Source organism: Anticarsia gemmatalis, chromosome 21, assembly GCF_050436995.1.
Source record: "Anticarsia gemmatalis isolate Benzon Research Colony breed Stoneville strain chromosome 21, ilAntGemm2 primary, whole genome shotgun sequence".
In the NCBI taxonomy this organism is placed as follows: Eukaryota; Metazoa; Arthropoda; class Insecta; order Lepidoptera; family Erebidae; genus Anticarsia; species Anticarsia gemmatalis.
In genome coordinates, this window is record NC_134765.1 from 1882436 (window position 1) to 2116113 (window position 233678).

Below are 233678 nucleotides of genomic sequence, written 5' to 3' on the forward strand. Positions count from 1 at the left end.
TTCTCTTTATTAAGTACATAGATAGGTAGTAGATGAATTTATTTAGAATACGGCAACTGTTGACATATTTAAAGCCAGGTGAAAGTAAGGTCTCATGTTTACTTCCAATTCTATTCGGTTATGTTCTAGACTTAAGTGTTTCTAATGCACTAAAATAATACTCACATCTTAGTCCTATTTAACACTTATTCTCTTAAACTTTTGTTACACGAGACAACTTCAAAAGTATCTACATTTTAAATATATTATTAACATTTATCACATGAGGCGAAGACCATAAAACGCCAGATGCGTGATTTATTCAATCTTTGTTACAAACATTTTAACATAAATACTATTTATTATGCAACCCATACTACTCTAAACAATAAACGATTTTAAACTCTCGAAACTTGTACACTTAATATAATAATGTAACTAGTCTTAAACGCGATTGAAAATTAAAGGTTAGGTTACCTATTGTCCTAATTTCCACTTCGAAATCTTCATCGTTTAACTGTACCATAATTATTATCAGTACATGTGGGCTCCGTCCTTATCTCCAGTAAAATTCGACGAAAAAGGCCAGCAAAAATAAATACACAACATCAACATTGAAGATGATGAATGATACGAATGATGAATGAGGGATAACAATTTCTCATTCTCGTAATCAAATCATTTGTAATGGATTTTGACCGGCGTCCGTGACCCTATCATGTCAACAATATATCAATGAAATGAACACCGAGTGATTGTAATTACATATTAATTTATACGAATATTAATTATAACTGTATAATCAAGATCACGGACCACTCATGAACTAATGCAAATAGGTAAAAGTTGTTATTTTTTTTACCTACACTGATGCAAAAACCGCTAAAGGTATTTGTGATACAATATGGTTCATAGATAGCTTACTATCCAGATAAAACATAAGATACTTATCCCATGGACAAAGGCAAAAGTTATTACTAATATATAAGACCAAACATGTGTTTTGGGTGATTGTTTGCGCTAAAATCTAGGGAAGTACTGATCGGATTTGAAATAGATACTGTTTATAATACCTACATTCACTAGGTAAGCAATAAGCTATCTATCATAACGCCGTGACTGCTGGGGACCGAATAACCATCAAAAATATTGCAAAACATACATAGTTTCTAATTAAGTTATCGTATTTTAGTATAAGCTCAATACACGGATACGAATTGACATTGCAAAATTGATTCATCAAGGTAATAGTGTGAAAATGAACTAAAATAAAGCAATCAGCACGCCTATAAATCAAATTTAATTGAGAAAATTAACTCATATAGTTTTTGTAGCGATTAATGTGTAACGGGGCTATATACCTTAAAGGTTATGAGTGGACGATGACTTATAAGTAGTTACTTTATAGCAAATATAATTTAGATAAAGTCAGCATTACTCCTTCTTTTAAGGATTAAAACAATTGCTAATACAACTGTAGTTGTAATTATTTTTTCTTTCTTTAGGCATCTTTATACAAGGGTTACTTTAAAATGGAAGGAAATGGGCATGTTTATGGTCAACTACACTATTTGAAAAGCTACAATTCTATTCATAGCGATATTTAGCATCAGGAACCTAAAACTTAACTCGTCGTTAGTTTTTCATGCGAGTTATTTATTTCTGATATCAAATTAATCCCAAATATTCCTAAAGTAATCCAATTTTATTGTACCACGATTTTTTTTAAAGTATTTTTACTGTAAATTACGAGTATATATTTTTATTCAAACTATATTTGAAAAATCAGTCCAATTCTCGAATGACATCAACTCCTACGATGTATAAAGTTATTTCATACAAGCGCATGTAATATACAGCGTAACAATTAGGTAATAAAGCTCTAATTACCAGTGAGCTAAGTCTTGCCTGTTGCCAATAAGGAACGTTCGAGTGAATGCAAGCCGCATCTATAAATAAGACCGACGCTGCGAGCGCGTGTGGACTATTTACTAACAACTCTCAGTACCCTATTGTTGCAACGCTCCAGCATTATGTTCAGGGTAAATGTCTTTTTATTATATTATTTATTTGCTTTTGTTTCATTTTAATTGGTGTTTCGAACTTTGTAATAAATGAATCATAGAGCTCTTTAATCGTTTGTTTACCTTTTAAAGTTCGTTTTATTGCTGTGTTTGTTACGTAATAGGAACCAGTTTTGTGCGATATTTGTGTGTGATTTTCGCGTGGTAGATTTAACGTCTTATTTCTCTCTCAATACCTGAGAACTCTTGAGCTTTATATCGTAGTAGACACCTACTATCGTGCAGGTTTGACTTGCCATCTAAAGTACGGAATAACTCAGCTCAAATACGACCAAGAGGTCATCTATTATGTCCTTGCCACAGGTTCATAGTCTCGGTGTATTTATTTTTATTCTAACTACAACAAAATTCCTTTTACAGATATCACTATTACTTTGCGTCGCGCCGACCGCCTTCGGCATAATAGTTCGCGACCCGCCACCTTCACCCAACGACTACAAATACTCGTACGACATTCAAGACCCGACTACGGGAGACAGCAAGAGTCAACATGAAGTGAGGCAAGGTGACGTCGTCACTGGCGCCTATACCGTCGTCGGACCTGATGGGACGAAGCGAACTGTGGAGTATACAGCTGATGCCCAACACGGATTCAAGGCCGTCGTTAGTGAGGAACCTGTCCATCCAGTAACTGTTACACATGCACCTATTACTGTATCACATCCTCCCATAGAAAGTTTCGACTATAATACAATTCTACAACACGCGTCATCTCCCAGACCACATCCATATTATCCTCAAGTAACTCCCGTCCAACTACAACCGAGAATCTATCAAGATCAGCAAAAGGTTTATTTCACTCCGCAAAATGAAATAGAGCCGCGGCAACCGTTCACGGGCGGACATTACTTTATACCGGCCAATGACAAATACTAGATTGTAATGTATTGTGATTTTAAAATGTGATATTAAGATAAGTAATATGATATTTTTGCTGTGAATAATGTTAAAGAATTAGGGTTTCTGTACGATTTGTTGTTAGAGTAGAAGTCATTGGATTCTGTATGGTTTAGTGTAAAAGGCGTGAACTATAAATGTATCTTGTACTGTCTAAATGCTCGCCATTAGTGAATAAAAAACTTTAATGAACATTTATATTAATAGAAATAAAAAAATATAACAAATCAAGGTCAAAGTACTTTGATCTTTGTTTTTTATTGTTCTATTTGTATTGTCTAAGTGTTGATTTTATTTATCTCCTTTTCTTCCTACTTACTGACATCAGGAAATAGATTTAGTACTTAGATAAACAAAATTTAGCTTTATACGCGACGCGTAAATTGTACAATGTTTTGTCTTTCTCACTCATTGATACTTTCAAACCTATTTAAGAGTGACAAAACATAGTTTAACTAATCCGTAGTTACGTGGTTTTCTATCAGTAAAGTAGGTAATTATACTAATTATTATCTATACTAATATAATAAAGTTGAAGAGTTTGTTTGTTTGTTTGAACGCCCTAATCTCAGGAAGTACCGGTCCGATTTAAAAATTCTGTCACTGTTATATAGCCCATTTATCGAGGAAAGCTATAGGCTATATGTCATCACGCTACAACCAATGGGAGCAGACCACCAGTAAATTTTTTTACAAAAACGGGGAAAAATGTCACCCATTCTCTCTTATGTGTCGCAAGCCAACTTGCGCGGGTCAGCTAGTAAAAGATATGTAAGTGTGAATAACTTGTCTTGTTCCGGGGTAGATCTGTGCACCGGATCTGTCAGTTCAAGGTTATATCGCGGGAAATGGGTCGACTTCGTAGGCGAGCGAGCGGCGCAAGGCCTTAGGCACTTGTCTCACTGACAGCGGTGAACGACAAGCGAGTAGAGGTAGTAACTAGACATGAGTGGGCGACAAGTGACTGTGTTGTCGCTTAATAGTTTTCTTTTTCATTGTCAGTTCTGCAGTGAACAGTAAAATTTCTTAGCGTTAGTTGTTCTTCCGTCAATCGCTTTGAGTCAATAATGTTATATACATTATTGATTAAAAGCTATTGAAAAACGAAAACGAGTTACCTACCTAAACTTTATAATTATATATTCAGTCCGGTGCTGTTGCTGAAGGCTGACTCCACAACCATATGGGACGAATAGCCAGGAAGAGAGAGAGAGTCCGGTGCTGTTAGAACATTATTCTACTAAGATGTCTTTTTTCTTCATATGCATTGCATCAAACTAAGCTCGACACATTAGAAACAACATCCATCGTACTCTTCTTGAGCGACAAATTAGCCTGTAGTTAATCGCTTTTCGTTAACAGTGAGACCAATGCCTTACTCGGGCTTCGAAACCAGCGATAATAGTTTAAGCGACTTGACGCGAAGGCGACGCAACCGTAACTAATGTTCTACAAACGCGTGTCTGATGAGAAAAATAATGAGTTTAATGAGCCTACGGTTAATAGATTAGCGCTCTTTTATTTGTTCAACCAAGCCTTCATTGATATTGAGTAAAATAAATATGCCTTGAATTTTTGTTGTGGTTTTATTATTATGGAAATGTTTTAAATTATGTTTAGTGTTCTGATATTTGCTTTTGGTTAAATGATGATAACAATGAAGGAAAAACCTCTTAAATTGACTATACAAAAGATTGTTTTAAACATTCTATAATTTTCCTAATTGTTTGTTAACGTAAAGTTACTTGTTGGAAACTTTATTGGTGATAGTGATAGCTAAAGTTCTCATTGTAACATTATGATAAATATTTACACTGTATGTTTCTAGAACCACAATAAATAAATAAATAAATCAGCAGTTTATTTTAAAGTGACGATAAATGAACGAGAAGTTATTTCTTATTACAAATTCGAAAAAAAGCTTTCAAGCATAAAATAAAAGATAATAATATTCATTTAATTGTTCTTTCCATATAGTAGTGTTTAAAACGTAGAAGCGTTTATATAAAATTGCAGATTTCATGGCTCAACGTTGTCATAAACTTAATAATTATTAACTTTATAAACTGCACTAATTAACTGTTTAAATATGATTCATTAAAGTGTTTACATTAAAAGAAAGAGTACTCATCTCTGGTATATTACACATTTTTAAGACTTTTTTAGCAATATGAGTTATAAATTAAAATAAGCAAATACCTTTAATCCTGTTTTCAAGTCCAGCTACAATAAAAGACTTGCGTAAAAAGTAAGTTTCTTGCAACGGGTGGGATTCAAATCTCCGACCTCTAGATCATAAGTTTGATACCTTAGCCCATTGAGTAACGCCACTATTCTTATAGAAATGTCAGCTACTTGACCGTGACCGTGTGACAACTAATGTATTTTGTTGAAACACAAATAAAAACGCGTGTATGGGCATTTATTGACATAGCACACGTGTTTCATGGCGATAAAATTAATTAACATCGAGTTACGGTACTAATTATGGGCAAAATGTACTCAAATTGTATAATTCAGCGGTCGGCAGTCAGAAAGCAGTTTTAATGATAATTTTTCTTTCCAACCAATTATATTAGACAGTAAAATTGTTTACAATTAAATACAAAACGATATTAGGTTTAAACTAATGATAATGATGCTTGCGACCCTTTTACGACTAAATTTTTAAAGCGCAAAATTTGCCTAGATAAAGAACATCCCAACATACCTACTAATAATATAATCTCATACTCTCTTTGTTTCGTAGTTCCTTGGTAAGTAACCAAGGAAGTAGGAACTACGGACCAAAGACAAAACTTTTGTTAATAAAAGTCTCATAATAGTTTCACCCACTTTAATAACAACATTAAACAAATTTCAGTTACAAATCATAACTCTATTTCATGTCACCGTTCATTTTTCACCCACGGGCAAAACTTATGTGGTGCTACAGTAGGGTATCGAAATTCACATCTACCAGTGTTTGAGACGAAAGGTGATACGGTGTATAGTTGGAACCAGTGGCCGCAGTAGCAACGCTTCGGATGCCCTAAGTGTAGGCAGGTGTAGTTCAAGCAGTTGGCCCCGTTGTGACACTGGCACGCTACTATTCGGTAACTGTTCGCGCTAGGGATCAGGTTCGGCCGCTTTTTAGTTCCTTGACCTGGAAATGACACTATTATTGACAATTAAACAAAATCATTACATAAATATATTACATAGCTAATATCCCAAAGGGGTAGACAGAGACCAAAGAACAAATTAAAAAAAATATATATTGTCCATCATTTACTTTGACCACCAACACTCGTGATATAATTGATTTTAGTCTTAGGTAAATCAGTCTCATTAGTCGCACACTGAGTATTGAGAGTTAAGATAAGAAAAAATAACCCATTACTTTGCCATCACTGGGCAAGGATCTCCTCCCGGATTGAGGGACAGGCTATTACCTTCGTATAATAAGAGCAAAAGCAACAATTTTTGATATGATAATTACGATTGAATCCCGTCAAAAGGTCATCGTTACGAATAAAGACAAACGTGGGCAGCTAGTAATCCTATGACGGGACTTTTTCAAATTTAAATGTGTGCAAAATGCTCTCAAATGCAAGAGAACCTTACCTTTCTTAATGGGTAAAATATAATAAGGGTCGTAGTTCCCCGCAAGATGTGCAAGAAGCTCCCGTTTTTCAAGTCCAGTAGCGAGATCGATCGGGCTGAACATGCCGTAAAGGCGCGAGCACGCCCGACGAAGGCAGCCTACTGGCCTTAACCATGACATTTTACACCTGACAAACAGTAAAATATCTGTAGGACTTTGAGATAATATTATGCTTGTTATATTTCAATGGTAGAGCATTAACCTAATGAGAATTAAAGACCGTTGCCGTCAGTTGCACTATTCTGGTGATGCGATCAGTGGATCAGCAACGCATGACACAGACATTGGATAGATGGGTAATCACCAGATTGCATAACTTTGGTACCTACGATGTTGGACATCAACCATAAAATAATGTAACCGTAAAATAATCATAAGTTATTGTACTTCGATTTTTAGAGACATACTAAATACATTGTATACATACTAAATAAATAAATAAATATTTGTAGTTTTAAATTTAGGGTGGCTTTTTAGTAATCTATTAATCCATTGCGGTGATTCCAGATATGACTCACTTATTTTACTGGCTTCTTTATCTACAGATAGTGGAATGGAGGGTAATAGACTTACCAATAATATATTTAAAACTAAAAGCAGCCTCCAAAAATACTGAGCAATTTTGAAATCCAGAGTAGTTTTAATAATTCACTCAAAATATCATCGATATAAAGGTTTAACGTAAAATTTTACAAAATAAGAAATTATTCTTATAACTACATTACAGCTAAAAATTTCAAAGACTGACAAACATTTTTGATTATGTCATAATCTACTATATAAAAATAAGTCGGGTTTTCCTTCCTGACGCTATAACTCCAGAACGCACGAACCGATTTCCACGGTTTTGGATTCGTTGGAAAGGTCTCGAGCTCCGCGAGGTTTATAGCAAAGAAAATTCAGGAAAAAATTCAACAGAAAGGCGAAAAAACAGAGAAAATCATTTTTCTCATACAGCGCCATCTCTGATACATAGCATGTACTACATACCAATATTTGTATCGTAATTCTTTTAATATTTTTATTTGACAGCTACTCATTGTAGATGGTGCCGGTGCGTGATATATTGTTTGACAGAGAATTTCATGTGAAAAAACGGTATTGTGTTCAAAAAAGTAAAAAATATAAGTTATTCGTTTCCTAACATTTTAATTGGAAACCAACAAATCAATTACGTGTATTGTGCAGATTTTTATTCGATTTCAACAGCAGGCATTTTGTCTTTAAGGTGGTAAGTTAAACTGTGTAAATTATGTGGATCGTGCATTTGAGGTTAAATTCACTACTCTGTCCATAGTCCAAAATGCCTAGAGGACGACGTGCGAACATCGGCCGCCGCACAAGACATGCAAGCCAGCAACAAGTGTATTCACAGAACTTAAGCGAAGTAAGACAAAATATAATAAGAGAAAATGCCCGATTAAGACAGCGCGTGAGCACACGAAGATCATTGGCATCATACAATCGCTTGGCATTCCAATATGATCCCACTGCGAACTACAGTAATGATGAAAATTTAGATATTGGACCAATGACGACTGTATGCCGATATTGTAATGCGTTAAAGTTTAAAAGAGAAACGGCTGGATTGTGTTGCGCAAGTGGAAAAGTCAAACTGGATCCATTACTTACACCACCACAGCCACTGAAACAATTGTTCGATGGAAGTGATCACGATTCCTACCATTTTCTTCAACACATCCTTGAATACAATAACTGCTTTCGCATGACTTCCTTTGGAGCTAATATCATTCGAGAAGGCGGCTTTATGCCGACTTGCAAGGTAAAAGATACAACACACAGAACCAATCACTCACACTAACAAAATGAATTGCAACAATAAAAACTACATATACACCAAACACTACACCATCACACGATCAGAAGTTACACCGTATTCTTCAACAAATGATTGTTTGCAATTACAGATACAAGGACAAATATATCATTTGCATGGTTCAATGGTGCCATCACCGGATGAGCCGCATCAATTTCTGCAAATATATTTTATTTCGTCGATGGTGGATCAGCTGAATGTGCGTTGCAATATACAGGGAACACAACAGTTAAAGAGACGAATTATAGAACAGTTGCAAGCATTTTTTCACGCTAATAACGCTGTGGTTAATATGTTCAAAACAGCATTGGAACAAATGCCATCGGATACGCACAAATTTGTCATAAGAGCGGATTGTACCCCAACAGGTGAACACGTGCGAAGATTCAATGCACCCACCGTTAATGATGTTGCTGCAATTATTGTTGGCGATCCAACTAAATCGCGAGACATTGTCGTTCAGCGAAGAAGCAATATCATGCATCGTGTAAACGAGACACATCGTTTGTACGATGCGTTACAATATCCAATCATTTATTGGCAAGGGCAAGACGCATACGACATCACGTTGAAGATGGTCGATCCAATTACAGGTAAAATATTCACACACTAATTATATTGCTATTATTGGTTTCTATTAACAATTCATTTAATTTTGCATTTTCAGGTGTATCAACGAATAAAAATCTAAGCGCAATGAATTACTATGCGTATCGTTTGATGATTCGTACACATGAGGAGAATGTCATTCTGAAGTGCCGTCGGCTATTCCAGCAATTCGCTGTCGACATGTATGTCAAAGTCGAGACCGAACGTTTAGCGTTCATCCGATACAATCAGGCAAAGCTACGATCTGAGGACTATATACACTTGCGTGATGCTATTCATTCAGATGGCGATGTTCAGAATGTTGGACGTCTGACGATTCTTCCATCATCATATATCGGAAGCCCACGCCACATGCACGAATACGCTCAAGACGCTATGACGTACGTGCGAAATTATGGAACTCCGGATTTGTTTATTACGTTCACTTGCAATCCGAAGTGGATGGAAATTGAACGTGAGATGGAACCGGGACAAAAACCGCAAGATCGCCATGACATAATCGCCAGAGTATTTCAGCAAAAACTCAAGGTTATGATGGATGTGCTTACTAAGTATCGAGTTTTTGGTGACACACGTTGTTATATGTACTCGGTGGAATGGCAGAAGCGTGGACTACCGCATGCTCATATCCTAATTTGGTTGCTGAACAAATTACATTCAAATGAAGTGGATGACATCATATCAGCTGAAATTCCTGATCCAGTCACTGATCCCCATCTACACGACATTGTGACGACGCAGATGGTGCATGGACCGTGCGGTGCTTTGAATCCATTATCGCCTTGCATGGCTGATGGAAAGTGCACAAAACGATATCCGCGACCGTTAGTTGCTGAAACAGTCACAGGGCACGATGGATATCCAGTTTATCGTCGGCGTTCAAAAGAAGATAATGGTCGAACTATTAAAGTCAAAGTTCAAAATCAAGAGATTGAGATCGGAAATGAATTCATTGTACCATATTGCCCGCTGCTATCACGAATTTTCGAAACACATGCAAACGTTGAGAGTTGTCATTCGGCCAAATCAATCAAATATTTGTGCAAGTACGTCACAAAAGGCAGCGACATGGCTGTGTTTGGTATTGCGTCGGAAAATGCGAATGACGAAATCAGCAACTTCCAAATGGGCAGATACGTCAGTACTAATGAAGCACTGTGGCGATTATTGTCATTTCAAATTCATGAAAGATATCCCACAGTTGTACATTTAGCAGTGCATTTGGAAAATGGCCAAAGAGTTTACTTCACTGAGGCTAATGCCGCACAACGAGCTGAGAGACCACCATCGACAACATTGACTAGCTTCTTTTCAATGTGTGAAACAGATCCATTCGCAGCGACGCTGATGTACGTTGAAATGCCAAAATATTACACTTGGAATCAATCAACAAAGAAATTCCAACGTCGCAAACAAGGCACCCCAGTTCCAGATTGGCCACAGGTGTTTTCCTCTGATGCACTAGGTCGTATGTATACTGTTCATCCTAGAAATGATGAATGTTTTTATTTGCGACTGCTGTTGGTAAATGTACGTGGACCAAAATCATTTGCGCATTTGAAAACTGTGAATGGCCACCAATGCCAAACATATCGAGAAGCATGTCAACTATTGGGTTTGCTGGAGAACGATTCTCATTGGGATTTAACACTTGCCGATTCAGTTGTTTCATCAAATGCGTACCAAATACGAACGCTGTTCGCAATTATCATCACCACATGTTTTCCTTCACAACCAATGCAGTTATGGAACAAATACAAAGACGACATATGTGAAGATATCTTGCATCGTTTGCGCATTCAAACGAATAATCCTGACATGCAAATAACCGATGAAATCTACAATGAAGGATTGATTCTGATTGAGGATCAATGCTTGACTATTGCAAACAAGCTACTGATTGAAGTAGGAATGATTGCGCCAAATCGATCGATGCACGATGCATTCAACCAAGAATTAAATCGAGAGCTGCAATACAATGTTGATACATTTCAGGAATTTGTTCAAAATAATGTGCCGTTACTGAATGAACAGCAAAAACAAGTATACGAAACATTAATACAAGCGGTGGACAATAATACTGGTGGTCTATTCTTCCTGGACGCACCTGGAGGGACAGGGAAAACATTTGTCATTTCATTGATTTTGGCCACTATTCGATCAAGATGTGACATAGCTTTGGCGTTAGCATCATCTGGAATTGCGGCGACTCTTCTAGATGGCGGTCGTACTGCACATTCTGCGCTTAAGTTGCCACTCAATTTAAACACAATTGATACTCCAACATGCAATATTTCCCGATCCAGTGCAATGGCAAAATTGTTGATGCAATGCAAGCTCATTGTTTGGGATGAGTGCACAATGGCACATAAGAAATCACTTGAAGCACTTAACTTGACACTGAAGGATCTTCGGCGAAATAACAACATCTTTGGCGGCTTGATGATATTGTTGGCAGGCGATTTCAGGCAGACTTTGCCAGTAATTCCCCGTGGAACGCCTGCAGATGAATTGAATGCTTGCCTGAAGGCATCACCTTTATGGAATAACGTAAAAACATTATCGCTAACCATTAATATGAGAGTTCAACTTCAAAATGATCAAAGTGCAGCACAATTTTCCAAACAATTGTTAGCTGTTGGAAATGGAAAAGTCCCAGTTGATGCGACATCTGGATTAATTACTCTTACCAACGACTTTTGTCGATTTGTAGACTCTCAATTAGCTCTTATTGAAAATGTTTTTCCAAACATTAGTGAGAATTATCAGAATTATGCTTGGTTAAGTGAACGAGCAATTCTTGCCGCAAAGAATAATGATGTACACGCACTGAATTTCACCATTCAATCAAAAATAGCAGGCGATTTGGTGACATACAAATCCGTTGATTCTATAACAAATCTCGATGAAGTAGTAAATTATCCGACGGAGTTTTTGAACTCTCTGGAGTTACCAGGATTTCCACCACATAACTTGCAACTCAAAGTTGGTACAGTTATTATGATATTGCGTAATTTGAATCCACCGCGACTTTGCAACGGTACTCGACTTGCGGTAAAAAGACTTATGTCGAATTTGATTGAGGCAACCATCATTAACGGAAAGTACGCAGGTGAAAATGTATGTATTCCTCGAATACCAATGATTCCGACCGATCTTCCGTTTGACTTCAAACGATTACAATTTCCAGTTCGCCTTGCGTTCGCAATGACAATTAACAAGTCGCAAGGCCAATCGCTTAGTGTTTGCGGGATAAATTTAGAGAATCATTGTTTTTCACATGGACAGTTATACGTTGCGTGTTCACGAGTTGGTAAACCATCCGCTTTGTTTGTGTTAACGTCAGACCAAAAAACAAAAAATGTGGTTTACCAAAGAGCACTTCAATGAATCTTCGAATAATTTGCGGACACGTATAACGCTTCGATTCAGTATTTAATTTGGATTCACTTTCATATACTTAGAGAAGTTCAACTAAATGACACTTCATTTTTGTATTCAAAATGAATTCATTACTGTTGTGAAATGCAATATTTTTTTCCTTTTCAAATATAAAACATAAAAAAATGTTTCTTCATCTCTTAATCACAAAACGAAATGTTACATAAAACGAAGCCATTTGGTGGCGAAACGGAGTTCGCCGGGTTTGCTAGTTTTCCATAAAGAAGATATAGGAATAGAGAAAATAAAAAGAACAGCAAAAAGATCCAACTTCTGTTACTATTTGGATTCCATGATTCTACTGAGCCTTTTCTAGACTTACTCAATTTTAATGAACTACGAGATTACCAGAAAAATCATAACCTTTTTTGTTAGGCACTTATTAACTTCTACAAATTGGAGTGCGTCCTTATAAAGAAATGTCACAATCTCATACATCGCCGAATATGTTTGCAAGTGTATTGTAAATGCGTCCCGAAAGAGGAATATAAGTGCACTGGTAAATGACCCAGTTTACAATAATGAAAATAAGTTACATCAACAAACATGCGTCGTCGCAAGGACGACCCGCCCAAAAAAGTCGACAGCATTACAATGCAAGTGATCTTTGTGCACGAGATCAATCATAGCCCACTTGTTCTTATTAACATACTACTCGAACCAATTCGGAAGGTTTGCCGACTCACAAATTTATCATCCGATGTTGTAACTCTTAAAAGCAACCGGTTTATACGATCTCACATACGGGCAGGCGTAATAGCAGTGCAATGGTGAGGCATATAAAAAGTCCGAGAGTCTCAATTGCGGCACATTCAACTTGAGGTCTTCTCACAGTGAAGTCACTTACATCTCATAAAATGGCTTTCAAGGTATCTACCAGTAATATTATAAGTGCTGTTACGGGACTACAAGTGAAATTCATAATTTATTGTCCGGAAGTGTCTATATGTTGATTCTTATATTCGTATTTTTATTTCAGCTGGTCGTCCTGGTTTGCACTTTCGCCGCCGCTAACGCGGGCATCATCGCCCCTGCGGCCTACACCGCTCACCCTGCACCCTACGCATACGCGGCCGCCCCCGTCGTACACGCTGCTCCCGCTGCTCATGTTGTACACGCCGCTCCCGTAGCGTACGCCGCCCCCGTCGCCAAAGTGGTCGCCCCCGTCGCCAAGGTAGAGGAGTACGACGCTCACCCCCAGTACAGCTTCGCGTACGACGTGCAGGACGGTCTCACCGGTGACTCCAAGAGCCAGCACGAGAGCCGCGACGGTGACGTCGTGCAGGGCTCCTACTCCGTGGTCGACCCCGACGGCACCAAGCGCACTGTGGAGTACACCGCCGACCCTCACAACGGTTTCAACGCCGTCGTGCACAAGGAGCCCCTCGCTCACGTCGCTAAGGTCGTCGCCCCCGTCGCCAAGGTGGCCGCCCCCGTCGCTTACGCCGCCGCCCCCGTGGTGCACCATGCCCCCGTCGTCCACGCCGCTCCCGTTGCCTACTCTGCTCCCCTGTACCACCACTGAAAGTCAAACCTAGTCAAACCTTAAACTGAGGAATTATTTATTACTTTAGCCATACGAACATGAACAAATAAAACTTTTTATACGAATGAAATACCAAGTTTTGCTTACATTTTTTTCCCTTGTTACTTCATAAGTTAAATTTATTGACTTGTACTAGAGTTATATCACACTACTTAGCTGACCCGCGCAACTTCGCTTGCGTCACATAAGAGTGAATGGGTCAAAATTTTCCCCGTTTTTGTAACATTTTTCACTGGTACTCTGCTCCTATTGGTGGTAGCGTGATGATATATCGGACCTGTAGTTCCTGAGATTAGCGCGTTCAAACAAACAAACAAACAAACTCTTCAGCTTTATAATATTAGTATAGATAGTGCCCACCTCGTCGTTGTCGGTCAGTTTTTAGTTTTAGGCCTAAGGGCATCTACAACTTGGCTAATAAGATTGGCTAGCAAGTCTAACTACCATGCCATACGACTCATTGCGAAACAGTTTTTACAAACTTGTTACCTTAAAGAAATTAAGTATAGGTATAGAAAGTTCAACTTACAAACAACAACCAAGTGTAAAACAAAATAATAAACGAAATATCTTACTTATATCTACACTAATGAATATGTCTTCATTTAAATTTTAAAGGATCAAATCTCACTTAAAACTTAAAATTATTTGTGTGATCCTGATTTCGAGTTATAATATTTTGTATATTGCTAAAACATTTTTAAAACGGTAGCAGTTTTCAAATCATCTCATTTATAAGATTTGCTACCTGATGACGAATAAGACAAGACCAAATTATGAAAAATGTTATTAAGATATTAAATGTACGGAGATAAGCACAGTTCTTACCTTAGTTAATTTTATTAGTATCGTAAGAAATGGCATCATTGTATATGTGTTTAAGTCGATAACGTAAGTGGATTTATCCGTTGGAGCGAGCAAATGGTAAATTAATGGCAGCCAAAACGGGGCAGTAATAGAAGAAGACAGACACCCAAATATCGAGCTTTATTGTGTAGAGAAAATATTTTATTTCAAAGTTCATACATACTATAATGCGAAAAGACTTTTTCCCCGACCTAATACCATACGAATATCCACAAAAATTAAGTAATTGATGTGTTGACGTTCCATATGTTTAGGTATTTGGATAATTGGTAAATAACGTAAGTATATGAGGCATATGATAACAACTTTGTTAGTATCACTATATCCAAGAAACCTTACAATCCTACAAAACAAATACTATTAGACAACATAATTTTACTTTAAGTTACTTTATTTAAATTTATTGCCTACATCTGAATAGCATAGAACTATTGGTTACCTAAACATATGAAAGAGAAAAAGTTTACGTGAATAGGTGGTAGGATGTCTATTACTTTCTCATATACAAACCACTGAACAAATCTAAATGTTACTTTTTATTACCTGGATTGGTTTTTATTCCTAGAACAAAGATACATCTGTAAGGTCCAAGAGTATGGCGAGTCGATCACTTTGACTCCTGCGCCAGACACTTCATCAGAACTAATAGTTTCGGACCCTTAAAGGTAAAGAACTTGACCCGTTTTCATTGATAACAAATTACATGGTGTACATCATATTAAGGATTACTGCGGCAAAGTTGAAGGCTGAATCATTTTGTCACACGGTCCTAATCCGAAATCTTCACGTACTTAGTTCTTTTGCTAATTTAGTAGCTGAATTGGATGGACTAGGTAGCCCTTAGATATCAATGCTTACAACGTAGGATATGTATTTACTTCTTGAAAGCTTGTCTAATACGAATTAACCTGTTCGATTTGCTGAAGCAGTTGACCTTACACTTTAACAAGATACAATAGTATTTAGTGCACTGCATGTCATTGACCGGCGGGGTGGGTGTCATGTGCGAATCGCACGCCTCAGGCGAAATGTCGTTCGTATATAACCACTGTGTGTTTATGCAGGTGTATCATTCGTTCTTCACGAGCCAATTGATACACAACTACAATGGCATTCAAGGTATTAAAACCATTGGTGTGCTTGAAACTGAAAATAGGACTTTTGTGAAAAGTATATTCAAGCTGAAAATGTGAAAGTGATTGAAAATAATACTCAAACTTTGTGAATAGCATAATCTCACAACTTCCCAAAGGTTACACAATAATAGCAAGTGTCAAGCATACTCTTATGCTATAAATACATTTCTTCTTTTCTTGCAGTTTGTAGTATTCGCTTGCACGGTGGCGGCCGCCAGCGCGGGCCTGCTCCCCGCCGCGCACGTGTCGTACGCCGCCCCGGCGCACGTGGTGCACGCCGCCCCCGTAGCGTACGCCGCGCCCGTCGCCAAGGTAGAGGAGTACGACGCTCACCCCCAGTACAGCTTCGCGTACGACGTGCAGGACGGTCTCACCGGTGACTCCAAGAGCCAGCACGAGAGCCGCGACGGTGACGTCGTGCAGGGCTCCTACTCCGTGGTCGACCCCGACGGCACCAAGCGCACTGTGGAGTACACCGCCGACCCTCACAACGGTTTCAACGCCGTCGTGCACAAGGAGCCCCTCGCTCACGTCGCTAAGGTCGTCGCCCCCGTCGCCAAGGTGGCCGCCCCCGTCGCTTACGCCGCCGCCCCCGTGGTGCACCATGCCCCCGTCGTCCACGCCGCTCCCGTTGCCTACTCTTCTCCCGTGGTGCACGCCAAATACGCCGCTGCCCCCGTCGCCTACTCCGCCCCTGTGTACCACCACTAAGAAACAAAACTAGTCAATTATAATGTAATGAATAACTATTTATTTAAATACCATATGAGCAAAAAATAAAAATGTACATACACTATTACTTCATGTCTTTTGTGTTTAAAATCCACTTTTATACATATAATGAAACAAGTATGGTTGGTTGGAAACTATAGATTCAGAGATGGTTGCTTGATACCCTTGATTCTAGGAATCGTTCAATATGCGAAAGCACTTATACAATTATACTATTTTAACCATACAGGTACTAGATCTATACACCATCGTCACCCCGAATTTTCTTATTAAATGTCACCTAGATCGGTCTGCTGTTGGTATAATAAGTTGTTTTTATGTTGATGAATCTTACATTTTAGAAAACTACCGATTTAATGTATTTGTAATTTACTAATAAAGACTTGTGTTCAGAAACAAAAAAATAGTTAGATATTTACAAATGTACTTCATGTAAAAGTGAATTGACACACAGACTGCAACGGTTTCTTAGATAGTAATCTTTATATTAAAACTGTTTGAAGGAATATATTTATTTTAATTGTAGCGCTGAGCACCCTAACGCACTGGTGGCTAACTGCGGAAGCGGCTACGAATTGCTAAATAAATTTAGCGTCCTTGACAGATTATCCATACATTACCCATGTTATTTGAGGATTAAAAAGTGACGCTTAAAACAAAAAACATTGAAATATACCTAGTCTATAAGAATAAATTGCCGCGATATAACTTCAATTCTACAGCATTTCAAAATAGACAAGGGGAAGGTGGATAAAATGTCATATTACACAGGAATATAATATACGACTAGCAATTTCGGCGCAGTAATATACTGCTGGCCGTGGTCACAAGCTTATCATCGCCTAATTACTTTATAGTATGATTAATTAATTAATAGAAAGCATGCAACGTGATAATTCAAAACTCTTGTAGAAGATATTCAAAGTAAAAAAAACAAGAGCCTTAACTTTAATATTCGATCGATATGTTACATTTGAATAAACATGGAAAAGTCTGTAAATTGCATAATTTACTTTAAAAGACAATCATAAAAGCTCTCTCTCGCAGTTTAACGGCATAGAGTAAAATATTTATGAAATCTGTAATGAAACGACTCTTTTCATTTATTTGCATTCGTAAGCATAACTAAAATATTGAATCTTTTATACGTGTAGCGTATTTTTGGGTACTATTAATTTTCGTATCCGCAAGAGGGCAAACGAGTCATGATCAAATAATATGACAATAAATATTCTTGACTTTTTTATTATGACTGAATTAAATAATATACAAATACTTTTTGACTAGGCATTTCTTAGTGGTGGTACACGGGAGCAGCGTACCCGTAGTGGGCGACAGGGGCGGCGTGGACGACGGGAGCGTGGTGCACGATGGGGGCAGAGTAGGCAACGGGAGCGGCGTGGACGACGGGGGCATGGTGCACCACGGGGGCGGCGGCGTAAGCGACGGGGGCGGCCACCTTGGCGACGGGGGCGACGACTTTAGCGACGTGAGCGAGGGGCTCCTTGTGCACGACGGCGTTGAAACCGTTGTGAGGGTCGGCGGTGTACTCCACAGTGCGCTTGGTGCCGTCGGGGTCGACCACGGAGTAGGAGCCCTGCACGACGTCACCGTCGCGGCTCTCGTGCTGGCTCTTGGAGTCACCGGTGAGACCGTCCTGCACGTCGTACGCGAAGCTGTACTGGGGGTGAGCGTCGTACTCCTCTACCTTGGCGACGGGCGCGGCGTACGCTACGGGGGCGGCGTGCACCACGTGCGCCGGGGCGGCGTACGACACGTGCGCGGCGGGGAGCAGGCCCGCGCTGGCGGCCGCCACCATGCAAGCGAATACTACAAACTGAGGGAGAAAGAAGAATTAATGAAATGTTCATGAAACAAATCTCACAGCTACTTATGATCTACGTCTACTCTTCATTTACCTTGAAGGCCATTGTAGTGTATTAATTGAGTTATAGAGAGCGAATGATACGGAATAGGAACATGTGCGGTGATTATATACAGACAAAATATCGCCGGCGGCAAAAATATGTATGTCTGAAAGTGCACATGAACAAGATACATTACTTTTAATTACATTTTGTTTATAATGTCATCAGTCATTGCAATTCTATGAGACAGGAAATTTCATTTCACACTCATGTTAACTTTTTTTAATAGAGCCTTACTTTACGACTATCATAATGTGTTAACATTTGACTTACATGAATGAACAATTTGATTTAGATTTTTTGAAGATTGTGAGGGACCTGTCTGATTACGCAAACGTCTTATGATTGTGTTTTTGGTTTGGAATAGCTGTGTTTTATTGTAGGAAAGCGTTATAATATGATGATGAGGAGATTTTGCATTAGGAATCAGTTCATAACGTAAGGGCAGAAAGCGAAATCTTCGTATTGATTCCTTGATAGATGGATAAATACATAACATTAGGTATTCAACAAACTACTCGGATTAAAAAAAGCTGTCGTAGCTTAGACTTCACTTTTGTTGTCGGTGCGAAGATGTGTAGTTTTAAATGAAGACAACACTTCTAATATTATTACATACACGTTTTCAGGCCCATGTAGTAACACCTAAAACAAAATATATTAACACTAGATGCCATTTCCGATTAACAATGTATACATATACAAACCCTTTTCATGCATGACATTTGAAGGATTTTAGGAAATTTGCCTAACTTACACATACTACAGTATAGTTCATCAAAAGTTATAGTTAAAGGTGTGGATAGAGGTGTCTTGCCACTATCAATCTTCCCAGCGAGAGAATCGCCATCGGTACATACTTTAAATAAATTCATTAGACAATTTGTTGTTTGCAGTAGTCCTTGCACTACAACAAGATACAATAGTCTTCAATGTTCGTAACATGTCATCGACCGGTAGGGTGGGTGTCACATGTCCGACGTATCGCCCGCGGCAATATCTTGTTCATATAAAATACTCGCATACACAGGTACTCATATCATACGCTCTTTAGAGACCTATTGATACACTTCTCCTAAAATGGCATTCAAGGTAATTGTTGTTATGAGACTACTTAGTTAACAAACCAGAAAGTTGAAATCATACTATTTCGGATATGGTTTACTTATGAATAAATAGAAAGTTTGATAGTGGCAGTTCATGAAATTTAGTATCTAATTCCCTTGTTTTCTTCTTCCAGTTTGTAGTATTCGCTTGCATGGTGGCGGCCGCCAGCGCGGGCCTGCTCCCCGCCGCGCACGTGTCGTACGCCGCCCCGGCGCACGTGGTGCACGCCGCCCCCGTAGCGTACGCCGCGCCCGTCGCCAAGGTAGAGGAGTACGACGCTCACCCCCAGTACAGCTTCGCGTACGACGTGCAGGACGGTCTCACCGGTGACTCCAAGAGCCAGCACGAGAGCCGCGACGGTGACGTCGTGCAGGGCTCCTACTCCGTGGTCGACCCCGACGGCACCAAGCGCACTGTGGAGTACACCGCCGACCCTCACAACGGTTTCAACGCCGTCGTGCACAAGGAGCCCCTCGCTCACGTCGCTAAGGTCGTCGCCCCCGTCGCCAAGGTGGCCGCCCCCGTCGCTTACGCTGCCGCCCCCGTGGTGCACCATGCCCCCGTCGTCCACGCCGCTCCCGTTGCCTACTCTGCCCCCGTCTACCACCATGCTCCCGTCGTCCACTCTGCCCCTGTTGCTTACTACCATCACTAAAAAGTACTCTAAAGTATGTTTAATGGCTTATGAGCATATGTGAATAAAATTAAATTATTTGTATGTATCATACAGAACTGTAAATAAAGATGAATATATAACTTAGCGAACATTTTTATTTCCTACGTCTGTTCAACAGTGACTCATAGAACACCTCAATAGGCTTCAACGGACACCGTCTAGTTTTGTCATTATTCCTTATTTAGTCACAAAATTTCTCTCTCCTTACGTCTGTATGTCCTCTATTGTCTCCAGATTTTCATTTACATGTTAAACTAGTTGCGTGTAAAAATAAGTCTATTGAATTTTTTTTAGACTTAATGTTTGTCTATAAATAGCTCGATTTTATTGGAAAAAAGCAAAAACTTCAAAAGTATTAAAGTTTATTTAAGTGTCTCTGCGGCGCGGTCGGTATTGTATCCGTCGAACAAAGTGCTTATTGGTCTTTTTCTAATAATTCTACGAATAATTAGATAATTCACAATAGTAGTCCGAAGCTCCAGTTTATGGCTTGCCCTCTATCATATGGGACTAATATAGTAAATGGCATTTTATTCACTATCTAATACACCTTCGGGAAAAACAGGCGTGATATTACGTACTTGGATTAGAATGTAAAATATAATTTATTCAAGTAAAACGTCAGCATTAATCTTTCAATAATGATTGTTGTACTACTGATACTTTTCATTAATTAGCGTGTGTAAGTAAATCACCGTTCGTTCAGGTCCTGATAACGATCATTAAGCATTATCCTTATGTAAACATTAACACATCATAAATTATCTTCTTCAATTGACGTTAAATCTCTCTTTTAATAGATTTCATATGGAATTAGTAATGAGTATAATGTTTAGCCACTGCGTCGTGACAATTTAGATATACATTGAATATCTCATTGATTTATTATACTGGAACGCTAATAAAACATAGTTCCTTGACTTTATTACAGTTATATGTAACATAATATAAATTTCATAATACTTGGCCGAAAGTCAAGAACGAGTACGAATTTTTCCGCCATTGACAAATTGTAGCTCATTTCCAATTGCGTGCACATTCATAGTGATGCGCAGGCATAATACAAAGTGTGAACTTGAGCTGGTGTCACAACCCACTGCTACTATATATACCTCGGGCGAGGCAACAGGACCATAGTCTCACTTGACTTCTCAACCACTCCTACACAGGAACAAAAATGGCCTTTAAGGTAAATCTTCTTGAGTTATCAGTGCTCTTATTTATCTATTGATTAAAAACCACATATCTTGATATCTGTTTGATTTAATTCCACTTTGAAAATTTGCTCTTCTTTGCTTGTAATTTTATATCTGTTATTTCTTCGAAAATCCATTCATGGATGATGGTTAATATTGGTTAATTTTGCAACAATAAAATCATCTCATTGTTTTTTGTATTAGCAATAATGGTTAATTGTTTTAAAAATAAATTATCATCTTGTAAGCGATATGCTTTATGAAGCTTTAAACATCATGATTTAAAATATGTACAATATTTATCGATGAGATCAATCCTAAATTCAATCTAGTCTAAATTGTGACATCTATTATGATCTTTCTAGTTCAAATCGTTCAGTAAAACAAAGTATTGACTTAAAAATGTAATACTAATTAATTAATTGTGTTTACTTAAGCAAGTCATAGTAAAGCACGTCGCGAGTCGCGCCGCTACTTGCCACTCATTTAAATGCGGGAGGCGACACCTTGCGTGTCCTTGACGAACGAGCTATCCTCGGCTTGTTAGTAATTTCTCCGCGCATGCGCTTACGCAAGTGCACTAGTCTCGCCCTCGCTAAACCGTGTCACTGTTTCAAGTACAACTTATGTGTCACACGTTCAACGAGACTAGCGCCTACAATGATCACCATTAACAGACTCTAACGAATCGATTTGTTTCAGTTCGTCATCCTTTCATGCCTCGTGGCTCTGGCCCGCGCCGCGGTGGGCCCCGCCGCCGTCGCCGCTCCTCTTGTAGCCCAGCCTGTAGTCGCTGCTCAAGTGGCAGCTAGGTTGGAGGAGTTCGACCCCCTTCCTCAGTACAACTTCGGTTACAACGTGGCGGACGCACTCACCGGTGACTACAAGAGCCAGACGGAGCAGCGCAACGGAGACCTGGTGCAGGGACAATACACGGTTGCTGACCCCGACGGTACTCTTCGTGTGGTGGACTACTCTGCTGACTCTATCAATGGTTTCAACGCGGTGGTGCGTAAAGAGCCGCTCGTGGCCGCCGCCCCCGCTGTTGTCGCTGAGCCCGCAGTAGTTCCCGCACGCATCGCCGCCGCACCGGTCGCCGCTGCTCCCGTGGTCGCCGCCGCCAGATACACAGCTCCGGTAGCATACGCCGCCGCTCCTGCCGCCAGGTTCGCCGCCTACACAGCTCCCGTCGCACGATTCGCCTCCCCATACGCCTACCCCGCTGCCGCCCCCGTCATCGTCTAAATAACTAAAGCACAACCATGACTGAACAAATAATGGCCGATTAAATTTTATACGAGAAATAACGTCTTTTACATTTATTTTATACACAAACTAATGAGACACACCTATAATATAGTTTTAAATTCTACACGAACAAAGCAGTTGAACTAGATAAATACGTTCATAACGAGTTATTATATTTTAGATGGTCTTCTAAAAATAAAATATAGGATGAGTAGCGCCCAAAATGTATAACAATATAATTCTGAAAAGTGTATGTTTTTCCAAGCGTACTCGGCGGGCAGTCAATACGAGTACATTATATTACATATATCCTTCTTTATATTTAGATTTGGTTTATGACTGGTCGAATCAATGCTATCAGCAAAAAATCCACGCTTGATCAGTCATTGCTTGTCAAAAACAAATCAAAGACAGGCAATATTTTAATTATTTTATTTTTGTAGGGATTTCTTTATAACCCTAAAATGGAGGAGAAACAATTATATGGAGCACTCACTGTGTACCGTGAACGAGGTGCATACCTGCGTCGACTCGAACAGTTTGAGAAGGCTAAAGCTTCATACGATGAAGCGTTTAGGAACAGCCCCGAGGATGTGCGCACTCTGACTGGACGGAGTCAAGTATGCGCGGACGCCGTGCAGCCGGTGCAGGCGTACGCCGACGCAGAGTTGGCGCTCAAACTGGAGCCCCACAACATGAACGCACGCAACATGCAGTCCCGCGCCATGTACACCATGTCAGACTTTGAACGCTCCGTAGTCATGAACTTCCGAGGAATTCGCTGCCGCCGACAACCTCCCTACTTCATGGAAGGCATCAATCAAGGGCTAGAAACCATCCAGGACTGCATCGGTATCAACGCTGGTAATGTCATGATGGACTTTCTACCCCTTATCAAAATAATAGAAGCGACGCGAACGGATGAAAATGAACCACAAAAAGTAACCCACGTATCTCGCATTCCTAAACCAGAAAAAAAGCGTAAACTTACACAAATGGAGGCTCGGAAACATTTGACTTTGGCTCGCGTACTCGCCATGAAATATCTTGGACCGATGGCTTATGATAAGTTTTTTCTGCAACACCTCACTGAAGATCCTCGAATTAAATCCGCCAATGCCGGAGGTAGCGCGCAACTTAAAGAACTCGTTCACGAAGCATTGCGATCTCTAACCGAGAGACAAGAGATGTTGCGAGCTCAGAGACCATACTACACAATCAAACTAGCTGAGAAGGCAGAATCTAAACACCAAAATAAGTATAAAGAGAATGTGCTTATATTGGAGCGTGAAATCGGAGCACGTACTTCTGAACGTCTGTTGAAACAGATTGAGAAGAGTATGCGCGAGAACCGTGTCATGGACTTGATAGCTCAAGCCGAACGTATGCAGCTGTTCCTTGACGGGAAAACTCCGAGGACGCTACCTGACAAAGAGCTGTACACTGATCGCTTGTACAGAGCTGTCGGTGAAGGATACCTCTCCCAGCATCGTCTGTCGTACACGCTCAGTGAACGTGGTAATCGTCGCCGTATCGCTTTCCTCATGGGCTTGCAAGTGGGCCGTCCGACTTCTTTCGATTCGGTCATGGCGAATTATCCATACAAGTTTATTGATATCAAGCAGGCTACCGCTAAGGTACAAAATACGCTTGAAATGTGTGAAAATTCGACAATGAAATGCTGGCTTATGTATGAATTAGCTCGACTGCTATGTACTCAAAAGAATTATGCTCTTGCAAAGTTTTACGCCAAGCGCTGCCAGCGAGAAGCTGCAGAGCTAGGGAACGTGACGTGGTGGTTAAATGGCTGTTTCGTATTGATGAGCGGTGACATGCAACAAGGTAACGCGAACGAAGTGCGCATCCAAGTCGAAGAAGCGTACGAATACGCGAAGAAGATGCAAGATCCAGAAAGGGTGCACGCCTTTCTATTTAAGTGTGCGGATATGGTTGCTGAGACGGCGACTTCAGACGAACGCAAGGCGATCACGCAGCGAGAAAAACAGATCACCGCTGTTATGGAGATCGAGCAAAAGGTCGAGGCGCAAGTGTTGTTCAAGCGTATGTCGACGGTACCGTTCGGGCGGCGCTTCTCCGTGCTGCCGCGCAAGCCGGAGCCGGGGGAGCAACGTGCGGAGCGGCGCAAGCGTCGCCAGCGCGGCCTCTCCGTCATCCCCGGACCAGAACAAGTCCTACCGGCCTCGCCGTATTCTGGTGTTCTTGGATTCCAAATATTCGATATATAATTTTATATATGTAATTCTGTTTTATAAGCAGGTTATTTATAAAGTTTTAGATATTTTTGACAGGATTTTGAGAGTATCAATTTTTATCTTGAAAATCGTTAAAATATTTTTAGTGATTATTGAATTGGCCAGAAATATCTTAGGAATATTCTAAAACACATAAACTATATGGATGAATAATTATAATAAACATTGTAATAAATATGCTTTATTATTTACAATTTATGGCATTTTTATAAGATGGTCACAATAAATTAAAATTATTATAATGACTTAATGATGGTAAGAGTAAGCGGGAGCAGAGTAGGCTACAGGCGCGGAGTAGGCTACAGGCGCGCTGTGGTACACGGGAGCAGCGTGTACGACGGGAGCAGCGTGCACCACGGGGGCGGCGGCGTACGCCACTGGGGCGGCGATCTTGGCGACGGGGGCGATGACCTTAGTGACGTGAGCGAGGGGCTCCCTGTGCACGACGGCGTTGAAACCGTTGTGAGGATCAGCGGTGTAGTCTACGGTACGTTTGGTGCCGTCGGGGTCGACCACGGAGTAGGAGCCATGGACAACATCACCGTCGCGAGTCTCGTGCTGGGACTTGGAGTCACCGGTGTGTCCGTCCTGCACGTCGTAGGAGTAGCTGTACTGGGCGTGGGCGACGGGCTCCACAACTTTAGCGATGGGAGCGGCATATGCTACTGGAGCAGCAATTTTGGCGATCGGCGCGGCGTAGGCGATGGGAGCATGCACAGCGTGACTGCCGTACGTGAGTGCAGGTCCGGCTGAGTAGGTCAGCTGCGCGGCCGGGAGCAGACCCGCGCTCGCAACAGCCACCAGACAGCTGAGGACGACAAACTGTAAAATAAAAAGAAACAATTAGTAAATTCATTAAAACTGAGTAATAAAAATGAACACAAAAAGCACAATTTAGTAATAATGCGTACCTTGAATGCCATGTTTGGTAGTAGTAATGTTCGACAGTGAGATACAACTGTCGCTTTCAGTGTACGGTCCCGTTTTATATTCAACGCATGTCCACTCATGACAACGGATTTATGTGACGTCACAAGGCTCGATCCGGTAATCGAACCTCGCAATTATGAGAAGTTTGTTGAAACTTTCGCTTTTAATTGAGGCGGTAAACTGAGGCAAGGTCGTGGTCTTCACCGGAATGCGAGCACGGCCCGCCGCAGTGCCTCAGTGCCGCAGTGACGAGGGCGACCCTCCCAAGTGCTCTACTTAATGTATTTATTATTAGCTTCAGCACGGTAAAGCCTACATTAACTTCCGAGTAATCTCATTACAATTACGTTCATTCAAATCATAAAGTGAATATTAAACTTTGATGAACATTATACACAGAGATGATGATCGATCTAATCAATTGTGTGACAACGTGTAACGACTGAGGTGACAATATTAGTATTTTGTACGAGTTCAGCCATCACATCCTTATTTTCGTTTATTATTATTATTAATCATCATCATCATCATAAGTATTTTAATTTGTAAAATGTTTTTTTTTATATTTTTCGTCACACACTCCCTAGCTTTTATCGAGAAAGTAGTTATTACATAAAGTAAGGTACAATTTACAACATATGCAATAAATTATTTAAAAAAAATAATTTTGAAAGCTCTCGTAGGCGAAATATTAGCAAACCAGCAATAACGTTAGGCGAACACACCAGAAAGATGGCTCGTGGGTGAGTCTCGTCTAACTTGTCTAAGGATTGTCATGATTTCATGCAGTTTCTGGAAATCATACACAGGTCCTAATTATTGCTAGTCAAAGCGCATGTGTATTTTTTTTACAACAGTGGATAAGGTAAAATAACACAAAATAACATTCTTGTATAAAAATTCCGAAGCGTATATTTACATAAATAACAATGGTATAAAAGTCCTAAAATTAGATATCAACAACAAAATTGTAATAATTCATCTAGAAGTAGTAGGGGCTGGGTAGTCTGGGGGCGAGGAGGGGCGCGGGGGCGGGGTGGAAGAGGGGTGCTCTTGCGAACACGGGGGCGGGGGCGACTACTGGAGCGGGGGCAACTACTGGAGCCCTGGCGAGGATCGGAGCGGGGGCTACAACTGGTGCAGGAGCGACAACTCGGGCCGGGGCAGCGACAGCAACTAATGGCTCGCGGCGAACAACCGCGTTAAAGCCATTGATAGGGTCAGCAGCGTAGTCAACAATTCTTCTGGTGCCGTCAGGGTCGACGACGGAGTAGGAGCCGGTGACGATGTCTCCGTTCCTGTGCTCCTGGTGGCCTTTGTAGTCGCCGGTGAGGGAGTCCTGCACGTCGTAGCCGTACGAGTACTGCGGGAGCGGGTCGACGCGGGCGAGGGGCACCGGCGCGATGATGCTGGCGCTGGCCGCGCACGCCAGGCAGATGAATACTACAATCTGTGGACAAACAAATAAACAAATATGAAACTATTTAATAGATTAGTTACCTAGTGTCATTCTAATGACAAAGATGAGTTTAGTTCAAATCTATAAGGGGATTACATATAATGTCTTGACTTATATTATTCCGTACTATAAAGATACTATAATTACATTTTATAAACGAAAACTTTGCATAAAAGCCACGTAAGTTTATATATACATTTTAAGGTTAATGCGATGAAAATAAGTTCTCAGAAAATAAAATGTATTTTGGTAATTCAATAAGGAAATTGTGAACTTGCAGACTTTATTTACCAAAAAAATATATAGCTAGTTTATGGTAACGACTCTGCCCGCGTTTAAATAGTAAACAGCATCATCTCTCTAGACACTATCTATTATACTGTCGAAATTTATACGAGTCGTTACAACCATTGTGAAAACAAGCAAGCAAACAAATTTTGTCTTTACCTTAGCATATTTGTCTTCGATACCAATATCGTCTGCTCAAAGTATGTACACTAACACGATAAATTGCATAATAATAAAGTACATTGCACAACATAGTATATGATAGCATTGTTTACAACGATCAGCCTTGCGACACGCTCGGACCCTTTCTTCGTAACCACGCGCGGACGGAATAACAACACCCTGTGTAAATTGCACGCGACAACACATGCACTATACTGAATATTAATTAAGTTCGATTGATTGTTAGTTTTATGGTTCGTTGAAGATTGGTGAATACGAATGTTCTGAAGACTTTGTACGAGAAAAATAAGTATATGAAAACTTGCAATGAGTGATTAACATATTTTTGTTAACGTTGTATAGCGTTAACTTGCCTATGCATTAATTCCAACTTTTATAAATACTAGTCCATACTTTTATTTTATATGCAAAAGTTAAGTCTGTCTTTTACACATTTATAGCTAAACTGCCGAACCTATTGACGAAAAGTATGAAGCTTCAAGACGCAGAACTGAGCAAACATAATAATAGGCATCAAAGATATTTCTTTCTTTTTCTTTTAGATCAAAAAAATAGTTTTCAAATCACTTAAAGAAACCTTAATTTTACGCCAGCTAGGCTACTCGCATCAACTAGTATCAATAATAGATATTTAAATACTTATTTTCGAAATTACATACGTTTGATGTTCTGTTAAGCTGATTAATTTAAACAACGCGCGCGTTGAACTCTTTTATATGGCAGGAGTATTACGTAACTGATTGAATGAAATTGAAACGATTTAAGTCTCTTGGGACTGTATTATGTGAATTGAGGCTATTATTTATAGATGCAGAACGTTTCGTAGGTATGTTGGTATTACATTAACACACAAAGCATGAATCAATGGTTGCAAGTATTGATCTATGAATGTAAGTTTGTTTATCTTTTAAGGAAAAATTGCTAAATGTGTTTTGATAATATCTGGCGTACAGGTAGCTTATAACTTGAACTAACACATTTTAAATATAAAAAGTCAACGCAGGCTGAGTTTTCAGTAGAAGCTATTATTGAATTAGATTATCTACACTATGATATTGCTGTAATCAAGCAAAGTTATTTTCTGTATGCAAATCTTTAAAATTCGTTGCTAAAGACATAAAAATTTGTTATCAATACATATCGTTTTGTATGAATCATATTGATTGTTATGTACGGGGGCAGTTGAAACGAAAGCGTCAGTAAGCATTTGAAGGCATGTCGCAAAGAGTCCTGATATGGATCGAGTTGGTCAATCGCGCCGCACGACCACCGCACGACCACTGCTCGATGGTCGATAGACTATATGGTTCTAAAAGCGACTACAGTAATCAGATGATGGTTGTTTTTTTATTTATGTTCAATTAATTTGATAGCATTTTTAAATATGACGTGTTTATTTGTTTCAACGAGCGATATCTGTTGTTTGACAAACGCTAACTTTTGAAGTAAAAAAAATACAAATTTACAACGGAATAAAATAAAAAAAATGGTGAATAAGTGAATTGAATGTAATACATATAGAAAACTAAAAATGTACAGATAAATAAGTAAGAACAGAGTATGACAATATTGATTAATAAAACAATGAACAAAACAATTAAAAAACATCTAAGGAACTATAAGAAAAAAATGAAAAAGTTTTAAATATTTGAAAGAAGTGTAGTTTCAGAATCACACCATAAGTTTCTATCATGATCCACGTCGGGCACGCGACCGAACAAACCAACACAAAAGCTCTGATAAATCGATACAATTGCTTCTATTGTAACTTGTAACTTGTTCTTACAATCCGTTTAGTTCAACACTTGTAATGGAATCATTAGAACAATGACCACGTGACCTTTAGTAACACATCGAGTCATAGACAAATCAATTAAAGAAAACCTTTGATATAAATTACGCTTTTAAATAAATAAAAAATAAAAATATCTAGTTTTTTCTGTGACTTTGTCCGTATTCATTTTTAATGACGCTGTTTCTTACAAATAGGTCTTTCTGACGACTGAAAGAATGACAAGATAACAACAAATAAGATTACTTTCAGAATTGGTGTGGTAATAAAATAAAAAGGTACTAGAAATATGAATTATTAATATTAAATTAGAATATGAATGGACTTAAATATTATTTTGAGACCATTTAGTTTGAGTATTACTATTTTAAACCTATGATTCGAAGATTCGAAAAAAAGTTATTTCCAAAGCTAACCCAATTATAAATTTAATTCGAATTATCAAATAAACCGCAAAATTACCTATTAAAAATTAAACCAACAATTAAAAATTAATAAAAAATAAATAAAATAAATAATAAAAACTCACCTTGGAGTCCATGTCTTTGTGTTTAAGGTAGGATGTTCACAGTTCCTCAAAGTGGAATGTGTAGTCCAGCCGAAGTGGTCCTCGTTATATATCGTCCACATTCGTAACCATACGTGAGGTCCATACACACAACCTATTGAAGAAAGTGATACCAATTACGCGACACTCTTGCGATACATGTTACGTTTCACGAATCCACTTGGATGTATGCTTTCATTGATTGTTGAAAGAATTTGTGACTTCCGCGTCTGATTCATTGATTAAATTGCCGTTGTGATTGTGATATTTTCCTGTTAGTGGTTTGAATATTTTAGCTGAGTTTAACAATTAGCCTAATCGCAATTATTTGATTGTAAATCTAGCTTGATCTACGTGAAAAGATATCTCGGGGTTAGAAATATCATTGATGTATTTTATTATCATAGCATCTATCTGTTTACAAATTTTCGTCAAATTCAGTTAAGTTTTGGCGAAGTTGAATATCAAACATGTATCCAAACATTATTTTGGAAGTTTTTTTTCGGGAATAAATAGACTAAATCTTTCTTCGATATATTGTCAATAATCCTGCCAGATTTCACTTTAACCGTTTTATTTTTTTCACCGTAAAAACATAACAGAAAGCCAGACAGATTTTTCTTTCCTTTAAAAAAACATGCACTTTATGGATAATAAATGGACATAGCACCATTCTTATCTTACAATCACTCAATCAATCATTAATGATTTTCTTGGTTAGAGTTTTTTGTGTCTTCATCTACTTAAAAAAACTTCTTTACAGTGAGTTTCAAGGAGTTTGCATTAAATTTTTCTTAATTTTTCTTCATTCAGATTTAGATACATTGAAGTGACTCGATTTTTAATCAATAATTTATAACATCAGAAACATCAAAATGTTTTCTTTTTATAAATTGATAATGTACTTCAACAAAATGTACCACAACAACACTAACTCAAATTTTATAACATTGTGACAATTATTCCCACCCGTAATTCGCTGGTGTGGTGGACTAATGGCCCGGAGGAAGCTATTTACTAGCAGTGGGACTATAATAGGTTTATATCACCTTTCTTGCTTCAAAAAATGACGTTTTTATAAATTAATGCCCATGTTTATCTTAACCCAATGCAATACTAGGGAGTACAGGCTTCAAGTCTCTCAAAGATTATTTTCGATTTCCAACTAAGTATTTATACATTGTAACAGTGAAAAATTATACAACTTTTGAAGAGAAATAAACATTTTTTATTATTATAAAATAAAAAGCTGAAAATCGCACAAGATCCTACTCAATTATGACCACAATCCTTTGTAATTGGCACCTACCTGATAGGCAAAGAACAGCCTTATCAGATTACACTATAAGGGATTCACAATAGATATTGAATAAATAAGTTGCGTGCGTCACACTTCCTCCATATGTGTCCATTGAACGATAAATGAATTCATCAAGCACTTTTAAGTCATAACATGACTATTCTGATGACATAAGTACTGGTGTCACCATTTCTGGCACTCTCAGTAAACGATCTGTGGGTTAAGCAACCATTGGAAAGAAATAAATAATATATTTTCTGGTGCAGTTATGAGATGCAATTACAAACACGTATAAGAAAACAAAATACTAAATATAACCACAAAATCTGTATAAATACAAATGAATCACCGAAATGTATGTCTATACTCGCATAACTTTGAACAACTACAAGAATTTGAACAATTATTTTATTTAATATGTTTGTAACTGTTGGGACAAGGTTTGAATGGGATCGATGGGAACAAAATTCCCACGGGAACGAAATCAACCGCATAAAACTGTACACATACTCTACTACAGGGATTAATATCGATTCATGGAGTATAAAATCTATACTTATATTATAAAGCTGAAGAGTGTTTGTTTGTTTGAACGCGCTAATCTCAGGTATTACTGATTCGAATTGAAAAAATATTTTTGTGTTAAATAGACCATTTATCGAGGAAGGCTTTAGGCTATATAACATCATTATACGGCCATTAACAACGAAAAATGTTACAAAAACGGACAAATTTTTGACCCATTCTCTCTTATATGACGCAAGCGAAGTTGCGCGGGTCAGCTAGTATTTTATAAAGGAATAGTAGAATAACATTAAACTTTATTTTCTTAACCTCATTCAGTAGATTCTGTACAGTTGGAACTGTCGAGTATCGAAATTTTGACATTTAGATGTACTGCCAAAATATTTCCTACGACGCCCGTCAGAGGCGCTGATCAGATTTTCGTACAAAATTTCTCGGTGACAGGTCGGTTGTCGGTAGTCGATAGTAGCACAGAATCGAGCTACAGGTAAATATTTATAACTATAGATAATAGAGCTATGGGAGATATAGGTGATTAAAGGATTTTTGGATATTCTTAATAAACCTAATAATATTATCTTTATAACATTAGTACAGATGACATTTTTAATGTGTAATACTTTCCTTGGTACACGATACATTCATAGATACAAATCACAATGATATAAATATGTATTCCAAACGGATTGTGAGTCACGCAATGTCTTAAGAATTTGGCTTTAAAAGCTTGGCAACAATTGTTTTAATCCACAATCTTTTAAAAAGTATAATTAAAATGAGATACTTATGTTTTTTAGCTGTAATACTTTTTATTCACTTTTACTGGCCAAGTTCTCCTAAGATTAGCTTTTTATTAATTTTCAGGAACGTTATGTGTAAGGAAAATATAACCAAATTTAAAATTAAATCATTTATTCTTTTAGTTAAAAAAACAGAAAATAAATAAAAAAATACAGTCGTATGTACAATTCAAGTCTTCAGGCGTAGTTTCCTTAGAGATAGGCATTGAGGGTGTAATTACGCCACAACTACGTTAGCGGCGTAAGGAGAGGCAACGGGAGCGGTGTACGCCGCGTAAGGTGCAGTGTACGCGGCAGTGTAGGCAGCGGCGACGGGAGCGGTGTACGCAGCCCTGTATGCAGCAGCTACGGGAGCAGCGGCGTAGCGGGCAGCTACGACGGGGGCGGCAGCATAGCGAGCGACGACGGGAGCTGCAGCATAACGAGCAGCTACAACTGGGGCAGCGACGGGAGCAGCCACAGGCGCGGCGGCGTAACGCGCAGCTACAACTGGAGCAGCAGCAACAGGGGCAGCCACAGCAGCGGGAGCGGCAGCATAACGGGCAACAACTGGGGCAGCCACGGCGGGTTGGGCTACGACGGGAGCGGCAGCAACGGGAGCAGCGGCGATACGGGCGGGGACCACAGCAGGCTCAGCTACGACAGCGGGGGCGGCGGCAACCAGGGGCTCTTTACGGACAACAGCATTGAAACCGTTGATGGAGTCAGCGGTGTAGTCAACAATGCGGCGTGTACCATCGGAATCCACCAGGGAGTATTGACCTTGGACTAGATCTCCGTTGCGCTGTTCCGCCTGGCTCTTGTAGTCGCCGGTGAGAGAGTCAGCTACGTTGTAGCCGAAGCTGTACTGTGGGAGAGGGTCGAACTCCTCGAGCCTGGCCGCAACCGCAGGAGCGGTGTATGCGACAGGTGCCGCTGCAATAGGTGCTGCCGCGACGGCCGCTGGGACAGCGCTGCCGTGGGCGAGGGCCAGGAGGCAAGAGAAAACGACGAACTGAAATGAAACAAATATTTTATGTAGAACACTTAAATTCTCAGATTCTAATTTATTTTTATGGTAATCTAATCAAGGAAACACTGTTATAAGACTTCAGCAATGGTATCAATATTTGCACCAATTTCAGTATCTATCACTGTTTTATTGTATCACTTTCACACACTGTAGTATGCACTTCACAAGATCCAACTGCGTTCCGTACCTTGAATGCCATGTCTGTAGTTAGAAGAGATGTGTTCAGGGAAGCTTAGAGCTGTGAACTGTACCCTCAGTTTGACACTAACAGCATTTATAGTAGTTGGTGGACCGCTTGCTTCATCCTGGTGGCATCTCCAAATTTAAATATATTCAAGTACGCACGTACGAGGCGGACCGATGTGCAGGCCGCCGCGTCACGAACAATGCCAAGTGAAATTATTGATTCTAGCTATGATCTTCATAAATTTAATTGGTACAACAATAAATTAATATACGACATGTCATTATTTAAACAGCAACACACATCTTTATGATTATGGTTACTGAATAAATATCAATTTAAGGCTAATTATCTATCGTCACAGAACTTTATTCAAGAAATAGTTATGACAGATTTTCTGAAATTTTCCTTTGAAATAAAATTATTAAGGAGCCAATATTTTTGTTTAAACTAGTTTATACATTTTATCTGAACATATTTTTAGGCCTTTCCTTATTTCAAGTTTCAATGTCAAATGCTAGTAAAAGGTAAAAGCATTAACATTCTGCAAACGTGCAGCGTAACTTGCTCGCGACTTGCAAGACATAATAAATTTAACTTAACTGACAGCTCTTTCTGTTTGTTCTACAATTCTACACAGATTAAAAATTTTGTTATCTACATTTCGTGACAGACAAAAGTCAGGGGCATAGTTCTTGTCATGAGTTCAACAAGGAAAGTTTATAGGGATCTTTATGACATTCTTTGGTCTCTGCCACCCCTAAGGGAAAAAGGTGGGATCTTGTGTGTGTAAAGGTAAGTAGTAATGTAGGAATTTTTTTTTTTGTTGCCACCGCGCAAACCGCGGATGATTAGAGTTTTTGTAAGAGATCTAAGTCTTTTGCAAAGCACGTTAAGTTGTAGGTCACGACTTTCAAACCTTAGGACAACCGTTACCAGTAGACAGAAGCGTGAATGTCTGACAACCAATATGACCGAGGGGTAACATCTTAAAACCCGGGTAACTGGGTTGTGGAAGACCGATGGACAGTCGCTCTCCGTAAAATACTTGCCCTCAGATGATTCCGGTTGAACTGAAAGCCAATTCCATCATAGTTGAAAGAAACGCTAGGCTGATAAGAATCGGAACTAAGCTAATATATCTTATCAGGGCTTTTGTGTAATCATCTCGAATTGATAACATTGTTTTTTATCAACCCATCATTAATTATCATTCTATATTTATTCCACCCATTGCATCCTGCTCTCTGGGGAGAGAGAATATTATGAGACATTTCTTTCATTAAATTACTATAATATTTTGCTCTTGTGCAATGCTCTTCTGCTGGCTTTAGGCTTTATCCCGACACTCGAATTCGTTTTAAATTGTGTCGGATTCGAGCTAATATTCATATCATATTGCTAAATTCTGAATAGCAAAGCATGATAATTATAAAAAAAATAATGTCTGCTTATGTGGCGCACTTGGTCGTGTATGCAACTGCAGATCATTAGATCTCAGGTTCGATTCCCTGGTCGAGCAAAGTACTATTGGTATTTTTGTTATCAAAATATTTCTCGACTGTAATCCATAGTTAAAGCAATAGACCCACCCTCTACTAAATGAGACTTACATTGTTAATCCAGGACATACAGGATTTATATCTATTATACTTACTACTATTTTTACGAAAATAATTAAAGATAAAAAAAAAATATATTTTAGATTTAAAACAATTAGTTTAGTATTTTAGTTATTTAAAAATTTTGCTTATTTTGTATGCATATTATCTATGCAACCTAATCATATTATTATCGTCCGTTGCTGAGCAAGCGTTTTTCGTGCTTTTTAGGTAGATACAAGATTAGGTCTCCATCACGCTGGCCTAGTGATTAAATTATTGACATCGCAACTCTTACAATAATTTTGCATTCTCATGATCAAACACGATCTTAGTAAACTGGATAAAATTTACAAAGTATTCATAGCTCGTAGCTGCTCCTCAGGTGCTAATCTTAACAGTGCAAAATCTTATTGATCCATGAAATGTTAGAAAAAGGAAGTAGGTCCGGGAAATATATTGCTAATAAGTCCGGTATCTGGTGGTTACTTGTTTTACAAATAAATGTAGGTCCTAACACAAGGTTCGAATAAAATGTAATATTAAAAGCATATTCGTGTATTTGGTGCAATTTGTTCCATATAAAAAATATTGTAAATAACTATAGCTAGAGATAATGCTAGGTCTTATGATAATTTGACAAGTTTCGTTTGATCAGAGCGTGGCATTCAAGGGTATCTGTATCCAGCGGCTGCGACAGGCTCCACGAGCTTAGCGGGAGCGGCGCGAAGCGTGGTGACGGGAGCGGGAGCCGCCGCTGTGGGGACCACGCGAGCTACTGGAGCGTTGGTGTACGCGGCCGCCACCGGGGCAGGGTATGCTGCGGCGAAGGGAGCGGCGTAAGCAGCGGTGTACGGTGCGCTGTACGCGGCCGCGATAGGAGTGTTGTAGGCGGCTGTGTAGGCTGCAGCGGGGTAGGCAGCAGCGAGAGGAGCAGGGTACGCAGCTCTGTACGCGGCAGCTACTGGAGCGGCGGCGTAACGGGCGTCAACGAAGGGGGCAGATGCGTATCGGCTGACGACAGGGGCGGTGGCGTAGCGTGCGAAAACAGGAGCTGGAGCGGCGACGGGGGCAGCCAATGCAGCTGGAGCCACGGGAGCGGCGGCGTAGCGGGCAACTACTGGCTCGGGAGCTACTGCAGCCTGAGCTACGACGGGAGCTGCGGCAATACGAGCAGGCACCACTGCGGGTTCAGCCACGACGGCAGGAGCGGCTACTAAAGGCTCGTTGCGTACAACAGCGTTGAATCCGTTGATAGGGTCAGCGGTGTAGTCGACGATGCGGCGAGTACCGTCAGCTTCCACCAAAGAGTATTGGCCCTGCACTACGTCACCATCGCGCTGCTCCGACTGACTCTTGTAGTCGCCGGTGAGAGAGTCCTGTACATTGTAACCGTATCTGTACTGCGGTACAGTATCGTACTCTTCAAGCCTGGCTGCAACGACAGGTGCCGTATATGCAGCCGGCGCGAGAGGCGCTGGCACCACGCTGCCGTGGACGAGGGCCACGAGGGAGAGGAGACTCACAAACTGAAACAGAAATACAAACTTTTGTTGAAACTAAATATGATTCTAGGAGAAAGTTTGGTTATGCATAGAAAATCGCAAACACTGTAAAAAATCTTTTGCTTCCAAATATTATTTTGTAAATTCATATTTTGTATTATCACTTTCACACACACTGTAGAATGCACTTCACAAGATCCAACTGCGTTCCGTACCTTGAATGCCATGTCTGCAGTTAGATGAGATGTGTTCAGGGAAGCTTAGAGCTGTGAACTGTACCCTCAGTTTGACACTAACAGCATTTATAGTAGTTGGTGGAGCGCTTGCTTCATCCTGGTGGCATCTCCAAAATTTTCAATACACGCACGTACGCGACGGCCGCTGCCTTGCGGAGGAGCGAACAATGCCACGTGAAATTGTTGTGACTAAACGTCTTTTTAAAATGTATTTTTATTAATAAGTAACCAAACAGTGTGTCAGTTTGTTGGTCAACGTAACTAACGTTGTGTGTATAACCTTGGCATAACTCTAAAATATAGGTTAACTTTTAACACAATAGTTCTAAGACTATTATACTATTCATCTAATTTATAATCCAGAAAAAAAAAACACTATTTCTATATAACTAATAATTAATAAATAATTTTAACTACTGCAAGTTGCGCAAATTTTATCGTGCATAATACTTTTCATTAAATAAATGTGTCTCCCTAAATAGTAACTTATAATAAGTAATATACGATTTTCACTAATACCATCACACCTCTTTTATCTGAAGGATTAGGATTAGGTGAAATACATCCGTGTTTTGTAATTTTCAACTATTGTCCCATATAATAGGGGGTAAGCCCAATGCCGTATACAAGGCAGTGAGCAAGTTACGAAACGCGAGTCTATTGAGAAACTTGCAAAATAATTTCTAATTTTCAATTGCAATACGCTTGACCAGGGAATCGAAACAAGGACCTAAAGACTAGCAGCCACATACCATTCAGACCACGATCTCATTTAAATAGTGCATTATTTTTTAGTGCATAAAAATGCAAAATAATTACCTAGTTGCGTGAATAACGTAAGTATGTAACGTAAGTAAGTATATCTTATCTTAAAATATATTGTAGGATCAATGACGTGAGTTGTTTTTCAAATGCTCTACAACCTAGTCAAGTTACAGTAAAAATCGTTAATTGATCACTATTAAAATATTTTTACAATACCGGAACCTTCAAAAGCAGAATAAATTAGTCTCTCTTGGATAGGGATGTAACATCATCTTCTTCATCGTAACCAACTATCAGGTGAGATAGGAGACAAATGCCCAATACAATATTGTAAAAAAAAAAATCAAAACACGACAGATATTAGGGTAAGTCGCAAGTCCTAACGACTTTCTGTAAACTTATGACGTCCTACATAGAGCGAAATGGAAAAGCATAGGCAGTAGGAAAGTTTGAGGCGCCCATAGCCAGTTGCGCTCACCGGTCGGTAAACGATCTGTGGGTTAAGCAAACCTTGGCGCGGTCATTCCATAGATGGGTGACCGCATAGTGGTATTTGAGCTGGGCGTCTCCGTGCTTCGGAGGGCACGTAAAAAGTCGGTCCCGGTTGTTGTCTACTAAGATAACAGCCGTTAAGCCATGTCAAAGGCCTTCGGGCGGCTTGAACAACTTTGACACTAGGTTGACCACTAACCCTCCGATATGAATGAAGTAGGAAAGTGGACCCCGTTGTCGGGTGGGTAATAGGCTAGGACAACGTTTTCCTTAGATAAAGATAACTTTCAATTAACTGGTTCTAGCTACTGCTGTCGCCAATATGTATCGAACAACCAAACCGACTCGAAGTATTAGGTACCATTTATTCAATTATATTTGTAGAGCGAAAAAGCCAACTCAGCCTATGTATTACAGTTATGGCCTATGCCGATCTGTTAGTTCCTTCGAGTTCGATTATCACAATTGGGTAGTTAACTGGGTTAACGAAAAGTTACTAAGCCTACTCGTAAAAGGTTCACCTAAAATGCTCAGCCTAATTTTTTTTTTCGTAAATAACGAGATATAGACACTTATTTGATACCAACAATAAATCGTACTTCTATAGTAAAATGTGTTTTTGAAATACTGAGTAGCTGATTTGACTGATAGTCAGCAACCTATTGCGGGTTTCATTCAAATACATATATTTAATTTTAAGCCTAAGTTTTTAAACAAATTCATTTTAATTCCTGATACAGCTACTGCTAGCGTGTTTGAAATCATATATTTGATCGTTTTCCTCTACAATGATGTTTATTCTAATAAATTTTACGAGTTTTCATTTTATGTTTGCTGTGCCTATTGTTTTGTGTGTGTTTGTATGTTTGTTTACTGTGTCTAATGTTTTGTGTGTGTTTATGTTGTAATTTAATATATTATCATAGTTATTAAGGAATATTGTTACTAACCCAATGAGTCACTGTTACTTGAAATAAATAAATTTATTATTATATTATTATTATTATAACAGTAATTACGTAAAAATATCCTGATAGCCTGGCTTGAAGTTTTTGCCTGTTTCAAAATTGTTCGAGGGCTAAAACCTAAGGCAACTTACTAAAGAGTATTTATAGTATAATTTTTAGAAATTACCTCTATTTTTAAAAATAAATCATTGTATAATGTACTATATAACCTGGCAAATTACAGTGCACTTGAAAATGATTATATGTACCGCATTCATCCAACGTGGTGGACTCAACACCTGTTAAAAGCCTGTTTCAACAAGAGGACACTCGTGCCTAACAGCGGGACAATTTTGAAATAACTTACTTTTTATTTCAGTAATTAGCAATGATAATATCGCATTGATTTTATTATTTTTAAGCAGCTTTTCAGTCAGAAAAGCCAAACTAATTATTTTAATATTGTGTTGATGTTATTTTTTTAATCTCATTGATGTTTAGAAACATTTGTTCTGCTATGAATAGTTAAGTTGTTTATACATTTTGTTAAACTACAAAGTGTGATTTACCTCTGCCTGTGTAACATTTAATATCTATTATCTCATTAATTTTGGTTTGATCGAAAAATTATAATATTATGAATTAGGATTTGCTTACAGACACAAGGTAAAACAATAAACTAGTGTTTCAAAAGTATTTTATTTTCGCAATATATTTCGTTTCATAAAAAATAAACAAGTATAACTAGCTAGCTAGCTGTATAAACTAGTCTTTGGAGTTTCGTATATTGAATGGTCAGATCTAGCAGTCATCGAGGGTGGCGACGGCGACTGGTTCTTCGAGCTTAGCGGGCGCTGGTGCTGTGGGAACAAACTGCGCTACTTGTGTAGTGTATGCAGCTGCAGGAGCGATGTATTGAGCAGCAAATGGAGCAGCATAGGTAGCTGGCACCGGCGGACCGTACGCAGCCGCTAACGGAGCATACGCAGCAGTGTATGCTGCAGCTGGGTATCCAGTCACGAAAGGCGCAGAGTACGCGGCGGCCGCTTGCGCAGAGTATGCTGCAGCTACTTCAGCCGAGTATGCGGTCACTGGTGTTGAGTAAGCAGCTCTGTACGCGGCTACTGGAGCTCCGTATTGTGCAGCAATGACGGGAGCGGACGCGTATTGGCTGACCACAGGAGCGGCGTAGCGAGCGAACACAGGCGCTGGTGAAGCGACAGGGGTGGCCAACGCAGCGGGAGCCACGGGAGCGGTAGCGTAGCCAGTGACAACGGGCGCGGGAGCTACTGCGGCCTGAGCTACGACGGGAGCGGCTACGGGAGCAGGGACCACGGCAGGCTCAGCTACTACAGTGGGAGTACTGGCTGGCTCATTGTGGACTATAGCATTAAATCCACTGACTGCATCAGCTGTGTAGTCGACCACACGACGCGTACCGTCAGGCTGCACGAGAGAGTACTGGCCTCGCACCACATCACCATCACGCTGCTCCGACTGAGACTTGTAGTCGCCAGTAAGAGGGTCTGCTACGCCGTAGCCGAACCTGTACTGCGAGACGGTGTCGTAAGCCTCAAGCCTGGCCGCTACGACAGGAGCACCGTACTGAGTGGACACCGTCGCGACGGCAGCTGGCACTTCGTCACCGCTGGTAAATGCCAGAAGGCACGATAACACCACCAACTGTAACAAAATTATTCATTGTTATAATCCACAGTCTACTGTAGAAACTATATTACCACACGTTTCTGACTAAATGCACTCTTTGGCTTTTTGCATTTTAGATGAGAAAAAAATATTTATTTGCGGGCTTTGTAAGATTTCCGTCCTTTATATTATTTAGACTGTAATTATTCACTTTAAACACTTTCACACACTGTTTACTGCACTTCACAAGATCCAACTGCGTTCCGTACCTTGAATGCCATGTCTGTAGTTAGATGAGGTGTGTTCAGGGAAGCTTAGAGCTGTGAACTGTACCCTCAGTTTGACACTAACAGCATTTATAGTAGTTGGTGGACCGCTTGCTTCATCCCAATGGATTCTTCAAAACTAAATACATCTGCACGCACGTACGCTACGGTCGTTAAACAATGCCACTGAAATTGTTAAAACTAATATATTCATTTAAATATTGTACTAATAATGAGAAGTACATTACGTTTGTATTTCACTCATAACAGATGGACCAACATTTACGTAGAATTGAGAATGGATGGACCTCGAGTATATTCTTAGAAATATATTGTGAAAATTCTCTGTTAAAGTGTCTGTATAATATATCAGATCTGATATTTCCTTTTGAAATATAACAGGCAATTAATCATATAGAGTTCAATACCCTAGTTAATTCTTAAGGCACAAATTCGACAAGTTTTTAATATTTACCGGTATGATACTGAATTTCGGCCTCAATGACGTATCGACAGGTTTAGCCACTACCACGCCAAAGGTGTCGAATTCGAATAGAATCATCATCAGTGTAGCCTTTCTTCCAACTAGCTATATTGCAGTCGGTAGACCTTCGGTAAGACTGGTTGTCGGACCTGTAAGCTGTCAGAAGCTTAAAAGCCCTTTGACCCTCGTTACCAGTAGGTAACCACGGTCAAAGATATCTGAAAATGACAGCCGGGACCCAAAATTTAACATGCCTTCCGAAACACGGGGATCTCGGCGTATATGTATAACTAGCTGACCTGCGCAACTTCGCTTGCGTCACATAAGAATGAATGGGTCAAAATTTTGCCCGTTTTCGTAACATTTCTTACTGCTACTCTGCTCCTATTGGTCGCAGCGTGATGATATATAGCCTATAGCCTATAGCCTTCCTCGATAAATGGACAATCTAACACTGAAATAATTTTTCAAATCGGACCAGTAGTTCCTGAGATTAGCGCGTTCAAACAAACAAACAAACAAACAATCAAACAAACAAACTCTTCAGCTTTATAATATTATATATTATATTATATTATATTATATTAAGTATAGATTAGTATAGATTTGGTACCATTTACGGAACAACCTCAACTAGCACAGCTTAATCTGAGTAATTGATCCGCGCGGCTGTTGTTACTTAGGCACGAACTCCTCTCAGAGTCGGACCAAAAGTTCATTCCGGAGTTATTCTATTAAGAAATTCTCATTGATTGCCCGGAATATGAAGATCACAGTCCTCCAATTATGTTTAGTTTAATAAATAGTTACGTTTAGTAGATATTTTTATGAAGAACGTTAATCTAGTATGTGCTTGTAATTCGCAATCAAAAGAAGTTTTTGGCTATTATTGACTATTCTAGTGAAAAAGTTAGGCAAAAGGATGTTGGCAAAATATTTGAGTCCTCAAAATATGCACATGTTGCCACATACTTAACTTTTTGACTTTCAGCATTGTAACATATATTACATCCGCATTTTGAAAATTAGCATAAAATATGTTTGCGAATGATGTGGGAAATACAACATACCTAATTATTTCTTAGTAATGAGTCATCTACTATAACTAGTTGATGCAGTGCTTATGGCTTAGCTGGATGAACGTCTTCAAACCATTTGTTATCAATTTATTCTCTAATTTACAGGTATTGCTAAAATTTTATACAAAGTAAAATGTCAACAGAGTAAAATACAGGTTAATAAGTCACTTGATGCATAGGCATGTTAATTAAATAGGCAAAAGTAATTACAAATAAAATTATTTATTTGTTTGTTGTGATATAAACTAATATAATAAATAGTTATTTACAGCTTTCATAGTTTCATCATCATCGGTTTTTAAACTGACTAGATCCGATTATTTTAGTGGTGGTAGATGGGAGAAGAGTAGGCGACGGGGGCAGCGGCGTATTTGGCGTGCACAACGGGAGCAGAGTAGGCAACGGGAGCGGCGTGGACGACGGGGGCATGGTGCACCACGGGGGCGGCGGCGTAAGCGACGGGGGCGGCCACCTTGGCGACGGGGGCGACGACCTTAGCGACGTGAGCGAGGGGCTCCTTGTGCACGACGGCGTTGAAACCGTTGTGAGGGTCGGCGGTGTACTCCACAGTGCGCTTGGTGCCGTCGGGGTCGACCACGGAGTAGGAGCCCTGCACGACGTCACCGTCGCGGCTCTCGTGCTGGCTCTTGGAGTCACCGGTGAGACCGTCCTGCACGTCGTACGCGAAGCTGTACTGGGGGTGAGCGTCGTACTCCTCTACCTTGGCGACGGGGGCGACCACTTTGGCGACGGGTGCGGCGTACGCTACAGGGGCGGCGTGTACGACGGGGGCGGCGGCGTAAGCTGGGGCCGCGTGGTAAGCTGGAACTCCGTGGTAAGCTGGAGCCGCGGCGTAAGCTACGGGAGCAACCGGGGCGTATCCAGCGCTGGCGGCAGCCACCAGGCAGGCGAGGACTACAAACTGCATAAAAAATAATGTTGTTATTTTGTGATATTATGCATTGCAAAAACCAACAAAAAAAATCGCGTCGTATTAAAAGTGGATGCGTTTTTGTTTGAATATTACTTCGATTAATACACCGCTTTGCCAGGAAACAACAAAGACTAATTATAGTACATGGTACAAGCGCAGCCAAGGGGCAGACTAATCACTTGATATACAACTAAATGGCCGTTATGTTACCTTGAAAGCCATTCTAATGGATGTGGATCGATTGAGTTCTAAAGAACGTATGATATCAATTGAATAAAAGCTCGCGGCTTTATACTGCCAAATAAATGCCGCGGGCGATATTCCTCGCAAGACAGCTCTGAGCGAACCTTCACTACATGAATCATTCCGGGTGTAAATAATTAGCTTATCGGGATAAACGCTGTCAGTACTTTTTTTTAATTATTAAGATTTTAAATTTTTACTGAATTTGGCAGAAAGCTTCATGTAAGGGACGTGAATGTACGTTTAGGAAGCATAGTATGAAAGGCGTCACGCCCGTAACTTCAACAGCAAGGAAATATTTTAATCATCTGCACGTTTGGCGCAGTGGTTTAAGTCACCTCGCCGCAACAACCGTAGTGCCGCGTGTGGTGGGTTCGAATCCTACCCGGGACAAATCTTTGTGTGATGAACACGAGTATTTGTTCTGAGCCTGGTTGTCAATTTATCTACATAAGTATGTATTTAGAAATATATAAGTATGTTTATCAGTTATTTGGTTACTATAGTACAAGCTCTGCTTAGTTTGGAACCAAATGACCGTGTGTGAGTTGTCCAACAATATTTATTTATTTTATTTATTTTATTTATCTGCCAACTATATTTTTGAGATAAGTTACTTCATATGGTATAATATGATTCAAAACCTATGTGACTCAAAACCTAATATGTAAATTGCAAGAGATTAAAGATTACCTTAAATAAATAAAGGAAGGATCTACGAGGTGATCTTTTACTGTAGTTTAGTAAAATTATATTTAATTAAAGCACATAGCACTCTAGGAAAAAATAAAAGCCTAACTAGGAAAGGATCGACTTTGGAAGTAGTAAGTTAACTTTTTCAACCGCTTAAGCTTTTGATAAGCATGAGATAGACTAATATTGCATTTATTTACTCTTCTCTTCAGAAGGATTATTGTCTTATATCTTTGTGGTACCTCTTTCAAAATACGGGAAATAATAATGTTCACTAAAATTATTTTTAAAATCTCATTCTTTTATTTCATTTCGTTTCATAAAAAATAAACAAAAACAACTAATTCTATTCGTATATACAAATCAAGTCTTTAGAGGTATACAAGTTTCGTTTGATCAGAACCTGGCATTCAAGGGTATCTATATCCGGCGGCGGCGACAGGCTCTACGAGCTTAGCGGGAGCGGCGCGGAGCGTGGTGACGGGAGCGGGAGCCGCCGCTGTGGGGACCACGCGAGCTACTGGAGCGTTGGTGTACGCGGCCGCCACCGGGGCAGGGTATGCTGCGGCGAAGGGAGCGGCGTAAGCAGCGGTGTACGGTGCGCTGTACGCGGCCGCGATAGGGGTGTTGTAGGCAGCAGTGTAGGCTGCAGCGGGGTAGGCAGCAGCGAGAGGAGCGGGGTACGCGGCGGCAACCGGGGCGGGGTACCCAGCTCTGTACGCGGCAGCTACTGGAGCGGCGGCGTAACGGGCGGCTACGACGGGGGCGGATGCGTAACGGCTCACGACAGGGGCGGCGGCGTAGCGAGCGAACACAGGTGCGGGTGCGGCGACAGGAGCGGCCACCGCAGCGGGAGCCACGGGAGCGACGGCGTAGCGGGCTACAGCGGGCTGAGCCACGACAGGTGCGGCTACGGGAGCTGCGGCAATACGAGCAGGCACCACTGCGGGCTCAGCCACGACGGCGGGAGCGGCTACTAAAGGCTCGTTGCGTACAACAGCGTTGAATCCGTTGATAGGGTCAGCGGTGTAGTCGACGATGCGGCGAGTGCCATCAGCTTCCACCAGAGAGTATTGGCCCTGGACTACGTCACCATCGCGCTGCTCTGACTGGCTCTTGTAGTCTCCGGTGAGAGAGTCCTGTACATTGTAACCGTATCTGTACTGCGGCACGGGGTCGAACTCCTCGATTCTAGCTGCAACGGCAGGAGCCGTGTATGCAACGGGAGCTGCTGCGAGAGCTGCCGGGACTGCGCTGCCGTGGACAAGGGCCAGCAGGCAAGATAAAACCACCAACTGAAACAGAAATAAATATTGATATAATTGCTAATTTGAAAGAATCTCGTGTTGCTGAGCTTTTATTGAAGTCGCTCATTGTGTCAGTAATTAGATTCCTTTTTTTGTTATGCTATTGGATGTTTTCACAATTTTCTCTTTTATTTTATCACTTTCTAAATGTCACTTTCACAAACACTATTGAATACACTTTTCACAAGATCCAACTGCGTTCCGTACCTTGAATGCCATGTCTGTAGTTAGATGAGGTGTGTTCAGGGAAGCTTAGAGCTGTGAACTGTACCCTCAGTTTGACACTAACAGCATTTATAGTAGTTGGTGGACCGCTTGCTTCATCCTGGTGGCATCTCCAAATTTAAATATATTCAAGTACGCACGTACGAGGCGGACCGATGGGACAACTGGACAATGCCACGTAAACAAAGCGGCTACTTGTGCAACACACTTGGCCTATGAAACATCGCGGTCACACTGATTCTTCGCTCAATTCACCAAATAACGTGTTTTTCAGGATTCGTATTAGACATTCTTCACGGTTAGAATACTGTTAATAGTAGTGATATTGGTGAAGTGGACACATGGCTTGCATCACAATGGATGTCTTGAATATTTTCGCGTAAGTGGTGAGATCCTCGAAGGCTCAAGGCGCTCGAGGTGCTTCATGTTTATGTATCATGTGGCACTCGTGTATTGTACTGTCATTAGTCACATCGTGTGATACATTGCAGGCATAATGAAGATTATTCTGTCAAGCTTTTTCCTACGTTAAAACTCTGTACGACGCCTAGGCAAGAGGCAGTGGAAGGATGAGGTATGTTTTTTTTAATAACTGCTAACCCGGACTAAGTTATAAAGCTATGTATGTATTTATTTTACCTTTACATATACATTTTTCTTTACCTTTACATATCAATTATATATTACATTATTAATTATTAATAACCAAAGTATCAAACCCAAGTATCTGTTGTCTGCAAATAAACTCTTTACAACTAAAGACAATGTAACGCCTTAGGTTTGTACTTAGCCCACAATAACATATTCAGTCATTGAATAGATTCTAAATCAACGTTTCAAAGTTCGAAAATCGATGTTTGAAAGTTCACAACAACATAAAGCGTAAGGAACAAAACATCGTCTTAATGTGTAATTTAACAAAAACCTTCTAATACATATGTACATCCTTAGATCTTTAACTGCGAATCTACTGCATTTCGGAATCGGAACATACGGACTGTACCTAAATGCTCTGTATTAATTTCTATGGTACTGCCTGTACTAGGATAGGCAATTCTTCGCCTACAAATTAACAAATCCTTACGATCCGTACGCTTCGTACGCTCTTATTCCGGCCCAATCGACGCGCAGCTGAAGTATAAGGTCGGAGAAAAAGTCTTTTCGCGTTATAGTATGTATGAATTTGTAATAAAATCTTTTCTCTACACTAAAAAGCTCGATATTTGAGTACGTCACGAGCTCACTGAAAGAAACCTAATGAACCGTGTACTCATTTGTGAATCTCGAAGCCAAAGAGATTTTATTACAAGAACAGACATATTATAATGCGAAAAGACTTTTTCCCCGACCTAATATTTCTTGGCATCTCTTCGTAGCTCTATCTTCTTATCTAATTCATTAACTTTATCTTTGACAGTCATAAGTGTCAATATTTGTAACAAATCATTTATTAATATGATTCATTTAAATATGCAAGCATGATTGATACATCCAACAATATTTACAAACAATTAACAAGCTCATACACAATATACATATGTTATTGCACATTGGTTACAAATCACGCTAGACTTTAACATCGCTCCAGTCACTTCCAGTCCAGTGAGACGTGCACATTCGTACAGTCTGCGGCAAAAATATCTATACACTGTCACATTATCAAAAGCAATTTTATCAATGTAAATTCATAAATTACTATAGTCTATTTACTTTTAAGTAATTCTTCCCTGTCTCTAAACAATTAGCAACAATTATACTGTTATTTTTATACGAAAAATTAAGTTTACAAATGTGATAGTGTACACATGTTTTTGTCATTAACTGTACATGAACACCGACATTTAAAACAGGCTCCCCAAGTTGTTACAATTACGAAACGCTATAAACATCCTTTGCAATAAAACTAGATGAAACAAGTTTGTGTGATTGCTCCATTTCTTTGTACTTCATTGAGTTCAACAAAGGCAAGGACAACGTCGTTATTTAATTTCGCAATATCTTGTTTTAGTTGATCTTCTTGTTAATAGTCTAATCATGCTATAGGTTCGATGCAGTGTTTCACAAATTCTTTCCCAGTCAAAATAGTTTTTGTCTCTTTTTTTCCATAAATTAGCTGATAAAGCCTTAAACTATATCTTATAGGTACAACTATTTTCAAGATATATTATGTCTTAGGCTTTCGACTAACTTGAACAATCTCAACATATGTAATTAACCACTAGATGAAGAAAGACGGTTTTCTATAATATTTCAGAGAAATTAGCAATCCTTGTGCAGATAATAAATAAATATCAAAGTTTAATGTATATTACTTTTATTATTATAATTTTCCTTTTATAACGTGCAATTAAAGAATATTTTCATTTTGCAAACATGTGATCCGACTTCAACTCAAACTATTTACGTCACAAATGTCCTCATCATTTCTAAACACATAAACAATAAAAATAGCAATATTTCAGTCAGTCTGTGGTATCTTTAGTGTCACTCTCATTATCGTCTGTCTCACACATTTACATATGAATAGTTTTCACAGGTGAATGTGTGGCCACTGGCCGAGGACGGAGGGTCAGTATTTTGACTGCTAGTTAATGGTGCTATTAGACTGTGTGCCAAATTTGGAAAAACCATAACGTGTGACCTTGGTGACTATCTGTCTGTCAGGTAATAATTGCGCAAGTCTGTTGCTATGCGTGGAAAGGGGAATGTCCGGAGTGAATAAGGAACTTATACTATAGAATATTTATTTATTCTTTATTTACAATTGTTATATTAATATGTTAACAAATAGTCATCGCTTAAAACTTACTTTTTTTATATCATGACTGTTAGTAGCGATCCTTAGAATTTTACTTTTATTGTCTTTAACAGAAACACGACTTTTTAGGAGCAAATATTCTTCATCGCAACTTCTTTCAAATAAATAGACTCACAATCTATTATGTCTTAAAATATATTTACAGTTCATACTTTTTGCAAGTGAAGGACAATCGAGGCACTATTTTGATAAGTTGATTGAATTTTATGGTTCTTTTGAAATGTAGATCAAATTGATCAACTATTTGCATATCCTCTCTATACATTACCGGAACACTAATTGCACAAGTTCAATTACACTGCCAAAGTGTTATTTTATTATAATTAACTTTATCGCATATATAAGCGAAGGCGTGGCCAAATCTTTGTAATATACCATTGACATCAATTTGATCAATATAGTCTGGATTACCTTTAAATTATATTATTGCAATATCGTCTGGTAAATCAGAAGGATAGCAGTCTTATTCATATTTGTTTTATTGCATACTTAACCATAAATCAAACTGAATCTATCATGTCTCTTTGTGGACCAGCATTCACTTGTTTTTACCGATTTCTATTTCTCTTAAGTCCGGTTAAGTTATGAATCTCCTCTCACCTTAGACTGTTCTCAGTCTAACTTAGGAGTCAGTACTACAAGTCAGACCAAATCCAGTCGCTGATGTCCCTTAATTCAAATCAGCTGCGTTATTAACATTTCGATTTTAATAAAGCATATCAAATCATTAATATTTTTGACTATCCATTCTGTCTATTTCGTTCTACTTGACACTTTTTCCGTTAAAGCCGAGTGCAAATCGTATGATACAATAGCATACGTTCCTTATGCAACATGTGACGACAATTTCAATACACATTACACTGATTATCAAGCTAATTTCCTTGAACTACCCTCGGCCCAGTGGCGAGCTCATGAAAATGCGCGCGACGACGCCATTTTCCCGCGGTGGGCACGCGCGTCCTTCACAAGGTTGCCAACAGTTGCGCAACGTGACGCGCAGTGGCCTGCCAACGAAGACGATCGTTACTTGTGGTGTTGCTACCAGTGATAATAGCCGAATGTTTGTGATTACTCATCATGCTGTAATAAAAAGGCTTGTTGTAATTAAAATTAATTTAAACTAAGAAATATTCTAAATTTATCTCTTAAACTATCAACCGTAATTAAAATAAAAATACTGAGTAAGATGGACCACGTCCGAAGTAATTATAGTACTATAGTAACAAAGTGTTTGTGTGTGTGTCACATATCACGTGCAGACGTCTTAATTTTGTATCCCATACGAAAGAAGTGATTTTATTATCAAAAGCTCTTTACAATTTTATGTACTGACTACTCCACCTATGTACTGACCACTTCCAAAAAGTACAGCATTTTTTCGAAACATGACTAATTTGAGAAGAAGTTAAACTGCACATTACTTTTTACATTTGATTCTTGTTCATAAAATACAACAACAAACATCCAAATGCGTTAAAATCAATAAACATGTCATCGGATACATTTAGTTTAACGACTTCGACATATTCTCAACACAGTTTGATTCCCAAGCGGCTGACATTTTCAGCGGACACGACCACGCGTATAACTCGACCTTTAACGGTTTGGATTTAGCAACATGCGTGTACTTATGTGTATCTGTAGCGGAGACGCAGGAACATACGGCGACATCGAAGTTAAGTGTCGCATATTGATGTCTGATAAAAAACCTATTAAGGTGCCTCCGGTAAGTCCAGTCGTCGGTTAAGCCCGGCTTCGTGACGATCCTGGCCTTATACCTGATTCTACTAATAAACACAGTATTAATTAAAATATATTAAAGCCCCATTATTTTGACTGCTAAGCAACCAAAAAAACTGGTCATAATTGCAATTTGTACCAAATGTACACACAATACAATTATTCCCAATATTCTAGTTCGAAGACCGTATGCTGCCTTTGGATAAATTGCTTCATTTTATCTACATTTCGACATTTGGAATATCGGAATGCCGTAATTACCCCAACGCACTAACTGTCCTAGTGCTAGGATCTTATCCGAGAATAAGAGAGGAATAAGGCATAAGTCCATCCCACAGGTCGGTAATTGTAACTAATTTAACACCAATGCAAATCTTCATAAAATATATCCTCTTAGATATTTTCAAAAAAGGGACGTCACATCAAAACCACCTCAATTCAATCAGATATGTAAAATTCACGAGTAAAGTTACAAATTGTGTGAATAAGTTACAAACTACCTAAAGAAACATGTGTTTCTAGTAGCTACGCAGCTCATTGAAACTTGATTTCATATTTTGATGCGCACTCGTTGATGTCTTTTATTGGAACTTTTTTTTTGTTCAAGTCAAATCCCGCACTATTAACAACGTGTCTTAAATTTTACAAACATACAAGAATTGAGCACAAAGTGCAATCAGATCCGAAATCAATATTTGTTGGTCATATAAAATTAGATAAATATGTGTTGCGTATGGGAATCGAACCTAATAACTACGCCGCAACGCTTAGTGACTGCCCTAACCACTACACCACAGACATCAATAAATCTCATTCAAGCGATTATTATTACTTTATATCGAAGTTTAAATAAATAAATTGGCTATAATTCATTAATTACATTAAGCCGTTATTGTGCACTTAGCTGCTATAATTTATCATTCAATGTTTTGGTGTTTGCGTTTCCGTTTCGCTCGTAGTTATTAACCTTAACGAAGGCTACAGCAACCAATAACCTTAGGAAAACAAGTATAAACTATTCAACATGAAATTTTTGCTTTCCGTTTTCAAATTTTTCTTTGAGAATGAAATGTCAACCTCCGTAGATCTGTTAGTTGATAGTACAATAAAGTTTACTTTGTTATTCCCAAAGTTGTAGGCAGAAGTGTATGAAATGCCCCTAGGTTACACTGTTTAGTGTCATACAATATGAGATAGCTTTATGCCGTATAACGGGCTACTATTTAAAAAAGGCAGAATACATCCAACAGAAATTGAAACTCAATAATTCTTTACCCGATAAGGGAATCAAACCCACATCTGTGATAAGCTCACGTCGCCTCAAGTGTACAACTTAAAACATCAAGCTATTTATAGATTTTTGTCAGACGACATGCTAATTCCTTACACTGCAAAAAACTGCTGCAAAAACTACATTCAATTCTCACCATTGATATTTGTCATAGAACATGAATAAAGAAATCAGTGGAGTCCTTGCCTCATTATAGCGTTACATATGGCGGTTAGTTCGACCTTGTTCAATGAATACGTGTCGTTTGTATGGCGGGTTTGTACTAATATTTGCATTATTTAGCTATGACAGAAATAACCCACGGTAAAATACAAGCGGCAACCGGATTTTGAATTATATTCCCTAATATAAGCAAGAATAAACACGGTGTCCTCCTCAGTCCTGTATGACAAGATGTATGGATGTGAATGAATCAAGCAAATAAAGTACTACTATAAACTAGTAAACAAAAACGTAATATTCTGTTGTTACCCAAAGTAAAATATTTTTTGCACTGTAGTATATATGAACTTGTAATAAAATCTCTTTGGCTTCAAGAATCACAAATGAGCAGGTACACGGTTCATTAGGTTTCTTTCAGTGAGCTCGTGAGGTACCCAAATATCGAGCTTTTTTGTGTAGAGAAAAGATTTTACTACAAGTTCATAAGTACATACTATAATGCGAAAAGACTTTTTCCCCGACCTAATATTTTTTCATCATGTAGAACTTTATTTTACCCATTACCAGGGCTATGGTAACAGCTGATAAGACCGCACTATACCTCTACATTCGCAAATTTTGGAAACTGGACAAAACTAACCCCAAATACTATCTTGGCTATATAAAATATCTTTGTGTCAATAATATTTAAAAACACCACATATTTTCCTTAAAATATCAATGAAACAAAACAAAAGGTCAATGTTATTTAATTTGACCCGTTAGTGTCGGACAGGAAATGAGTACTCCCGCACAATTACGACTGTACTTATTATCAAAGTTGAGCTCGGGTTAAGGACGTTCAAAATGTTACTTAATTATATAATAAGTTATATTGCTACTTAAATAACATTACGGTAAGCAATTTATGTCAACGTTTTTAAAGCAATTGAGATTTGCCAACAGCTTACAATAAGCTTTAGACTTTTGCTTCTTTGTGTATTTTTTGGTTGTGATTTGTATTTGACTAATTCATCAATTCATCACGTTTTAACAGAAGCTTACCAACTATAATTCGCATACACATGTTTAAATAACCTAGCATGACTAAAATTTCACAATTAAATTCGCTTACATTTCTTTATGTCCCAATGCTAATTGCTAACCAGCATCGGGACATAACAACATACCGTCTCTGCAAATATGTTTATAAAAGTTCCCTAGCGAGCATAATAAAACGTTTTCTCCGAATATAATACGTCTTTAAAATGTTTCTAGTATTACTTACAGGATGTTAAAAGAGAAACTAGTGGTGACGATATTAATTAGGCTTATTGGCAAAAACTTTTGATACCGATCGAATTAAAAATAGGTATTTATTCCACAGCGCTATACTTCCGCCATACTTTGTAGAGCTTTATAGAATTCTATAATAAAGTTAAGCTAAGCAGAATTCCCCATAGGAGCTGCGGATATCGCTGCATGTACCAAAAATAATATAAAACTAAAATAACTGCAGTGGCCTGACCTTCTATTACATGGGGCTGAAATTAGTAAAGGTTTGCTTTATACGCCTCAGTCTACAACTTCACTGTAAAGTCGGCCTTATTTTATGTATGTTAAAAACTACATGATTAAACAATAAACGAGACAAACGTATCGTCTGTAGAATACGTAGCGTCTACAATGTGTCGCGTCATCACGTTCTTATTTCACTTTCGTCGAAATCTGAAATTCAAATGCAGAAAATACCTTAGACAATACACTGCCTAAAAAGTACAAGTGCCTTGACTCAAATTATTGACCTGATTGGCGTTCAGGAATGCGTCACAGCGAGCCACTTGCGACAGGCGACCGCGACAACCCTGCTTTAAATTCAGACCCAATCTTATATAGCAAACGCTTTCCTTGACAATATTTCTAAGAAACTAGTGCGAGAACTGAACTAGAACATAGTACGAGGATACTAGTTACGAATTTACGATGTATTAACATATGTTGTGACTAGATGACTCGCGTGGATCTGTTTACGTTTAGTTTAAGAAAATTGAACTAGAGATTAAAAACGAGGGACAATCTTTTGTGTCCTTAATAATACCCACCGTATTACCTAACGAAAAATTAAGTAAAGAAAAATTAAATTAATTAATTAACTATACTTTTAAAGTTTAGTTAGTACTTAATATATTATATACATAATATGGTATAAATAGTAACCATATTAAATGTACTGCATATTTTATTTTGACCCGTGATGGTATAAAGTATTTTGGACAAAAACTTTAATTAGATTAATTTTTACTTATTTTTTATAGGGATCAACTGTTAAGAAACCATAGCCTCTTTTTAACACCAGGCAAAAACTTTTCAAAATCAGTAGCTACTGTGGTGTAACCGTGAAAGCGTTACAGACAGACAGTTTCATATTTGTAGTACTTCTATTAGTATGTATGTATAGTGTGTGTAAGGTTGACAGCTGACGTGGTCTACGTGACGAAGAAAGTAATAGCCTGCTTGAAGATTTATCAAGACATTTAATGTGCGTTGATATCTTTATATGGAGAGAATATTTTTAGCGTTTTATTTGTTGTAAACGCACGTGCTTTTGTAAATGCTACTGTATTCTACATAACTTATGTGGTTTTGCACAACGAGGTTAAATTAGATCAAATATTATCATGCCATTGTATCATTTGTCGCAATATGCTTTGGGTTTCTACAGCGTTAATAATAAGTTTACTATAGACCAGTATTTTTTGTTATATTACTGGCGTTTCTCAATAACCATAGGATTAAAGCTATAAATTCCAAAAACAACAATGTTACATACAAGTGGTCACTAAACGATCACAATAATCTATATTCGAATAACCGATAATCATAATCATCATTACTAAGTTCTATCTAAACTGAGTTATTTCACAAACAACATCGTGTCAAAAGATCGTATTTTTTTGTCACTCAAAGGCAAGGAAAGTAACTTTTAAACATTCTTTCACCATTTTCTTTCCATTTAACAAACAACAAGCATACAAAATATATCTTCACAGTTGCTCATTACTATTAATCGGTCCAATACATTCTCATTAATGGCACATTAAAGCTACTGAATGGGAATACCATGACATCACTAGCCAACATCACGAGGTGACGATACCAATTACAAGTAGAGCAATGAATATATTTATTTAACAGCTGCTTACTCTTTTAAATATGTAAACTAAGTAGCTACAATTGCACCATTTAGCACGTGTGTACAATGCTTAAAATGTTCGGTATATTAAGCTGGGTATTCACTGGCGAACCGTAACCGTTAACTGGACTGATACCAACAGACATAGCGAACGGTGTTCGCGAACCTTTTGCGGACGGTTCATGTCGAGCTGACCATTTCTAAGTACTCATTTGTAACCAGTAAAGTCTACGCTGGAGGAGTCGAGATTAAGCCGTGCAAAAATTCGCCCGCGACCGCGCTTCTAAAAGGAATTCGGTCGGCTCATGCTCTGAGCTGCTCTGAGCTGAGGGTAGACCGACCTAAAAATTGCATCACTTTAAGCGTTGCTATAATCAAAAACCTTGTAAGAGTTTTGCAAACCTGCAACGACCGCTGGACAGGGGCGCAGGGGTCCTTTAAAACATTTATTCATACATTAGAACTTTGTTCCGGCATCACGATACTACAGTTACAACTCGCTCATGTGTACCCGGCTTTATGAATAAGTAGAGTTGCAGTGAGTTGTGTCATAGTACACGATCTGTATCAATCGCTAGATGAAGCATACAAAGTGCAAGGTTTACAAAACTGAGTACGATATAACAGAAAGTTTCTGTTCATGCATATCGGGACAATGATGGAGATAGCTAAAGAAACGGTCTTTGATAAAAGTGGATTTGGGAACACTATACATAATACATATTATTATATTATCAGTATTTATTTCCAGTCTTCTTCAAGATGTGAATCGACAAGGAAGAAAGGTGAATAAAGTTTTAAACAGTTTTTTACTTATCAACTTGCGTAAATACTTGTGTTCATCAGCCATTTACATGCGTACTTAAATGCATCTTGTTTACGAATGTTTTCATTGTACTAACAAAAAAAGGGGAAAGAATATCCTTTCACAGACACAGAATTTTCTCTAATGACTCTAAAAAACGTAACTCTAAAGTATGTCAATTTTGTGAATCTCATAAAGACAGAATTGTTAGCAACCCTTTAAGTTGACATGCACGTCTCATCATACTTGATACTTAACCGGTGGTTTGAGTAACTCTAACGATTTCAAATGCTCTGTAAAACAACTCATGAAATAGCATAATTCGTATTTGCAACTGCACTATATGTTACAACAGCTAAGTAATACAGATCCGTTTAATTAATCTCATAGAGCATAACGACAGTGATTAGTAGGTACTAGTTGTGGTACTAGGTACTAAGTACGTTATGGGCGCAGGGGTCGTGCTCCGGACGTTGCGTCAAGCGCGTGACATGCCCGACAAAGCTTGAGGAATTACATAAGTAGACCAGAGAGTACAGTTATAGGCTCTTACACGTACGAGTACACAAACCAGCGTTTGAAGACTTATTCTTATACAATTTGGGATTCAATATTTAACTTTTGTGTAACTAAAGTGGGACTAAATTGCAAGCAAGCATATTTCGTCTAGTATTTTGTGAAAACAAAATCAGAAAGTACCTCAAAAGAATGGCACTGAGAGTATAAAATTTTTGTTGGATTAAATAACTATGTTGTATAAATTTAGGAGAGAAACACCAATAGTCAATTTGGTTTTTATTTTACTGTAATTGTTTTTTTTTTATTCTTAGAATTATCTATGATACATTTTGAATTGATAAAGTCGAATAAAACGATGTAAACAGACTGTATTAAATGAGAAAAGTGAGTTTGAAAGTATAACCGTGCATATTTTTGCACGTGGCTGTAGACGGTGCAACCATGCAACTAGCTCACGATGTTGTGAAGCGAACACATGATACGAGTCAGCCAAGTCACAGCAAATACTAGGTCTTTTTACTAGACTGCAAAATATGCGCTAGTTAACTTTGTATATAAAAAGATAAAAATAAAAAAGATAAAAAGTTTTATTTCCAGAAAAAGTACAAAGTTACATAAGATTAACAATAGGTCCCAAACTAGGCTAGGCCTGTATCTTGGGCACCTGTACACAAATAAACTGTCAAAATAAAATAAAAATCATTATCATAAGTATGTTATGTAAACTTAAGAATAAACAAAATAAAACGTTACAGCAAGTATTTCGTCAAGGTAAGTATAGTATACATTATTAATACACTGTGTGTGTGTGTATATGTTTGTGTGTGTGTGTGTGTGTGTGTGTGTGTGTGTGTGTGTGTGTGTGTGTGTGAGTGTGTGCGTGTGTGCGTGTGTGCGTGTGTGTGTGTGTGTGTGTGTGTGTGTGTGTGTGTGTGTGTGCGTGTGTGCGTGCATGTTCGTGTGCTCTATTTAATTACAGTTACAAAATCTTCCGCGTCATCGTACGATGTTTGTAGTAGGTTGGCTTTAAGTTCCTTTTTTGCTTTAGGTCTTTCAAAATTATGAATGTTGAATTTCGTTTTCTGTTTGTTATATACATGTGTGTGAAGAAAGTTTGGTAACCTTTGTGCGAAAGAGGAGTGTACGGGAACTGGTGGTATTTTGTTTGTGCGACTGTTTGGCGTGAAGTCTATGAGCCTTGTCAATAACTTTAGGTGTGTTTGACATGAAACTTTGAATATATATAGTTTGCGTACGCTTAGGATATCAGCTTCGATGTAGAGATGATGGGTGGGGTACCGGTAGGGTTTATGATGCATTACCTTCAAAACTACGCGCTGGGCCCTTTCTAGGGGTAGCATGAATGATTTGGCTGCTCCACCCCATATGTTACTGTAAAAGCCCGAACGGTGGTAAATCCTAAGATTTTCCGGTATAACCTAAGATTTACCAACTCGCAATGGTAAAAGTCCGAACAATTCTTTTCTTTCGAACTTTTACCTATATTCACTTGATGATGTCGAGATGTCGCCGGAGCCCCGCTACGCGGGGCTCCTCCTTCTGGGTGGTTAAAAAAAAATAACCACGAACTCCTTCTTTATAAGTATGTCACAGTATATAGTTATACCGGGAAATAGTTATAAACATAGTTATGAAGAAGGATTTTTTTATATATCGTAACATAGTTTTTAAACTCTGGCTTGTTCGGACTTTTACCATTGAGAGTTGGTAAATCTTAGGTTTTACCGGAAAATCTTAGGATTTACCACAGTTCGGGCTTTTACAGTAACATATACGAGTACATACGTACATATGTATGTATCATATAAAATCACGGCCTATTCCCATGGTCCCAAAGAAAGCCACTTACTAGAATTTATACAAACTTCTTTCGTTTTATTTGCTTAATTCATATTCATACTATTATCACACAGGATTGGTATTAATTTTACGAGTACTAAAACCAATGAGAATATAGATGCAAAGCTTCAAGTGATTATTGGACGACAACTTACGTTACACACACCGTAGTTATACTTATTAGATAATTATATTTCTACACTAGCTTTTAGTCAACAGTTTTGCAGACTACCTAGGTTTTACTTCTAAGGGTAATAATAGTGATTGAGGTAAATATGTATTAGGATTTCCTATTTGTAACAAGTCTAGAAATCGACATACTAGCATACTGCGTTCATATAATTTACCAAATCTTGCTGCAAACTACATAGTGCTTATGTACCGCATCTCGCAGTTCGTCCTCTAAAATAATTAAGCCACAAAGTCTTTTACAAACATGCAAACAATGGACACAAAACACAAAAGGTCCCAAAACTATTATTTCACATCGCACACACATACAGTAAAATCAGCAATCGAACCCACGACCGCACCATACAGGAACCGGCGTAATAACCACGGGACACAATCTGCGTCAAAAACAAAACAAACTCAATAGCGTTACCTACTTACAAACAGCTGTCTGCTCCGTTTATTGATTACAGTACCTACCAGTTAGCTAAGCTGATAAAATCGTCTATCATTAAAGCTCTCGCCGACGGCCACCACTCAAAGGCGAGCGGATAACCATCAACATAACACATGTAGGCATAATGTCAAGGTGAAACCGTACTATTGTTTCAAATGGCCATACGAACTGCGAATCGTAAACGTATAACCATTCTAGAGATGCAAATATAGATGTATCGATATATCGATGTTTCATAACAACAATTTGCGTATAAAAAACAGTGTTAGAACACATGAATGTTTTCTGAAAACTGCTTAGCAAAAAATATTGCTTCTCCTCCTAGAAACACCTAGAGAGGCAGATTTTTGAAACTTTATAATAATTATACCGACCGATCTTTCTTAGAACATTGATCCTAAATCTTCGTTAGTAAATTCGACTCTATTCTCTACCGCTATCGACTACCGCAACCGGCTAGCTATCGAGAAATTTTGTTAGAAAAACTGATCAGCGCCTCTAACCGGCATCGAAGGAACTAATTTGGCAGTACATTTTAAATGTCAAACTTTCGACAGAACCAACTGTAGAGAATCACGCTACTGATTATCGATGCTAAGCTGTTTTCTGTTGAAACATGGAAGTTTCGAAAACATTTCAAAAACATCGGTATATCGTTCGCCTCTCTAAAAGTAAACGAAATGAATAACCATTCAATGAGCTCGTCGATAGCAGTGAAAGATTACGTTATGGGCGTGACTGTTTTAATATGGAATTTGGTCTTATTGACTTTGTTTACCATGTCTTATATTGGTTGGTTTAATATGGTTGCACAGCTAAAGATATAATAAGGTAGGCGTTACGAATCTTGTAAATTACGCACATATATGTATATCTTAAAAAAAAAGACGACTCCCGCCATAAGAATTGCTCTTTACACAGTACAAACACAAAGTACAACCAGTCCGGAAACTACCGTTTGTAGATAGTACAAATATTTGTTCCGGGCTGGAATCGAATCCACGACCACCTCGTGTATTGGTGGCGGCGAGGCGACAATCTTTTCCACTGCGCCACGGAGGCCTCTTCCCTTCTTCACTTTCACACTACCTCTGCGACGTAGAATGACTTAATTTTACTAAATTCGAAATATGTTGACCAACATCATTGACCAACAACAACATATTGTAAAAAGAACTGAGTTCACTGATTAAGGGATTAAAATTGTTAACAAACGCACTAATTAAATCTCATTATCTTTTACGATCGATCACCTACATATCTATAGATTACTATGCAATTTTATTCGAATGAATCCCAGCAAATCGTCATACTTAAACAAACTTAATTTACTTAAGTATCCGACAGAGATGAGACGATTCTTTTACGTATATCATAAAGCAGTAAAAAAACCGTATAACGTGACCTTGGGCCGAATTAAGAAAACAAGTCGACACTTGGGGATTACGCACTAAATAACGACAATTGCAAGCTAAATAACATGAGAAAGATAACAGATGTTTTCAAACTGCTCCGATGAACTTTAAGACGACTTAAGACTTTATTTGTACGCAACTAAATGAAAATATCAGTAGTTATAATTCAGAACAAGGACATAACCACGTGTGCGGAGTCATGTATTTTAATACCAATAGTCGGACTATTATACTAACTGTATGTAATATATAATGTATGTTTCTACTAGGTACTGAGACTGTAAAGTGACCTTTCCTGCTAATAGTTTTCTGAGAATTAAAGTAGTCTTACGCAATATTTAGACTTAGTTTTGATTCTGTGTATTTACTGCAAGGAGTCTTTAACTTAATTATTAGAACTTAATAATTAGGAGTACTAAAAATATTCGATTTAAGAATACGCCTATTTTATTCATCAAGGAATAGTATCGACTTTTTTGACATTATCATTATGGAAAATCGTTAAAAAGGACCTTAAACTTGTTTACCGAATGAAAATATTAAAAGATATAATAAAAGTCAAGTATTAAAAGTAAATATTAAAAGTCTAGAAAAAGGTAGTCTTACTCCTATGTTTCATTTTCTGACCTGTATCATTTCTTTGACCATAGGACATGAGTTACGAGGAGGCAAACGATAACATGATCAAACGAAATGACAACCAGGCCTCACTTATACCCACAGTAGTCAAGTAACTTTTGTTTTCATTCATTTCATGGAGGCCTCACACATCGAAAGACCATGGCCACTGACCTCAACATTTTAATCTTCTAACTACATATCAGGGTGCTTTATCTATAAGTCAGATAAGATGCTCATGATCTTCCTAAATAAATGACATTTGATACTTTTTTAAGCTTAATGCGTGTATTTTGCAACATACAATATAGGTACCTTAATATATTTTTATTAAAGTAAAAAGTTCACAAGTCGATAGTTCGTAAATAATACAGTTTATATTAAGAGTTTACTAACTTATTAAGCAATTTATTGATACTCTTTGCCTTAACAGATGTTTATAATCAAAAACTCTTTCTTGGTTATAACCACTTTTTGGTAACCGAATTAAACCAAAAGCAATTTGCCACACATCTCATTTGAGAACCTTTTTATGAGCCTTCTGTCATTATGTTTTCTTTTAATAATACCAATAGTCATGAGTGATTTTTTTTAAGTAAAGTTACTTACTTACTTTACCCGTCTACTGCCATTGTAAAATATTAGTATTTTGTTCTTTAATACTCTAGAAAGTTCTATAACCAAATCACGCTATATAAAGCCTACTATCTGCATTTAGATGTGTTTATAAAACAAATAATTAGCCTTGTCAAACAAAACTGGATGATTAAATTGTAATAATGTTCTATTTGTGGGCGTGCCATCCTTGAGCGTGTCGGGTGGAGTCACTTGCACAATACACATTATACCGAGTGTGTACCATGTACCTACTGTGGAACAAGAGCACACGTACTTACTAAATGTCGCTGCTTTTTATGGCTACTTAATTTCTTCCTTTAATTGTAATTCTATAAATGAGTAATAAGCTTTTGCGTGTACGATTTATCTATCTTTTGATCAATAATTATTTCTTTTTCTAGAATATAGTAGCCGTTAGCTGCATAAAAATATGGATCATTCATTTTCTTAGTTCCGAGTTTTGTATACTTGTGAACAGTAGACCTTGCGTACAAAGTTATTAAGTTGTTGGATTATACCAGTTACCACATAGCCTGACATAGCATGCATCGTTTTACTTACATCTCATACTAAAAACTTAAACTTTGCTTACCTATCTACATAAGTCGTAACAACTTAGCTTTTTTATTGTAGCTAAATGTCTGTCCTTTTATGGTCATTTAGGGTATCCGTGTAGACATTTAGATGTTATGATAACAACCTACCTTTAAGTGTGTAAGTGCAAGTGTGTACAAACAAAATTAGAGTAGCTTTTGTTGTGTAACATCTGCTTACAGATTACATGATTCACATCTGAAGCAGTGCGTACACGCAAACTGTGGAGTCAAGACATTTTCGTGAACTGTAAACTAATTACGAAGGAAGTCGCGCAGGCCAAGCAATGTAGAGTGCGCTCTTTAAAGAATTTATTGTAACATTTCAATCCTCCATTTTTTTAGGGCAGGACATTAAATATTCACATGATTATGGATTAGGAGATACTGTCCCAGAATTGGTTCTCGTGTAACAATAACATTTAATTTTGAACTATTTTGTAACAAATTAAATAAAAAAATACATTTTATATATTATGTAAAGCTTAATAAGGGCTTTGGGCCAAATGCTGTTTAGTAGCCTTTGTAACAAACCCATTTTATCATCTATCCATTAAACAAACAAATATTATATTGTCAATACTATGTACACCAAACATGTGTCGAAGTTCATAGTTTATGTATTCGGCAGTAAACTCGAAAGCAGTGTAAGTGAAGCCGCGGGCGGCGACCGACTGCTCCGATTACAGAGACCTTGATTCTGTGTCGAGTTGCCAAGGGCTCGCGTCTCCGCTTACAGGAAATTAACATTATGGATGGATATTTATAACATCGAACTTATGCGAAACCGGTTCTGTATGGTGTTTACCTTTTGCCCTTTCGCCGTTCTCATGGGTATTATTTATTCACTGCAGTTTTTTTTTGAGCTGTGCTAGGTGTATTTATGGTATGGGGCTCTACATGAGTTATATAGTCGAAGTAAATCTGGTTATTGTAGCTGTACATGAACCAACTTCTTCAAATGGTCACTTCTATATTCACCATATTGTGGTAAAACAATATTGAAGAGTACAGTTGAACTTAATATGTTCTTAACTATGTAAATGCATTATTAATTTAACTTAACACATTACATCAGCCAACAAAACGAATCGTAATGGAGGTGTCCAAACATGAGTTATACTTTCTAAGAAGCTTTTATTACTTAACAACTAGTTTCCATTCTGCATTTTTCTGTAATTTATAAAAATATTTTTTATGGGGACCCGTAAGATAAACTGTTTCATGATGCAAATAAATGAAATTAAATTTTAAAATGACTTTATCATTTAAATGAATCGCTACACTGTACAGTAATCAATTATAGAACAGTAAGACGCTATTTTTGAATTCTACGCTAATTATTTGAGATCTAATTGTCTATGTCAATTAGACTAAACACAAGTTTATATGCTTCCAAAAATTAGGGATCATGAATATAGCCTGGGGGCTCTAACTCACGGTCGTTCGTGGTACGCACGACATCGCTGAGTGAAAGGGTGCGCCCCCGCTACCACTATAAAAGCTCTATACACTTCTCGTCATGCATCATTCCGCATCCTCGATCAACTCACACACTACAATGGCATTCAAGGTACCACAGACCAGACACATACCGACCTCTTTAAGCACGATCAAAGTTAAAGCTAATTTAATATTTTGAAGCAAGACTCACTTAACCTATTTTCTCGTTTACAGTTTGTAGTCCTCGCCTGCCTGGTGGCTGCCGCCAGCGCTGGATACGCCCCGGTTGCTCCCGTAGCATACGCCGCGGCTCCAGCTTACCACGGAGTACCAGCTTACCACGCGGCCCCAGCTTACGCCGCCGCCCCCGTCGTACACGCCGCCCCGGTAGCGTACGCCGCCCCCGTCGCCAAAGTGGTCGCCCCTGTCGCCAAGGTAGAGGAGTACGACCCCCACCCCCAGTACAGCTTCGCGTACGACGTGCAGGACGGTCTCACCGGTGACTCCAAGAGCCAGCACGAGAGCCGCGACGGTGACGTCGTGCAGGGCTCCTACTCCGTGGTCGACCCCGACGGCACCAAGCGCACTGTGGAGTACACCGCCGACCCTCACAACGGTTTCAACGCCGTCGTGCACAAGGAGCCCCTCGCTCACGTCGCTAAGGTCGTCGCCCCCGTCGCCAAGGTGGCCGCCCCCGTCGCTTACGCCGCCGCCCCCGTGGTGCACCATGCCCCCGTCGTCCACGCCGCTCCCGTTGCCTACTCTGCCCCCGTTGTGCACGCCAAATACGCCGCTGCCCCCGTCGCCTACTCTGCCCCCGTCTACCACCACTAAATTGATGCCAAAACCTAGGAAACTAATTATGTTATACTATTAACGTACTATTTTCAATACGTTAGTAGTAAAATGTTTTATGTTCGTTAGGATATATTGTAAATTAAATTATTTTTTCACGAAGTTTTGTTTGAATTTCACTACAAGTAGGTACTTGGTTTGAACGTTCATTGAAGCCATAATATTGCACAGTATTAATTCAAAGCGTTCAAGTGCTTTTAAATTTGCCTAGAATAAAAGAGTCGCAGCTTAAATGACGTCATCTAAGGGTTATAAAGTTCACGCTAGATTGCTCGCACGGCTCGCGTCTTTAACTTCTATGTATGCCGTAGGTACGCCTATTATCCTACTGACATTTTCGAATCAGTGGTACCTACACCTAGCAACCCACTGCAAAGTAAGAGAGTATTTTGTCGTTGTATTGTCATTGAAATCATGTCATTGTATTTATGATTTAATTTGATGTGTAAACCAAATTCTAAGGAAAGAGTAGACAGTATAAACAGACGGAGTATTTTATTCACATACTATTCAGTACGTTAAGTGGTTATAACTCAAAATTAACAAAAAAAATACTCCTGCTGAAATTTCATTTTCTATGATTGTTCCGACGTAAATCGAACTCAGGATAACTGATAGTCTCTATAGAGGCAAATTAACCGCTGCGCCAGACGTGCCGTCAATTATATCACGTGCCGTCGCTCGTCGCAATAATTCCATAAAGCACTTGTAGCCTTTAGACGCCTGAATACATAGACCTACCATATTTACTAGACTGAACATGATAGAACGGTCCAGAAAAAGGCGTTAAGGTCAATAGTATAGAAATATAATATACCAAATTAAATAAAAAAAAGTAAAACTTTTTTAACTGTACCCACTATCACGACACGTGAGTCCAATACTTAGGTACCTATCCCATGTATAGGACCCTATATATATCAAGAAAATAGTTTATCAACTTATAAACAGGAAAGTTACTTCTTAAAGACATTCTCAGAATTACTTTATAAGATAAACCTAAACATCGCCACTAATGTTGTACCTACCTACAAAAATAAAATAATATCTGGAACATGAATGCTCCCTACAAATGATCAGAGCATTATGAAGCTATCAGAGAGCTAGGGTGTGGCGCAGTTGCCACCCGCACCCGTTCCATTAGGTATATACCTATACATGCTAGACTGAGAATCTGCATTGTGTATAAAACAGATCTGGGCGGGAACTCGTCGACGCCCGTGCCAAGTCAGAATCTACACGTTATACATACATACATATGACAAAAATATGTTTTCTGATCACTAGACCACAACGTAATATTGTAAGAATTGTTTATTAAAATTAATACAATATTAATCTTAGAGCAATGGTTGTCGCCACAATATTGCCTTTTTTTACAAGTTTCCATGCCGCTTTTCGAGCTTAAATAACTCTTATACCTATTTTAGATACCCTAAAGATTCAAATTTTATCCAAATTATATTTACTATTAGCGCAAAATCATTATGCAGCCCCGATTTATCCTTTTTTAATTAAAATCTAAGCTTGCTACTACTAGCGCCATTGTACTGCTATAGTTGCCACATTAAAAAATATGACTATGTGTATTTACATGTTTGACAGCTAAAATCAAAATAAACATCGGCCGACGCCCAAACAAAACATTATTTTTGTAAAATAGGCGTGTCCTACACGCTCGGCTGCAGTGTCCGCAGTCGCTTGGTAATAGTTCCTGAAACATAATATCTGCCGGAGCACCAAATAAAAAACTTATCCGCGAAATTGCTCGAATAAAACAACAGTGGTTTTAAGTGATTCCGAAATTTTATTTCAACTTAAAAGTTTTACTTTGGGAATTACATAACTTATTATTAACGTAATATTGATTAATTATTCCTACCGGTTAAATAAAAGCCAGCTATGGTGTCTACGAGGGGTGTTCGTTATAAATTCAGTGAAGGCGAGCGCGTATTGTGTTACGAACCGGATCCAACCAAAGCAAAAGTTCTTTACGACTCGAAGGTAAGTGCCACGCCGGTAGGCCTAACCACGCCCTACCCAATACATAATATTTCTTAATAAATAACAGTTAAATAATCATTATAAAACTATTTCAAAACAAAGCAATGTTAGGTTATATTTGTTAAAACTTTTTGCCCCCACTCACTTTTTTAATTGCACATAAAGTAATTTTAAAACTTTTTTGGCCGGATTGAGATAACTTCGTAAATATAATGAGAGTCATTCATTATAAAACTTGTTGATTAGGAAGAAAATAAGTGTATTTTATGTAAAAAAAAATACTTGGGTGTGTCAAACTCCAAAAAAAAAAAGGTTAAAAATCTTAATAAATAAACTAAATCTAACCAACCTAAATATACTGTTAAATATATTTTTCCAAAAACAGGTTAGTTCTATAATACTTCAACAAAGTCCTGACTGAGGGTGGAGTCAGGGCGGGGCTGGATTATAAAACTACCTTAGTCTTTGTCACAATTTGGTTCTTGAAAGCCCAGTGATATCATTAACAGTCTCCTTTTAATAGTTTTTTAATTTTTGTGTTAATATTTAATTTTTTATAAATAGAGTGCATGTGACATGGGTAGGGCATCTTAAATTAATAATTTTACAAATCATGTAAAACTATTTCTATAGTGCTCAACTACAAATAATTGAACTTTTTAAAAACAAGATTAGATAGAAACTCCATTTTGTTTGCTGCTTCGTCAGTTTAATAAGTATGTTGAAGAAGGTTACATTTATTTTAAAATACCCACAACACAGTAGAATATCAGTTAGTGCCAAAGCAAATTATAGTTAAGTAAGGAACATACAAAAGTGTTATTTATTTTAAAATAATATTATTTAATAGGTTTTAGAGGTGATAGAAGGTAAAGACAAGCGTGGCCGGCGCACAGTGGAGTATCTGATACACTTCCAAGGGTGGAACTCTTCGTGGGACAGGTGTGTTAGTGAGGACTTTGTTCTCAAAGACACTGAAGAGAATCGACAACTACAGAGGGATTTAGCTGAGAAGTCTCAGCTACAACTGTTAGTAGTCCTTTTTGCTATTTTATTATATTTTACAAGTAGTCTAACTCCTATCAACAACATGTGCCTTTATATTATACAAATTATTTTATGAATCTCAAACTGTGCTGTGCCAATATCTACTTGTTGTAATTCCTAATTACTTTAGATGCTGATATATGAAAAATATGTAGTAATTCCATAATGAATTTCTGAAAATTTACATTTAAACAAGGCTTAAATAAATATTTTAACAGCCAGTTATTATTGCCTCTTTATGCTTTTGTGTCCATTATTTCAGTTCTGTTTACGTATATTTCTTAGCATTCGCAATTTATTCTGTATGTTAGAAATCAAAACACGTTTTTCTGTACATAGGGGTGCATATTTATATCGTCGAGAGCGTAAGAAAGGCGGCAGTACGACGAACGCCGGGGCGGGGCCCGCGAAGCGTGCTCGACACGGCTTCAGCGACGATGGCTCTTCTAGCAGCACGCAACCAGACCCAGATGGTAAGTTTAACTTTTTAATATTATGTTTTTTTTATTAAAAAAAAATATTTTATTTATGTTCCTATAATGTTCGTGTCAAATACTTATTTTAGTGTTAATTTTGTTTATCTTCGCAATCGTAATGTGCGTGTTTTCAACTGATTAACTATATTTTCGATCTAGATTATTTTTATTTATAAATTGAAATAGCATGCTACGCCGCATTGCCACGCCCAGAGTCGCAATATTCCTCCGTAGCTTTGTTCACGAGTGCGCTAAAAGGATAATTGGTTATCATTCGCAAGCAATTCATCGCGATCGGCGACTAACTTTAAATTATTTGATAGTAGACATCCTGTCTGAAGAATTTACTGTTAAAGATGTCTACGTCGTTCAATTTCAATAGGGATGATGACTATTTTTTTACGTTTTGTCCGTCTGATAAATCTTTGAATATATTGCTCTCAACATTTTTATTCCTTATGTAAAACCGACGACAGCTGGGTGCATTAAGTTAAAAAGTCACAAATGACTTCACAATTTCGCATATTTTAAATGAAATGCCGAAGTATTCAAAATCCCATCTTTTTAATTAAATTCATTTAAACCTATCTCAATTTTAGGTACCCATCTGTTCCGTAATAAAGTGTCTGTGCATTTTTGGCTTAAGTACTTACTTATTATATGTTTTACGTATGCTGACGGACTAATTAGAAGTTAATTACGCTATCATCATCCCTATCCCGAATTTAAACTACCTACCTATTCAGTTTTGAGTTCTGTCTGAATATGCTAAAACGTTTTATTTGCGTACAAAAATAACTGTACGGGCATCGAGGGCGGTGGCCTACGCTTACAGTTACAGCTCGTAAACGATGAGCTACATCCCGTATAGACTCGTATTGATTCCTTTTTAATTATTACAATGTCTTGTTTGAAAGCATATTAGGTACTTATTTTAATAATGGTTTTAAACTGAATGACAACTTAGTTTAGTAGAATGCGCTTTCGTGGAATTTTATCATGCTTAATTTTGTCTAAGTACTTAACACTTTGTTGTCGGTCTATAACCATAACCAAGGCGCGATTGTGCTAGTTAAAGTTTAACTTTAAACGAACCAAATACAAAACATCTTTTTTTTATTTATAATTTTCTTTTTTTTTTTTCATTATTATCATTTATAAAGATAGATATTGACCGTAGACTGTTGATGTCAAGTTGCATGTAATGTAGAGGGCGAGACGGGCGACACGGACTCGTCCTCGGCGTCGGGCTCCAGCTCGCAGCCGCGCTCGCCGCCGCCCAACGTGCACGTCGGACGGGCACACATCGCGCTACCTTCCGCACTCAGGTAAGCTAACCACCCAGCCGTTCTCAAGCTATTACTAAAGTTTGATTATTGGGAACAACTTTAGTTACGAGTTTTGTTACTTTGTTAGAAGTTACTGAAATAAACATTTCAATTGACGTGCGGTCAATTTCAATTTTTTGACAAAAATTACGGTTAGATTACTAGTATAGATTATTCCGTGAAAAGGATCCACCAAAACATCATAAAAACTTATTTCGCTATACTAGAATTGGCAAGAGAAAGCGGAGCTACGATAAACTAATAATGCTTGTCTTTAGTAAGTAAACAGTAGATAGATAGAGCATTGGCGACTGCGGTTTGAGCTTTTTTGATGAGTAGTTCGAACACAAAAATTTTATCACATAATACGACTGCACTATTTTAATTAAAAGCTGCAGTTTCCACTCCGAACTTTATTGTATTTGCCGCGGGCTCGCTCTCGTAACGCGCATGCTCGACATTTCCAACAGGCGCTATTGACAGAAACGTATCAGTGATACAAATAGCGGGACTATGAATTAATAATGATAATGTCTCATTGACCGCGAGTTTTAAATACAAATATACCTATGTAGGTGTATTGTATACTGGCCGGGTTCCTAGGAGTGTGATAACTGGGCGTATGCTTGCAGGGTTATAATGACATAACAATAACAAACGAAATGTTCGTCTGATATTAGTACGATAGTTGCCGAGTTATTTAAGTTTTCACAGGAACAAAAAATATTGTACTAGTTTTCAGAATGTCTAACCTTACTATACATAGCTGCTTTTAGCGTGTTAATATAATTATTTCTTTATCATGGCTTTCTGGATAATTTCTGTAAACCTAATCATGGGATTGGGGATAGCGCGACTTTTATTTCTCATACATTTATAGGCAACCTACCAATGCTTAATATTACGTGCACTTCAAGAAGATAAATTCTATTTAAATACGTACCTATATTGTGTAGGTAGTTATAATCAAAGTTGTTCACAAACGATTATCAAACACTTCCAGTCTGGTAGGCTCGTTCAGTTCGGTGAGCTTCGCACGCGTGGAGGCACTCCTAATACTTCTAATGCGTACTCCTAATGACACCTATGCGTTTGATGTACCATAATATAAGTATTTATATCGTGAAATATTACTGTGGCAGTTCGTTGAATGGCATTATAGATGGGTTACCTTAGCGTTCTAAGTAAGGTCGTTAATTAATTATACGGTTCTGTGATTTACAGACGTCGAAAAATAGACAGCGGTTTGAAAGATTTTCATTCTTCAGATACATACATTTCTTAGATATGTTTCTTGTTACGGTCATCATCACGCCTCTTATATCCCTAAGGTATAGGCAATAGATAAAGGATTACACCTAACATCTAGAGACTCTTAAATAGCTTTTGGACGTTTTAAATATTTAGTTATATGGAAGACCCGGACACATTAGCAAACTCTAAACTTCTCTTGAAATTATAAACATTGCCTGACTCACTAATCGAAATTTGAAACCCAGCAGTCCCATATAGGTACCTGGTACCTACTTCAATGTCGATTACACAGGCAATTAAATATATCATGTCATTACCCAGGGACCGTCTAACGTTCGACTACCACCTGGTGGTGAAGCGCGGTCGCCTGTCCCGGCTGCCGGCGACACCGTGCGCCGCACAGATCCTGGAGTCCTTCGTCAAGTGGTTCGCGCGCGCCGGCGCCTGGCACCCCACGCGCGCGCGCAACGACCCGCCGCAGAAACCTGACATGCTCGATGTTTCTTGCAGGTACTTTTTAAACTTTAGTACTCCTTGCCTGGTTTGCCATCTAGCTGCTGTGGACCCTAGACGAAACTAAAAGAGGACTCCACACGTCTTCTCAATCGTCACTCCCACACGTTACGGAAGAGGACTCCCCTCAATGAATTATCAAAATCTGTAGCACTGTGTCTGACTGGTATCACATATAGCCGCTGTGGACATAGAAGAAGTGAGGAGAGGTCTCCAAACCTCCTTTCTCAAAAGTCACTCTCAAACTATACGAAAAAAAATAATAAAAAAATCTTGGCCGTAAAAAAACCTTCAGCGTAATATTAATTTGAATCGCTCTTAGCAATTTACACTCACCAGCTGATAATCCATCAATGGGTGAACCTACCTAATCAGGATCGGTTTAAATGGCTATGGCGACAGGCCATATCAAAAGCTTGAAATTTGACACTGGTTTTAGTTAAATAATTAAAACTAATACTCAAATTAAAAGGGATGGGTCTACAAAATGTTCTATTTGCAGGTTGAATTTGGTCCGCGAGGTAGCTGATGGTCTGCGTGTGTATTTCGACTTCATATTGCGAGGTCACTTGCTGTACAAGCAAGAGCTCAACCAGTACCATGAGATTTGTGGCAAATTCATTGACGAGTAAGTATATATTAATATTATTCTACTGATTATTACTTAGGGACGATTTTTCTTTGTTAAGAATAAGGTCTCAATCGAAATTATTTGGTTCGACAATAAAAATATTATGTCGGCATGATTTTTTCTTAGGCATTCAGAAATGTCAAGTCAATATTTTTTTATTTATCTACCAAAATATCATATGCTTAATATTCAAGTAAATTAATATACCTACAATCGAAGGGCTAACTAAGTAATCATTTGACATCGTAGACAAGACGCAATCATCAAAATGGAGTTAGAAGCGGAAGCGGAAGAGGAAATGGAGCAGTGTGGTGAGGAGGTGACGGTGGCTTCAGTGGAGGAAGATCTCAAGAGTCCCAAGATCCCGGAGTACTCGCACCTGCCGCCAGACCCCACTGACGGCGAGAGGAGCGAGAACAACGACGACTTGACCAACAACAATAATAATAGTAAGATAGGTTTAAAAAAAATATTATTATCTGATTCAGATGTCCCTTGCGCAATGGTCATGATGGTCATCGACTAATGTTTGAATGTTCAATAATGCCTCCTGTTGCTGCTTCTATTCTCATTTCGAATAATAGAGACGCAAACAAACAAATTAGCGCATTTCACAGTTGTTTTGGGTTTAGATGAACTTTCTATCGATTTTTTGTAGTTTTGTAAGATAACCCCTTACCCTAATTAATACATACTTAGGACAGGAAATGTCTTTGAAAATACAATAATATTTAAACGTATTGTAACTTCAATATTGTTATTGTTAAATAGATGATTACAACAGTCACGATGATATGTCAAAGAACGACTCTAACGACAAGACAGCAGCTAAGAGTGACTCCACGACCGACGAGAACAACACGGGAGGCTCCGTCAAGTCCAGGGAGGGGCGGTCCGCTACACGCAGTGGCAATGTTGCAAGGAGGTAACACTATTATCCACTTATTTTATAAAGCACTATTAAATTACGTATTAAAGTTTCTAAAATATTTCTAGAAGAATGTATTTTTTGCATTTTTTATTTGTTTTTATAAATACTGCGCTTAATTTACTTATTTCGTACTTTATGCCCTCATACCCTTTATACTCTATCTGTGTGTAACAATTGTTATTGTATTTATTGTTTTCCAGGCTACGATCTCACAAATCGGCGGTATCACAACAGTCTGAAAACGAGGAGCCGGCTCCTTCCACTTCGACTGGTGAACCACGGACTTTTGAAACACTGTCTTCCAGGTTAGAGCACCAGCTTCTTAACTAATAAATCTCAATACAAAACTAAGAATTCCTTTTTTAATCCATACATTTGCTGCATTTTATTTTATTTTAGCGTCGGTAGCAGCGGGTCATCCATGAGCGAGGGCTGGGCGCGACCCACACAGGCAGCGCCTGCCGCTCCCACCACGACTAGGACGCCACTCTCACTGCTACTGGATAAGGTTTAACTCAATACATACTTCAAATATACTTCTACTATTTATGCAAATCCAGGTTTCGTGACATTACTCTGATCTGAAGACAATGTGACTTTAACAACCGCTCCACATGCATGTTTATTGAATAGGTACATGATTCTGTTTACTAATAGGTGTGATTATCTCGCAGGTCGCTAAATGGCAGATCATACCTCGTGAAGGTACAGAACATTTGCCATGCCGAGTGTACGGCGCTATTCATCTTGCCAGACTCTTTGGTAAATATAACTCGTAACTTTTACAAAACATTTACTTTCTAAATAGACGACACTTTAAATAAATAGACGACACTTACTTTAATGCGATATTCTTAATGTATTTTATCTTTTCAGTAAAATTGCCAGACTTCTTGAATGCCACTCAAATGCCTGACTTCAAGCTGAAACTCATCTTGAAGCATATTGATATGTTCGTTCAGTAAGTACAGTTTACAAAGTCTATGTATTATACGTACGGACAAGATTGTTTTTATATATTGTTTATTTTACTTCACAGGTATTTGGACGAACACAGCGAATGGTTTGGTGAAGTGTACTACGTAGCGGACAGCATGTCCCGATCTCATTAACTCATCACAAGTCGAAGAGACAAAGAAACTCGCTCTCTATTGAGATATTTTACATTCCAAAATATTAATATTACAGCGCTGAATAGTTAGTCGAAATTTCAAAATACAGTTTTTAGCGTCACCGTCCAAATTCGAACAAGCATTTTAATTCAGCGGTTTTATAAGACTGTTTTATTATCAATGTTTATCTTGAATCTCCGTACAAAGTAAGTTTTGGTAATATTACAGCTTCAATGCATGTTGCTGTCAAAATTATTAGAAACTAAAAAATATTGTAAACGAGTGACTTATATTAAAGCCTTCATTAGTAGTTGAGTGTTGGATTAGGTATTTCGAAGTTCTCAAGTTATGCATACTATTTAATTTTCGTGTAGGAATTTGTCAGTATTATGTAGTGGTTGTAACTAATTGGGACCTTGTTGACTGTTATCACTGCCTGTTGACGCACCATTAGACTCGGAGGATTATACCATAGATATCAAAATAGAAGATACTCATTAGAGATGATTATAGCTTTAGTTTACTGAATTTACCCTTTATCCCTAGCAATAGTTGTTATATTACACTTATATTATACTACTTTAGCATCTCATATACTATAGCCATGTTATTTTACATTTACAGCAGATTTCGATTCTGAAATAGAAAATTTAAGACTAGGGAGTTACGCCTGTATTCTTACATACTTCAACAGTACATTGTTCAACAGAACTGTATAGTTCTGTTGAACAATGTACTGTTGAAGTTCGCTACCAAAGTGTTATTACAATACTCTTGATTGAGGCCAGATTATATTATTAAAAGGTTGATTATTGTGAACCAAATAAATATGTCGATGTAAAAATTTAAGAACTACATTTCAATAAATGATGCGACGTACAATGTAACTTACATATTATGAGTGAATCTGCTTTTTATTTTGTAAGGTTAACCAATAAAGGAAATAAAAATTTACTTTAGAATTAATGTTTTATTAAAAAATTACAATCGATCCAACTCCACAACAAAACTATTTAGTATATTTAAATTGTGAATTTGAACTAATTTCTATTTTAAGCTAAAATCATGAGACATAATTCACCTTACTAACAAATATAACATTCTTAAAGCGAGTGAAGTGTTTAAGGCACGCACTAAATATTAAATCGTTCCTGAACATAACATTACCGTCTAAATGGTTTCAAACCATGTTACATGACTCGTCATTTCTTTGAGAATGTTTGAAAAGTTTGCTAATACTTCAATTTAATATCCAGAATAAAATAACAATCTCACCGATTATTTTAATTCAATTAAAAATTCAATCTGAGATCAACATCTATTGAAAAAAAAACAAAAAGACAACATACAACTGAGTTTTACCAATCAATTAAATAAAAAATGGAGATTGAGCAAGACTTAGTCTCTTCAACATTATTCAGTATTATTTTTTAATCTTAGGGTAACAATAAATCGAACGAGTTTGACATACAGGGGTGCAATCGTATCCCACTTTTTCAAAATTTACAAGCACAAATTCAGTTCAGATGCTTAACGCCATACTAATCGCATTAGACACGAGATACATTTACTCGTTATCAGAACAGTATATTTAAGTTTACAAACAGTATCAAAACTCCGAATAACCTTCCAAACGATTATCAAGTGGCCATCAAACAAAGCTACAGCCCTTTATTGACAATCCTGCGTCCATCTTCGGGTGTTTCGAACGAGTTCCCGAACTACTTTGTAAGCTAAAATGTACTGTATCGTCAACAGATTTAGTGAGACATCAAACACCAGAACTTATGAGAGTATAGTATTAGTCTTGTTCCATGCGGTGTATGACGCGGCGGTACTCGTGCTCCAGCGCCAGGTACTGGCTGGCGAGGCGGCCGTGCGTCTCGCTGAGCCCGGTGGCGCTCACCGTGGCCGCGTACTCCTCCGGCTTCAACACTTTCTGCAGCTTCTTCATTTCCAGTTTCTTTTTCTGTAAAAGTAGAGACAAATTAGTCAGTAACTAATTGGTACTTCATATAATAGTCATAATTTTAACAGAACTCTGGTATAAATAAACTCATAATGGGTTTTGAATAATTTTGAAGATTCCATTGCGTTTGTAGTCTTTTTGCGATGAATGCTTAATGCTTGGATAACCATAAAAAAACACTGATATTGTTGTGCTTAATAAGATTACTGCACCATGAGGCTCATTAATCTTTAAAAAGTTATTTTATTAACATACCTGGAATGGTGCATTGAGTCTGTTTTTGACATCCAGCCTGTATTCCAAGTAAGCAGTCTTATCTGAGGTGTTAGTGGTCTTTAGGCGCAGGATCTCGTACACGCGCCGCGCTTGCTTCTTGTTTATTTTGAACTTGTTGCAAGCTTGCACTGCCATATCTGAAGAAAATCTGAAACAACATTTTGAACACACATTAGCAATATAAAACCAACTTTACAAGTTGAGTGGTGCTTTTAAGTGATGCGTGCCGTATTATCCACAAATCTCTAAATAGGGTTTCAGACTTAAATTGAATAATTGGATCTCACATAGGATTATTAGTTTCTAATAAGATTTGTAGTATAGTGGAGTTGTGATTGACATTAAAACTTACCCTTGTAAAAGTTTAGTAGGTTGAAAAGCAGGTAATGCACTACAGTTCTTAGCATCAACATAGTCTCTGATTCTCTGGAAGTCTTGCGAGGGATCTTCCACTGTTATGTCTACTACCTCTGGCTGGATTATGAAGTGAGAATATACTGCCTGAAAAAGCGAATAAATTACATGTTATACATTTTTCAAGATTGATAGGTCAATTGTATAAATATTTATGGCTCAAGATTAATTCAACAGCTTAGAAATATTGATTTGTTAGAATGGGGGTAGACAAAGACAAAATAATGTAGCTTGATGCCTGCTTTTCTTGTGACATGCAATTTCATAAATGTTTCAGTCATAATAAAACTGAACTTTACGAAACACATTACCAACAGGATTATTGAGACTTAAAAGTTAGTTATTTTATATTTCCCACTACTATGGACATTATTGTACATAATAATTTACCCTACTATAGTTTATAATTACTATTGTCTTGTTATACCTGTAAGAGCTGTGCACAGATGCCGAGTTTCCTGAAGGGCGGCAGTGTGAGGACCTGTGAGATGCGCGGGCGCGAGTGTGTGGGGTACGCGTAGTAGCGGTACACTGTCGCGTACGCAGCGGTCGCGTATCGCACCGTGCCTTCACTTGACTTATACTTCTCAAATCTGGAATAATAAAAGGGCATGTTGTATGACACAAATTAAAAGTTTCATGTTTTTTAATGACATATACATATACCCTGGCTAGGCTCAGATTAGACAGTTTTTGGCAAATATTAATATAATACAGCATTTGAAATATGTCGTTCAAACACATGATAAAGTGATCTTTAGATCAAAGAATTCTTTAGATCAAAGTCAACCCAACATATTCTCAATTTCGATGAACCGTACAATCATGGTTTAACAAAATATATTAAGTGAGTTAGTAGAATGTATCCTTAACCTTCATTCAAAACAGGTTTACTCAGGTTTCATTCCAGTTTGCAAACAACAATGTCAAAGATTTCAACTACTTTATAAGATCCAGAAATACATGTAAGAGTAAAAATAAAGTTTACAATCATAAGGGTTTCTGCATATGTTAACTCAGAGAATAGTTTGCTAAAAATACACAACTTGTTCTATTTCCAACTAAACTCTATTTGCCTTTACCGATAAACAATGCACAAGTTTGTATCAAATTTGTTTATTTTATTCACAGATTGTAAAAAAATTAAATAAGAGGACAGAGTTATATTATACTACGGGCATGCACCAATTTTTAAATGTTTTTTTACGAAAATCCCTTCCAATTTTACACTACACAACATAAACCTTCGTCTTAAATCACTCTATCTAATAAAAAACACCCATCAAAATCTGTTGTTTAGTTTTAAAGATTAAAGCATACACAGGGACAAACAGTGGAATGTCTTTGTTTTATACAATGTAGTGATAAATGAGATAATCTTATCCTTGTTTGCACAATATATTTATTAGTCATAATACAGGGTAATATTTTATTTATGACTAAGGACTGCACATAAGGCACACAAACACAAAGTATACATTGCCTAATCATAGCTTACAAGCCACAAATAGTCTAGAATGTCAATTTTATTGAACTGTTTACACAACCACTTGTGGACTATGTTTAGTTTATAAATTGTAGCAGCTATTTCAATAACAGTTTTGTTTGTTTGCAAAAAGACAACTCCACTAGAACTAGTCTTTAGACCTCACTTCTACAAACATAGAAATAACAGACATGATGCAGGACTATACTAAAAACTTCTTTTTACAGAGTACTCAAATACATGTCTCAGGTGATGATTAAACACATTGCAAGTGTAACGATTTAGAAACCATCAGTAACAAAGTACATTATTTAAACATAATGTTTAACAATATCTAAGTATCAAATCATTTATTCCAGTTAGAAAATTGATCAGAGAGAAAACACTATGCTTTAAAACGCAACATAAATCTACAAGTAATCTAACATGCTTTCTATTGTGTAGTATGACAACAGTAAATAAAGTAATACTCACACAGTAAAGAATGTCCACTGGTCATCATCCACATCTATGAAGGAGGCAGCGTCCACGTACCACAGCAGGAAAGTCTGCAATCTCTCATGGTATGCCAGGAAGCCAGGAGTGGATGTTTCACTAAAATATACTTCAAATGAACGCTTCTCTCCTCCATCATCTGCAAATAAAAGTTATAAACATAAATAATATTGTACATTTTTATTTATAGACATTTTTTTTATCATCAGTCAATGTAATAAAGAACTCATTTGATCTTTTGATAGATGGTATAGCAAATTTTTATAAACATCAACAAAATCATATAATTACACTTCAAAGGTATTTGACACAAGAATAACACCCAAACAGTGGACATATAATTGAAGTAATTTAACAACTACCTTTTTAACTAACATTATGTATGCTTTACTATTATAATATAATCAATATTCAAAACAATGTGTGCATGTGACATTATGTTCCATAATAAATGGCAGTAATAAGTTAAATTACAAAACTCTTATAATACTTACAAGGAGTGACTGTGAATGCATGTAACATTTTGCCGTGAGGTGTAAATGACTCATCTTTCTCCAGAATTGATACAAAGTGATCCAAATTAGTCACATAACCAGGTGCCAACACTTTTTTCAAAGCACCCTCTACATCATCTGGTTTCATACCTTCAGATTTATTTGGTTCAATCTGTAAAGCAATAATTAAATAATTTATTTATTAGTTTGAACTGTCATTATGTTTAGACGTTGTGCTTTTGTGATAATACAATAAGAAAATAGGAATAGTCAATTGGATTGTTACCTTTTCTGTGTATTCAATTCCAAGATATGTTTGTAGACTTCCTGCACTGTAATACAATCGGATGTGTAGGTCTGTGTATCCAAATATGTTTTCGTTCTCTCCAAATACTTGATGACACATCTCTGGGCCAAAGCTTGACTCGTCATTTTCGAGATCATCTACTGATCTGACTGCAAATAAACACAAAATATACTTCTAGTAAGAGCCGAAACAGCATAAAACCAGTTCCTAAATATAACAAGTAGTATAACGACAGGTACGTGCCGCCTTTGATACACCAGAATATACGTTACAAAAGTAAGTATGTAATAACAATAGCACGATGTTCTTACCCAATTTTAATTCTAAAACCTCGTTCCCATCTACAACTAAATGGCACAACGCATCAGTCATTTTCTAAAATAATAAAAATCCAATTTCATCACACAAAATGACCTCCCGATTCCCGCGCAAAACGATGATGATAAAAATACGAGTACGCCAATATCGTCGAATATGTTGTCTGTTTACGTCCTTGATAAAATTATTTTACAGAGTTCACTTGTAAGAACCCAAATACGCTACAACAATTACAAAAAATCCTGAAGAGGACACAATAAAATTGCAAAAATGAGGGAAACGAAAGTTACTTTTTAAAATAGCTGTCAAATGTTTTAGTGTTGTGTGCGATGTACGAAAATCTCATGTTTTGTTATTGGATAAACTTCGTTTCCCTAGTCGATTATTAACTCGACTAAAAAAGGCTGTTGGACAATCCTCGATAAAATCTTGGCTATTAATGTTAAAATCACAATTATTAGGTAGGTAGGTAGGTACCCACGTTTAATATAATTTCAAAAGAACTAATAAAATAGGTAGGTACCTACCTATCAAAAACATAAACCTACTTGCTATTTAAAAGGTACATCGTTTGGGTATCTCTTTTGTTGGGCTACTTTGACTTTATTATATGGTTAAAGTCCAAGTAAAGGACAAAACCTTAGGTTTAAAATTAAACAACTTATCATATTTGTAAACAATAACATGTATTAAAATTTTGATAATAATTCATGACATAGTTAGCTGTGTAAAACATACCTTTGCGCATTATTTCAAGAAGAAAGTAGCTATATCGATGGTTCATTCATTTATGTGACGTCATTATGGCCTGGTTGGGTTAGGTTTGCTTGGAAATTTTTGTTAACAATCTTGTATTTTAATATATTATATGTTGTGCTACTTATTTTAGATTAGTAATATAAATACCTCATATAGTACCGGTAATCCTGGTGCCAAGAAGTGTCTGTTTCGACGACATTTTCTGGCGAAAATGAATCGCCATGAAGGTGGGTAATGATAATCAAAATTTGTTCGATGCTTTTGTCACTGCGAATTTCATTGCAAAAAAATATGAAAATATTATCATCTTGATGCCATTGTATGTTTTATGCGTCCAATTTTCATATGAATGTGTTTAGGACAAAGGAAATTACGGCTTGTTGTTGTATTGTGTGTATTGACATATTTTCAGGAGTCAGCTGTGATTCTTGTTTGAAAAATAACTTCAGAGGACGACGATACAAATGTTTGATTTGCATCGACTATGACTTGTGCGCAGCCTGCTATGAGTCCGGCGCTACCACAAACCAACACACTACAGAGCATCCTATGCAATGCATTCTATCCAGAAGTGATTTTGGTGAGACCTATTTACACACCTACTTGTGTCAGATTAGACTATATTTATGTGTTAGTCGTACTCGTTGTACCTTGTACAAGGTTAATAATCAAATATATGTACTTGACAACATTAAACTACACAATAAACAAAACAATTTTAAGCATTTGATGCATAATGGCTGTGACATACATTAGAACAATCATTGTAAACAAAAAAAATCATGGCTTCTGTATGAACCAGCAAGAACTATACATTGTACCTGCATGAAATAAAACAACAAAGTACAATACAGTGGATCTATCACTTTTTACCTGAGATTATTATTAAAAAGTATCAAATCATTGTTTATGTAATTAAATACAAGGACATTGCATTAAGAAGTGTGTCAGATGAGACTTTTTTTATTGTACTACCTGTTATTATCACTTTTAAACAGGTTTTTATGTTAAAAACAATATATTTAGGCCTAAATTAATATTAATCAATCAAATCATATATTTTTAATATGATTAAATGGCTTAAAATTTATGTATTGATAAGGCTTGAGTTGTTTTCATTCAGCCTTTGTGTTATAATTGAATTTTAACACTATAAACTTGCAAACTGTCTAAATTTAAAGTTGAATTTGGTATTGTGAATGGTTTTCTTTTTTATTTTGAGTTATTCATAAACATTTACTGTCAGAATTTAAAACAATGTCATTTGGGTATTTCCCATTTTTTATTAACTTGCATGACTCTTTGTGAAGTTTGTTTTTTTCATCATCCACATTTGTTTTGTAGGTAAATTATGATCTTAAAATGATATGGGTTGTGGGCCATTATTTTATCAAAATATAATAATTAGTGTCAATTTATTGTTTTCATAGGCATAATTTTTAAGAAATTATTTTGATATTAACAGATTGTCCATTGTTTCCATCGACATTACGATTAATTTATCTATATTATTAGGCATATTTATACTAATACTAGCTGAGCCGTGCAGCTTTGCTAACAAACTTCCTTTTCTTTTTTTTTTCATTCCATAAAAATCTTTCCTGTGTATTTAATACAAGTTTAAAAAAACAATTATTTGATTTGGTTGAGGCATTCATGAGTTTCGAGTTGAGAAACCCGTTTGACGAAAAATTTTTATATATCAAATTGTCTGGCATGAAAAATTAAGTCATTATTATTGCATGTGTGGTCATTTTTACTAAAATATTCTCAAATGCTGTTATATTAATGTCATATTCCATTGTCACCTTCAGATCTGTACTATGGTGGAGAGGCATTAACTTTGGAACAACCTCAGGCATACACATGTCCATTCTGCAATCGGATGGGCTTTACCGACACAGCGCTCATGGAGCATGTCACAGCTGAGCATGCAGATACTACGCTGGCTGTGAGTATTCACTTTATGCATGAGTTTCACTAATTATTTATTGTAAAAAAGTTAATTTCACTGTTAACTGTCTCCCAGAGCTTGGGTTTGCTCTCGGAATGAGTGAGGGGGGTTTGCATTTATTTATTCATAAATTAATACATTGGGTAGGTGATACATTGCCTTAAATACCTTTGTTGTATGTAATTATCATGATTGAAAGTATTTTAAAACAATTTTATTGGAAAAATTGCCTAAAAAATGTTTCAAAGTAAAGAAAGTTATAATTTTCCTATTGGTATCTTATTAGACACCATTAAAACTTCTAATATAATAATGTAAACTATGCCATATTGTTCCAAGCTTGTGGTTGCTATGTAGTCACTGTAATAATTAAGTGATTGCATATCAACAAAGGATTATATCTTTTATCTGCTTTGTGTACATCCACATCCAAGCTTAAATTCACATATAACAAGTCATTTAGCATCAGAAAATAACATCCATCCATTTAACAAAGATGCAATATTTATTGAAATACATGTGGGTTTATTTTCATACACATTTGCTTACCCCTTCTGGGTCAAACAGGCATGATATTATGTCTGTATGCAATACTTATATGTGAATAACTTAAATTTTGAAAATATACAGCAGCATGCCAAATAAACATGTAAAATCCCTATTACAATCACAATATTTTATGTAATCAAATAAATATGTACTTCCCCATCGGTGACATTGCATGCAAGACACTGTCAAGGACAAGTTTGTAAAATCAATGATAATAACAATGAATCATTTGGTGTCGTAAATTTTATACGCTTATTTTTGAGTAAGGTTTGTTTTGTCAGTGGGTCATAGTTTTCATTGTAACAAATCAGCCTTTCATTGCATCCATTATCATCAAATTACTTCTGGTCAGTGAAATTGCAACAGAGTTAATTTTAATGTGGGAAGGGTGATTGAGTGTAGAATTACTATTTGATTTGGGGATGTAGATCACCTTGCTGTGATCAGCACATAAATAATCTGACCTGAACTTGACCTCTGATAGTGATGGAAGATGGTGTACCCGTGCATTGCTATGGCACTTATACCCTGTAGACTTTTATAAACAGTTAAAGTTATACACAGTTTTGCCTCTTTGAGTGCATTACCAAAAGCAAGTATTTGATTAAAAAGGGATCCCAAATGGTATTGTTATGTTATTGAAATAAATAAAAGTAGGTGGCTGAAACTGTAAAAGATTGGTAAAGAAAACTAGCTATTGTACTTTTTCAGTGTTTAATACATATTTCTCTGTGCACAGGTGGTGTGTCCAGTATGCGCTTCGATGCCTGGCGGGGAGCCGAACTTCGTGACCGATGACTTCGCCGGCCACCTCACCCTGGAGCATAGGACGGGCCCTAGAGATCTCATTTCATTTCTGATATCCTTTTTAAATAGATTTATTTACATTCGCCCAGGTTACAAACTATCTATGTCGTTCATAACTTATAAACTCTCGCGATGCATGTTTAATGTATAATAGAATACGGGAAATGCGTGTTCGCGTTAATTCCCGTATTCTATTATACATTATCTACGTCGTTGCTGTCTCATTGAGCAAATTTTAACAAAGTTTGCTCAGGACGTGATTGAGCATCAAACATCTATATATTTAATTGCTAATATTAGTATGCAAAAACGCAGCCTATTCATCCTTAAGGTAGAATCTGCTGCTATACCAAATTTTATCTCAATCTGTTTAGCCACTGAGCAGCAAATGCATAATAGCCAGATTTAGAAGGATAAATATTTATTGAAAGTTATTTCTCACCTTATTTCTTAATATCTAAAGGTGTTGTTGCGCTATTAGCTTGCATAATCAGCAGTCAATTAGAAAGTTGTTCAAATGGACTTTAAACCTAATCTTAATTCAATTTGAACATAATGAGATTCAGAAATCAGATAGGCATGATCAATATTTTCTTATTTACATACATAAAAAACGCGCCTTGTGTTTTCGTTTGTCTGTTTTGCCGCGGTTTCTCCACTTCTTAATAAGTATCGGGTATTTTATCAGATGGATTTTTGACGAGTGATTTAATACATTTCTCGTCCATTTTTCCTATTCCATAAGCCGAGAAAATGACCCTTTGTCTCCACAGTTATATTATGATCTAAATCTGACCACAGTAAACTTTCCTTAAATTTCAAAATATAGGGTAATTTCCGGACTGATAATCGTAAAAATATGTAGATATGAAATAGGCTGTTATCTTTCTAACTTCTCTTTCAGCAGTTGAAAGATCCACCGATGATAAATATTATAATCAGTGAAACTATTTTTATCTGTACATAACATACATGTATAGATTGTAATCTAACCATTTTGACAGTGTACAGAGTTACAGACACAAACATGCTAGCATAATTTTTGTGATATTGAGTGAGCCAAAAGGTCCGGCATGAGTGAGACCCACTCATTAGGATTTGCATGAGAATTTCATCAAAAATCATCACTTTTGAAATACCTTCATGAATGAAATTAGCCCTAAAAATTTATTAAAAGTTTGTTATTGGTCTAAAAGACAGAATATGGAAACTACAACGACATTTTTGAGACATTTATCAACAAAAAACCACTCTTTTTATATTTTAATTTGTAATAAAACAATGTAACCGCCTTAACCGCACCGTACGATGAGCCGAGCGGCATCCGGCACGGCGGAGTGCGACGCATGCCGCACTCGGGCCGCGGGGTGAGCCGTGCCAGACGCACCAACATGCAGTTTAGGTAAATATCACACTTTTATATCTTTGTTTCTTAGTTATTAAGCCTATCATACATTCTAACTTCACCGCTGGTTTTATTCGTAAATTAGGGTTGAAATGTATTGAATATATTTCAATTCTCTTGTCGTTTATAATTTTATTGAATGACCAAATAATGAGCATTTAACTTTATTGAACTGGTCTACAAATACTGAGAATATTCCCATAGAAGAAAAACCTCTTATTTTGTAGTTGTGTACCCTAGAAACTGTTCGTCCACAGAACTCGTTACGGAACTATTGAGATGATGGTTTTTTGGGTTACAAAAGAAGGATATAAATTTTAAATGTATGTGGTTGTTTTAGCACGGGAGGCGGCATCTCGTCGCTGTCGCCGTCGTCGCGGGACGCGGTGGTGGACCCCATCGCCGAGCTGCTGTCGCAGCTGTCGGGCGTGCGGCGCGGCGCCGGCCAGCCCGGCACGCCCAGCCAGCTGCAGCAGCTCCAGATGCAGCTGCAGCTCGAGCGCCAGCAAGCTACCGTGAGTCCGCGCTTAGGCTTCTGTGACAAGGCTCGCCAGAGCGCCTGAGGATCCCCGATTACCTCAAGTTTTGAGCCCTGCTCCATGTCCAGTAAAAAAAAAATTCATTATTTTAGCGTCATCTCACTGTGAATTGTCAATTCTCTATAAGTAATAATACTAATGTTGTAAATTCTGATCCAGGCTGCACGACAACAGCTGGAGAGACTGCCACGACGCGGAGGGAACACAGCGGGCGGGTCGGGCAGCGCCCCGCCTCCCAACCCGCCCCAACCCGCAGCGGCGCAGCCCCAGCCGCCGCCCGAACACACCGATTCGCAATTTTTACTTTCTGGATTTCTCGGTACGGATCTCCTCTTTGAGGAACCGATAACTTCCATTCTAAGATCGGGACCGACGGGTCCGATTAACAATGTTACTAATTTAATTTTCTCGCACAGGAGCCACCGACGCGCAGGCGGGTCCCGAGACGGAGAGCCGCGCGGCGCTGCTGCGGGGGCTGGTGCTGGCGTCGCTGGGCCGCGCCGCGCCCGCCAGCCCCGCGCCGCCGCCGGCCCCGGCGCCGCCCGCGCCGCCCGCCCCCCGCGCGGCGCCGCTGCCCGCGCCGCCCGCCGCCACGCTGCGCGTGAAGCCGCAGCCGCGGTCCAAGGTAGGCAGCCGGCCCGCGCCCGCCGCCCCGCGGCCGGGCGCGCGCTGACGAGTGTCTGTGCAGGAGGCGACGGCGCGCCAGCTGGCGGCGGCGCGGCAGCTGCCGGAGGGCAGGTAGGAGCGGCGAGCGCGCGTGCGGTAGCCGGCCGCGCCCCGGCCGCCCGCGCCTCGCTCCGTGAACCGACTCGATGTTTACTCGTTAGATGTTACGGTAGTCCGCCGCGCCCGCGAGCCCGCGCCGGCCGCCGGCCCGCTGCCGGCCCGCTCCGGCCCGCTCCGGCCCGCTCCGGCCCGCTCCCGGCCGGCGACGCACCGTTACCTGGACTCGTTTATTTGTTTTACGCTAACACTTATTAGTGGACGCTTTTGTTTGTTTTGTTGGCTTTCGAAATATCCGTGTGATTTCCTTTATCGTAGAGAATAATAGTGATGGAATGTTTTAATCGATTTAACTGCGATTAAATTTAAAAAGTAACTAAACATAGGGCGTCGTTTTAAAATTATCGTGCGAGAGAGGAGTCCTATCGAATCGATCGCATTCGCATTAATGTTAGGTAAATTTAAATAATCGCAAATTGGCCGATTTCTCAAAATTGTAAGAAATAGTAGTATAAATATGTTTGTTTAGTATATTTTAAATTGTATGGAATATTATATTTATCTGTATTAAGTGTAGATATTGTTTTAATTTATTAAAGTTAACGTGTTTCACGGTCAACACTGACTCCTCTCTAGAGTTATTTTTATAAACAGTTGAGAAACATACTTACCCACAAATTTTCACTAGCTACTCAAACAAAGTGCTTATTAGTTTGATTATTATACTCCAACATTACAAAATGTTTGTATGTACCCTAATTAAATTCTATAATATTATGAATGCATTTCATTTTCTAAATTGAACCTTGAACATTTGATAGTATTACTTGTGACCCCGTGGATGTTTGTATCCATGGAGTTAATACCCTAACGCAATCTTAATCTTAAGCAATAAAGAACATTTCGTTGGGTTATTATGTTTTTATGTGTGTTCCTAAACCTTTGTTATAAGTTATTATATACCTAACTTAACTGTCAGTTATTCACGAAATAGGGGACGTGTCTAATTATAATCTAGCTGTTTATTTCTGGGTTTGATGGTTCCTATTCTTACACAGACCTAATATGTGTATTATTCAGTATAATCCGCAAATAGTTCTTCCAGAATATAAAGATTGTAGTAGGTGGTATAATATTATACTTTTCGGCGATATAAGGCTTCCCTTCGATTAAGCTAAAGTGGAGACTGAATTCTTACATCACTAGGATAACTTATTCTATTTACTTGGGTTTATAGGAAAGTGACTAGTGTTCCAGATCTTAAAATTAGATTTTTGATGTAGGCAATGGACTATTTAATAAATACAAAATATTAGTCCTGCGCGTAGCAATAATGGTCTGGCCAAGGGTTCTTCTGAACTGTAAGATATTAGACAATAATAATATGTAAACTTAGACCCAGTGTAGAGTACTCCCGTTTGACTGATGCCGTAAAGTTCGCCGTCACCCCCAGTGATTATTTTCAAGCGGACCCAAAAATCTTTCATTAAGATTTAGTGAAATGGTCGAGCCGTTAGGCGGCGCTTATAAAGCTAAACTGGTCAACACAGAGTACTTTAATCTGGACAGGTGCCCGGTGTGTGCGTAAATACAAAGTCTATCTTTGTTGACAACACTCAGCATAATAATAAAGTTGGTCATATCGCTACTTCGGGGAAGAAAGGGCGTAAAAGCCAAAATAGCAACTTTACAGGGGAGCGAAAAAACGATTATTTTTTAAAATTTTGGAAAATAACTTTTTTTCCAATAGAGTTAAATTCGAATGAATTGGTGATATTTACTTGCATTTAAGTGCTCTTTAATATCAAGAAGCTTAATTTTAAGAAGACCTTATGGTTTAGAAAATAGGATGGATTTACGACCCAAAATTTTAATAAAAATGGCTTTTACACCGTCTATAAATACGTACTATAGGACGTAAATCCACAAATATTTATAATGCTAACATACATCGTGTCGTATAAACCATCTTTAGACAGTGAAAAGGTCGTAATGACTGCACCACTTATAACAATTATCGTGAGTAAACCTACAATTAATAATTTTGTAAGATTTAATGTGGTGAATATTGAAATTAAGGTGCATAGAAGCTAAAATAGTAGCATAATAATAATTATTATCTGATTTATCATAGTTCTATATTACAAAATTTATTATAACGAATAAGGTTACCTACCTGTTAAGTTAAATGCACACGATTCATGAATAGTGAAACAAAAGAAAAGATTTAATTGAATTGAACTTTGATTATTTTCATTAATTTAAATTTTAAGTTAACTGTGATAAATAATTACTATCATCTAATAAAAAGTAAGAAAATGAAACAAAAAACAGAAAAGGAAATAGGAAAAAAAGAAGATTACTAATTATTGTCAATTTGATTTGATTTATGAATGAATAAAACTGATTAGCATCTTAACTAAATTTATTTATTTAATACACCAATACCTACCTAGTAGAATAAATTACAAACATACCATTATTTTATACTATTTTATCAATTTTAGTTAATTTATACGTAAGAAATATTGTATTTACGACCAAATATTCTTTCATACTATGGTGATACGCCCTTATTAATTTGAAATAATTAAATAATGTCATATACGTCAATTTTTTTTAATAAAAATGGTTTTGGTGAGAAAAAAATCATGGGGGTAAAAGCCATTTTTTTGGGAATATTGAAATTTTAAATATACAGATCGATAGAGCGTCGAAAACTAAACAAAGTTGCATTATTAACTCATTTTGGCCAAAAGTGGCTTTTACGCCCTTTCTTCCCCGAAGTAGCGATATGCGTCAATGTCAAAATTGACAATTCGTGCCGTCAGCCAAGTCATATGTCAAATTGTTGTAATTTAATTGTCAAACAGGTAGTACTAATACGACTCCTGTTGATTGTACGAAATTGGTATTTTCTTATTCCCATAAATATGTTACTTTTCTTAAACTAGTGTCATCATTTATATTAAACAACAAGGTACGAGTCCGTTTTCGTAGCCATCACTCTTAATAAATTGCCATTGTCTGTATAAATCTCATAGAAAGTTGTCAAACTAAGTCTAACCTTTTGTTTATAGAAGAAGTGAAGCCAGTAGAAAAATGGCATGTGAAGAACATAAACTACTTTCCCAATACATAAAAGAGGTTCATTTAACGCTTCGGAAATCAACTTTAACACTGGGAGCTGAAACAGCTTGGCAAAAACATTGTGGAAATGAGGACACGCTGTCTAAATATGCTTCGTGTATGGAAAAGTTAGCAACTACACACTGGGAAAGTAATTGCAATAGTGAGACGAGTGAAGCCACTTCGAGAATCAAATGGGTTGTAGACTTCTGTACTGAATATTTTATTAACAAGGGCTATTTGAAGTATAGAGAAAAAGAATATGAAATTGCTAAAAAGATTGAGATAGACATTAAAACTGAAGAAACATTTGCCAATCCTCTAAAACTCTTAGATGTTGGTAGCTGTTATAATCCATACAAAATCTATGACATGTTTGATGTTCTAGCTATTGACTTATATCCTGCCAACACCTCTGTATTACAGTGTGACTTCCTAAAGCTAGATGTTGGACAAACAAATTTGTTTGATAATTCCACTGTTAAAGAAATACAAGAGAATTCCTTTGATATTGTTACATTTTGTTTTCTTTTAGAGTATATTCCTACTTCTGAATTAAGAATTGTAGCATGTGAGAAAGCTTATAAATTATTAAAACCTGGTGGACTACTGGTAATAACTACTCCAGACTCAAAACATGTTGGAGCAAATAGTAAAATTATGAAATGCTGGAGATACACTTTAGCTTGCATGGGTTTCAATAGAATAAAATATGAGAAGGCTAGGTTCATGCACTGTATGGCATTTAGGAAAACATTGGAAAAGGATATAGCGGAAAGATGGGCACATATGTATAAAGAACCTTATATGAGTTTTGCAATCCATATTCCACAGGATTTTAACAACATAAAAGAAGATGTTTCAGTAATACCTGTTGATCAGAAAACTCAGGCTGGTGATTTTCAAGAATTACCTTTTGGTTATATTGAGGAAGCTGTAGTTAATCCATTATAATAAAATGCATTATTACATAAGTCAAATTGTTTTATTTCTTAACCTCTACATTCAAGTTATTGAATCTTAGTTGGTACCTTATTTTTACTTCTTATTCTAGATAATTGATTCCATAACATTAGTAAATCAAATTGTATGCTAATTGCAATACAGTCAAAAAGTATCCATTATTAGTAAATTAATAACACAAATGGACTAACTTATTTATTTACATTAATGTACTTAAGCTACAGTCCCAAATTTAGCTTTTCGTTTTTCGAGTTTCTCTTTGTTTTCAATATCAGTCATAATTTTAGACACGGACTGACCAAATCTTTCTGCTCTCTTTCGGAGTTTTTCCATATTCTCAGTCAAAGAACCAGAAGTAGCAGTAGTAGAAGCTGATGTTATACTTTTAGAAGCATTAGACCCAGTCTGTCCAAACCTCTGTTTTCTTGCCTCTTTCCTCTCATCATCACTCATTTTGACTGGTAATCCAAATCTCTTTGCTCTCAACTCCAGTCTTGTCTTAGAATCAATGTCGGCTGTTATTTTAATCTTGTTGTTGTTAGAGGAAGTACTCGCCTCAGCTTGGACAGCCTTCTCATCCGCTTCTTCAGTTTTTTCTGAAGGAACTGACGTAATTGATGCTGCTCGATTTAGAACAATTTTTTTGGCAATTGTACTTTCTGACGATTTAGAATTTTCCTTGGTAGTCTCTGAGCTTGATGTAGTAATTTTCCTTTTGAGTGTTCGCTGGGGTTTAGCATCAGCGGCTGGTTTCGGAGGAGCTTGCTCAGCGAGTGCCAACTCTTCGTTTAACGTATCAACAGCAGAATCATCGAGTATATCCGCTTGACTCTTGTCATCCTCGTCTTCCAAGACCCCATCGGAGTCTATCTCATCAGAATCTAAATTGATATCGCCGTGATCGTCTTGAGATATAGCAGCTTGAAGTCGGGATACCAATTCCGCCTTGTCGCCAGCGTAAGACAGACCACGCGTCTTGAGCTCTTTACGTAGATCAACGACTTTCATTTTGGTAACGTCTAACACAGTAGAATCAGCCATTGCGATGGTAAAACTTGATTGTCGAACTAACTAACCAAAATATACAACCAAGTATTTTTATTGTGTGCACGGCGCGGCGGCAAACCACAGATACGAAATAAAATTTTGCACAAAATGACAGAACGTCATTCTTGTCAATGTCTTAAAGAGATGTACCATCCCGAGCTTACAGTTTAACAAATATTAATTTCAATTAGTATGTACATAATTGATAAATAAAGTTTATATAGATGTTATTTGTAATAAAAAACGCTTTGAAAATCAATATAAAAATATTTTCATCTCAATAATTTATTGCAATTTGATTATTGATGTAACAGATCGACTAAATCCAATCCTGTAATTTTCATGCAACTACAATCATAACTAAATAATATTTGTTATAAACTAGAAACTGTAAGCATAAAAGTTACTGCTGTTTTTGCATTACTTATTTAAAATTATTTATTCGTTCGTAATAATATTATTTTATGAACGTTTACTTACATAGTTTAACAAAATCCATTTCATTCGTTCATTATGACGTTAAAGTCAATAACAATATCGTGTTTGTTTATTTTTAAAATGTTTGAGATATACCGGCAAAAATAATAAAAATCTATTTTGTAACATAGTGGGAAATATTTATGTGCAAATATATGATTATATTATTTTACAATGGCTGTAGAAGTTTTGGATCATGATATCTTAGTTGATCAGCTAATTCGAGAGAATGATGAGACTTCCATGGCTTTGCCGGATATTGAATCTGAGCCCCATCTCCTTATTTCTAAGGTAATCATCATAATAGCATAATTTTTATAAATAATATATCTTATATATCCATCGAGAGTGCACAAAGTGTAGTCATTGCACTCATTGCTGAACCCTTTATATCTAACTGTTAGCCTTTTTAGATGTCCAATATTATGGTTCCAGGTTCGGAAACATTACATGGATTACGTTATAAAACTTTTATCAGCAAATTATGAAACGAATCAAAAACTTATCAATAAGAATATTTATCTACCAAGTGCTATCTGGAGATGTGCAAAAAATATTGAGATGAATGCAGCTCAAGCTTGTATGGTGGTACAACTATATAGGAAAAACATAACTTCAATGGTAATATTTAGTAAAATTATATTATTTCACCTACATCATACTTTGACTGCTTAAACTTCACTCATTACATACATTTTCAGATTAACCAGTTGAAAAATGACACAAAGAAAGGGAAATTGAATAGGAAACTGTATGAGTGCCTCAACAAACCACCCCAAAATGAGAAAAAAACTCAAACACATTATAATGTTAAAGAAACCAACTGTTCAGAATGTGGCCAAAGTAAGAGAAAAAGGAGACAAGTGAACTCTATTTCACCAAAACATATTATAAATGAAAGTATATCTACGCAGCCAAAAGCATTTTATGAGCATGAACATAATTATGCTGAAAATTATATGATTCCAGTTGCTATGAATACTTCTCACAACACACAAACACAGTACACAGCTCAAAATATGCAGCCCCCAGTGCCAGTGCATGTAACAAATTATGAACAACAACCAGTAATGATAAATAACAAACAAATGAATGAAAACTATTTCCAACAACCACCTAGTCACCGAGCATCAATAGAATCAGACCCTGACGAGTTAATGATGCAATTAGACAAGCTATTTCAGGGCAACCACAACGATGACTATGACATATTTGAAGGGGCACTCTGTGATAGGCTAGACATTACCCAAGAAGATCATTCCAAAAAAGATACAAATGCTGTTTTAGACACCAACAGGTTAAATTCAGTGCAAGAATCTGTGATAGAAAATCATGCAGCACAGATTAGGTCATTGGATGAGAGGCTGGCCTCTTTAACTGGCCTATTAGTGAATAATGATAGTGTGAATAGTGTGGTGAACCAAAAGACTGATAATATCCAAAGATCTAAAAAGAGTGGTTCAAGCAAATGGCTATGTGAGGAGTACCATCTGAAACAAAAACTAAATGAATTGCTAGACCGTATTGGGGACTATGATAGGAAGAGTCTTGAAAGGGTTGTTACTTGAAATAATTTAACTCAATTATACTGTTTGTGGTACTTTTATCTAATAATTTACATTTTATGTTTTAGATAAAACAGAAATTCATATATTACTTTGGATATGACAGTGATGATGAAGGAATTATCTCACCTTTGGAAGAGACTCCAGAGTTTGTAGTCAGTTGCAAGGAGCGGATTGCTCCCTGGGTGGTGAAGATTCTCACACCTTATTACATAAGAGGTCATATCATAGGCAAAGGAGTGTTCAAAAGTTTAGCCAAACATTTAATTAGGCTAATATATCAGTGCAGCAAATACCCAGGTAAATTTTCCCTCTTATATTAGCAAATATTGCAAGATCATAAATTAATCACTTAAGTATATTAACATAACTTTATTTTGTGTTTCAGCCGAGTATGAAGTAAACAGTTTTATTACTGATTTCTTGAAAAATCACAAAAGTATAAAATGTGAAGCAGATTTCAAGGAATTCAAGATTCAAAATATTTAAAAACTTTTTTCTAACAGATCTATGTGTCTAGGAGTTTTGTTGATACTTTAATCTAAAATGATGTTAACTATTAACAAGATTTGGAAACAAATTGGTAGCTAAAGTTTTACGCTTTAAATTCAAAACACTTATTACTCATGGAGTAAAAATAAAAGTTTTTTCGTCAACATAAAATATCTAGTTTTATTTCTTAGCTCTCTTATTTTGTGTATCACTCTCATCTGAAGACTTTCGCTTTTCTGCTTTTACAAACCAAGAATTTAATGTTTTTTGAGTAGCTTTGCTCTTTGGTTCCGGAACTCTTTTGTTGCAATCCACAGATTTATTTCTTGAATTATTTACAGCAGTGGAAACTGGATGCCAAGATAATAGTTTCACTGGTTTGAGATATGACAATGCTAAATCTGGCTGAACATTGTCTATATCAAGCCAAGCCTGGAAAAAGTCAGTTGAATAAACAACAAAGAATTATTTTACAAGATCAAGTTACAGTTCTTGAAACTTACAAGTTGCATATGTTAGCACATATTATTAGATCCCTTCCCACAAGGAATACACATCATGATAACAGAAATTTGAAACCAAGTACACCTGCACAAATCTTCAGTCAATGTATTTTGTAATTTTTTAATAGAATAGTAACATAAAGAGATGTCTTAACTTAAAACATTCTTTTAAGCCATCATCAATGTACATAATATCATTCTATACAGGCATCACAGCAGAAATACATATTCTAACCACCCCATTTCTAAATACTTACTTCAATTTGTTCCTCATTATTCAATATAGCTGGCATTCTATGATGCAGCCAGTCCAGTGTGTTATTAGATTCCATAGTTATGACAGAGTATGAGTATATGATTGTGTCTTCATTCTGCCAAACATTGTATAGTCCTGCCATGTAAAGTAGACGGATCCCTTTCCAACCATCTTCTTCATCAAAACTATTATTCCATGTGTCTGGTTCATCCATCTGCAATTTTGAGTTTAAGGGGGAAGAATAAGAAAAACTGCCTGCTATATGGGTTGAATGCCCAAAAAAAGAATTAGAGATTATGTTATAGATACATACATAATAAGGTAAATTAAATGTGAAGAGCAAGAAAAATGAAAGGATTTGATGAGAAATCTATAGAATAAAAAAATACTACCCTTACCTATCTATAAAGTTGAACAGATTTAATAAAGTTTAGAAGGGTAAGAGATAAAGGTGCATTAGGACAAAGAAATCCACAAACAGTCATATACAAAAGCCAGTTTATTTAATTTTGTTACCTTAATTTTATCTTCTTGTGGTGCATAAATATAATAAGGCTGTTTAGTTTTAGATAATTTGTTAGTTGTTTGCCATTCATAGAAGCCCTCAGCAACAATTACACATCTACCTCCATCATTTAATATTGGGCTGTAAAGTTTTGAGCTCCTAATGTTTTCTAATCTACAGTTGTTTGTACTTAGATTGTGTGTTTTGTAATCTCCCTAGAAATTTTAAACACATTTTCAAAGACATGCAAGGATAATTTGTTTCAATAAATATAAATCACACTAACAGCTGTAGCCAGTGTAACTGTAAATTATTTGTTGATTCAAAAAGCTATATTTATAAAAATAAAACAACTTTCACAAACCTTGTGCCAAGGAGGTATTATTCCCCACATCATAGGTTTAAGTACTCTGCTACTTTCTGCAACATTTTTAAACCTGCTGGATGACACTATGATAGGAGTTATATCAGTTGGAACAATATTGTAGGAGGGTGTGTACTCTTTTCCCGCATTATGCTCTGGCAGCCACTGGGGCTGCGTGTACAAATCCGTATTTCTCGGTTTATAACTGCAAGCGCATTGTACTTGTTCTCTTTTCAGAGATCTAAAAAGGAACAAATGTTTGTAACTATTTGCATCACTGCTATCAGACGGCTTTGTTTCGTAAATGGAGATATTGTGTCTTTACTTACAGTCCCGTACGGCCACACATCACAGGGTTCAATATTTTATGCAATTTGTTTTATGCGTAGCTCTAAATCAATCAAATAAAATATTTGTTTTGATACCAACCCACTTTCGCGGCAAATATTTATTTATTTAGATTTCTCCTGACGTTTGTTTGTCAATTATTGTCTGACATGTCATATTTGACGGTTGACTTTGGTTTGTTGATCAATCAAGCAAGGTTAAAAAAATAATTAACGGCATTTTGTGTAGACGTGGGAATTAAAATAACTAGATGGATAGTAAAATTATAAAATAATATAGACCATCTAATCCAACGGAGCAAAGAAATTGAAAGAACCATAGACGGACTCGTCCATGATTTTGTTATTTTTTTTTGTTTTTCGCACACACAGACAAACATTAACACACTTAGATATAATTAGAATAAGAAATGCAAAAGATTGTATATCGTATAATAATAAAACTGATCTCACTTAATTTTAAAATGTTATTTTAATTGTAATGGTCTAGGAGTGAGAGAGCCTGGAGAACTGTAACACAGGGCTACCCTAGTACAGGCTCCAAGTCTCTCAAAGGTTTATTTTCTGTTGTATATATTCATTGTAATTGTATTGTATTTATTATCTGTACAAAAAAAAGTAATTGACAACCAATGACAATTTTGACACATAATATGTCAAAGCTGTTCCGCAAGCATCAGGCCATCGTAAATGGTTAAAAAAATAAGAGAAAATAAATTCCATAACAAATTCACAGTTCATTCTAAGTGAATTAGATAAATCCATTGATAATGGGTATACTTTAGTGAAATTATTATCTCATAATAGTTAACATCAATAGGAAATCATGTGGAAATATGTCACGCGACGGATCAGGGATACTTTCGAACGAAGTGCGAACCATTTTGATAGACGCAGTACCACCGTAGTAAATAGTACTACAAATAATTTTGGAGATGAGAAAAATAAGCAACCCTGTTGCAACTGGTTCTCTTCTAGAAAATGCTGGAATTCTTCACAGAATGATAATGACACTAACAGCAAGAAATGGAGTTTCGAACATCTCAACAAGACTTGGATGGGTGCCATTACATGGGTATGTTTCTATTTGGAAGGTAGCATGTTCATTTTTAACATAAGGATAATGCTCAACAATAATCCAGATTTCCTATTTTATTAATGAGAAAGGATTTCTATTATTTGCCTATATGGCATATAGACTATGTTTATGTATACAATGTTATCTATACTGTCTGTAGTATAATTTATGCACTCTGATATTACTATTTGAAGATAGATATGACGTAAATCACCAAATGTCATGAGTAGAAGGTATGATTATAATCACTTGATGTATTGGAGTGATACATCTTAACATAAACATGAGATTTGATATAATTTGATAACACTTATCATTACTAAAAATATATAAAATATGATTACATTAACAATCTATTATGAAGTAGTTTATAAATTCATATAGTGATTTGTAAATAATTTATTTTTTAATTTTAGAGTGGAGCCCTTGTTCTCGGATGGTACACCAGTCAACTGATTCATTTAAAATTGAAATACCACTTAAGGGTAAACCATAAAAGCTGCCTTACAGTCAATGATTTATGTTCATACATACAACCATACATAAATAGAGGCAACAAGAACATATTCCTTGTAAACACAGCTCCTCAAATAGAAAGAGCTGTTGCAGACTTCAATCTCCCAGTCCGTTGGGTCTCCAATGACCGTAATGGCAATAACAATGAGAAGTCTACAAATTCTGGGAGTAGTTCAAGTCAAGAAAACTCTGATGATGATTTAGGAGAAGTGCTGAACTCCATTGAGAATAAACTGGGGCTTGCTGCTATTGAAAATGGCCAGTATCAGGATGGACTTAGTCTACTAAGGTAATTAGTTGCTGTTGATTATAATAAAGTAATATTATTATAATAGACTAATAGTTGTTAAAATGTAGTAGTGAACAGCTTTTAATTATAGTTGAGTGTATTGTTGCACATTGTCCCATGTGATAAGGGATGCCTGTGCCCAAGACTATTAACAAATTCCCTGATAGGGAGAAGTGCTTTTGGCTTTTTCTAATTGAAATCAAAATATGATGTCTTACTAGGAGCCTAGAGTTTTTTAACACCATAGCAATAACCTTGGTCCCTGTTCCATTGATAACTTTAAACAATAGTTTATTTAGTTGGGAAACATGTTTTAATGATTTGCCTAAAAACCTTATGATATTCCATTGTACACATTTGCTATGTGGGATTTGCTGTTGCATATAATTATCCTTCACTGTAATTTGAAGTAGTATTTACAATAATAACATGGAAAAACCATATTTAGGTGTTCACAGAATAATGCATTTCGTAATTTTCCTGTTTTACTTAATAACAAATAATATACTGAATCACAGTTTATTGAGGCAAATTATAATTTTAATGTGGTCAATGTGGTGAGGAAATTTGCTATAGTGAAGTAAATATATTTTTAGAATCATTAATAACCTATAAGTGTATGCTAATGGGATTTCATTGTTTCATGAATATTTTATCTAATCACATAAAAGGATGTCTATGTAAACATACTACAGATTATAAATGATGAAGTCATGTTTCTGTTATAAATCTCAATTGACATGAGATGATAACATGGAAGTCAAGTCCGTTCATGGAAGTATATATGGTTTAGGATATTGTCATAGTGGGATTAATCAAACACATGACCCCTACAATAGGTCATATAGATTAAACAGGACATTTTTATTACACATTTGGGCCAGTTTCCTTGCATATGGATTAGTGTTGCATAACTTATCTGATAAATTGACATCAACGAATGCAAAAACAACTTTGATGTGATAAGCTAACTTATTAGGAAATTGTGAAACTATTATGGGCTTAGTAAATAATTATGATCTTTTCAATTCTAATAGGATTCCACTTAAATTACATGTTGAAATTCGTGGGATTATATAAACTAAAGAATTAACTTTTTCTGCCTATCAGAAAATGTGAAATTTTGTGAGCATGGATGGATATGTATTTTCGTTTGTTAATCTTTCACAAAAATAGTACTGGTTGGAATTTAATAACATACTTACTAATAGCTTATAGAAGCAATGAATACATGTAAATGCATGCTAAATATAAATATTTACGTATATTAACTACACAAATAGAAAAGAAAACTAACAATTATAATATAATTTACAGGTCTGCAGCAAGTCGCAATCACGCACCGGCCATGTATAATTTAGGCCTTTGTTACGAGAATGGCCTAGGAGTCACTATCAATGAAAAAATGGTAAGTCATATTAAATTTAATAGAATAAGCACTAATGTTCACAAAGTATTGTTTGACATCTTACTTTTTAACCTGTGTTTTGACGACAGTCAGGAAAAGTAAATACAAAACAATTAGTAAATTACATGCTATCACTTGCAGCTGTTATTGTGTAATATTTATTTTTAAGTGGCTCTGTATGATTATTTATAGGCTCAGAACAAATTCTCACGATACAGTAATATAATGTGTATTATGACCCGTGTGGCGATCGAAGCAGCACGTGTTGTGGGGTTAACTATTGCACCATACATGCACGAGCTTTCGCAGTACACTTAGGGTTTGAAATATTTACGGAATATGGATTTATATAGTACGTTTAAAAATATATAATTAAATTAAACATACTATCCAACAATCGTATCAAGCCCCTACTTGTTATTTCGCATTGATAAGTTTGTACTTACAGTCTTAACATTAATATAAATAAACAAAAAACCGGCCAAGTACGAGTCGGATTCGCGCACGAAGGATTCCGTACCATTCATACTTGTGTATACTTGTGTATGAATGTTACGGAATCCTTCGTGCGTGAATCCGACTCGTACTTGGCCGGTTTTTTGTTTATTTATATTTATGTTAAGACTTTAAATTTATGATTTATTTTCCAGGCCATGGAATTATACAAGTCAGCTGCTGCTTTAAAGCACCCTGGAGCATTATACAACCTGGGTGTATTCTACGGTCAGGGGCGAGGCGGGCTTGCTTGTGACCAGGAAACAGCCACCCGTTTGCTGAGACTCGCCGCAGTGCAAGGCCAACAGGATGCCATTGACGCTCTCAAGTCACTCGACGTCGCTGTCTCAGAGTCCCATAGTGATGATCTGAATTGCTGGAGCTACCCACACTCACCGTTCTTACAGAATGACAACATTATCCCGACGCACACAAGATTGTTTGTAGAAAACTTAAACTACTTACAGGCACAAGGGCGTGAAGCTACCTTTTAGTGATACCATTTTATTTTAGAGGCGGTGATGGTGCATACTCAATGCAAATGTTACTTACCTATAAGTTTAAATGCTTTTCATTCTATCCAGCTTTGTGATCGAATAGGATAGGAGAATTAGAAAACATAAGTTTTAATTTAAGTGTGAAATAAAGCCACGCAAAGCGTGTGAATCACTTGCAATATAATTACGAGTGATTAAGCCAATATTTAGTCAAACCCTCATCTGCGAGAGCAGTATTTTGGTACAAGGCACTAACATTTAGTGGTTTTTCTTTGTGAAAAAATATGTTCCTTAGTGTTTTATTATAAAACAAACCAATTCAACATAGTTTACAACTGCTCGACTAAGTCAATATGTTTGTAGGTCTAGAATAAGACCATCCTAGACTACCGAGTTGTTTTATACATTTTGTTTTTATATCGTATATTTTTTCGTAAGAATTTTTTTAATTTTAAGATAAAGTGAAAACTAAAAATTCAACTTGATCAAAGAGATGCATGTGTACTGTCGTGACAAAATATACCCTAAAATTAATGTTGGTTTTTTATTTCACAACTCTCTTATTTGAGCTGATGTAAATTGAAATAAACAGGTTACTAAGCCGTTTGTCGAGTGATAGACCTAATCAAATAGAAACAGAATCTGATCTTAGGCATTATTTGTTTATTTAGCCAATTTTTAAGAATAGAGCAATGGAAAAAAATATTCTTAATATGAAAATGGTATATAATATATACATTTACGTGTGGTACAAGCGCCACTTACGTACATGTAGATACGTGCTTTTCACTTCTGAAGTGTTTAATATAAATGCGTTTCATCTTGAGATAATCTTTCTCCTCGAAATGCAAAGTCGTGGCAGCAACGTGTCCTGAGATTACTTATAATGAAGTGGAGTCTTTGTCATAGCTGTTGCATAAGAATTACAAATAAAACATCTGTCTATGTTGGAAATTATTTATTACGTTACTTCTTAATAATATTGTATAATATAGCTATAATAATAAGTACGACCCTATCATATCCAGTGTAACTTTGTACAAAACATTAGGATTGTATTACTGTACATTTTACTATCATAATTTGGTCAAGTACACGATAAAATAACTAACCTCCTTATAACATAACCGTTTCGTACACGTTTTCATTCCTGAGATTGTGCCATGATATTTACAGAAATGTATTTTATTTAGAAATTGAAATGAAAGAATAAAACGTAAATAGACATTTAGGATTACTCGTCAATGGTCTAATATATTATTTTTAATAATATCATCACACTAAAAGTAATGAAAAAATATGGCTTAAACTTCTTAATATTCCACTTATCTTAAATACTTGGACAATTTTATTTAAAAGACGCATTAAAACATTTACAAGACCATTTTATAAAAAAATAACACACCACACATATGAGATAGATACTATCCCGATAACTATCAAGAATCTTTACAACGTTCTAAAATAATAACATTCGCCACTCGAGCATACGAAACAAACGCTTTATCAACTAACAGTTATTACACCACCACTATGTTACCTGAAACAAATGCAACAAGAATTAACAATAGGTTTGTAGCTTATTTCTTCGAAGCAGTGGTAGATTAAAATATAATGACAATATTTAGTTGTAAGTTTATGAGTAAAACTTAACAAATTATCTTTAGCAAAAATATGATTAAAGATAGGTTGCTATAGGCTTTTTTCTCGTTTCAACTTTGAAATGTTTTACGTAGGAAAGTTGCAACGCATACGACCGCTTACAAGACGCTCTTCAAAATCACTTTAACAAGGCATAGAGAAAAGATTAGCAAGAGAACGAGCGCGGTGCTCCGATAAGCTACTTACAGCTAGTACTTGCGCGGGTAGTCGCGGGGCGGCGGCGCGTAGCGGTCGGGGTAGGGCGCGCCGGGCGGCGGCGGCTGGTACTGCGGCGCGTAGCGCTGCTCGTAGCTGTAGCGCGCCTCGCCGCCCGACGACCACGTCTCGTTGCCGCCCCCGCTGTTGTTGCTCCCTGCGTTGAACATTAAATTAATACCTTTGAACACTTCTTACAGCCATATTATTCAATAAAACTGAGCAGGTAAAGTAACGAATACTTGAGCTTGATTACTGTTGTTGTACCGTTGTTTTATGATTTAAAAAAGGTACTGAACCTAGGTTTACCTTTAGACGGCGCAGCGGCATCAGGGTATCGGCTGGACGCGTTCCAGCTGCGAGGCTCGGGCTTGCCGGGCGGAGACGGCCGGTAGGAGCGATTATCGCGAGACTCATATGAACGACTGAAATAAATAAACGTTAGTTTCGTTATATGCATTGACTTAACTCTCAGATTTTTTTTTTTCATTTTTTGTAAACATGATCAGCAATCACAGTGTGAAAAGTAAAATTATGTTACCTGGGCTCTTTTGGCCTGGTGCCCGGCGGCATGGGTTGCCGTGAGTCTTCACTTGCACCGCCATTGCTTGAATACTTCATGTTTCCAGCTACAAAGACAAGTTATAATCAATAATCACTAATTGGCGAACAAACTATATTGGAATCATCGAAACAAGAGTATACTAGCATGTGTGTACATAAGGTGAGCACTTACAAGAGACATGTCTAGGGTAGTCCCGTTTGTAGTCACGGTCGCGGTCACGCTTGTCCGCGCCGCGGTCGTAGCTGGCTGTCATCTCGAACCGCGGCGGTGGCGGCGCCTCGAACTGACCGCGGTTAGACGACTGCAAACAATTTACAATGATGTTTAAAGAGAGAGAAGATAAAGTTTAAAGAGTCTATTCAAATTGAACAAAATATTAAAAAGAAATAGTCATTTTTTGTTTAGATTATGAAGATTTGTTTAAACGTAGTATAAAAAATTCTAGACATTCTCATTCGCTCGGAACAGTATCAACAAAATAGGCGAAAACTATTTTTTCCTATATGAATTTCTAGATGCATGCAAATAATGGAAACTTGGTTCAACATATTGCCCTTTTTTCCTCAAAAGTACTTTATATCAATATCTCAACTCAACAAGTTAATAAAAATTTAGTTACCATAGGTGGCGGAGGTGGACGTTTATGCCGTTGATCCCGTTCGTACGCAGGTTCGGGCGGCGGACTTCCTGCCTTACGATACGTGCTGCCTTCATAACCACGCTTACGACGTTCCTCCTCCAATCTGTCATTTTAATGCATATCATAATTTTGTAGGCAGTTTATTAAAAAAATGTGTTTATGGAGACATATTATGGTATAAAAATAGCTATAACCTGGTAATTTAATAAACATATTTTTATAAGCGTATTTATAACGTCAAATGGCTCACCGTAATTGAGCGCGTTTCAGTTCCAGTCTTTCAAGCTCCAATTTTTCTCTCTCCAGCCGGTGACGCTCTCGTTCTAAGCGTAGAAGCTCGTTCTTTTCACGCTCGATCTTCTCCCTGATAACAGTAATTTTGATAGATACCGTTCTTTGATTTTAAATCGGGTCGATAAGGGAACGCGTTCAACGTACAGGTTAGACCCGTCTAGGTTCGAGAAGAAGTCTAGTACAGCATGGTGTCGTCTTTATTACGCAGGGAAGTGGACGATAGCTCACCTCTCAGCGCGCAGTTTCTCCCGCTCGAGCGCCAGGCGGTGCTTCTCCTGTCGCTGGCGCCGCTCGCGCTCCCGCAGCGCATCTTCAGCGGCGCGGCGCCGGCGCTCGTCCTCGCGCGCCGCGCGGGAGCGCTCGCGGGCACGCGCCACGTCGCGCTCCTTCTGTGGAACATTGTATACTAGCGTCAGCACGAACCCGCCATCATGTGAAGTAGCACGCTAAACTTTAAGGCATCGTCATGCTCACCCAAATTTTGGAAAACGACAGCACCTCCCGAGGCGATCTCCTGCGCTCGCGACTCCTAGTGCTGCGCCTCGGCCGGTCCTGGAACGATTCGTTTAAATCGATTAACCTTTGGACTTAAGCAAAAAATATTTAAAACGCTCTGTAAGTATACTGTCAAAACCTAACCTTATCGGAACGATGCGACTTTTCCCGTGTCCGTGAAGTGGATCTATTACTCTCCGCGCCTGATACCTCACCGTCTTTTTTCACTTTAATTTCACCGGACTTTTCACCGCCTTCCTTGCCCTCCTGTTGAAATCATATAGACAAATATAACGTTAATTTCAAGTCGGATTTAAAATACATTATTCACATACATAACTATCAGTTTCCCTCACCTCACCCTCCTTGGGTTCTTCCTTGCGTTCTTTACTAGATCGTCGCTCAGACCGTGCCGATGGTTGGCGACGAGAAGCCGACTCCGATTCCGACTTCGCCTTCTCCACAGATATCATACGTCCATGCAGTTCTAAAACAAATTATACATTGAACATAACTCTAATAAATTATTTAGTTGAATAATTGTCTTGTTATTAAGTTACCTGTCCTATGTAAATTTTTAATACAATTTTCAGCATCTTGAGCACTGGCCATAGTTACATAGCCGTAGCAGCGAGATCCAGGAGTTCTTGCGTTTGTCACTACCTTGGCTCCAATTACCTGTACAAATTCATTGTAAAGTTACGACTTAGACCAGCCCTTTTACTAACTGCTGGTTTTATTTGAGGACCAACATATCACAAAACCATAGACATAGGTCTAACAGACCATAATTTGATACTTTTACTAAGAAAAATATGAATCTTACCTTTCCATGTTTGCTACACAGTTGCTTCAAGTCCTTGGCGCGTGTGTCACCAGACAGGCCACTGACCCACAGGTTCCTTGCACCCCCTTCCTTACTCTCATCTTTTTTCTCCTTCTTGTCACTGTCACCTTCCTTTTCTTTATCATCTAGGAAAAGGTACAATGACATCAGGTTATAATCTATTCTTTTTATTGATTAAATAAAAGAGTCTAGTGACTTTCTAAACAAGCTTAAACTTTTACCTTTTTGTTCCTTATCAGCCTTTTCAGTATCATTGCTGAAAAAATAAAACATATGTTAAAATAGTACAATCAATTAAAAAATGTGTTTAACGAAATTTAAACAAGAATATGTTACGAACACAAGTTCCATAAATAGTACAAGTTTTGATGACATAATTATAGAAGGATTTTAGAAATGTTGCAGTAGCACTTAATCATCTACAAAGTTTTGCACCAGTACTCCACCGCATTTAACCAGGACTAGGAGGGCAGGAGCACGATGTCGTGAGAGTCGCCTTGCAGACACACGACACGGAGAACAGCAGTACTGAAGCCAGCCGGTGTCCGAAGTACAGCAATCTTCAAGCACATTGTGGTGGAGGGAAGCCGCCGCAAGCGCGAATGCCATCGCAGATCAGGTCACGCGTCGTTCAGAAGCACACGTCGACGCTTAGCGATCCACAAATCCGGAGCGCCGTAACGATGTCCAAAGCCGTTTGGTGCAAAACTTTGTAGTGATAACGAAAGAAACTATCGGATGTCGAAATTATCGGAGTAGATATAGATGCGCGCGGGCGTCGTCGTCGCCGTTCGACGGTCACCAACCTAGTGGCGGGGGCTTCGGAGTTTACTTGATGTTGGTTGTCGGCCGCCTCGTCGTCTCCGTTGGCCGCGGGATCGGCCGGCGCGGACTTGTCGCTCGCCGGCTCGGCCGCGTCGTCGTCCTCCCGCACCGCCTCATCTACGTCAGTCGCATTATCAGCTGAGTGAGCTGAGCCAGCGCAGGTCGCTCGCCGAGACTCGGGAGCGGCCCACCCTGCCTCTTCCGTCTTGCCGCCGTGTGTCGATACATATCACGCGAATTTTCGTGCTTGCATGTTGTTTATACAAAAAATCCTGACCTGAAAACTTGATTCGACATTAGCACCACCATCTGGATATTGGGTAGCATAGCAGCTGTGAGCCACTATGTCCATAGTAAAGCAAACATAACTGTAGGACATTGAGTGTCGGAGTGCAGTGGCGACCGGAAATGCCCTGTGACTTTTGATTTACACATACACTGTAATGGGAGCCACGTCATTGCAAGCTTGTTCAATTGTTCCTCCAAGGTAATGAACAATGTCTGCAGTCCTCTTTCTGTTTAGCTTTATTTTGTTTTACTTGTGTTGCAGTTTTTCTAATGTGGTGCTTGCAGGTCTCAATTGTTCATTTTATCTTCCTGTGTGAATCATTCTCCACTTCTTGTTAACCGCAACAATTTCTCTGTCTTTGTTTTGTCAATCAATGTGTGATAATTAGCATAGATTGATAATATCACATATGAATGTGGCACCAGCCCCCAGAAATATAAGTATTTTGTGCTGCTCTACTAATAACACCAACATTAGTGCAATTCTTTAACTCACCAAATTTTAAAAGTAAAATTAATTAAAGTAGATCACATGACGATTACATTTTCAGCACATATTGAGGTTATCAAATATTTTATCTGTTGAAATGGTATACAAATACTATTTTCACTAGTATTCACATATTATATTGTTCTTGTTGCATCAGAGTGTAAAAAAGAAGAATTGATGTAAACTTACCTTTTTTATTAACTTTTGTATTGTTGTCAGCCTGAAAGAGATAAACAGATGTTAGTATCATGACATATAGCAATTTATATGAATATTAGTAACATTTGCATACTTGGCATAATTCCAGACACAAACTATGAATAATTATAGCAGCCAGAATCGAAATATTTTAATGTACATTATGTTTACTTGAACTTTATATATCTATTTAAAATGTTAGACATATTTTGACAATTAATACAATAAAATACATAAGACAAGATAATTATATTTCAACAATACTATATTGAACTACACATATTAATATAATAACAATGATTGTGTGATAATGTATGTATATTTCTTCTAGTCTACCTCCATCATGAAACCGTTGGACACCTCTGGTTTACCTGATGACAGTTTAACTGTAACACTGAAGAAATAGAAACGTACCTCCTCATTGAGTAGTTCATCATCACCAATATCCAAGTTGATACTGTCCTCTGCGTCAGTATTGTTTTCAATTTTATGGTCATCATCATTCCTAGTATCCTTATCTAAGCATGGTTTTTTAGACTCGGCTGCTTCAGTATCATCCTTCAGTTCCCTCTTTCTATTATTTTTCTCAGTCTCCTCCGACTCCATGTTTACTTCGGATGGAGTTTTCACGCTAAGTTTCTGCTTTTTCTCAGGATGTTCAGTCTCCTCTTCTTCGCCAGCATCGTCCTGAACAATCATGTCTTCCATAGTTGGAGTATCTTCCGATTCTTGTTCTTGTGTGCTTTCCGAGCGTCTTGTTCTTTTAGCAGGTGTTTTAGGTTCTACGGTAGCCAAGTCAAATTTATAAGTTGCTGGATCATGCCCTTCCTCTTCTAAATGCTAAAACATAAGATATAATTTTTTAAGTACACGACAAAACAGTTTTATCACCAAACCCTAATTTGATACACGTCATAAGGACAGGTACCTTAGATAAACGCTGTATGAGCACACCGCGAACGCCGCTTTTATCTAGGTTTCGCTTTTCTAACTCTGCGCGTAAGTCTATAACTCTGAGATCGTTCAGTAAACGCTTTTTGTCCGACATCGCCCGATGTTATTTTAGGAACGTTTCTAATAATAACTGCCTCTAGGTTTATAAATTTTTCTGTAAAAAGCGATTATTCCCACACACACGGATCACGGGAAATATAAGATGGCGTCGATGCAATTTTATGACATTTGTTTGACAAATGAATCATGTACCACAGACAAAGTGAATAAGCTAAAGAATGCCATTCACTAACCGCTAGAGGTGTGACCGTGTGAACACATTGGGTAGGTAGTACAGCACTTAATAGTGTCTAGTGGGTACCTAAGATTGCTTTGAGCTTTGTTACGTGTACTGAAATACTAAATGTTACTGTAAGTAGGTAGTGATTAATTAAATGAAGAAAAGACCACGGTTACTAAAATACGACAGTAGGGTTCGCGATTATTGTCTATGACGGTTAAAGTCGTCTGTCATTATCATGTGATAGAACGTTATTTGTTGCCAGATTAAATGTCAAGAAGTTGAAATCTGTCACAACCTAAACTAGGTACTTTATCGCTAACACTTACGAATTACAAATAAATAGTAGAAAAATAGTTCTGTTCGATTACTTTTGATTAGCTTTTGTAAGTGATAACTATCGTGTGTCTCTAACTTTTTAATGACTTCGGCTGTAAGAAGCTACAAAAATTATTGATAGTGTCTTCATCTCACGACAGATATATTGATCAAAGCTATACAAGCTTTTCAACTAATAACTATGTCTGATCAGAAGCAAGGTGAGTGCATAAACATATTCCGATAGAAATAAGTTGATTCAATGTTTACGGTACAGTAGCTGTCATATTTATAACTTTTAACCAGTTGATATTGTTCTATAATAAAAGTATATTTTTGTTGTAGATTTGCCTTCAGAAGCAGAAGCATGTGAATTACTAGACAAAATCATTCTAAAACAATTGCATTTAATGGAAGAAAAGATGCGATGTGAGTTAAATATTGAATCCAGTATTAAAAATGGTAGTATACATTTAGCTAAATCCCGATACATTATGGGTCAGAGTTCAGTCAGTACTGCAAGACTACCTACTGAGAGCAGCTCTGATTTTTCTGCATCAACTGTGTGTGAAACTACTGAGGAAGATGGAATAAAACAGTTAAAAGTAATTGAGAATGAAGCAGAGAACACTGTAAATCCAATTCGCTGGTTTGGAGTCTTAGTCCCACAGAACATGCACAAAGCACAGAGTATATTCCAAAATGCTATTAACTTTGTTGTTGAGTGTGTTAATGTCCAACTCCAAATTCACACTAATTTAAAAAATATTGCTATGTTAAAGAATTATATTGCCTCTTTCAAGTCATCTTAGTTTTGTGAATAGTTATCTTTATTTACAAACTAAACTTAGTCCATTGTTTCAATGTTGGTGTGGTTTAGGATTCTGTATAGAATTTGGAATATAAGCAATATTATGTTTATAAATTAAATTATATTGCTAATTGCATCTTACACTCCGACAATGGTTTAAAAGTTTTGTTTGTATGTGTAATATTCCATCAGACGTAGTGTTAATTATTTATAAAATAAAACCAATAATTCCTGAATTATCATTTATTTTCATTGGTGAGATGATCACTAGGTGTCATGTCAGTGGCATAATTGTACTGCAATAAGCATTTATTTAATTTAATCACAACAATCTGAAAGGCCTTCTTGAAGGTTGAATCCATAGAGAATTTGTTATTTGTTTAATAAATGGCACTTTCTTTTCACACTGATAGTTTTTTTATTGATAACATTATTATTTTATACAATTTAATTAATTGGTGTCACAAACTTGCAATTTAATTAATAAATACATATTAATTGTTTCAATGTCATAAAAATCATTTTAAGCGCGATTCACACGGAGAGCTGGTGCGTGACGAGCGCGGGTCGGAACGGGAGTACGGCGGGTTTGATTACATGAATTTTCATATGGACGACTCCACACTGCCCGCGCACGACCCGTACACGCTTCCAGTAGCTATTACATAAGCTCTCTGTGTGAATTGCGCTCTATGAACATAATATAAGGAAAAGTACACATTGTTATGACATTGAAAAATAATTTAACATCATGTTATTTCAACCTAATGGGTATAAATCAATTTATGGTCAATATTTACCCAAGTATTTAACTACTTATGTACACAATTTATCCATTAGAAACATAGTAATTGTAATATTGGAATGTTCCTTTGTATGAATATTTAACATAATGTAAACAAGTCTTTGAATAATCTATACTTGAAACATAATTCTTAGGTATAACAATTTTATTTATGGTTTAACTCATTTTTTTTTAACTGTGCACCTGTAAATTTCGGTAAGCTTATAAACAAGTGCACAGATAAAAATATAATATCAAGTTAGATAACACTTGTTCTTTTTTATAATATTGACAAAGATTGAGGAAACACATGGCAGTACTATTTTTTATTTATTGTATATATATTTTAGCCCAATCAAGATTCTGACTAAAAGATACAGATGTGGTTAAAGATGAAAAGGGTAGGGTAGTAAGTAATTTAAATCATTTACAAGAATCAAAGAGTTTCCGTAAAATATATATTGAGAGAATTTAGTTCAGCCTGTAACCAGCAGTGGACAGATTCATGCTATGCTGCATCATTGCTGACAATTAAAACATTTCTTCAGTCTGACTCCAGTGATTTTATTCAAATTATTTTTACTTGCAACTATCGGTGTACAGAGCACCTGTTAAAAACGAACTGCAATCCATTATTCCCTTTGCCGTAACTTCTCTAACGATTTATTCTTATCTAATATCAATTTACGCTCTACTGTATGAAATAACATACATTTACTACACAATAAGAATGAAAACACAACACAACAATAACATACGAAACAAATAAATAGGTATTAGAAAATATAATTCGTAAAATGGAAATATAATAATAATACTTTATTGTTTTCAACATGTACACGTAAAATAAGTTTTAAACTTCGAAGTTAAAAATTAGTCAAAGTTTCGCTCCAACTTTGTGCAAATTGTGCGTTAAGTAAATACAAGATTTTTTGGTATTTGTGCTTTGAAAATGGCTTTATGACTAGACTCACTTAAGTTTAGACAATGTCCATAAATATAGGTAAGTATGTTAGCGAAACCACATAGTTGAACTTTTTCAAAGACAAACCTAGGCACCTGCATATTTATTTACAGTATGTAGGTACCTTTAGATTCCTACTTTCAGTAAAGTAACAAAGCTTTCTTTGTAAATTTTAATTTTACACGTGAATATAAATGTGAGCAATATAAGTAATATAAAATTGACTCCAAAAGTATTGAGAAATATATTAAGTCGGTGTCTTATTGCATAATCATAGTAGGTACCTTTAAAACAACAACGAGGTACTTTTATCCACCACTTAATAAATGCATACAAACTAAAATTGAATTGGTACATAAAATATCCAGTTGCTTAACAATAATGTCAATACAAATAGGAAAGTCAGCATAGAAAACAAACATACTTAAAATCTAATTAATTGATTACAAAAACAATAGTTACACTGTATCAACAAAAATTAAAATGGAATGCTTAATATAACAACTGATAATTTACAAGGTTTTACTAATATTTATTTAGATTTTCTAAATGCAAAAGCGATTTCACTATGGCTTTAGTAGGTATAACAGAGAGAGGAGATCAGGTCTCGTTCACATCAATTTTCCACAGAACGCCAATCCCGCGCTGGGCGCCAACAACATTTATTACCTAGTAATCTAACGCGCGCTTTCGATACGCCTCACTAATCCACGTTACAAAAATAATGTGGGAGAACTCGAACACCGAACACCGGCAATCTAATAACTCAGCCCGATAAAAAGATATTTTTTTATCGATCTGAGTCCAATTAATATAACAGAAGCGCTATCACTGTCGTGTACGCTATGCTTAATGGACGCGATCATATCTTTAGAGTCGTACGATACATATTATTTTACTACATCGTGCCGAAGGAGCACACAATCGGCGGTCGACGTCTTTCAAATGTGTAAGTATTTAGTAAAACCCGTCGACGCTCGAGGCTATCGGTCTAGATACTATGGCAATGCAGGGAGTAGTATCGGAGGATTTCACTCGACATGGAGTGTATTAAGACCAACCGATAGTAAACATCGCACGGCCAGTATCGCGATAGGACCTCGAACGCCGACTTAGACATCGCAAGTAAAACGAAGAGACGGGGAGAAGTCACAATTCACCCGTGAACGTTCATGGTTAGCACAGCGGCGGCGGGCGGGGCGGCTACGTGCTGGGCTCGTCGTGGCCGCGCCACAGCGAGCGCGTGCAGGCGGCGTCGCGCCACCACGCCTGCACGTCGCTGTAGTGCGCGCTGCGCTGGCGTCGCTCGCTCGCGTGCACCATCGCGCACACGCGGCAGAAGAAGTACGTGTTGATGAACTCGCCCGTACCCTGGGAACAACATATTATTAACAGGTGTTTTTATTTGCACATTTATTTGTAAAGGTCATAATGAAACGAATGAAACAAAATAGAGATAGTGAGCGTTAGAATTACTTTTTACAGCCTTGCACCTTAGCTGTAGTTAAAGTCGATCGAAGGACCTGAATAGGCAGGACTCTACACTTTTACATGACAATGCTGCTATTTACCTTCCACTTGAAATAGGAATTATATAAATTATCATCTTCGTCAAGTCGTCTCAGGTACGCCGCGAGTTCTTCGGCATTAGCAAACTCTTCGACGTGTACGTAAGAATTGTGCGGCGCCGCTGCGGCGTACTCCGAGGCACGTGCACCCATCACTATTGGCAGTACGTTGTGTCTGAAATAGGAGAGAAAAAAATACTTATGTAAGTAGCAACGAAACGGGGTGCAAAACTTGTTATTGGCGCCCAACGTGGGGCCAATTAGACGTTTAGTCAATAGTATGCTCCATTTAACTTTATGTGTCGGAATATAGCTACATGAAAAAATCAAGAGTCACAGAGTTGCGGAGCAGAAGAACCAATACACATAAGTTTTAAGTTGCGTTTAAAGTGACAAACTTCGTGTACTTACTGTAGTCCATTGACAAAGAATTTCTCAGTGATATAATCGCGGCAATTAGAGTTTTCGAATGCGAGATAGAACTTGTATTCTCTATCCAGCATCTCGAGACAGTTGGGGTCAGTCCGTGGACAGTGGTGGGAGCCGCAAGCGCCGTAGATGTCCACTTGGATGAACTTGCTGAGTTGGCGCGCGTATTGCAGCCGACGGTTCCGAGCGTGACAGTTTGATACGAACCACGCTACCTGCAGGCAACATTAAAGATTTCGATTAATTTAATTATAAGGTACATTGATTGCAAGGATTGTAACTACAAAAATATGTATTAATCTAACGTACCTACCTATATCAAGTAAACGATTTTTGTAGGCAATAAAACAGGATGCATTTCTCAAAACCGTAACGATAATAGTTCAAGGTCGGAAAACAATACATTTTGTGATTGCTTAAAATCGAATGGTAATGTTTTTGCTAGTTACTCCAGACAGTATATTTCAATTTAGTTCATTTTCTTTGATTCACTATAGTACAATCATAAATAGGTATACCTTTTTAGTTTTATTTGCTGCATAATTTCTATCAAGATCTTTCTCAGTGACGAGTGGATCATAGTAGACCCATCTTTCGTAAGGAGCGACGATGTCAGAGTCGCGGCGATACGTTGACGTCCAGTTGAACACGTCGAGCGACGATGGACGCAACGAAGCCGTGTGATACGGGCACTCGAGGTAGTAGAGGATCCAGATCTGCAATAAAAACAGTAATGTACTAAGAATTTGTAGCGGTTGGTGGTAGCACAAACGTATCACATAGTTTCTCTTTTAGGCGTTTGGTATTCTTTGTATGAAATTCCCTTCTGTGACGTAAATTAATAATTTAAATTAGTACCGCAATGGCATTATTGATGGTCCACTAACAGTGAGGCGTCAACAAGCAGTATACGAGCCAAAATTAAAAATCTGCCCTATTATAGATACTAAGTATACTATACTAGATATTACTGTTCTTTTTTTGGCAAACGAGGATAAATCTATGTTCAAGGTGCTTATTAAGATCTTAAACTTACTTGATTAGGTGAACGGTTTATATTCAAAACAGTGTGATGGTCTTTGTAGATGATAGCGTCTGCATTGCTAGCGTCCCTCAGGTCCGCGGACAACGAGCATCGGTCCACTGGACACTTGTTACGAACAAACTCTGTGCGTCCTGCGGCCACGCCCCACGCTCCGAAGCCGTTAGCCAGCAATATTTTCTTGATAGGAACGTCTTCGTCTTTTGGAAGCGTGTACATTAGTTGCTGAACCACTCTGAAAATGAAAAATATTCAATGAAATTACGAAAATTTTATGAATTTGTTTACATTTTACTATATTTTGTGGTCATAAGCGGTAGTGAAAATTGTTGTCGATCGGTCTTGGTTTCTTTCTTCAATTCGTGCTAATTGGTAACGGATTTTAACATTTTCCTTACGATAATTCTCAAGTAAGAGGTTGTTGTCGTGGTCGGTTTAAAGCAAAAGAGTCACCCACCCATTCATTACTTGGGAATAATATGACCGATGTTACATAGGTGTACAAAAACTGTAACAATTTAACAGGACTAAACAAAACTAAACAGGAGGGCTATGTAGCGTTATAATACAATATTATTCTTTTACTTCTCAAAACATACCGAAAAGTTAAATTCTAACAAAGTAGATATAAGTACCTACTTATAACGTTTATCAAAGCGACGGGAGCGAAATAAATCCACAGCTACTGACATAAAAGCGTATAAGTTACACGTACGCAATCAATAAATATCTGTAAGTCTCGCAAATATTTGTCCCAAGCGAGAACGTCTTGTTCCCAAGCGGGGAAGCTTGATTTTCCTCCTTCAAAGAAACCTCGGGCAAATAAAAATATCTGCCCTGATGAATATAGATTGATTGCCAATGTTTGTATAAAACTCCGAATAGACTTTATTTGATAGAGCCTAGAATAGAATTGGATATTTGTGATGGACTAGAGTCTATACATAAAAGCGAAAATCTGAAATTCATATTTTGGAGAATATTTTCATTTATTTATTACCAGATTTCGCTTTTATTTACCTACTTTAGAAGGAAATTCTATCTAAGGATATTCTATTATATTTAACTCGTGAAAACTTTTTTATTTGTGTGCCTGTATACGTAATATAATTATAGTGCCGAGCCTTGCGACAAACTTTGCAGTAGGAAGCAATGTAGGCAATGTATATGTACTTACGTATGGAGTGGTGGTTACAAAGCAGAAGGAAGCCGTCGTAAATCTCCGACACCTATAAATTTCCTATAGAATTATGTTCCGTTTTGAGCTAAATACCAACCTGTCGTCTCCAGGAGCGTCTTCAGGGAACAGCTTGGCGTGAGGGTCGCTCTGCCAGGGCCGCTGCTCCCCGCCCCGCATGAACCACGGCCGGCGAGACACCTCGTCGCCTCCTTCATGGTTCACCGGGTAGTCCGGCTCTGTCACGATCGCATTCTAGATACAAACAAGTATAATCTGAATATAAATAAATCAGATAAACTATTAACTAACAAGTTTCTTCCTGGAATGAAAGAATGGTTAAGTCTGATCTATCTATTTCACCAAATTTCGGCCATGGCGATCTCTTCAACTCCTAATCAGATTGGCGCTGATGCACGCATGCATGGCACGGAGAGGGCTCATATTGCCAATTTTAACAGAACACAAAGTCTTAAGTCTACTATGCTGGCTAAGTAAAGAATTGTACCTACGCATTTCGGCATAAAAATAACATGGAAAAGGTATTGCCGTGTTGCAGTGAACGGTCGCAGTTCATTGATAAATTCGAAACAATATCTCCATAGTCTGCAATATTCCCATAACGATATTTATTTATATATAACAAGATGAATGTTTACCAATATTTCACAATGATACCGGTACCTAATACCTCCCACCGTAGTGGCGTAGGAATCGTTTTTACAAACAATATACAATAGCCAGACCCGAATCCCAAATAGCAGTCATAGTGGCTTAGCCACACTATCGTACCATTGCAGACTATACTTAATGAAAACTATCTGTTTTAAGTCGGTATGTTAATTGTCAATTGTACGAAGGCAAGCTAATATTTCAGTCTAAAATACTGATTTATGATCTGTATAGCATTAATTTACTTTGTAGACGTCTGCGAAAATCTCGCTTAGGCAGTTCTCATAATATTCAGTATAAACACACTACAACATATCAATTTTCGTCTCTAAATATAATTGGAGATCCCTGAGAAATGAGAATTGATTTTTTATTGTACAAAACAAATGTAAATTCTTAGCGTAACTTGTTATGTAAACAAAAGTCATTTTTACAGATTTCAGTGCTCGTCTTTAGTCGTTTTTGAAAGTCAGTATTTTAACAGTAGGCTAATTTTAAGAGGTTACGTCTCCCACTGCTTAAAGTTTCCATCAAAATAAACCGTCTGTGCAGTTTTTAAAAGAGTGTAAAAAAACAGCAAACCCGTCATTTTTATGCCCTCTAGTAACGTATAGGTAGTACTTAGTTTCCTATTAACTAGTCAGTGTCGTTGACAAGAACAGTCAGCGACTGTGAGAACATCCGCCGAGATCCATTGCCACTAAGCTATGTTATGATAAATTAAAGAAAATAAGTACCTGTGAAAGAGCACGCACTATATTCTTATTAGGTACTTGATAATATTATCTTGCATAAATAATATTGAAAAACACATCGTATCGTAAGTATTTTTCAATAGCAATTATTATTAGTGGATGTCAAACTATATTAATTTTTAATCTGGCTGGGACTGATAAAAAGGCCGCCTTAAATATGTACCTAAGTATGTGGAATGTGTATGTAAAGTCCCTTAATACATACCTAATACGGTTTTATTATCACGTTAAAAGGCATTGCTTTAATATAAAAATATAATAATTATCGCGTAAAGAAACGTTTTCACTTAACTTGATTTACTCTTTAATATTACAACACTGCCATACATATTGTAAGCGAATGAAAAAACGAAAGTTAACGAAATAGAGCGAAAGATGTTCACGGAAACCTTTTCACTTTCACATCCCTTGTACATTAAGCGCAGAACCTTGTTATCTTTAAGAAACACAAAGTCGGTTTACCTGCAAGACTTGTAGATGAGTATCATCTTTGAGGGGTAGTGTAGGCAAGGGGCTCCTTGGCGAGGGTGCGAGGGGAGGCGGGCGCGGCAGCAGCAGCAGCGCCAGCGCCGTCAGCACCAGCGGCAGCAGCAGCGCCGCGCGGCGCAACGCCCGCAGTGCCCGCGCCGCCCGCACCCACATCGCAGCCGAAGGTTATCCCACCCGCGCCTCGCCACCATCAACCCCTGCCTGCATCCCTGCCTCTACTATCTCACTGTGATGATTGTTGACATCTACGAACAAAACAACAAATACGTGATTAGCTATTGCAATTTTGAACAATTAAGTTAAATAAGAAGTAATTAATTTTGAAGAATCAATAAGTTTGGTACCCCAGGTTGTGGAGGAAGAAGAAATAAAGGCTAAGGGCTTTCTACTCGTCTTTTTTCTCTTACCAAAAAGTTCACAACTAAGTGTCAAGGAACAGACGGCTTTTATGATACCTTTAATATTGAATGATATGCTCGAGGGAAAGTTTCATAAAAGTTTGAAAGTAGGGCGTTATCAATATGACGACTATTCACGAACCCTTAACGTTTCGGAGTATCTCACCTTGGTATTCATTGATACTCTTGTAATGTTTTATTCGACCTTAGATCCCTTAGAACCACACAAAAATTTTGCAGGTATAAAGCATTTACAGACGTTCTCACGCGATCATTCTCACAGAAATACATACAGCGAATTTCTCAAATACTTCCTGATATATCATTATCCTGCTACCTAAATTTTGATATCTGGTTGGTACTTAATAACATTATAAGTATAAAATAGTTATACAGTGCTTTCGCTATAACATTTGTGTAAAATTTCAGATCTATAAAAATATTATAACAATGTTGTGATAGCAAAAGTCACAGCGTATTTGCAAAAGTCAACAAAGACAACTGGAGGACCATCGATCATTGATATATATTTTTTATAGACTTATTTAGTCCTTATTTACATTAAATTTGTATTCGTTTGAACAGCGGCTTTAACATTTTAATTTATATAACCTTAAAAAGATGTTTTCATTGTTAAATTACTCACACATTACCATTACTATAAAATACCTAATTATCGAAGTTTTTCAAACAATAAAACCATATTGTGTTATTTACTCAATATGGTTGACTGTAGTAATGATGAAAAATACAAAAAGTACCTAAAAAGGTGCTCATAATATGTTTATATTTTCAGTAGGTTTGTTGAACTTGGTTCTATTTATTATGAAGTACACTGCGGCTGCTTGAGGCATGCTAATTTGATACCGTTTTGTCGCATTGCGCGAACATGTTAAAAAGTAACGTTCTACCGATCGATATTTACTTATCAGTTATACAAATTATCTAGTTCTAGTTACCGTAAGTACGGTTTCAAGTCGAGTGGAATTCTATTGCATTGGCAATGGTCTGTAGATTACAACTGATATAGATTGATAAAATAACAAAAGTAAATAGTTAGGTACCTATTACATGTCCATTTTTTTTTGTAAATTCTCTTCAATAGTTATATAAAAGGTTGAAAAGGAAGGTTGTTTCATTAAAATTTGTGACTTCATTTACTTAGTTAAAAATATGCAACGGGTTTAAAAGTAATTAGTTCTAATCCCGGTTATAGAATCTATCTAAGTGCAGATTATAATCTAAATTAGTTCCGTAGTTCTTGCTTAAGATAGTTATTGCATGCATGCATACATTCTCACAAACTTTCGCATTTATAATAACAGTACTGGCTATTTACCTTACACTAAAGAAAAAGTATATGTGCTCTACAACTCCCAATGACATGTAAAACGAGAAAAAATATAGCGTTTTATGCACGACTAGCTGTGCCCGCAGTTTCACTCGTATTTATGGTGATTACTTCGCTCCCAATGGTCGTAATGTGATGTCAGCAGTTCAGCATGTTTCTCATGAATAGCTAAATGGATATAAAACAAAATATTTCAAACCTGGCTGTTTGTTCCAGAGATTGGAGTGCACAAACAAATGAAAAGACTACACTTTTGTATATGTATTAGTACCATACCAGTGGAAATAAAATAAAATAAATAAATATTATTGGACAACTCACACATGGTCTTTTGATTCCAAACTAAGCAGAGCTTGTACTATGGTAACCAAATAACTGATAAACATACTTATACACTTCTAAGTACATAATTATATAGATAAATTGACAACCAGGCTCAGAACTAATACTCGTGCTCATCACACAAAGATTTGTCCCGGGTGGGATTCGAACCCACCACACGTGACGCTACGGTTGTAAATGCCTGTCTACAGTCCAACAACTTGGTAGAGAGTGTTTTATGCAGGGCAGTTCGCGGCTGTCGAAGGTATACAACATCAGCGACCCGCAGGCTTGTCCTGAAGGGAATCTGTTTGAAACTGCTACTTTATTATACATGAATTCCTGACCTTTAATCGTTATCTATAAAAATAGCGCATAATAAGCCCCTAATAAGCAAGAAGTTTACAGAAGCAGTACTAATGATTTTTTTTATTTACCTACGCAGATATGTGTTGGTCATACATATTTAGGTCAACATAATAGTCATAGCCACTTGAAATATTGATTAGGTACATTATCTGTTATCGATGAACAACGAGTATTATAATATTACATTTATCGTTATCACTTTATCGCACTGGGCGGAAACAATCGGGAATTATTGTTTTTTTAATAACTTGTAACTTTTTAATCATACTAATGAATCACAGTATGTGATAACAAAGGAATGGTAATATTATTCCTCCTAAATAAATATAATATACGTTTTTTTAAGCACGCCAATTGGAACACAACTGGCATTAATTACTTTTCACTTGTGAAAACCGAGTCTGGTGCCGGTATTATTCGATAAAGAATTGACAAAGATTGAAGTGCATATTTCTTCAATGTTAAGTGTACTAAATCGACAGTCAGTCGATTTAGTACAAGATGTGAGATGATTGAGATGCCTCTTATGACTGCAATACTATCATGATGTAAGTAGATGCTCCCATCATGCTTCCAATACACTTGTTATGTTATTAGCACCTTTATATTGATTTAATTTATTTATATTATACCTATGTGTGTTCGGTAGTGTTGGTAGCGGCTCCTTACATCATCAAAGATTTATACCTAATAGAAAGATTGTTAAAATTAATTGGCGATTAAAAAGAGTGGCCTGGAGTTTCTTGCCAGCTCTTCTCATTGGCCCTACCTTCCGAACTGGCGGTAAATTCACTCTCTGTATCATTGACTATCATAAGTGTCAACATTTGACCTATATGAATAAATGATTTGATTTTGATTTTGATTTTGATGTCGTCAAAATATTAAAACAAAACTATGATTGCCGGGACCGGTAGTTCTTTAACCTTAAATACTTATTGTAAAATAGAACTAGTTATGACAGGTACATCTAAGCCAATTGAAAAATGAAGTCTATTTCAAATTTAGATAAAAGTCCGAGAATTAATTAAGGCCTACATGATTAAATAGTCACTGGCATGAAATCAAATTATTACGGCATACATGTCAGACTCGTAACAATTCACAACTGGCGTTGCTGCGATAAAATATGACGACTGTAGCGTCTATATCAATGCTTTTGATCAAAGCAAGCTTGAACTATGAAAACAACGGTCCTGATATTGTAAAATTATTATTTTATGATTCACTATGGGAATTAGGTACTTATTTTACTATATAGCCTTACTTTTCACTTAAAACCCCTTTCTATTCTGAACGAATTAGTCTGTAGTTTCTGCCCATGACTTAATCGGAGTGGACAGGTTTCTCTGGATAAAAGTATCCTAGGTGTTAATATAGGCTATAAACTTTCTGTCTACCAAACCCCGGTTATTAGTTTAAATAGCGTATAAGATAATCAATGTCTTCAAATACGTTCGCGTTTAAATATCAATAGGATAACTATTAAATAATTTGTAATACTTATTTAAAACCTAAAGTATTTTACTAATGGAAAAAGTAAAAGTATGTAACGCTAAAACACGGTCCTTTGTTTTAAACAAGGTGGATGTGTGGTCATTATTCAAACGGGACAATGGTTGGGCAGTGTGTCACTTAGCTATAGGGTTGCCAACCATACTCTTACATAATATTGTACTCACTCTAAGGGCCTTTCACAGTCTATAAATGTTAAAGTAAATAAAATAATAAAGTGTCAGGTAACCTACGTCCTAAATAAAGTGACAGTAAATGTATCAATACAATTGTGAAAATTACATGTGATAAGCTAATTTAAAGATACTTAGAGGCGGTGAAACAGGGCCTGTATCATGTAGGTGTACTCTATGTTCTATAATACTAATAGTGCACTCTACTTTATTACACAACTAGATGACCCGCGCAACTTCGCTTGCGTCACATAAGAGAGAATGGGTCAAAATTCTTCGCGTTTTTGTATCATTTTTTACGAGAACTCTGCTCCTATTGGTCATAGCGTGATGATATATATGCCTATAGCCTCCCTCGTTAAATGGGCTATCTAACACTGAAAGAATTTTTCAAATCGGATCAGTAGTTCCTGAGATTAGCGCGTTCAAACAAACAAACTCTTCAGCTTTATAATATTAGTATAGATGTTTACCGTAGTACAAATCAGATTGTTCTTATAATTTACATGTTCTCTTTTCTATGACGCTTTACTCTTTATTTACATTCTCTATAGTGTTTAATAAAGTTGGCAACCATACTTCGACTATATTTTTATGGACGTCGACAGTTACCGGACCTAGTTTTTTACGCATTTACACATGTATTTTTTATTACACTAGCTAAAATGAAACTACATGCTTAGCTAATAAGTAACAGTTAATTAGTTCTGCTCATTTTGTAAAGAGCCTCGGTAATTGACGAAGAGCTGCTAGTTACTACATCATTACGGTATGGAATAACTGTAGCGCTATTTTCTAGAGGCGGTACTATTGACTAACAAGCGTTTGACGGTTAAAATTACTTGAAGAAAAACGCTAGAAGCGCTCTTCCTGGCTATTTGTCTCTAATGGTGGTGGGGTCCGCCTTCCCTAATCTCTCCCTCCACTTCGACCTATCCTTGATATCGTCTTCTTTAACCTCACATGCCTTCATCGATAGGGCAAGACATTTTCCCCAAAGTTTTGTTTGAAGAAGACGGCTGAACAATAGTGAACAAGTTTCAAGAGCGTCACTATTGTCGCATTATGTTTTAACAGTCCTTTCATTATTGTTGTTTTTGGGCTAAGGCTGCGTTTAACGGAGCTACGTAATACTATTAGAAGCTATATCTTAATCGCAAGTACGGGATTAAAGTATTCAATAAATTCAAACGATTAGATGATTAAGGGCTGTTGCAGATAAAAAATGACGCAATGGTTTTTCTTATCTTATTCTATAAAATGATTAATGAGAAAGTCTCACTGTCTGTCTGTAACGCTTTCGCGGGTAAACTTACACTATTTTCATTAAAAAATGCATGGAATTAGTGGAAAACTCCTGCACTGCACTGCACTGAAATAAGTACAGTGTGTGTGACTAAAATGTTTAAGTATATTATTTACTGTCTTTGTTCCTAAACATAACTGAAGCTTGCAAGAGTTATGAGGTAATAATTGACCTTTGAAAACTGGAAAATCTAATATTGACACAATTACCTAATAATGAATTACAATATGTCGGTTGAAATTAATGAACAACAGATTAAATGGAATATCTAACAGTTTATTACGGGAAAACATGTCCAAATATCTGTTAATATGCAGGTATTATATTAATTAAACCGTTTTGGTACTAATCAAAATTACAAATATGGGTAAATTCAAGGCAAATAAGGTAAAATCAGACAGCAGGTTTTCTGGTCATTCAGGCTGCCTGAGTTTTGTTTATTAGAAATAAGTACAGGTTCCATTATTACACCAATACGAATTAATGATTTTTTTCTTTCACTATATTCATGTTTTTATCAATGAAATCGACTTTAATATAGCGTAATTAACTAACCCTGTGTCCACACAAGCCTAGTCCATTATTCCGAAGTGTGACAGCAATGGTTTAAAACAAATCTTTCATTATCCGGGGACTAAGTCATTGTTTTTCCAATGAAAATTGAAACGAGCTGCGAACATAAACTAGTTTAAGATAACATTATGATTTCACAGACTAATAAATATCATGTAATAAAGATTTATGTGTATTACTGGCTTATCTGTTGTTAATACTAAACGTTGCTATAACGTTGTTAACGTGATATTTTATCGCTGTATTTCAATTGCTCCAATTTGGTTTTACAATAGGCTATTCCTAATTCACATACGTTTAGATACAGGCGCCATAAACCTTAATTTTAGCTTGGACTGTACATATTTGCGATGTAGTCATCTCTGTTTGAGAAATTGCATGAAATAAAAGTTTTTAAGCCTTCGCGGTTTGTACACATAATACAAAATGACTAAACAGGTGAATCAATCAAAATCAAAGGCCTTCGAGCGGCTTGAACAACTTTGACACTAGGTTGACCGCGAACCATACGATAAGAAGAAGAAGTATTTAAGAAGTAAGAAGTAGTTAATTGCATAATAGGTACTGATGTACAATAGTAGTTGAAATAAAATGTTTAATTATAAATATGGACATTTGCTATCAGGTATTATGAAAGGTATACAGACTGTACAGTCAATTAACTGATAACATATCGTTTTTATTTTCATTTCAGATTAAAATTGATATGTTGTATCGTTGTATGACATAGAACTAATGTATCCAGCTGATGTTAGCTACTAACTGAGTTTACTAACTTGGTTAGAATTTATTCTTTAAGTAACGGCCCCAACCCGCAATTGGCCAGCGTGGTGGACTCGAGGCCTAACCTGTCCTTCATTATAGGAGGAGATCCTTGTCCACTAGTGGGACATTAATGGGTTAAATTTATAGTAACCGTGGCCTATGTTTAGAATTTTTCGATCGAAAGGGTTCGAATCCCATAGCACTATCTACGTGAACCCACTCCTAACTAAATCCTTTGAGCTTTAAGAGGGGTTTTCAGGATTACAAGTCTTGTCTTAAAATTGTATTAGTTGAGATACGACTTTGGAACTATTTAATATTATAGGTTAAATAAAAAAAAATCGTTGTAGAAGTGTTATATAGTTCAAACCACAAAAGATTATTCTCATGAAAAAAAAAGACGTTGAAGTAATCTTACGACCACCTGCATTTAGTCGTATTTATGTTAATTTCAAAACAGAACAAAGCTTTCTAAGCTGTCTTTAAAATGTCAATACAAATATAACGCATACCATAATAAAATATAATCTAAACGACAACGATGACACCATAATGACCATAATCCAAATGACGATGACAGATAGTAATTCGATATTCATTGCGTGATTCCAAATACCAATGGATGTTCAAAGTTCACGGTAAAAGCTGATAAAACAAGAGATGGAATTAACTACATATATATTAGCTTAGCCTTTGTTCCAAACTATGTCGGAGTCGGCTTCCAGTATCACCGGATGCAGCTGGATACCAGTGTTTTACATGGAGCGACTGCCTAAGTTTCAAGCTTCTGACTACTGTTCACGACTGTCAAAGATCTTCGAAAATGACAGGTAGGACCCACAATTTGACGTGCCATCCGAAACACGGAGGAACTCGATACGTATAAGATGGTCACCCATTCCAACCTCGGCAAGCGTGGCTTCACCTCAGAGAGGCTTAACCTGGGATTTGCGTGGGAGGTACCAACTTATACCACTGGCCTATCACTGCTAACTACATATATTTGTTGATATATAATGAGCAAGAATGGGAGCACGTGTAGGGATAATAGCAGGCAAAGTACCGTGTTAATGCGCAATGTAACCACATGCTGTGTTGGTACAGATAATGTCACACGCATGTGGCGACCTCTGCTGATAAAGCCAGTGAAAGTTAACCGCCTGTTTTTTAGAGTCCCGTACTTAAAAGGTAAAAATGAAACCCTATATGAGCCTCCGCTGTCTATCTGTCTGTCCGTCTGTTACCAGGTTGTATCTTATAAACCGTAATAGTTAGGAAGCTGAAATTTTCACAAATCATGGCAGATAATTTATTCACATTTTACATATAACAATAAATATTAAACTAAAACATAAAATTATTAAGGGGGGCCTCATACAACGAACGTGTTTTTGTATTTTTTATTATTTATATAGATGGTATGGAACCCTTCACGCGCGAGTCATACTCGCACTTGGCCGGTTTCTTATTTACATAATAATACATACCAGGCAACTGTAACCAATTGATGTTCTTACAAACTTCACGACGTTTACCTTGAATAAGCTAAATATCGATTTCGATACTTGCATTTTAAGTTGAAAGTCTGTTAAGTAATACTTCAATGAGACGGAGGTAAGTTTGTTTTTAAAAGCAGGTTGTGCTTTTGTAATTAACAAGTAAACTGCACAAATATTGCATAAAAATAAGTGGGTTAAACATTTTATATAGCAATTGAATCTTTACGGTTCGTTGATAATTCGTAATGGCGTCTGTTCAGAATACTCAGGCGTTGAATACAATAGTTATTACCATTATTAGTATATGTCGGCACATTCTAATGCATATTTCACATCCGGTGCAAAATGCTACATAATAATATTTAAATTGAACATGCCGCGTTTTGTACGGTTATTCAGTGATTTGTCGATTTAACAAACAATTATCGTAATTGTCAATGGTCGTAACGCATGTTTTGTTGCTGTTTCGCAAACCGGCGCAGTTTTATTAAAAGAAAATTTTATAGCGACGTTATAATCGTTTGTTGTTGGAAACAAAGCGCTGTTTTTTATGCTTTGAAGTCAATTGAGAAAAGTGAGTCTGTGAGAATCAGTTGATGAGTTGTGACAGCCAAGTTGTGTGTTACTCTACTTAGGTAATTACTTTCCAATAATGCTTTACTAAGAGAGTTGGTTAAAGACACATCGCATTAGTAAACAATCGTATAAATTGGCTTTAAATAACAATGGAGTATCTCTCAAAATTATTTAAGGGTTATAGAAATAACTAGAGGTTTGTATTAACAGACTGGTATATACTTGAAAGTGTTGTTTTACCAAAATAGGTTCTTTAAGTCCGTGTTTCCAAGTTGATATTTGTCTATTAATATATTTGATATGGAACTTAGTTATGCAAAGTTAGTTTACAGTGTAGTTATTGAAGCGTTGTTATGATGATTTAGCTATTTAATAAATCAGTAGAATAAGGAAGTAGTTTCTCTATCCTTCATGAAAATAACATTTATTGCAACTACAGACTTACTATTGCCCGCGTCCGTGTCCATGAATGAGTCCGCATGGACTTATAAGGCTTTTAATCCCATTTCCGCGAAGCAAACTATATGATGTCCCTTCTCGGGTTTCAAACTATCTTTGAACAAAATTTAAACTAAATCCGTTCAGTGATTTAAGTGTAAAGAACAGACAGAGTTACATATGTACATTATTTTCGAATTCATCATATTAGTAGTATTACTCTATTTAAATTAGCTGTAACAGCTGTGTTTTTAAAATTCTGAGGACGAGCGACAGTGGCAGTGAATAGTTTGACATAGACAGATCGTGGCCTAGGTACACTAAGGCTTTTTAGTATCGAGACAAAGCCGCCACGGGCAAACTGGAGCAAATCCGTGTCAGAGGTGCACGCGCTCTATTGTCTATCGAACACAGGCTTGCAAATGACTCTACTCGCTGTCTGTACCGTTGACTTTTCATATTTATGCTGTAAAAAATAGGAATATAAAGGTGGAATATGTTTGAAGGCTGATGGGATATCATATGTGGTCATAATCTAGTTTTTTGAAGCTGGTTTTTAACACTATATTAATACTCTAATCATTCAGAATAGGAATAAAGTTACGACTAAGTTGATAGATGTTATGTTAACGCAAGTTAAGGTATTGTAGCCAATTCATATCAATATAATACGTATGAAACTCTTCCGTTACTGGGCGAGTTACACTGACTGATGGACAACGCACAGTTGAAAACTATTGAGCGTAGAAAGTTGAAATTTTGTATGAAGGTTCCTGAAGCGTAGAGGAGAACCAAGAGAGGATTTTTGGAAAATCCACCCTAAAGAGGGTAAAATATAAAGTAGTGAGGTGTTTACTTAATCTTAGTCATTTATCTATTGAAATGCAACACTGAACTGTAAAGAAACATAACACATTTGGTGTTTGGAAAAGTCACAGTTACTCTGTTTGTCAACGATTACCAATTTCTTAGGATTGGTTTGCTTGAAAGGGAACGAAATGACTCTTGTATAAGTCAGTAGTAAACAATCAAAAGAACTTGTATGTATACACATAATTATGCGGTTTTAGTATCGTGGTAATATTAGCTGTTAATGAGGAAAGAAATTAACGTTTTACAAGAGCGATATCGTATATAAGTACATTATGGTTAATTACCACCATTATATAACGTTATATTTAATTAATAACTACAATTCTGTTATGTCTCATATAGATACTTCATACTAGTAAGCCTATTAGCAGATACAAGACGAAAGAAGAAGAAAAATAAAAATGTATTTCCGACCATTAAATCATTTAGATGATTGATCATTTGATGTGGTCTGCAGTGGCATTTCAAGGTTTGACTACAAACGCAGTTTAGATAGTTTAAATCCTAATCTTCCACAGAATACATAATTTTTTTATCAGTATCCTAGCAGATGAACAATCATATCATCATCATATTTCATCTCGTCGTCCGGCAGAGTTTTGAATACGACGGGTCTCAAGATTTATGTGGGAGATGTTTTTTGTGGTTGTGCCTCTAGACTCCCCGTATCCGTCATTGCCCATACTCCACCTCACCACCAACAGTACCTCACTATGGTTTATTCTATGCTAGACATAAATTATGACAGAATGACAATTATGAGGAGACAATGGACGTTATTTTATATAGTTTTAACACTTTTTACCTCCAATAGGGGATGGGAAGTCGGAAAAACCTCTATATGTTTTTTTTTTACACATAGAAATGTCGCATATGTCCAGTCGTACTTTGTCCACGTCGAGCACGTTGTCCGAGCGCGTAAAATCTTAACAATAGTATTCTCGTGTTGGAAGTATGTTCGTAAACGTGTCATCTGTTTTTCATAACATCCTATCGTTATTTCGTTGAGAGATATGCAAACATATTGCATTTGTAACATTATTTAAATACTTATTGATTATTTCTATGCATCCATACTTAGCTGCATAAATTCGCATAGGATCAACAACAAATAACGCCATTTTGGTAAAATGTCTACAATTTTTATTGTCATACATGTATCTATAAATATAGACTCTACCTAATTACATAAGTTATCATCCAACTTCAAAAAGTCAGTGTGAGATGTGACCCTAGGATTGAAACCCTCGATCACAGCTGGATGCCGAAAAACAGACTCTGATACCTCTCGATCACTGCATTTAAATTAACTACACTAAAATGTATTGTATTAAATACTAGGTATGGTCGTTTGACGTGGTATCGCAACGTGAATAATTCTCGATGGCAAACTGGAAACAAACATTCTGATAACGACGTAACAGTCATTTATAAGTAATTGATTTCTATGAAGAAATCAATACACTGCGCTACGGAAACAAAGGTAATAGAAAATGAATGTAAAGAGTTTTCACTACAACCAAGGTTGTTGAAGAAATGTAGAAATAACAAAAGTATTTGTATGTTTTTGTACGACAGAAGAGTCTATAGAAGCGTTTTTTACCTGAATAATTTACGTAAATCGTACGTTCTTAGTTAGAATAGTTAGTAAATTATTGTCTATGAATTCGACAGCATCTATGTACTCGTATACTACGCGAACTCAAATTTAGATAAAATGTTTTTTTGTATACCATATTACTTTAAATATTTTTTTAAATGCCATAAAAAGGTTATTTTTAATACCATTAAAATGTTGAATTCATAGGTATTTCAATTTACTCCGAATTTGCAACTGATCAGTGTGGTGGGAAAACTAAGGACATGGGCTTCTAGAAGTGCTAAAATATCTCCCTGAAAGTAGACCCAGTAAGCTATGTGTATCACATTATTATCATCATTGGGCTATGTCCATCGCATTGCAGACAATGGAATATTCGTAACGAAAGAACATCTTCGTTCCTGGCTTGAAAGGCCTATGCGTAAGGTCTAAGTTATATATTTACTTAGTAGCTAAAAGGTAAACCACAGAAAATTAAATGCGATTCTCATATCCATGTAAAAAACCTTCATGGGTATTGGAGTCACCACAAAATTACTAAAGTACCTACCTAAGTATTTATATCATAAGGCAAAGCCAACTTTGCAAATGTCTTTGTCATTGTTTTCTGATAAGGCAGGGATTCCTTATTAGAACTTGTTTATTGTATACCAACGAGTCGTGTCTTGTGTATTACAATTAGTTGGCGGCAAAAATGACTGGTGTCAAACCTTATTGGCTAGTCCGATCAGCCGGTCCAGGATTTTACTTCGAGTTGTGCAATGACTGAGGATGGAAAGAAGTATCTTGAATTGTTTGAGAGTGATTTAGGGGAGAGCTTGAGCCGACCTTCCAAGAACCGCTAATGGCCAGTCCCAATAAAATATCTCTAGAAAGAGATAGGTCTCCAGAGATAGAACAACCAACACCTAATTTTAAATTTACTGGATATCAGTGTCTAGATGTTGTGCGAAATTAAAATTCTAGAAACAAAACTATTGCTAAGCAATCTCCTAATCTTATCTGTATCTGAAGATATGTTATTGAAATCGGCTGTATATGGATTACTGACTTACGACATAAAGAAAATACCCCCAGATTAAAAATAATCGTCACCAGTCTGACCGATATTGCAATGATCGTGGAACGCGGAACTTACTGTATTTATATGACAAGCAGATGTAAAATAACATTCATAGTTTGGAATCCATTTAGCATGTTCTATTGTAGAATATCGTTCGAATTCCAATGAATTCCAGCTGTTTATATTAATAACATTATTCAGGAGGACTATCAAATTGACAGTTTGTTTTGTCCAGGATTGAGTACAGTGCGAAAGAATTGAAACTATGTTCAATCAGCTATAAAGCTACCTCAAAAACTTCATATTTCATAGATAATATTATTGCTTTTGGTCAAAAGTTCTCTGACTTAATATACAGCAGAAATCTCACAATTTTCATTGATAAAAATGTTTAGAGAATGTAATAGTACCTAAGTACTAACAGTACCTAAACAATATATTCTTGACGCAGACCGAAACTAGTAAAACGAACTAAATTATTTGGAACAGCAACCGTGCAGTACCACTACCTTGCAATTGAAAATTGTTTCAAGTGACAATAAAACGCTGAAAACGAAATTACCAAAGAGATAAGGCAAATTGGAAGTTATTTCTTCTTTTAGAACAACCGTAAATTAACTTAACTAGCACCTATTTTTGACATATGCACGGCACTTGCATAACCGTCACGTCGCAGCAGTCTACAGATAAAGAACGACATAAAACAATTACGTTATTCAAACTGTTTTTTTAATATTATTACAGTTGTTCTGTATTAGGAATAACTTGGCTAGAAGGTCACTGACTGTTTACAGCGCCGTGCGAAAATAAATCTAGGAAAGAAAGAACTCTAGAGCGTTATACACGACTAGTGGTGATTTTTTCATTTTCGAGCAGCATGTAAATTAGTCGATGAACAAAACGGATGGGACGGATAAGATTTACGAAGTTCTTTTAATTGTCCTGGGTCCGCCAGCACCAATACTAGGAAACCTAGTAAGTACATATGAGGAAACGGCACTAATGTTTATGGGAAAGTCTGTCAGACTATCTGTTACACCTTCACAGCTAGGCGGGATTTTATGTTTTTTTTTAAAGACCCATGATTGAACAGAGGTACTTTTCCAAATTGACCCGTAAGCGAATACCTATGTGAATACCCTTATATACCCATGTGAATGAAAGTTCGCACGCAAGCGTACTGCCCGCGCCACACAGGTCAGAAGGTAGGTACATTATAAAGGGGCGGAGTTGTCAATGAACAATTGATATAATTATATACGTAATATCATGCCTGCTTTAAGCGAAGATGTGGGCAGAGGTATCTATATGAAATACTCCCATGTTTCGTCATTTACAATGTTAGTCCCATGTAATAGGGGGCATGCTTTTTGACATGTAGAGGGCATTTAGAAATAAGTATTCTAATATAAAACAAAAATACCAATATCTTTGCCCAACCCGGGAATCGAACTCGAGACCCATGATCAGCAGTCGGATACACTACCAACCGCAAAAAAGATTTTGACTGCCTCTTTGGCTATATGTTTACCTATACTACTGCAATATAACCCAGGTACTTATGAAATACTTATAATAATGTAAGTATATGAATAAATTTCATGTAAATTGAATGCCTGCGTCGTTATAATAAGCTGCCTAAGTATGGCATTGATAAATAAACAATGAACAATACAATAGTTTAGCTTCTATATTGGGGCAGTCAAAGCTAATCATTCATTGGAACTAACTGCGGTAAAGAACTTTAAGTATGGGCGGTGTATAGACAGTATACTTACGGTGGCTAATTTAAGGAAAACACTATTTCACTCTTACCTACATGATGACTGGGGACCCCAACTTTTAAAATATCCTACTAATATTATAAATGCGAAATTTGTGAGTATGGATGGATTTATGTATGTTGATAACGCTGTCACGAAAAAACGAATGGACAGATTTTAATAAAATATTATACTCTTATGGTACATAACCTAGATTAACACTTAGGTTTTTACCATTGCGACATGTTTTTAATTAGACGAAGTCGCGAGCTGAAGTTAGCATATAACTAAAATCCTGAATTCAATGGTAGTCATAATTTGTAAAAATGTAAAGTCTCTAGTACCTAAGCTTTGCTTTTTGACAATACGCAATTCTGGATGAATACAGAATCTATACTAATATTATAAAGCTGAAAAATTGTTTGTTTGATTGTTTGTTTGTTTGAACGCGCTAATCTCAGTAACTACTGGTCCAATTTGAAAAATTATTTCACTGTCAGATAGCCCATTTATCGAGGAAAGCTATAGGCTATATATCATCACGCTACGACCAATAGGAGCAGAGCACCAGTGAAAAATGTTACAAAAACGGTCAAATCATGGCTCTCTTATGTGACGCAAGCGAAGTTGCACGGGTCAGCTAGTATATAATAAACGGACCAAGCTAATCATGTTTTCTGATATAAAATAATAATATGCTTGGTAATGGACCGATCCCGAACGATAGTGATTAAAAATAAACCGACCCTCTATTTCAAGGGTCGATGCGTAATTGTCCTTCGGCTATACTATTAGTTTAACATCATATAAAGACACGATGTTATGATAAGATACGCAATATTTAGAAACAAATTAGAAAATGGAAACCGTGGCACTCGAATGGCGTTATCACAGATACTTCAAAAACTGATAAATAAACTAGAATTCAGTAGCAGACGAGCAAGTAATTAGGGAACCCATTTATGTAATCAGATAAAATATCAAAGGAATAACAACTGTAATTTACGAATCTTATAACGAGTTTTTTTCAACCACTAACTTTGAGATTTCACATATTAAGAATATAAAATCAATATCAGTACCTAAATCAATATTTATGTGTTAAGGCAAATAAAATCTGTAGGCCGAATTACCTAGGGAGCAAAAGTGGGCAGTCTTTGTTATTAAATGTAAACAATATACATAAGGATCCCTTGATACGTTCAAAACATCTGTTAAACTCAGCCTTATGTCAATATAATATGAGTCAAGTCAAATAGTACGTACAACGGTGGCACAGAAGATTCTGTGTGTTAAATGATTAGGTGTAACATATGAGAATGTCGTAGCAATGTCTTCATTTCAAGTGTTTATCGACCCACAGGCCATACAGCTTTTCAGGCACAATAATTATCACTTAAGCATTTGCAATTTACTGCAGAATTTTCCGGTTAAATACTTATGTGTGACATAATATAGTTGTTTTAAGTTTTCACTTATTTTCTCACTATATTCTTATAAAATGAAGTCAAAAGTTAGTCTCATGTCGCATTTATGCGGCGTCGTAAAGATCGATAAAAAACGTCACTTTGTTTGTAACGAATTTAAATCAAATTCAAACAACACAAGGTTACGAACAACGATATTATGTCGTTAACTGTGCACTTATTTATTTCTAACAATAAAACTGTAATAGGCACGATTCAGTAGTTTCACAAAATAACAATATTTGATAGGAAAATCGACTGCATTCTGTACGTATGTACCTACCTACCTATATAGAAAAAAATAATTGTAAATAAATTGACTAAATATGAACAAATACGATATTTAATATTGTGCAAATTTTAGGAGTATGATTAAGTTAACTGAATCAAACAAATACGTTTAGACACGGAAGAAAAAAATATATTTGTCACTGTGAAAATGTTATAATATTTTTGTCAAATATTACAATATTACAAGCCCCTTAGTTTGTTACATTTAGCATTTTAATTTATTAAGTGGCGGACAAAAGATGACACCTTAAAATCATGAAGTAAAAAATGAGAAGCACTCGAATAAATAACATAATTGTACAGGCACGAAATCAAATATTATTTTTGAAACACTGTACCTTAATACATAATTCAATAAACTGACGCAAAAATCAAATAAAAACACAGGTGTTATAATTTACTTTATACTCACATGAAAAATGTGTTGTGTTCACTGATAAACTGATAACGTGTTCCACTGATGGCTTGCTATCATGAAGAGTATCGGTAAAAAATCCAGTGATTCGTGATCTGTGTGGGCACTAAACTATGGCACAATTTTTCAGTGTGGCTTAGCAGGGTGGTATAACGTTTTACGTAGACGCGTCGATATTTGGTTGAGGAGCGAGTGGCGCGCGCTCGGCGAGTTCTAGCGGGTTATTGGCAGTCGCGGGCCGTGGCTGCGTGCGCAACTCGCGTCACGCCGCTGTGCCGCATATCCACACCGCATTGACAGCCACCACGGTGCACACACCCACCGCTCCAGGTACAATATGCCGGCTCCATGCCGCTCCTGACGCTCGTGCCTCCTCCACACTGATATCTAAATCTAATCGTGTTAGGTCAAAGGTTATTTATTATACCAAATCAAAGTTTCATTTACCGAATCTGACATACATTCAGGAATGTAGAGCCTTGATTTTTTCATTATGTTAATTACGTGCTCGGTGGGTAAAATTTTTGAGGTCCAAAATTAAATAAACAGACACATTTAATTAGGTAGATAAGTAAGCGTTTATGTATAAGTTCGTAAAATTTTTCATAAGCGAAACCTGCTGGAACAACCAGCTGTTTTCTTAAATAAAGTTCTATAATGTACCTACTAGGTACCAAGGTAGGTTTGAAATAAATACAAGTAGTAGTACAAGTAGCAAACCTTACACTTAGAAAGGCAACTTTGAGATATTAGTTCATATTATGTCATTTATTTTTTACTATTGTATCAAAATTAAACGATTTGTATGGTCGTTTATGGTTACGTGTGCTTCAATATTATCAGATAAGTACGAACCTATCTTTTAGAAAATACACTTAAATTATAAAGGCATTTGATAGTGATAACATTAAGCAAGTCATAGTAAATACGTATTTCGATTACCCACTTTATAACGCCGCCGTATTGTTTTGAAATTTTCAGTGCGAAAATTATATTAAAAATTTTTAAACATTTTAAAAATTAAAGGCATTTTTAGGAACAATTTATTTAATTTAACTTTGCATAGAGACTCTAGGACTTTAGAAATTAATTATTACGCTATGTCGATATAATACAGTAGCCAGATAGTCGTCATGAATGAGCCTGAATAACCCGCATTCCGCACGCGAATGCAAACTAACTGCACTTTTTAAAAACAGAAAGTAAGTATTGATAATATTAGGGTCTTACGTAAACAGATATAGACCCAAAACATCATTCATTTCGGTGCAGTCGTTTTGACCAGGAAACGTTACAGACAATTATCTACATAGAGCTATTGTAATAACATTAATCAGTACCCAATAGAGTCGTACCCAAGGATAATAGCTATAGCATTTAAATACCTAGGTACGTCAGCAGGATTCAGGTTGGTATATTTTTTAAAACAAAATTTTAAGACTAAGTAAACTTACCGGTCTACCTAAATAACTTAAATGGTCTAACCCGTCTCTACAATATAGGTAGACCGTACGTACCGGTAGTAACGCAAAATAATCTAGACATCATTATAAAATGATGCCCTAATACTGATAACTTTTCGCAATTTCTATCAGTTCTACAAACAGGTAGGTATTATGGATGAGTATATTAAACATCTATTATTCAGTTGTCCATTAGATAAAAGCCTGTTATCTAATGATTGTTAAAAATAGAAATATATTACTAAGTGGTTTTACCTCAAAATGATGTAGGTAGCTAATCAACTTACTAAGTTAGGAAAAAACAAACCGCCTTTAATTTGATTTTATGTTCAATTCATTCGGCAAAGAGTCTCATCATCAACCTGGCCTTTTTCCAACCATGTTATTGGCTTCCAGTCTCACCGGATCTAATGTTTTTCCTAAGATTATTTAATTAAATCCCGCAACATATGGAGAGCTAAATGCGTCAAATCTGTCTGGCGTCAAATCCTCTATCTAGCACGTATTTTGTAAAGAATATTTACGTGATAGTATGTCACCATATTTCTTTACATTTGATGCAAATTAGAGCCGTCTATTCTGGTCTTCGACAATCAACATTCATCAAATTATCTCAAATGTTGCATAAGACTGCGACGGATGAACGTCTACTTTCGTGATGTTGTTGTATCGCTGCATTTATTTTTAACACAATATATGGGACTCGAGGAAATGCTCTAGTTACTGTCATTTATTTTCACTGCGACAATAAAAAGACATTTAAAACGAAAAGTTCATTTTAAAATACTTTAATAACAAAACTTATGTAGTTACTTATGGCTTTGCTCGTACAAGACACATCGAACTAATAGGTAGGTACCTACTTAATTGTACCTAACTAACCAAAATCTCGCGTTGTTTTAATGGACTACCTAGTCGAAGAAAAATTCATGCGATACGCGATTTTATGCTCATGCCCTTTACTTATTTTTATACTGATCCAAATATGTAATTGTGTATTTAAAATAAGTACTTCGCTGGTAGGCTGTATAAAAAAACATATCGTTATTTCCCCTTTGCTCCCAATAAATTACACATGTTGCCCTACATAATGCGTTCGTTATTTTAATGAGTTCACAATGTAGTTTTAATTAAAACCATCCAATGTCAAAGATAGGTAATCGCATCTACTTTATTTATTTACTTAAATGACAAGAATTAATCTTACCACAGGGACTTTTACAATCGTACGAGTAAAAAACCTACTCGTAATGTATTTCTCAAAAATAAGTATCACGTGGAAATCGAACCCACTGCTACTGCTTCTCATGCAGTGTTTAGGTAGTAAATATCTGGTTGATTAAAAACGTATTATATTTTTCATTTGTTTGGTTTGAAATTTTGTTTGGCTTAAAGAAAATATTGATTTACGATTGCACCAATCTTAAAGTTGCTCAACTATACACAAATGAATCAAACAATACCTCATTAGTCAGGCAGCCGCAGAAAATTTGCTAAATAAATCGCAACTTGAGTTACTTGACCTGGAATCAATAAGTGAACTATTGGCACTATCAAATTAGGGTCAACTAATGCCAATTTTACTTTTCAATATTGCAGTAAGTAACTAAGTAAGTAGGTAGGTATAATTTAGTAATTGCATTGAAGATCGACTTCACTAGGTGGCAAGGCTAGGAGAGAACCGAATGGGAGAAACCTTTTTCCGCCGATAGAAATTAGAGGATAACCCGTATGCATGCTCTGCTCTGCTCACCTGCTCAGATGTTGGTAGTGCCCACTGACCGGTAAACAATCGATTTTAACTTCTTTACTGTTTTTTAACCAATATTGCCAGCACCTTCCCGGACAAAAAGGGGAATTTTGGATAAGGCAAGATTGCAACTCTTTCGCAAATTTCTTTCGCATTCACATACAAAACTTTAGGTAGTTTGAAATAGTCACTAATGTGCTTGCTAGATTTAAAAATAACTTATGATCTCCATTTAACTTGACAATAGGTACTAAATAACATTTTCTATTTCTTCGGATTTCAAACATCACGGCTGGCGATTGCAAGGCCTTAATAAACATATTTTAATTGTACATAGTTGATTGGGTTCAGACTATACATAACATTATGTGATAATAATATCGCCAGACGACACGTCAATCTAATCCGAATATGATAAGACATCTTAATACAGTTTAGAAATAAGATTAGAAAAGACATGGAAGATATTTTGCTATTAGTTTAATATAAACGGTATTTAAAATGGAGTTATTGTGTCAGATACAATAAAACAAACATATTAGACATTTAAGTTTTATTACTGTCCCCCAAAATGCATGAAATACAAAAACTTACCTACCAAATCACCTAAACTTGAAATGAAATATTCTGATAGATAGCTAATATCTCCAATTTTATAAGATTAATTAATCAGACATAAAGAATAGTGTCCTAAGTAGAGAACAATGAAGAATTGGCAATGTATTGTGATAAAAACTATTGACTACTAAATACTTCATAAATGTTTGCACCTAAAAGTTTAATTTTATCATTGAGAGTAAGTTGTTGTGTCAACAAATCTGGAATGTTTGTGTTACCCTTACAGGTGTTCTTTGTGACAAGTTCATTTATAACTGGTAGTAGTTTCACAAAGTATAACTCTACTTTATTAACATCTATGAAAGTGTCGGGATTTGCTCCTAGTTTTAAAGCTCCATTAGTGATAACATGATCAACATTGAGCTCCAGATGGTTCTTTGTCACTGGAGAGGACTTTGCTACAAATAGATTGGCAACTTCATCAATAACAGAGGAGAAGCTGCGACTCACAGATGACATGGCTATGGATGTCACCTCATCACTCTCCAAAACATCCATTGTTTCTTTCACAATAGTATCCAACTTGCCATCATTAATTTCCGTGTGACTGAGTAAATAGTGTACCATGCTCTTGACTGGGTCTCCATGTGTGGCATCTGTACATAGAATTGTCTGTATAGACCAAAATATTTGCTCTACTTCCTGTAGAGTCATCTTCTTTTTGAGTGAGACAGGTTCCACCACTCTCTTTACCACAACCTCTATTTGCTTCACTAAGTCCTCCACACCTTGTCCAACAAAGTGGTGACACAGAGACAAATATTTAGCTTGCAGCTCACTGTCGATGAGAGGGTCATCCTCATGTACTGAGTCTCTGTACAGATAGCCACCGATTATGTTCAGTTGCACTCGTAGTGTCACTTGCAATATGCTCAGTGCATAAACCAGGACACATATCCTAGTGAAAATCATAATTTTTAACTGCTCCCATAGTGCTAATTTGTTTGCAGGATTTTCTTGAAGCTTTTGCACTATTTCTTCTGTATTCAATACACCCAAAATGTTCTCTGTTACAATCTTAGACAGTGAGAGAATGGTTTGATTACATGTGCGTTCAGTGCTTTCAAAGTGCTGTTTCTTCCTAGTCATTTCAAAGAATCTTTTAGCTTCTCTTTCTTGCCATTCTCTCAATTTTCTTTGAGCATAACTGGTCAGTAGGTAAATTCCGCCAAAAACTGCTCCTGTCACGATAAACTTCCTCTTATGACGCCGCAAAAAATCCTTAATACTGCCTAACATGTTTACTACTAAAATTGTACACTTAATTTATTGAAATTCAAGAGGAGCGTCAGAGCGATACTTAGTAGTGTTCATAAGACGCCTGGTGATGAATGTAGTGGCATCAATGAACCTTTCAACACAGTTCATGATGCACACCTCAGTTCTGGAGTCCAGACGAACGGTGGGGTGTCCCATACATGTGTCCCAGCATGTGTCTGTCAGCCCGTGAACTAGAACCTGGAATTAATAATTAATTCAATGTAAAGAGTATTGACCTTTGAATTCAAGTGTAATGTTTACTGTAATAGGTTATTCCATTATAATAAATTAGCGACAATATTTATACCTGTTTTGAATTCTAAACAGCAGCTATTTTATATTAATTAAACCTACAGGTACATAAAAACAATGGGAAAGATTATAAATAGGCAAATCTATGCAAGAATCGGTCAAAGGTCGATTACATAGCGTGTGGTTACTTAGAAACTAGTCGATTTTAAAACTTTATTCAGGCTATTTGTAAAGCCTCATTCGATAAGCTATCTTAGGACAAAATGTCTTTTGTATATGAACTCTTTCTGACTAACCTGGAAACGTTGTTTCTGCGTTTCAGAAAGAATGAAGGTTTCTAACTGTGGATCTACCGTTTCGTGCTCGGTCATAATCAGTATACTAACAAATAGATAACTACCACTATTGGCCACCAAAAAACTGTATCGTATTAACGATTTATGCTCACTTAATTATAAATTAAAATCAAAAATTAAAGACAGATAAACTGAGAACATACATATTTTTTTCCTGGTTTGGATAAACTATGACATGACTAGTGCAGTGTTGCCTGCCAGTTAATATATATTTAATTTTAAAAACGTACTATTTAGGCGAGTATTATGATTCTTATTGACATCGGAAATTATATCGATAATGATATACTCGGCTAAATATTTTTTTTAAAGCTATCACCTAGAAACATATATTCTTGGAAATAATGCTCTTTGTTTAACTTCTAAAATAGTACATTTTCCTTAAAACTATTAGATTATAGTAAAGTAAGAAACGATACCACTCTAGTCTCATTTTGATGTCTATTGATTACTTGCATTATAATTGACATTGACAATTTAATGACATCAAAAATTCATGTTTTCATCTTTTGATACTACTTCTGCCGGCAACTTTCAAGTGTTCTACCAATAATGGCTGAAATAAATCATTGGAAATATTTACACGAATGTGACTTGAGTGGATATACCTTGGTTATACCTAGTGTAGCTGTTGGGAATGTCGGACAACTTGCAAGTGACTTGGTTGTTTCTTCTTTATCCATGACAAAAATTGCACTGGTCTACAGTCCAGCTCTTATTCCAATGGCTGGATATGATCCTTACAAGCTGGGCTCCACTACCATTGCTGGTTGCTGTGAATTATATCTATGTGAATCAAGAAAAATTGTTATCCTACTTCTAAGGGCACCACTAGTTTATAAATATGCGAAACAATTTTTAACGGAAGTGGTAGAAAAATTCAAGGCAGAGAGCATTAAAGATATAGTAATTCTAACAAGCAGTTTTGCTCATGAAAAGCGGCACATTATGACATCACCCTTCCGATATGTGACAAATGACCTGTGTCCGTACATAAGTAAACTAAAAACTCTTGATTGGGTGGAGCATGAGCCTAAAGAAGAGACGTTAAAGATTATCGGAGGAGGTTTTGCTGCATTGCTCTATGAAATCATAAAGGAGAAGTCTGTGCCATGCCTAGTGATTTATAAGTTTGCCTCGGAAGGAGACAATATACCTGATGCATATGAAATGGTACATTATTTGAACACTGTGGTTCCACTGTTTGATGATGACTTGTATTCAAAACTAATCCATCCACCATCTTGGAATCTTATGTATGGAAGTCCACCACCAAGAGATATTTACTAAATATAAGAAATTATTTTAAATAAATGTACATTGCTCTATAGCTGCAAATAAATAAAGGTTTCATATACTATTGTATTTTTTTTGCCTTTATAACTTTAATTTACTTTAGTATGAAATGCTTTTAAATACATTAATCTATGAAGCCTTGGAAAATACATATTTTTATTATTGTAATAAGTCAGGGTATACCCTGGTGTACAAATGCAAACATTCTAAACTATGATAATAATACATAAGAATAAGACGGATCGAAAATAAATTGATTTAATCAGTTCTTTTGTTTTATTTAGCAAGTCACTCTGTCTCTCACGTCAATAATTTTGGGTTACTGAAAATCTAGGTATTATTTACCCATAAGATTTTCAATAACCCACAAGTAGTAATTATTACTATATGATTTGTAATCTAAACAATATACAATATGTGAGATCGTTTCTTATGTTCAACTACCTTTTCTTTCTTTGAGCCTTTAATTCAAAATATCAGTAGATAACATTTAAAATAAAAGAAATGTTCAAATGACTAATACTATGATCTCAACCACCCGCCATGGTTAGTTAAGCTCTTGTGGCAATAGATGGCGTTACCGGTAGTTTTAGAAACTGCTGATTATACAAATGGTTACACAAAATTAATATTACTAACGTTCATAAGAAATAGAATTATTAATTTAAATAAAATAAAACGATTTTGCCTTGGCTTCAAATATTATTATTCTATGATTTAACCAACAACAAATAAGTACTTTCGGTTTTAAAATGTTAAATATAAAAAATTCATAATACCTACTGTCCATTGAAACAAGAATGAAAGCAGTCTTTATAAGATAGTGGTATAGGCACTTTTATGCCGGAATTCCTATGAGAAATGGTGCTTACTTAAGATTCTGCGAGTGGAGCATTTTTAATTAATTTAATCCGGACCACGCGGCCACGGTCGAGCAAGTAACCATAATACTTATTATCACCGTACCGTATTTTTATGAAAATTTTTATTCATTGCAATTACGTTTTATTGCCAGCTAGGTACCTACCTGATTCACTCATATACTTACATATCTACTGTAAATACTGTTCCAGAGTTAAGCGCGTTTAATCAAACAAACTCTTCACAAACTTGGTATAGGTGAGATTAATTTTAAAGCCGCTATAAGTTTCTTGCCATACATTACCTTCAGATCTCAATAATGTCTGTAAACATTCTTTAGAACTAAGGTACAGAACGTAGGTGATGACCGACATTTTTAAGGGGAATGTTCGCGTAGAGGCTTTAGAGTCTACGCTTACAGTGTAGAGCCTTCGTAGCACAAACAATTACGTTGGCAAAATTTGTATCTACGGATCATAAATATGGTCCAGCGAGAGACGCACCTCATTATTCCACGGCGATTTATATTTATGTCGTCACACCGCAATAAAATTTTACTTTACGTCCGACCCCCGGCTTTAACAATTATTATTACCGTTTGGCGGTATTTTCACCCACTTTGACATTACGGACAGCTAAACGGCTTACGTAATTGAAATAGAGACATGGCCGTAGCTGACATTGCCTACGTAATTATGGCTGAATGAAAAAAGTAACGATGTTTGGGTTAATTTGGAACGAGTGTATTTTGATATTTTACCGTGTATTTTTAGAGAACCGTTTTCCCTTTATTTAGGGTATACTGGGGTGTGGGAGTTTTAAGCAGTGTTATTTAATCTCCTACATATTTTTATGTTCCTACATAGAGTTCTAGTTGTTTTCTATTACAGCTGAAATAATAGTTGGTAAGTACAAAAGTGGTTGTGCTTTATCGTGGTACAGATTGAGGCTTGGAAAGCAAGGGTGAAAATATGATACGATCTCTACAAAAGGACCCAGACGCGTCTAAGGACATCCAAAAAATGTAACAAAAGATTTTTCAGAGAGCCGGCTTAGAGGCAGATTTTTAGATTTTGGTTTATTAAAACTTATCTCTGAGTGCGCACTTTTTCAACGCGATCGACAAAAAGCTGGTGAGACTGAACAATATAAATGTGTGAGAATAAAGTGTATGTGAGTAGAAGGGCCTGAACCCTCAGCGGGGCCACCCAGCGAGCGCTAAAGTGTTATAAATCGCGTGTTATCGCCTCCGAGCAATAACTACTTTATGGCGCTATAAAAACAACGCAACGTTATCTATCACGGGAAAGTCCGAGAGATTTCACTAAAAGATTGAAAGAAAAAAAAAGCCAAAAAAGAATTTACCAAAGTAATCGTTTAGAGAACTGTGTTGCTCCTTAATCTCCTCATTAGGATTCCTTTACACCGTTCTGTTGGGCAATAACGATACGTGCAGATTATAAGATTTGGACTAGGATTTGGGAACTTAGATACGGGTTCGTAAAAATACCTAGATTAGACGAATGAAAACCGTAAAAGCACTACTAAGGCTTAATTGATTAAAATGTTCATTCACGAAGACACAATAGCTTTAATGAAAACACTACCGCGATGAATACAATACATTTATTTGTTGTTGATACATTTAAAACAAGTTAATTAATAAGTGTGACAGCTCCATGACGAGCACCACGTTCCATTTACCTCGAATAGCGGCTTGTCGCTTTATCCCGCCATAATCGAATTTTGCCCTTTCGAATTGGAAATTGTTTATGTATAACTATGGCTGTCGAATAAATAAAATGGGTCACGTCGCGGTAGCGTGACGTAGACGTGTTTCAAATAAATATTTAACTCGTGCGTATATTTCTTTGATAAATAGCACAGCCGTATGTAGTGTTCAGTGTTCAGTAACAAGCGGCATGTATCAGGGTGAACAGTCGGCGGCGCATAGTGGCTAATGAGTTACTAACTCGTGTCTCGACTTGCAATGTCGCACCGTAATCGATCTACAGCCAAACATCAAATATGCAGTGTTTGTAGCTTGTACCTATGTAGTTTATACTTGCTATTGATCCCGACGTCAATTGATATTCACGACGACTCATGAAAGGGAACTTCTGTCGTGAGAACGACTTCTAGGAAATGTATTTTCACAACATTTAGACAAACAAAAATGTATATTTTCGTATTTAGATAATATGGAGGGAATACAAATAAATTCTATTTATTTACCCGTTTATTAAATTCGCAAAATTTCCGGTGGAGCGAAATATTCACATTCCTAAAAGCCTTATTGCCAAAAAAAGGGTCGCTTGTTTACGGAGTCCCAGTAAACCGGGTAAAGTCTTCATTTTTTAAACAAAGGGTCCGGTGGGACGTGCGCTTATCTCGCGGGACGGCCGATCTCGTCGAATCAATTAAACGTGTTTCGCGTCCACATTCACCGAGCATCGTCCATCCGCACAGACGGAATTTGCACACCGCTCACATAAAAGGCAACATTTTATGAGATAATACGTTGTAAATGTTGCATTCGCGGTTTTTATAAATCATGCTTACAAAAAACACTACCCCTGTTATCTTAACCAATGTATGCTAGTTCCATTACATCCGAAATTTTGAATTCAGGCTCTTTGTCATTTACTTAGGACAGCACAGAAGTCTCTTTATCATCAATTTTGTACGGGAACTGCACATAAGTAACTGACAAAGAGACTGTGTACTACCGGTACTTACATAATACGAAATTATGTCACTTAATTTTCTCCAGCGAATGTTCAAGACGTACTCTGTAAGGTGTGTACTCGGCCTTACAACATCAAAGCCCCCTGTGACGTCAGTGCATTATTTATTAGACGTTCGATAGTGCCCTCCACTGGCTCCACTATCTAAACTATCAGTTGGAGAAGCGAAACTTCTTTGTGTTGTACTAGACTCATTCTAATTGAATGTGAATAACTTGTAGAGAAAGGACAATATGTGGTAGTAATAGAATAAGATATAAAACATTTAAAAACCAATATTATATTTTTAATTAAGAACAAATTCGTTCAATGGCTAAAATATGACTATTACTAACAGCTTTTCCATAAATTATTTGACAGATTATAAATGTGGCTATTTTTTAAATTATTTGAATATTATTTTAGAACACGAATGACATTCTCCCACAATTGCTTGGCGTATAATTTATTTTTAAAAAAATTGAATAGTCAAGTAGCCAGTACGTAAGGAAAAAATAAATTAATAAGTACTATGTAACATAATATCCAATATTAGATTACCAAAATGTGATGTCAATTAACATCTCACTTGCTCAAATAAGGTAAAGGTTGTTTTATTTATGAAAACAAAGGTCGCCTATTTCGGTCTCAACGTGGCAGTGTTGTTTTATTCGGATCACCGGGCAAATCGATTGATCTGGCCGCGTAGATTCGCACCCTATCAAAATAATTTCACTGGAGATAATAGCCTATCTTATTTGATATTACGTGTGTTTGTGTAGACAGAAATTGTTTTGTAATGTTAATTTTAGTATCGAGTAGAAGACGCGTTGGGATAAATTACTGGCTATTTTTCATTACATTTAGGAACAGTTGTAAACCTAGTGTGAAACCAGTCAGAACGCCTTTGTCGTGGTTTATCGCCTCTTATCCTAAACGACAACAGTCTAGGTCAACATTTAAGGTGCCTTCTACACCAGAGAGACGTTCAGATTAAATACCACTTAGGGAACCTTACTCGTCTACAGAGTGGCCACCAAAGGCTGCTTATAGTTCTTATCCTACTGAGCGCTTAAACACGCAAACATGATGCAGGCAGCATCTGGCAGGATAAAGGTAAAATTTCGAAATATTCTCTTCTATATTCTTACTTATTGCATTTATAAAGGCACTTCGCAGAAATGGTTCTGTCAACAAAACATTAGATATTCATAGCGTCAGAGGAAATGGACTGCCATACAAACTTCATTGCCAAAATTATACCGAGAAAGTAAATAAACTCATTAATGGGTATATTTAAAAGAATATTCTGTCTCTTTCCAACAAACCGAAGATATATAAATTGGTCTCGTTCTACAATAATTAGGATGACAAGAAATAATGCCTCTCGATTGTTTGGCCTTCGGAAGTTTGATTAAGTGGTGGAAAGTTCAAATGGCGCGATCGTTAAGTAGGCGGTTTTAACGGATATTTGTTAAGACAAAAGTCGTACACAGTGGGGATAAACAGGTTTGTTGAGATTTAATATTAATTGCATAGTTTATACTCCGAAGTACTCAGTAATGTCTAAACTAATACGGAATTAAAGTAGCTCTGCCCATCTGCGGCGGCTAAAAGGGTAAACCGATTTACATGAAAGTAGGGCGATTTTAGCCAGAATGGAATACAGACTACTTTTAAAAATGTTGGTCATTTTTAAAACCAAGGCTAGTTTAAGAAGAACGCTGGGTGGAATCAAACAGAAACAAATAAATGTTAGACGGCTATTTTTTTTGGTAATTTAACTACCAAACTGGCAATCACATAGAACCGGGGCCAAAATAAAAAATCTTTTACACTGAGCGGTAGAAATGGCGTGAACGATGACTAATACGCGATAAGACGAGCGACATTACAGCGGCCCAGTCGGAGTGGCCGAAAGCGTGCGAATTTAGCACGTTCAACCGACTGATAAATTTAGCTAATTTATCGTGAAATTACTCAATATGGCTGCGCCACCTTTTACATCATCACTCTAACACCTACATAGATGTGTGCATAACTACCTGATCGCCAGTTAACAGCGTGATTAATCACTGGTTTGAAAACCTTGTTAGTTACTCCAATTATACGAAGGCGAGAAATTATGCATTAGCTAGTTAAGAATAACTAGAAAGTGCATTTGTGAATAACTGATAATTCCGCGACAACCTAATGACAATTTTTTTGTTGTAAACTATTTATAGATTTGTACCTTACTTTTAACTTAACTTCTCAGAAAGCGGATGTTAACGTATCATACATAAGTTCGATATCGAAACGTCGCGCTAATACATTCGACGCCATGAAAAATAAATAAAACCGTATAATTCATAAAATAAACATCGTTCGTACAATACGATAACAGTTAAAAAGAGCGTAACCCAGCACAGTAAAAGTTATCATAATGTTTACTTTTATTACACTCTTTATTACCCAGATTTTTACGATGAAGCTCCACGGCTCCAGCCTCGACTGTGCTTCAATATTTTTTCATTTAAATTGAGGACAAACTCTTGAGAAATATATGTAGTAAATTATGCACAGTAAATAAAATATAATCTATATAGACACAGTACCTATAAACAAGAGATAATAAGCGATAGTAAAAATAGTTTCAGCAAAAGAAAAACTTAATGACAAAACGTTTTAAATTACCGCGATTTGAGCACGTAATTATTTGTAAACGGGTTTTATACGTAAACTAAACTCTTAGTAAGACATGGAAAAACAAACAACTTATTTTGAACTGAATAAGTAATATATCTATTAAGTTTTAATCCTTTTATTATAAGAGCAAAGAAGAAAATAGCACCGAATAACATTTACCTACTAACGTTTTAAAACACGATACCAAAAAAGAATAAAACCACTATGAAACAAGCACTCATAATTTTATTAGGTAAGCGCGATATAGTTTTTTATAGCCGATGCAAGATAGACTTAAGTGATAGTTAAATATAAACTGGGGCTATTTGGCAACTAAAAGAACTGGGCTAATTGGGACCACAGAGGTTTACTAGCATTTATTAGCCTTTCTAACGTGTTTTGGTACTTCATAATAAGCCGGTACTTAGTGAGTATAATGTACAGTCGAAGTTTGGCTATGTTTAGCTTGCTATATAAATGTAAATGTAGACCGTTAGTTTTCTAGGTCGATGGCAGTGTTTTCATACTGTATTTTACCTGCGTTAAATTGTGTTATTAGTTGTCAAATCAACAATATTATGTTATTTTTTAAAGGATTTTTTGTTACTAGTGAAATTTTAAATTAATACAAATATACAATTTAAAGTATTTTTAAGTATGTATGTAGTTTGAGATCAAATCAGTGATTCATTAAAAAAAATATATTAACAATATATTTTACAAGACATTATTAATTTAAGTAGCTGAAGTAATCCAATTCTCCATCCTATATAATCATATAACACAAACAAAATGAAAATATTATCAGTCTAAGTTTCAGTAGCTATATATAGATAGCAAGCAGTTTCTAAACAGACACAAGTAATTAATTAATAAATAATGTTATGACATTCAATGGTAATTACCGTCAAAACTAAACGAATAAAGGGGTGAGAATGTTGATGAGTGTTTTAATTATTCAAATGTTTCAATGTGAGGGGAGTTCGAGTGTATTTACTGTATTTAGTGATAGGACCGTGCGGTTGAACGCTTAATGCCAAGCCTCGCTGCCGTGTGCCAAAATTGCGACCATCTTGAGAGACATAGAGTAGAAATAGCAGTTGGGTTCAGATTAAATAATACTTTTTCAAGAAAAGTCTTAAGAATACTAAGAGTGTTAGATTATTAGAATGCTTATATTTCTGAATTAGCACTGTCCCGAAGATTTATTTGCATTTAGTTCAGGTGATTAATTTGATAATTTCGACCCTGTCGAAACGTGCTGTTAGACAGTCTTCCGTACGACTTTGGTAATGATAACCACACAAAAAACGTTTTTCATATCCGAGTTATAGTTGCAAAAACTAGAGTGATCAAGCAAAATGACTTTTTAGCTCTATTAGTATATTTTAAAACAAGTAAAAACAGTTTTAAAGATAGTTAAGCTACGTACTACATTATTGTCTAGTAATTAAATGCGTAGGGAGCGATCTTAATTCCATGTTTCAAATATAATTTTAATGAATATAATTTTACATCACTTGATTATGTTAAAATATGGAAAACATTAACAACATTAATACAATATACGAAGCCATAACTTCGCTCCACCTAAGGAGTCATTAACACGGGACTTATTAGAATTGTAGCCGAAATGGGGTGAAAATGGCCAAAATGTGTTTTAACGAGCTACGTCGAGAATTCGGTTAATTTAATAATATTATCATAATGATACTCTAAATATAATTATGTCTTGTTTAGGAAGTCGTATGGCTAAAAAAAGATGGCCGTATTTTCATAGGATTGTCATGTAAACGAGTTATTAGAGGTAACTGAAATGTTTGTACCAAATGAACAAGTCATTTCGTTCAGAATTTCTGTAATTTTGACACTGTTAACTAACACATGTATTATTGGCCACAATTTTTAGTCAAATAAACAAATCGGCACGACAAGAAGGAAAGATATTTTAAGTTCTTTTAATTCATTGGCTTTTATAATAAAGTATCATTACATAGATGCGTAGTTACACTAGTTACATTTTACCAGTCTTACTAATCCACTCAATGTTTTTACACTTTCAATCGATTTTAAAACTGCTTTTGAGTGAAAAAGACAAAGCATTGTACCTATAACTTTACCTACCTATAGCTCACGTGACTTGAATTAGTAAGACAGTAGGTATTTTGTCGATATTATATAATAGATGCAGGCCCTAGATTCATAGTACTCTGTGTGTGGGTGTCAGTAATTGCGTTAGTTATCGGAGTCGAGAGTCGCGCGGGCGACCGCCTGATTAAACTGTTCTAGCCTTGATTACGACTCTATTACATTTTAAATACCTGCCACAATCGCATTTCTATAACCTACACGGTAATATAGTCATACCTAATCTACCAGGCAGTTTAAAAAGCGTAATTTTTTTCTTAATTTGTCGAAGTAATTGATCGTTTTAATAGTTGATACTCAATGATTGTGCTCAAGTTAGCAAATGGTAGAGTACTTGGATGTCAATGAATTATTATTTAAAGACCTTTCAAAGCTTTAGCTTAGAAGTAGGTCAAGAAACAAATTTTATTACAATTTAAGCGGGTTTATAACGATAGCAAAAAAACCCGTAATACCCCGATACCGATATTATTTATCGACGTTTTTTAATGATTTGTTAGACGAGAAAGAGATAAAAAAAAATCTTATGCCTTTTATTTTAAATACATAATTATATTCAGTACACTGTGTCTTGGTGTCAGTAATTGTGTTAGTCGCCGAGGCTGGAGGTGGGTCGCGGGCCGCAGGTTGTTGCCTGATTAAACAGCTTGCCCTGATTACGACTCAATTATGTTTTAAATACTGCACTTTTTACCTTCCACACTGCAATGTTACAGAAATGAAACATTTTTCCTTTTATTACTGAAGAAACAGAACCTATATTTAGTTTGCTACGACATTTCGTAGCTTCGTAGATGTGCTACGAGAAAATAATTTATTATTTAAAAGCCTATAAGTTATCTTCTTGTAGGGTTTCGGATCGGGTTGTTTTTCTGTTATAATTGTAGCCTATATTCGTTTCAACGTCTTTACCAAATATTTTCCAAATTAGTGCAGCCAAATTATTGTGAAGATGCACGCGAGAAAACTTTACGTATGAAAAATTGTAAAAACATAGTACAATATTTACATATCTTTTTATACACGAGTTATTTTACTTGTATTTCGTAATAACATTCATGTAACTTGTTCCTTTTCATGCTATGTTGTGTAACACGAGTATAACACGAGTGTCGAGGTGACGTCTAATGATTTCTTAGAATTGGACAAACATTTCAATGGAGTCTCTAACTCCCCTTTTGAAGTGTCAACTGCTTTTGAAAGTATTTTTATTTGATAATTGACAAGGAATATGAACAAGGAAATGTGTTTTTAAAAATAATATTATTTTAATTTAAATTACCCGCCAAAATGTTGACGTAGGAATAACATAACGTATTACAAATAAAGAAACAGCAAACAATATTACAAGAAAATAATGATTAAAAAGAAACACAAATGTTGAATAATTATAGGTTATATATCTACGTTTATTATTAAAGACATACAGGGGTAGCTTCTTAGATATTAATAAGTATTTTCTACTATGTTCTACTGACCAGTCTACAACTTATACAGTTTTAATCAAAAAATGTGTCATGAAAAAACAAGAGACATTTTATAAAGAAGTTATTTTTGGTAAGTATTACCGTCCTTTTCAAAACATGGGATCTTCTTTCGTTCCCTTTCCTTCCTACGCTCTAGAGAGTGAATATTTTGTTTCACGTCTCAGATGAACCGTAAAACTATCAGGTTAAGCGCAACATTACGTAATCAAGTAAAGATTAAACATTTTATTTTAATACGGCCATTTTCACAGCTTATTAGTAAGTGTCGAATAACCTATTAGCTAGGTAAAGTGTTAGAAAAGGTATATGATAAGCTATTTCACGCCAATTTCTTGAGAGATATTTACAAGACTATTCTTATTGCATAATAAGTATGTACTTTCTATTGAGTGGTTCCAAAAGCCAATAAACCCAAAATAAATTAAAATACTTATTCAAATCTGCCCAATTAATATGAATAAAAGTATATTCATTAAATAACTTCGATTTGGCAAAGGCATTTAGAGAATAAAGTTCTCATAAATTAAATATTTATAACGTAATAAAAGATTTCATTTCGCATTTGGTCAGCGCGATGGTCTAAAAACCTATATCTTTCTCATTTCGGACGGAGGTCCTTGCTCTAAGGATGGGAGAGTAATGGGCTGAATTTACTTTATGTAACACTAAATCCAGTATCTGATAATGTATAAACGATCAAGTTAGATAAATATACGATATGATATAATAAACGTCTGAGGCGGTATCGTGTAGAGGTTGCAAAGGGGTTGTCACAATGGCGACGAGGGTTACATTCACGCTCCTGTATCGATTATATTATTATCGAATACACTCGAGTCCTTGTCGATCTATCATTATAAAAGATATCGAGGGATGTTTAACCTTGAGGGAGATAAAGGGACACTTTTTATTTTTATTTAAATTGATCGAGCACAAAGGCTTGTTTTTAGATGAAAATAGGTCAGTGCTTCTATCGGCCGAGTGTTGCCACTGCTGTTCGGGTCTCGACTTTGATTGTGGTTAATTGCTATTAGGGTATTCCAATTTCAGTTGGAGATTTCTCAGTAGTAGCCTACAGTTTGTAACATGATCGATGTTGAGCTCGCCCTCTATTAGAACTAGCATTGTAAACGATGTAACGTGGGTGTATTTCATACATCTCTGCCCACATATTCCTGTAGACCAGACTTAAAAAAAGATATTCCGATTACGAACACAAAGGCTTGTTCAATAAAAATAGGTCAGAAAAATACAGCTTATATAGTGCAAGTACAGGAGATGTGTTGGTCCTGTGAGACGGGCAGGCGAGGCCGGCGGGCAGACTATGAGTGACACCCGTAATTATGCGCTGCTGACGCCACCCGCCAGCTCCACGACAAACTTTTAATTGAACCGATGAAACAGTTTTTGGCCGTCTATTTTATGAAATTGTTCCCGGTCTAACTTTTTACAATATTAATATTACATTGTGTTTGATTGGTTCGGTAAATGGCAATGTTTGTGAGTTCCCTTTCACTTTTGAGGCCAAGTTATATTTTATGTATTCTACGAAACCGGTGCTTTTTGCTCGCTCTGCATTCAAAATGCCTCAACACCTTTTTACATTAGCGATGCTCATAAAAACGTAATCCTTGCCTAATGGTACACTCTTTACAAAGAATTCATACAGACATCCAATATAATTTATGAAACATCAACATTTTGATTCGTCACCGTGACGGTAGTAATTGAGAGCGGGTGTTAAATGTAGGTGAAAATGTCTAATAATTATTTATGAAGGGAAAAAACGTAGAATTTTTCATAAAATTCAATCAGAGCGACCTTTTCCGTGGCGAGGAGATATGTAAATTGTTTGTTGTTTCGACAGAAGCCACCGGCCTCGCTCTCCGCAGAATAAGTTATCCTTTCCCTAAGTACGCACACTGTGATATTGTTAACTTTGACAACATTTTCGCATTCCTTTTTTCTTTCATTTATAATTTTTGGGCCAGTTTGTAATTATATCATTTCGAGAGTTTCGAAGGTTTCATCATTATGTCATTTACGGTTTTTAATTAAATTTAAAGCTAATCAAAGATGAATGGGATATATTTACCTTCAAACGAATTTCCGCAATAGCACTAAATAAATAATGAGCTCCGGGTTACGTGTTATTAGGTTTGGTTTCATTGGCACTCAAATCATTACAAAAGTTCAGAAATGTAAGCTAGAAAAAGCTATATCATAAGCCTAATTAATCTCAATAAAAGGCTATAACTTATTTAATTGACAAAAGGAAACACTCAACTTCCACAGAGAAATATGTGTTGTGGAAACAATTTATTACACTTGTTCCGGCTTTTAGCTAACCTTCTAAGGTTATCGTCCTCATCGCTACGGGAACACTTGGATACTTTCCAAATGACGTCCTCCACTAAGATGATATTCTACGTCAAATATAATCTCTTCATAAATAGTGTTTGTAGAACTCACAAATAGGTCACAACAAAAAAACAAGTTCCACTTATTTCGCTACATTTCTGCAACAATCCAATTTTCTACAAACTGCTGTATAATCTAGTCGTTTAAATTCACATCCGCCAAAAAATGCTGTTCCCTATATTTATTCATGTTTACTGTTACTGTTAACTGTGGCTGAATAATTTTGCCAAATTATAAGTCGTTCGCTAAAGCATTTTTCTATTGCTTAAATTATTCCTTGGGGATACTAGGGCTGTGTATAAACTCCCCCGACGGGTCTCCACCTTGCTGTGGTGGGGGGGCTTAGTAGCCGCGAGCCTTGAGGTGAGGGCGCACTTCGGCCGCGGTGAAGCGAAGAGAGACCCATTGGAGAGGCCGCTTCCCTGTCTGGGCGGTACCGCACTAACCCGGGGGACCAAAGCGGCCGGCCGGCTGGGCCGAGGCGACGTAGGTCCGGCTGGTTTTGGAGGGGCTAGTCGCGGAGGAAGAGGTGTTCTAGTGTGTCGTTGCTGGGCACCCTATCCTCCGCGACTGGGCGGGGCCGCACCGCGTGATGCGGCAATGGTGGGGCTGCCGTGGGGAGTCGGGGGTCGGGCGGTCGGACCCGGCTCTTAACCCATGGCGGCTGGTGGTGGGACCGCAGGGCCTGGGAGTGGGCAGACTACCACTCTCGGGCTCGTTGGTCGACGAGGAGGTGGCGGCGGCCTACACACCTTTCCGCCGCCGGCGGCCGGGACATGCTGCGCATTTGCGCGTGGCCTGTCCCGACTTCCGAAGGCCCCCTGGCTGGCGAACTCGGGGGAGTTTTCTGGCCACTGCACTAGGGGGCATGTGGGGGGACGGCACCCGTGTGTTGGGGTGTCGTCCCACACTGTGGACGGGTTCACATTGTGGACGGCCGCGTCGGGGCCGCGGATGTGTGCCTAAAGGCGTTCCCGTGGCCTCGGCACTAAGCGGCGAGGAGGCAACACCTTGGTGGTTTAGTGGGTAGGCCTTGCCCTTCTGGTTCGGAGAGCCCCACATACCCCAGCGCTCCCCCGGGCGTTGGGGATGCAATTTCATGCATTAACCAAGTAAAAAAAAAAAAAAGGGCTGTGTATAAAAACCGTTGGAAATAGTATTTCAGCAGCGAAATACTTCAATGAACTGACCAGTAAGAACATGTGTAGTTCCAAGCACTAAGTTGACCGGTACAAATTCAATTTCTATACAATTTTTACGACGTACAACATTGTTGCCGTTGAAAATGTTGAACTGAGACTAACTTCATCTCAAGGGGCGAATATTTTTAAAGTTTTAAACGAGCCGCCATTTTGTGTTGCAAAAAGTACTAATGGAACTCCAGCTCTGTTGTTAATAGCAAACCATTACGGTCTCGGTACATAGCAGACGTGACGGCGCGTGACGACACCACGGTAGGGTCACGGCACACCCGATCTGTGAGCTAAAGCCAATGACGGATATTAAGTCCGCTCGGTGGATTCTTACATACTTGGACATGATCGTAGTCAGATAAGGCGTCGTGATAGCGTCCGACAACGTCACAGTTGGACACGGTCAATGCGTGCGTACTTACTGGCAGCTCGGGGATAATCAAGGACAGTCGGCTAATGAACATCATTATCTGATATTTGTGCCGATGAGTAATGCATGGAGTGGAGGGCAGCGGGCCGAGGAAATTGCCAATTAATGTGTCCGCCGACTACGGCCCGATATTCTCCCTCCATAGCTATTTTAAGATGGGGATACAGTAAGAAACGTTCTACTGTAATTGTTGGTGATGTTAAAAGTTTAGTTTTCGAAACTATAAAGCGCTACCGAAGCTTGAACATAATAAAATTAGCAAGAGCGAAGTCTTGAGTAGAGAAAGCTTTTGTCCGTGACTCCGCTCGCGTGGACAAAGTTAATCGGTGGAAGTTTCTTTGTTGCTGCCCCTGTCCGGTGCGGTATACCGCTATAATTTATTACCTCTTATACTTTATGGTATCTTACGCTCGGTAACAAAATACATGAGTAACACTTTAGCGCTTTACCCTCACACTGTTTCATTGTAATATTCATGCGATTCTGTGAAACGACTGGGGAGATTTGTTATATAACGATACATCATTTTTTCTTTATTAGTTCGTTCAATTAGTAATAAAGCTTTCTCTGAAATGCAGAAAAGAATACGTCGAAATCAATATTAATGTATATTCGAATAAAAGTAAGAAAGTAATCGAGGAAGGTTGAACATGAATTCATTTGAACAATAAAGCTGTCTATGAAACAAGGTTAACAACACACTGAACGTTATTAGTGCCTACAAAGATTTGTTAGTTATTTTTATGAGGTAACAAGTGGGCACATTTATAGAGGCAATTCGACACTATGTTGTGTGTCCGAGGCTTAAGCCTACACCCTTCGTCGGGGAGACGAGATTTATTCGATTCTTTTTCTTCACTGAATACATTATTCTTATTTGTAAATAATTACTTGTTTCGTCGTTGTTTCCCCCCGGAGATTAAGCGTGACTGTTTTACTTCATGTCTATGTGCGTCTTCAGGAAGACACTCTGTGGAGAAAAACATCTGTTTTGATTACGTGTAACATGTTAGATGTTGTGTATTTATTAGATTTATGTATACATTGTTAGAACAATGTCTGTAGAATGTGTTAGTATTTATTGATATATTTTTAATTGCATATAGTATTTGTTATTGAACTTGAAGTGATTTTTTCATCAAATTACTACTAAGGTTGCATTTATTGCAATATATATTTAAAAACTATTTTATTTCGTGACTAAAACCTCCTACATATGTAATGTTTCCTTCACAGAGTATTCCAGTTAAACATTTTATTATTTTAATGTAAAGCGACTCGCTGAATATGTTGTAATTATACGCAGAGCCATATTGTATATTCTATCCTATTAGGAGCCCTGTTAATTAAAATATCATATAACGCAAATTGTTTTTATTAATTTGTCCCGACATAAATTTCCATTATGACAAGCCCAAATTTTCATTTTAGACAGCGTAAACAATGGCAACTCGTAAACAAGTAATTTATCATTTTATCACCTTCAACATTTCCAGTTGTGAATACAGACAAATCTTGCAGACATTTGAATAATATAGACTATGAATATTGTTTTAATGGCTTTTATTGATTACAGGATTGCCTTGGATTCATTTATGATGACTACTTTGTTAAACTCACCTTTTGATACTTTGTGGTAGATGCATTCGGTATTTGTAACTGATTATACTATATTATAGGAAGCATATAAACATTTAACCAAAATTAACCAGGGTTAACCGGGAATTTATCAATGATGTCAAAGTCCTTCGTAGTAGAAACCTTGCCAAAGACTAGTCTCAGTCGCTATGCCTAATACATATTTGTAACTCCCACATTTCTTCAACATTTAAACAATCAGAAACCTTTGTGCTACAAGTAAACCCTTATAAATATAAATAAATGCATCCAAAAACGGTCGAGAGGAACGGACACAAGGGAATTTAGAAGTGATTGCATCCAGTGTAGATTTATGTAAAAATATGTGAAGTTAAACGACAGTGAACGGTGTCTCGTGCACCGCTCTGTCGCACCACTAGCAGGTGATGAAAGACCAAACTATGCAGGTGAGGTTTTTGTAAAAGTTTAAGACGTAAAATATGTAGATCAAACTATGAGTCTAGGTAATTAATCTAACTTGGGAGTAAAGTAAGCGACTGAATTGTCTGGAAGTCCACGGGAGTGGCTTCATTTCAACAGTAGGATTGATACAGGCTTAAGAAAAAGTAGTAAGACTATCAATTGCCGATAAGGTTAAATTGTTAAGATATCATATATAGGCAAAAGTTTCGTTATAATTTCAAATAATTATAACGAAACCTAATATATTAGCACCTTGATATATTGATTTAATTTATGTTATGACCAAAGTGTGTTCGGTAGCGTTGGTAGCAGCTCCTTACATCATCAATGATTTATACTAAACATAAATATTGTTAAAACCATTAAGCGACTAAAAAAATATGCCCGGAGTTTCTAGCCACCTCTTCTCATTGGCTCTATCTTCCGAACTGGTGGAAAATTCACTCTCTGTATCATTGACTATCGTGTCAGTATTTGACCTAAATTAATAAATGATTTCATTTTGATTTTAAAGTGGAGGCAAATGTTTTTTGTACAGAATAAAAAAATATATTTAACTTTACTCATAAATTGTACCTTATGTAATTTTGTACACGATGTCGATTATTTTCAGGCAAGAAGAGCCTTAAATAATGTACGTAAATGTACCAGTTGAACCGCATTGGTAAACAATATACTGTGGAGAGTAATATCAATAAGGTATTTAACGATTGTAAATATTTGTGCATTCTCAATAGCCTGGTCAATGGTAGTCCACAAACCGGAATGACGTTGCATTGTATGGAACGAAACGGAAATTTATTGTGGTATGTTAAATGTTGATAGAGCAATATTTTTTTTACAGACATACATAAAAATACGCCTTGTTCCTATAGGGGTAGGCACTGGGCAAAAAAAGGACTCCTCAGACGATTCTTACAAGCTAAATCAATTAAAATTATTAAAAGCAATTATTATTCAAATTTGAAACAGTTATTTCTTATTTTTACAGTGCAAAATTAGAAGATAGATAAATATACTAGCTTTATATCGAATCCTTAGTCTAAACCTAGCAAAATAAAACTGATTACCCAATTCGTTTTTAAAGTTTGACATACATTAGTCGGAAATTATAAAAGAGATACAAAAGTTGGAAATAATATATCAAAATAATCTGACAAAAAATATTTTTTTTACATTTTCAATGAATTAATTACGCCATCATTATAGGATGTTATTTTCCATCAACGTTAGCACAATGTATGACAAAGCAGCAACCCACGACACACGGTATTGTGAACCTTCGAGGGAATAATTCACGTGGTATAGTGCAGCCGCCCCGGGGGATGCGCGAATCAGCCGAGCTACGGGTTACGGCAGTTGGCTACGGCTCGTAGTACGAACGCTACGCTGTGCTGCTACGCTACCGCTACGAACTCGCGGTTCGGTAAACACGTGCGTGGACTCGTGATCATATTTATAACTGTGTTTCAGCTTCAGTGTAAAGTTCAAATGGTTATTATATATAATTACAATATTTTATACATTATTTAAGCTATATTATATAGTTTGCTAGGGTATTTATAACAAAAAAGTCATTTAGAGAGTACCTTTTTATTATTATATAAATCTGCTTATTTCAGTGTTTTGAGTGATGATAAGAACGTGTTTTGCTGTTTTTGGGTTAATTGCTATTTGAACCACGTGGCTAGATTGTCTGTGAGGTTATTTATGAGTAAATATTTGAATCTATTGTTATTTCAATTGTGAGCGTAGAAAGAGAAAGTTGAGTATCTTATATGTTATTAAACTTTTCACTTTATTTAATTATGATTTTAAGATTTGAATTAGAATATCACTTAAATAGTTTGCTTTCATATATACATACGTAGTATTTTGAAACAGACTAAGCTGTAAAATATTAATCTTAGTAATGTGAGTAAAATATACTACTGTAAATATGAAATTACACGTGGGCAGTCTACTTACTCTTAGCACTACCTCTATATTTTATGTAATACTTATTATATTGTTGAATTTAATATGTTGTAGGATAATTACAACATTACGATCTTAATAATAATCCTAAGAATATTATAATTAGTTAAATATGATTATCCTAACCTAACATTAGCGTGGATTCAAAAAATCTTAATATTTTTTATCAAAATATTTGCTTTAATTGAAACAGATTTCATTACAGCGAACATAAATGCCTAAAAGAGGTCGCGAAAAATGCTAAAACTTTTTAAATTAAACCACGATGAAATACCAGGATTATTATTAAAACCTTTTTTGTGATTATGTTACAGACCACAGTTTTTGAAAGGTTTTATCAATGTAAAATTTTGTTGACAATGACATGCTGTCTAATCAGTGTACAGTCTTCTTTAATGTGACCAATCGTCAAAGCGATCGATCAAATTGTGATCAATCACTTTGATTTGAAGATTATGTTAATAAACTTATCAACGATTTTAAGCCATCTACAGGTCCTAAGTGCGATGAAGCCTTAAAGATATCGTAACTCAGTATCCCGGCGTTTTGGCTGGGTTCGATTATAAATGATATATAAGTATACTATATGTTTAGTTTGTAAGACAATAATTAACTGTCTTTCATGAACAATATAATTAGTGTAACACTTACAATTTTTTAAAAATAAAATGTCATGTTTGTAACTACGATTATAATAGAACAATTGATACTTAAATTAATTGGACAGCATTTTTCAACAATCATGTCAATAAATTGAACAATTATTTGATGAACCCTTCAAACACCTCTCATACATCTTTACATATAATTTAATTTGCAGCAGAAGAATAATGTTCATTTAAACAAGTGCAAAGACTAAGAAGTGGGTCATAGTGTAAAGTCAATTAAGTCTAAACTTTATATCAAGTGTATAAGAATATAATAAGATGTATTCTTCAATGTGGTTCATGAGCGTCGTGGTGCTTCTGGTGACTGATGTGAGGACTGGCGCCCTGCAGGAAGGAGGTGGGTAGTATGTGTAAGATTATGGTACGTTAGTTTGTAACGTGTGATGTACGAAATTACTGTACTAATTTTGATACGTGATTTATATAGAATAAAGTCGGTTAGTTTGTAAGGTGTGATGTAAGAAACTGCTGCACTGATTTTGATGAGACTTACTGGAATGTTAAATCCTAACATCGTATTGACGGAGGCTCTTTGTGGACTTAGTTTAGAGACAATTCTCTTTTCTGGGATATACTCTTTCATATTATCAATTATTTAAATCGTGCCTTGAAAATATAACGTACAAACATAGAACGATATCTCATAGAAAACATTTTGTCGTAGGAAGTAGGCGATTACGGAAAATATTATCGGATTACACAAAAAAGAAAATGATCATTAATATACGTATTATTGAACCTGACATTTTAATTGCCAAGCGCCTCTAGCGTATGACAAGCTTTTCTTCCCAGAAACCTTAAATGTCAAACATGGGCACAAAGACACGACAATATCGAAAGGTCGTAAGTAACATCTCGATGGTGTATTTCCGAACAGTTATTTACAATATGTCGTTTACATTCAGTTTGACTGGGCAAATCGTCTGTCCGTCTTCGAAAGGGCCCTTGTACGTCGATTTTCCGGTCTGTAGTCGCCATTCGAGGGCCTTCCTTCCTTGAGATTGTTGGTTTTCCGGAACATATCGACGCGAACTGAACATCTACTCAAATATAAATTATTTAAAGCAAAGTTTCAGCTTCCTATTTGAATGAACTTTGAACTATCGGGTGAACTCAGGGAACAGACATTTCTATTCACTTTAGTTTTTATGTAACAAAGGACTGTAATAGCCATGCAAAAGTAAGCAAAAAAGAACCATTCTTGTTATTATTGTTATTTTATTCTTAAATTTACAAACTAAAGGTAATGCCGTTTCGAGCATAAAGTCATACTTATCAAACGAAAGCACCTCTCTTTTTAACAAAAGTTTTTATGTATCCTTTCATAAACACCAAATATTAACCTAATATCGATCTACTTACATCTTATAAACAACCATTGAACAATATCATGATTATCACAACAGTCTTTGTTCGCGGTGCAACTTAATTACAGCGGTCACCTGCAGCCTGCAATATTCTAGTTAAACGTTATTCAGTGCACATTCTGAAGGTATCGCGTTTATCTATAGTTGGTCGGGGCGGGGGCCAATAATCCCGGCTCTCTCTAGCTTCGCCTTTCCGCGCCCCGTCCATCCATACTAACGAGCTCGATCAAGCCAAGGTATTATTTTAAGAGACGCGGATTCTCTGACTTGACTGTTAACTGTTCAATACGAATGTACTCACGTTACTTGCTACTTGCACACGTTGAAATGCAGTTTTGTACTCTGTTTTTGAAAGAATAGGCTGATAGTATATAGTTGTATTCTCTATAGCAAGCAAGCATCCTTTTTGCATTTCTAGAACGGAATCTTGCAGAGAGGAAACTTGCATAAAATAATAGTTTAAAATTATTTTTTAAAATAACCATGGCGTAAAATGTATGGGAACTGTTTAGATCGTGAGATACCACGCAAATCCCATGGAGTAGATCAATGACTGGCTTGACGGCAAAGTAAAATATCATCACATTGCCAAGATAAATCAATTGAGTTTTTATATTGCTCTTGATGGGTGGAGACGGTCTTTAGATAAAAATGAATTTTAGTGCATAAATTAATCACTCTTATCTGATATAAATAAGTAAAAAATGTTTTCATTAAAGATTTCTAGAGAATAAAAAAAGATGAATCAGTCTTCATAATTAATTATTGCTTAGACGAAAATTCCCAAAAGCAGCTGAGATAGATTATCTAGATCAGTGGCTAACCTAAAAACGCTATGAATGATTGGATAAAACGCGACTAGAACAAAAACAATCTATCAGCAATTTGTTATCGCTTGCATTGTTAGTGTTTTGTTATGTAAGCGTATTATTACAAGCTGGCAGTTTGATAATTATGATCAAACATTGTTGTTTTCAACTACTGTTTGTGTTGCTAACTATTAAATTTAACCATAAGCGAATACTTCCTGGAAAGATTTCTAAAATAATTAACATTTCAGTTACCATTTCGTAGTAAATTGCTATGTGCTACAAGGAGGCTAAATATTTTAATTTAACAAACTATGTTAGTATAAATTAACAGTTTTGCATCGCCAGAAATTGCTAATGGAAGAATTTTTTTTGTTCTGACAGTTATTGCATAGAGTATAGAGATTATTATATAACGTCACATTCATGAAATAAGGTTATGTTTAGTGAGAAAATGAAGCCTAATACAAAGACAACAGGTTTTAAGCGTGTAGCTTAATCAAAACGGACTACAAGCAATATAGAGGTACAAATTAAATTAGTGTTCAGCTGTTTGTTAACAAAGTTACGCTTGCACCACATGTCATACAAGACAAATAGAGGTGGGAGCAAACTCAAAAGTGTACGTCAGCTGTTTATCTTGATTCAAACAATTTTTATGTGGTAACCGCACACGGGCTCTCGGGGAACGGTTGTCTCGACAACGATGTACCTTAGCGTCGAGCGCCGAGCGCCGTCCAACAGCGTGCGGTGTGTGCGTCACACAACGTACTAACTTCTACAGGCCACTTCAAAAGACCCCAACATTACATCCACCAAGAGTTTTCTGATTTCCAATTTAAACAAAACGTCGTTTTACGATTTTAAAAAGTTTCCCTTTCTTTTATTACAACACGGCGGAGGTACTTCCAAATGTTGATGGTTAATCGATCGATTTTTTCCTAAAGAAAGTTTAATTTTATTATTCTGTTTCACTGAACATCAGTTTACGATTAATTGATGAATTTTATAAACAATTTGTTGGCAGATTTCCTGATTTAGTTAAATCAGATCTGAAGATTCTTCTTTGTTTGATAAAACTCAATATTTACCAAACTTTATTAGAATTGCGTTCATGTTACATTTTATATATTTTCTTTACATCTGCCAAACCTTTTCCAACGTATATTGGTGAATTTCGTTCTAAAATAACTGTACATATTTTAATGGGACTTTCCATCTTCCAATTTCCGGGAATCAAATGGGTTATTGAATAGGGAGCGTCAGTTTTGTATACAGGGGATGTTTTATATCCTGTTTCAATAAGGGACTGACTAAAAAATATTACTGTTCTATGGAGTTGATGTCACGGGAAACTCGAAGGAAAAACTAATATAAAATAAATATAAATATAATATTTTTTTTACAATTTGTTTCAGTATTTTTCTTTTATATAAATGATTATAGTTGGCTTTTATGTGAATATTTTTGAAATATTAATAAAATATTAATATGTAGTGGAAAATAAAATAAAAAAATATGACTGTAGTTGAAAACAATTTTAATAGTTGGTATGTTGTTGTAAGTGAGTTTTGCTAGCGTTAGTTTATAGCTAAAATATGTAATGAAAGCAAAATAGTAAACTGTGTCTTGTTTTAAATAGTAGTATGAAGTTGAAACAAGCGCGTGTTCGTATCGCGAATGGTCCAATAAGCTTTAGTTTATAGTCCAGTTGAAAATAAAATAAATGGAGTATGTGCCACACTGGCCGCAGTTATATATTTATAGCATAAAACTTATGCAATTTGCACAATGTACAGAATATAAAATGATACAACTATTCAAATATATTTGTGAAAATTTTTATTTTTGTTCAAGTCCATTTTTGACAATGGATACGTTCATATAACTCTGGAATTATTTTCAGGGATTTTATTTCAAAATACTTTTTATATTTCTAGTTCATTCTATTGTATGAATCAGCAAAGTATGACTGAATAAAAGATTATTGTTACATTTGCTTGATTAAAACATTGATAGCACATCAATAAAAATTTGCAAAATGATAAATGTGATTCCTACATTGTATTGTATTTTCACATGAGTGCCACTATGACATACTGGCTAACATTCCGTCGTTACGAAGGACGCGAAACATCACTGGTTTCATAGCACGCTCGTAATATTTTTACTATCAACGCAATACTAACAAACGATTTAATGAAATAATAACATAAGGAATAAAAGAGGCGATAAAGCTCGTGATCGACGCTTCGGGGTAGACAGTTAGTACCCACTATAGTAGGAGGCTCAATCCTCGTTTGCCTACGGCGATGCCACCCTAAATCTAACCCTCTTCTGCCACAAAGACAGGAGTTTATTCTAGTCACAACTGTAAGCTATTTATCCAAAGATTAAATCTCTTACACGTGCCCATATGATAGTAATATTACTACAGGAATGTTTTGTCCCTTAGTTAGAACAAAAAGAGACATTGCGAGGAATTGAGCCGGGTCACGAGTAAGAAATAGCCGCTTTAGTCGAAATAGTTCATGTATAATGTGGAAAGTTATGCAGTCCCACTCCGAGCCCTGTAATAAGTCAATGGTAGCGAGTTAATGCTCTTTATGTTAATATATCTCAAAGTAAGAATGTTCCAAACAGTGATCATGTTACATCCAGTTACACGTACTTTCTAACTAATAATGAAGCTCAACTAACACCGACTACGTTTTGTTCTTTTCTTGTGTTGCACCGCATTGCGGTTATGTTTTGAAAGTATCGTGGCTGTAATAATGCCGTCCCCTTCCATCGGATTAGGTGGCATGTTTCGCAGCATATGTCTACATAAACAGGCTCCTATAAATAGCTTCGGTAAAGTCTGATAAAAACAAAATTACGCGCGCATACTTTACCTTGCCATGTTATGTAAAACGGAAAAAAAGGAGAATCCGAAATACTTAAAACGCTTCGCAGATATCGCAGGGTCATGACTGGCGCGTAGTACGCGTATATTCACAACATACACACATACACACGTACTCGTGGTACGTATGTAGTTGGCAAGTCGTGATCAAAGTTAGGAAGGGTTGGTTCACACCGCAACCCTCACTTGTTTGTTGTTATGGCTGTGTGTGTCAAAGTTAAACTTTCGACTTTGCCTGAGTTATGATACGACTGCCTCTAAGCAATTACTTATAACAAATATAATGTGTTTGTGTGCCGCTAACTATTACCAAGTCCAGTTTTCGATTATCCCCGATCGTGGTGTTTTGGAAGTAGACTCCAACTATAATTAATTACTAAATAGTTACTATTGTCATTTTAAATAAAAAGTTATAAAAAGACAATAGTAGCAAACAGATTCAATAGCAAGATGAATTAACTTCAAAATTCATTTTAGTTTGACTGACGCGGAAATTAATATTCTTTTATGAAAATAACATAAGCAAAGTTAGTAGCTTCAGTGCCGCCATAACTCTGAAATCTACTGTTTTTATTCTTATTCCTTGTTTGCATTAAAGCCGGTACACAAGTATATAAGATTGGTAAAGAACAACAAACACTGGTCGGAGTTTTGATTATTGTTGTGTATATTACCTGGGCTCACAAAAGCTTGCTCGTTTTTTGCGCTGGCTCAGATCCAAGTTTCCGACAAAGCCTAATCGAATTTGCTCGATATGTGCACTTCACCCCGCAGTAAGATATTTGTCGTTTGGAATTACATTTGCACTGGAAAAATACACGACAGTTTTATTTCGTTTTTTTCTCCCTTGCTTAGATTTTATTAGGCTGCGGTAGCTGAGGAAACAGAGAACAAAATTACCTACTTAATTGTGTGTGACTACGAGTCTCAATATTTATTGTACAATCAGTTGGATATTCTAGCTAGAAATGGGCATATACCTATACTATTTACTATTTAGATTGATATAGTACAAGGCTGATAACAATTAGTGATGATTTAGAAACAATACTAGTCTTTGCCACTACTAAGTAATAGCTAAAGTCTTTAAAACTTATCATGCTATTTTAATTTAAAATGTTATCATAATTAATTGTCCAGGTTTATAAACACTGTTTGTTTTCAGATATCCAACCGAGCCGGTGCTACAGCTGTCGCGCTAACGGCACGACATCGTGTGAGCAGTCGAGTGGCTGGGCGTCCGTCACGTGCCCGACAAAGAGGCCGCTGTGCGCCACCGCCGCCTCCGGCCCCGGTCAGTACTCTCACACAAACACACACCACCCGGCCATAACTTACCCACTAAAAACACATTAAAAACTATCAAAACCTTGGATATGTTTCAAACTTCCCATCTTTCTTTTAGTTTGAAAGAATTGCCGACACTGTAGTAATTTATCGCAAAAACAAGCACGATAAATAGCGAGCATCTGCAATCTGTGAAACGATTTATGTATGTATCGCCGTACAATAAACACAACTCGAATACATTCAGAATGAAGCTTGCAAATGATGCATGTAAGAGGAATGAAAATAAAACCCTTGAAAGCGCCTAAAGGCGTAATTTCATTACATTCTAGTATGTTATTACTCTGTCAAAGAAAAATTGCTCTTTCAGCGAGGAATGGTAATGTTATTGTGAGTTGAATAAGCGCGGTGAACGAAATTGGACGGAAATTATCATATTTCTTTATAGTCGACGCGCGACGGCAGACTTTATAATGTTTTTTGATTCGAAACGCTTAACGGATAATCGAATAGAATATTAAAATTATTTTAATATTTTCTACAGATTTCCGTTCATCGTTGATTTGCGCCCCCGTCACGAAGAAGCCCTGCTCGGTGAGGACTCCGACCAACACTTCAATCGTGGTCACTTGTGTGTGTCACTCTAACTTGTGTAACGCGCCTTTCTCTGTCGAATGGAGGAACGAACTTCAGAACTATATATCTAATGCCACTGATGTGAGACAACTGAACGTGTGCGAATTACTTTCTAAATTCAAGAACGACACAGATGAGGAACATCTGTACAAAGCGATAACGACTGAAGTGACAGAAGCTTCCACTACAATAGCAAAGAGTTCATCACAACCCATTACTTTAGGATCCGTTCCTTCGACAATGGATATCCATACAATTTTAAGAGATTCGGAGAGACCGAGAGCTGAGGCTTTAAAGCAAGATCCGACGGTGCCGTCCGATGACGACGAAGACGAAAGTGAAGGAAGTGGGTCGTACGAGGAGTCGAGAATTCACAACCACGCGGTGTCGGCGCCCGCCGCTCCCAGCTCGTTTCTGCCGGCTAACGAGAACAGTGCGAGCTCTTTGTATAAAGACCTGCTCGTCACTACATTATTCATATACTTCGTAGTCTAGATGCGCAACGGAATGTAGGTGCATTCAAAATTTTCCCAATTAAGTACAATAATATTAAGAGAGTAATTTATTAATTATACCCAGAGAATTTAACTGATATTAGCGTCGACCTGTTGGGAACAAGTATGTACGTTTTGTAATTTCACACGTTTTAACGCCTTTATGAGTTATAGAGCGAGAATGTTTAGAGATTTCTAGTGTTTAGGGTCTAAGTGTCATCCATTATTATTCCGTCGTTAAATTGTTTGTGTTTTCAACTATAATCCTAGCTTAATTTGACAGTATCGGAATTAGGGAAATATATGGAAAATATGTGTAACATTCAATTAGATTGAGATTGGTGGTCCTTTTGAGGGTGTAAAAATGACGAGATACATTTCGCTTTCTTGTAATTCACAATTTTTATGTAAAAGAACGTGTACATTTTTATCCTCCACATTTCGTTTATAAATAAAATACACATTATCCATATGTTGCTATGTCTCTTTTGATATTTTGCGTGAATTTGTGATACGTTAGAACCTTCGTGCCAAACAAATGATGTAAATACTAATGAGGATACTTGATATAGAGTTTCGTGTTCAACAAATTAGGAGCAAGTAATCACGTAATCTTTCTCGACTAACACAGAACAAATATTGCAGTAGAATAGTTAGAATTACAATTTATCAAAGATTTACCATTTTCAAACATACACGTAATAAGGATTTGACTAACACATAGTGAAGTAATATTATAGATAAACATATGGGATGAGCAGTCTGGTTTTGGCGAGTCGATTGTTATATTAGAGAATATAAGAAAGAATTTATAAACCAAGAGTTTGGGAATCGACTTGTGGGATAGCTTTAGATCGATAGTAATTATAATAGGTTATTGAATAAGGACCTTGATTCATAGCATACAATCTGCGTGACCGGAATTAATCACAATGACATTCATCTTAATCCATACTGATAGATATAGTGTCAATTAATATCACCATCGATCTATTGTTTGAAAAACGTTGTTGTGATTTAATAATAAATGAATTAAATAGAAATGTTTGTTTTTGTTATAGTAAGTTAACCTCTGCCGACGCTGACCTATTTAGCTGTTTAAAATATAATAAAGGAATCTCCCCCATAAACTGTTGCCTGATTTGACAATATTTTTTGAGTAGTAGTGTTACAAACACTAAACAGACTAATGAACTTCTTTTTTACTACTTACCGAATACTTTAACTTACTATTAAACTGGCCCTACCTTGTTTAGTTAACTTAGAACATACATGATACTAAGTATATAACGTCATAAGTCAACATATTTGTTAGAGGGAAGGAGTAATAGATACAGTCCTTAGGTACTAACCCACCAACCACCGTAGGACAGTGTACTGGACTCAAGTCTATAAACCCTATCTCAAATCTGAGGTTTGTCCGGTGTCCAAAACTAAGCCTACAACGGGGTAAATACATTCTATTTACAACAGACCACAATTTAGCAGCAGACAAACAAACAATAAAATGTAAATGTAGTGTTATATCAACGTCACGTCAGTCTAGCAGTTGGTACCAGTGAACAGTGGGTAACAGTGGGTCGTTTGCGTTAATTGAAACATGTTCCAGTGCGCGACACAGCGCAACTTACACAATTTACAGCCACCTCACTTCGCTCACTCGGCTCACTCGGCTCACGAGCCGCGCTCAAAACAACACGGAACAATACCGACACTTCTAATATTCTTTTATTGGTTGCGGAAACGTAGAAAAAACAACAGCCTTTTTTGGAAGGTTTTTCTTATATTTTTGTGGTTGAATTCTAACTATTTTGTGTTTGAAAAACTGTGCTCTTAATGTCAGCGAAACAAAATGGGACATGAGTGACGGAAAAAGTAAACTATCAACATACAGCAAACTGAAACTCATTAAAATATATATTATTTTCTTAATAAATTTATATTAATAGCCCATGCCAACTTTAGCCGCGTAACACAGTTTCAACCTTACAATTAATACACTGAATTCTGAAACTCTTCTCAAGAATCACTCTATCCATTTTCGAGCACTTTATAAAAATCCGTTCTGTAGATTTTGAGCTTATCGCGACAAGACAGAATGGCAACAATTAAATTGCTAAAACTAGCTATATAACATTTTTTATGCATAGATAAAGGTATGCAAATCCAACACAATCAGGGTACTTCGGTAAGTAAATAAACTACAACCAATGAAGAGCGTTCGTGGAAGTGAAAATATGCAAGAAGACATTCCCGGCGGTCCTCCACCGGCTGCAGTGCGCGCTAACACTCGGCGCGCAGATGTCGTGTGCATGAACCAACACTGTACTGCTGTGCCACAGCGTATAAACTTAACAACAGTATGGAAATTACGAGTTCTAACCACAGGGGAAGTAAAGATAAAGAGCGGCTATTTGGATTAGAACCAGTATTGCCGCTTAAATCTGAGTAGCTTGAGTGTCTGACAACCAGTCTTACTGAGAGGTATCGTGTTGTATCCGAGGATGTGGAGGTAGGTAGTCGCTAAATGTAAAATACCTGTATTCAGCTGCGTCTTGTCAGACTGGAAGCCGACTTCATCGTAGTTAAAAGGCGAGGCTGATGAGGACGATTCCCGCTTAAAATCTCCCATTAACAACTGTTCGTAAATTCATATTTGTATGCTCATGCATATTAAGGGAAAATTATACGCGTATGCTGTACGTCCAATTTATCTGCTCTGTGGTTTCAGATCACTCAATTACAAGAACATTGACAAGAGCTCAAAACAGACAGTGATTGACAGAACTGCAAGGTTCGCTGTTACTAGTTGCGTGCATATGTGTTTGTGTGGCGTTTCGAACGTTGCACGTCGTTTCCATACTGCTTGTAAGCTGATTACACTGTGACTGTATTACGGCACTACCTCACAATTTTATTCTCCAGAGATAAATGTTCGGACTATGTGAAGGAAATAGTTTTATAGGCGGTACTGCAAGAGTACATTAATATTTCTTACAAACTCCAGTAGTCGATCTATTATGGACTATACTATTATTTTGTACACTATACTTTGTTGTTTATTGACTTTCGGAAAAAAAAAGAAAATTTTACTATATCAAAAGTATGTCTATCGAGCCTACCATTTATTTACTAGGAACACTCTAGGGATTGGTAGATAGATACTTAAAGCTTTACTCAATAGATAAACCCAGGACTGCCTCATAAGCCGTGATGAGCATCATCTGTTTCGGCGAAAATACCGAATTTGTATTTAACTATAGATAATATTTACTGCAAATTACACAATTATTAAAATCCTATATGTTTAATAAAATGTTTAAGATGAATATAGAATGCGCTCTATACACGAACACGTTCCATACATCTAAAATTTTAATAAAGAGATATCTAAACTACAGCAATGTAGTTTGAAGTGTATACAAATATTCCACGGCAACATACCAACACGGTCTCCGGGGGAAAATATTTTTGAGTACGTACTTTACTGAATATTGTACGCGGATTCCGTATTCCACTTTTTCCGCATTGACTTGTCTAACAAAAAACCACTGTTTCTATTTGATTTTTCTAGATAAAAGTTTCTATTTTAGCTACGGTTGCGGAATTTTGCGTACATTTCTCCGCTTTTGTTTATACTGTGGCCTGTAACGAATAGTCTGTCTGGTTTTTATTGAATGAAATTGAATTGCTCTTACGGATTTTATAGTATTTTCCAGTATAAACTGTTAAATTAAGAAATAGAATTTCTTTAATTCTTGGTCGAAATATTGAGTTTAGTTTTAAAGCTTGCTAAAAACATGCAACTCACTGGGAACCCATCTACAGGCAATATTTTGTGGTGCAGTGATTTCAACTGCTAGATAAAGTATACCTAAATAGCATAAATGAAACAAAAATATCTTTGGAACCAAAAAAGAATGATACCCTTATCAAGAAAATATAATAAAGGCACTTCAATGTCTTCCACCGACAACAAAAACGAATATTGTTATTGTTCTATAGTCTCTCTATACAATGTGGTTACATTATGAAGTAGTAAGCACACGAATTGGTTTTGCATTAATAATTACTGCAGCATTGGAAACCAAATGAAAATATAACTCATGTTGTGAGAGTATTGGATTTGTATTCTCGTTCACAAAAAGCGATCACAACCTCGATATTTGCAGTAATTATTTTGGTGGATTTGTTATTTAGGTTATTAAATTAAGGTTTTGCAATAAGGTTCTTAATGAAACCTTAGAGACAAAGTCATAATTACATAACATAACTTGCTTTTTTTACTATAGCCGACTGTCCGATCTGTTATAGGTATCGGTTAATCACTTTATCCATAGGAAGGGTTATCTAACACTTATCAGGTGCCGTGAAACACTGGCTTAGCCCTGGACTCTGTTCACCACTTTTGAATAAAAATCATCATGCGTTTTTTGCTACTTTATCCATAAGATAAGTTATCCGAGACTTATTAAGACGCCGTGAAAATAGCCTTTAAACTGGTCCTGCTCTACTTAAACTTATGAAACAAATATAAATTAGTCAAAAGAAAGTCAAATAAAATACCTATTCACAGAAGTTGTCATACATCATTCTTACATTAACTACCAGATAGATTATCCGTCACTTACACAATAAGACGTCAAACCGGTTAGTTACTTAAGGAATATTGAATGGCCGTCAACTTACTATGTAGCTGTATTGATGTCTGTCAGTAGCGGATTTTCGGCGTCGCCGCGTCTCGTCCGTGGTCAGCGCGCCTGCCTCCTGCCTGCTGCCTTCAAACGTGCCATCCGTTGATACTCTCTAATAGGATTACTTTGGACTACCTACTATAGCTTAGGTACTACGCTATTTCCCTTGAATAATATATTACTATAGAGAAATGCAGCTAAGAAATTGAGAGCTTCTTTGCTTAGTGGTAGTGTACTCGACTCAAGAGGTTACAGATTTGATTCCCGGTTTAGGCAAAAGTGATATTCAGTTTCTTGTAGTTTATATTGGAATGTTTTTATATGGTTAAAGAGTCTGAATATACTCTTTTACTTCGAAGAACTAATATATAAAAGTGGGAAAACATGGGTGAAATAAAACCTCTGCCTACCTCAGTTATAAAGGACTTAGGAAACAGCTAGCGCGATTCTCTATTACTATCGACTATCGTCAACCGGCTTACTAAAAGATACCCATTTCGTATACCATACGAACTCTTTTTTTAGGTACATCATAATCTTGTTACTATGCCTATGACTTTGGAGTTATAATATGCCATATTAAAATAATTGAGAATTTTCTAGACTAGATACTTCATAAGATTGATTGAACAGCAATGCGATCTATAACTTTCGTTTTATGTACATAGATAGCTCTTGAGACTAATCAAGTGTATTAAGTTACGAGGTATTCACATAATTATGTACGTACTAACTTAATTACACAAGCACTCGATACTTCATTCCAGGGTTCGAATTTATTAAATCAAATTACTAAACATGTGCTACATTATTTTCAAAATGAGTTAGTAAAATCAGTTTTCTTCACATATACTGTACCTATTTACTTGTTTCCAAAAAATCTACCGTTTATATTTGTTGGAAAAGACAACCCCGGCATTGAGTTTTGTTTGACGATCCCGAGGACAAACATACAAACAGCCACAACGCAAAAGAAGCCGCCAAAACAAGAAAAAACTTCAAACCTGTCGATACATCTATAAGTTGTGGATAACGTAGTGAGTTAAAAACTTACACATATTGTTTTTCCGTTGTACTGTTTCATAATTAGTGTGTAATTGTTAGTCTTCCCAAATAAATAAATAAACACAATCATCGACATTCCGTCTCAGCCTGCTGTTGAAAATAGCCATTTTCATAAGCACTTAATAAAGCAAGATATTCATTTCTTTTTGTCCAATAGGTAAGCTAATTTAGCTATGTACAATAGTTATTCTGTTTAGAACATAGTCGGTCATAATACAGTTTATTTTCTACTAAAATATTTAGATCATGATGCCCAGGTGCTAAGTAAACCAAAAAATATTTTACTTTAATTAAATTAGGCTTAGTGAAACTGTAGAAGCTGATCTAAATATTAAATGATTAAGTTCAAAGCCTAGATTATTCTCGTTATTATTTAGGTACTAAACAACTCACATTTTCACTGGCTTCTTTAATTAAATAGCCCTTATGCCCGCTGCTTCGTCCACGTTTTGTTTCAAAATGCAAGTCCACATTTACCACTACCTTTTCTCTTTACTAAATTTCATAATTTGGTTCATTAGTTTAGCCAAGAAAGCGTGACAGAAAGAACGGTAGTCTATGAATTTTTCTGCTACAGTAGGTTGTAGTGTCGTGTTAGATAGCTTAGAGCCTAAGCAATGGCTGTCAAACACAAATTGTTTTTTCTCATCTGATCCTTATTAAGGCCTAACCCCTCCCACATTCGACACTATAATCTTACCAAGCAGTCATGGGTTAAAAAAACAGAACTTCCAATGATAATCGCATTAAAATAAACCAAAAACATCTTCAGCTTTGTTATGCTAGTCCTAATAACTTTGTTAATAAAACTATATTTTTCTAATATATATAAAAACTGGACTCTGTTCGTTGCTACAGCCTGAAATAAGGCTAATATTGAGGGCAAACTAATAATATCTACTTGGTTGTTTTGGCAGCGGTGTTGTATTTATAAACACACTTTTATTTCAGTTCGCAGACTAAACAATGATCAAGTGGCCTTTTATTTTCTTTGGCACTTGGATTGTAGGAAAAAGAAAAGCCTGGGAAATTAAAAAGGTAGAAAATACTAGGTCAATTGTTGCAGGTGGGTGGCAGTTTAATTTTTTTGGTACTGTTTTCGTGAACTTTATTATGAGAATTTTCTTAATATGTCTATAAATGTTGTAAAAATATTTAAAGGGAGAAATATCGGAAGAAGGCCCTAATTGAGGTAACAAAAGAAAAACAACGCAAAACATTTGAAAGCTTTAAAGTACATAAAATAACAATATAATTCCACATTAAACAATTAAATGTTGAGGACTATTAATTGTCAGGATCACTTGTATACGGGTCGCGGAACAAAAGTTCCCGGAGACTTGTTTTCAGTAAGTTAAATGTTTATTACGTTTGTCGCCCACCTCCGCTCACATTTGGCTCGGAATTCGCGATAAAAATAATTTTCAAACAATGTGGGCTAAAACAATGGCAATATACCTATTTGAAAATTATCATCATTATTAATGTTGGACGGGAAAGTTGGCAAATTATTTTTTTATGCCGAAAATCCCTTTATAAGCACGGACAATAAAAGGCGCTTTGGTTAAAATTAAATTCATGAAACCATAAAGTGGTCTGTTGTTCATGGCGGAGTATTATACGCATCGCTACTTCATTGTTAGTCGTTTTGTTCCTTCAAAGGTATGGTTTGGGCTTCACTAATATTGTTATGCTTCTTTTTCGTAACGAGTAATTGTTCAAGATTTTTTGTCGGTTCTCTCTTTGAACGAAACACACAGTGTTTCAAAGGGAACTAATTTTAAACTCCATGATTAAAAACGATGTTCATTTTGTTTTAAGCCACTTGTCCGAATCGACGTGCTTGTCTCGAAATTGTAATTTAAAATAGGGCCCTTTTATAGGCCGGTATAAAGAGACATTTGATACTTTTGCAGGGGCTAAAGGCTTTAAAAACAAGAGGAGCAGCGAGCAATTCACGAACAAAAGACTCATCAGTCCTCTTTTATTTTTCTTAATGATTTGGGTACAATAAAATACGTATTATCCGGCGGCGCTGTAAAAACAGATTTTCCCTGCTATTTGAATGTCAAATTATTTCGCGTAGAGTCGCTGGTAATGGTTTGAAAAATAGAATAACATTTTGTGTAGTTTTTTTATTCCTATCAAGTATAACGTTTCTTATCTGTATAATTGCTAGTGGCATTGACTTTTAACATCAATTTGCTCCATTTCAAAGCACAGGGATTCCACTTCGCTAACCCATCTATCCTGTATCTGCGTCATAGCTTGCTTGCCACTGATCGTTGACCTGAAATCACAACTATGTACCGCTTCAATTAATAAATAAATTTAACAAGCTATTTCATAAATAACGAAAATAGATAAATTAATACACGAACGCTCTCGATATCAATTTCCACGCGGATGGTTTATTAGTTCAAGGGCTATCTAATCATGTTGCATGTTCGCTCGTTAGTGAAGTGCATCAACAGTTTGACGCCTATTGCGTAGTGCATGTAGTGCATGTATAGCATGTATTGCATGTGTTAACTGTTCCAACTGTCTCATTATCTCGTACAATGTTGCATCAGACTTGTGTTGGGGTAGCGTGTTTGTTGCTTAATTGAAAACATTAGGAATGTAGTTTTAGGCGGTTTAGTTAGGAAAGGCCACTGTAAATAGACATCTGGCATGAAATATTCTATATCTGTCATTAAAAGCAACTAAAGATACGTAGAAAACACAACCCTTCCTACTATCTGCAAGTTACTTAATAAATTTTAGGGAATTAAGTACACCGGTCGATAATAGATAGAATAGATATAAGATAAGATAACACAGGATAATATTGAACCCAAGCAATTTTTCCACGCGGGCAAAGTCACGGACAGAAGTTAGTTATTAGAATTTCAATTTGATATCCTTGGTAAATTCGTATACGTGGCAGTGTGTAGTCTCTACTTAAACCCCATGGGAGGAAGGTGTGATGTTATTATGCTAGGCGTTGAAACTTTCGCAATTCATGAATAATTTTAATACGACAGTGGATAAGGGTTCCAGAGAACTCTCGGTTGCAGCTGATGCAAGGAAACGTCAAAAAACAGAGGTAAAATACTTGCAACGTACCTTTATGTAGTTGAAAGATGATTAGGGCCAAACGAAGGTGCCGGGACAATTTTGAAGCGTTTATAGAAGAATAGCCAGTGATACCAAGCGGCTGTGGGATTCAAAAGTATATACGAAAAGCCTTCGCCCGCACACTTTCTAATTAATAAAATATTTAGATGCTATCACATGGCTGGTCTATTAAATTCGGTCTAGATCAGCATGTTTATTATCAAAGTAACTTAGTTGATAACTATTGTAGGTCGATTTGATAGCCACTATGCAACATAACACATTACTGATCATCATTTTAGAAATTAAACCAAGTATAGAATAGTGGCTATCAAACGGTTGTCAAATTGTCAAGTAAGAAACATAATAGACCCCCAGGGATGTGCCCACTTTTCATTCATGTCCGAATAGAAGAAGACATAGAGAGCAGTCTGTCAATAATAGTACGATTTTAGCTAACATGAGAGGCGCTCATAGCCAGTTGTGCTCACCGGTCGCTAAACGATCTGTGGGTTAAGCACCGTTGGCGCGGTCATTCTATAGATAAGTGACCATATAGTGGTATTTGAACTGAGCATCTTCGTGCTTCGGAAGGCACGTAAAATGTTGGTCCTGGTTGTTCTCAATTAAGATAATAGTCGTTAACCCATGTCAAAGGCCTCTCGGGCGGCTCGAACAACTTTGACACTAGGTTGAACATTAACCATACGATAGATAGCTAACATGTGAGTAGCTATCTCTACAATTCATAAAAATGCAATTCCCCAAAATTTTAATGCATCAAGTTGCTATCTTTTTGTGTAGCGGATGAACTGAGATTGTTCCAGCCCCTCGGAATTCCCCATGGAGCCGTTGGATGTATGTTTGACATTAATATGTGTCGGTGAGCCCTCCGTTATACTTGAACTTTAAGAGTCCGTGGAGCCAGGTTACGAAGGGCTGACTTATATCATAACCCTTCTCATACTAAGTTTCTTTATAACTTTCGTAAGACCATATATATGTGAGTGCGTAGGTATATAATATTTCGTATATTTATAGATAAAATTGACACATTTAATATTGACTATTTTAAAGAAAAAAAAAGGGTTTACAAAATGTGCTATTTCTTAGAACGTAAACAAAAATAACATGAATACTTATCATACATACGTAGTAATACGCCTGATATACCCGATGGTGTAGACAGAGGTGTCTGAAAAACATCCCCGTTTACCTATTAATAATGCTAGTCCCGTATAATAAGGGGCGAGCTTAATACTTCCTAGTACATAAATCAAATTAATGCTTCCAAGTACATAAATCAAATGAATACTTCCAAGTACATATATCAGTAACCAAAAATTAGAAGTCAGCCTTGTAATACCAGCGACAGCCTATAAAGACAGTTGCATGGCGACCACCTATAGTCAATTGCGCAACTCGCTCGGTATCTCCCACAAAACATCCATGCCTAGATACAGACAGAAATAGGAAATCTCTCAACCGTTCGTTGAAAAGCCACTTGGGCTCTCAAACATCGTCCTTCGTCCTTAACAAGCATTTTAATAGTAAAAACGCAAAGAAATACAAAGTCCTAGTCAACCCGGCCCTGAGTGGATCCAAACACAATTGCTAACTACTCGAAACGTCTTACTTTTGAGCGAGTAAATAGAAAAGTACTCGAAGAACGTCACTACTCCGTACTTATATAATTCCGACGTTATTACTCGAGGCTTCAGTACTTTACGTCCTTTATTCCTATTATCTATTGACGTATATTTGCATCATGAAATATTATGGAACAGCTGAATATATTTCCATTTCAATTGCGTCCGAATTTCGAGTTTAAATGGACTTTGGGAGTATTTTAGTAATTTTCATGCTATTTCGTGTCAACTCTCTGCTTTCATTTATAGAGAATCCTGTGATACAGTCTTAAATGAAACGAAATATTTAACTACATTACATTAAAAAAGGATATTATACGAACTTCACAAATATTTCAAAGCAAAGAAACAAACACCACACTTCTAAATAAATCGCTCGGTTTATTTTCTAATTACTGATAACAAAGTCTATTCTGTTTCTATGAATGATCGACGATTATATGACATTCTAATTTCCAGTTAATCCTCTGGCATTGATTTAATTCTCAAGAAAAGCCAGCTGCAGTGATAGTTGGCCTCGTCTGCTAAAGGACAGATGGTCGCTCAAGCGGATAAGTCGTCGACTTGATACCGCGAATTGGCCAACGTAGCGCGGAGGCTCCTAGTGCGATGGACCGAGAGCAATGGCTTGAAAACTGCAGCTAGGTAAGTATATAAAACAGATTAGATTCATCGTCCTATGTGTACCAGGCTGTTAGCAATCGGTAGAAGGTTGAAAGAAGATTTTCTCATTTTGACAACATGTGCATGCAATGGATTACGTCGTCACCTCCCTTTTTTTATAGTTGACTCCAATCTTCCTGAGACAAATATTTGTAAGACGAATACAAGTAACTGTTCCGAGTTTACATGCAACTTTGATACAGATAATAACTATATGAATTTAGAAGTATGTTGTGCAATGTAGGTATGTATGTTTTTTATTCAGTTCTAACACAATTTCTGTCTGCACTTTCATTTTCTGTGTCTGTTTAGTTTGTTTGTGCTGTGCAAAGATGAGATTAATTTATGAGCAGCATACACTATAGTAAACACAGTATAACATATTGCTAGTCAAACTAACCACATATTCCTATTCACGCACAACTTCGATCATTAAACTTAATGGGTAGAGTTGAATGGGCCTCCAAGTAATCAACGCAACACTCGCGATACATCTCTGTTCTAACACGCATTATAATACGTACTAACTATACTTGTGTATTAGTTACCAGAGCACTCGGAATTACATCTCGGCAATGCTCAATATGCCTAAAAACAAGACTATTGAAGCTAAATTGAAAGGTTTCTTACCAATACTTGGGATTTACGCCCAATTATGAACATTGTAAATTATTTATTTAGATTGTTATGAAACCATACCCCATGATTCTACGCATTATAAATTACTTATTCAAAATTGTGATATATTTGTTGTTGGGAACGGATTGAGGTAATTGAATGAATACTATCCATACTAATATTATAACTTTTAAACCATTCTCTCAGGTATAACTAAAGTTACTAAAATTAGCTATACGAGGTAACGCAAGCATGTTTTCAAATTCAAAGTATTAAACTTTACTATCAGTAGATATAACCTAAAAGCTATCAAGTAACACGCAGAACAAATATCAGGTGAACATAAAACTTTTGAACCTCCACACGCGATCGTCCTCGTGTTTAATGATTCAGAAATGTGCTACAAGTCGACATGTTAGTATAATGCGTCCCTAAGTGCGAATCCGAGTTTATTGTCTACACATGTGCTACTCCGTTATTCAAAGTACTTTGGCACATTATCAAGGAGGCTGTAGCAAAGCCTTCTAAACAGGCCCGTCATCGGTAAATGAGTAAGACAATGCGCAGATTACAACCGCAACTGAACTCGTTACAGTAAGCACGGAGCTAAAACCAACGTTATTATAATTAACTTTAGTTTCACCCATTTCCGAATTACAGACGCCGTGTATAATTGCTGCGGTGAACGACTAAACGATGGTAGGTAAAATAAAAGTACTATTTCCAGTTCAAGTAACCCGAACTCACCTTAATATTGTTGGATAAGCCGCAAAGCAATCTGGAATTCTTAAAAGAATATAAATAACGTAACGAACAGACACTGATTAAGATTAGATTCTTGTAGGCATCGTGTTTTTGCTGACGGTGGAGCGTCAGCGATAAAAAAATAGGCTTGGTAGAATACCTATTAATAATAAGAAGTTATATACCTCCTTTAATAAAGTGAGATGTTCAAGCCCCAATATGTATAAGAAAAACTTATTCGAAAAACAGAAATGTAGCGATCGAACTCCAATAGTTATGATTCGGGACATTAGCCCACAGCCGTCGAGCGGAACAACGCGGTGAAAACTTCTTTCATCGCACCACTGAACGCTTTATATCTAGTCTGTTCATACCTATTTCTTCGAACTTGAAGCACTTTATAATATTTTTCACTCGAGACCAACTTTCCTGCTTAATGTAAAAGAATTTATTATATTGAGATGTGCATAAGTATTGTGAATTGTGTGAATAATTTCTTTCAAGATCTTTTGGTCATAGTTTTGTAAGCAGTGGAATGATTTCTTGAGAAATTTCTGGAAACATAAACATTAAATGGCAAACGGCGGTAACGCAATAACGAAGTTGTAATTATTCACAAAGACCAATGGCTAATCTCCATACATAATTTTACCTTTTAACATAGGTTTATCGATGGTGAATATAAAGGTTACAAGAAAAATGTTCGTATCTTAAGGAACCATTGAAGGAAGCTTCCAGTAGCAGATAGTCACGATATTTTCCTTCGTCGTTAAAATGGACGTTCATTAATGTCTAGCACGCGTGACTCGAGAACGACGGGAGAGTGTTCATTTGACTCTTTTATTTACTGCAGAAGGTTAATGGTATAAGGTTATCGCTGCACCAACTTAACTATCTAAATATAAACCTTATTTCGAGATGCTGAGACTTTTAGTAGCAATCAAGTTTTGCCAGCGAATCTCCGCTTAAAAGCATTTCAAGTCCTGCTCAAGACGATATTAGATACTTCATTTACAGCAAATTTTGCTTTTACTAAGAAAATGGGTTGCAGAAATACTTAAGTTTAAATAGCCTCTATTACCTGGGATCACGAACTTTGAGTGAGCGGTAAATATTTGCAAATTAATTTTACGGCGTGAATAACAACATCGCTACCTACAGAACTCAAAATTCAAATCGTTAATACCACGCTACATTCAAGTAATAACTACGAACCATAAACATTTATTCGAGAAGATACCTATCGCATGTCATAGGTACGTAGTGTTATTACAACCACTTCAATTTTATATCACACTCCTGTAAAATAAAAATAAAGCTCCATCCCGCTGTGACCAGTATCATCACATCGTAGCAATACACATAAAATGACTAAAAGAAAACGTGTAATAATTATGAAAAACAGCGCAGTAACACAATTATTAGTAAAAAATATTTCGCAGTCGTATTCGACAGTTGCGCGGGTGGGAAGGGGAGGTTCGGTGGGGTGTTTGCTCCCAGTCTGCTTGCAATAAAACCGTTACAAGCTGTAGACAGATTTTGTGCCCCCTGGCCGTCTGCGAATGGAACTGAGTGATGTAATAATTCCATCGTAAACGAACTGCCTTCAAGATGTGCGTCTGCGGGCGATAGATTAACGTTAAATGCGTTTGTACTACGAATGAATGGATGTGGGTTTGTTACTTCGTGTGCGTGGCACTTTATGATGAATCTTACAAGTTATAAGTTATAATTAGCTAATGTATTTCATAAGGTAAGGTTGAATACTTATTGTGTTAACATCAAGTTCGTGGTTTTTATTTACGGACTCAAATTCTCATAAAACAGACGCTAAAATTTATTTACGTCCATTTGCCTATTTTTGGAAATAATATCGGTTTCTTGAGCGAATATTTATTATTTCCTTATCACATTTTATTATAAAAATTTGCATGTTCCTCCTCCCGAGCTCTTGAAGGATCTCATTTCAGTAACGGCTGTTGCCAAATGCTTGCTAATATGAGCAAAAAGCTCCACAAAATGCATTTTTATTTTTGGATGTTTTTGCGACGCCTGACAGTGGATAATTTAATACTGCAATATGAAAAGACCCTTACTCACAGTTGTTAGCCTTCGCTCACACGTTTTCAAATAAAATATGCACGCCGCAACACGGTTACCTCGATGAACTTTTGAATTTTCAGTTCAGATTTACATGTGGGGGTTAGTTCGCGAATCTGTTTTGTTTATCAAAACTCCACCCTTGTTTCCAAATATACAAACCAATATAGACAAGATAAAGAACGTAAGTACCCATTTAAACGGCTGAAACCGGTTTTTTCGGTTCATAAAATAAATTGTGGTCTAAGCTCCGGTTGGGTAGCGCTCGGCACAAGTCTATGTATGTGTAGACATTAAATTAAAAGTCCGGTTAAGAGGGTAAACGACACGGCTCATTGGATAATAAACGATTATTGCCGCCCATAGTGTCCATTTTATAAGCTGCTTTTTTAGATAATGTTTGCGATAATTTTTAAAATAATTGTCGAAGCGAATGTTGCAGTGGTTTGGTCAGAATGCCGTCGCCACTGTTGGGGTTGTGTGTTCGATACTCAGGCGTGACAAATGTTTTTGTGATTCACATATACTCGGGTCTATGGGGTCTGATTGTTCGTATATTCGCAAAACTACCATTGACACTAGATTAGTACTGAATGCAATAGTTTTCAGCCAATTTAAAAGTATACTGTCATTGAGTCTAGATTTTTATATGTGTTTCTTGTTCCGAAGAGTTGAGAGCAGTAAGAAGTGAAGTAATTCCAGCTTGTTATCTGTTAAGTTGACATCACGATACAAAAGAAAGAGCTTCCGTAACTTTTCTTAAGTATTTTTGTTCTTGTTCAAGATTATACCAGTGGGACGTGGGTGCATCGGTACAAGTCACATAAAATACAATAAATGCGAGCTTTGCATTACCCTATTATAAAAAAGATTTTACCGGCTCTAAAAAAGAAGGATTAACACACAGGAATTTTTGAAGACGGGTTTTTTATTTATTAATACCAATGACAATCTATTACATTGAGGGCCAGTCCCCAACCTGCACTTGGCCAGTGTGGTGGACTCAAGGCCTAACCTCTCTCTCGATCGGGAGGAGACCCTTGCCCAGCAGTGGGACAACAATGGGTTATAAAATAGCAAATAAACATACAGCATGATTACATTTATGTGGGTAAGATATTCCCGTAGAACAAAGACACCGTACCATTCAAGAATAATTGATGTTCGTTTAAAACCACTCAATAAAGTGCAATCAATTTACTAAGTGTAGTACAACACGAACTTTGCGAATCGCTATACAACTCGCAATCGGCGAATCTCCTCCATAAAAGAATAATGTGTGTACTTAACCAGATTACTTCGTTAGTGTGATTACGAACAACAAACACTCTGAGTTACACAAATAAATACCATTAGCAGTTGTAACGAACTGTCGTTAACGTTCATTTTAGTCGTTCTAATTGCTTGTTGAATGTCTCTTTGCTAATTAATTCCTTTCTAGACGGTATCCAAAGTTTATCTGTAACCAATACGTTGAACTGACTACTGATGGCTTGTTCCCTTTGCGCTGTACAACTACATATGTCTAGATGTAGTAGAAGATGTAGTCTGCTAAGTTTAGGCAATACTAGCGGAGATTCTAAAGATAACTCACTACTAAAGCTACTAAAATAAGCTTAAGTACAGTTCAAACTTCCGTCTAATTACTCGATTTTAATGTTCAAAAAAGTGGAATAAGAAATAGTTGAAATAAATCAATTTTTTTTTATTAATGTTTAAACTATCCTGCAAGAAAATAGCTTTTATGGTCGCAGTAAACTACAAGATAACGCAATTATTCGGTAAAGAAACCTAAAAAAAAACCCGAAAAATAATTTCGTTTCCTAAAAAGTTTATAAAGCCAGTTTGCAACATGTAAGTGAATATTAAAGCGGTCGGTAAATCGGGTGAAGTAATAAGAGTAAGATTAGAGTACCTGCCACGGGCACCAGCGCGGCGGTGCAGTGGTGCAGGGGTGTGAGGAGCAGGCAAAGTTTTCAGCTTCCCTGATTAGTCTAGTTGTTGTCAGTGTCGGGAATTGATTAAGGTTTAACTTACCTGCATTCACTCACAGGCCACGGTTAAGGTGATGTTTTAGACGCAATTATCTCTGTATTGATCGCTTTACGTGATACATTTTTGTATCGTTTAGTTTGTCATGTAAACTTACCTGTTTTAATTATGTATTGAAAAGTTTGTGGTTTGAGATTATTAAACCTTTGTATTGGACACGTGGCCAGATATTTGCTAAGTCAAACGTTAAATTAATACTTTAGGTTTGTATAAAACGAACTTTTTGACATTAACTTAGATCTATTCATTACCTTCTAATTGCTTAAGCTTAATCTGACTTTAATTAAAGAACGTCTTATTAAAACACGTTTTTATTTTAATTAGTAAGCTGTTGTAGACAGGCGTAAATACCAATGTTCTAAATTCTAACAAGTTTGAGAGTAACGCGTGTCGCGAACACCTCGCCTCCACAATCTTAAGTGAATAGTTTCTAAACTTGACACAACTACAGCGACTTGATGCATACATGACACAGGTTGATTAAAAAATAAAACAATAATTTACACGTGCACATTTCTACGTGCACTTTTACACTAGGCACAATCCTACACAGAAAGTCACGAAAGCCAGTGTGTGACAAAGGAGTGGTGTGTTTGAAGCCACCAAACAAGAATCCACTCCGTCTTTTTCAGTTCCTTTTCTGAAGCAAAACATTTACGAGAAAGCAGGATGTTTTTTCAGTTTTTTCCCATACACGTTCCGACACTAATGGCAAAGCACGAAATACCTCAATTTTTCAAAATATCGCTGTAAAAATTTTCGCAACGAGGGAAATGATTTTCCCGCAAACCGCAGCAGCATTGTGTTATAGCGGAAAAATAAAAAGGAAACGCACGCGACTCACAATGCTCCCTGCAATATGTTATAAACTTGATAACGTGCTACCAAACATTGTTGTGATAACAGCACATAGCAGTACAATATAACGTTGTCGTCACAAACCCGGGGGACACTTGTTTTTTCCGGAACTCCTTTGTGTACAGAGTTCGTTATACGGCAGAATGTTGTATTAAATACCCCTTGAATGGTATTTTCCAAGAAATTATTATGTTGGCAAAAGTAAAGGACAATGAAAAGTGACATTGAATAAAAAGACGAGCTATTTGTATTGTTAAAAGGGCATATTTGTATTACTAGTTATTTACGTTCTTTTGTATTGTACGTTACAAAGAAACAAGGGAGAACTTGTACAAGAAATACGATAGTTTGGGAAAATCTGTTCACTACCGAACAAGATACTGGAGATTTCTTCTTATAATGTTTATAAGTTATGTAGTTTTATTGTGTAATGGTAAATAATGTATTCGACTTTATGTTCATAGTAAAGCCAATTGCTTTAACAAAAGGTAGACTTTTGGTTTTATCATTTTAGTTTACACGAATCTACAAATTAAGCTGCCGGCTGACCACGTTATATTCGCTAGTGTTATCATTGTGGGCAGTGCAAAAAGGCGGCGATGACATAAGATAACACTGCAGCGGCGGCACGTGTGCACGACACTGGCCGAGTGAGTCGCGTGGACACAGACACAGCCTGAGCCAGCTTCACACCGCAATGCAGACCCATCTGTTAGTTACCCTCCCACTTAAACTATTAATGATTAAAATTAAACATGTTTTTAGTCAATTACTTATAATCTATTAAGATCACGGCGTATTGATAATTATCGGATAACCTACCAAAAAGGTAAAGGGTTTTCCGATGTATAAAAGTAATTCACACTTAGACACTTATACAAAAGTAGTGAAATCGGGGCTTAATCATTTAAATATTGATTAATTATATTTAAATATGTATAGCTCTTAAACACTATTTGACGATTATAAATAGAGGCTTATAATTTTTGCACGTTCGTCTCATTTACTGCCTATCTTATGAGCTGGAACGAATTAGAACTATTAAAACAGGACATTACCTTCTATATAATATATAGTGTGACGTCTAAGTATTGTTTTAAACAAACTTTTACTTCCTTTTACCCTGAGAGCGGCGAGTTTGCAGGTTGATATTTTCACACCATTTCCAATAAACGACTATACGAATAAAATTTATGCTTCGAAGACTAAAGCAGGAAACTTTTTAATGACGTAAATTCAGTGCAGTAATCAAGAGTTTTTATGTCATTTACAGACGGATTTGGGTTGATTTTTCCACCGACAAATAAAATAATTTGACGAAACTTTGACGTAGGTATCGTACCTAAACACATAACAAATACCTAGGTAATTCTATAGTATGTATGGAAGAATTTTTATCAGACAGATTTTGATAGATTGTATGGAACACCGAATAAACTTTTCCAAATACGTTGGGCAACATTACACAAATAATACATTCTGAGGTTACTGAATAGCAAAAATCTGCTTTTTTCAGTACTTTAAATTTGTTATTTATTTATTTACTTAGTCTTCGGTCAATCAGGTTGCCAGCTGAAATTGCAACGGTAACTTAATTACCATAGCTTTCAAGTCATTATGTCATAACCAAAAACTAGTCTTTTTATCAAAATTATCTAGTTTAATGTTATCCTGCACGTGCTAAAAAGTCATATATATTTCGTTCTAGATATTATGTCATATCTATCATATCGACGGCTCGACAGTGAACGATGAAGATTGTATATACGGTCAAGCTTTTAAGTGCAGTTACAATTTTGATGCAATGCTTTTGTTTACTGAAAATAGTATTATTTAAAATTATTTTCAAATATTAATAACTGACTAAAAGAGCCAATTCTTTCACTATACGATATTAAAATTTTTGGAGCAGATTCGCCATATTCGTATCTGAAAATGAAGCTGATAAGTAAACCTCAAAATGATTCTTCAAGTAATGATAAGGGTGACGAAAGATCCGATCGACATTAAATAAAAAAGTAATTGAACTTCTGATTTAATGGACGGAAAATTATTAGTGGGTTAAGAAACCCTTGCTGCGAACATTCTGTAGATAGGTAGACCACTATGCTGTCACCTCTCTACAGCACGTAAAAAGTCGGTCTCGGTTGTAATCAATTAAGATAACAGTCATTAAGCCAATTATAAACTTCATTGGTACCTTGATTTCAAACATCCATGCGAATAATTTTTGCGAGTAAAAGTCAGTGTAATATAAATAACTTGTAACAGAACGAAGTTTCACCCACAAGGTAACTTGGAATAGTGTATTACTCAACCCGGCCATATATCAGTCAGATCCCGGGATTTCACTAAAATATTTCAAAGAATTTGTTATTTCACAGCCACCGACAACAAACAGTACATTTTTTACAACATGTACAATGTTCGAACAGTTTGACACGACTTTTTAATCAAATGTTTTACATTCAAAATCAATGAAAAAATAAAGCAAAATGAATATGATTTTTCCAGTGAATGTGAGTTATTTAATAAATCGTCAGATCATCGCTATTATTTGAAATACGAGAGCATTTGTAGCATTCACGATTAATTTATGTCATTTTTTATATCAGAACTATATGTTATTTCTACTTTACATACAAATATACAAAATCACATATTGTTTCGAAGCTAGCACAGTAACCAATAGTGCCACGTGATATCTTTTTTGTATCGTATATTTTATACATTAAATCGTATTAATTCCTGAACAAGTATGTTCGGGAATTAATACGAGTTTTACTATTATATTATAAAATCATAGCTTGATATTTTGCTCGGATCGTGGTCGCAAGCTGACAAACTTCTTTTACTCCATTGTCACCTTTGCTACTTTAGGTTTACGAAACGTTCTTATGAAGGTACAGTCAACTATGGCATATTTACTTTGCCGTTGTAACTTTTCCTACACATTTAAGTTACTAATTTAGTTTAATAATAAAGTATTACTAAACAAAGACTTTCATAAAAAAATGACTTTTGTTAAATTATACATGTACCAAACACAAATACCAGTAAAAATCCCTAAATTTTGCAGTTGGTTAAGTTAACATGGCAAAGTAAGGATGTCACAGTTGACAGTAGGTAAAAATATAATTGGTTCAAGTGTCTTGTTATTAGAGTATATTAGAGTATATTATTCTTGTTATTAGTAACCTCATAATTTATATAGAGGCAAATAAATGCAGTGTCGGTGACAGCGGGCCGCCATGCTCATTTAGATTGCGACGCGGCGACCGACGGTGCCGTGGGACGGTCTCCACTTCCCTCCGCCGACCCGAGGGGAGAGGCCCGGCAAGCAAATCTGCTAATAAACATATTATAAAGTATTGAATAACGCACCGTTCAATCAGTATTTGAATAAGAGCTAGCCGGTTTATTGTGTCATAACTTTAAAGATATAAGCTATAGTAAATAAAGACCTATAATTGTTTCACTTCTGGGCAAGAGTTCTCCGCAATTGAACTAGGGTTACAGACTGAGTCCATCGCAATAGCCAACTGTGGTTCATCAGATTGCTAAAAAAGCGCTCTCTATGTCTTATTTCCATTGTTCAAATCGAACCACACGATATTAAAAACCTACAAGATAAATCACGGACGCTAGTCCCTAACCGCCATATAAGTTACGTTACAGAAATTCTAATTCTGTAAAAACCTCAAGTCTCGCCGTAAAAAGTTGTGAGATCTTTATAATACCAAGTCGATTAATCTATTTAGTCTCTACATAAAGGACCTTCTGTCTTAAGTTATTACGTATGTTATTATCATGCCAATTTAAAAAAAAAAATATCTTTAAAACAAATAGACCGACCTGGCCATCGCATGATTTGATTAGTTAATGCTCCTGAAATGTTAATGGCGAATTTGTGATTTCTTGCGATGACCAAGTCGATCTATTTGTTTTAAAGATATTTTTTTTTTAAATTGGCATGATAATAACATACGTAATAACTTAAGACAGAAGGTCCTTTATGTAGAGACTAAATAGATTAATCGACTTGGTATTATAAAGATCTCACAACTTTTTACGGCGAGACTTGAGGTTTTTACAGAATGTTTTTGATGGCATCTCACTTCTTTTTGTAGAGCGAACATAAGTCCAATTTGTATGGAAAGACGTTTTTTTTTTCATAATTCAACATATTTTCCTATGGGAATGTTGTTCGGTTTCATGGGCTAAACACCCTTACCCACCCTATACCCCCTCCCGTTAGGCCTCATATAGTAGGTACCTATTTACACCTATTTATTTTATTTTCTACAGTAATACTAATTCATTAACTGCAAATGTAACCTTGTAATCTTATACATTTATATGGGATTACAAAGTTATTGTTGCAGTTGGTGTATTTAGAAAACTGGACCGAAATTAGAAAATATTAAATTTTTCCCATAATTAAAACACTAAACCCTATTTGTATTCCAAATTTTAAGCTTCTAAGTCTGCTAGAAGTACCTTAGACTTTTGATGATCGGTGAGTCAGTGAGTCAGTGAATCAGTGAGTGACAAAATTCAAAATTTTAACAAGTTGTCATTCTTAAACTACTGGTTCAAATTAACTGAAATTTTAAATATACCGTGTTTATACAATGACTGATTAGTTGCTGAAAATCCAGGCTTCTTGTTTTATCCACAACGAAATTATAGGGGTGTCCAAAATAGCCCGAATTGCTTCGAGAAAAGGATGTTACGGCCGTGCCGCTTTTTTTTTGCTCGACTTGCGGGGGCACTTCCGTGCCCCCAGATCGTGAATACAAAGTTCCACAAGAAATATATTCCAAAAATATGCTTTATATTTTCACTGTTTCCGCAGATTGTTTCTCGACACGAACCCTACAATGTATCACTCATAACTCAGCCGAGTAAACGGATACACCCCGCGGCGAGTGCGTCGCCTTGAGCCAGCTTCAGCCTAAAATATACACCACAAAAGAATACGACGCCTACTTTCTAAAATACACTTAACGCGAAAAAATAAAAGTGTTAAAGTTAACATGATGTATGCGCTAACAAGCAGATATTGTGACACCATGATGTTCAGTCGCAAAACGTTGTTGACAGCATTTCACAGCGCGCGGGTGCAGGCGTTTATACTGCATTTTCCAACAACAACACCGCTAAGTAGAGCCAGACTCGACTCGGCGTCTTCTTTACAACGTTTTACCAATTTTCTGCCTGTTTCATGAACTGATGAAAGATGTTTGTCTTATAAAGTGCAACATTTAAAACGACGCGGCGCTAAATTACGCCTGAAGTTGATGGCAAATATTTCTTATTTTACACAGTTTGGGCCGAGATTTTGTTAAATAAACGGAATCTATAATATGAATTCAGCCTTTTATAGTCACGAGTTCAAATAGATTCAAATTTAAACTGTCTCCACTGCGGGATATTGAAGAAAAATGTCGAACGGAAACCGCACGTTAATAATAAAAGTTGAAACGTGTAAAGTGCTCGAAGGAAGCGAAAATAGCGGATCGCTTTGGACTTGAATTATCGACGCAACGCCGATGCATAGAGTGCCGAGTACTGCCGAGCGCCATGACAGACATTCCATTAAATTCTGCTTATGTTACGTCGTGATGGAGCTTCGCATCAATATGTTCTATGTGAACATTTGAAAACTTTGAAAAGTGATAAATATTTTGCTCTTGTTCAAATTTTAACATGATTTTGTTAAATAGAGATAAATTAATCTATCAATAGGAAATTGGCATTTGTGAATAATTTAATAATGAAATGGAAACAAAATACCAATTTCAACTAGGTATAATATTAAATCATATTTTTATCTAGAAACGAATTTCACAAATATTATAATGATTGTTCAGCAATATGGCAAATATCCACGTACAACATGAAAGCTACAAAATACACGAAGCCGCGAAACATGCCTTAATGAACACAACATTATCAAGCAACATTTACACGATAAATATAAGATAGCAGGTACAGCTGAAATTTTCTCCATCTACGAATTTACATGTGAATGAGTCCAAAACGAAAACGTTAGGTATAACAGGGAATATTTGATTCGGAACACCGCATCATCCAATCAACAACTTAGAGGGTTTGTGTAAATACATTATGTGTGATGTCACATCCGTAGAAATCCGCCTGAGGCCAGGCGCACCCTCTGATTGCCTTTTTTATTGCTTCGCTTTCATACCGTATTTCATCTCAGCCTTTTTTCTCTGGTATAATTAGACTTCTGTTGCGTTTCTCCGATTCATATTATTGATTACAGTTTGCTTTATTAAGATTCTTTAAAGTAAAGTATGGCTTCGATGTCGATTCAATGGATGCTTAAAAACTTAATTAAGTGTTGACTAAATATGGATTACTTTTATAGATAATGGCTTTCACTTTTTCTTTGATTACAAAGTGCCGAATTTTATACATGGTGAGTAGATAATGTAGTACAAACAAAAATAGAAGATTAATGTATGTTAAATACATGTGTGTAGCTTGTTTTTGATAAGTTTTAATTTTAAGAAATACTTAATTGAAAAGTCACTCCTTTATATTATAATGTCAGTGATAAAATCTACTTATCATAAGGCGTTTTTAAATTAACATTGCATTAAAAAATCGCTTTAATATTGAAATCATATGCAGACACCGCTCCGAAATAATTAAAACTTTATTAATCACATGGCAAATAAGAGCTCCTCGTATCAATATTAAATCAGTATTCGATCAATAAACCAATATATTTTACGTAATTCGCAAGTTGATTGGTTTTAATTTATCTTTCTTTCACCGAATTACTGGTATTGAGTGGAAAACAAATAAGAAAGAGTGTCAGTGTTGGCGCGGAACAATGATTAATAAGAGTTCGACAAACTTTCCACTGAGGACTTACCACAAGTTTACGATAACTATTGTAGCTGTAGTTTATAGAGAGGAAATTAAGTCATTTTTTCGAATGGTACTCCTTTGAGTTAAATAAAACAGCATATTGTGTGGAAGACGTTTATTGTTAAATTTTTTTTATAAAACTCAGTTACTCAAGTGGGTGCAAAAACGTAAATGCAAGTATTCACGATTTCACAAAATTTTCGGTTTCAAGGCATTACCTGTCCATTTGCTGAAAACAAATCCCTGCAAATTTTATAAGTCATGATTTCCTGCTACCTATCAATCACCCAGAAAAGATGATCAAATCATCAGACCATAGCTTTTTAAACCACTATACTCTCCAGAATTAAATTACTACACTGACTAACCCGAACCAACTACGCAAAACGCTACCGTAGTAGTAGTTAGTTAACTTGCTTAGTAATTTCAGCAAACTAAATACCACAACGGGTATCGGGGTCGATTCATACAATCGGACGTTAGCCAGCACTTTTCAACTCTATTTTGTCGTGTAAATAGTAAAGTTTGCAACGTAAATACAGGATTTTGTGATGCAAATAGAAACTGGATTTTGCTGCATTTTCACAGTACTTTTGGTTAATTACATCGGGTTCGGAATATCCATCTTGTTTACACACGTTTCGTACACACATTTTTATTTCGGGTTAGGTGTTATCTGCTGATATGTACTTTGGCAATGTGTTTTGGTATTTATAAACATCGTTATTTCAGGACAAAATGGTTAAATAAACACAAAAAAAATCTTATTTTCACAGAAAGGTTTTTAAAATATGTTTTCCTAAATAACAACCTACCAACCTTTCGTAAATACAAATATCCAATACCTCCGAATACTGTTTAACCCTTTTAATATTACGTACTTAACATTTCCAAGGACTTCCGTCCTGCTTAGTGGGTCGGTATTCTCTCAAGAGCAACTGTTGGCAACATGCGGCCTCCACTCACGAAAACGAGTATCCAAGTACTACGGGAACCGCACTTAGAAAATATCTTTGTGGAAGCTAACGACAATACGAATGACCGTATTCTGCAACCCAAAACTTATGGCAAAGAAATTAAAATAAAGTTAGAACTCCGAATTCAATTCTGGGCGACAAGCCAAGAGTCTGTTTCACAATCGTGTTTTTGGGTTAAATAAATTACACGTATTTCTACGTTTGCGGCTAGTAACGTTTTAAAAATTGGATTTGTTTTTAATAAAACGTGTTATTAAGTATTCCATTTTACTCAGATTCACATGTAGGGAGTACATAAAAAATATCTTAATGGCACAAACCTAATTTAGCAGCGTACGTTACAAAAAAAATAGGTAGAGAGCTAATGTTATTTTCACCACTACATGCATGATTACACCGGAGCTCGGAACAAAAACAAAAAAATTGCGACGACAGGACACGTTCTTGGCCACTACACAGTTTCATACATTCGTTGTTTTCATATTAAACTAAAAGCATTCTCCACGTCCTTAATTACACTATCTATCAAAAATTCACGTTGCAGTCGAACCGAGCCGCTAACAAAGACAAATCGGGTAAATTTTCAATCCCATTAAGTTTTCATTCGATAGCTTTCGGCCAGTAATTCTGACGGTAACCGATCTTGTAACTGATTCTCTTTAAGGAAACATTTGACTTTGATGTCATCGACGTTACTCAAAGAACCTTTCTCACAAAAGGGAAGCCTTGAAATGATGAAATTGTTGATCTCAAAATGTACGGCATTTATTAAGCTTTCTCGCTCTAGTAAAGTGCTATAGTATTTCATTTACAGATTACGATCTCTCTGTTCGATTGAATATTTGGCGCTCCATTTAATTTCAAACGGTGAGTTTTATACCGATGTTATCGACATACAAACTCGATGCAACTACACAAATTGCTATCACAACACACATATCGTAATAGATAAATATATGAGTTCAAACAGTCAATTTCCTTTTTACTGTATAATTGCTTCTTTTAAATGTTATCGTTTTACCGCTTCGAAGTAACAAAAACGTGTTTATAAGTCCATCAATCTCAGCGGAGTAGGAAAGGGAATTTAATAAGTGAATGCGTGAACGAAAAGTCATCTCATCACATCAATCAGGAGACCGCGGGTGCGCGCCGCTACAGCCTTCCTTCAGATATTAAATTAAATTAAACCACTCGTGCAGCCGCGTCGAGCGACTCTGTGACTGACAAGACACAGTCGCTTTATAAACGAGCTATAAACGTGCTATAAACTCCACTAAACATCACCACGAACGTTTTGAATATAAATACACACAAATTAACTTTGGGAATATAAACACTAAGTTGACCTCGCCGTTCCGCCCGCATCTTCCCAATGGGAATTTCAGGATAATAGATACGGCCGTTTTTGAACTAGAAGATAATTTAAGTTTCGCAACCGTATCCAAATTGCTTCGATGATTGCTTGTCATAACGAAAAAGATTATAATTTTGGAATTATGTTTTGATAAATGGGTAATGTTATGATTCTGAGCGCACATTTATTTTCTTTAGCCGCGATCTGATCTTTTATAAGGTCGGTATGTAGAACATAATAATATCTTTGGTATACAGGCACCTTCACGTCTTTGCAAATCCATAATCTTTAACATGTTTTCATTACCATATTTATTTATAACTTCATATAAATGTAATATACACTCAACATTACCCCAGCGTATAAAACCAGTCAGATTAAGGAAGCTCATTATTCGCAATTAAAACTTAATGGGCGCAATTTAATCTGTGATGATTTCAGTTAATTATGCATGTCTATAGCAATACTTTCGTGCTGAATGAAAGCCGCATTATGTCAGAAATGGCTTAACTAAAAATAACGGGAAAATTCACCATGTAAATGGAAACTTGGGCTGTGTTTTCATTCAATGGTAATTAATTCGTAGTGGCTGCTATTGAGATAAAAATTACTTTTGTAATTAAAATATAACTAGTATCCCACTGCTGGGCAATAGGCTTGCCGATAAATGAGATCGAAGATGGACTTTGGATGTACTACGGTCAGAATGAGGATTGCATTCTTTTAGAACTGTTTAAAGAGTCATACAAGGCTTTCTCGCGATTATTTTCTACCCCTTTAAGTTTCCAATAGGCATTTAGTTGTCCAATGATATTAACATAAAAAATAACTTCGAGAACTCATTGCCAAGGTTTTTAACCCCCGCTAAATAGCGTAGGAGGCTAAAGCATTCACTACCCACCTATCAACGCCTGACTATCAGGCTTACCGTATTACATGTATCTACAGTTATTTGTTGCATCGCTTAACCGAAGAATAGTCTTCTTCATCTTGGTGGTCAACCTAGTGTCAAAGTTGTTCAAGCCACCCGAAGGCCTTTGACGTGGCTTACCGACTGTTATCTTAATTGACAACAACCGGGACCAACCTTTTACGTGCCCTCCGAAGCACGGAGACGCTCAGTTCAAATACCACTATGCGGTCACCCATCTACGGATTGACCGCTTCAAGGTTCACTTAACCCAGAAATCGTTTACAGACCGGTGAGCGCAACTGGCCATGAGCGTCTCAAAGCCATCAATGCCTTACTATCAAGCTTACAGTATTACATATATCTAGTATCTAGTTATTTGTTGCATCGCTTAACCGAAGAATGGACCACTGAATAAAAGATAAGAAAGTTGTTAAGGATTCTCGCCGAAGTATAGTGTTTCCTATTTAGAATTAGATAGCATTAAGCGGCCCGCAGGGAGAGAGGAAAATGGCCGACGATAACGTTGCAAAATGTTTTTGTTTAAAATCAGATAATGTATCATATTGTAGTTGTATTTGGGGTGGTATAACGACAGGGTGGCTTTTAGAAGATACTTCTTTTAGTAAATACTTCTCGTCGTAGTATATGTACAATTTTTCCCAAGTTTGAGGTAATTATTACGGTTTTAAAGGTGGTAGCGTGATGTTAAATAGCCTAAAGCATGTCTCATGAATTTCACCAAAGTGTACAAAAAAAAGAAAACCGTAACGATGAGAATGGGCTATCTTACAATGAAAGAATTTTTCAAAATCGGACCAGTAGTTCCCGAGATTAGCGCGTTCAAACAAACAAACAAACTCTTCAGCTTTATAATATTAGTATAGATAACCGTGACATAGTCTCCATTATAGCACAGGAACATACAGCAATCTCATTCACGCACTGCCATTATATCATTCACAGTTGAATAAAACTTTAGTACTTCAAATCAAACATCTGAGAAAACCTCCGACCAAATCGACAGCTGTTATTCAGAAATAACGCGGCAAGAAAGCCCAAAAAGTCCTTCAATCGCGACTTACAGTATTAACGGGCCAAATGTTTTGGGATTCAACTCGCAAACTGATCGTCGTTCTACACAGATATATTGTGAACATTTCCAAATAGCTTACCCTTTTTTTGTTCGTTCCTTCATCAGTGGAGTGACAGACGAAGGGTTTCGAAACAATTTCGCCGCCAGAATTCGCTTATTACGATCAACTGCGATAACGCGGGTGACTAGTGCATTGTTACAAGTTGCCTACGATTTTCCTGTTGCTTTTATTCACTATGTGAAGATTGATTGAATTTGTATAAGGAACTTGTTCGATTTATTGTACATACTTTTTTCTCGATATTTTTCATGGGAAAGGAAAAGATCAAAGAACGTTTTGATTTCAACAAACTTTTTTTTTTATCCACTCTAAGTAATCTGATATGACAAAGATAATAATAATGAAATATAAGTGCTATAATCTAGAGTAGACTTTTAACCTTGGAATAAAGTAGATAACATTAACTAGGGAAGCCTACATACATACAGTATACGAATGAGCTTCACCCAAATTTAGTTTGAAGAATGAGAATAACAGCTTGTAGAAAATATAGCTATATATATAATAGCTTTACTTTCAGCCAGTTATCTCTTATAATATAGATCAATGGCTATATGTGTTGCTGAGCGAAAAACTCAAGAACGGCTCGACTAATTCGACTTATTGTTTTTGCAAAACTGACTTTTAAGACACGGGAGAGAGGGGCTAGAAAAAAATCTGAAGAATATGTAAGCGGATCTACGCAAGTCGGTTAGTAATGAATATTATGATCACACGATATTGTAATAATAATAATAATGTCCTCCTAGCCGATACGGCTACGGCGGTCGGTTTCATTGAAACTGGCCATCTGTGCAGGACTTTGTTTTTAGTGTCCAAGTGTGTGCACAATACACAGGTACACTCTCTATTCCATCACTCTCATAGTCTGGTGGGACGGATAACCGACACAACCAGTGAGAGGTCAGGCGCAGGACCGACGGCTTTACGTGCTCTCCGAGGCACGGAGGTCTTCGACCTCAACTTCCCAACTCCGGGCAATCTCTAAGAAATTCTTAACAGAACATCTCAGAAAAGACTTTTTGGCCCGACCCAGGATTCGAACCCGAAACGTCTCGCACGGCAGCCGCATATACTACCGACCGCGCCACAGAGGCAGTCAAAAACACGATATTGTACTAAAGTAATATATGCTTTAGTGACATATTTATAACATTTGAATACACTGAAAATATTCTTAAGAGAGGAAAGAATATGTTTCATACATTCTTCGTAATGGAACATGCTAATGCATGGTAATACCGCTAGATAAATTATTTGACTACATAATCAGCTTATGTATTCACGCGCCACTTAATTTTGATTGTCTGAATATGGCAACAAGCCGTTTCGCAGAAAGTGAAACGACGACGCCCTAAACTTTAAGTTTAGCCCACCGTTTCATCACTCCTAGAATTTGTTTTTATTTACATTGGCTTATTACTATATTCCAACGACTTAGTAGAAAACCTTGTATGCAAGAATTCTGACTGGCAGACGAATACAACATTCGTAATTTAGATGATAAGTGACCCGCAGGCATTTTCAGCCGACGATAGCCTGTTTGATACTGCTACCTTATTTAGGAAATACACAGAATTACTAATTATAAACTAGACAAATCGTGCATGCCTAATCTCTCTACTGAATTGTTACACCTCAGTGTCTGAATAGACACAAAGTTAAGTGGTGCGTACAACATAAATGTATTCATGACCTCACCCTTCAGAGGTGACTAAACTGTAACAGATACACATATCACTTAGTTTCAGGCCTCGGTGTGACAGAGGACAGACCCATTGCTCTTTACAGTTTAATTTCACTGAGCGCTCTGTGCCTTTTGAAAAAAACGCTTTAACTTTGCTTCTGCACGAACTTCGGTCGGAAATCGAAAGAAAACTAGCGATTGTTATCGTTCTGTGACGCTTTGAGTTCAATAAAATGACTTGTGAACTGATGTCGATTTCAACTAAAAATGTAGGATGTATATTTTAAACTACTGAAAAAATATATTGTACAAAGAATGTTTTTAAATGTAAAAATTTTCGACATAATATCTAGTTCAAGTTGTAGCAATATCTAAAAATCACTTATTTTGCGTAGCTATTAATTTAATCTATTCCTTTCTACATAGAGCTCCAATAAAAAATAATTATTTAGCAACAAAAAAGTGTATTAGAGGTATATTTCAACAAATCAGTGATATCATAAAAAACAAGATCGATTCAATTTATTGAAAACAATTCTGCAGAAAAATTAACCATTAAACCTACCTTCTTCTCTGATTTAAAGAAAACCTAAAAGCCAGCTGGTCTATAAAAGAGACTACTATGTTAAAGCTTTACCATGAAACTAATGGCTCCTTTGTCTTGGACTGGATTATGTTCGAGTACCAAAGTACCAGAAGTCTACATTTTCTTGGCAAAAGTCTCCCAGAGGCAGTCTCCAAGTATCCATTCCAACGAATCTAATACATACATAATACCTAGATCGTGTAAAGATTCATGTGAAGGTAACGCATTAGTACGTACACGGGAACGTAACATAATTTATGAAATCCTCTCCGCGAAGCATTCATGGATAATAAACAAAGGTGGGGAAGATTCATTAATCCGGTGACAGCAGGATGTTCGTACACATTATATTAATAGAGCCGTCGCTATTGTGCTCTAACATTATTAAGGAAATTCCGTTTGAAGCTATCGACTCAATTACAGTATTATGTGCCTTTTAGCAACACAATAGTTTCGGGAACAGGACTGACAAGACGTGTACCCACACACAACACACACACACATATTGTACGATGACATGCATTGTGTTCCGACACAGTTATGTCATAAGTGGCCTGTACTAGACATCCTACAATACTTGTTTGTTATATCGTAATGAGATAATGCAGATAGTCGGAAGCAGCCCGCTTGTTAGTGTGAAGTTACAAACGGAATGGAATTAAATTAACCAATTGGATACTGTTGAACTCAGTTCTGATTACTTCCAATCGTCTGCACTGCAGCTCACTCGTGTCTAATCGATAGGTGGATACAGTAACGAATAAGAATATTCTAGGGCAGTAATAGAAATATGACATTTGCCAATTTTATTTTAAAGAATCCTATTTACCTAATGTGATGAAAAACACTTGGATATTTGATTCTACGAAATTCTTTGAGTGTAATATAAATCCGTCAACGAACGCGGTGTTATTCTTGTGTCAGATGTTTAGCACATTTAGGAAGTTAAAGACAGAAAGATATTTCAATATCCCCTCGAACGTCTAAGAAAAAATTCTTGTAATATTTTTTGTTTAGACGTCGAGGGCCGACAAAGTTTCCGGGTTGTGCCCGACGAAATTCAAGTCATCGCAATTCGGAACGAACGCAATTTGCTTGGAAAAATAATCATTTTATAACTTTTCTTTATTTAGACAACCTTGGAAGAATTAACACAAAGTAGGCTTATGAAATTACAGCAAATTGTTTTGGTATCCTTTTATTAGGGAATTGTTTTTTGGCGTGAGACATAATAACCGCTGAGAGCATTACACTGATGTTGTTTCTTCCCGTCTGTTGCTCTCGGCCTCGACTCGGCCTGATACTGTTTATTATTGAATCCATTACAGATTAATATGGAGAGTAAACTGAACAAAATACTTAATATTCCAGTGTTACTAAAGCCTAATATTTACTAAGTTAGTTTAAGAACTTATATGGATGTAGTACTTTCAAAGTAAATACAAACATAATTTAAAATGGACTAAATGTAAAAGATTAAATACAAAATTCAACACACATGTTTGTACTCCTTTACAAGAGTTTACCGTCACATCATTATGGTACATTGTGTCCAGACGAGTGAACGTGTAAAGGGTGCAATGTTCACAAACAGAGACACGTCATAACTGGCCATCGGATTGTGTCATTATTGTAGACAAACAACAGCTTCGCGGGAATGGCGGTGGTAATCCACAACCGTGGTCCGCGTTGATTGCTGAATAAGTCATGCGCGCGGTGCGAGCGCACGATCGCAAACATAAAACTACCCGCATTTATTTGCGATAAAACAACCGACTGTGGGATCGGATCTGCTATTGCTAGACTGTCTACGGCGTGCGATATTTTAAGAATTTTATAAACTTTTTTAGTAAACTCGATCTAATTTTAAATTACATCTTGGTCTTTATGAATAATCTATTATTTTTCAGAAATGTTACAAGAATTTAATACAGGCAGGTACTAATTTTTCATACTGTTGTTGTAATATTTTAAGATTTTTATAAACAGACTAAATAAATTAAGTGAATATCTATTGACCTTTCGTATACTTTGAAAGGCAGTCGAGTGTATTTCAAAGAAAATCTTAAAACATGTTCTTTTGTTCCTTGAAATTAAAAATCGAAACCTAACGTGTAGGTAAGTGTTCACACACAAGTAAAACAAATCAGTACATAAATAACACACAACATTTATTAGTAAACCCGAGCATTGTTTGTATCACATCCTTATTACATCACTAAAATCTGTTTCGCAGAATTCATTAATATTAATCTTCGTGATATCATTACTGTAATATACGGAGTATTCGAGGCCGGCCGAGTTATGCTGGAGCAATTTCGCAAAAAGCCCGAGTGAATAAGTGAAGGCGGGTGGTTTGTAAAATATCGCCGTGCATTCTGGCGGTATTTCGGCGAGTGGTGCAGGGTGCACGAGCAGGTGTCCTGCACACAAATTAATCTGTCGACAAACAATAACCCACGCCAATAACGCGACGCAACCTTCGCCGGCGCGCGCTATTCATTCGAAGATAATCGGGTTTTCAATTGAAATTTCCAAATTGCTGCGATTGTAACATTTAATTTACCCGAACTTGCTCTACGTTTTGTTTACTCTCAAGTTTCTCTGTGTTTGACTAGTATTTCTAAATACTTGGTTCTAAAATATTTTAGATTTGCTTACTTTAAAAATACAGAAATGAAATACGCACAAACACTTCGCCAAGTCTTTTATTATGATATAAAATAAGAAAATTTGTGATAATAAACATAAGCATAAGCTGCCCTGATGCAAAAGAATCACTGACTCAAAATACAGAAAACATTTTTCTAAGCTCAATTACTTAATGTAGAGAATATAGAGCATAGACATCTTGCCAAATGATAGTATTTAAGATGGTTGAATTTAAAACATAGCGGATTACCCTAAATTTGTGATGATCTGGCTCACGACCAAAACGTTCAGACAAGATTTAGATGCAATTGTCGCAGAATGTAAATGACCCTTATCAATATAGAACAATAGACGAAATACTAATTTTATTAAACTCTTGCAAATTTTAGAACACTTTAACCTTTATGAATAATTTATTATTTTCGAGAAAAACAAGAAATCTAACAAGACTTTAATACATTACAGGTACTATTTTAATATACTGTTGTTGTTATAAATAGTTTCAATTAGGGTGTCCACAAAGAAAAATAAACAGCGAAGTGGAACAATGAAGAGCACGTGTCACCGAGCGCAACGAACCGCCATACTGTTATTAGACATTAGCTGAAGATGTCGTCTAGAATTATGGGTCAATTCTAGCTCGACACACAGCCTCGCTGGCAGCTGTTTGTGGCGCCGAGCCGTGTCTGCCTCTTATTAAGTTTGACCCGTGTACCTAATACATAAACCACGGTGGCGAAGAAGCGCAAACACCCTTAATTTAAAGGCTCGCCTGCGCCCCCGAGGTGCCTCGCTAATCCTGAATAACATAGTAGATGAAACATTTGCCAGATTTATTAACCGGCCTCTCATGTCGAGATAATGAATGACTAGCCGCCCGCGATATGGCTACACGACACACCTCGTTTAGTGTAACACTATATCGCATCGAGGTGGATGTTGACGCAGCACACCGCCGCCGCCGGGCGCAAGGCGGCGCGCGGCGCGGCCCTGCCACCTCTACGGCACGAGTCGCGGCGGGCGCGGGCGGTCGCCGGCGAGTCGTGAGCCATGGTGCGGTTTCAATATGCCGAGAGCACGTTGAATAATTTCGAATCTGATAAATGTTCAGAAATTCCGTTTGGATGGAATCGATAGGCGAGCGCATCGCACGTAACGAGTGTGACGAGCTCGGAACACTGCCTCGTTTATTTATGCTTCTCTTCTGCTACATTTATTTTACTCGGTCTTCTCAATTTATTTTGTTGCCAGGAGACCTTTTTGAATAGGCAATGTGGCGTATAAATTTCTCTCGCCCCTCGAGGACCGTAGGCTCCGGTGACTCTCCGTTAAAAGGTGCTACGAATTAATTTTACCTGACATCAAGGACGGCGACGACGGAATACGTTAGCTCATAATGAGATAGCTCTGTAAACATGTTCGGGCCGGAACAAAGTAAGTGCCTGTTTAAATATGCATATTGTATGTTGTCTATCAGAACACCTATCTCACATAAAAATTCTCGAGGACGCTGTGAGAAAATTTCGCCTCTTTGTGAATCTATAGCACATCCTTTCACTTAACATATTTGATGAAATTTACGTTGCAACACTTGCGAGGTGCGACTCGCTTAAATATGTATTACAATTTTATGCTCAATTGATGCAAAACGGTGTTATACGAGCTATAGGTAATATATTCTCGATACTAGAACATTCCGTTTAAACTGAGTGAAATTTCAACAGCTCCGCGTTGATATACATGAGGTGTTCGGAGAAGGTACACGTTTGTTAAAGATTAGTAACGCTAGGAACGGTTGTAGCGCAAAGGGAAAGCAAAACCGTTGAGTGTCTTGCAATATGTAGATGTGGGTAGTCTGAAATTGTTTCTGTATCGGCAGCATTTGCTCCATTGCACTAACGGTTTGGAAATAGCTGAAGCCACTTTAGTTCAGAATACGTTTACACGCAGTGCTACGAACTTTTCTCATTAAAACCGATACACTCCACTATTCGTATTGAGTTTTGCTGCAAAGCTCGCACGGATAAACATTGTGACGTCGATATACTTTATACGAGCGATAACTAGCCCGGAACTGTAAAGTTTTATTTTTGTGTAACTTTAATTACATTACACTTATTGATTAAACCAGGATTCAATACAACAATAAATTTAGTTATTCTACTTACGGTAACATTCGAAAGCCATAAAAATAGCCTACTTTTTCTATAGTAATCTTAACCTAGAACCATCCATCTTGAGATAAACACAGATGTACTCATATACTCAATCGCGGTACCATCAAAGCAACTAATTTCGCTTCACAGATAGCCTGATTACAATCGTTCTAATTGTTTCATTCCAGTCTGCAAATGAGTTTCCATGTACTAGGTGCTGATGTAATATCTCTACATGCATGCGCTTGTGAAATTCTACAGATTTATGCGACACGTCAGATAACTTTGTGTGTGTGAATATAGCAGAAAGCCACTACGAAGATGGCAAAAAATAACAAGTTGTGCAATCCACAAATAGTTGTTTCGGGTATAGTTGTATTTTGTGTTCGTCTTTTGTATGTTTGTAAAAGTCCCCGTGACACAAGAGAAATTCTTAGTGCGAGAGTTGTATTTCAAAAAGAAAGCGACGTGCTGGTGCTGTAGTAGACCTAACATCGACGACATTCAACCATTCTGATACATGCATTCCTCTCCTACGTCTCTCTAAAATCTGGGGCCCATTGTCGGCATCAGCGAGGAAAAGGATTCTTTGGCATCCATACACACAACCGCACACAGTAGGAGGCTATGCTATGGCATGCTTAAGGACTTTTCGACGTCCCTTAGGGCATTGTTGCATGGGTTTAGATTCGCTAGATTGTAAGTTATATAATATATCTAATGTAAAACAGATGATATCTATCGGTTAGTTAGGGAGCTTCAAGCTTACGGGTCGTCTGATTTTGTTTTTAAGCTGATGCGGTTTTGCTGTCCTACATTGCGTCATATTTCAGTAATGATAGTCTACATTAGAGGAGGTTGTTGCCAAAATGGTCTGGGAAGACATTATCATTATCTCGAAACCTAAATTATTATGCTAACCTATTTACTTTAATACTAAGTATTATATACGAGTAAATGCAAAAATATAAGTATAAATATCTTTCTACAACATTTACATGGGTAAACTGCTGAACCAATTATATCAATCAATTTTCTAATAATGTTTATAATTTTCGCCCAATAACAATTAACTAACTCATGGCCAATTACCTACCAGACACTTACTAACTTCAGACTATTTCTAAAATAATGATAAAACGCAACAACATTTTGTCTGACTCAGAAATCGAACCCGAGACTTCATCTGCAGACATACTACCGCTTGGACTACAAAGGCAGTATTACTAATTTAATGTACTGATGACATCAAAGACGTACATATAAAGAATTTAATATACTAAAAGCCCTAGTCTCAAAAATTCTACAGTAACAAACAAACCTTTATTTTTTAACTATGCTAAGTCCCTTGTAACCCAGTTCTTATTCTATGAAATAACACACGTTTACTAAAGTCGGTAATGTACGGAGCGTTTTGTTGTTTTAGTACTGTTCATTAAAATGATTGAACGTACGGGCCACTCGGCCGACACGCCACGGCTATTATTCCGACTCAAATATATACGTGTTGTATTTTGTTTTAGCTTGTATCTTAAATTGGAGTATTAGTATTCTGTTTTGAATATGAATTTGGTTAAGACTTTAGTGTAAGTCTTACGTATGCAATGATAGAGGGATAGAACCTTACCAAAGATCGAAGCAATAGTTGGCGTAGTTGGCTTCAATCTGAGATCAATTGGTGTAGCTTTCAAAAAGTAAAACGTCGATGAATTAATTCAATCTAGAATCTATCAACAGTCGATCGACAGATGTAAAACCTTAAGAATAAATAATGCAATCTTTAGACCTTTTTTCCGTGTTCCCTGAGACGTTTATCGCTAACCTAAAGTAGCCAGACAATACATTATATCAAAAGCCGGCGCATACATTTGTCAAAAAATGTAGTGAGGCCATGCAGGCGAAACCACGTTCAAAAGCAAGTGTCATCATAGACTGCTAATAGTCGTAAAATAGGCCTACAATATACGTACATCGAAGTAATTGAATTGTTCATATCACACGATACTCATATGATATTCCATATGTCAATAAATGTGTAGCGAGAGAATTAGTGCAACTAGATTACATGTCGCTCGCTTAAACCGCATAACCGTATGTACACTGTACTAGGGATGTTATACAGATCCGTATCCGTAACCGAAACTCAGGTATTTTATTTATTTATTTAAGTTTCTTGCAAATACATTGCACAAGGCGGATTTAATGCCATGGGATTTCCGAAACCAAAAATATCCAACCTTTTATAATGCTTTTCCCTGAATGACTGACTGCCAGATCAAGCCACTGCTTAAGCCGCCGATTGTAGACACCTGAAATTTCGACGGTCTTCTTTGTATGACGTAGGAATCCGATAAGAATGGATTTTTGATCATACATACATGCATATAGTTAAAATTGTGTACAAAGTTTGTGTGAAATTGTGTCGTTTACGGTTTCGCTTTCCCAAATAACACATAAGCGCTTGCTAGTACTAGATAAAATTATGTCCGTAATCGTATATTATATTAACGTCTCCAAAATTTTTAAATAGCGGCACAAAGTAGGATTATAAACATTTTTCGATACATTTTTAATTTTACCGGCCGAATCGAAAATTTAAAATTCATAAGCAAAAATAACGAACAATCCGAAATAATTTCATATCCGAATCTGAAACATCATATCCGTCACCTCTCTACTGTGTACATATTATATGGTGAGAGGAAATATTGAATATCAAATAATCCTTCTGTGCTCATTTAAGCGCTTAATGGCAGCTCCAGTCTGACTATTAAACCTTGTTTTGATTTCAATCCGTACAAAGCTGTTATTGCATTGTTTGGACGTCAAATTAGCTTAGATTTACAACCTATTTTACCGTTATTCGGCTAGGGATTGAGGTAGTTTTGTTTGGATTTTAGACAAATTCTGCTATTATGATAATTCTGAGAATACAACATAGGTTAGAAAGTAATTTTACTCCATTACTTTCTGCTAGACTGCGGGTTTCCTCCCGGAATGAAGGAATTAGCCCTTAAGTCTACTACGTCAACCAAATGCGGGTTGAGGACTTTGCATTTCTTCAAGAGCTGTCTATAGATCTCTTAGCATGTTCGCTCATGCAAGATTTCCGGATGAAATTTTATCCTCCTCATATCTTACTTTCTCATGAAATCCCACAATATCACTCTAAAATAGTTAATACCGATAGAGCAACACAAATTGATCGGTGATGTCTTACAAAAAGGTCAGGTGCGTAGTATTCGTGACCGGCGGTCCTGTAACAATATGTTTGGATGTGAATGAAGCAAAGGATGTATGTAGGGATCGTAGCAAATGTCGTTGTTGGGTCTTTAGTTTAGTCTTTAGGTAAAGCCGTGGTTTTATGTAAGTACATATGTATGCAATTATGATATAACTACTACTACAAAAACCAAAGATTAAAAATAGTAGGTATTCTGCACGTTAACAAATCTAAAATGGCAACAATAGACTTGTAGTTAATAGTGTTATAAATTATATCTACAGAAATGTTTTTATTCATCTCGTCACAAACAGATAGACTTAAATTAATTTAACTTTATTGACTTAGCTGTTATTACATCAAACTAAAGCTTTGAATAGAAAATTAATTTATTACGAAGAATAAATTCTGAGAAACATTTACGTTAAAGAAATTATCTTTAACAAGAAAAATAAAAGGCATTTAGTAGAATAAGTAGCCGTCTTACGAAGCTCACTCATTAGTTTTTGTAAGGAGATAATATGCTTGACGTAATTAAACATTTCAGTGTCTAAATAAAGGTGAGAATTCTTAAGTATTTTTCTTTTAAGTGAGGACACTAATCTCGTCGGGTCATTAATTTGCTGACTTCTGTTCCACTGGAGGTGATATTGACTTTGATTAATCTAATAAAATCACACCTTTGTTTTTTGCGCCACTTTAGTCGTCTTATGAGTTTATGCTTGTGATTCCAAACGCGAATTTTTATACAAAAGTAGACTAATTTCGTGAAAATAGACCCCACTAATAAGTACCCGTACGTAGCAGAAGCAAGGCCTAGACCCTCCCTGGTTTGGGGGGGCACTTGCCCAGCAATGGGACAGCAATGGGTCAAAAAAGATTCACAAGTTTACCCATGAAAGTGATACAAACATACTTTCAGTTCCTTACTTAAAATGTTAAATAAGACTGCTGATATTCTCTTGTAAATCTTACAAGAACCGTTGCTGACACTTAAAAAGATATATCTCCGTATAACATTGAATAAAATCTTCATACAAAATGATGAGGGTATAAAAGTGTCAAATAAAAGTACAAAACACGTCTACATAATATTAAATCGGTAATAATTGTCAATTTCACACATTTATGAGCCGATATGAAGTTTAATGGACTAGTAATATGGTTTGAATGTTGGCAACATTGCCACATCAAAAACTAGTGTTGCCAGATAACAAATATTAATTAGATGTGCCCCGCGTTTTGCTTATGAGCACGTTGTAGCGGTTCTATCTCTGTAACGGGTTTGGGCCGTAGCGTGATGTTAGATATAATTTATAGACTAATCTAATTATGTATGTGACTATCACCAATAAAGTTTCTCCGAACTTAATTGCACTCGGGGACAAATCACACAAAATATTGTTTATGTTAACAAGCAATTACTAAAAGTAAAGAATGTTTATAAATGTAAAACGGTACTCGAATAGTATAGTACTTAGATACAGAATGTATGTATGTCGATATTTCATACTCTAACAATAATTCAGCACACATACATGAAAGTAATCTGGCATAAACAACCTCAGTACCTAAAAGTTAAGTAGAATCTAAATTCTTGTAGACCTTCATTATAATAAAGGGCTTATAACAAACTTGTTTAGAATATTCACTACATGAAATATGGCCGCACGAGGCCGGATACAAGTAATGAACAAACTTAGGTTATTACTTCACTATCGATGCGTTATATTTTAATGTTAGGAGCCGATAACCGCAATAAATTTACGAACTCGAGTGTTTCAATCAAACTAGTTCAACTACGTCTCCATTAGGGGTTCAACTTTAAACTGTGTTATGCAACCATTGTTCCGGAAACCAAGCACTGGTAGGGCTGCGCCAGACGTTCGGCTTTTTTAAAGACTTTTTTTTCAAGCCTGTACAAATTTTTCATGTTTGGCCAGTCCTGCTTCCGCTTGGGGTTTTCTGTATGAAATCGCCAGGCTTTCAATGAATAAAGGAGAATAATCCTCTACCCAGTTGGAGCTCATAAGTAATTATTTTTTCATGATAAAAAATTGACCGTATATTTTTATTTATAGAAGTCACATAACTAGAAACCTACAAACCTATTCTTAATACTACAACATTTATCAGTAATACAAAAATGAGCACTGTTTTCCAATCAATTATCTGAAGTCAGAATTATCTGACGTCGACTGCCTCCGTTGCGCAGCGGTTTAGATCGCCACGCCGATACCATTGCGTCGGGAGGTCGTGGGTTCGATTTCCATGCGGAGCAATTATTTGTGGATCGCACAAATGTGTTTCGGGTCTGGTTGTGCTTTGTGAGCAGAAGAGCAATTCTTAGGCCGGGAGTTATCTTTACAAAAGAACAGCCCTACTGGTACAACTACTATATGTAAACAGTATTTCAATTAATTTTAAATGCTATTGTACTGGAAACGGCTCGATTGTTTTCGATAAAAACACAATGTTCACTTGCGTCGTATATTTTTGTATATATCCCTCACGTCCGAGTGCGCTCTGATTCCGAATACAATGTGGCAATCTTTTATTTTATCCATTCTTCACGATATTTATGTTGCAGAGTCTTTGGTATTTGAATTTTAGCTCTTTTTATTGACAAAGTACGGTATTGTTGAGTGATACATTGTGAACTGAAATCCAAAGGTCGTAATGTAAGGTTTTCACATGGATGGATGGATATAAATGGATATATTTTACATTGTGTTTCCATATTTAACTTATTTGTAATGTAATTCAATAAACTTTATTTATCAATGTTTCAAACGAAAAAAGTTTATGCTAATTGTTTTGTTTTTTTTTTTTCATTAAAACTATTCACAATGCGCACTATGTGTAAGTTTTAAATATAGCATAAAATCAATAATATAATAATTTACAAAAATATAATATGTTACAAATTTTAGTAGAACTATGCATAGAACAGTTTTATAGTTCATATAGCCTAGTTATTACTTGAATTTATGATCAGAACGCAGGCAAAACGGATACCGAAACGCTTCCTCATCGAACGAGGCTATAATAATATATTGTACATAATGTATTGAGTTCAAAGATCCCCATAGCAGATAAGTAATGGTAGTATCTTAGGCCATAACCTACCAACATCGCAGTAACTTAATCCGATTAGGAAACGTTCTCACTTAGCGCACATTATACCGGCAAACTGTAGGCAAACTGCAAATTAAAAGAGAACGAAGGCAAAGTTTAGATCATTCTCGCAGAGTTTGTATTTTAGTAGATCACTATTAACTATACTGTATATACAGAGCATGTAATCAAATTGCTCTGTAATATACTCATATTTTGAAAAACTATCATCTATATATTCTGTACGAGCTTTCGAATGCGTGATAGGCTTTCCTAGAGTAGAAAGTACCTCATATATCAATCCTCTATTTTAACTATCTATCTACCTATCAAAATCCGTTACTCTTTAACGCAAGAACTACTGCGTTAAAGAGTAACAAACATTCTTACATCCATCCTTTCCTATTTATGATTAGTACGATGATACATTTATTCTGGATAGGAGTCGAACACGCGGCGCGGCAATATACCCTAAAGAATAGTACTTCAAAATGTATGAAAACTGGACATAGGAACAATGGACGTTGGGATCGTTTGCTAAGTCTATCCATCCCGATAAAACGTAAAAAGAATTTCTAAAATTGTTCGCACTCGGCCAGCTGGCTGTAATACCGATGAAACGTTGCCTATTATCTAAAACGGGTCTATTTTTACGCTATTCTTTGACACACACCAATGTTTAAAGTTCTAATGAGACATTTTTGATAAAAATGTTCAGCTTTACTATTTGTACTAGACATTTATCCAATATATTTATATAACATAATGTTGCTAAAATGCTATATTAATTTTGTTATGGCCTCTACGTTGTTTCATCTTCATTTAATTGAATCATAAAATCATTTTTAACATTTTGCTTATTACACTTAGGTGTAGTTTTGAGAATAACAATCAAATAAATTATTCAGCATAGATCATTATTAATCAAATAAAAAATTTCATAGATAATTTCAAATTCTATAATACTCAGTAAAATTATACGACTACTATCACTTAATCAAACCATCCTAAACGTTTCACTTCAAGTTATAATTGCTCCACATTTAGCACATTGATTTGCATAATACGAACAGCCCCTTATTTAACATAGTAAGCCCCTTGATTACAAGTGTGTGGGGAGCTTCATAAATATCTTAGAATTCATCATACTCGCTTTAACTCACTTTAAACTTAGTGTAACAATTTTAAATTGCGCGAGAGCCCACACCTTCGCTTGAATAATTCAATAAGCGTGGTATTTCACAACAAATCTAATCAGAACTCCCATCAAAATCACTTTATATGTATCCGCTGGCGGGAAACTTATTCATAACTTCTTGTTCTCATGTAACAATGTTTATGTGTTCGTAATACTTCGCTAGTTCTCTATCAACTCGATTCTCGGATGCAAATTCTCTAATGCTGATGTAAATGGTGTTTCAGAGTTTATATGAAGTAATAGGTGTGAATATTTTTGTCGAATTGTTAATTGTTCTTTATAATTTACTTACCAATATATGTATAACGTGTTCGTATTGGATTTATTAATTAATTCACACAAATGTAATTTACAAAAACAATTTAATAATAATATTTTTTTTTTATATATTTCAGTTTTATCTGTAACTACTAAAACTGGAAAATCATATATATTATTATATTGTCGGAAACCAATAAGCTTAAATAACAAATGCTATAGCAAATGATCAAAGACCTACCAGCCGGCTAAAATTCCGTACTAATTGAAGAAATACCTCCACATAACTTGAAATAACAGCAAATACTTATTAGACATCAGCAGGTATTAAATTTTAGCTGTTCATCAGATAAATATTCACAAAACGTACACTTCATAATGGTGTCATGTGTATTCAAATTAATAAAACCTCTTTGAATAAGAGCTCACGATGCCTACCGACAATTTAGCAAAAATTAATTTAACTGCAGACTTAAATTTGAATACGCTTTTAACATTAAGTTTGAGAAACGTTAGACGTCATAATACGAACTCATTTAGTATTTTTAACCGACTTCAAAAGGAGGAGGTTCTCAATTCAACGGTATTTTTTTGCGACTCAAAAGCGATGGTTATTCTGTCTTTAATGTTTATTTTAAAACATTCAACCAGAAGCATGGGTGTATAGATGTTGCATAATGGTCATTTTCTGTAATGATTTTAATTCGGTCGTCGTGTTTAAGGTTCAAATAAGTTTGTTATATTCTGTGCATTATTTATACTTATACTGTTGTGCCCTGCAGTTTTGCTCGTGATTATAGTCATTTCTCCCGTAGGCCGTTCCGTAATGCTAAGCAGCCTTTAGCCTTGATTGTGAATTAAACAAACAAAAAGTCTAAAATATAATTATGCATTATATAACTTTTCTTTAAACTCTTTAAACTAATATGAGTTGAACAAAACTTATACTATTTACTTTAAGTGTGATTACCACAGACATCAAAAAGTCGTTAACAAGTAAAAGTTTTAGCCCTCGTTTATATAACCTAGATCTTTAAGTTGTTCAATATTTCTATATACACTAATATTATAAAGCAGAAGAGCTTGTTTGTTTGTTTGTTTGAACGCGCTAATCTCAGAATCTACTGGTCCTATTTGAAAAAATCTTTCAGTATTAGATAGTCCATTTATCGAGGAAGGCTATAGGCTATATATCATTACGCTACGACCAATAGGAGCAGAGTAGCAATAAAAAATGTTACAAAAACGGGGAAATTGAGAGCCATTCTCTCTTATGTGACGTAAGCGAAGTTGCGCGGGTCAGCTAGTTACCTATATAAGATTCCAAAACAATAACTTTAGTTGCTAGACTGTATATCAACTTGGCTTGAGAGTAAACAACGAAATTGGGTAGAAATTATTAATAATGCAGAGCCGGCAATCTGTGAGTGACAGGCCGTTGAATTTTTGATGTTAGTTTAGCCAACGCTACAAGCCACCTGATTTAACAAATATTGACTGTATAATCTGTGCCACAACTCGTTTTATCTTTAGACTAGCTCACCCAGTTACACATTAAATAAAAAACATTTATTTTCACCGAAAAGGTACGTAATTTTGCAGGTAGAGTCGGGAACATGTTTATGCGAAAAAAAAATTTTACCCAAAATAATGCTTAGCTTAAATGGGTTATGTGAAATATACACTCATGTTAATGTAGTACTGTGCACCTTTCAGATTGTGAAAAAATTTTGAAGATACATAAAGTGTTTGCGGAAAATTGACTTAAATAACAGTAGTATTAACTTGTAATGTCCTACAATTTCACTTGCTTTGATGGTAAGTATTCTGCTCTCGTGGTATGTTCTACAGAAATCTTCAAAAATATGGATGTATCATGTAATGCACAAAAGTATATTTTAACTCAATTGCGAGTTCCATAGATTAGCGCATTTAAATAAACAAAACACTCGTAAGCTTTATATTACATTAGTAGAGATCAAAGCGAATTCTGAAATAAAAATTAGTTTTCCGAAAAAATCTGATCTAATTTACGATTCTATCTGATGTAATCTATTTCAAATCCCGCAGTTAGTAAAACGCTGGCTTAAAATGTTTTTTGCTCGTTGATTTTATTTGCTTTGAGTGAATGTTTGAAAGGTATTCTGTTATAATCTGAAGCGTAATTATGCGTTACAGTTGACATTGAAGGATCAATGAAACTTACGCATCAATCACTTTGGTGATTATTCTAATGATGATAAATGTTAAGATAATTGTTAAAAAGAAAATTTAGAAATCTATCTTGTTTTAAAATAGAGAAGGCCATCGCTGGTCATTTCAGCTATCGAAACTTTGACACTAGGTTGCGTATGAAGTCCTTAAAAATAGGTAACTAATTATAAATGTTGAATGCTTATTCGAATGTGGTTGGAGCGGTTTTAACAAAACTTTAAGTAGAAGATAGCTGATTTGTAAGAAGAAGGTCAGACCTACTTCTTTCTGATTTAACTAAACTTTTTTTACAGCTAATTACGTACAGCATTTCTAGGAAACGTTTACTACAATAAGTTCCGCATTAAACACAATTAAACAGGAAGTAAACAAGTAGACTCTACAGTTCCACGCCCTCATAAAGTAAGGGTGATATATCGTATATAAGTTAATTTAAGTGGATGTGTGCGAGTGTTAATGTGTTTACAACGAAGCGCAATCAGTCACATTGATGTCGTTTGATGCGATGCGACGGAGACGGGCCGCAGTCACGTCAGACATGCTAATATGATTTATTTTAGCGTTTATTTAATAAAAATTGTTTTAAACATTTATAGTATGACGTGATATAATTGTAGTTTAGCTGTGCGTGCATACCTTTTCCAGGACAATTCATATATAGTTATAAAATGTTCATGTATCATAAAATATGAAAAGTCAGTCTCCGTGATCAAACCTTCTTAGTGGGATACAAATCTTTGTATTTATTAGGATTCAGTATCACACAATATTGTGATTGTGCATGCTTTAATCACCATTTTCACCTCGTTCCTATAGTGGTAAATAATTTCACTTACTAGGATTTCTGCTAACTATTTTCATACTTATAAATCGTTATAGTGATTAGATAACATATTTACGAAGTCGAGACAAAGAACTTAATATTCCCTATGAAAATACATTGTCAACCTGCTAAATAAATACAAGATGTTATTATAGCACGTCAAATTAATAAATCGTGCGTGAGTAATTCGATCAACACGCAGTGAAGTGCACTGTTGCATGCGTACGTTGAGAAACCGATCACCGCATAACAAAGATTATATTTAACGATATAACGATATGGTTTATAAACTGTATCCCTCTTATTCATAAACACACTCTAAACCTATTTTAGTTAAAACACAACTAAAATACGTTTTCTCTTTTTCATTACGCTAAAGAGTGAATGAAACAAAACACTTTATAAGCCTTTCATAACTACATATATTTTTATGAATAAGAGGGTTAAGAATATAGTAAAAGATTTATAAATTATGTCATTATTTAGTAGGTAATTATCGCCTATATACTGTCTCTCATTACAGTTTGCTTCTAACATCTATTGTAGCCAATTAATTCCTTAATTACGTTATGATAACATTACTTTCCTTATCATGATTCTTCCTCCTTAATACGTAATTATCTTGACTTATAATTACACTAGCTGACCCGCGCAACTTCGCTTGCGTCACATAAGAGAGAATGGGACACAATTTTCTCCGTTTTGTAACATTTTTTATTGCTACTCTGCTCTTATTGGTCGTAGCGTGATGATATATAGCCTATAGCCTTCCTCGATAAATGGACTATCTAACACTGAAAGAATTTTTCAAATCGGACTAGTAGTTTCTTAGATTAGCGCGTTCAAACAAACAAACAAACAAACTCTTCAGCTTTATAATATTAGTATAGATTTCATTTTCTGTCGATAACTCTTCTTATAAGAACCGACATACCCTTTTAAATCGAAGTCAAGAAAACAGAAATGAATGTTTTATCTTACCTTAAGTATGAACCAATAAATCTCCCTCTACTTGACACGGGCCGAACTTATCGGCCGACTGGTAACATTTATCAATGGGGACGCAAGATTACACCAAATTTTTAAGCGATCCCAACGGATATTTTACATTAATTTGCCTTAAAAGCACTTCTGTAGAACACTTGTTTGTAGATTTAGAAACGGATTTTAAACATTCAAAGATTTCAGTGTTTGTTTTTTTGTTCTTTTTACGTTTTGTACACATAAATATAGAGTTTAATGTAAGCTTTGGGACTGTGTTCAGTTTTATATTGAGCTTACCTCCTCTGTCCTAGAAAAAAATGTTACAAAATACAACATTAAATTAAGTTTGGCTTTATTAAACGTTTTGGAAAGATTTACTATAAATCTCAAATGGGTATTTAACTGTAAAGGGTGGATAGGTTATTTTAATCACAAGCCTTAAAATAACAAAACCTCTTTGAAATCGATCAATCGCTTATTAAGGTGCGTCACAAACAAAGGCGCCGAAACCCTCGCTCTTTTCACGTTAAGGGCGGTTACACACAGCATTTAAAATACGCGGACGAGGCACAATTCATAAAAAGCGTTTATGAAAATAATTTTATTGTGTTTAAATATATTTCAATCGAAATCATTTCGTAACACAAATGCGTTACCGTTTCTTTCATAGGTACATAGGTACAGCATACTTATTATTTTATAGTGAATGTACCTAAATATTATTGTGAAGGTGCTTGTACCATTATATTACTAAACGCGTATTAAGTAATTGAATGTTGTGTAAAATGCGTCAAGCCTACGTTATCGGTTCCACAAATTACGCCATGCGTATGCTTCCTAAAGGCTAATATTAGCGGAAACGTGGACCCAAATAAATACAGCTAGGTATAATATACACGTTGAAATTAACTTGTTCATCTGACGTCAGGTGGTTATAATCCTTCTATTTACATTGGTATAAAGTCAAGTGGTCTGTTTAGCCGCCAAAACTTCTCGGTTATTGTTCCTGTTCAGTTTAGCCTCCGTTTCAACACAAAGTTCGGATAAACCAACGTTTGACAAACTCTGTTGGGCAATACGTTTTGTTTAACTCAAAAGGCAAAGCCGGAAAGATTATTGTTAGCTCTCGATAATAGGTATTAATGAATTATTTGTTGTAAAATATTCCAGAGGAGTGATTATCACTAAGGAAAACCTATGGTGACTGTATTTGATATGGAAAAGTGATCAGAGCTTAGTATCTAGCCCTTAGTATTTAGGAAAAGTGATCAGAGCTTAGTATCTAGTGAATTTATTGAGAAATCTCGGATGAAAAACTGATTGGTGCCAATTTTCATGTAAATGTAAAGTTCAAACATGCGTTTGACGCTTTTCGGTCGCAAGAAACATGTGAAGCTAAATAGCGATTGACCTGGTAGGAAATTACAAAAAGTAATTGTTCACTAATCAGCGCGTTACCTATTTGAAAGAATTAGTTATTATCAACTCAAAATCGAAATGTGAGATCGAAAACTTATTTCAATATCAGTAAAACCAAATACTAGAACGATATCAACAAAGTAAGTAGCTAAGTAGTAAGTAGATCGACTAAAGTTATTTCATACAAATCAAATCAGCTTTTGTTATTAACCTTACATAATACTCAGTTATAACCTTATATCTCAAGGACTAAAAGTCATATAGAAATAAATAACTATTGAGTTTGAAGACGGCGAAACTTTCGCAAATCTATTCAGTTATTTCTGAGAAAAACGTCTGTCGCTATTCTTTTGTGTAGTTATTTGAAAGTATTTTTCAATGATTTGCCAAGATCATTTCATTACCATACACAAAATCTATTGAGCTTATGATATGCTGCAACAAAATATTAAAATGAACAGTGCTCGAAATTAAAACTGAATTTTAGGGCGCCTTGATATTTGTGCTTTCTTGTCGTAGCATGGGTTTTCACGGTGATACTGGCTGTGCATAGTTGATGCTAATTGATTACAGATATAATCAAGAAAATCTCAATGAATGATTATCGGAACGAAAATGCAATCATTTTAAAAATGATTGTTTATAATATCTCTCTGAAAGTTTGATTCCTCTTCACCCAATGATTAGGGCGCTAGTACAGATGCTTAATATTTTAAAAGATTATGAAGTATAAACAACTACAATTACTTACAATTAAACATTTCTTCGAAAACGAACACTATTTCAGAATCATTCGTTACAAGAGATATTCGTAACTTCTACTCCACAAGTACTTAGCTCTTAGTCGGCATTATTCATGTAAATGTTATTTATATGTAATGTATGTGTCAGTCATAATTTGTGAAGTATTCACGATCCGTGTAGGCCTTGTAGGTAGGTCATACGTAAGGTGACCATAAATCTCGTTTTCGATGGAGTTGTCCAGATTTCAAGGCATATGTCCTGCTGTCACCAGATAACAAAATACCCTGTATTGAGTTATAATTTATTTATAGTTAGCTTTAGGCAACTTTGATCAACTAAGTCTTGCTTTTCCAACCATTTTGGATGATTTTATTCCTCTTAGGGCAACAGTGCCTCGTTTTAAGCAAGTGTGTTCCACTGTTGGGCTACTACATTCCGCTTTAAGGTCCGTGACGTAGTAAATATTAAAAAAAAAGCTTTTATGCTTATAAACTGCTCAGTGTTTCGATTTTTTTTGCCAACCGCCAATAGTCGGTCCCTTTATCTAATGTTAAATCCCTTTTTACCATATAAAAATGGTCACATTAACCGTACATAGAGTACAGAACTATATAGACTACTTTCTGTACATATGTACATACGTGTTCACGTAACACGTTGATCCTAGCCGACAGGACGTGACAGCCAACGCTCTTATACGATCTTATACTATCACGTTTATCACGCACTTTTGATTGTTGCTATCGTGTCAAATACGAAATAGTTATTGTATTATATTTACTTTGTACGTGGAGTAATTCTAATGTATTATTTAACAGTAATCAGAAGCTTGAAAGTCAGCCAGACAAAGACAACCAGTCTTACCGAAGGATAACGTGTTGCAATCCAGGTAACTGGGTTGTGGGGGTCCGATAGGCAATCGCTCCATGTAAAATACTGGTAAGGGAACCTGTTGTACCTAGGCCGGTTTTTTAGAAATATATTTTTTATTGTGATTTGACGTGCAGCACACAAATCATATTTGCATATTTTGAAATGTCAATTATTTGGGTACTCACCAAAAAAATATCAGAAATGTATATTTAATAATTACACAATTTTTTTAAATTTAAAAAAAAATGGGAAATGTGGCCAAGGTACAACATACCCTATGTACCTAGGCCAGTAGTACGTTGTACCTAGGACACATTGAAATTTGCGGGTAATTTAAGCAAATTATCATGTTTTGTTAACTAAAATCATTTTATTTGATTTATTATAGTACACAGTATTATTACAGTATACAGTATTTAACAAAACATTTTAAAAATTCTCAAATGATCAACATTTAGAAATGATCAAAATTAAAATAATATTCATAGCTTTTTTTATGCTTTTCAAACAAAATATTTAAACAAAAACAACTAACTTTGGCCACCGTTCCGTTACATCACATCGCGCACTGCGCCTGTTAAACTCCATATGTGTATTTTGATGTTAAAAAAAAAAGTTTTCCAAAATCTCACAAAAGACACATGTGGAACTTGGCAGGCGCAGCGACGATATCACATAATATAATAAAGCAAATCAATATTCCTATATAGCATAACAAATGGAAAACAAAATATTGAAACAATTATCTTTACCTATATATAAATTATTATTTCTCTCTTAAATTTTAATCAGTCATTTGGACTAGCTATTATAAAAACACTATCAATAATGTAGATATATTATTCAGCCTTAAGCATTAGTAGAAATCCCAGTACTTCTGTATCTCTGTAACATAATAAATTTCTCTGTTCTTGTTAACTTTTTGTCGATCAGCTGTACCTTGGGCACTGGCCAAGGTACAGCTGATCGACAGTGGCCGAGGTACAACACTACTCCAACTTCACTAAAACGGTGGATTTTATATAGTTTAGAGGTAAGTATCTCGTAAGTTTTTTATTGTGTTGAGACTTGTAAAATCAAAGAACCGATAGCATATAACAGTTAAGTGACTATTAGAAAACTTTTAAAACTATTAGACTTCAAAATATATTAGAAATACTTACTTTTTCACACAAAAAAGTTTCAGCGTCGATAACACCAAACACCGGCTTAATGGCGGAATGCGACTAACTTTACATTAAATAGTCTGTAGTGACGTATCGAATACCGTAAACAGTAGAATTTAGTATCGCGCGAATATTTGAAAACGAGCCCAGTGGCCTAGGTACACATAGTGCCAAGGTACAACAGGTTCCCCTACTCAGCTGTATCCGGTGAGACTGGATGCCAACACTAACATTGTTGGAAGAAAGGGTAGGTTATGTACTTATCTATAAGTAGACGGTGAAACCAGGTGTTGGTATAGTACTGTTTAAAGAAAGACAGTTTCTGCTTCTCTGATCTTCAATTGAAAAGAATTTATGATTTCTTTGTACGGTCTTTTTAAGCAAAGTTTAACTTTTCGTATGCAAATTATAATAGCTTGCTGCTTCTCTTTAATAACTTAGAAAATGAATTACTAATTTGTTTCGATCCATTTTAACTAGATACAGTAGTTATTATGATAAGGCCACAGAGTAACTTCAGACAGTAACTATGATTAGGTCATTGTAACTCAACGGTAGAAACTGCATGAAAATTTGAGGCCAAAAAGAAGCTTCTGAGATTGAGATTTGGAGTAATGAAGCCGTATCTCAGACATCATGCATCAAGGTAATATAGGTTTTAATGTTAAATAACTTCATTGTACCTATGCATTTTACACAAAATTGATCACTATAAACAAATACTGTGACTGAATATTATGTCTTCAAGACCAAAATTCAGTCAGGTATTAGTCGAAGCTCAATGACAATAATATCTAATTTGTTGTTTGGATGTTGCCTATATACATGCCTGAAAATGCCAATTACGAAAGCTAGAATCCTTTAATATTTTACACGCGTAGGTATAATTATTTTGTTATTCATGTAGAGTTAGACTTATAACACTGTTTCTCAAGTTTACTGTGTTACTCTCACTACTCTGTAGTTACAAAGTTAGTACATAATTTATGAGCAATTATGTTAATTGTATTCAATACAAGTGATAACAGTTGGCAACTGTTTCAAACATCAGATACGTCAAATACCTAATAATATTATCATATTACCTGATATTGATCGCTTTATCTCAGGTTACAATTTCTAATATTATTACTATTAAGAGCGTTCACACGCATTACGTTTAGTGAACACTAGTCTCTAGTGTTAATTAGTCGAACTTGAGATTTAGAATTTAGTTTTTGGTGTAAAACAAATGTAAAGATAAAGATACCTATATCTTAACATTGTTTATATATACCTATACCGTATTGCTGTTTTGCGAATCTCATATGTTCGTAAGAAAAAAATGGTTAATAATAATTATTATTTACGCAAATTTTCAAACAATTGTTACCCTAATGTAACACAATATTTAACGCAAATTAAACCAAGTTAAACATAAGAAAAACTTTTTTCTATGAGGTACACTTACCGGGATCGTATGATAACTTTGCATGCGAAAATCTAACTGTTAGCTACTATTGTAAACTAATACAGTGTCATTTTCACGACCTGCGAAACGTCGGCCTTTGTGCAAAACGTCTGTATGTAGGAAGCCAGTCAAATTGCACGGCTATATCTCACATGAGGCAAACACGAAAGGTCGTAGCCTCGTACTCACGGCATATAGCAGGGGAATTTACATTCCTGACATTTCTTGGCTAGTTGCTAAGACAAATGTGCTATATGTAATATGTTAGTTTGTTTATTAATTTAAGAATTACTTACTACAGGTAGATTTTTAAACAAAATAGAAACCTATTTGAAAACGAAATACAAAGTATAATAAACTTGATATTTCGTATAACATACCTTAAACTTACACTTAACATACTTTAGACTTTAACATATTTTACACGAGTGTAAAACCATTAAACTAAGCTTATTGTGATGCATGACCTCTAAACATGAGTATTGTAAAGGTACGGTATTTAGTATCCAAGTAGAAATTTAAAAGAGGCAGAGATTGTATCGATATCCAGTCTTAAAAAAATGCGTCATGTAAAAATAATATCAAATTATAATCTAATGCTACACGATGAACACAACCAAGCGAAAATTTTCGAAAAAAATGCATAATCGCATAAAACTCAGTGTAATATTAGATGTAGTTTCGCAAGTGTAAAAGTTATGACTAGGATGTAAAAGCAGCGTATTGCCTAGTTTTTGCAGCAAGGACACGGAGGCGCTAGCTCGCTCCCTGGCGCGACGCCAGCGAGCGAGCTGCGATGTTAACGGCACCGGCCCGAACTCACGACTAATTGCTGACTCAGCGACAATATGTTACTGGCTCACTTCTTTGACCAATTTATGGTATGAAAACATGGTTAGTTCTTTATAAAGTAGAAAATATATTATACTTTGTTTACAAAAGTGATGGACTTGTGTAGAGTAGCTCGGCAATACTGCAACACACGAATACCTTAGACAAATTGAGTGTATCGGTATTAGTTCTCACTTGCTCTGACGGTGAAGGAAAATGTTGGTACTTGATTTCATTTGTAACTAATGGATGCCCCTAACATTACACAAGAACTTTCTTTTCAAGTCATTTTAATTGTCAAATGCTCACTTGTCAATAGTACCGGCTGTAGAAAATCGCGGTTGCAGTTTTTTTCGCAAATACACATACGTAGGGAGGACATTAATAAATACTTTGTTAGCCTCTGTCTAAGTCTAGACGGCTAATAAATTTGCGCAATAAAATTTCCCAATTATATTGAAAGTCACCTTGTATAGAAACGTATACACATATGTGAAAAAAATTACACTGTGGGCTATATTATACAATATAATTGTCCATCTAGAGGTGCCCTAATGTCTATCCAACGTAAATTAGAAACATAATCCATGTTCTAAATTAATAGATTCATTATGTTGTCCAAATGGACTCCACCACCACCGCCACCACGTGTAACTGACTTCCTAATTGTGTAGATGGTTCTCAAAATACATAATTAGAAACACAAACTCAATTTAAAATCTCGCTCTCTGATAGTCTCGATAGTCAACTGCAATAGGTCCCTATTGCAATTGACTATCTTGTTTTTGATGTACTATTTTACAAAATATGATGTTTATAAATACTTTATATCTTTCATACTTTTGTAAAAGTGATGCAACCTTGCATGCTTGAGAGATTTTTAGAACACATTTTCCACATTTTCATAAAGGTGATTTTGCTTTCAAATTAAGCACAGGAATATTCTGTTTCTCACAAACTTTAAAGATAACTGTATCGATTATCAAAGTCTAGGAAAATTTCAGTTACAAAGACAATGAATTTCATTTTCATTGAAAACTTGGCAACACCAAGATTTAGAACACAAATATTTTCATGATTAAAACTTGGTTTAAAGTAATTTATGAACAAACGTTTGTATACTAGTGGTCGCTCGTGACTCTGTCTGTGAAATATAAATACTTTAGTCTTTGACTGCTTCCTTTTTTTAATTAACCAATGATATCTTAGCAAGGACTGTCATTAATTACAATAACACGATATACTACGAATCCTACTCGATTCTATCGGATATCGAGAGTTTGACATTTAAAATGTTCTTTATAATAGTCTGCTACGGCACCCGATAGGAGCGCTGTTGTCGATCCAATCGAGGAAATTTGTCGATAACCAACCAGTTGCCGATTGTCGATAATAGTAAAAAATCGTCTTTCTAATGTGTGGTAGTAAATACTAGTAAGCAATTAGTACACCCATAAAATTACAAGCAAGAAACGACAAAACTTAGCTAAACAACAACACGATAGTCCCGGTTATATTCTAAACCTGCCAATGATTCGTTCAATCATCCTATGTGCCAATTTGTACACACGTAGACAAACGTACAAGGTAACTTAATCCATTTGTATTGTGTTAAACACAATGAGCTTGTGCGTCGTAAATCATCGCAGGACATGTCGTTTTAGCTTAATCTCTGACTAGGAAACAAATCATGTTGGTTTTATGTGTAGTTTATGAACAGATACGCTAATTGTACTGTCTGTAACTTGCAATACAGTTATGACATTAATGAAGAATAGTTCAATTTGTGTGATAAAACATAAGCAGAGATAACCGAGTGGTATTAGTTGGCACCTCCCACCCAAGTGGTCGATGGTTAGAACACGATGCAACACACCAATGACATATCGAAGGTATCGTTAAGTTGTCACTTGCTCTAACGGTGAAAGAAAAACATTGTGGTAAAACTTTGCATGCCTAAAATAATTGATTAACACATTTCTTGAGGAAGTACAGCAAAGTCCCAAACCCGCACTTGGCCAGCGTGGCCAACCCAAGGCCTAATCCCTCCGTCGTTCGGAACATGACCCTGACACAGCAGTGATAATAACGAGTTTAAAAAAAATGTAGAGTACTTTATAATCAACTATTGTAGTGTCAACCAAAATACGCACGAAAAAAATAGAAAATGTGTTTTGTACTAATGAGAAACATTCGCGTCATCGTAAAAACTGCGAAGTCATACTCACATTTACTTATTCTTACTTAATAGTAGCTTACTTCATACATAATTGTACGAAAAAACAGCCAGTGTCTTTATAAAAACTTAAAGAAAATTACTCTGATAACCACAATATTATACACGTACTTTAATATCATAAAACATAAGTTTTTCCAACATCATTTATAAAGAGTCACGAACATAAATATGTAAAGATACTTTGTAACATGTTTTAAAACTATAAATGAAAACATTACCAGCGTTTTATTGAATAACGCTTCGAAGCTCTGAGTCAACAACTATAAAAAACCTTGTAAATATGTATGTCGAGTGTCTACATCAAATAATTTATAGTTTATACGTCCCTTATGACAAATTATTTCATTGTGGATCTTTCATATAAATTGTATAAACCCATCAAGTATTTATAAAGTAGTAAATTATGTTTGTTTGTGAAGGGTCTCCACAAACAACAGATTATTCAATTGACAAGGATCCGGCTTTGTTGGATTGTGGTATTATTTCATGATTTAGCCTATTGTGAACCATTGTACATTATAATATGACGGTAAATAAACCTAGAGTGGTATATTTTTATTTGATAAAAACGAGTCATCAATCGGCTTTAATTTGTGGACTGTGTTAACAGTTTTATAAATCAACTTAAAGATTCATTTCAAACTTTTTAAATCTTTCGCAAGCTAACAAACCCCGGTATAATACAGGATTAGAAATTATGCCAATAAATAGATTAAAAACTGAATAAAAGGAATAGCCACGTAAAAATACTTAAATAGCTAAAACACTACGTCGCTAATAGACTCACGATTTCGTCATTCAAATCACTCTCCGTGAAATTGTCGTAAAATAGAATCAACAATGCATTCGGGATGGAGCCAATCAAGGGCTTACACCAATGCGCAGAGACTGGCCAATTAATTAGTTACGCGTAGTCCGTGACGACAGCCTACAAACGATTATCGTTTATGTATGAGCTTCCTGTCACTGCCCCACGCTGCCCAGAGATCATAATTATGTAACTGGCCATTTCGGAGCTAACGACTAGTATACTGCACCCTGGACGAACATTCCTCAAACATTAACACTCACTAGTGGTCAATGTGGTCAACGATAAACCACACCACAACTACGCGATTTGGTGACCAGTAGTCAAAATCATTTTACATATCGTTTATTGAAACCGATATTAAAGCAAGCAATTACAGCTATACAAATGTTTATTTTCAATTTTAAATTATTTACATTACAATTTACAGTTATTGCAAAAACATCGATTTTAATAAATAAAACATATATGTATGTGTGTGAATTTCAATTCCCTATCTTATTTTGTTTGGGATAGCGCTGCTCCAACAATAGGTCGAGTTTTCAGGTCCTTTGGGTACAGACCCTTAAAAATCATACCTATTTGTAAAGCTTTTTTTGGCCTCCCTCGGGGAAGCAAGATCAAAAAGTGAAACGCTAGGAATTCAAATCGAATTGAACTGAAATAGATTTTGGCGGAAACAGATTTTCCTCGGTGTACCAATAGATATGTAGTTTGAATATTGAATGTATACAGCCATATTGCCATATTGCTATATTACCTAATATAATGTAACGTTAGTACTGCTGTTCTATATCGAATCTAATAGGATTTTTGAAATTCAGATATTTACGAACAGCGTTTCCATAATAGAGCTATAACTTAAATAATTAATATAGGTATACAAGTTACCAGGCACATTACTAAACTCCGTGTTAATATAGAGATTTTTCAGACTAATAAACCTCATAGAAAATATAAGGCTTGATTGAATACACTACTTACAACAAAACACATTATATTATTTATTTCGTGTGAATGATACGATTATTTTGTTGTAAATATCACGTGACTAAGATTCTATTTCATTTTTAGCATGTTTTGACAGATGTTGACCCAAAAACGTCTTCAACTAAAACAAGTTAGACTATCTATCGGCAAACTGGAAAATGAAATATCGAAATATCAGATTGGCAAAAGTCAATTAACGTCCATTTATCAAAATACATCTACAATAAGTTGTTTATAAAGTTGCGATCTAATTTATTGTTTTGTTTGACTTTGGTAACGAAAATTGTGAAAAGTTAATAAGCAATATTGGCTGTATCATGACAAAATAACAGAGTTTTGGTAAAGCCGCGGTTCTGTGGGGACGATATACTTTGAAACTTTTTAAACATAGAAATATGAAAGGAAATTCTTTTCGCCATAAAATATCATCTGTAAGTTGACGTCATTGGCGTAATGGTCAGGTATGTCGGTCACAATGCAGCCTTCTACATACATACATGCATATCACTTCTTCTTATGGGTAGCCAGAGACCAGAGAACGCCACTTGGTACGATCCTTACAAACTTCCACAGCTTCATTCGCATCTATACATCTTGAAATACGGGACCGCCGCCGCGCCGGTTACGACACACTATTACGCCTAGACATTGCAAATAAGAAAAAAAACAGTTCCTGCTAATTTCGCTAGGAGCCAAAATTCGCAAAACACCTAGCTAGTTGTTGTTGTATCGTGATTAAAATACGGTCCTTAAATCGACTACCGTAAAATAGACCTTATAGTATTCTGGGAATTGACAAAATGTACTGTGAAAGCAATTAAGAACCGTTGTTTAACTAAGAGAAATCGTTTAAGTTTGATCACAATCAAAACATAATTTGATATAAAAATCATTACATACATAAAATTTCTCCTTTTTCCTGTAGCGGTATGCACAAAGATCAAAGAATGCCATTTGGTAATATTCTTGCGGACTTTCCTCACCTCATTCACATCCATACATTTTGCCGTTAAAATTATTTTTTTACTGATAAATAACGGAAAAATATTTGTACATTGTTTGGTATCCATTCGTGTAAAATGTTCACAAAACGGGTGTCCTTTATACCGAGGATCGTTAATCATACGTAAGATTTTCATCCACGGCCAGATTTATATTGAAATTGATTGCTTATGGAATACAGGCACAGTATCTACATAATATCACGCCTGCTGTATCCGAAGGTGTAGGCAGATGTGAATGAAATATAACTTTTTTCAACGTTAGTTCTATGCAATAGGCTACCGGAGTGGTTTTTTAGTGGTATTAGGTACATCACATAACTCAACATTATTAACATATCACATAACTCAGAGAGCATGTAAAGCTTCCATCCTGCGCCTGCCCTTCGTTGGTCATATCGGTTTAGCTGGTTCAACGGCCTATGAGAGTAAGGGAATAGAGAATGTACCTGTGTATTGTATGCACACTTGGACACTATAAAACAAATGCCTGCGCAGTAAGCTGGTTTCAATGAAACTGGCCACCATAGCCAAATAACGGTCAGGAGGACATTTTTCATTTCCCTCACGATGCAGAAATTAATCATGTATAAAGCGAAAATTTTCCTTAAAAAACAGAAATGAAAACCGGAATACCACAACACCTCATTAATCATTACCACCATGTTTCGTTTTAATTAAAAATATTATTGAAACAGAAATCTTTCAACAGTTTCAACAACTTTTAAATATTATGCATCAATAAAAGTAGATACTTGTAAACTTGAAAATTTGAGGACAGACAAGTCTACTTACGATGTTCTGGCATAGTTAGACGGTGTATGAAGCCAGAACGTCGAGAAAACTGTGTTTTTTTTTTAGTTTAATTACACAGTAATATTAAATTAGGTTTGTTAGATGTAGATTATGCACTCCTCAGTATTTAATCTATTCAACTTTAAAATTTATTCAAATCAGTTTTACGGTTTTGAAATAAAGATTCAAAAACATATAATGTCAAAAAGTTTTACACCAATTAGGACTTTACTAACTGAAATATTTTTTAAGCTATAGTCACCTTTTGTTATCAATGGGGGATCGATTTGTTCAGGGCTCACCCTCCACGATGGAAATATTATTTTATTTTTATTTTGATTTAGGGAGGGTTCCAAACTCAATTCACTTTTCCCTTGATATTGTTTTACCTGCAATGTTGGAACAATAGATAGTTTATTATAGATAAAAAATACGGCCAAATGTAAACTTATACCTCTCGTTTTTGGCGTAAAAACTTCCGTCTAAAGATCATTATCTATCTATTTACTAATATATAATAAGTACAAAAGTACATGACTGCTGACCAACGGTCACCAATTCGATTCACGGATCGTGTTAAGTTCTATCGGTTATTTCCAATTTATAATAGAATATTCTTTCTAGAAGCCCAGAGTTTTTAGCCGTGCCCGGTACAGGGCTATAGGTTCGCCGCCTGTCACATTGTTAATGGCGAAACGTGGGTTGGTATAAGACACCTACACCTTCGGATATAAAGGGCGTGATATTATATATCTATAAAAATCTGTCTAGCAGTCTGTTCGTATTAGGTCAGTCATTCGAGTACCGAGAAATACCCCAAAATACGCGCTACTGGCCAATAATAGAACAAAATATGCGTAGATAATGCAATAGCAAATTAAATTCACATATTATTTGTGCACTTTGAACTCTACCACATCTACAAACCACGTGAAACGCTTTGTTTATACTCTCTGTGGTTTATCGTATGGTGTTTCGTCAACCAATCAATCCTAATAATATGGATGTTTGTTACTCTCTCACGCAAAAGCTGCTGAACGAAATTTGATGGATAGGCAGATAGCCTTTTGCCTGGATTAAAGCACGTGGATTAATAAGGAATTTATAGGAAATACGCAAACAGAAGGAACTTTGTCACCAAAACTCATAGCTTTTCTTCACTCACAATAATACATACTTTGCCTATACTAAGGCTTTCCTGATTAACTATGTCATCGACCCATCTAGCCACGATTTAGCCTGTATATACAACTACCGCTCTAATTATTACTCTTTTGTCAAAGGACTTTTTGCAAACATACAAACAACTAACACAAGATGCAACCAAACTTAAAAATATTATTATTGGCTGGATTGCTAACGTATTTATTTCTTGTGGGCATCGAACTGACGACCTACCGACGGAATGGTAGAAACGACCAAATTGACGATTGCGGCCCGAATGCCGCCAAATTTCAAAAGTGTTGGCTACACTTACCTAGATTCTATATTCTGTATGTGTGTGAGGTCGATTTGGCTTCTTCGCCGCTGCGATGGAAGTAAATGGTGGTAGCCGTGCCAAAGGATTTGGCTTAGAATAAATGTATAAGTCATACACGTTATTTGTGCAGTTCTCGAGCTGAAACTTGCAGAAAATAGATAATGTGAGAACAGTTTAGATGTGGTTTTGATTTACATAACATGTTGAACATATATTTTAGAGATTTATGTTATTCTGGCTGGCTGACTAGAGAGAGCTGAATTTATTTTCTAAAGTTTCTGGAGCACTATTACAAAAGGACAGTGTCATTTTGATTTAGATGAAAAGCATAATAAGAAAAATCTTAACTACAAACTTACGAGTACGGTTAAATGCACGTAGAATAATGTAACATCGTACTATAGAAATATTTTCCAACAAAACGAGTTAACATAAAATGTTAACATTACTTCTTATGTCAATTCTATAACGCTGCTGATCAGAGTCTTTTCCCGAATTCAGGGAGGGTTTAGGCCTTAAATCTGCGAACTTACATTAATTCCTCATATTTTAATCAAATATCAAATAGGTATTAAACGTTATCTTACGTAACCAACAAGGCCAATCCTATCTCATCGTCCTTATGACATTTAAACGAATTCCCTTAATTAAGTCAATTTATAATGAGTAGGCAAAAGAGTCCCGTGTGATTTGAACGTATAATTGCCATGAACCTTCTCTCTGTCAACATTATAATTTGTCCAGCCCGACCCCACAGCCCGTTCCCGCAGACAGCCAGTGTAATTATCACAATTGTCGGTTAAAAAGAAAATAAATACTTGTTTATGGCGCCTTCATTTCGTAGTTCTAGTTTTTGTGTATGTATATTGATTTACCAAAAATCAAGGATGGCATTGTATCCTGCTGGCAGCCTTGAATACAACCGAATTACAAATCAATCGACTTTGATTGAAACTAATATCAAATTAACTTCTTAATTTCAAACAAGTGCGTAAATAAACGTCGCTATAAAATTAAAAATAATAAGTCTTATTTATAAATAAGCTTGCCGATTTTACATTAAATTTATTCGAATCATGCTCAACCGATTCAGAATTTTATTCCTGCGCCATAACGTTAAAATTAAGATTAATATTACGCTTGTAAACTCAATGTAAAACTAGCAACTACCCAAGAACTGCATTACCAAAATAAAGCGGAACATTTCATGTTAAATCCAAGATGAATAAGTGGGCAAAGTTGTCCAGTACATAACGAGCTGACAACAGAGACGGAACGAGTTCGCCTAACGAATGATAGCACAAAGTTTTAAGTGAACTTCGCCTCAGATTATACGGTTAATTTGATAGCACGCTTAATTCCACACGAAATAAGTTTACGAACAATCCACAACGACATAATTTTCATTTATTGGTTTAATTTAGAGATGTACCGACTAGCCGGCGACTAGGCCGTAAAGCCGACTATTGGGGCACTTTTGTATTTGACAATGATGTTATTTCTTGTTAGTTGTTAATTGAAGTAGTGGATGCCTCCTTGAAAATTTGAATTCATGTTATTGATTATATGATTTTGAATTGAATGTTTTGGAAATACCGCAATTTAGTTTACTCTTGTGATAATTTAAAAATCAATAAGTACACATTTATACGTTAATAACTGATTACAGAAAGGAAATCAGCTTTATTTCAGCGTTGGTTTTAATAAAGAGACGATTGTTCTCAACAGGGTAAGAAATTTGTATGATTGTAGACTGCCACAACCGATTTGCACTGACTAATCGGCTTCTTTACAGCCGACTAATCGGCTTGTCAGCCAAAGTCTACGGGCACATCTCTAGTTTAATTATCATATAGGTAAGTTTGGATAAGTGAAGAGCTCTCTCCTCTGTTCGTATCCCTCGGGTATCGCCCGGGATTATATCATGAGGATAGACTGTATTTACCTGTGAAACCGTCAACAATCCGTTTGGCCAATAACTGTAATTATGAAGCCGGGAAACTACTAACTTACATGATCGTAATTCGTAATGAAAGCTTTCATAGATTAGATTATAACATTACTGACCTTTTGAACGTATGAGCTGGCTGTTTAATGATTTGGTTTTTTAATAAATTACATGATTATAAAAGATTCAGCTAGACTAGTGAACCGGGCAACCTAACCTAGCAAGATAAATTTCAATTCGTCAAAACGAATAATGTGTGACCTATTTTTCTTCGTCTTCGAATGTCCTTAGTCCGTCTCCAAAGCATTTATTACATGATCGTCCTAAAGAACACTAATTTATTATTAAAAATAATAAATTCGGTTCAGCAGTTCCTGAGTTATGAAACAGAATTTAGCGAGTTTCTTCCATAATACCATATAGTTTTGATGTTCACCCTATAAAACACAGTTATGGTTTGAAATGAAACAGAAATGGCCGCATGTTAGGTGGTACTATAACGATCTTTAAACGCGATACGTGTCGTACGTGGCAAGGCTCTAACACAACGAATAAAACGTGACAGATACAGGCATCACGATAACCTATTTCCTAGAAACGTACTTTTTATATCGTCTCAATAAAAGTCTTATACGTCTTCTACGGCGGTGCAGAGGAAGAACATTTTTCGAATGAAGAAAATAGTTTACATTCGAATGAAATTCTGAAATTCTAAATCATAACTTTTTAACTTTCGCGTTGCATGTTTAATATATGGTAATCTGCGCCGAATTTATTAAAATTTTAGGCTTTCCAGGGAAAAAATATATATCAAATCATTTGTTCATTTAAGTCAAACACTAACAGTTCTTATAATCTACCACTTGCTCGGAAAGGTAAAATGCGTTAATTCCCGACTCCTATCATATATTAAACACGAAGTTCTTTTTGTACGATAATATAATTTACAACAGACAGAATAATTATTTTCTATAAGTTCACTGTTTAGGTGGGTAAGTGGTTTCTTCTCTACTTTTCGTTATTGAAGGGCCTATTGTCTAATTTTTCTTGGCCATACTACACTCCAGCCTTTTTTTTTTTTTTTTCGTCAGCAAAACCCGTTGGAGTCGATTAAAACGACCCACCGGCTAGGTCCCCGCTGCACTGGGACTGCGCAAACGGGGTATGTGGTCCGCCGTAGAGCCCACTAAAAACCTGACGAGTGTCCAACCGCTTCCGCAAAGACGTGCGCCGGGATAACCGCTATGAGCTAGTACCGCAAGACGCACGCCATGCGCGGCTCGCCCCCTGTAGGGGGGCCCTACCCTGGGTGATGCCGCCTGGGTGGATAGTGACGGCATCAAACACCATAGACGATGGACGTGACACCACCCGCCCATCACCTATCTTGGGAACCTCACCTCTCCTGTGGGCGACGGAAGTCCCATTCCGCCACCCGGAGGTTCCATACTACACTCCAGCCTAGTATGAGAACTTTAAAGATAAAATTGCAAAAGCTATATGTAGTGGTAAACCCAAGACCATGTAAACAACCATCTCATACACTGCCACCCAAACAAACTCTATGGTTTGAATGGAAAAAATAAAGCCGTCTTTAAACTAAATCCAATGAATGCACATTGTTCGAATAATATGAGAATACTAACACACAGGTTATGCTCGGTTTACTAGGTTACTATCGTTTCCTGTGACTAGGGAAGCATGACTGTACATCCGATATTCTCGCACCGAAAACCAGTCTCCCAATCAAACACAACCCACTACTATCCACTGTATCTAGATTACACTACAGTTATAGTGTACCACAGATAATACTAATAATAGAACTATAGCACGATTCTCTACCACTATCGACTAACGACAAAGGCTGTCGGAAAAAATTGTATAAAAATCTGATCAGCGTCTCTAGCGGATGGCGTAGGAACTATTTTTGCAGTACATTTTAAATGTCAAAACCTCGATACTAGAGGCGCTGATAATTTTTACATGCATAATTTAATAATTAAATTAATTAATTTAATGTATTTTTTTTTTCATAATAACCGGTTATTGATATTAACGCTATTAGAGGTCCCTTCTTTTTTTTGTAGTGTCGTTTAAAAGTCCGTTTAGCAGTTTTGAATTAATCGATATTATATAGATAGGCAGACAAACGCGTCGAAAGACACAAAGTCTTTCGACGCGTTTGTCTGCCTACTTCTTTACAATTGGTTGTATTGAGTACCTACTAAACATAATGTATATCCGAAATACATGTTTTGTTTCCAATTTGGTTTATGTAAAACACGTACATAATTCCTGGTATCTGTTTAATCATAGGGACATGAATATTTAGATGTGCAATCAGTGCGATCAGACGCATACGCCATCAAATGCTTCAATTGTGATGGCCGATATTGTAATAATTATTTGTCGTAATATTTAGGGAGAAATAGTTCTTCTCCTGGATAATATGGGTACATCCATTACATCTGCCAAAGAATTGTTTATATCTGAAAATGTTGAAAATAGACGTTTCAACATTTTCAGAAGTTTTTAAGTTTCATTTACAACAAGATTCTAGCGCACTACCAACTATTTCCAAAAGGTTTCGTTCTTTTTTATATTCATCAATGTTTCGGTTTATTCAGCTCTTTTAAAATACCGGACCATG

At 36.3% G+C, this 233678-nt stretch overlaps 30 protein-coding genes across 35 annotated transcripts; 15 read left to right on the plus strand and 15 right to left on the minus strand.

Annotated features, from left to right (window-relative positions):
* The first annotated feature begins 1921 nt into the window (after positions 1 to 1921).
* Positions 1922 to 3233, plus strand: LOC142982179 (larval cuticle protein A2B-like). Its single transcript, XM_076128568.1, has 2 exons — positions 1922 to 2021; positions 2424 to 3233. The coding sequence occupies exons 1-2, from the start codon at positions 2013 to 2015 to the stop codon at positions 2937 to 2939; spliced, it is 525 nt and encodes a 174-aa protein (XP_075984683.1). The 5' UTR covers positions 1922 to 2012; the 3' UTR covers positions 2940 to 3233.
* A 2615-nt stretch (positions 3234 to 5848) lies between these two features.
* Positions 5849 to 6726, minus strand: LOC142982356 (cytochrome c oxidase subunit 5B, mitochondrial-like). Its single transcript, XM_076128817.1, has 2 exons — positions 6567 to 6726; positions 5849 to 6105 (listed from the first exon to the last, which is right to left on the minus strand). The coding sequence occupies exons 1-2, from the start codon at positions 6724 to 6726 to the stop codon at positions 5849 to 5851; spliced, it is 417 nt and encodes a 138-aa protein (XP_075984932.1).
* Positions 6727 to 13280: 6554 nt separating this feature from the next.
* On the plus strand, positions 13281 to 14104 carry LOC142982133 (cuticle protein-like). The gene is made up of 2 exons (XM_076128479.1): positions 13281 to 13362; positions 13473 to 14104. Exons 1-2 carry the CDS (start codon positions 13351 to 13353, stop codon positions 14016 to 14018), a joined length of 558 nt encoding a protein of 185 aa, XP_075984594.1. The 5' UTR covers positions 13281 to 13350; the 3' UTR covers positions 14019 to 14104.
* A 1874-nt stretch (positions 14105 to 15978) lies between these two features.
* Positions 15979 to 16753, plus strand: LOC142982138 (larval cuticle protein A3A-like). Its single transcript, XM_076128485.1, has 2 exons — positions 15979 to 16025; positions 16226 to 16753. The coding sequence occupies exons 1-2, from the start codon at positions 16014 to 16016 to the stop codon at positions 16751 to 16753; spliced, it is 540 nt and encodes a 179-aa protein (XP_075984600.1). The 5' UTR covers positions 15979 to 16013.
* Positions 16754 to 18029: 1276 nt separating this feature from the next.
* On the minus strand, positions 18030 to 18729 carry LOC142982135 (larval cuticle protein A3A-like). Its single transcript, XM_076128482.1, has 2 exons — positions 18694 to 18729; positions 18030 to 18611 (listed from the first exon to the last, which is right to left on the minus strand). The coding sequence occupies exons 1-2, from the start codon at positions 18703 to 18705 to the stop codon at positions 18069 to 18071; spliced, it is 555 nt and encodes a 184-aa protein (XP_075984597.1). The 5' UTR covers positions 18706 to 18729; the 3' UTR covers positions 18030 to 18068.
* A 1021-nt stretch (positions 18730 to 19750) lies between these two features.
* LOC142982136 (larval cuticle protein A3A-like) lies at positions 19751 to 20479 on the plus strand. The gene is made up of 2 exons (XM_076128483.1): positions 19751 to 19794; positions 19943 to 20479. The coding sequence occupies exons 1-2, from the start codon at positions 19783 to 19785 to the stop codon at positions 20462 to 20464; spliced, it is 534 nt and encodes a 177-aa protein (XP_075984598.1). The 5' UTR covers positions 19751 to 19782; the 3' UTR covers positions 20465 to 20479.
* Positions 20480 to 21600: 1121 nt separating this feature from the next.
* Positions 21601 to 22976, plus strand: LOC142982134 (cuticle protein-like). The gene is made up of 2 exons (XM_076128480.1): positions 21601 to 21674; positions 22384 to 22976. The coding sequence occupies exons 1-2, from the start codon at positions 21663 to 21665 to the stop codon at positions 22924 to 22926; spliced, it is 555 nt and encodes a 184-aa protein (XP_075984595.1). The 5' UTR covers positions 21601 to 21662; the 3' UTR covers positions 22927 to 22976.
* A 408-nt stretch (positions 22977 to 23384) lies between these two features.
* Positions 23385 to 25186, plus strand: LOC142982125 (outer dynein arm-docking complex subunit 4-like). Its single transcript, XM_076128472.1, has one exon. It carries the CDS (start codon positions 23394 to 23396, stop codon positions 25173 to 25175), a length of 1782 nt encoding a protein of 593 aa, XP_075984587.1. The 5' UTR covers positions 23385 to 23393; the 3' UTR covers positions 25176 to 25186.
* Positions 25187 to 25379: 193 nt separating this feature from the next.
* Positions 25380 to 26150, minus strand: LOC142982132 (larval cuticle protein A3A-like). The gene is made up of 2 exons (XM_076128478.1): positions 26114 to 26150; positions 25380 to 26024 (listed from the first exon to the last, which is right to left on the minus strand). The coding sequence occupies exons 1-2, from the start codon at positions 26123 to 26125 to the stop codon at positions 25449 to 25451; spliced, it is 588 nt and encodes a 195-aa protein (XP_075984593.1). The 5' UTR covers positions 26126 to 26150; the 3' UTR covers positions 25380 to 25448.
* Positions 26151 to 27024: 874 nt separating this feature from the next.
* LOC142982137 (larval cuticle protein A2B-like) lies at positions 27025 to 30443 on the minus strand. Its single transcript, XM_076128484.1, has 2 exons — positions 30384 to 30443; positions 27025 to 27582 (listed from the first exon to the last, which is right to left on the minus strand). Exons 1-2 carry the CDS (start codon positions 30393 to 30395, stop codon positions 27115 to 27117), a joined length of 480 nt encoding a protein of 159 aa, XP_075984599.1. The 5' UTR covers positions 30396 to 30443; the 3' UTR covers positions 27025 to 27114.
* A 2800-nt stretch (positions 30444 to 33243) lies between these two features.
* LOC142982129 (uncharacterized) lies at positions 33244 to 34287 on the minus strand. The gene is made up of 2 exons (XM_076128476.1): positions 34226 to 34287; positions 33244 to 34020 (listed from the first exon to the last, which is right to left on the minus strand). The coding sequence occupies exons 1-2, from the start codon at positions 34235 to 34237 to the stop codon at positions 33244 to 33246; spliced, it is 789 nt and encodes a 262-aa protein (XP_075984591.1). The 5' UTR covers positions 34238 to 34287.
* A 2078-nt stretch (positions 34288 to 36365) lies between these two features.
* On the minus strand, positions 36366 to 37605 carry LOC142982128 (uncharacterized). Its single transcript, XM_076128475.1, has 2 exons — positions 37544 to 37605; positions 36366 to 37352 (listed from the first exon to the last, which is right to left on the minus strand). Exons 1-2 carry the CDS (start codon positions 37553 to 37555, stop codon positions 36492 to 36494), a joined length of 873 nt encoding a protein of 290 aa, XP_075984590.1. The 5' UTR covers positions 37556 to 37605; the 3' UTR covers positions 36366 to 36491.
* Positions 37606 to 40469: 2864 nt separating this feature from the next.
* LOC142982127 (uncharacterized) lies at positions 40470 to 41795 on the minus strand. The gene is made up of 2 exons (XM_076128474.1): positions 41685 to 41795; positions 40470 to 41451 (listed from the first exon to the last, which is right to left on the minus strand). Exons 1-2 carry the CDS (start codon positions 41694 to 41696, stop codon positions 40570 to 40572), a joined length of 894 nt encoding a protein of 297 aa, XP_075984589.1. The 5' UTR covers positions 41697 to 41795; the 3' UTR covers positions 40470 to 40569.
* A 1704-nt stretch (positions 41796 to 43499) lies between these two features.
* On the minus strand, positions 43500 to 44429 carry LOC142982130 (cuticle protein-like). Its single transcript, XM_076128477.1, has 2 exons — positions 44389 to 44429; positions 43500 to 44166 (listed from the first exon to the last, which is right to left on the minus strand). Exons 1-2 carry the CDS (start codon positions 44398 to 44400, stop codon positions 43567 to 43569), a joined length of 612 nt encoding a protein of 203 aa, XP_075984592.1. The 5' UTR covers positions 44401 to 44429; the 3' UTR covers positions 43500 to 43566.
* A 971-nt stretch (positions 44430 to 45400) lies between these two features.
* Positions 45401 to 46694, minus strand: LOC142982126 (uncharacterized). Its single transcript, XM_076128473.1, has 2 exons — positions 46629 to 46694; positions 45401 to 46409 (listed from the first exon to the last, which is right to left on the minus strand). The coding sequence occupies exons 1-2, from the start codon at positions 46638 to 46640 to the stop codon at positions 45525 to 45527; spliced, it is 897 nt and encodes a 298-aa protein (XP_075984588.1). The 5' UTR covers positions 46641 to 46694; the 3' UTR covers positions 45401 to 45524.
* A 17740-nt stretch (positions 46695 to 64434) lies between these two features.
* Positions 64435 to 65288, plus strand: LOC142982277 (cuticle protein-like). The gene is made up of 2 exons (XM_076128699.1): positions 64435 to 64461; positions 64566 to 65288. The coding sequence occupies exons 1-2, from the start codon at positions 64450 to 64452 to the stop codon at positions 65163 to 65165; spliced, it is 612 nt and encodes a 203-aa protein (XP_075984814.1). The 5' UTR covers positions 64435 to 64449; the 3' UTR covers positions 65166 to 65288.
* Positions 65289 to 66794: 1506 nt separating this feature from the next.
* Positions 66795 to 75444, plus strand: msl-3 (male-specific lethal 3). Of its 2 annotated transcripts, none has more exons than XM_076128316.1 (13): positions 66795 to 67190; positions 68041 to 68219; positions 68577 to 68710; positions 69909 to 70041; positions 71617 to 71805; positions 72311 to 72436; positions 72689 to 72888; positions 73211 to 73364; positions 73571 to 73675; positions 73770 to 73878; positions 74045 to 74132; positions 74247 to 74331; positions 74410 to 75444. In XM_076128316.1, exons 1-13 carry the CDS (start codon positions 67089 to 67091, stop codon positions 74480 to 74482), a joined length of 1677 nt encoding a protein of 558 aa, XP_075984431.1. In that variant the 5' UTR covers positions 66795 to 67088; the 3' UTR covers positions 74483 to 75444. The 2 variants fall into 2 exon arrangements, with proteins under 2 accessions (XP_075984431.1, XP_075984432.1); XM_076128317.1 differs by having other exon boundaries at positions 69924 to 70041.
* A 98-nt stretch (positions 75445 to 75542) lies between these two features.
* Hat1 (histone acetyltransferase 1) lies at positions 75543 to 80573 on the minus strand. The gene is made up of 8 exons (XM_076128318.1): positions 80235 to 80573; positions 79903 to 80072; positions 79617 to 79788; positions 79102 to 79261; positions 77569 to 77734; positions 77080 to 77228; positions 76707 to 76875; positions 75543 to 76451 (listed from the first exon to the last, which is right to left on the minus strand). The coding sequence occupies exons 1-8, from the start codon at positions 80293 to 80295 to the stop codon at positions 76284 to 76286; spliced, it is 1215 nt and encodes a 404-aa protein (XP_075984433.1). The 5' UTR covers positions 80296 to 80573; the 3' UTR covers positions 75543 to 76283.
* A 443-nt stretch (positions 80574 to 81016) lies between these two features.
* Positions 81017 to 87145, plus strand: Kcmf1 (Potassium channel modulatory factor 1). The gene is made up of 9 exons (XM_076128639.1): positions 81017 to 81227; positions 81413 to 81580; positions 82815 to 82951; positions 84243 to 84362; positions 85618 to 85712; positions 86056 to 86230; positions 86414 to 86573; positions 86671 to 86879; positions 86943 to 87145. The coding sequence occupies exons 1-9, from the start codon at positions 81212 to 81214 to the stop codon at positions 86994 to 86996; spliced, it is 1134 nt and encodes a 377-aa protein (XP_075984754.1). The 5' UTR covers positions 81017 to 81211; the 3' UTR covers positions 86997 to 87145.
* A 2669-nt stretch (positions 87146 to 89814) lies between these two features.
* On the plus strand, positions 89815 to 91226 carry Samtor (S-adenosylmethionine sensor upstream of TORC1). Of its 2 annotated transcripts, none has more exons than XM_076128622.1 (2): positions 89815 to 89957; positions 90058 to 91225. In XM_076128622.1, exon 2 carries the CDS (start codon positions 90080 to 90082, stop codon positions 91058 to 91060), a length of 981 nt encoding a protein of 326 aa, XP_075984737.1. In that variant the 5' UTR covers positions 89815 to 89957; positions 90058 to 90079; the 3' UTR covers positions 91061 to 91225. The 2 variants fall into 2 exon arrangements, with proteins under 2 accessions (XP_075984737.1, XP_075984738.1); XM_076128623.1 differs by having other exon boundaries at positions 89827 to 89957; positions 90061 to 91226.
* On the minus strand, positions 91127 to 92223 carry LOC142982223 (uncharacterized). Its single transcript, XM_076128625.1, has one exon. It carries the CDS (start codon positions 92108 to 92110, stop codon positions 91283 to 91285), a length of 828 nt encoding a protein of 275 aa, XP_075984740.1. The 5' UTR covers positions 92111 to 92223; the 3' UTR covers positions 91127 to 91282.
* Positions 92224 to 92570: 347 nt separating this feature from the next.
* On the plus strand, positions 92571 to 94792 carry LOC142982283 (uncharacterized). Its single transcript, XM_076128707.1, has 5 exons — positions 92571 to 92884; positions 93029 to 93214; positions 93295 to 94149; positions 94227 to 94458; positions 94547 to 94792. Exons 1-5 carry the CDS (start codon positions 92768 to 92770, stop codon positions 94645 to 94647), a joined length of 1491 nt encoding a protein of 496 aa, XP_075984822.1. The 5' UTR covers positions 92571 to 92767; the 3' UTR covers positions 94648 to 94792.
* Positions 94793 to 94802: 10 nt separating this feature from the next.
* Positions 94803 to 96870, minus strand: LOC142982284 (abasic site processing protein HMCES). Its single transcript, XM_076128708.1, has 5 exons — positions 96608 to 96870; positions 96279 to 96519; positions 95926 to 96129; positions 95411 to 95623; positions 94803 to 95082 (listed from the first exon to the last, which is right to left on the minus strand). The coding sequence occupies exons 1-5, from the start codon at positions 96625 to 96627 to the stop codon at positions 94831 to 94833; spliced, it is 930 nt and encodes a 309-aa protein (XP_075984823.1). The 5' UTR covers positions 96628 to 96870; the 3' UTR covers positions 94803 to 94830.
* A 401-nt stretch (positions 96871 to 97271) lies between these two features.
* On the plus strand, positions 97272 to 101442 carry LOC142982254 (uncharacterized). The gene is made up of 4 exons (XM_076128674.1): positions 97272 to 97700; positions 98120 to 98508; positions 99826 to 99916; positions 100567 to 101442. The coding sequence occupies exons 1-4, from the start codon at positions 97452 to 97454 to the stop codon at positions 100903 to 100905; spliced, it is 1068 nt and encodes a 355-aa protein (XP_075984789.1). The 5' UTR covers positions 97272 to 97451; the 3' UTR covers positions 100906 to 101442.
* A 418-nt stretch (positions 101443 to 101860) lies between these two features.
* Positions 101861 to 108586, minus strand: Saf-B (Scaffold attachment factor B). The gene is made up of 18 exons (XM_076128297.1): positions 108336 to 108586; positions 107822 to 108247; positions 107399 to 107429; positions 106413 to 106548; positions 105828 to 105862; positions 105586 to 105731; positions 105320 to 105437; positions 105116 to 105246; positions 104904 to 105026; positions 104739 to 104816; positions 104493 to 104653; positions 104221 to 104334; positions 103950 to 104073; positions 103502 to 103631; positions 103307 to 103394; positions 103075 to 103190; positions 102757 to 102922; positions 101861 to 102448 (listed from the first exon to the last, which is right to left on the minus strand). The coding sequence occupies exons 1-17, from the start codon at positions 108453 to 108455 to the stop codon at positions 102759 to 102761; spliced, it is 2241 nt and encodes a 746-aa protein (XP_075984412.1). The 5' UTR covers positions 108456 to 108586; the 3' UTR covers positions 101861 to 102448; positions 102757 to 102758.
* Positions 108587 to 108914: 328 nt separating this feature from the next.
* LOC142982090 (vacuolar ATPase assembly protein VMA22-like) lies at positions 108915 to 110176 on the plus strand. The gene is made up of 2 exons (XM_076128421.1): positions 108915 to 109180; positions 109305 to 110176. The coding sequence occupies exons 1-2, from the start codon at positions 109162 to 109164 to the stop codon at positions 109769 to 109771; spliced, it is 486 nt and encodes a 161-aa protein (XP_075984536.1). The 5' UTR covers positions 108915 to 109161; the 3' UTR covers positions 109772 to 110176.
* Positions 110177 to 111130: 954 nt separating this feature from the next.
* Positions 111131 to 134759, minus strand: LOC142982089 (glycoprotein 3-alpha-L-fucosyltransferase A-like). Its single transcript, XM_076128420.1, has 8 exons — positions 134403 to 134759; positions 117624 to 117895; positions 115835 to 115989; positions 114552 to 114792; positions 114034 to 114231; positions 113498 to 113730; positions 113090 to 113261; positions 111131 to 112889 (listed from the first exon to the last, which is right to left on the minus strand). Exons 2-8 carry the CDS (start codon positions 117801 to 117803, stop codon positions 112722 to 112724), a joined length of 1347 nt encoding a protein of 448 aa, XP_075984535.1. The 5' UTR covers positions 117804 to 117895; positions 134403 to 134759; the 3' UTR covers positions 111131 to 112721.
* Positions 134760 to 138156: 3397 nt separating this feature from the next.
* Positions 138157 to 140299, minus strand: Pex3 (peroxisomal biogenesis factor 3). 2 transcript variants are annotated; one of them, XM_076128612.1, is made up of 2 exons: positions 140248 to 140299; positions 138157 to 139694 (listed from the first exon to the last, which is right to left on the minus strand). In XM_076128612.1, exon 2 carries the CDS (start codon positions 139473 to 139475, stop codon positions 138354 to 138356), a length of 1122 nt encoding a protein of 373 aa, XP_075984727.1. In that variant the 5' UTR covers positions 139476 to 139694; positions 140248 to 140299; the 3' UTR covers positions 138157 to 138353. The 2 variants fall into 2 exon arrangements, with proteins under 2 accessions (XP_075984727.1, XP_075984725.1); XM_076128610.1 differs by having other exon boundaries at positions 140045 to 140289.
* Positions 140300 to 140556: 257 nt separating this feature from the next.
* Positions 140557 to 141666, plus strand: LOC142982312 (proteasome assembly chaperone 2). The gene has a single exon (XM_076128743.1). It carries the CDS (start codon positions 140657 to 140659, stop codon positions 141392 to 141394), a length of 738 nt encoding a protein of 245 aa, XP_075984858.1. The 5' UTR covers positions 140557 to 140656; the 3' UTR covers positions 141395 to 141666.
* A 17094-nt stretch (positions 141667 to 158760) lies between these two features.
* Positions 158761 to 168563, plus strand: LOC142982176 (uncharacterized). Of its 3 annotated transcripts, none has more exons than XM_076128564.1 (4): positions 158761 to 158888; positions 160192 to 160376; positions 166286 to 166414; positions 166952 to 168563. In XM_076128564.1, the coding sequence occupies exons 2-4, from the start codon at positions 160298 to 160300 to the stop codon at positions 167536 to 167538; spliced, it is 795 nt and encodes a 264-aa protein (XP_075984679.1). In that variant the 5' UTR covers positions 158761 to 158888; positions 160192 to 160297; the 3' UTR covers positions 167539 to 168563. The 3 variants fall into 3 exon arrangements, with proteins under 3 accessions (XP_075984679.1, XP_075984680.1, XP_075984681.1); XM_076128565.1 differs by having other exon boundaries at positions 158769 to 158888; positions 160195 to 160376; XM_076128566.1 differs by having other exon boundaries at positions 158769 to 158874.
* The last annotated feature ends 65115 nt before the right edge of the window (positions 168564 to 233678 follow it).

Bases quoted from the DNA above. Each gene is read 5' to 3' on its own strand.
- LOC142982356 (XM_076128817.1), bottom strand. From the start codon at position 6,726: ATGTCATGGTTAAGGCCAGTAGGCTGCCTTCGTCGGGCGTGCTCGCGC. The intron at 6,106-6,566 runs GTAAGGTTCTCT...TGTCATTTCCAG, and splicing joins TATTTTACCCATTAAGAAAG to GTCAAGGAACTAAAAAGCGG.
- LOC142982125 (XM_076128472.1), top strand. From the start codon at position 23,394: ATGGAGGAGAAACAATTATATGGAGCACTCACTGTGTACCGTGAACGA.
- msl-3 (XM_076128316.1), top strand. From the start codon at position 67,089: ATGGTGTCTACGAGGGGTGTTCGTTATAAATTCAGTGAAGGCGAGCGC. The intron at 67,191-68,040 runs GTAAGTGCCACG...ATTATTTAATAG, and splicing joins AAGTTCTTTACGACTCGAAG to GTTTTAGAGGTGATAGAAGG. The intron at 74,133-74,246 runs GTAAATATAACT...TTATCTTTTCAG, and splicing joins TCATCTTGCCAGACTCTTTG to TAAAATTGCCAGACTTCTTG.
- Hat1 (XM_076128318.1), bottom strand. From the start codon at position 80,295: ATGACTGATGCGTTGTGCCATTTAGTTGTAGATGGGAACGAGGTTTTA. The intron at 77,735-79,101 runs GTGAGTATTACT...TTATTATTCCAG, and splicing joins CAGTGGACATTCTTTACTGT to ATTTGAGAAGTATAAGTCAA. The intron at 76,452-76,706 runs GTATGTTAATAA...CTACTTTTACAG, and splicing joins GACTCAATGCACCATTCCAG to AAAAAGAAACTGGAAATGAA.
- Kcmf1 (XM_076128639.1), top strand. The intron at 82,952-84,242 runs GTGAGTATTCAC...CTCTGTGCACAG, and splicing joins ATGCAGATACTACGCTGGCT to GTGGTGTGTCCAGTATGCGC. The intron at 84,363-85,617 runs ATATCCTTTTTA...ACCGCACCGTAC, and splicing joins GAGATCTCATTTCATTTCTG to GATGAGCCGAGCGGCATCCG.
- Samtor (XM_076128622.1), top strand. From the start codon at position 90,080: ATGGCATGTGAAGAACATAAACTACTTTCCCAATACATAAAAGAGGTT.
- LOC142982223 (XM_076128625.1), bottom strand. From the start codon at position 92,110: ATGGCTGATTCTACTGTGTTAGACGTTACCAAAATGAAAGTCGTTGAT.
- LOC142982283 (XM_076128707.1), top strand. From the start codon at position 92,768: ATGGCTGTAGAAGTTTTGGATCATGATATCTTAGTTGATCAGCTAATT. The intron at 92,885-93,028 runs GTAATCATCATA...TTATGGTTCCAG, and splicing joins CCCATCTCCTTATTTCTAAG to GTTCGGAAACATTACATGGA. The intron at 93,215-93,294 runs GTAATATTTAGT...ATACATTTTCAG, and splicing joins GGAAAAACATAACTTCAATG to ATTAACCAGTTGAAAAATGA.
- LOC142982284 (XM_076128708.1), bottom strand. From the start codon at position 96,627: ATGTGTGGCCGTACGGGACT. The intron at 96,520-96,607 runs GTAAGTAAAGAC...GTTCCTTTTTAG, and splicing joins ATGTGTGGCCGTACGGGACT to ATCTCTGAAAAGAGAACAAG. The intron at 96,130-96,278 runs GTTTGTGAAAGT...TAAAATTTCTAG, and splicing joins TAATACCTCCTTGGCACAAG to GGAGATTACAAAACACACAA.
- LOC142982254 (XM_076128674.1), top strand. From the start codon at position 97,452: ATGTGGAAATATGTCACGCGACGGATCAGGGATACTTTCGAACGAAGT. The intron at 98,509-99,825 runs GTAATTAGTTGC...TATAATTTACAG, and splicing joins GATGGACTTAGTCTACTAAG to GTCTGCAGCAAGTCGCAATC. The intron at 99,917-100,566 runs GTAAGTCATATT...TTTATTTTCCAG, and splicing joins TCACTATCAATGAAAAAATG to GCCATGGAATTATACAAGTC.
- Saf-B (XM_076128297.1), bottom strand. From the start codon at position 108,455: ATGTCGGACAAAAAGCGTTTACTGAACGATCTCAGAGTTATAGACTTA. The intron at 105,438-105,585 runs GTAAGATTCATA...GAATTTGTACAG, and splicing joins TGTGTAGCAAACATGGAAAG to GTAATTGGAGCCAAGGTAGT. The intron at 105,247-105,319 runs GTAACTTAATAA...AATTTGTTTTAG, and splicing joins TAAAAATTTACATAGGACAG to AACTGCATGGACGTATGATA.
- LOC142982089 (XM_076128420.1), bottom strand. From the start codon at position 117,803: ATGTGGGTGCGGGCGGCGCGGGCACTGCGGGCGTTGCGCCGCGCGGCG. The intron at 114,793-115,834 runs GTTGGTATTTAG...TTTCATTTTCAG, and splicing joins GACGCTCCTGGAGACGACAG to AGTGGTTCAGCAACTAATGT. The intron at 113,731-114,033 runs GTATACCTATTT...TGTTGCCTGCAG, and splicing joins CAGCAAATAAAACTAAAAAG to GTAGCGTGGTTCGTATCAAA.
- Pex3 (XM_076128612.1), bottom strand. From the start codon at position 139,475: ATGTTAGGCAGTATTAAGGATTTTTTGCGGCGTCATAAGAGGAAGTTT.
- LOC142982312 (XM_076128743.1), top strand. From the start codon at position 140,657: ATGGCTGAAATAAATCATTGGAAATATTTACACGAATGTGACTTGAGT.
- LOC142982176 (XM_076128564.1), top strand. From the start codon at position 160,298: ATGTATTCTTCAATGTGGTTCATGAGCGTCGTGGTGCTTCTGGTGACT. The intron at 160,377-166,285 runs GTGGGTAGTATG...GTTTGTTTTCAG, and splicing joins TGGCGCCCTGCAGGAAGGAG to ATATCCAACCGAGCCGGTGC. The intron at 166,415-166,951 runs GTCAGTACTCTC...TATTTTCTACAG, and splicing joins CACCGCCGCCTCCGGCCCCG to ATTTCCGTTCATCGTTGATT.